This window comes from Lepus europaeus, chromosome 4, assembly GCF_033115175.1.
Source record: "Lepus europaeus isolate LE1 chromosome 4, mLepTim1.pri, whole genome shotgun sequence".
Taxonomy (NCBI): domain Eukaryota; kingdom Metazoa; phylum Chordata; class Mammalia; order Lagomorpha; family Leporidae; genus Lepus; species Lepus europaeus.
Window position 1 is genome coordinate 42,623,429 of NC_084830.1, and position 271,839 is coordinate 42,895,267.

Consider the following 271,839-nt stretch of genomic DNA (forward strand, 5'->3'; position numbering starts at 1 on the left):
AAGGAATTTAAGGAGAATGGAATGAACTGTCCACACATCATAAGGACATTGAATGAGGTAAGAACGGAGAAGCCTCCATTGAATTGAGTCGAAGTGGTCAACTTGGAGTTCCAAGAGAAATTTCATTAAAATGGAAGAGAAAACTGCACTGCAACGAGATAAAGGACAAAAGAGAGGATAAAAAATGAGCATTAAGTCTAGGTGACTCTTCTATAAGTTTTCTAGAAAAGAAAAGGCATGAGATCAAGTTTTAATTAACCCTCAGACTGTTGAGGGCTCAGTTTGAATCTGCAGGAGCTAATGCATACTAACACATGGTAAATGGTGCATAAATATTAGCTGAGAGAAAATTAGAGAAAGTTTCCTCCCTCGGAGAGCTCACACTCAAGTATGTCAGTCAATAAGTAGAGCAAGATGCTTAGTTGAGAAATGTTTCTTTTAGGATAGAAGATACCGTTTTTCAAGCTCTTTATATTGGGCATACACTTCCATTATTTTGACGAACAAAAACAGTCACTTAGAAACCACAACAGATTGTAGTTATTTTATATTTTAATCACCCCCAAAAAGTTCTCTAATGGCTTCTTTCCCTACCTCCATTCCCTGGTGCCCACTGATCTGGTTTCTGTCCCCATAACTTTGACTTTTTGAGGATGTACTACGAACTGACATTCCAGGAGGAATTTGTTCATTTGACAATCAAACCAGTATCTTGTCTGTCTGCTTTATTTTGTCTAGTATAATGCTTCCAAGGTTTACCCATGTCATTGAATGTCGCAGTTTATTTCCTTGGTTGGTGAGTAAGTAGTCCATTGTCTGGCTATCTTACAATTTTTCTGTTTCTTAGTTGATGGATATTTGGGTTGCTTCTGGTATAAGCAATTATAAATAATAATGTTATAGGGGCCGGCACTGTGGTGTTGTGGCTAAAGCTGCCTTCTGCAGTGCCGGCTTCCCATGTGGGTGCCAGTTCGAGTCCTGGCTGCTCCACTTTCGAACTAGCTCTTTGCTATAGCCTGGGAAAGCAGTGGAGGATGGCCCAAGTCCTTGGGCCCCTACACCTTCATGGGAGACCTGGAAGAAGCCCCAAGCTTGTGGCTTCAGATCGGTCCCACTCTGCTGCTGCAGCCATTTGGGAAGACCTCTCTCTCTCTCTCCCTTTCAAATAAATAAATAAATCTTTTTAAAAATTTATAATGTTATAAACCTTTGCATGCAGACCTTTGTGTAGGCATACACTTTGATTTCTGTTGGTAAATCCTTTGGAGAAGGATTGTTGGGTATAAGATTAACTTCACAAGAAAACGGCCAAACTTCTCAAGTAGTTAAGCCATTTTGCATACCAAGAGTACATGAGAATTTCTGTAGCTTCTCATATTCCCCAACACTTGATATTGTCAGTTTTAAAAAACTTAGTTCTAATATGTATACAAATAATCCCCAAATTATGATGGTTTGATTTAGGATTTTTCAACTTTAAAGTGATGCAAAAAATATGCATTCAGTAGAAACAATACTTCAAATTTTGAATTTGTGTCTTTTCCCAGATTACCAGTACATGACACAATTCTCTCCCTGCCTCCTACTCCTCTCTCTCTCTCTCTCTCTCTCTCTCTCTCTGTTGGGTAATGGCAGTGAACCATAGCTCCAAGTCAGCCATGTGATCAGATGGGAAACAATTGATATTCTGCCTTGTTGCTAAGCAATGACATTGGGTAGATAAGGTGTATTAAATGCATTTTCAAATTACTTTGTCTTTAACATATGATGGGCTTATCAGGACATAACCCCACTGTAAGTTAAGAGCATCTATGGTAATATCTATAGATGTGGTCTTAACTCCTATCTCCCACTGTATCTGTGTTCTACTAATTATGTTCAGCATCTTTTCAAGCATTTGTGTGCCATTTGTACCTCTTCTTTGGTGAAATGTCTGTTCAGGTCTTCTGTTCATTTAAAAAATTGGATTTGTTTATTTTCTTGTTGTTGAGTTGTAAGGTCTTTATACATTCTGAATTCAAATCCTTTATCAGATATGTTTAAAACATTTTCTTCAAGTGTGTGTCTTCTCTTTTCATTTTCTTAAGTGCCTTTTAAAGAGTTGTTCTAAATTTTTGAGGGAATCCAATTTATCCTTTTTTTTTAATATAGTTCATACTTTGTTATCCTACCTCAGAAATCTTTGCCTAACTCAAGATCCTTTGTTTTCTTCTTAGAAAGTTTACAGTTTAAGATTTTATTTTTAAGTCTGTGATCCGTTTTCAGCCAGGTTTATATATGGAGAGATATGAATTAAAATATATTTATAGTTAGAGAAAGACAGTAAGTGAAGATTGCCAATGCAAAGAGGCAGAAGATTGAAACAGGAATTCACGATGGTAGAAATTAACCTCTTTTCTCACTAAAACAAAAAGCAAAGAAATTAAGGCAAAATTTGTAAGTGGAAGAGTGGGGAGTTAATTGGGATCCCCCACCTTGGCTTTCATTTTTTTGGAAGAAAATCTGATAAAAGACAGAGTTGTAGCATAGTAGGTAAAACTTTCCACCTGCAGTGCCAGCATCCCATCTGGGCACCCAACCATTCCATTTCTGATCCAGCTTCCTGCTAACAAGCCTGGGAAAGCAGCGGAAGGTGGCCCAAGTGGCTGGGCTTCTGCCACCCATGTGGGAGAACCAGATGAAGCTCCTGGCTCCTGGCTTCAGCCTGTCCCAGCCCTGGCTATTGTGGCCATTTGGGGAGTGAACCAGCAGATGAAAGATCTCAGTCTCCTTTCTCTGTCTCTCTCTGTAACTCTGTCTTTCAAATAAATAAATAAATCTTAAAAAAAACAAAAAAGACAGAGGAGAGAGGCAAGGCTAGGAAATAGGTTGGAGAAGAACAACAAGATCTGGAACAGATGCTATGGAGAATGGGAAAGAGAGGTTATTGGTAACAAACACAAGGGACACTAAATGTTAAAGGCCCTGGGTGAGTCTGGGAACGGAGTAATTGTGTATTCTCCAGTTTCACAATTAGGTAATTTTCCTTCGTTGAATTGCTCAACATCATCACCAGAGCAGTGATGAAAGCCAACACAAGGAGGAACTTGGGAGAGGAGGAGAGTGAATTCACCGAGAGATTGATGAGGCATAGTCCTGATTAGACAGAAGAGGAAGTAAGCCCAGGGAGGACTGGTAGAATGAGACAAGAGAGGGCTGTGGGGACTACAGGTCTGGAGCAGGTTGAACGGCAAACCACAAATCCAGAGATTATTCTGTAAATTTTGTTTGTGGAGTCAAATTACACATTCTGTGTATCAGTTACAATGCATTTGGTTGCCAGGAAAAAAAGCATGGTCTACACAAATAAAAGTAACAACAGAAATCTCTTTTGGTTTTAGTTTTTCTCTGTTTTATTCTTTCATAACAAGAATCATAGAAGTAGGAAGTCTTGGGAATAGTTAAAAATTTGCACAATGTCAGGATTCTGTGGCAATGTCTCTGCTACTATCTTGATTTAACCTCACAATTACAAAATGGCCACCAAGACTCCAAGGATCACATGTTTTCATGGTCATTTTCAAAGGTAAGAAGGAAGAAAAAGGTTTAGCTTCATGTGTTTCCCCCTTAACATGAAGGCAAATCTTCCCAGAAATCCTCTCTTCAGTAGATTTCCCTCAGTTCTCATGTGCTAGGACTGAGCTGTATGACCATCCAATACTTCATGAAGGCTATAAAGTATTGGGGGCCTTTTCTATACTAGGTGATGGCTTTATCAGTGAGGACACAGGACCGTTGCCTAGGCAATGAGTAGTGTCAGTCATATCCTACTTCTAGAAAAGTGTCCTTAACAAAAAAAAACAAAAAAAAAAAAAAAAAAAAAACAAACCACACACGCAAAAAGGGGATGGCTAGATTTCTACCACCTCTCCCCTTCTCTTCCTTCAGGGTGAGCATCTGGTACAGCAGCTAAGACTCCATGTGGGACACCTACATGGGAGTGTGCCTGGTTTGAGCCCTGGCTCCACTTCCCACTCCAGCTTCTTGCTGATTGAGATCTGGGAGGCAGCAGGTGATGGCTTACCTAGTTGGGTCCCTGCCACCCACAAGGGAGACTCGGACTGAGTTCTGAGCTCCTGGCTTCAGCCTGGCCCAGCCTCAGCTATTGAGGGCATTAGGCAAGAGGACCAAAAGATGGAAGATCTCTGTGTATCTGTCTCTCAGTCTTTCAAGTACAATGAAAGTGATTCTTAAAAAAATTTTAAAGTAAATATATTCATTTTATCTAGTCTCTTGTTTTTTTCTTATTACTATTACATACAAATAGGTTGGAAATATTCCTGAGCAAAAATAATTTCAACCTGAGGCCTCCCATGTACTTGACTTCCGTGACTTTAGTCCGTAGTCACATGTTAAATAATGTCTCTAAATTGCCTCCCTGTGTTGAACTTGGACCATTTGTGTTTTATCTAACAAAGGGATATTTGAGTTCAGCGAGGGGAACTACCTGTTAGGCCATAGGTTGGTTTCAGATGCTTTTCCATCGTCCTCTGCCTCACAATGTTTAGACAATTATTTGAACAGTTTATTGCATTTTGCCCTTATGTCATTAAAGGCGCATAAAGGAGTAGGCATTTAGCCTAGTGGTGAAAGTGTCCATGTCCCATACTGGAGTACGTGGGCTTGGTTCCTTGACCTGGATTCTGACTCCAGGTTCCTGTTCATGGGATGCAATGGTAAGGGCTCAAGTGACTGGGTTCCTGACAGCAAAGCGGGAGTCTTGGATTGAGTTTCCAACATTTGGCTTTGGCCCCAGCCCAGACCCAGCCATTGTTGGCATTTAGGGAGTGAACCAGCAGATGGGAGAGCTCTCTGTCTCTGTCTCCCTCTCTCAGATAAATACATTTTAAAGAAATGTCTGCAGTGCCGGCACACCGGGTTCTAGTCCCGGTCGGGGCACCGGATTCTGTCCCGGTTGCCCCTCTTCCAGGCCAACTCTCTGCTGTGACCAGGGAGTGCAGTGGAGGATGGCCCAAGTGCTTGGGCCCTGCACCCCATGGGAGACCAGGAGAAGCACCTGGCTCCTGCCATCGGATCAGCACGGTGCGCCGGCCGCAGCGCGCCTACCGCGGCGGCCATTGGAGGGTGAACCAACGGCAAAAGAAAGACCTTCCTCTCTGTCTCTCTCTCACTGTCCACTCTGCCTGTCAAAAAATAAAACAAATAAATAAATAAAAAATAAAAAAATTAAAAAAGAAATGTCTTACAAAGGCTAAAATACAAAATAACAGTGTTAATAATGGGACTTAGAAGCACTGGTCTCATAAACTAACTGTGGCAGTCAGAAAGACGCAAACCATCAGCTACCTGGCCACGTTTTAAATGTAAACTGGTTAATCCTTGCTCAGTTGTGATGGGAAAAGGCAAACTTGAGAAGGAGTAAAATGCTAGAACTGTATTGTCAAAGATTATATCTACACAGTATCTAAAACATGCCACTATTATATATATAAATATCTATATTAAATGATCAAATCTTCCCTGTGACACATAATTCTATTGTTCAATGTTCACACATTTGATTTAAATGCACATTTTCACAAACTTGTACATGAAAAGGGGACTCACTACCTCTCTTTAGCTTCCAAGTGTGATCTTATGCAAACAGCTCAATATCTCCCTAACCCCACCTGATCCTTTTTTTTTTAAATAGGAGACATTTGCTTTATTTTATTTTTATTTTTATTTTTTATTTTTGACAGGCAGAGTGGAAAGTGAGAGAGAGAGACAGAGAGAAAGGTCTTCCTTTTTGCGGTTCGTTCACCCTCCAATGGCCACCGCGGCCGGTGCGCTGCAGCCGGCGCACGGCGCTGATCTGAGGGCAGGAGCCAGGTGCTTCTCCTGGTCTCCCATGCGGGTGCAGGGCCCAAGGACTTGGGCCATCCTCCACTGCACTCCCGGGCCATAGCAGAGAGCTGGCCTGGAAGAGGGGCAACCGGGATAGAATCCGGCACCCCGACTGGGACTAGAACCGCTAGGCGGAGGATTAGCCTGTTGAGCCACGGCGCCGGCCCTGACCTGATCCTTGTACTCAGAAACCTCCAATGCTGCGGTGCCTCTCACGTTTCCTTCTAGCTTTTCTTCTCGCTGCTGACTGCAGCTCTCCCCCTCCAGCCCTTCTCACTAGTTGTACTCCCTTTGCTTCCTGCTAAAATATTAGCCACATGTCTAGATTATTTTTCTTCTCTAGTGCTCCTAAGTGCCTTTAAGCAAAGGGATTAGAAATGTCATCCACAGAAAAAGAAGTCAGAATTGGAAACAAAAATAATTCGTGTTGGTAAATGCCCTCCATCACTTTGTATTTGATTACAAGTGGGTTATTTCTTGCTCAGACTCCTTAGATCCTAGGAACTGTTAGAATTCTTCCACGTGGATGGTCCTGAGTATCCTATTGTATGCATCAAATGTTACATTAACAAAATTTAGTGAATAGTACACACGGAAGACCCAAGTGCCAACCTAACAGTTGCCCTTAGTCTATTAGTAAACATAACAAAATCTTGCTCATTTTAGGCAGAGTAAGAGAAAATCTAGTGTCCATTCGTGAAAGGTCTGAATTGGAGACGATATGTCAAAAGCCACATCGCTGTGCCACTTTGAGATACCTGTAGGATCTTGGACACTAAGGGGAGCTTCCTAAGTAGAAGCCTCAGTTACTAATTGTAATGGTCAAATAACACTGTGGGTAGTTAGCAGGTTGTATTTCTGTATAAAGAGCAAATGCACTTATCTCCTTAAAACCGATTTCTTCTTTTAAGAAGGCTAACATCGTAACCACCACAACCACACCATCAGAGCTCCCACTTAAGGGACTAATTTGCTCTTTTGATGCAGCAGAGTTATTCCTTCCAAGAATGGTTTTCTTAGAGATTTACATTTTAAGTTATTTTAATCTCTATCATTAGAGTTACAAGCCTGACAAATTTAGAAAGGGTTGGAAAGGGATACACTGAATTAAAATAAGATGTGATTTCAGCTGTGACGGTTAGGGTCCGACATCGTCCCAGGCTGCGGTAACCCTCAATCTATCACTGTGAATTTATCATGAATAATTAGGCAGCTGTGTGTCATATCATAATGCGTATGTATGGGCCGTGGGGTTAGAAGAACAAATCAGGGTTATACTGAAAGTTTATACTGAGAATTTGTGGATTTTGAAACATTTACATTCAGCACTTAATTAATGCCCTCTCCCCACTTCCCAAATCTCAGGGCTAAAATACAGGGAGAGTAAGTGCCAGGCAAAACCCACAAGATTTAGAGTAAGACGACTCGTTTTTATCTGGGACACACAGTACTATGGGGTCTGGACAAGACATGCAGCCTCTTTGAAGCTGGAACCAGGGTACAAAATGATATCACCAACTCCAGGACATTATTTTGAGTATTAAGAAAATGTTTTGTAAACTGCTTAGCACCTTTCAAACACTAGGCTAAAAGTGCAGAAGACATTTAATTTGCAATTTATTGCTTTAAAATAGAATGGCTCTTGTCTTATCCTAGCAGAAAAAAATTTGCCTGACACTTGCAATCTTTTATTTATTTATTTATTTATTTATTTATTTATTTTGACAGGCAGAGTTAGACAGTGAGAGAGAGAGAGAGAGAGAGAAAGGTCTTCCTTCCGTTGGTTCACCCCCTAAATGGCCACCGCGGCCGGCACGCAGCGCCGATCCGAATCAGGAGCCAGGTGCTTCCTTCTGGTCTCCCATGCGGGTGCAGGGTCCAAGCACCTGGGCCATCCTCCACTGCCTTCCCAGGCCACAGCAGAGAGCTGGACTGGAAGAGGAGCAACTGGGACAGAATCCAGCGCCCCCACCGGGACCAGAACCTGGGGTGCCAGCACCGCAGGCGGAGGATTAGCCTAGTGAGCCGCGGCTCCTGCCTACACTTGCAATCTTTTGAAAAGTGAATAGTAAAATCTTGTACCCTGTGGTTGACTTATCAATACGTCATCGTTCTGTTCTGTCAAGAGAAAGCCTGAGAGAAAGTAGTGACTTCAGACAAATTGTCCAATCAACGTTGCATTCATGAAGATCTTTTGGTCAGGAAAGTGTCATTGTGTAGATACAATATAGAGTGTGAAACAGTTTTGCACTGAAACATCAAGAACGAATCTTAACCATGTTCTTTTTTTTTTTTCTTTTTCTTTTCTTTTTTTTTTTTTTTTTTTTTTTGACAGGCAGAGTGGATAGTAAAAGAGAAAGGTCTTCCTTTTTGCTGTTAGTTCATCCTCCAATGGCCGCTGCGGCCGGCGCATCTCGCTGATCCAAAGCCAGGAGCCAGGTGCTTCTCCTGGTCTCCCATGCAGGTGCAGGGCCCAAGCACTTGGGCCATCCTCCACTGCCTTCCCTGGCCATAGCAGAGAGCTGGCCTGGAAGAGGGGCAACCGGGATAGAATCCGGCGCCCCAACTGGGACTAGAACCCGGTGTGCCGGCGCCGCAAGGCGGAGGATTAGCCTGTTAAGCCACAGCGCCGGCCTTAACCATGTTCTTAAAAATGAAGTTTGCATTATGTTTTGTATTAACAAGAACTAAAGTTTTACAAAGATAATTAACAGAATTTTGAGAAAAGACTGAAGGGAATGCTTGCCTTTAGCAGTTTTTGTATTTTTTCATGAATGGACACAGTGATAGCAATCATTGGCTGGAGTAGATAATTTAACTCCAGATGGTGATAGATGGTATCAGCACAATTTGTTTATTGGTGGCAAGACTTGAAGTGCTGAATGAAGAATGACAAAAAAAAACAGGAAAAATAAATATGTCATAAGACATCTATCACTGCTCAGAAGTGTAGGGCTTTCACGCTGGCTGAAATACCAATCATTTCTTCCACGCCAAACCCTCCGGGGAGAACCTCCCAGCCTGCAAATTGGATGAGCATTTCCTCCGTCAGGGGCGTCCCTTCCCTGCGCTCTGGCCAGTTCACTTGGCCAGGATTCTTGCCTCAAAACTGAGTAATGACCCTCTCAGAGACTTGGGGGCTTCATTGAATGGTGTTGGCATTGCACGGTCATGAATAGTTGTTACCGGAATCGACAGCATGGCAGGCCAACACAGCAAGCAAGCCAGTGTGAAAAGGGAAAAGAAACTAAAAACCTTGCAGCGATGCAGAATAAGGAGTCTGCGGACAGGGAAATGGAACAGCTGTGAAACAAGGACAGCGAGAGATTAGGAAAGCAAACAGAAAGGGAGCGAAAGAGAGAGACGCGGAGACAAGCTGCCTGATTCAATGTGCTTCCTTTCACTGAGATCTCTATATCTTAAAATAAATCCCTTTCTCTATACTTGTGCTGGCTTCAGTGTATTCTCAGTCCTCAGAACGACAGGGTACTTGAACGAGACATCCATCGGTTGCGCCAGAACCCAATGTAAAAACGTGAACAAGCAGGTATCTGAAATCAGACTGCGTTTCCAAAATACCTCATCCTAGGGCTCATGTGACACCAAAATCCTTTATCACTCATTGAATTTTTATAACAACTATCTTGAAATACAATTTACATACTATAAAATGCACCTCTCTTACAATTTACATACTATAAAATGCACCTCTCTTTCATGGCCTGTTTACTTTTGATCATTCTTTTAATTCCATCGAACTTCCACGTCCAGTGTTCAAGTCTAGGAGTAGCTTTGGTAGCAGACAGAATAACTAGTAGAAGCAAGTATATTACAGCCACAGCCAGCCTAGCAGCAAAGGAGGAAACAGAAAAAACTATAAATAGGAGCACAATAACTCCAAAGGGGAGGGGGAAGCAATCTGGGGCCATTGAGGATGTTTTCGGAACACTCTCTGGCTTCTGAGGAACAGCTCAAGTTACTTCTAATATTAGGGGAAAAAGTTACAAGGAAAGAAGAAAACAGGGCTCTCTGCCCCGCAGGGCCTCCTGGGAACCCAGGAACCCGCCCGATCGCCATGGCTCCGGAGGAAGAGGCGCTGCGTGAGCAGACCGCGAGAAGCCCGCACCGGGAGCCCGGGGTTACCCCAGGACTCCAGCATCCAGCGGCCTCCTCAGGGCTGAGTTATTTGTGTGACTCAGCTCGCCCGCCCTCCGTGCTCGTCAGTGTCTTTCGGTTTCTCTGCCTGCCCCTAAGTGGCTTCCTCATCCTTTCTTTGGAATCCTATTTCAGTCCTGCAGATGCATGTTGTTGGGCCTGGGTGGGGCCAAATCATTGTTCAGAATGCCAACGACTTTGGCGCAGCATGGACTTGGCAGTCCTCAATCTTGGCCATGCCCGTGACCTTCCTCACGGGTCCTTCTCTCATTTGCATGCATGCCTGACCGCTGAAGGCATTTGCATGTGGGAACCCCTGCTCCCTCTGTCTTCTCTACCTCCTAGCTTCTGCTTATAAATCTGGCTTCTGGTAACTTTTGCTTGTTCCACCCCATTAGCTCCCTGGGTATATCCTTATAGCTCAACTCCCACTAACCAATACTTCCCAATTCAAACTCCCCAAAGAGAGAATCCAGACCCTACTGTCTGTGTGGGGCTAAACTCTTCCCACTCGTTCACGATGAACAAAGTGAGCCAGCCTAGGGTAGAGCAGCTTGATGCCGCGTGTCCATTCTTTGTCAATCAGCAGGGGCTGTGGGCAGTGAGTGCAGTCACCTTCAGAAGGGGCTGAGAAGATGGATATTGTAATTGTCCAGTGCGATGCGTGAGGATGACCCAGCTCTACAAACCTGAAAAACCCTGAGGGCATCAGGTGCCATCTAGACTCCTCCAATAATTTAATCTTTAAGAAAAGGTTAAATCGTACTTAGTTTCCTGTATTTAAGGAAGCCGTGATATGTATAATACACTTTGGAATAATTTCTGTTGAAAATTATAAAAGTAAATATGAGGAGAGATTTTTTAATTTGTACTCAGATATTTGGGAAAAATTTTTTTTTAATTTTCCTTTGAAATAGGAATTAGTCCTGGAAAATTGTTAAGAACATAAATTCTGAATGATTCCTAATCTTGGCTCTGCCACTTAACAGCTAGAAAATTCTCTAGTAATTCTGTGCCATGATTTCCTCATCTGTATAATGAGGATAATAACAATACTTTCTCATAGGGTTGGCAGCTTAAATGAGAAAACCCAAGTAAAACATTCAGGATGCGCTCAGTACCTGCTTTGTCTGGATGCTGAAAGTTGCTGACTGTTAGCATTAATGCTTCTGCTGTTGTTTCGTATTATTATTATAATGGTTGATAATGGTTGAGATTTTCCTATTTCTGCATTAGAAAGTTTAAAAAATGGAACAGATATATCCAGTAGCTGGGGATCAAACTGCAGATTCTCCTTCCTTTGACATTGTGTTCTGTGTATTGCCTTTCCAAAGGTAACAAACTGCTCCAATCAGGTGGCTTTACTGGATAAGCACAGTGCTTTGTGTAGGGGGTCTGAGCTGTCTCTCCTCAGCGCTGGTCTATCTCTCCGTTAGCTTATCTTCATGCCTAGACAGAAAGGCAACCCCCAGAGCAGGCTCCAGCGCAGACAGTTGTGAGTTTGAAAATAAACACCTTTGAAAAACAACAAAGGCAATAGCTGTTGCCAAAGCGTTTATCTAAAGACAGTCTCTCTGGAGTCTCTGGCCAGTTCTAGAATGTCTTCCTGCCTGGAAACAAGACAGGAAAGTGCTGAATGCCAAAAGAGGTAGGGCCTGAAAGCAATAGAACTCAGTGAACCTCTTAGAACCACCTAGGGAGCTTCAGAAAACATACCAAGCCTGGTTCTCCTTAGACCAATTACATTCCAAACCCAGGGTGGAGCTGGAGAAGCGAGAAGGCAGGCTGCCATATTTTTAAAAGCTTCTCAGATCTTCTAACACACAGCCAGGGTTGAGAACCCCACTATTCTAGGGCTTCAGCTAATTTACTTCTGCTAACGGGCTCTACTCAGGAGAGAGGCTACCAGGCAAGAACAGAGGAAAAGAGAAAAGAGGACTTTGCCCAGGAACCTGCCCATCATAGCAGCCAGAGGTTTGCCAGGTCTTGCCCTCTGCTCGGCGCTGGGCAAAAACGGAGCAGGAGGTGAGGACAAGACCGTGATGAACGCTACGTACATTCACAGAGCTTTCAGAACAATTGGGAAGTCAGAATTAGCACACAAGAAACGGTGGTGGAACCAGGAAGCGTTCTTCTGTGGCTGTGATTAAAAGGACATGCTCCGAGGGTACAGCCAAGGGCAAGGTGAAAGTCAAGCTGGGGTAGGTGGGATCTCCTGAAGAAGAGTAGGACTTGGGCACGAAGGGAGCATGAGGAAGGGCATTATCAGCACACTGCAAACAGTGAGCGGTTGAGCAAAGGGTACCGTGTAGGGACAGTGACAAGAATACCAACTACAGTGAAGGCTGTTTGTTGGGCAACAGTAGGAAATATACTTGGATAATTTCAGTAGCTAGGGATCCAATGATCCCTGAGGCTGAGAAATTCACTTTTGTTTATTTTAATTTTGTTTGAAAGGTAGAGAGACAGAGAGACATATGGAAATATCTTCCATTCACTGGTTCACTCCCCAAATGCCCACAACATCCAGGGCTGGGCTCGGCTGAAGCCAGGAGCCTAGAACTCAATTCAAGTCTCCCATGTGGATGGCAGGGACCCATGTATTTGAGTCATCACCTGCTCCTCCCAGAGTGTACCTTAGCAGGAAGTTGGATCAAAGGGGAGGAGCTGGGACTCAAATCAGGCACTCCAATATGGGACGTGGGCTTCCCAAGCTGCAATTTAACTGCCATGCCACATGACCACAGGTTCCCCCCACCCCGAGTAATTTAAGTACCATGTAAAATGGAATAGAAAGCCAAAGTGAGGTCTTGAGTAGACACATAGGCAGTGCTTTTGAGTAATCTAACGCAGGAAAACAGATTGGGTAGATTACATAGCAATCTATTATTGTAATGATAACAATACTAGATTGTGATTACAATGTATGATTATAATAGATTTTCATAACAATCTATGATTGTAATAGATTGTTACAAGAATCCCAATGTGGAAAAAAAAATGAAGGCCTATTTGGTCACTGCAAAAGCAGATAGAAAAAATATGAATTATTGAAATAGGTTTGCATTCCTGGTTTGTGTGTTATTTTGATTTTTAGGCTTTTTCCAAACTATATAAAACATGCATATTATAAAATTTGAGAAATGACAAAAAAGTCAAAGGAAATAGAAAAATACAGTCTTTCTAAACACAATTAACCAGTGCTTTGACATTTTATTTCCCATTTTTGATATAGTTTTCTATAGTTGTGATCTTACTATATAAGCAATTTTGTATTCTGTCTTTAACAGTGTGAATGTTTTCCCATGTCGTTAAGCACTTTAAATTTTGTTTTTGTAGCTGTGTAGCCTTCCTTGGTATGGATGCACTGTGGTTTACTTATGGGAAAACGCTGTTCAAGTGGATTTCAACTTTTTCTCCACTAAAAACAAGACTGTGTAGAGGAAATCTCTGTGCATTAATCTGTCCATCTTGAGATGGTTCTATCCATAGGACAGATTCCTAGACATGCTATTACTGAATAAAGACAAAAGAGTTTAAAGCTCTTGCTACTTACTGAGAAATAGCTTTCCAAAAGTACTGAGCCAATTTGCACTCCTGCCAACACAGTATAACAATGCTGATTTCATTCTATTTATCTTTGCTAATTTACTGAAGGGAGAGATTAAATCTAATTTATTTTTTATTATTTGTGAGGTTGAAGTTTTTGTGTGTTTATTAGCCCCTTGTAAGTCTTCATTTATGAATGATCTGTTCATTTTCTTTTCTCCTTATAGAAATCGCAAGAAAGAATAAATTGTAGGACTTCATAATACACTGAGGATGAAAAAGACTGAAAGTTGTCATGTCTTTGGAAAATATAAGCAAGAGAAAGCAAAAAAAAAAAAAAGAATCCATACACAAAATGAAAAATTAAATAGCAATCTAGAAAAAATTGCAACACATATAGAAAAAAAGAGACTAATTTCCATAAAGTGTGTACAACTTATACCAATCAATAATGGTCAATAACCTAATAGAAAGATGGGCAAAGGACATGAACAAATAGTTCTAGAAAAGCAAATGCAAGTGGGTTTTAAAGACAAATACTCAACTTCACAGTAAAAGGCACAAGTTAAAATGAAAATTAGATAGCATTTTTATCTCACAGATTTGCAAAGACCAAAATGTTTAATAATATACTTTGCTGAAGATGTTGAAAAACAGGCACTCACATGTTGTTGAAAACAGTGTATTATTAAAGTGATCACTTTGGAAGATAAAATAGATATCATTGTGGATAATGGATATATCCTTGGACCCAACAATTTCACTTTTAGGAGTTTATCCTACAAATAATTCAGTATGTGTTGCTGTGTGCACTGCTGGCATCCCATATGGGCACCATTTCGAGTCCCAGCTGTTCTGCCTCTGATCCAGCTCCCTGCTACTGTGCCTGGGAAAGCAGCAGAGGACAGCCCAAGTGCTTAGGCCCCTGCACTCATGCAGGAGACTGAGAAGAAGCTCCTGGCTCCTGGATTCAGATCAGCCCAGCTCTGGCTGTTGTGGCGATTTGGGGAGTGAACTAACAGATGGAAAATCTCTCTCTCTCTCTCTCTCTCTCTCTCTCACTCTCTCTCTCTTTCTCCCTCCTCTCTCTAACTCTGACTTTTAAATAAATAAATCTTAAAAAAAAAAAAAAACAAGAATAGGGCAACTTTATGGGTATATTATAGTATTTCTCCAAGGTGTATTCTTAGGAGAAAAAGCAAAGCCCAAAGGTTAGCACCATGTTAGAGGCGTAGATAGGTCTGGGCAGAGTACATATACACCTGCTTGTAGACACACCTGCTTAGATCCATGCATAAGAAACTGATCATAATAAATTTATGATTTATTTAAATTTATTATTCAAACAGGAACGGGGAGGGGAAGGATACCTTTCACTCTATCCTTCTGTTTCTTTCAAATTTTGTACCGTGTATGTTCTTTCTATTGTGAGTGAGATGTGTTGAAAGGAGTTCAATAGGAAAATGTAACTATTCGGTGATGATGGCTTCTCTACACAATGTGAAGCCAAGGTTCAACTCTGAGTTGTGATTTGGAATGAATGCAGCAGTCATTGTTCTATTGTGCACCACAAGCCCAGTATGGTGGGGGCATTCACGCTATGTTCCCCACTGAATAGCCAACACCCAAGATGTATGGGAGGTACTTAAAACCACAACTTAGGATTCCCCTACTGGACATTCCAATTCTATTGGTAATGGATAGTTCATGACTTTTTTAATGGGTCTAATGTTATTGTCATACAAATCCGATTCTTTAAAACATGTTTCTTTTTCAATGAGTTCTCTGTTTTCCCTGTAGGCAAAACAAAACAAAACAAAAAAACTTAAGTTTCCTTCTTTCATCAGACAATCTTTTGTGTGTTGGAAGACACTTCATTTCTGCCCCAGTCTTTTCTCTCTCAGCCAAGCACAACCAGTTCTTTCGACCGCAGATCAGGCGACAATGTGGTTTCCAGATCTTTCTGCAGCCTATTTATCTTTCTTCTCTGGATTCCTGCTGGTATATATCTCTTTAAAATGTGCTTACATGTAAGCCTCTAGATAAGACCTGATCGTGGACAGAGTTCAGCTTATCTGGACACTATACTTTGCTAATGCAATTTCAGATTTCACTGGCTTTGTTCTCCCCCAATACTGTATTAGGACTCATTCGTTTTAGAGCTTACAACCAACAAAATCCCTAAGTCTTTTTGTTCTCACGAACGGCTGCCAGGTCAGGATTTTGTAATTATGCAAGCGGGATTTTTTGAGCCAAAAGAATGGAACTTCCTTCAAAATCTTTTCTTGTTGTTTCTTTCAGACTCCTTCCTGTGACTTGTCCTGCCAAGATGTGGCTTTTTAAAATCCACTATTATAAGGCCCATAGACCTTTCTGCACAAGGAGGGGACCCTCTAGCATTCCATTAGCACAACTTTGGTCTTATAAGCACGACCACTCTCTGCCTGATTCTGGAATAATCTGGTTCCTGCTCCTTGCCCGTGCCTTGGCCTTTGCAGTCAGCAGTGAGCGTGATGATGAGCTTTGACCTGTGGCCTCAGGTCAGTCACTGCCAACCTTTACCCCCACTCTTGCTTTGTGCCAGCTGGTCTGGGTGAACAGACACGTTGGTGCCTGGAAGCTGTTTTACCCTCTCCCGTAGTCAATGAAAGGGTGGCGGCCAGGACTGTTCTGGAGGGGTTTGGAATTTGTCACATCTGCCCTGTGCTTTAGGCAAGGATTCTCAGAGTCCTAATGAATTATCACCATGTAGCCAAACTGTCTGGTGAGTCTGCCACCCAAGCCTTTCATTCCTAGCCTCCTCCTCCCACTTGCATGTCTTTCCTGGGACCCAAGCCCTCTGTCTGTGTCGTCTGGGGGTCCTAAGCCCCGTATCATTCCCTCACTCGGTTCATAGAAGTCCATTTTTGTGGGGCTATAACCTTCTTCCAAAATGTGGAAGAGCCTCCCCAATCTCACATTTGTACAATCTTTTGCTGTCTTAAGATGCTAACACCTTGCAGCCCTTTCCTTCTCACTGTTCCAGGCCTCTTACACTGGAGTCTTTTGCACCTAACGCATCCCAAAGTGAATTAGCATCCACCCCGTACCTTGGGCTTGGTGATTTCCACTGCTAACCTCGCCCCGACACAGGCTAGCTCCTTTGCTTCAGTTAGTCTCCACTGTTCGTGCTGTCCATCACTGCCCATCTGTACTCCCGAGCCTGCTTCTCCACCAGGAGGCCCTAGGTAACCACCTCGAGGCTCTAATGATCACATTTTGATTAATAAAGTGAATGTGTAATTGGGACATGGGGAATATGGCAGAAGGTAGGTTTGAAAGTGGAGTTGCTTCCCTGACCCAAAGAAAGGGAAGTGCATTGTACTTGGGGTAATACCCTGCCTCCCATGATACATGCATTCAACAGCAAAGACAGCCACCTTTGAAAAAAAAGGACAAAGTTCTCAGACTCTCACTCTGGTGTGCGACTCACTCCTCAAACATCATGCTTGCTCACTTGCTAGGATTCATTTCTCAGTTTTCTCGCAAAGCTCTACAATGACTTGTTGTCAGATTGTTTCAACACTCACATATTCTAAGTCCCCGAACAAGAGATGCCACCCTGGGGAGTGATGGTGCGGCAGAACCACCAGGGATGCTCTCGTCACCTTTCAGGACTTGTTTTGTGTGACGTCCTTTATGTATTATTTTTCGAAAGAGGAACCAGATGTTTTCCAAAGGGGAAATTTCTAACACCCTCTTCCTGAAAAATAAGACCCTGGAACTGAGGGATCATCCACTTGGGATTTCCCAGGTTATGACACATAGTAAGGCATGGATGACACCAGAGAGCTTTTCAGGGATCAATACAGTAAGTAGGTTAGAAGAAGTCATTGTTGGGCCAGCACTGTGACATAGCGGGTAAAGCCCCCTCCTGTAGTGCCAGCATCCCATATGGCCTCTGGTTTGAGTTCCAGCTGTTCCACTTCCGATCCAGCTCTCTGCTGTGGCCTAAGAAAGCAGTGGAAGACGGCCCAAGCGCTTGGGTCATGTGGGTGACCCAGAAGAAGCTCCTGGCTCCTGGCTTTGAATTGGTGCAGCTCTGGCCATTGTGGCCAATTGGGGAGTGAACCAGTAGATGGAAGACCTCTCTCTCTCTCTCTCTGCCTCTCCTTCTCTCTCTAACTCTGACTTTCAAATAAATAAATAAATCTTTTTAAAAAAAGAAGAAGAACTAATTGTTAAATCTAACAGGACATTTTATAAGAATACCAAGATAAACCCTTACTAACTCAAAATGGGTAAGCCAGAAAATGAAAACATTTTTTCCTTGACATTCATAAGCTCAGATTCACAACTGAAAAACCAAACCTAGATATGTGGACCTTTTCATAACAAAACAGAAAGTACCTGGAAGGCTATCCAAACAAAATCATTTCAAAGAAGGCATGCTGACACCGTTCATTGGAATGTGTGCACCAGATCCAAGATACCAATCTAGCAGCTCCTGTGCTGGTTATTTGGGCGCAAAACACACGTTTCAAAAGGAAAAGGATGTGAGATGACACTCGAAGAAACTCCACTAAAGCTTAATTTGAAGATATTAGCAAATGTACTCAGCATTTTTCTCATCAAAGAGAGTCCAAATACAGCTTTGTGGCTAATACACACTGTTTAAAGAGTATAAGACGAATATCATTTATTTCAGAAGAGAAAATGTTGAGAGGAAGAGGGGGGGTCGGCGCTGTGGCTCACTAGGTTAATCCTCCACCTGTGGCGCCTGCATCCCATATGGGCGCCAGGTTCTGGTCTCGGTTGCTCCTCTTCCAGTCCAGTTCTCTGCTGTAGCCCAGGAGGGCAGTGGAGGATGGCCCAAGTGCTTGGGCCCTGCACCCGCATGGGAGACCAGGAGAAGCACCTGGCTCCTGGCTTCAGTTCGGTATAGCTCCAGCCATAGCAGCCATTTAGGGGGTGAACCAACGGAAGGAAGACCTTTCTCTCTGTCCATGACTCTGTCAAATAAATGAAAAAAGAGAGAGAGAGAGAGAGAGGAAGAGGGAAGAAGAGAATGACTTCAAGGGCCCAAGGGAAGGAAATAAGACCAGCTCTTCCACTGAAATAGGGACCGTGAACAGTCTTGAAGAGGAAGCAGAGAGACCTGGCATGGAAAAAGGAAGTTGGAGGGGTGGATGTGTCTTCTCCTCCCTGCATGTTCTCAGTCAAGCAGGAAGGAGAGAGGGTCTCCCTCCATTTCCCTCACTAGACTGTGAGATCTGTTTTGTTCTCTGCCCTGATACCCAGCACAGTACATGGCATCTTGTATTATCTCAATTAATATTTGCTGAATAACATGTATGAGAGAGTATAGGCATCAGGTACTTAGAAAGGTGGAAAATGCTGGGAATAGCTATGCTACCAACTGTGCTCAGGAATCAATGAGAAATGAATAATGGGGTTGCTAAGCTGAGGTTTGGTGGTATGCACTTAGAGAGAACTGAATCAGCATTTTTCTGTAGTTCAGAAGCAAGAAGAGAAAAAGTAGACAGATGGGAATTGACATGACCAGCTGAGTGGAATGGAAAAGAGTCAGAGGGTCTAGGATGCATGCGAGGCTGATGGAGGCCAGCTGGAGGTGAGGTCAAGGGTGGAGACAGACAAAGAGCAGCCGCAGACTGGCAGCCTTGTGAGATTACAGGTGCTCCTGAGGTTGTTAGGCAAAGAGCTTATAATAGCTTTGCAGCATATAGATGTGTCCGGCTAAGCATCCAAATCTAATGTTCACTCTAAATTCTATGGGTGTTCGGACATGGATCAGGTCTTGTTTGTTTTCTTTTGTAGCCCAGTTAGTTGGAATGATAAAACGGGGAGGAAAGAAGGAAGGAAATGAGTTACAGATATGCCTGACATGTGTTATGTCTATTAAAATTATGAGTTATTCACATTTTATATGTGTATAAATATATGAAGGGGTTCAAAAATTCATGAAAAGTTAGTGTTATGAAAAAACTACTCATGGATTTCAGTTTTTTGCATCCCATCTTTTCACAAACTTCTTGAAGTGTCTCTATATCAATATGTGGATGTGTTTATAATACATACATATGTACATAAGACACATGCCATCCATAAACATCCGTATATATTTTCTGCAATACTGTGGTTGATAACAATGATTAAACAATCCATTGGTTGAGCTGTGTTTTGTCTTCTGTGTTGTGGGATGGGGTCAAGATCTGTTAAAACAGGCAGGGCTTGAGGACCCAGCAGCGGGCTGGCTGACTGGAGCTGCTGAGGGCAGAGAACTGGAACCAAATACCTGGGGATGGAAACATCTTGCCCAGCAGTCAACTACTGAAAAGAAAGGGCCTTGGGATGACTCTCTGTCCATGAGACTGGCCAGGTCAAAAGGAAGGACAAATTAGCAGGCACCATACAGGCAGGTCCAGAATTACTGTGTGTTTGCCTCTTCGGAAGACCCCAAAAATCACACCGTCTCCTAAGACCCTTCAGCTTTTTATGTTTTCTGCCTTCAGGATCAAACACGTTTCCCTTCCAGGATTTTTTTTATTAAAAAATGAAATCTTTGAATTATTTTCCCTACTAACTCTGTTGAAAGGTCTTATTATGAGGTTCTTTTTATTTGTTTTAAATTGTTTTCATGCAAATACTTAGAGTTATATATCTTTATTTTTCAGGTGAGAAATTCTTGGTTTTTGAAAACTCCATAGAAAGGTACATTAGACTCCTCATTAACAAAAAGGTAACTCATTGTTAGGTGGGAGTGAAGCAGAGTAGGAACTGGAAGGAAAGAGATTGAAAGGAACATGAGCTCTCCTCCGGACTTCCTGGGTGTCCAAATGTAGTATAGCAAGGGAATCCATTGTTCATTGTGAAGGAAAGCAAACATTCCGTATTTGCTTTCCTGTTGGGTCTACAAATCAGTAAAATAGTAAGGTATGGACAAGAGAAATATGTCCTTGTGAGTAATCATGTACTTTAGCCACCCAAATCCTTGCATTTGATTGTGTTGCAGCTATACTTCTGAAAAATAGATTATCTTAAGTATTGTTTCCAAATCCCAAAATGCTTGCTACCAAATTATTCCTCTTCCATCCTACAGTGAAACACAGAAAAGATCATTTGAAAGCATGCTTGTGGTATATGGAACTAACATTTTACAAAATCTAGATTGAGCATCCTCCTCTTCTTGGTAAAAAATAAATTCTAGGAGCAACTTCAGTGTAAAGAAATTTTTATTTGAACCAAGTCGTCTCCAAAGCACAGCTCTGTCGTTAGGTTTTCCCTAAATATCCTTGAAGTATATTGTACAAAGCTTTGCTTTCATCCCAGGATATTAAACCACTTAGAAACAATTTGAAATTGAATACAGAACTCTGGACTTGAGACTCCCCTGTTTGGTTATCCAACTATTTTAAAATCTTATTCTCTTTGATCACTGATAGGAATGTTGGCTTGGCACAGCCAGTTGAGCTCCAAACTTGTGATGTTTTTTGAAAACTCGCAAGTATAAATTTCAACAAGTTAACAAAGGGTCTTACATCCTTCCCTGCACCCCTAACTATCTCTCAGTTGATGCAGTCAAGGCATTACATGTCATCTCTTGCCTATCTTTTTATATTATGCAGACTTTCAACAAGCCATTCTGGATCCTGACCACATTTGTAGGAAATAGCTTTTTAAACATGTCTTCCTTTAACACATTTTTAATGGGATTCCCCTGGCAAAGGTAAATGGGATTTTTTAAATTGGAACCATACTAGAAACAGAATTGTTTTTGGTAATTGCTGATGAGTTTCCTGGCTAGCATACATGAAGCTAAAAAATCACAATTCCAATGAACAGAAAGGACGGCAGAAAAGATGGGTGTAAGATGGTCACCCTGTAGGACAGGCTGTCTGGAACCAGCAGGGGCAACTTCCTACCTAGTTACCTTTCCCCACTTAAATGCCTTGTATCTTCTTAGTATTTCAATGCTGAGATTCTGCCAAAAACTATTAAACACAGTTTGAAAGGAAAAGATAAAATTTCCAAAAATGACATCACCGGGAGAAACAGTTTTCTTTCTTCCTTAGAAACTTTACATGATACACTGTCTTCAAATAAAAGCCATTGTATCCAGAATCTACTCATCCTAAAATGATCCTACTGAGTAATAGCAAATTTATTGAGCTATTACTAAATGCCAGAGATGGTACTAAATGCTTTATACTGATTACATTATCAAATCCTTACAGAAGCTCTGTGAAGGAGGTATTTTTATTACCCTCATTCTAATATGAGGAAACAGAACTAAAGGACTTGGATATATATATATATATACATATATATATATATATATATATATATAAACAATTTCAGAGTTCTTACTGGAAGGGTATTTTATTCTAAAATTTTTTTTAAAAATAGCCTGCTATAGATTTACTGAATTTTATTTTTTATTTTAAATATTTATTTATTTATTTGGAAGTCAGAGTTACAGAGAGAGAGAGTGGGAAGAGACAGAGAGGTCTTCCATCTACTCTTCAGATGGCCACAATGACCAGGGCTGGGCGAGGGCAAAGGCAGGATCCAGGAGCTTCTTCCAGGTTTCCCACATGGGTACAGGTGCCCAAGTACTTGGGCCACCTCTGCTGCTTTCCCAGGCCATTAGTAGGGAGCTGGATCAGAAGTGGGGCAGCAGGAACTCTAACCAGTGCCCAGATGGGATGTTGGCACTGCAGGTGGCAGCTTTACCGGCTGGCTACACCACACCTCTGGCCCCCATTCTAAATCTTTATTTTATTTATTTTCTATTTCTTTGAAGGGGAGGGAAGAGAGAGAGAGAGAGAGAGAGAGAGAGAGAGAGAGAGAATGAGAATCAATCTTCTATCCACTGTTTTACTCCCCAAATGCCTGCAATAGCTAGGGCTGGGCTAAAGCCAGTGGTCCGGAACTCAGTCTGGGTCTCCTATGTGGATTGAGGGACTTGAATACTTGAATCATCTGCTGCCCCCTGGGGTATACATTAGCAGAAAGTTGTAATCAGAAGCCAAGCTGGGACTCAAAGCAACCCAAAATGGGATGTGGGTGTCCCAAGCAATGATTTAACCACTCCATCTGAACGCCTGCCCCGTAAGGACTTTGAGAATCCTAATGTACTTGTTATTTTTTTTCCACCCAATTGAATATTAGCACCTCCAAGTATGGGGAGAAGGATGGTGGTTATAGCACTTTTCACCTTTTAGAAGGGTCTCTTTAGTAATTCTGTGTAAATCTATACCCCTTAGGGAAAATCTGAATGTGCAAAAAGAACCATTGTAGAGGGCAGGCATTTGGTCCAGCAATGAAGACATCAGTTTGGGTGCCCATGTGCCACCTTGGAGTACCCAGGTTCCATATCTGATTCTAGCTCCTGACTCGAGGTTCCTGCCAGCATAGACCTTAGGAGGCAATGGTGATGGCTCAAGTAGGTAGATTTGGGAAATCTAAACTGAGTTCCTGGCTCCCAGCTTTGCAGGTACTTGGGGAATGAACCAGTAAATGGAAGCTCTATTTCTGCTCTCTCTCTCTCTCTCTCTCTCTGTCTCTCTCTCTTAATTTTTAAAAAGAATGCTCATTTATAAAGTGGTTCAAATGAATAAATTAAATTTCCATGAGACAACATGAGTAGATCTTGAAAACTATGTTGAGTTTTTTTTAACACTGAAGAGGAAAGCATTCATTACAAAATCATTTATGCGAAAATCTTGTTTAGTAAAGATTATGCTTACTTATTTTTGTAAATTGATTTATTTATTTGAAAGGCAAAGTTACAGAGAAGCAGAGGCAGAGAGAGAGAGAGAGGTCTTCTGTCCGCTGGCTCACATCTCATGTAGTCTCAATGTCTGGAACTGCGCCGATCCAAAGCCAGGAGTCAGGAGCTTCTTCCGGGTCTCCCACATGGGTGCAGGGACCCAAGGACTTGGGCCATCTTCCACTGCTTTCCCAGTCCATAGAAGAGAGCTGGATTGGAAAAGGAGCAGCCAGGGCTTGAACCGGCGCCCATATGGGATGCCGGCACTGCAGGCAGTGGCTTTACCCGCTGAGCCACAGTGCCGGCCCCAAGATTATGTTTAAAACAAAACAATAGTTCGTTCTTTGTGAATATATACTTATATAATAAGTATAAAAAAGTGAGCTAGGGATAACAGTTACTTCAGGAAGGAAGGAATTAGGGCAAGGTGAAGATACAAGCAGGCTTTATGTCTTTAATGTCTCATTGCTTTTTCTTCAAAAAATAATTCAAATATAATAAAAATTCTTACAGAGTCTACATTGGTTTGTTGCCTTATTTTCTGAAGGTTTCTGTGTTTAAAAAACTATTTCTGAGGCTGGCGCTGTGGCGCAGTGGCTTAACACCCTGGTCTGAAGTGCTGGCATCCCATATGGGCGCTGGTTTGAGTCCTGGCTATTCTTCCCATCCAGCTCTCTGCTATGGCCTGGGGAAACAGAGGAAGATGGCCCAAGCCCTTGGGCGCCTGCACCCACGTGGTAGACTCGGAAGAAGTTCCTGGCTCCTGGCTTTGGATTGGTGCAGCTCCAGCCACTGTGGCCATCTGGGGAGTGAACCATCCAATGGAAGATATCTCTCTCTCTGCCTCTCCTCTCTCTGTGTAACTCTGACTTTCAAATTAAAAAAAACAAAACAAAACAAAACAAAACAAAAAAAACTATTTCCACCCTGAAAAAGATAACAATTATATTCCTGCTAGAGAAGAATGGGAATCAGTGGGTAGAGATGACCTCACTATTTTTAGGTTAAATATTTTTGAAGCTAAGCAAGCATTAGGTGCTGCAATTAAGATGCTATTTGGTGTCCCTGTATCCTATATCAGAGTACCTGACTTTAAATCTCAGGTCTGCTTCTGAATCCAGTTTCCTGCTAATATTTCCTGAGAGGCTCAGGTACTTGCATCCCTGCTCCCTATATGAAAAATCTGGATTGAGTTTCTGGCTCCTGGCTTTGGTCTGGCTGAACCCTGGCAGTTGTAGTCATTTGAGGAGTGAATCAGCAGATGGAAGATCTCTCTCTCTTTCTCTCTCTCTGTCTCTCTGTCTCTTTCTCTCTCTCTCTCTCTCTAGTTCTCTCCTTTTCAAATAAATACACATAAATTTTAAAAACATTAAAAATTTATCTAGGTGCCTAGTTTATCCCATAACTCAGTACTCCAACCATAGAATATCTATGAGTCTTCTAAGTTCACTGTGTCTTCAAAATAAATGTATTGTAAAGTTTATTCCTCATTTGATGATAAATTTCTTTATTTGGCTTTGTGTTAGCAGACTATACATTAGCTGCAAACCACAGGGTGCCTGTCCTCCAGGCCCCACCCTCCCGACCCACCCACACCACCTTAGCAAGGACGTGGGGAGGAACAGTTGGCTCAGAGGCAGTTGGAGACCACAGGCTTCTGGCAAAGACTCCTCCTGGTGGGTCAAATGTTATCATCTGGACTGTGCTTTCTCAAATCTGATGACTGTAACCCTCCCTCCTCTTCTCCCCTTCTTCATCTCTAACAGCACCAGACTCCACAGTGAAGGCAACACCCCTAAAAGCTATCTAATTAGGCTGTGCAATTCCGGGGTGAGTGTTCTTCATGACGTTATTTGCTATCAAGGTTCTGGGTCGTATCTAAAAATGTACCAGCTTGAAAACTTGTCTAATCTCCTGTTTGTTTGCTTTTGTTTGGAGTCTTCTCACTGTTTAGGTAATAATGTAGTTGAGGAACGATAAAGGCATTGGTTTGGTACCCATTTGTTAAGAGTATGTTTTAGACATGAGGGAATTCTTCTTTGTAGGTATTTAAGCATAATCCCTTTCTGCTTATAACATGGAATCAGTACCGGTTTGTGGGCAGGTGTTCACCCATTTTTAAAAATACCTGCCTCTTGGCCGGCGCTGTGGCTTAACAGGCTAATCCTCCGCCTTGCGGCGCCGGCACACCGGGTTCTAGTCCCAGTTGGGGCACTGGATTCTATCCCGGTTGCTCCTCTTCCAGGCCAGCTCTCTGCTATGGCCCGGGAAGGCAGTGGAGGATGGTCCAAGTCCTTGGGCCCTGCACCCGCATGGGAGACGGGGAGAAGCGCCTGCCTCCTGGCTTCGGATCAGCGGGGTACACCGGCCGCAGCGGCCATTGGAGGGTGAACCAACGGCAAAAAGGAAGACCTTTCTCTCTGTCTCTCTCTCTCTCTCTCACTATCCACTCTGCCTGTCAAAAAAAAAAAAAAAAATACCTGCCCTCTTTCAAAAATGATCAAGGATGAGTTACAAATAGATTTGATATAGCACCAGAAAAATTCAGTGTGAAGTTGGTGAAGAAATAGGAACCGAGGATTTAAGCCAGGAGTGAGCTCGGTACTCGTGTGTTAAATCTTATGCACAGGCTCAAGGATATGACATATATGGCTCTGCATTTTCTTAAAGTCAAGGAAAATACTGACAGTTCCACAATTAGGTATCTAGAAGACAAGAGAAAAAAAAAAAACACCAAAAAATGGGGATGATAAACAAGGGAAACACAATTACGCCAGGTGCTAAAACCAAAGAAAAACATTTCCTAGATACTGTCAAGGAGAATAACTATAGCAGCAAGTTTCACGACTCCTTATAAATTTCTTAATGTGGATCCTAAGAATTATACCAAACTGAAGTCATTTAAGAAATATGTGAAGGAAGAGAGGAAGGCACTATGGCAGGGAATTTGGGGCTGGATAAGGCAGGAAGAGGGTGGTCTACCTACGACCCAGGAATTAAAACATTTAAACAGTTGGCCTGGCTTTACCAGGATGGCCATGAAATTGACTGTCTAACTCAGGACTCTTTCGTAATGAAAGGTGACATTGCTAATAATTATGTCCCCAGAACAAGCATAAGCCATGGCTGTCCTGAGTGACTCAGGGCATGTGGCCATTCTGTCATTGCTTCTGACCTGTTGAGATCCTGCTCCCAGTACAATTTACCACAGTGGATTTAGTAAGCAAAACTCGTCCTACAAAACATGAACATGAAGTGAACCCAACCTGCTGTAGTTATAGGGGTCAGAGTCACCAGCACAGGGTGGGCTTGCTTGTAGTTCAGCCAAATAGGGATGGTAGTGCAGGAAGGCTGGAGCAAGCAATTGGGAATGGTGGCTTGAGGAACAGGTGTAGGGGAGATGTCCAGAGAATGGACAGAGAATGGAATAGGGAATAAGTGAGGTTGTAGGTAATTGCACAGGTCCCATGATGAACAAAAAAACACCCTCCTTACCCTTAGCCCTGCCTTCTGTGAAGGGTCCAAGGAGAGATATGGTGGAAGAAAACTTCTTGAAGCTGGGATATTATCATCATGGCTGAAGTGCCTCATGATATGAATTACCTGCTGGGCCTATTAGAAATGAGATCCCAGGAGTCCAAACCCAATGCATAGTGAGTCCATCGATCTGAGATGGAACCCAGTGATCTGATGCAACAAAGCATTCCAGGTGATTCCGGTGATGCCGGTTCTGAGCCTACCCTTGAGAAATACACCACTGTAAACATTGTTCATATAGCCCTTTGGGGAACCTAACCTTCCCGCAACAAAGGGCCCTTTGGGCCAGACTTGGTGGGTAGTATAGTTTCTGGTTTTCCCGTGGAAGATGGGAAACGGGGGACAGGATGGGGTGGGGTAGAAGGGACAGGTGGATGATCAGAGAAGTTCAACCTTGGCCATCTGAAGGAGTTTTCTCTCAAGGGGCCTAGGTCCTCAACATGGAAAAGAAAAGATCTCTCCTCTTCAAGTTCCTTATGGTCCTGACTACCAAGGGAACCACCCAAGCCAGGACACAGATGACCTTAGTTTTCAAATCCTAGTTGGAATTATCTCTCTGCCCCCAGCCACAAAAAGCTCCCCTTTATCTAGAAACATGTAGGGTTGATTTCCTCTGTGCCATGTTGGAATGCTCTACCTACAGTTCACTTGTTTAGTCCTGAGGACAACCCCGTAGGGCAGGTATTATTTTTACCCCCATTTTATGGTTGGGCACACTGAGGAGGGCCACCGTGATGCACATCCATGGGGCACTCAACAGAGTGTGGTCAAAGTCCATGGCACACTCTCCAGCAATGCACACACTCATCCTGGCAATGTGGCTCATAGAGGTTTGGGAACTTAGAGTCTCATAGCCAAAACAGAAGTCCTTGAAGTTCACAGATGAGAAAAAGGAAGAAACTATAAGAGAAGAAATTTCTATGACCCCACCAGAGAAAGAGACCAACTTGAAAAAAATCAGTATAGTTAGTCACGTAAGACAGGTAACCCCCAAGTCCTTCTGGACAAGGCCCAAGATTGCCTCCCCAAATCATATTAAAGATGGTAGAGAAAAAGTCATCAAGCTCTCTATTTCTGTTTGCATTTTTCCCCCACTGAAACAAAGCAAAGGCAAAGCATCTTGCCTCCTGGGTCCTTGGGCAGAATTAATGGCACCTTGTCGAGTACTTCTGTAACTTGCTGTTTATAGCACACTCTTGGACCTTACATTAGAGTGATTTTCTATGTGTCTGTTTCCCTGCCAAGTTTATAAGCTTCTTGAGGGCAAGGAAACAATTTTATAGCATATTTGGGTGTCCCAGTGCCTAAGGAAGGCATGTTTGCTTGCTTCCTCTTCTGTGTCAGATAATAGGCTCCCTGCCTTCAAAGTTCAGTGGGAAAGACCTACAAATAGTGGTCATGCAGTGCTTTATATATAAACCTATAGAGGGAAGCACAGGGCTGCAGCAGAGCCAAAGATGGGTGAAGCTTCACCCATAAGGACCACTGAAGGTTGATAAAATGAAGCAGGCGGAGGAGAGGGGAAGGGACTATTCTAGGCAGAATTGCACTTACAAAGTTAGTAGTAACTGCAAAAAAACCTAGATGTGTGTGTGTGTGTGTGTGTGAAGGGGGAGAGAAGAGAATCTGCGGTACCAAAAGTAGTTTAGTGCAGCTAAAGAAATTTTCACTTGACTGTTAAATCAATGGAGGGGGACTTTGGTAGGGGTGGGAGAAGAGTCTGGAGCCAATGAAGGTCCAGATCCCACCTCTGCCAATCATCAGCTATTCCACTGAGGAAACCACTTAACTTCTGGAGCTTTGGATCCTAATTTGTTAATGGGTTAAAAATAACACTTACCTTTGGGGACTCTTCTGCTAATTAAATGGCTTAATACTTAAAAAGTACTTAGAACAGTGCCTGTAGTGTAGTGTTTACTCAATAAAAGTAGCTTTTATTGTAACCCCATTGCTTTCTCTCACTTCCTGCTTTTATTCTATTCCATCCAAGTCTTACCAACCATACCTCTGAAACAAATACCAAAATCGTCGCTTCTCCACAGACTCCACCTTGGTTCATAGAACTATTATTTCTTTATTGGATTCTTGGGACAGCTTCCTAAAGGTTCTAGTTTGATTTTGTTGTGTAACAATCTAATCCACAGAGCAGCCAGAGTGATCATTTTCAGGCTAAATCAGATGCCACTCTGCTTAACATACGTCTATCATCTCAATGGATACCATATCAATCATTTAGAATGATTCTTATCAAGAATCAAAGATTTAGAATAATCTTCCTCCTTCCTTCTTCTCTCTACCCCAGCTCACACTCCTCTCCCCATAGGACCTTTGCACCTGTCATTCTCAATGTTCTCCATCATTTATTTTGTTTGCCTCTTTCCTGCTTTGTCGAACCCAGTGGAAATGTAAGAGGAGTTGACTTTGAGAGAACAGCCTCCCTGGTTTCTATTATGTTACTCTGATAAACTTACTAGACACGTGGTCTTTTTCATTGCCGTGTTCCCAGTGCCTATCATAGCAAACACTGTCTCTCAACATAGCAGGCACCCAAATATTTAACTGATGCTGAATGACTTAGACGACAGTAGGCAAATATGGGAGAATGCTGCCAAAACTTAAGCCACCTTGGGCCCATTCATTTTTACAGTAACCCAGTTAGAAACAATTAGGCCCTTGCAGGGACTTTCAACCTTTGCTATTCATTGGAATCACCTGGGGAATTTTTAAACTCCTGATGCCTGAGCATCAGCATCCTCTGAGAGTCCGATTTAATTAGCAGGTGCTTCCATGGGACACGAATAGGCGGTCACGATGAAAATGCCGCCCTAAAGGCAGAGGGGGATACATGAGGGTACTTCAACAAGTTGGTAGACACCAGCAGCGCTGGTAGTGAGCTAAGCAAGCACTGACTTCATAGAAAACCACAACATCAGCCATCTTGGAAAAGAAACGATGGATTTACTTGCTTGTAACAACAGAAAGCAAGCTGTCTCTTCCCAGGGAGAGGCTAGAAGTAGCTTTTCTGTCTTGTGGCCAGTAACGAGTGGAATGGCTGGTTTGGGAGAGAAGATGGGGACTGGGTTCAGCTGTGGTGCTTGTTGTAAAAGGCAGCCTGGCCTTTGCCACTGAGGAGAAAGATGGAGCCTGGCTCTCGAGCCCAGCTCCGCTGTACCTTTGCCACGCAGCCCAGTGTGTGCGCCAGCCAGGAGGAGGGGGGCGAGGGAGGGGTTTGTCCAGTCTAAGAATGAGTGTGTGTGAGTGAGGCCGTATCCACATTCTCAACTTCAAGTCATTGCAGTTTCTTTTTCCCAGAAAACAAGGGGTTAGATGTTGCATTTCATAAAACTAACCCAAGTTCTGTCTACTGATGCAGCACAAGAGATGTTTAAAAAAAAATGGAAAGATGCTCTTTAGGTTTTGTTTTGTTTTTAATTATTTTAGGGAACACATTGACGAATGGTCAGTGTCCTATCATGGTCTTTTCATCAAGGCGCCTTTCCTAATAATATGGTTCAACTGTGAATGTAGAAGCAGGGGGAGGGGAGAAAGGAGAAAACTCTGGAGTTAGAGGATATAGAAAAATAAAAGTACAGTTGTTACAAATAAAGAATGCAGACTTCAAAAACAAAGAGCCACAACCCAAACAAACCAAAATTTAAATGCTCAGTATTGGCAGCATGAAAGGAAAGCTCTCTCCTGACTTGTATTGTGGCAGTCTGAATGCCCCCAGAAAATTGTGCCAAAGAGTTTAGAAAGTAACATACCATAACAGTAAATACGCACACACAACAGCAAACTTCAGGGAATGATTTTGGATTGGAAACAAGGATAAATTTAATGTTCAAACTATCTGATAAAATGACTATCTGGAAACTGAAAAGCAAAAGTTGATAATGTACATTTTCTACAAACTTTATTTTTTAATTCATTTTTATGAACTTTTTGAAGATCCCTCATAGACAAGAACACAGGGATATTTAGGGGTCATAATGAATAGGATTTGGTGATTCCTATAGTTTGAACTGGATATGGCTCTCAAATTCATGTAGATGTTAAAACCTCAAAGTCATAAATTGAGACACTAAGAGGGTGGAAACCGAATCCAGCTTTATGTAGGAGCTGGGTGTTCTGGTGAGCAAAACAAAGGCCCAGCTGGGCCTCGCTGTCCTCTGTGCTTCCTGGACCACCATGTTGTCGCTTCTTGCACAGGACTGGCCACTGCTATCCTCCTATCTCACCAGGCAGCCAAAACAGTGGAGCCTGTGCTATTTCTCAGGCTGTGAACCTCCGAAATCGTGAGCCAAAACGAACTTCTTTCCTTCACAGGCAGCCTGTGTCAGATATTTGTTATAGAAGCGAAAAGCTAAGGAATGCAGGGTTTAATGGTGGTTTGGGAGTGACAGAGAGTGCCTGGCAAAAGTCCTAGATTTCCAGCTCTGGACTCAGTGAATGGAAGAGGCAAACAGTGTTAAGGAAACTCGATGATAAACTCCATGTTAGGCTCAGTTTGAAGCGCCTGTGGGGATGTGGGTGGAGATGTTCAATATGTACTTGTTTCCTTGGAGATTTACGTTGGCCTAGCGAAGAGGAGGAAGTCTCTTTAACTTTCAGGAAGCTGGAAAAGGCATCTCTGGAAAACACAACTGTACAGAGTACACAACCATCCTCATTCTGCAGAACTGTCGTCAAAACCCCCTTTCAAGCCAGTCTCCATCTGTGCTGAAATGTTGTTTAACATGTTGATATCTTTTCAAGGATTATATTATGTATGGGTACTGTTCCATCAATGTACTATTCTTATACTATCTGTAGACTTCAAGTATCCCATAAACTGCTGGCTGCCTTCAAATAGCATTTAAAGGTGCATCTATAACAGTTTGAAAATTTCTGACAAATGAAAATAAACAGACCCATAATTACTTCCTTTAAAATTAACGTTCAAAGATACTTGGACCTCAACTGCCTTGCTTGTTCGGTTTTCTAATTGGTAAATATGACTGGGTTACCAACGATACCAACCACAGTCGGAAAGACCATGGCTCCCTGGTTTGTATCTAATTTCAATTAGACATACTAAAACAAGGATTGAAAGGGTGATATATTTAGTTAAAAAACAGATGGCGAATGCAGTCTGTCCAGCATCTATCATCTTCATTTCTCAGTATTCCAAAGAAGACTGATCTATGTCTTGATGAGAAATAAACCAGGAGGAAATGGACCAGGCCCTGACTTTGTTCATTCAATTAAGAAGAATTTATACCAAGTCTTGTGTAAGGTAAAAAAAATTAAAGGGGGGGGGGTGTCTGGCTGGCTTAAAAGGTAGGTGATGAAACAGTTAAAGCTAGATCAAAGTAATTCAGAAAGTAGCAGAGATCAATGAGGACTGAAATGTGAATTCTCAATGAGCACACGACTTTGTGAAGTACCAAAATACGGAGTGACAGGGGTGAGTCCGAGGGAGTCTCCACACCCTCGCGCAAGGTGCTACTGTGGCCAAGGGCCATTAAAACTGACCGAGGGCACCTGCGGACGTACCGCGCCCAGAGCAGAACTCTGGGCCCCGCAGCGGCCCGGCTCTCCCGGGTGCTGCCAATCCAGCAGGTGAACCGAGAGAGCACAGAAGGAATCAATAACGCCGTGCGGAAAGCCCGGAGCCGGCGTCCCTCGCTCTGACGGCTCCAGCCATCCCCACCTGTCCTCGCAGGAGGGCGGGGAGACGCTGCCCCACAGCCCAGCCCACTCAGGACCACTCTCCTCACGCGGGAAGGGCGGGTGACCGCCCCGCCGCCCAGGTGCAGCCAGGGAAACGGTGCGCGGGCGTTCGGCGAACCAAGTCCCAGAGCCGCCCGCGGCGGGCCGGGTGGGCGTGACGCCATGACGCAAGGCACGTGGGTGGCGCGCCAGGCGGGGCGGGGCGAGGCGGGGCGGGGCGGCCGGGGGGCGGGGGCGAGAGGAAGCAGTGGGAGGAGGAGGCGGGGAAAGCGGGGGCTGAGGGAGGGGGAATGGCAGTTGTGGTGCTGGTTCGCCCCGGCAGCCTTCTAGCCAGAACTGCGGAGGAGGTCTGGGGAGCGGCCGCCGGGCCCCGTTCCCTCCGCTCTCCCCGCCCGGGCTGAGGGACGCCCCGCACCCCCAGCGTTTCCTCAGGTTCCTGCCGCCGCCCCGGGGAGATGGGCCTGCTCGCCCGCAGCTCTGCGTCGCCGGCGCTCTGAGGAGAGAAGGTACGGCGGGCACCGCAGGAGGTTGCACCCGGGAGCGGGCAGGGGGGCTCCGGTGTCCGACCCGGCGAGCTCCGGCCTCGGCGCCCTTCCCCGGGACGAAAATGGATTCGGAAGCCCCGGGACTTGGGGGTGGGGGGCGAGAAGGCGCGCCCTTCGGCGCCCTGCACAGGGCTCAGCCGGCCCGGGGCGTGAGGCGGGGGCTCAGGGCCTCGAGGGTCAGGCCCAGCGCTGGCCCCTGGGTTGGCTGCGCGGGCCGGGGCGGAGCCCGGGTGTCTGTGGAGCGGGCGGCCGGCCCCGCAGTGTTGTGACTGCCCAGGCGGTGCTCCCTGGGAGCACTCGCCCAGCCCCTGGAGCTGGCGAGACCGGCGGGGCGGCGGGGGCGGAGCGCATTCCTGACGGGTGAAATCGGCTCTAACGGGACCGGCTTCCGGGCCTGGCGTGCACATTCGGGGGGCCGGGGAGGTCGGCCCCCCAACGCCTGGGGCTGTTGGGCAGGAAAGCCGGGAGCCGGGGCGGGTTGGTCCGAGCAAGCTACACCCCCCCGGTGAACCGTGGTGTGTGGCTTCGGGATCTTCCGGGATCGTCTTCCCCTGGACCTTCGTCTGGGTGTTCCCGGCCCGCACCCAGCAAGCAATGCCCCGACATTGCATTTCCAGCTTTTATCAGCTGGGTTCCACCCTGCCCTCGCCCCCCACCCCCAGCCCCACCCTTTCCACCGACGGACCGAAGAAAAAGAAGTTTTAGGGTTCGTTAACCTCGCGTCAAGGGCAGTACACAGAAGGAAGAGAGGCTAGGTCTGTGGGAGAGAGGAAGGTGGACTTTTTCCCCCGTTGGCCCTCGGAGGTAGAAATACATGAAGGATGCTTGCTTTCTCTGCTTAATATTGGCTGTTCAAAATGTGGCAGAATGTTCTGTTACGTTGACGTTGGAAAGGGCATCCCCAGGTGTTGGCTGGAAATGTTGGCCTCAAATGTTAGTAAACAGTGGAGGCGAAAAGCAGATTTGCCCAGATCTGCTGCTGTGAAATGTTTGTGATCCTTGCGATCTTTTCTTTCCGTTCTCTCTCTCTCTCTCTCTCTCTCTCTCTCTCTCCCTCTCCCTCTCCCTCTCTCTTTCTCTCTCTCTTTTTGTAAGAACATGGCTGTCTTTCTATTGTTTTCTTGGCTGCTTTTCTTATTTTAACCTAGATTCATTGACTGTTTTGGCTCGATGAAACCTGATGGTATGCCCAAGTTTTCAGCTTTGCCTTTAACCATGTCAGGGCACATGTTAATCACTTCCCTTTATAATTCAAGCCGCTACCGTATTTGCCTGTTAATGCGTCTTTAATGCTGAACTGTCTGAATCAAATAAAAATATAAATATTTTTCTTTATATAGAAAATGGTGACCTTATCTTTAAATGTTTTTTCCTAGCTGTGTGCAATTCCATGGTAAGGATTTAGAATTAACTCTTGGTACTTAAAAAAGCAAGTTACGCAAAAAAGAATAAAACCACTTCTTTTATCAGTTAATTTTTTTGTTCTGCTTGGTAATGTTCTTTCTTTATTACTGTATACGAAATAACTAAAGTTTTAAATTTCATGTGTCCATGGAAAATATTTAAACGTCATTGAAAGGTGTCTTTCTAAGGGAAAAAAATTACACTTGGCAACTGACGTTTAATGTGTTTTTTTTCCAGTATCTCAGTCTTCCAGGAGGACTCTGTTAAGATTAATTTTTTAAAACTGCAGCATCATTTTAGATGTTGAAACACAACCCAGTTTTTACTGTACAGATAGTAGCTTCTTGAAATTATTGTTTTATATCTCAGTTGATCATTAGCATTAATGCAAAAACCTATCCATTTTATTCAACCCATGTTGGAGTTTGCTTTTTAAATATTAATGATGATTTGTTGAATTTTTGGTACCTTTTTGCTTACTGTTGCTTTATTTTCTTCCTGACATGAGGGACACTAAGATTATTTGTTTTGTAAAATACCTCAGCATTTTAGTGGAAAGTAAATATTCTCCTCAAGTGTGAACATAGGTGAAGTCATAAAGCAATTATTTTTGCAGTTGTGACGTTAAGATCCTTGAGGTCACCTCTCTATTAGGTTCAGATGGAAGAATACTACTTATTATTAAGTTGTTAAATGGGATTAAATATAGGTAAGTTGAAGCATTTTTAGAACATTTTAAACAGTCTGAGTAAATTATGGCATGTTCTGATTTTATTTTAAACACTTAGGTTTATTCCAGAAATTCTTTGGTTTCTAATCATTTCTTACACATTTTCTTTCTTTTTTAGTCTGGAGGGCACTGATGATTGAGAAATGTAGTTTTCTGGAATTTCCAAGGGGAGGAAAAAAGGCAAGCTATCTGTGATAACATAAAAGTCCCTAGACGAGTGCTGGGCACTGAGTCAGCTGGAGATGAATTTGCTGCATTTACATCTGAATCGCTCACTTACGTCTTCTCTACTCAGGTTCTACAGGAAATCTTGGGAAATTGTTTTTTCTGATGGCACTAACATGTGACAATTGTCAGTTACAGGCTGCTTCTTTCTAAACTTACGCTCTTTTTGTTATTGCCTTTTTCTTAAATGAGGTCCAAAAACTTTAGCATATTTTGGGCTGAAGGCCAAAGTAAAGTTGAATTTCTAAATTCAACTGCATGTTGTATTGTATTTGGCAAATGAGCACACTATAGCAAAGTAGCAGTTTGGTGATTGTCTGAAAGGACCTAGGATGATACATGGAGTACTCTAGGTTAAGTAATGGCTTTGGTTTAACTCCTGTTTAGCAAAATGTTAATGGGATTACTAATGGAGAATAGCTAGGTTGTCCTTACCTGGGCAGTTTTTTTTTGTTTTTTTTTTTTTTTTTAATCCCAAAAGTAGTTAACTGTTTTTCTGTGGTCTTTTAAAATATATTTAAGTTGAAGATGTCCGTTAACTGACAGAAGATGCATAACATTGAAATAATATATGCACAACCACACCTGCACAGCTAAGGACTGAGGAAAAATATTCCTTTGCTAAACACATCTGTATTTCAGATGGTGGTAGGGGACATGGTAGTGAAATCATCTGGGTGTCTAAAACCTGGATACTTCATTTATTTTTCAAGAGCTATCATATGTCAGTGATACTTTCCAAATTAAAGTTGGAAAAATTAGCACATTTTGATAGTCATTTTTGTTTGTGTTGCTCTCTGTTGTAGTAATACCTGATGACTTTGTACTGGCAACATTGTTTTCTTAAGCCATGCCATTAGCCTTAGACCATTAGGTAGCCTTGGTCTGTTGATGCTAGCTAGTATTTTACATTAGAAGTCCCGTTCAGGAAGATTTTGTTATGTGAAATTTTCAATAAGACATAACTGATGAGGAATTGCTTTAATCCTGTTTGTACATTAAATTATGAAGCAAAATTCTATTCAAAAATAACCCTATTTTTGTTTTACTCCAAAAGAAACTTGAAAATTGGATCTTTGCTCCAAAAAACTGGAGTTGGTCCCTTAAAATTATGGCACACCTATCATTTTCAATCTCTGTCCTGCTCTGGGGACCCCTAGGAGTAAAAATAGCCCTGTCACAAAGTTAGCTGCAGACAGGTTGCCACTAAACAGACACTCTGGTAGAGGCAAGCTAGAAGGAAGGAGTAAACTAATTAGAAGGAGCAAGAAAACAGTAGAAGCCTTCCGGAATGTAATAGTGTTAGGCTTCAAGATAAATATATGTCAAAATATTAGAAATTGTCACAAAATAGATGGTCATTAATATGAATGTACTTGTAACTTCATAATATTGTCGTTTGTCCCCCCCAACTGGTATTCTAAATTAAATTATTCTTATGCCTGATTCATTCATTCATTCATTTATTTATTTATTTTGACAGGCAGAGTAGACAGTGAGAGAGAGAGAGAGAGAAAGGTCTTCCTTTGCCATTGGTTCACCCTCCAATGGCCACCGCGGCCAGCGTACTGCACTGATCCGAAGGCAAGAGCCAGGTGCTTCTCCTGGTCTCCCATGGGGTGCAGGGCCCAAGCACTTGGGCCATCCTCCACTGCACTCCCAGGCCACAGCAGAGAGCTGGCCTGGAAGAGGGGCAACCAGGACAGAATCCGGCACCCCAACCGGGACTAGAACCCGGTGTGCCGGCGCCGCAGGCAGAGGATTAGCCTATTGAGCCGCGGTGCCGGCCTTATGCCTGATTCAAAATGAGATATGTGAAAGTGCAAAAGTGTAAGAAACAATGCAGGCTTTATGATGGCAGGACCCATTCTTTTTGTTCAGTCTTAAGGGCTCAGCAATTGCTCTAAAGCCTGACAATAATAGGTGTTGACTAAGTACTTGCTGAGTAAAGTATCTATGGTGTATGATGCTTATTTCATAACTTTCTCTACAGCAGTGCTGTCCAATGGAAATATAACACAAGCCGCAAATACAAGATTTTCTGTACCACAGAAAAAATAAAGTGAAACCAATGAAATTAATTTTCATAATATTATTTAACTCAACATCAAAAAAATTTTAACATGTATTAATTCATGACTTTACATTGTTTTATTTATATACTGAATAGTGTAACTCTAGCCACATTTTATATGACATATTCATTTCCATGGAAAAATCTGTTTTTGATAGTCATTTTTTGTAGTCTTTTTTTCTAACTGCATTTTGAGACCAAATACCGAATTGTATATGTCATTGAACTAGAATTACTAAGTTGAATTGAAAGTCAGGGTACCTGTCTTCTCATAGTTTTATAACTCCCAAATGACTGCCTCACTCTCTTTTTTTATAAAAGGAGGGACTATCTGCTATTGTCTGTTTTATTAGGTTAGTATGAATTAATTATGCCTTTGAAACATTCTGAACTGCTTAGATAAGACTGTTATGAAAGAGATCTCTTTATTATTAGTAACTTGTCTTAGCAAAGCTCAATATAAAAAAAAAGGAAGTCCCATTGAGACTATTGCATATGGAGTGTCCTGTTACCTTTCATATTGGAATCAGTTACAATGAATAAATCAATACAAGGTGCTCTTGTAACTTATAGAATTAAAGAGAGTTTGTTGGTTTGAGCACCAAATTTGAAGTTTCTCATCTATTTTTTCTTTCCAAGCAGTCTTTTTTTTTTTTTTTTTTTATGTCTACCTTGTTCAGTGTTCAATTCAGGGTAAACATGACAGTCTCCTCAAACATAACTCTTTGATGAAAGCATTCATAATCATCTCTTGGCTTTTAAAAATAGTTATAGTACATTATTATAGATAATAATGTCACCTTGCTATGCAATAGAACACCAAAACTTCTTTCTGCTCACTATAATTTAGTACCTGTTCAGCAATGTTTGCCTCTCCTTCCCCCCTCCGTAGTCTCCCTAACCTCTGGTATGCACAATTCTGCTTAACTTCTGGAGATCTGTTTTTTTTTTTTTTCTTTTATTCCATATATGAATGAGAACATACAGTACTTGTCTTTCATCTATTTAAATATTGTCAGAACTGGTTTTATTTTTACAATAACTGGGTTGTCTTATGGGCATCCTTATATCAACATCATGAAATAAGACCCTTTGGAAAGAGGGAAGTAATGTGAGTTGGTTGGAGAGGAAAGTAAACTAACCGTTTAGGAAAGGCTGTCACCTCAGGGTTTGTGTTGTATAGCAGAGTGACAGTAATTCTTTTATACAGGCCAAGGGTGGTGGTGGTTACCTGGTAAGCAGTTGAGAGACTTCTGGTTATACACTTAGCCAGATCAAATAGCTATCTTCTTACAGCCATACCTTTAAATTTTAGAAAATGATTTTTTTAGTGGAAAATCAGTGTGACAGAGATCTTCCATCTGTTGGTTCACTCCCTATATGGCTACAATGACCTGGCCAGGCAGTAGCCAGGAGCCAGGAACTCCGTTCTTGTCTTTCATATTGGTGGCAGGGGCCCAGGTACTTGGACCATCCTTTGCTGCTTTCATAGTTCCATTGGCAGGGAACTGGATTGGAAGTGCAGCAGCTATGATTTGAACCCAGCTTTTCATGCTGTGACTTAACCTGTGTTTTGTAGCACTAGCCCCCCATCTATATCTTTTAATTTTGGAAGTAATTTTTTTTATTATGGCAAGCATGTAATACCCTTTTTTGGGTATTTGGCCTTGCAGTTAATATACTCACATTCCACACTGGAGTGTCTAGGTTCAACTCCCAACTCTGACAGTAGTTTCCTACTAATGTGGTTTCTGGAAGGAAGCAGATGATGGCTCAAGTGCTTGGGTCCCTGCTACTCATGTCGGAGATCTGGATTGAGTTCCTGGCTCCGAGCTCTGCCTAGTCCTTGTGGACATTTATGGAGTGAAATAGGTAGGTGAAGGGGAATCTCCCCTCTCTCGCTCTGCCTCTTCTTCTGAAATAAATTGATTAAAAAATCTTTTGGCTTTTTGCATAAATGTAGGATTCTTTCCTGAAGTTCTTAGCAAGTATTCCTGGAATGTTGTAGTGGGTTGAATGATAGCTCCACCTCAAAAGATATGTGCCCATCCCAATCCCCAGAATCTGAGTGTTACCTTACTTGGGAAGAAAGATCTTTGCATATGTAAGAATCTTGAGATGGGATCATCCTCTATTGCCCAGGTCTCCTCAAATGCAGTAACAAATTACCCTGTAAGCAAAAAGCACAGGGATATTAGAAGAGGAGGCAGACTGGCCATAGAAGCAGAGATTACAATAATGTAGCCACAAGCCAAGGAATGCTGACAGTGGGCTTATGGATGCTGGAAGAGGCAAAAACCAGATTCTTCCCCAGAGCTCTGGGAGGAAGCATGCCTGGCTGAGTTTTGGAATTCTAGCTTCCAAAACTGAGAATGAAGCTATGTTGTCTAAATTACCCAGTTTGTGGTTATTTGTTACAGTGGCCATGGGACACTAATAGTAGTCAAAAGACTACAGTAAGCCAAAGGTCTGTACTTTATCTTTGATGTCATCCATTGTGATTATCAAGCGACAGATGGGGCCCACGTAGTAGCCTAGCACTATGCTAGCTTGTATGCCTAGCTTGCAGCACAGGCATCCCATATGTGCGCAAGTTTGGGTCTTAGCTGCTCTACTTCCCATCCAGCTCTCTGCTAGTGTGCCCAGGAAAACAGTGGAAGACAGTCCAAGTGGTTGGACCCCTGCCCTCACATGGGAGACCCAGGAAAGGCTCCTGGCTTCTGGCTGGCCCAGCCCGGGCTGTTATGGCCATCTGAGGAGTGAACCAGCGGATGGAGGATCTCTCTCCGTTTCTCCTCCTCTTTAACTGTGGCTTTCAAATAAATAAAAAATAAATCTTAAAGAGACAGACATCCTTCCTTTAGAATTCTAAATGTTTCTCAGAAGTAACAGAGAAGGTGACTTAATACCCTCCGGTCTAAGTGAACTTAAGAAAAAGATTATACCCTTGGCCGGCACTGCCTGTGGTGCCAGCACCCCGGATTCTAGTCCCAGTTGGGGCGCCGGATTCTGTCCCGGTTGCTCCTCTCCCAGTCCAGCTCTCTGCTGTGGCCCAGCAGGGCAGTGGAGGATGGCCCAGGTGCTTGGGCCCTGCACCCGCATGGGAGACCAGGAGGAAGCATGTGGCTCCTGGCTTCGGATTGGCGCAGTGCGCCAGCCGTAGCAGCCATTTGGGGGGTGAACCAATGGAAGGAAGACCTTTCTTTCTGTCTCTCTCTCTCTCATTGTCTAACTCTGCCTGTCAAAAGAAAAAAAAAAAAAAGATTATACCCTTTAAAATACATTCTGTTGTTTTTGTTCATGCCATTCCTTTATTCTCACAGTTTACCCTTTTACTCTTTACTTTGTAAGATGTGGTTTATGTTTTAAACAGGTTTTAAGATACAATTCCTTAACAGTCTCTCAGCTATATTTTGTCTCCTTACTAGGTCCTCCTCTCCTCCACATCATAGTGTTGGAATGCCACAGGGCTCACTCCCTACATTTCTCTTTTTATTCCCTTCATGATTTCATCCACACTCATGATTAAAGATGCCATCCATATAACAACAAATTGCAGATTTACATCTCTAGGCCAGACTTTTGTCCTAAATTCCAGGCTGGTCAAATAGGAGTTCGGGTACATATTTCCACCTAGATAAAGACATCAAATTTAAGTCTGAAAATGAACTCCTGGTCATGGTTTCTCCCCACAACTTGTTTTTGATAACCTTCCCCTTTCAGTTGGTAGCACTTTCAGTCTGCTGGTTTATCAGGCCAAAATCCTGTTGGCAATCCATCAAGAAATGCTAACAGTTCACTTTTCAAAATGTACATCAAAATATATCCTCATTGCTTCCCCTGGTGAGCCATCACCTTCTCTTTCCTGGATTATTGCAGTAATATTTTGTTTACTTATTTTTTTTTAAATTTTATTTATTTTTATTTTTTTGACAGACGGAGTGGATAGTGAGAGAGACAGAGAGAAAGGTCTTCCTTTGCCATTGGTTCACCCTCCAGTGGCCGGTGCGGCCAGCGCATCTCGCTGATCCGAAGCCAGGAGCCAGGTGCTTCTCCTGGTCTCCCATGCGGGTACAGGGCCCAAGGACCTGGGCCATCCTCCACTGCCTTCCCGGGCCATAGCAGAGAGCTGGCCTGGAAGAGGGGCAACCGGGATAGAATCCGGCGCCCCAACCAGGACTAGAACCTGGTGTGCCAGCGCCGCAAGGTGTTTACTTATTTTTTTAAAAAAGATTTTGAGAGGTAGAGTTACAGTGAGAGGGAGAGAGAGAGAGAGGTCTTCCATCTGCTGGTTCACTCCCCAACAGCAGCAGTGGCCAAAGCTGAGCCGATCCGAAGCCAGGAGCTTCTTACGGGTCTCCCACACAGGTTCAGGGGCCCAAGCACTTGGGCCATCTTGTACTGCTTTCCCAGGCCATAGCAGAGAGCTGGATCTTAAGTGGCACAGCCAGGACTAGAACCGGCCCCATATGGGATGCCGGCGCCGCAGGCAGAGGATTTACCTTCTGCGCCATTGCTCCAGCCCCTGTTTACTTATTTGAAATACAGATCAGCAAAGAAGAGAGCACACTCTGTCTTCTGCTGCTTCACTCCCCAAATGCCTGCAACAGCCGAGGCTGGATCTGGCCAAAGCCAAGAGCCAGGAACTTAATCCTGGTCTCCTATGTGTGTGGCAGAGACTCAAGGACTTATTACCTGCTGCCTACCAGAAGGTGCATTAGCAGGAAGCTGAATCCAAAGTGAAGGTGGGACTTGATCCCGGGCAATCCAATATGGATATGAGCACACCAAGTCATGACTTAACCCACTGTACTACAATGCCTGCCCAAATTGCAGTGGTTATTACACTGTTCATGCCGTCTCCCTTGCCCTGCCACTGCACTCTCCCCACCCCCTGTTATTGAGAGAGCGCTTTCATCCATTGGTTCACTCCCTGTCTGCCCACCATGGCTGGAGCTGAGACAGCCCAAAGCTGGGTGCCAGGAACTCTACCCAGACCTGCCATGTGGGTGGCAGGTACCCAACTACTTGAACCATCACCTGCTGGTCACAGGATGCACATTAGCAGGAAGCTGTAATCAGGAGTAGAGCTGGGACTCAAACTAGACAGTGATATTGGGATGCTGGGCCAAATGCCTGCCCTGCATCTATTTGTTACAGTAAAATAATCCATTTAAACCATCGCCATCTGTTTGGAGGTTGTAAACTGTCTTAATCTGTTTAGAGGCACCCAGAGTTTCCCCTTCTTTCTTAGAATAAAAACCAAAGTACTTACAGTGACTGATAACCCATACAACCTGGCCCCATTGCATTCTGCCCTATCTCATATTCTTTGCCTTGCTCATTTCCCTTTGGCCAGATTCTAGCTTCCTATTTGGTCCTATCAGGCATGTTCCTCCTATGGGGCCTTTGCAAAGGCTGTTGCCTCTGTCTTGAATGTTCTTTCTCCAGATTTCCACAGGGCTAACTCCTTTACCTCTTTCACATCTTTGCTTAAGTGTCACCTTTTCAGTGAGACTCTGATCAGCCTATTGAAAATTATAATCAACACTAACTTACACTCCTGACCTTTTTTACTCTGCTTGAGTATTTTTCTACCTTTTAGCACAAAGAAAAAAATCACGTTAAAATATTTAGATGAGGCCGGCTCCGCAGTTCACTAGTCTAATCCTCCGCCTGGGGCGCCAGCACCCTGGGTTCTAGTTTTGGTTGGGGCGCTGGATTCTGTCCTGGTTGCTCCTCTTCCAGTCCAGCCCTCTGCTGTGGCCCAGGAAGGCAGTGGAGGATGGCCCAAGTGCTTGGGCCCTCGCACTGGCATGGGAGCTGGGAGGAAGCACCTGGCTCCTGGCTTCGGATCAGCATAGTTTTGGCCGTAGTGGCCATTTGGGGGGTGAACCAACAAAAGGAAGACCTTTCTCTCTGTCTCTCTCTCTCATTGTCTGACTCTGCCTGTCCAAAAAAATTTAGATGAAAAATTTTAAAAATTGTAAACTTCTATATAAGACAAAGCAATTTTTATTAGTGTATATTTATAATTATTGAGCTAGAATGGTTTATGGATATAAGATAGGACTTGGTCTGTGAAAGATGATAAGGAGTTTTGATTAGAAAAGATGAAGAAGATATTCCAGGCAGAGATGAGCATAGTAAAAGTCATGGAGGTAAAATTACAAAGGTTTTGTTTTGATATTTAGGAAATGGGTCAATTGGCTAGTGTGTGGGGTTTTTCGTAAGAGAAAGACAAGAAACTAAGTTTAGTCTGTGGAGGGCTTTGAATTTCATGTAAAGTTTGAGATTTATTCTTGGAAAACCAGTGGAAATTCCTAAGCAAGGAGGGCGATGTGATTAAATCAGACACCAGCAGGTTAGGTCTATGAAGTAAGGTAGCAGAGTACTGAGAATTTGCCTTTGCTTCATTAGCTGTGTAGATAAATCACTTAATTTGTAGACCAGTGTTCTCCAGTAGAGCTTTGTTTGCTGTCCAGTGTGGCAGCCAGTAGCCACATAAAACTATAAAGCAGTTGAAATGTGACTAGTGCAATTGAGGGGCTGAATTAAAATCTAGGTAAATTTAAATAGCCTCATGTGTGGGTAGGTGTTTGGTGCAGTGCTTTAAGTTGCTTTTTGGGACACGTGTATCTCAGAGTATGTGGTTCAAGTCCCATCTATTAGACTTCCAATCTAGCTTCCTGCAAATGCATTCCCGGGGAGGCAGCAGGTGATGGCTCTAGTACTAGGATCCCTGCCACCTATGTGGGAGACCCAGATGGAGTTCTTGGCTCCTGGCTCAGCCCTGGCTATTGCAAGCATTTGGAAAGTGAACCAGGGTATGTTTCCATGCTTTTCTCCCCTCCCCTATGCCTCTCCCCTTTCCCACCCTCCTTCCTCCTCCTCCTCCCCACTAATAAAATGAAAAATAAAAATTTGAATAGCCTCATGTAAATAATGATGACATATTGGACCAAAGTAGCTCTAGGCTTCATTTTTCTCTTATAAAATGTAAAGGTTAGTTTAGAATACTAGGATAGGTTCCATAGCCAACATTTCAACAGTTTGCACCCACACAGACATACAAAGTATAAAGTACTGTTTGAAGACTAGTTTTACCATTAATTCTCATAATATAACACATTAAGGACAGAGGTCTTACATGGGGAGCAAGTGCACAGTGAATCCTGTTATTGATTTAACAATTGACACTCTTATTTATGACATCAGTAATCACCCGAGGCTCTTGTCCATTATCTACTTATAACTCTAGAGTAGTTTTTGTATTAAAACTGTGTGTATGTTTTACATTAGAATTATAGCTCTCTAGAACTAAGGGACCTGAGATGTTAACTGAGCTTACTGCTTAAGTTTTCAAATAATTAAACTGAAATTCAGAAAACCTGGACAGACTTGACTGAGATCTCATACTAATTAACATTCTCTTCTGTTGATGTACAACAATGTGTATTTTAACTGGCTGAGGAAATTTGATAGCTAGATATCTTTTATGAACTTATTTAAACTCGCATGTCTCTGAGTATTTGATTATGTCTGGCATTTTACACACTACTTTTTCTACTATTTCCCTGTTGGTGTATTGTTTGCCCTTCTTATGAAAGAGGACCTTGAATAAGCAAGCCAAAATATTTTTAATTTTTTAAAAGAGGAAAATGGAATGAGTAATAGTTCCTCCTCTCTATAACAGCTACTTTTTGTAATAAATTGGGTAATGAATATTAGGTAAACAAAAAGCACCATTTTGTTATACCCACAATCAAGAATAGGCTTAACTACATAAATGTGGCAGGTGCGTGTTTGTGAAACTGTTAAAGAAGAGCCATCTCTTTTGGGAGGCTTTGTAGCATATTGAAACAGTGTTTGTTTATTGTATTTTATTTATTTATTCTTAAGGTAGAGAAAGAGCTCCCATCTGTTGGTTCATTCTCCAAATGTCCACAAGAACCAGGGTTGGACTAAAGCAAGCCAGAACTTCTCCCATGTGAGTGGTTGGAACCCAACCACTTGGGCCATGGCCTGCCGCCTCTAAATGCTAATTAGTAGGAAGTTGTAGTAGGGACTGAAATCTAGGCACTCTGATGGAATGAAGATATTTCAAACAGTATCTTAACCATGAGATCAATAATTTATTCTGAACTTTTGGTTTCTACTTCAAAAATCACAGAAACCATCTTTTTTAATACAAAAAAAATGTTTATAATAGATTCAGTATAGTTCATAGATACAATTCAAAGAATATAATGATATTCCCTCCCTCCCTCTCTCTGTCGCCTTCCTTGTCTCTTTCAGTTTTTGAGATAATATTTTTTTTGCATTAAAAAACTTTTTATTAAGAAGAACCAATTTCAAATGTTTCATAGATATAATTCTAAAATAACCTTACTTCCCTGTCTTCCTGTTCTTCCCTCCCTCTCTCAATCCCCTATCTTCCCTTTGTTCTTTTTTCCTTTTAATTTTTGCAATAACATAATTTCAATTTACTTTGTAATCACAGGCTTAGTGCACCACTTAACCATAATGCTCAACAAGTAAATAATTGAAAGACGACTGTACCACAGGAGTATAGACAAGAGCTAAAGACAATAATCAAATCATAAGATGTCAATTTCATTCTTACACTTTTTTGTGTATTCTGTACCAAAGAAAACATGGTATTTGTCTTTTTGGGACTGTCATATTTCACTAAGCATAATGCTCTTCAGCTGCATCCATTTAGTTGCAAAAGACAGCATTTCATTCTTTATTATGACTGAGTAGTAGTCCATTGTATATTAATAACACGTTTTCTTTTTCCAGTCATCGGTGGACATCCAGGCTGATTCTGTATCTTAGCTATTGTGAATCAAGCTGCAGTAAACACAAGGGTACAAATAGCTCTTTCATATACTGACTTCATTTCCTTTGGGTAAATTCCCAGGAGTTGGATGGCTGTGTCATATGGTAAATCTATATTCAGATTTCTGAGGAATCTCCATACTATCTTCCATAATGGTTGTACTAGTTTATATTCCAACCAACAGTGCATTAAGGGTACCTTTTTCTCCACATTGTCACAAGCATTTATTATTTTTCAATTTTTGAATAATAGCCATTCTAATTGGAGTGAGGTGAAACCTCATTGTGGTTTTTATTTGCGTCTCCCTGATGGCCAAAAAAATCCAGAGCATTTTTTCATGTCTGTTGGCCATTTTTGTTTCATCCTTTGAAAAATGCCTATTCATGTCCTTTGCCCATGTCTTAACTGGGTTGTTTTTTTTTTGTTTGTTTGTTTTTGACAGGTAGAGTGGATAGTGAGAGTGAGAGACAGAGAGAAAGGTCTTCCTTTTTGCCGTTGGTTCACCCTCCAATGGCCGCTGCAGCCGGCGCATCTCGCTGATCCGAAGCCAGGAGCCAGGTGCTTCTCCCAGTCTCCCATGCGGGTGCAGGGCCCAAGCACTTGGGTCATCCTCCACTGCCTTCCTGGGCCATAGCAGAGAGCTGGCCTGGAAGAGGGGCAACCGGGATAGAATCCGGCGCCCCAACCGGGACTAGAACCTGGTGTGCCGGCGCCACAAGGCAGAGGATTAGCCTGTTGAACCACGGCGCCGGCCAAACTGGGTTGTTTTGTTGTTGAGCTTCTTCAGATCTTTATATATCCTGGATATTAATCCTTCATCAGTTGCATAGTTTGCAAATATTTTCTCCTATTGGTTGATTGACTCTTTCCTTTGTTGAGTGTTTCTTTTGCTGTGCAGAAGCTTTTTAGCTTGATGCGATCCCATGTGTCTGTTTTTGCTTTTACTGCCTGTGCTTCTAGAGTGTTTTCCAAGAAGTCTTTGCCTCTGCCAGTATCTTGTAGAGTTTCCCCAATGTTTTCCTCTAGTAATTTGATGGTATCAGGATATAGATTAAATGCTTGATCCACTGTGAGTTGATTTTTATGTAAGGAGTAAGGTAGGGGTCTTGTTTCATACTGCAAGCATAGATCCCATTTTCTCAACACCATTTGTTGAAGAGATTATCCCTTCTCCAGGGATTGATTTTAGCTCCTTTGTCGAAGATTAGTTGATTGTAGATATGTGGATTAATTTCTGGGGTTTCCATTCTGCTCCATTGGTCTACATGTCTATTTTTGTACCAGTATGAGGCTGTTTTGATTATAATTGCACTGTAGAATGTCTTGAAATCTGGTATTGTGATGCCTCTGGCTTTGACTTTGTTGTTTAAGATTGCTTTAGCTATTTGGGGTCTCTTGTGTTTCCATATGAATTTTAGCGCCATTTTTTCTGGATCTAAGAAGAATGTCCTTGGCATTTGGATTGGGATTGCATTAAATCTAAATTGTTCTAGATACTATCAACATTTGGATGATTGTAATTTTTCCAATCGACAAACATGGAAGATTTTTCCATTTTTTTGTATCTTCTATTTCTTTCTTCAATGTTTTGTAATTTTTATTGTAAGAGATTTTTCACATTTTTAGTTAAATTTATTCCAAGGTATTTAATTTTTTTGTAGTTATTGAGAATAGTACTGATCCTACAAGTTCTTAGCCATGGCACTTTTCGTGTATACAAATACTATTGATTTTTGTGTTTTGGTTTTTTTTTAAAAAAAGATTTATTTATTTGAAAGGCAGAGAGAGAGACCACTCTTCCATCTGCTGGTTCACTCTCCAAATAGACTCAATAGCTGGGGCTGGGCCAGGCTAAAGCTAGGATCCAGAGCTTCTTCCAGGTCTCCCACCTGGGTGCAAGGGCCCAAGTACTTGGACTATCTTCTGCTTTCCCGGGTGCATTAGCAGAGAATTGGATCCGAAGTGGAGCAGCTGGGACTTGAACCGGCATGCATATGGGATGCTGTCACTGCAGGCCAAGGCTTAACCTTGTATACCACAGCACTAGCCCTGTGTGTTGATTTTATAACCTGCAGCTTTGCCAAACTCTTATGAATAATTCTGATAGTCTCTAAGTAAAATCTTTTGGTTCCCCTATACATAGGATCAGTATCTGCTAATTTAACTTTTTTTTCCAATTTGTATCCCTTTGATTTCTTTGATCCTGGCTATAAGTTTGTCATATATTGTCTTAATTATGTTGAGATGTGTTTCTTCTGTACCCATTTTGCATAAGGTTTCTTTTCATCATGAGAGGATGTTATATTTCATTAAATGCTTACTCTGCATCTATTGAGATAATCATGAAATTTATTATTCAGTTAATGTGATATATCAGAATTATTAATTTGCATATGCTGAATCATCTCTACATACCAGGGATAAATCCCACTTGTCCAGGTGGATGAGCTTTTTGATGTATTCGATTTGATTGGCTAGTATTTTGTTCTGGAGTTTTGTGTCTGTGTTCATCAAGGATATTGGTCTGTACTCTTTTTTTGGCTGTATGATTTTCTGATTTGGAATTAAAGTAATATTTGCCTCATACAATTTAGAAGGATACTCTCCCTTTCAGTTTTGAATAGTTTAAGAAGAATTGGAAATAGTTCTTCTTTAAAAGTGTGATGTAAATCAGCAGTGAGTCCTCTATCCAGTTCTGGGCGTTTCTTTATTATTACTGATTCAGTCTCAGCTTGCTTATTGGTCTTTTAGTTTAGCTCACTTTTAGTTTTTCAGATAATGTGTTTTTTAAAAAAGGTTTATTTACTTATTTGAAAGACACAGAGAAGCGGGATAGGGAGAGCGAGCGAGAATGAGAGAGCACGTCCATCCACTGGTGCACTCCCCACAACTGCCAGGGCTTGGCCAGGCCAAAACCAGGAGCTTCATCTGGGTCTCCCACATGGGTGCAAGGACCCAAGTACTTAGGACATCCTCCACTGCTTTCCCAGGCGTATTAGCAGAGATTGGAAGTGGCGCAGCCAGGACTCAAACCTGCACCCATTGAGGATGTTGGCATAGCAGGTGAAAACAACCCACTGTGCTGCAACCCAGGCCCCGAGATAACATGTTTTTAAATTACATTAATAGGAGCCATAGCTGTGGTGTAGAGGATAAAGCCACCACCTGTAGTGCTGGCATCCCAAATGGGCGCCAGTTTGAGTCGTTTGAGTCCTGGCTATTCTACTTCAGATCCAGCTCTCTGCTATGGCCTGGGAAAGCAGTAGAAGACAGCCCAAGTCCTGGGGCCCCTGTACCTGCGTGGGAGACCTGGAAGAAGCTCCTGGGTCCTGGCTTCGTATAGGGTCAGCTCCAGCCACTGCGGCCAATTGTAGAGTGAACCAGTGGTGGAAGACCTCTCTCTCTCTCTCTACCTCTCTACCTCTACCTCTTTACCTGTCCTCTCTCCGTGTAACTCTGACTTTCAAATAAATAAATCTTTAAAAAATAAAAAAAATACATTAATAGTCAAGGGCTTAATGCTCCACCAAATGAAGAGTTCCACAAGTAAAAAGACTATAGTTTAGCAGGAATATAGTAACAGTGATCAAATGGAAACATGACCATTTCACCCATATATTTTAAAGTAAACACAGATCATTAAAACTATATTCATATAACATTCTTAACCATTGGTTTAACAAAGGTATAAAGCAAAGTTTGACAAAACACAGAAACTGTCTTAAGGGTAGAACTCAAAATAGTGTTTTTGGCTCTTAAGAAGCATTTGTCTTCCAAAAATAGAAACTGATAGGCAGAAACTTGTACTTGCCTGTGCTAATGATTTATTGAGTTTCATCTTTCATTCATAAGTAGTTGATTGAGGTTTTAATATTAGATCACTTGAGTTAGGTTTGTAGCTATATAAATATAACTGAAAAACATTTATATTGCCTTTAATAAATTCACATACTACAATAATATATGTTAAACATCCAGGTGGCTGACTATTGTGATTATAGTAGGAAGCCATTTCAGAGCCAGCAGTGACTCAGACCAGTGCCCATATGGGATTCTGGCACTGCAGGCAGCCGCCTCATCCACCATGCACTGTGCCGGCCCCTCATTTTATTTCTAACCTCACGTGTGATAATCCTTCTAACAGTTTCATCTAGAAAATGTTTTAGATGCATGCATTAGTCAGTTTTTCAATACTATAACAAAATAACAGAGCAGGCTACTTTATAAAGGAAAGGGGTTTATTTTGGTTTATGGGTCTGTACCTACAGGTAATGGCCTTCTTGCTGGCAGAATTCACATGGTAAGAGATAGGAATCACATGTTTTTTGTGTGGTCTCTGCCTTTTCTTATTAAATTGTTGGGATTCAGTCATAGGGGCTCCTTCTGAATGGCTTTATCTAATCCTGATCACTTCCTGAAGGCACATGCTAAACACCATGATTGGATTAAATTTCCACCCTTTTAATGCTTCAAGATGGGAGTTAAATTCCACCACAGTGTTTTGGGGGGGTGTCCTCTCCAACCATAACAATATGCTTGTGCCACCTTCTCAGATATTTATAATAGTCGTAGCTAATATTTATTAATTAATCAGTATTGCCATATCCCATCCTGAGTTCTTTGTATGCTTTATTTCATCTTCATAGTCTGTGGACTCTAGGTACTATTGTTGCTCCCATTTTTATAGTTGAAGAAACTAAATCTTAGTAATTTAACCCAGTGTTAACATAGCTATTTAAGTCTCAGAGGCTGAACTTGAACCAAGATATTCTGATGCATGCATTGCTCTCTTAATAAAATAACTCCATTACTCATTTTAAAAACTTTGCTCCCAACTATTCTAAATTTTATTACCTCACTTTATCTCTCTGCTTTCAGGTGGATAAGACATAATTATGTTTGAAACAAACAACCCCAAAATCTCATGAGAGAATGCAGTAAAAATTCATTTCTCACACAGAGAACTATGTGTCTGACTCGTATACCTAGATTCCTTAAATCTTCTGACTGCTGTTCTCTCAGGTCTGCTTGGAGTCACCCACTGGCATTACTATAGTTAGCCAAGCACTGAGTGAAGACAGATTGTGAAGTATGTTTGAAGAAGTGATTTTAGGACCAGTCCTTGAGATGTCATTTATCATTATACTTCAGTGGCATTGGCTACGACTAGTTGTATGGCTACACCTCACTGTTAGTAGTGGGATGAAAAATGTCGTCCTCCATTGTGCACAGGAGGAAAATCAGACACACACACACACAAAAGACACACATACAGTATCTCTTTCACAATTTGTTTTCCCTATTTCACAGATGATCTAAAGAAGGTTGCAACTAAACTAAAGCAACCACTTGGTAGGGGCTGGTGCTGTGGCGCAGTGGGTTAATGCCCTGGCCTGAAGCACCGGCATCCCATATGGGTGCTGGTTCGAGACCTGGATGCTCCACTTCCCATCCAGCTCTCTGCTATGGCCTGGGAAAGCAGTAAGAAGATGGCTCAAGTCCTCAGGCCCCTGCACCAGCATGGGAGACCCAGGAGAAGCTCCTGGCTCCTGGCTTTGCGGCCAATTGGGGAGTGATCCATTGGGTGGAAGCCCACCCACCCCCCCTTCTCTTCTCTCTGTGTAACTCTGACTTTCAAATAAATAAATCTTTAAAAAAAAAAGAACACTTGGTAGAGAGCCACAGAACCAACATTTCCTTTCGTCAGCATATAATATGCTCGTGTTTCTCAGGAAACATTGAAATAATTGAAAAGCATTTAGATTGTATTTCTAGTACTATTGCTGCATTTCAGATTTAGACATTAAATGTGTTTCTTCATTATATTTTACATAGAGACATTGTTAATTGACTTACAAGGAATAATGAACTCAAAAACACTTTTCAGTTTTAACTGCCATTGGGAAGATGAAATATTAGGACTGAAATTTCTTTATGCATATTTAAAATTAATCACCCTTTGAACATACACTATTGATTAACCTTTTTTTAAAATGTTATATGGCTATTTTCAGTACAAGTGAAGAAGCATCTGCTACCTAACATTTATTCTCACATGGTGAGTGTAGACATTTGCTTGGGGTTGTTTTTGACCTTCCTAAAAGCTTGTTTAGAAATAGCTGCAGTTTCAGGTTTTAAGTGGAAGTATGTTCTAATTGAGCTTATAATTGGTAGAGGTATGAATATTGTACTAATATAAGAAAATTTATAGAAATATATGTTAACTTTTATTGGCAGGTTAAATTCTGACATAGTAATAGTCCTACCTTTAGACTTTAGACTTCTTGGAAAATTTGTTAAGCCCAGGATGTATCCCATCACTAGAATGTTACATTCACAATTTAGTATGCAGTATGAGATTTCATTAATTTCTCTGAAGGTAATCCATGTGTTAGCTATTCATTTTAAACATTCCTATCCTTTTCCAAAAATGAATTGTCCCTATTGTTTCTACTTTAATATGCTGTATAAAGATAATTTTAATGTCAGTTTTCATTTTTAAAATTTATTTCTTTGAAAGGCAGAGTTACAGAAAAGGCGAGAGAGGAGGGATGGAGAGAGATCTTCCATCTGCTGGTTCACTCCTCAAATAGCCACTGTGGTGGGACTTGGCCGAGCCAGATAGAAGCCAGGAGCTTTATCTGGTTCTTTCAAGCACTTGGGCCATCTTTTACTGCCTTCCCAGACACATTAGCAAGGAGCTGGATCAGAAGTGGAGCAGCCTGGACTCAAAACAGCAACCACGTAGGATGTTGGCATTGCAGGCCACCCTGAAGATGACACGAGTGCTTGGGCCCCTGTACCCTCACGAGAGATCCAGAATCTCCTGGTTTTAGGCTGGCCTAGCCCCAGCCATTGCAACCATTTAGGGAGTGAACCAGCAGATTGAAGAAATCTTTGCCTCTCCTTCTCTCTAACTCTGCCTTTCAACTAAATAAACAGATATTTTTTAAAAAAGGACAAAAAACAAAACAAAACCCTCTATGCCACATCTTTGGCCCCTTAATAAATCAGTTTTTGTAGAAAATCTGTCTCCTCACTATTAATTGTATAGCAAGAGTTAGGCTCAGAGAAATGCATTGCTGCTTAGTATCTAAATTTGTTGGGGAATTGATTTATTAGAAGAAAATATAGCATTTCCTAATTTGAGATTGGTAGATTAAAGTCTTATAAAGAGATATTTAGATTTTGGATGACATAGACTTGATAACTTTAAACATTTAAATAACCCTTAAACTAACTTGATTACAGTAAACTTTAGTGATCTAAGAAAGATACGTGACAACCTAAACAATTTAAAGACTAAATGTTGTGATTCACATTTACTGAAGCTGTTTACTTTGAGCCAAAATTGGCATCTGTAAAATAAATACATCATTTCTTTTAAATATATAATTTCTAATACATTACTTGTAGTTGTGGTCTGATAAATGAATGAATTCTGATCATTCTGGTTTTAGTCAAATACTACAGTAAATTATATATGACTACATTCAAATTTGATAAGTTGATGTTTGCAACAATACATAGGAGATGTCACAAAAAGATAATTCCTTTTCTCATTGTCTTAAGAGCCTCTTAACACTAGAGGCAGACCAGAGCAAAAATAGTGAGATTTTTGAAGCATGCCCCACTGTTCTACTAAAATTGGTTCTTGTTCTGCTAAAATTGGTTCACATATAGTGAACTAAATGAGTATTCTCTATACTAAATCATTTGGTTAAACAACTATAATTTTTTTTTTTTTTGCAATTTAAATTGTCTGCAAAAGTGTTAGGGTGTAGAAAACCATTGTCTCTATGAAAAATAGAATGCTGTCAGACATACGTAGAATCAATTACAAAGAAAATTAAGACAGATTTTTGATAAATACTTGTTTAAATTATGAAGTTACCATATATGCCTAAATATAAACCAAGTTATTTCCTTTAAAAAGTATGCTGGAGAAAAGAATAAATCACTTTATTAAGATTTAGAACCTTGGTGAGTCTTTGATATTACTGTTCGGAGAAGATTGTGTGTATTCATCCAATTTTTAATTAAAATCTTTCATCCTGTTTTCATTTTATTTAAGGTAAACAAATTTCATATATTTCATACTATACAGGTTTAGGAACATAGTGATACTTCTCACCCTACTTTCCCTCCCACCCACAATCCAACTCTTCCTCCTCCTTCCTCTTATTTCCTCTCTTAATTTATACAATGATCTACTTTCAGTTTCATTTAGATGTATTTTGCCATTCCTCTTCTAAAGTGCACACTGTAAAGATGAATGTTTCTTCTTTCACTTCCAATTATTATTGCTTGGCAAAAATCACATTTGTGTCATACATTATCTTTGTATCTACTTCATAAATTTTATGCAGTCATTAGTCTTTCTATGTATGTGTCTGAAGAAAATCATTTGAAAGTAGAATTAACTATAAGAAGATTAATTTTTTAATTTATGTAACCACATTTTTGTTTATATCTTCTTGTTCTTAATTTGTATTGCTAATGGTCAAATAATTATCTTGTAAATTTTGCTGTTTGATTTTCTTTTTGGCTTATTATATGTCCAATTTCTATAAATGTGCAATAAATACTAGTAGAAAATTATATTTTCTGCTTGAAGTATAATTCACATTATGTATCTGAAATATCAGCAAGTTAATAAAGTTAATTAATTCCATTTTAATCTTAAAAAAATATGTAGTCTGAAATGTCTCTTCAGTGCTTAGGTTAGATGTACTGGAATGAAAGTCCCACAGAATAGGGGCCTTGTGTGTTTTGTTCACTTTTGTATATCTAACACTTAAAGTATCTGGCACATGGTAGGCACTGGATACATTTCTTTGAAAGAATAAATGTTAATAGTTATACAGGTTACTTGGAGCAAAAATTTTAACAAATTTAGTTAATCCTAGAAGACCTTAAACTTGTGCAGATTCATTTCTGGGGTGGTGAGGCGAGAGCATTCTTCAACAAGAAGCACTGGAGACAAGTTTCAGTGAACATGCCCCGTTTATTAACTATCAAGCATAAGCTTTTTTTGTTTTGTTTTAAAGCTTTTAATTAATGAATGCAAATTTCATAGGTACAACTTTAGGATATAGTGGTTCTTTCCCCCATTCCCGCCCTCCCACCCCCACTCCCTCTCCCATCCCATTCTTCATTAAGATTCATTTTTAATTTATATACAGAAGACCAACTCTATACTAAATAAAGATTTCAACAGATTGCACGTGCGCTTGTGTGTACACACACACACACACAAAACATATAAAGTACTGTTTGAGAACAAGTTTTGCAGTTAATTTTCATAGTACAACTGATTAAGGACAGAGGTCCTACATGGAGAGTAAGTGCACAGTGACTTCTGTTGTTAACAGTTAACATTCTTATTTATGACATCAGTAACCACCTGAGACTCTTGCCATGCACTGCCAAGGCTATGGAAGCCTTTACAAACTCCATTAGTATTTGGACAAGGCCTTATGCAAAATGGAAATTCTCTCCTCCCTTCAGAGAAAAGTACCTCCTTCTTTGATGGCCTGTTATTTCCACTGGGGTCTCACTCACAGAGATCTTTCATGTAGGATATTTTTTGCCACAGTGTCTTGGCTTTCCAAGCCTGACAAAGCATAAGCTTTTAAAGGGCAGGCAGAGGGGGCCTAGCTAATTCAGGGCAACACTAATTCTATGGGATAAAGCCGATATTGGCACGGCTATGCTTCTCCAAACAGCTTGAAGGTCATGTGGCCTAGTAGCTTCCCAGGTGGTCCTGATGGGCCTGGGCCACACCTGGGAGCTGTTTACCTGATTGATAATTACAAGACCCTTCAACAGAGCAGAGGGCGGTGGGGGAAATGTGCTTGGAGCTCCTGCCCCCACCAGCAGTCAAGCCTTCCCTGGAGGCACAGTGTTCCATGCCCTCCTAACCTCCTGCATGGGCTAGGAGGCAATCCTCTAGCCAGGCACAGGATCACCCCACACACCTGCAAGTGTTTAACAATGCAAAACAAAAAAAAAAAAAAAAAAAAAACCAAAACAACAAAAAAAAACCACTTTTAACTATAATTTTATTATTTATTTGTTTTTAAGGCCAAAAATATTTTATTGCTGAGTCAGCTTATGGTTCCACAGCTTTGCCAGGGGAACAAGGAGTCCGTAGCCTTGCATGACTCCTGTGTGAGGATAGATTAAGGCCCAGGGTCCTTTGGGCTCTCCTTGAGAAACTTAATTTTTAAAAAGCAGTTTAGTAAATGTTTTTATTGTGAAAATCACAAATGCATTCTTTAAAATTAGGCCCAGGTTTCCTGTTACAGCAGTGTGTGTAGTCAAGAACATTGTTGCCTAGTGGGTAATGCCACTGCCTGAGATGCCAGCATCCCATTTGGGCACTGGTTTGTGTGCAGGCTGCTCTACTTCACTTCCAGCTCCCTGCCAGTGTACCAAGGAATGTAGGGAAAAATGGATCAAGTGCTTGGGTCCTTGCCACCCACATGGGAAATCCAATGCAGTACCTGGCTTCAGCCTGGCCAAGCTCTGGCCATTGTTGCCATTTGGGGAATAAACCAGTGGATGGAAGATCTCTCTGTCTCTTCCTCTCTATTATCCTAACTTTCAAACAAATAACATCTTCTTTAAAAAATATTGTTTCTCGGAGCCTAGAGGAAGATGTTCTTTGGAAAACTGCCAAATATTTTATACACATACCTGAGCACACACACACATCTTTGCACTCGAGAAGTTCATGTGAAACAGGAAAACTGAAACTTAGCCAGAAAGCCAAAGTATGTGTGAGGGTGGAGTTTGAGACTCCTTCATTGGCTGGGAATTGGATAACTCTCAGAAAGGAGGAGCTTATAATAGGATAGCAAAAAAAAATTTCCTGAAATACCTAGTCAGCCCTTCACTGTGTATGGGCAGGTGTTTAAAGGAGCATAATGGAAAATAACGGCTGAAAGGCAGAAGCAGCTGAATATAGAGATTTCAGCTGCTACCTTCTGCAATGGAAATAATTTGGTGTTTAATTATCTACTATCAAGGTTCAGGGGCTTCATAAACATTCTTTTTTCTACAGATCCACTAAAAACATAAAACCAAGCCTCCAGTGACTTATGTGCTAAAATTCCTCAATTTTCAGAAGTTAAGAGACACTGTTCAGTTTTAGTGTGAGAAGGCAGGAACTTATGATTCCATGTCAACATCCTGCCTCCCCACCAAATAGAAACAGACCTAAAAATTAGCAGAATTAATAGGCAGACTTTAAAACAGCTATAAGAAAGTTAAGAGCTTATAAGAGGAACTGTGAGCAGATGGGTAATTTTTCTGGAGAGACAGAAACTGTCAAAAAGAACAATCAGGTATTCTAGAACTGAAAACTACAATATCTAAAATGAAATTTTTACTGAGTAGATTTTTTTTAATTTTATAATTTTTTAAATTTATTTTTTTGACAGGCAGAGTTAGTGAGAGAGAGAAAGAGAGAGACAGAGAGACAGAGAGAAAGGTCTTCCTTCCGTTAATTCACCCTCCAAATGGTTGCTATGGCCGGCGCACCGCGCCGATCCGAAGCCAGGAGCCAGGTGCTTCCTCCTGGTCTCCCATGTGGGGGCAGGGCCCAAAGACCTGGGCCATCCTCCACTGCCTTTCCAGGCCACAGCAGAGAGCTGGACTGGAAGAGGAGCAACTGGGACAGAATCTGGCATCCCAACCGGGACTAGAACCTGAAGTGCTGGCGCTACAGGCGGAGGATTAGCCTGGTGAGCTGCGGTGCCGGCCTGCTGAGTAGATTTTAACAGCAGATTGGAGATAGCAGAGGGAAGAGTTGGTAAATTTGAAAATTATTTAATAATAGCTTCCCAATCTACAGAATGAAGAAAAAGGATTACAAAAAATGAACAGAGCCTTGGTGGCCACTGAGGCCAATTAAACTAGGATGCAAATAATTCCAGAAGGAGAAGAGAGGGGAGTGAATTCTGTATTAATCCACAGTTTATCATACTATCCTGAAGATACCCTCTAAATTTGGTGAAAACTGGGTGGGAGACAGAATATTTTATATATACAGCTTTGTAATTACTGGTTTTAGGTTAGTATGTTTTTTCTCTAGATAGTCACACTGAGGATAAGGGATCATATCTGTCTTGTTAATGAGGAGGACCTCAGTGTTCACCTAATTTCAACTCCACAGTTAGGCCACAGAACATGATGGAGGCATTCCCAATCCTCTTCAGTCATACACATTATATATAATACGTAATATTCTTTCAGTATTAATATAGAGAATAGTCATTAATTTATGTGATTTTTATTTTTAAAGTGTCTTTTCTCCATACTATAGTTTGTTTAGGGGTTCTTCACTGGTACTGAAAGTAATCAAAAATAAGGAGTCTTGCTTTGGGTACCAGGCCTATAGGATTTTGGTTTTAAGTGAAAGGGGTTAACAAAGTCTCTTTAGTATTAGTGGTTCTTAACCAGAGGGTCTAACTAAATTCTTGAGGAATATTTTTAAAATGTGCAAGCTCAGGACCCCATCCCCAGAAATTTTGGCTGAATAGTGCTTTTTGTTGTTTGTAGGATTCTGTTTTTAACTATTAGTGATAGATGTACAATATGCAATTTTAAACTATGTGGAAGGCAGATAGTAAATACTAAAGATTGCAGCGTATACTCTAAGGTAGTCATTGTTAATGGTTTCTTTTTTGTTTGTTTTTGAGAAATACAGACAGACAGCTGCCATCCCCTGATTCACTCTCTAAATGCCTGCAATAGCCTGAGCTGGGCTGATGACAAAGCCAAGAGCTGGGATTGCAGTCCCTGTCTCCTGTGTGGGTGTCAGGAATCCATTTACTTGAACCATCACTGTTGTCTTCTAGGGTCTGTATTAGCAGGAAGGTAGTCAGGAACCAGAGCCACAAAGGTGAGACACAGATGTCTTAACAACTGGGCTAAATGCCCACATCTATTACTGGTTTCTTTAACATATTTTTCCAGAAATTGTATATGCATATGTAAGCCTGTGTGGTTTTTTTTTTTTTCTACACATGGGCTCATAGTATACATACTGTTTTGCCATTTTCATTGTTCAGTCAGCATTCTATGTAAGAATGTTGATTTATTTTTTTTTAACTAATAAAGCATTTATTAGATACCAACTTTTTTTTTTTTAAATATCTATTTGAAAGGCAGAGTTACAGAGAGAAAGGGAGAGACAGATGCCTAAATGGCATCAAGGTCTGTGGCTGGGCAAGAATGAAGCCAGGAGCCTGGAACTGCAGGTAAGTCTCCCACTTGGGTGGCAGGGGCCTAAGCACTTGTGTCATCTGCTGCCTCCCAGACCTATTAGCAGGCCAGTGGGATCGGAAGTGGAGCAGCTCAGAGGGGCTCAAACCAGCACCCATATATGATGTAGGGGTTGTCAGCCATGGTTTAACCCAGTGCCCCATAGCTCCAGCCCTAAATCCTCATTTCATTACACTTAAATTGTGGTTGGTTCATTTAAGAGCCCCATTTTCTAGGTTTTATATGGTTTTATTTCTTTTGTGTTTTTGTTTTTTGTTTGTTTGTTTGCTTCTGTCAACTAGACTGATGGATTTCCTTGCACAGTATGTAAACTTGTATCCTTGTATCTTGAAGGGTAAATTTTACATGTTAGATTGCTGGGTCGAAAAACATTTATTTCCACTTTAAAGTTCAATATATTGGGGCCAGCACCATGGCACACTAGGTTAATCCTCCGCCTGCGGCGCCAGCATCCCATATGGGCACCAGTTCTAGTCCCGGTTGCTCCTCCTCCAGTCCAGCATCCAGAGCATGCTGTGGCCTGGGATAGCACTAGAAGATGGCCCAAGTGCTTGGGCCCCTGCACCCGCATGGGAGACCGGGAAGAAGCACCTGGCTCCTGGCTTCAGATTGGTGCAGCTCTGGCCATTGCAGCCATTTGGGGAGTGAACCAATGGAAGGAAGACCTCTCTCTCTCTCTCTCTCTCTCTCTCTCACTCACAGTCTGTAACTCTACCTGTCAAATAATTAAATTTTTAATTTTTTTTTAAAGATTTATATAATGCCATATTGATTCCCTAAAATTGTGGGGATTTGTATACTTTGCAGCAGCATACAGATACTTGTTTGAGTACACATTCATCAACCCTTTATAACCTTTGTCAACCTCATATGCACAAAGTTGGTATCTAATGTTTGAAATTTTCATTTCTTTAGTTTTAATTGTTGAATACTGTTTGCTGTCTTCCTAATTTTTGTAGTTCTTCTCCTCCAGTCTTTTGCATCTTAGCTCATTTTATTCTTAGTTTGTAAGTCTTTTTCTTACTGTTTGAAAGCTATTTTACAGGGGCCAACATTGTGTAGGTGCCACCTGTGATGTTGGCATCCCTTGTGGGCACCAGTTCATGTCTTGGCTTCTCCACTTCAGTTCCAGCTACCTGTTAATGGCCTGGGAAAAGCAACCAAAGTTGGCCCGAGTGTTTGAGCCCCTGCCACTCACGTGGGAGACCTGGATGATGTTCCTTGCTCCTGCCTTCAGCCTGGCCTAGCCCTGGTTGTTACAGCCATGTGGTGAGAGAACCAGCAGATGGAATATCTGTTTCTCTCCTTCTCTCTTTCTTTATCTGTGCAACTTGACTTTCAAGTAGATTTTTTTTTAAAAAAAAGCTATTAGTACAATAAGGAAGATTAGTCTTTCATATGCTTGTTTTCTCTTACTTTATGTGTAGTATTTTTTTATCTTGTAAGAACATTACATTTGGGACTGGTGCTGTGGTGTAGTAGGCTAAGCTTCCACCTGCAGCGCTGGCAATCCATATGGGCACCAGTTCATATCCTGGCTGCACCTCTTCTGATCCAGCTCTCTGCTATGGCCTTGGAAAGCAGTAGAAGATGGCCCAGGCTGTTGGGCCCCTGCACCCACATGGGAGACCTGGAAGAAGCTCCTGGCTCTGGATCTGCCCAGCTCTAGCTGTTGCAGCCATTTGGGGAGTGAACCAGCAGATGGAAGACTTTTCTGTCTTTCCCTCTTCCTGTCTGTGATTCTGCCTCTCAATAAATAAAATCTTTTTTTAAAAAAAAAAACCACATTTTTAATATTCAGATTTATTTATTTTCTTTTGAATCTTGTTCATGTGTTTGCAATGGTTAAGTCCTCCTAGATAGGATATTCCACTTTCCTTACATGATTTTCTCTTGGATAGTAATTTATGTGTTTGTTGAATTTCTGAAAGTATTTTGAAAGATTCTTCAAGTGATACTGAGTACTATTTGGTTTGAGTACCATTGGTTTAACATTTTAGATGATAAAGTCTTAGGACAAGGAGGCTGACATTGTGGCATAGCAGGTAAAGCCGCTGCCTACAGTGCTGGCATCCGCTATGGACGCTGGTTGTCTCAGCTGCTCCACTTGTGATCCAGCTCCCCGCTAATGGCTTGTGAAAAGCAGAAGATGGCCCACGTGTTTAGCTCCCACCACCTATATGGGATACCTGGATGAAACTCCTGGCTTCGGCCTGGCCGGGTCCTGGCTATTGTGGCCATCTCAGGAGTGAACTGGCAGATGGAAGCTCTCTCCCTCCCTCCTTCTCACTGTCTTTCCCTCTCCTCTCTGTAACTGTTTCAAAATAGTAAATAAATCTTAAAGTATGAAATGTAAAGAATTCTTTTTTTACAAAAAGTCTTATGACCCAAGGTGGGCTTGCTGTACCTTTACCATAATACATTTACTGGGGACGGGGACTGGTGCTGTGGCGTAGTAGGTTAAGCCTCCATCTGTGGACCAGCATCGGTATGAGTGCCAGTTCGCATCCTGGCTGCTTCTCTTCCTGTCCAGCTTCCTGCTGATTCCCTGGGAAAGCAGTGGAAGATGGAACAAGTGCTTGAGACCTGCACCAGCATGGGAGATCCAAAAGAAGCTTCTGGCTCCTGGCTTTGGATCAGCCCAGCTCCAGCTGCTGTGGCCATTTAGGGAGTGAACCAGCAGATAGAAGACTGCTCTCTCTGTCTGAAACTCTGCCTCTCAAATAAGTCTTTAAAAACAAAATACATATATTGAACTCAGTACAGAGAAAGTTTTGAAATGTAAGATAAAGTAAAAACATGCAAAGGAAAAAATGGCAGATGATTTTAGAGAAATCTACCATTATACTGTATGTTTTTCCTCAAATTTGAGGCAGAATATTGCAAATAACAGGAAAATAAGCTAGAGGACACTCATGAATTTTGGCTGAGTGAAATATTTTTCCAGATTTTGTCTTGGAAAACCATTATGACTTTCTCAAGGATATGTGTTATCATCAGCTCCAGAAGCTTTCTTTTTTTTTTTTTTAACTTTTTAATTGTATTGTGACAGTCATCCAAAAAAAGAGCATTAACCATGAGTTTGTCAGTTGTTTATCACAAAGTGAACATTGTTGAATCTACTACACAAGAAAATTTCCTTTACTCCCCTGTCCCTCAAAGATAGCCACAGTCTTAACATTGCATATTTGTTCTACCTGTTCTGAAGTTTATATAGATGGGATCATATAGCACATTCTGTGTGAGATTTTTTTTCTTATTTTGTGTGTATAACAGTATTGTTCATGTTCACTGCCTTATTCTGGAGTATGAATCTACTACAACTTATCCATTCTGCTGTTCATGGAAATGTGAATTGTAAGTCTGATACAAAAGATATTTTGAAACCCACATAGTTTTCTTACAAAATATATTTTCCACGGCCTTTTTGAAGACCCTTCATATTTTTAAACAGTTTCCCAATGTTGTGCCATTTTACACTCCCACTACCACTGTGAGGGAACTAGTCTTCTACAACCTTGTCAACACTTGGAAATGTTAGTCTTTTATTTTTTTATTTTATTTTTTTAAAGATTTATTTTATTTATTTGAAAGAGTTACAGAGAGAGGTGGAGACAGAGAGAGAGGTCTTCCATCCGCTGGTTCACTCACCAGATGGCCACAACGGCTGGAACTGCGCTGATCTGAAGTCAGGAGCCAGGAGCTTCCTCCGGGTCTCCCATGTGGGCGCAGGGGCCCAAGCACTTGGGCCATCTTCTTCTGCTCTCCCAGGCCATAGCAGAGAGCTGAATCAGAAGAGGAGCAGCCGGGACTCGAACTGGCTCCCATATGGGATGCCGGTGCTTCAGGCCAGGGCTTTAACCTGCTATGCCACAGCGCCGGCCCCGAAATGTTAGTCTTAATTTTAGCTATTCTAGTGGATGTGTAGTAATCTCTCAATGTGACTTCAATATACTTTTCCTTGATGACCAATAAAGTTGGCAATATTTATATATCCTTTTGTAAAGTGCCTATTAACTCCTCTGCCATTTTTCTGTTGGATTGTATTTATTACTGACTTGGTTTTTCTTTTAACATATTGTGGATACTATCCCTTTATTGGTTATAAATGGTAGATGTCTTCTCTACACTTAATTACTCTTGATTTTTATTGTCCAACTTATTAGTCTTTTATGGTTAGTATTTTTCATGTGTCTAAGAAAGCTTTTTATTGAAATATTCTCTTCTGTTGTCTCCTAGAAAGTTTATGGTTTTACTCTTCACATTTAGAAACACATGAAATTGATTTTTGTGTATGGGGTGAACCATAGATCAAGTTCCTTTTCTCAGATGGGTTACCAGTAGACATAGCACTGTCTTTTTCTAGGCCAATGTTAGTGCTCACCAATGTCACTTTTGTCATAAATCAACAATTGGGTATACACACACAGTTTTGTGAAAAAAAAAAAATGGAATTGAAAGGTACATTATTTTGGTGCCAAAGAATTTTTGAAATCCATAAATAGTTTTTCATAGTACATATTTTACATGAAATGCTTTAAAGCCCTTGTATTAATGGATTTATGGGCGTTTTTTGTGGGGGGCAAAATAAACTTTTAATTCAATTTTCCATGAACTTTTTGAGGTATTTTCATATATGGGACCTTGTTCTCCCTGTGTTCTATTCTATTGGTCTTTGGTATTCATCTTTGTGAATGAATACTGTAATGAATACTTAATACTATAACTTATAAGATGTAATTATATCAGGCAGTGTAAGAACTCTTCTGTTCACTTTGTTCTTCAGAATTGTTTATGGTATTCTTATACCTTTTGTATGTACATTTTGTTGTCAGTTAAAAACAAAATATAAAGATAGTGAGCAATCATTGAGGCCAGAGTGAAAATGAGCGGAAGTTTTATCTGAGATTTTGGTTATGATTAAGTCAGCTCAATTCTAGAAAGTTTTATTAAGGTTAAGCAATGTCCTCATTGCTATTTCAGCGTTCATCTAATATTCCCTTGTAGACTACTTAAATTGGTCTTGTTTTTCTTAAAAAAAAAAATAGTGGCTGAAGAATACACTTAATTGAATTTTCATAGTTTGTACATTTATATAAACATAGAGCAAATCCAATTAAATGATCTTGGTGTTTTGTCTTTTTTCCCCTCCTAGGACATCTATGATAACAGTCTTCTGTAAATTCAACTTTTCCAAGAATTCTCTGAAGGAGTAAAGTAGGATTTTCTTACATCATGACTTAATTTGAATGCAAGAACAAGAAATAAGTTGTGTATCTAAATATAATGAAGGGCTGTGTGTGAACACTGACCCTGACTCAATTCTAATGAACATTTTAGACATGAGTTTACATCGGCAAATGGGTTCAGATCGAGACCTTCAGTCTTCTGCTTCATCTGTGAGCTTGCCTTCAGTCAAAAAGGCACCCAAAAAAAGAAGAATTTCAATAGGCGCTCTATTTCGGAGGAAAAAGGATAACAAACGTAAATCAAGGGAGCTAAATGGCGGAGTGGACGGAATTGCGAGTATTGAAAGTATACATTCTGAAATGTGTACTGATAAGAACTCCATTTTCTCTACAAATACCTCTTCTGAGAATGGATTAACTTCCATCAGCAAACAAATTGGAGACTTTATAGAGTGCCCTTTGTGCCTCTTGCGGCATTCTAAAGACAGATTTCCTGATATAATGACATGTCACCATAGATCTTGTGTGGATTGCTTACGACAATATCTAAGGATAGAAATCTCTGAAAGCAGAGTTAATATCAGTTGCCCAGAATGTACTGAACGGTTTAATCCCCATGATATTCGCTTGATATTAAGTGATGATGTCCTGATGGAAAAATATGAAGAATTTATGCTTAGACGATGGCTTGTTGCAGATCCTGATTGTAGATGGTGTCCGGCTCCAGACTGTGGGTAAGAAGATACTGTTTGGTTTTTCTTCTTTTTGGATAAAATAAGAATTTGCTGATTCTTACTCAAAATAAAAATCTTATGCCAGAGAATTTATTCATTTAAGAAACATGTTTTGAGTGTGTACCATGTTAGGCACAGTGTTAGCCGTTAAAAGCAGGAATCCTGTCATATTTATATTATCTCAGCAGTTACATATTCACTTAACAGCATTTTTGGAAGAAAAGGATATGCAAGCTTGATTTTCTCCACCCATTTGGAGGTTTTCTTATATTGGATTAAGGAGGTTATTTCTGGTGATTAACTTTAAATGACCCCTTTGAAAGGTATCTTAACGTATGCCACAGTATGATGGGTTCATGTTGATACACATAAGCATTTGCAAATCTCATGAGCTGGGGCGTTATGTAATACTTTATTTGCTTCAAGTTTAATTAAAATACCATTTTCCCAGCACTTAAAATAGAGGCTTTTGGTACATCAACTTTAAGTTGCTGCTTGGGATTCCTGCTGCTTGGGAGTGCCTGGCTCAAGTCTAGCTACTGTACTTCAAATCCAGCTTCCTGCTATTGTGCGTCCTGGCTTGCAGCAGATGATGGCTCAAGCACTTGACCCCTTGCCACCCATGTGAGACACACTCAGATGGCATTCTAGGCTTCTAATTTCAGCCTTGCCAAGCCCTGAATTTTGCAGGCATTTGGGGAGTGAACCAGTGTATGGAAAATCAATTTCTCTATTTCTTTCTCTCTGCCTTTAAATAAGTTTTTAAAAAAATTTAATAATCATTTTGCTTATATATATATTCATGTTAACAGCCATCTTATTTACTTATTAGCAAACCATCTTATTTTTAGAAAATTTTATCTGGAAATAGGTTCTTGATTTATTTATTTATTTATTTTATTTGAAAGGCAGAGTTACAGAGAAGCAGAGGCAGAGAGAGAGAGAGAGGTCTTCTATCTGCTGGTACACTCCCCAGTTGGCCGCAATGGCCAGAGCTGTGCCGATCCAAAGCCAGGAGCCAGAGTTTCCTCCAGGTCTTCCACGTGGTTACAGGGGCCCAAGGACTTGGGCCAACACCCACAGCTTTCCCAGGCCATAGCAGAGAGCCAAATTGGAAGTGGAGCAGCCAAGACTTGAACTGGCGCCCATATGGGATGCTGGCACTGCAGGTGGCAGCCTTACCTGCTACACCCCCAGCCATCATATTTAAATAGCATATCTTATATGTAGTTGTCAGAACTAGGGAAAAAAACTCATGCTCTTCAAGAATGAGTAAAACCCACAATGAGATTTAGAATACCTTAGTAAGAGTTTGGGAAAACCTAGAATTTAAGATTAACTGGGTACAATCTCAGAGGCAAGACTGGAAGGTAAGTTTAATTTATCATTATGATTTCAGAATCCATATGAATCAAATCCATTATAGAAAATGCTGGGTAGTAAATTTTCAGATTACATCAACCCTGTATTCCACAATTTTAAATGAGAAAAATAGTGGTTTTTGCCCATGCAAATCTTAACTTTCTCAGATATCAACACTTTATCAAGGATTTCGTATAATGCACAGCACTGAGAAATTATTTAATTATTTAACATTTTGTGAATTCATTAATTGTATGTAAGACTCAAAAATACTGTTTGATATGAAATTAGAATTATACTGTCCGACATTATAGAGAACTTGTACTACAAGTAACAATATGTTAAAGATATTATCTAAACTGAGCCAACGTTAATTGTGCTTCCAGGTGTAGTGACAGAAGCGAACTCGGGGACCCATAAAGTGTTAAATTCTCAAGAAAAAGATAATAGGGACCATGAACAGTACCTTTAAATAACTTGAGCAAGAGACAGTGACAGAAAAATACGATTATATCACACTTGATCCCAAGGACCCCTGCTCATTTTTACTGATAGAAATATCCAAGTCCTGGGCTGGCACCGTGGCTCACTTGGTTAATTCTCCGCCTGTGGTGCCTGCATCCCATATCGACGCTGGGTTCTAGTCTCGGTTGCTCCTCTTCCAGTCCAGCTCTCTGCTGTGGCCCGGGAAGGCAGTGGAGGAGAGCCCAAGTGCTTGGGCCCTGCACCTGCATGGTAGACCAGGAGGAAGCACCTGGCTCCTGGCTTCGGATCAGCGTAGTTCTGGCTATAGCGGCCATTTGGGGGGTGAACCAACAGAAGGAAGACCGTTCTCTTTCTGTCTGTCTGTCTCTCTCTAACTCTATCTGTCGAAAAAAAAAAGAAAGAAAAAAATTTGTTAAAAAAAAGAAATATGATGCAAATCCTATCCTTCAAGTGTTAGTTTAGGTTGTGAATGATATGATCTTCTACTGATAATGTTCTTAATTTATGTGGTAGATACAGAAGTATTCATTTTTTTATTCTTTACATGCCTTTTGTAAATATAATATTAGTAAAATTCAAACATTTTTCAGAAGCTCATATTTGGGAATAATTTTCTTGTTGACACCCTTGTTGTTGAAAAGTAAAATGCTTTAGCATTCTAAATAATTTAGAGTAGATAAATGTTAAGTATAGAACATTGTAAAATAATAGAAACACTTACTTTAGAAGATTTTATGAAAATAACCATTATAAATTTAATAAGGAATTTTTAAAATTAATTTTTGGTGTTGATGATTGTTAGTCATCTTACCCACAAGACAGAAAAAAACATGTTACAGAGATTAATTGCTTTTACTAATGTATTTCATTTATATTAGACTTATGCTTGCTCTTTAGTTAAGAGTATGTATGATATCTTTAATGATGGTACAGATTTATGGTTGTGTCATGTCAAAAGCATCACACTGTAGCCTCAAATTCATATGTGTACTTTCAATAAATAGAATTCTGTATGGGCTTTCATTAAGTACGTTTGACTTTCTAGGAGCATGTGCAGACCTGTCCTGCCATACTGGTGTCAGGAGTAAGTGGGGTAGTTGTTGCATGTTATTACTAGCTAAATGCCTAATGCAGAAGAAATTTCTCATAGCTCTTACTATTCGTTATTTCCATTCTGAATTTTATTTTTATTTTTTAATCATATAGTCATTTATGTATTTAATGTACTTGTGTATTAGGTACTGGAGATTTAGTAATGCATAAAAGATAAACTCCCTGCCTTCTTGGAGTTTAAAAGGGACCCCCCCACACACCAAAACTCCATTTATTATTTAAATGTGCCATAAGGAATACCGGTAAATATGTGAATATTTGGTATTTATTTATAGAAATATTTAACCGTATATATACCTGGTACTGTGGTTAAGCATTTCTATAAATAATTGCCAAATATTCACATATTTACCGGTATTCCTTATGCCAGATTTAAATAATTGCCAAATATTCACATATTTATGAATTCACAAATATAAATTAATATATATATACACACACACTTGGTACTATGGGTAAGCATTTTTATAAATGTCAAACATTTACATATCTATGTCTAACATTTATATATATAGCTATATATGCTGTATATATGTGTGGGTGTATAGCATTTAACCCATTTCATTGTACAACATACTTGAAAAGATTTTTTTTCCAGAAATGCTAAATATTAAAAATTTTTCCACTTATTTTTGGTATTCATCTGTATGGCCATGTTCTGTAACTGACATGTTTTACCTTAAATATGTAGTTTAGGGGCCGTTGCCGTGGCTCACTTGGTTAATCCTCTGCCTGTGGCACCAGCATCCCATATGGGCATGGGTTCTAGTACCGGTTGCCCCTCTTCCAGTCCAGCTCTCTGCTGTGGCCCAGGAAGGCAGTGGAGGATGGCCCAAGTGCTAGGGCCCTGCACCCGCATGGGAGACCAGGAGAAAGCACCTGACTCCTGGCTTCGGATCAGCGCAGCGGGCCGGCCGTAGTAACCATTTGGAGGATGAACCAACAGCAGGAAGACCTTTCTCTCTGTCTCTCTCTCTAACTCTGCCTGTCAAAAATAAATTTAAAAAATATGTAGTTTAACACACCCCGAGAAATACTCTTCATACTTCAGAGTAGAGAAGAGTGCTACCTGACCTGGTTTCATTTGAGATCTCTGAGGTAATATTCTTTCCACTCATTTGAGGGTCAGGTTAAGCTTGTTTACAGAATGATATTTCTAAAACCATTGTTGAGAAGGTGCCTGGAGAACCAAATCTGAGTGCTTTGATTTAGACAGAGTGAGGTTAGCTAGCTTCCTTCTAGAATATACCAGTCCTCAGGGTCAAAGAAAAGTTGGGCCATGACTGGGGAGAAAGAGTGAGGAACATGTAAGAAGAGGAAAAGCACAGAACGTGTCCTGGATAAAAACATCTGATAACCTTCCATCCAGGAGGCCTACTTTATCCATTATTCAGGCAGATGCTTAAAAGTTGGCATTTTCATTTCTATCACCACCGTTTCATTGTTGGCCAAGGTCACCCAGCACACACTATCCTTGTCATCTCATGCTGAGTGCTTCAGACTTCACTGGGGAACTTTGAATATTCAGGAACATTTACATGCTAAAATTTAATTAATGACTTAATGTCTGTGAGCCCCTAAAAGGCTAAAAAGCTATTTGTCCTTTTTATTGATAACCACAGGTAAACTCATGCTTAATTTAAAAAAATTACTGAATGAACCAGCCTGACTATATGCCACTAAGTCATATATCTTAGGGTAATCTGATCAACCATGATCAGGTTTGTATAGCTTCAACCTGGTTTGCTATTACATTTAAATGGTTCTCAGTGGAAAGTTACTCTGGCAGAGAATATTGTTGATGGAAAAAAAAAAATGGGGTCATAGGCTTTTGAACTAAGAACATGTATTTTTAGAATTCTAACTGATGGCCATATGGGCTCTCGCCTCCCTCCTACAAAGAAGATTTTAGCCATACCTTGATTATTCTTTGACATGTTGGAAATGCTTTTGTCAGTGACCCTTTTCAAATTTTACATAGATCACGGATCCAACTTTGATTTTCTCCAGAGGAAGTAAATACAGGTGACTTAAAAACAGAATTTGTGTATAAAAAGCTGTAAAGAATAAAATAGGTTTCAGTGGACTTAACTTTAAGAATTAATAGCTGGAACTGAGAGTTTACTCTTTTTAATTTATTCTTCCTAAAAAAATTTACCCAGGGGTGTGTGTGTGTGTGTGTGTATTTAAAGATTTTATTTATTTCTTTGAGAGGCAGTTAGAGACAGAGAGAAAGGTCTTCCATCTGCTGCTTCGCTCCCCAATGGCCTCAGTGGCTAGATCTGGGCCAATCCGAAGCCAGCAGCCAGGAGCTTCTTCCGGGTCTCCCACATGGGTGCAGGGGCCCAAGTACTTAGGCCATCTTCCAGTGCTTTCCCAGGCCATAAGCAGAGAGCTGGATTGGAAGAGGAGCAGCCAGGACTTGAACTGGCACCCACATGGGATGCTAGTGCTCACAGGCAGAGGCTTAGCCTACTATGCAACAATGCTGCCCCCTACCCAGGTATATTTAATACCAAGAAATTCAATGTATATTACTTCTATGTCAAATATTCTTAATTGATGGTAAGATTTTGGTGAAATTTTAGGGAGTTAGTAAAAACAAAAACAAAAAACATTTTTCCCCACATCACTGTTCAAAACTTGGTTAACATATGACACAGGATACATATCAGCTTTCTCTAATTCATTGACTAAAGAATGTTGCTTTAGACAATGCCACCAAATGGCTTGCTGATGCTCCATCACTAAATTAGACTTCCCCCACATAATCTTACTACGGTTGTAAACAACTGTAGGTGTCCCCTGAGGCATGTAATAGAAAACGGAACAGAAAGCAGCTTCGCAGCTTCCCCGCTGGATGCTCATCCTGAAAGAGGGAACCAGGAGATGAGGCTCGCTTTGTCTGAACCTTCCAAATACATTAGTCAGTAAGCTGGTGCTTTTTCATTGGAATGATCATTAGCTTCTTGAAAGTGGGAACATGAGCCTATTCATTCTGATATAAAACTTGACTTTCCCCTTATTTCTGATTATATTCTTTTTGTGTTCTAAAGGTATATTGGAAGCTCTGTACTTTGAAAAAAAATCTTGGGCTCTTGGATAATCATTCATTCTCAGTTTTAATCAAAATCTTTGTTGGGACAGCCACATCTTTCTTAGGATTATATTTCATGTTAGGTGTTGTTTTTTTTTTCTTGCTTGTTTGTTACTTCATAAGGAATTCGTTCCAGGCAGACTGTACACCCCCACTGGTATCCCTACTTTCTCAGTGTTTTCAGTAATAATGATTGTGGAGTAGTAGTGCTGTGAAATTCTCCCAGGTAATAAATGTCATGGTCAAATTCAGGAAATAGTGCATACTAAATTCTGAAAATTGGTATGTTAAAAATTCTTTTAGCAAATCCTGTCTTTAAAAACAAACAAAACTGTTTCAGTTTGCTTAACATTTCTCTAACTTTACCACAGGGTCCTTTCTTAGTATGGATCATTTGTTTACACTCCAGTGAAAGGAAGCTACCTCTTGCAAGACTGCCCTACTTCAGTCCCATCCTTTCTCTCCACTCTTGCTAAGTAGGGAGGTTTTAAGGAAAGTAAGATCTGAGTTAAGTAAAGGGTCATCGAAGAAAATTTACTAAAGCAAGATTTGAGTGCTGTTTAAGCCAGAGATGTTTAGTTAACCAGTATTATTCACTTGTATGTCCTGCTGAGCCTGTTCTTTTTCCAAATGTTGCCTACTGTACAGACTCTTGAAGTTTTCTGTAAAGCAGATGTGTTACATTAATTTAGTTTTTGCCATTTTCTCCCATTACAATTTGAGAGTTATTTTCCAATGGAAAATGAATTTGGCTCCCACACACTGAACATCATCTTCAAGAGACTCAAGCATTTTGTTTTCACAGTGTGAATGCTTATGTACATCTAGTTCTTCGACATATTACAGAGTGTACCTATTACAGTAACTGTTAGGATTGACTCCCTGTGAACATGAAACACATAGTGAGCATACAATAATTATCAGCATAAGAAAAATCTAGATAAACTACCTGTTTTAGTCATCAAAATACAAATTTATGAAAACATTTGCTCAGTATTTTAAAGTATTTATTTGAGAAGCAGAAAGATAGAGCTTCTATTCACTGGTTCACTCACCAAATGCACACAAATGCCAGGACCCAGCCAGCCTCAAACCAGGAACCTGGAACTCCATCTGGGTCTCCCACTTGGGTCGCAGGAAACCAAGAACTTGAGCCATCATCTGCTTCCTACCAGGCAGGGTACACATTAGCAGGAAGCTGGAATCGGGGAGCTGACCAGGGACTCAAACCCAAGCATGCTGATACGGGATGTGGGTGTCTTGACTGGCATTTTAACCTTAAGCTAGGCCACATACCCACCTGTGGTCAATACTGATCAAAATAACATTGATTATCAAGATAATAATATTGATCATTCTATTTGGATTTCACATAGATTTGCTAGACTTAAATGATTAATTTTGAGAAAGGACATTTTAGCTCTTCCATTAAAAAAAATACTTCATTGTAGTGTATCGTCTGTGGGCTAGCATCCAATATGGGCGCCAGTTCAAAAAATGGCTGCTTCACTTTTGATCCACCTTCCTGCCAACGCACCTAGGTAAACTGCACAAGATGGCCCAAGTGCTTGAATCCCTTTCACCCTTGTGGGAAACGCAGAAGAAGCTCCTGGTTCCTAGCTTTGACCTGGCTCAGCCCTGGCCATTGAGGCCATTTGGGGAGCAAAGCAACAGGTAGACTATCTTGCCCTCCTCCCCTTTCTCTAGCTCTGCCTGTCAAATAAAAAACAAATATTATAAAGTAGCATAAAACAAGTTTGATGTACTTGATCTCAAACATCTGATCTGTCATGAACTTCAATTCTGTCTGCCTTTCATCTCTCTCCCAGCCCTCTTTGTCTCCTTCCCACCCTCAAATGGGTGTATATGTATTGTCATATTTAAATCTCACAACTCTTGTCATTGTTATATCCTCAGTTTTAAGATAAACCAAACTCACATTTTGATCTAGTGCTAAGTGGCCAGATGTTAAGTCAGTATTCTTCCAAGGCCATGTCAAATATCACCATCATGATATGATGAAATTTTGGGATACAAGCATTAAGTTTATCCAGAAAATTTTTGCTTTAAGATTTATTTATCTGAAAGGCAGAGTTACAGAGAGGCAGAGTCAGAAAGTGAGAGAGGTCTTCCATCTGCTGGTTCACTTCCCAGATGGCCACAACGGCTGGAGCTGCACTGATCCGAAGCCAGGAGCCAGGAGCTTCTTCCAGGTCTCCCATGTGGGTGAAGGGGCTCAAGCACTTGGGCCACCCTCTACTGCTTCCCCAGGCCATAGCAGAGAGCTGGACTGGAAGTGGAACAGCTGGGACTCAAACCAGTGCCCGTGTGGGAAGCCAGCACTGCAGGCAGTGGCTTTACCTGCTATGCCACAGTGCTGGCCCCACAAAAATTGTTTTTAATTTAGCAATTAAATATTTGACATCAGTGTAGGATTGGTAATTTCCCTATGCTGTCTGCTGTTACTTTGCACCTGATAATTATACTGAGTATTGAAAAAATTCTTCACATATATTCACTTTAATTTTATTACTTTTATGCCTAGCAGGCCCATGATTCAGAATAAAATTTTATAGTAGTTTTTAGGAGGAAAACTATATTCAGGATGCAAAATTTAGGTAAATCTTAAAAGTCTTACTATTTGTAAGCAGTATTTTTCAACAAACTTAAGTCTCTAGACTCAAAATCATAAGAAGGGGTGGGCATTTGGCCTAGTGATTGAGAGACTACTTTGGACTCCCACATTCTGTTTCGAAGTACCTGTGTTCAACTGCCACCTTCACTTCCAGGTGCAGCCTCCTGCTAATGTACACTCTGGGGTAGCATGTGGTGTAGCTCGTTAGTTGGATTTCTGCCACCCATGTGGGAGACCTGTATTGAGTTCCTGGTTCCTAGCTCTGGTCTGGACCTACCCCAGCTATTGTAAGCATTTGGGAGTGAACCAGCTCAGAAAGGATATTTTCTTTCTAAACTTGTCTAGTTAAAGCACTGTGTGTTCATGTTAACTTTGTGTAAATCTGTTTCCATATTTAATTTTTTAAAAGTTGGAATTGCACCTAAGTTTGGCTTTCACAACCCTCACCAAAGATTACAGCATTTTCTTCTTCTTTTTTTTTGACAGGCAGAGTGGATAGTGAGAGAGAGACAAGAGAGAAAGGTCTTACTTTTTGCCGCTAGTTCACCCTCCAATGGCCGCTGCAGCCAGCGCATCGTGCTGATCCCAAGCCAGGAGCCAGGCGCTTCTCCTGGTCTCCCACGCGGGTACAGGGCCCAAGCACTTGGGCCATCCTCCACTGCCTTCCCTGGCCATAGCAGAGAGCTGGCCTGGAAGAGGGGCAACCGGGATAGAATCCAGCGCCCCAACCGGGACTAGAACCCAGTGTGCCGGCGCCGCAAGGCGGAGGATTAGCCTGTTAAGCCACAGCGCCTTTTTTTTTTTTTTTTTTTTTAAAGACAGTTACAGAGAGATGTAGAGACACAGAGAGAGGTCTTCCATCCGCCAGTTCACTCCCCAGATGGTCGCAAAGGCCAGAACTGTGCCAATCCAAAGCCTGGAGCCTGGAGCCTCCTCCCGGTCTCCCACATGGGTGCAGGGGCCCAATGACCCAGGCCACAGAAGAGAGCTGGATCAGAAGAGGAGCAGCTGGGACCAGAACCAGCATCCACATGGGATGCCGGCACTTCAGGCCAGGGCTTTAACCCGCTGCGCCACAGCACCGGCCCCAAGCATTTTATTCTTGCAGCATGTTTACTTACTCTAGTTATTCAGTAAAATATCACCATATGAAAGATTTCTACCCACATTATACCTAGAAAGCCTACAAATATTTATTAAAATAAATATTCAGATATTCATATTCAATCCAACTAACATTTATGTTACTGGTATATAAATCAGAGTAACTTTGGGATCACATGGGCATTCGTCAAGCACAAATACTAGAATGTCATTGAAGCAGTCATTTGCTTCTGTGGCCTTCCGAAGGCCAGGACCAAAGGTGAAGATAATTTTAGCTGAATATTGAGGCTAAGTGAACTTGAATGATTCCCTGTTTTGTTTTGTTTTGTTTTTAATAAGGAAAACTTAGTTTTAGCAAGATGAGGCAATTTACATTCAATTTTCACAGGTAGTAAGTGGTAAAAGAATTCGGACCAGCTAGCTGAAACCTCTCTTTTGCCTTTGTAAGTTGTGATGAATTTAAAAATAGTTGTTCTTGACATTGTTCCCTGAATAAACATAGATTTCCCCATTCTTCCCCTCTTCCCTTCATTGTTCCTTCAGTAAAAGCTAGGTGAGAGAAGAGATTTAGAAAAGCCTTTTTCTTTTCACTGATGGTACTACTATAGTATAGTGCTATAGAGACTTGACTTTGGAGCATAAATCCTTTGGATCCTGACAGAAAATGGGACTGCAATAAATAAACTGTAGAAAATCTTAAAGCTCAGTGAAACGAGTCTGCGCTAAATTACCCCCATATTGATTTAAATAGCCTTTAATTCAGTCCTGTGTAAACATACCTATGATAGACAATGGTGATTAGAGCATTGGTCTGTCAAAGTGAAATTTAAGATAGAAAGTTTAGCCGGTGCCATGGCTTAACAGGCTAATCTTCTGCCTTGTGGCGCCGGCACACCGGGTTCTAGTCCCGGTTGGGGCGCCGGATTCTATCCCGGTTGCCCCTCTTCCAGGCCAGCTCTCTGCTATGGCCCGGGAAGGCAGTGGAGGATGGCCCAAGTGCTTGGGCCCTGCACCCCATGGGAGACCAGGAGAAGCTCCTGGCTCCTGCCTTCGGATCAGCACAATGCACCGGCCGCAGCGGCCATTGGAGGGTGAACCAACGGCAAAAAGGAAGACCTTTCTCTCTGTCTCTCTCTCTCACTATCCACTCTGTCTGTCAAAAAAAAAAAAAAGAAAGAAAGTTTAAAAGGTGAGATGCTGAAGGAGCAAAAGGTCCAAAATGGAGGAGCACCTTGATCCTTAAAATCTTGCATTGTGGGTCATCTTGCATATATCTAATTATCTCAACTTGATTAAATCTCAGTTATAATTACTGCCAGTAACACAAAGAGACCCAAAAACTCCCGTAAATTTCCAGGCAACAGGAAGTATTTAATATTTACAAAAGCCTTTTATACCTGGATAAAACTTGTTTGTTGCTGTTTTCAAACAGAACCAAAAACCTCTAGAAATTTTTAATTTTAAGTGTAGATGCACATTCTGTTGTAAGAATATCAGTACAGAAAGATCTTGTGTAATCTTCAGTCTTTGGCTCTGTGGTAGCACTTTGCAAAACTGTAGAACACTATCACAAACAGGATATTGGCATAGATAGGATTTACTAATCTTGCCCACATTTCCCCAAGTTTACTTGTATTTATTTCATTGTACATGTGTGTGTTTGGCATTTTATCCCACACTGGTTTATAGATTCACCACCACCGCAGTTACGATACAGAACGGTTCCATCACTGCCCTGTCTACTACATCTGCCTCCCACCCCAAGCCCTGACTGCTGCTAATCTGTTCAGCTTTTCTAAAGTTCTGTCATGTCAAAAATGTTATATACATGGAAATATATAGCATGTAGCTTTTTTAAGATTCTTTGGGGCCAGCACTGTGGCATAGTGGGTAAGGCTGCCGCCTGCAGTGCTGGCATCCCATATGGGCGCCGGTTTGAGTCCTGCTGCTCCACTTCCAACCCAGCTCTCTGCTATGGCCTGGGAAAGCAGTAGAAGATGATCCAAGTCCTTGGGCCCCTATACCCGCATGGGACACCCAGAAGAACCTCCTGGCTTCAGAAGATCAGCACAGCTCCAGCCATTGCAGCCAGTTGGGGAGTGAACCAGTGGTTGGAAGACCTCTCCCTCTCTCTCTCTCTCTCTCTCTCTCTCTTTCTCTCTCTGCCTCTCATTCTATCTCTGTGTAACTCTGACTTTCAAGTAAATAAATAAATCTTAAAAAAAATTTTTTTTTCACCAAAGATTCATTCAAGTTGTTGTCTGTATCATTTTTTTAAATCTTTTTTTAAAAATTTTTTAAGGAATACAAACTTCATATATTTCATAATTACAACTTTAAGAACATAGTGATTCTTCCCATCGTACCTGCTGTATCAGTTTCTTTTTGTTGTTATAAGTAGTATTCCATGGTGTGTGTGTGCGTGTGTGTGTGTATATATACATATATATATATACATATACATATGCCTTAATTTATTTTACATTTTACCTATTGAAGGACATCTTAGGTCTGTCCAGTTTTTGACTGTTACAAAAAAAGTTGCTGTGAACATTCCTCTACAGGTTTTTATATAAACATAATTTTGCATTTCTCTGGGATAAATGCCCAACAGTTCCCAGATTTTTAAGTCAGAAATTCTTTTTTTTTTTTTTTTTTTTTTTACTTTTTGACAGGCAGAGTGGCTAGTGAGAGAGAGAGGCAGAGAGAAAGGTCTTCCTTTTGCCATTGGTTCACCCTCCAATGGCCGCCGCGGCTGGTGCACTGCGGCCGGTGCACCGCGCTGTTCCGAAGGCAGGAGCCAGGTGCTTCTCCTGGTCTCCCATGGGGTGCAGGACCCAACCATTTGGGCCATCCTCCATTGCACTCCTGGGCCACAGCAGAGAGCTGGCCTGGAAGAGTGGCAACCGGGACAGAATCCGGCGCCCCAACCGGGACTAGAACCCGGTGTGCCGGCGCCACTAGGCGGAGGATTAGCCTGTTGAGCCACGGCGCCGGCCAAGTCAGAAATTCTTAAAGTGCCAAAAATACTAACTTAGGGAATAGATATTAAGATCAATCATAAATCTGTTCTCAGTCATTCTTTTATATGAAGCTAAAACCCCAGAATTCTTGATTGAGAAATTTAGTTTTGTGTACTGTTTGGGAGGAGAATGGCATCAAAGACCATTTTTATCACAAAATAGTAAATTGACACAGTGTGCCCTTAACATAGATGTAGTTTATTCAGCCGTTACATTTATTAAACAGGTGCTCTTTTTCTTTAATTTTTCTTACTTCAAAAGTAATAAGTAATTGTACAGATGTACAAGGCCAGCCTTGTGGCACAGCAGGTAAAGCTGCTGCCTACAACACCAGCAATCCCATATGAGTGACAGTTCATGTCACAGGTGCTCTACTTCTGGTCTAGCTCCCTTCTAGTGTCCTGGGAAATGCAGAAGATGGCCCAAATGCTTAGGCCTTGCCACCCACATGGGAGACCAGAATAAAGCTCCTGGCTCCTAGCTTTGGCCTGGCCCAGACTTGGCTGTTGTGGCCATCAGAGGAGTAAACTCGCAGATGGAAGAACTCTCTTTCCCTTTCTCTCACTGTAACTTTGACTTTCTAATAAGTAAATAAACCTTAACCAAAATGAATTTTAAAAATTGTGACTGTATAAATACATAAAGGAGAAAATGAAAACCCATTACCAAGAAAATCATTTACGATTTGGTGAATTTACTTCTAGTCTTTTCCTCCATGTGCATAATTCTGATTTAATACAGTTTTATAAAGTGGCGATTAGGCTCAATACACTTTGTTATTCTGCTTAAAATTTAGGTTAAAATTAACTTTTAAAAGATGTATTTAACTATTTGTCTTCATTTGTGAACTGTTTATTTTCCCCTCATTTTTATATTGGTGAGATAGTGTTAGGGTTTATGACTATTTGCTAATGCATAAATAGAAGGAATGATGTTTTAATTGGATAATTTTTTAAATTGATGACTATCTCTTGTTTTATGTAACATTTTAAAATCATTTTTCTTGTTCTTTCAAGATATGCTGTGATAGCATTTGGATGTGCCAGCTGTCCAAAATTAACTTGTGGGCGAGAAGGCTGTGGAACAGAGTTTTGCTACCACTGTAAACAGATTTGGCACCCCAACCAGACCTGTGATGCTGCTCGACAAGAGAGAGCCCAGAGTTTACGTTTGAGAACTATACGTTCTTCATCTATTAGTTATAGTCAAGAGTCTGGAGCAGCAGGTATTTAAGTCTGATTTACTCTAATACACTATTTGACTCCAACATTGGATAATAGATACTTTAACTTTAAAAAGTAGAGTATTATTCAGTTCCTGTTATTGTCTAGTTCTCACTACACTTTTCAAAAGTGTTTTATGTTGAGTTATTTGTGTCCCAGAAGAATTCTCATTCTTTCATGTGGACAACAGTGATTTTGAGATTGGAAAGATTTTATTGTCCATAGAAAGGAAGTGTCATGATGATTACATAACTGATGGCAAAAGATGATCTGAAATTGTTGTTTATAAATGTATTTTATGTAAAACATAGGAAATATTTTCTAATAAAATGAAAATTTTGAGTAAATGTCACCTTATTCTTTACTATGTAAGTATCACAAAATTTAAAAATTAGATTTCAGTGGTGTTTATTCTTGGAATCTTTTTCACTTAAATATTTTGTGACATACATTTTTTTGCTTATAGATGTCTCATTCAATCCTAGGATCAAGCATATAAAAGTAATACCTTTATAAGAAGGACTCTAAGCGTTAAGGTGTCTTTGGCCAGGAATTTTTAAATTTTTCTGCACTGTCTATAAATAAGCCATGTATACATCTCATAAACTCAGAAATTAAAAGATCTGGATATTCTAATGTTCTTTGAATAAAATTTTAAAAATTAGTATTTTGTGTTGACAATTTTTATTTATTAGAATTTCAGTACTTTTTAGAAAAGTTTTTTCTCATTGACTATAATGTAAAAATTTGGGAAAAACAAGTTATTGAGAACATAATTTACATTCTTAGCAGTGTATTAAGATATTTATGTATTTTATGTTATTAAAAATAATCTTACTATAACGGAAAATTCAATATTTAATACTTTATATTATGTACGTGGATTTTCATTCATATTCTCTGATTGACTTGTTTCTGTTTCCTCTCCTGAAGATTTAGGTGGAGCTCAGAGATTGTATTAGTAATTCGTAGTATGGTTACAGAAGCAAATAAAAAAATAAAAAAATAAAAATAAAATAAAATAAAAAAATTAAAATTTTGAACTTGACTTCGCACAGACATATAGAAAGAGAAAAGGGAAAATGAGCTATCTAAAATTATTTTGTTAAATTACTGTTATTCCAGATATTCTCATTTTTTTGTTTGTTGTTATGATACATTGAAAAATTGGGTGCATTTTAAATTCATTGATATAGGAATAATTAGTTAAATCTAACTAGACACTTCTTTTTTTTTTTTTTTCTAAATCTTCAGGTATATCCCTTTTTGGTTTTAGACAAAGGTTATTTTTGTTTCTTCTGTATAAACCAGTTACTGGTTTTTTTTCATAAAACAATAAATTTTCAGTGTTTGACACACTTACGTATGAAAAAGTATATGCTTATGATTATAAGGTGCATTAACTAATTTTTAATATTTGTCTTTAAACAGTTACTATTGCATTCATGAGACCACTAGGGAATTTACGCATTTGTAGTGACATTTTAAGTGAACCACTTACTTTTCATTTGTTGTTAGTTTCTTTTATAAAAATGTGGTATTTAAATGGTTCCCTACCTCACTTCTATCCCTTGCTACAGCCATCCTAAGAGAACGTAGTGTTTTGTAACCTGTTTTTTTCTTAATGTGACAGTGGCCTCTATTTTAACAGCAAACAGAAATACAGTAATCAAGAAAGATAAAGTTTAAGCACTTTAAATGAGAATGGGAAGCTTTTTGTTAATATTAAGGAACTGTTTTAATTGATGCTTGGGAAATGGGAGTGAGGTCAGTTGACCATCTAATCAGTAAAGCAATTTTCTTCAAGATTTTTTCATTATGAGAATATTTTGTGAAAAATACACAATATACACAGTAAGTTTTGTGGGTTTTTTTCTGATTCGCTGATTTGAGGAAAGACACAAAGCAAATAAAACAGCCTTTCATAGATAAATATCTATACAGAGAATGAAAACATGGGTGCAGATACATAAAGAGACCTATCAAAAATACCTCACTTGTGTTAATTTTATAACATACTACCTTGGCATATTGAGAAGCAGCTTTGTGATTTTAGAACTGTAAGAATAAATGAGAATGATGCCGTTAAATTCCAAACATTCCACTAATCAGAATCAAAGCTTGTAATCTCTTCATCCCAACTAGAGATCATCTGATACTTGAATATATTCTTGAGTGAGGAAGTTTATCAATTAATATGCAGCTTAGGTGGATAGGATTATGTGTGTAGTTTGATGAACTAAACGGTAGATCAGATGTTAAAGCCAGCAGTTTTTTTTTCTTTTCACGTCTGAGTGTTTAAAAAAATTTTAATGCACACTTGATGTTCTTCGAATCATTTAAAACATGACTTATGGATATTTTCAATTTTTATATTCTAGTAACATTTGTCTTGGCCTGGCTGCATAGAGTTATCAGTTTGCTCAGAATTGCTCGAATCTTTAAAACACTTATTGTGAGCATTGACCAGTTCTTAAGTTTAAAACAAAAAAAAAAGCTTTGGCCCTAGAAGAACAACTAAGGAAACCTGAATTCACTAATAAAGCACAGGTAAAATTTGACCATGAAACTTACAGAAAGGAGAATAAAATATAGCTTAATGCTTATAGTGTAAGAAAATGAAACACATACTTAAATTCATTGGTTTGCACTAAAAATATCTTTTATAAACTATAGTTGTCAGAAAATACTGCTATCTAATATTAACAGGAAAATAATTGCAGATTGTTATTTGAATAGATGCCAAAATTCAAATACTTGAATGATCTGAAGTAACTGTTATTTTGTCAGATTCCTAACATGATGTACCATTTGGTTCTAATGTGGCACCATTGTGCATTGTAACCATATTATATAGAAGGAGCATACACCAACAACATTTGAATGAATGAGTTAATAAGAGGACAAAGAGCTAATTACAGCAGTCATAAGTATAACTGACAGTTGGTTGCATTTACTCTGAATTGTGTTCTATGATTTGTAGAGTTAGAACCATGTACCCCTTCCTTAATCTTAGTATCTTCTCCCTTTTATTCTGGATTCTGATTCTTTGCACGGTCCATCTACCATAAAAGAAAAAATACGGGAAGGGGGCTGCTTTTCTCAAGACACCTGTACTGCTATTTTACAGTGCATGTGCCTGATGTTAGAAGAGAGAAGTGAACTCAGTGCTTCATGTATCTGTCGCTTCCTGCTAGTGCTCATTCACTGAAAAAATAATTTACAGAATATTTACCCACATTTGAGTTAAGTGAAGCTAGTTAGAAAAGTTCTAGAACAGGAAGTACCACTCAGAGAAGATAGCTGTGGGGTCAGGACAAAGGCAAACTTTGTATAGTTCACAGTTTACCTCCTACTATCCTTAATTCTTTCTTTTTCTTATTTTTTGTCATTTCTTTGTTCTCATTGTTTTGCTAATGTGTTTGAAAAATGTTTACAACTCGAAACTTTAAAATTATGTTCCCTCTCTCAGAAGGGAAAAAATTGCTATAATATTAAAGCAGCAGGATAAAGTTGTCAATTAATATAGTACATACAAGTATGTTAAGGTTTTTTGTTAGTGCTGCAGTTGATAATCTAGAAATTATTTTTAGACCAATTTTATATACTTAACATGTTCTTCTCTGTTCTTAATAGCTGATGATATAAAGCCATGTCCACGATGCGCTGCTTATATAATAAAAATGAATGATGGGAGCTGCAATCACATGACTTGTGCTGTCTGTGGTTGTGAGTTTTGTTGGTTATGTATGAAAGAAATCTCAGATTTACATTATCTAAGGTAAGCTTATAGAAGGAGCTGTTTATAAGTAAATTTTACAATTTGGGATTTATAAGAAACTGAAATGGGTTGGTTTTACTCTAGTGAGGTAAACTTAAATCAAATTATTACACTAGTCATTTGGAATCAATAACTAGTCAGAAATAGGAAATGGAGCTTTCCAGTTTCCTATTTTTTGTTAAACTTGAATGATAGTATTTAATTTTCTTTAAAATTCTCGAATTTAGGCCACAAAGTATCTTTCTGATATAATCAGATAATTGTATGCCTACAACAGGGGTAAAATAAACATATTTTCATAAGTTTACTTTTTAAAAAGTGACTTAAAGTTTTGAAGGTAAAGATGAGAAGGCGTAAATTTTTAACCTGAGTCCCACTTACCAATATTCTGTTAATATAATTTATAGTGGGTCTTAATTTAATTTTTAGCTTTTATTGAACTCAGAACTCAAAGGGAATAAAACATTTTTCTAGTTACTGTTTTAATGTGGTAATTTGTTGTGAAAGTTTGCAGCAATTCCTTTATGTAACTTTTTCCTTTAGTCCTTCAGGATGTACTTTTTGGGGAAAGAAACCCTGGAGCCGAAAGAAGAAGATACTGTGGCAGCTGGGAACACTTGTTGGTGCTCCTGTGGGAATTGCGTTAATAGCTGGTATTGCTATCCCCGCCATGATCATCGGCATTCCTGTGTATGTAGGCCGTAAGGTAAAGGCATACTTCCTTGTTAGTTAATTTTTTTCTCTAAATCTCCAGGTGTGTCCTTGCTTTTTTATTTGTTTGTTTTTGGACAAAGGTTATTTTAGTTTCTTCCATATGAACTAGTTACTGTTTTTTCATAAGGCAATAAATTTTCAGTGTTTGATAAGCTTATGTATGAAAAAAGCAGACTTGCTTCAGAATTATCTGAATCTGAAAACTTTAGTACATTTCCATTAGAATAACATCTAACTTTGGGTATAAAATAGTGAAAGATGCATAACATTTTTCTCAAGGGTATATCCTTGTAAAGACAAATCTGTTATATCTTTTAAAAGATTAATTTATTTGAGAGGCAGAGACACAGAGCTCCTATTTGCTTATTTACTTACCAGATGGCCACAATGACTCAGGTTGGAGCCAGGAGCCAAGATTCAGTCTAAGTTTCCTTGATGAGTGGCAGGGACACAACTGCTTGAGCTGTAACCTGCTGCTTCCCGGGATGTACCTTAACAGGAATCTGGAATTCAGAAGCCAGGACTCCAGGTGTTCCAAAGTGGGATGCAGGTGTCCCAGCTATCTTAAACTGGTAGGCCACACTCCTACCTCTGTGAGATCTTTTTAATAGAAATTAACAGATAAATTAAGATAAGTAACCACTTCTTGAATTATTTCCACTTCAGTTCAAAGCTTTTTTTTTTTTAAATTTTGGATTACTGCTGTTGGTAAGTTTGCGATTTTGCAGGTTATTAATGGGTCAATGAAATTACAAACAGTATTGACTACCACTGACATATGGTAGATGAATTATACTTCATTAGCTAAGCAAATAATTATTTTTGAAGTGTTATTGTGATAATGTATGCAGTACTAACAAGTCGCTGCTACCTAAATTTAATAGAATTACCTAATCCCAAATTTGTACATTAGCAGAACAAAGATAGCAGTTTTCAGAAAGGGAACTAAATTTTTTGAACTCTAAACTTCGTTGCAGATGTTTTATGTATTTTGACTTTATTTTAACCATGCAGCAAACTAGGTACTTTAGTTTTTAATTTGTTAGGATATTGAGGTCTGGAAAAACTTTTATGTGGCGGTGGGCATTGGGCAAAGCAATTAAGATGCTGGTTGGGATACCCATATCCCATATGAGAGTGCCTGGGCTCAAGTCCCAGCTCTGCTCTTGATGCCGGCTTCCTTGCTGATACATACCCTGAAAGGCAGCAAGTGCTGGCTTAACTGGCTGGACCCCTGCCACCTATGTGGGATACCCAGATTGAGTTCCTGCACCTGACAGTCATTGCAGTCAGGTAGGGAGTGGATCCAATGAATGGGAGCTGACTTTTGTGCTTGTTTGCTTGGGGTGGAGGGGTTGTTGTGTATGTGTGTGTCTTTGCCTTTCAAATAAATAATTGTTTTGGTCGAAAAGCTCATATAATTTATGTTCTGTGATACAAAAAGAACTGGGATTTGAATCCAAACTTGGATTTGAATTTTTATATCAGATCTTGATAAGTTTCAGTATAGGCATTTGAACACTTGAATCATTGGGAAATCACCAATTCATGAAGAATTGACAACCACTCTGTTGTCAAATGGCAGTTAATTGTTAGAAAATTCTTACATTGACTCAGAATCTATTTCCTTCTAGCTTGCTTTCTTTAATTCTGTTTCTTACTTCTGGAATCAAACTCAGAATAAAGTTGATCCTTTTCCATGTAACAGCCAAATGTTAAAATCAGGAAAACAAAATTTTTTAAAAATGAATTTGAAACTGACAACAAACATTTAGATATTTATAAGCCAAATTTTTATTTCAGAAGGTTTTAAGTAAGTAAACCTTAGCTTTTAAAAATCTCATACAATAGCTGATGGTAATTTTTCTTGTAATTATTGAAAGCAAGGTTTTTGGAACTGTCAATTCAGATACTTAGAAGTAGAAGGGAAAAACACTACTCTGCACAGACCTACAAATAATTTATAGAGGAGATATTACTTCATTGTTCAAGTTTAATTATAGTCACAAGTCTTTTTTTTTCAAACATATTCAAAGGGTTGCAAATTGATGAATTAGTTTTCTATTGAAACAATGTTTTGTGGTGTTTAGGGATCCAAACCACCACAGGAAGACCTGTTACTCAATAAAGTATGCAAAAGCTGAGCCTTCATTTACAATAAAAGAATAGAAAATGTGGCAAAACAGAAAGTTGGGCCAGAAATGGAAGGATGACTTGACCTCTGTAATTGAGCATTGGTGTTTGAGCATGCAGAATTTCTGGAATATTCCTTTTTCTTGGCAACCTGCCTCTGCAGATTTACTCTGTTAGTTTGTAGCTTTGGCTCTTGGCTTTTCTCTACTTCAGTGCTAAGTTTCCAAGGAATAGAAGTGGGAGGAGCAGAAATTAGCTGTGATACTAAGGATATCCTGGGCAGCCCTGGCAGGAATGTTTCTTGTCCCATATGTCCTCACCCACCTTCTCGCACCCAGCCTTTTCACTGTTTATCCCACAAGACTCCCTGTACTTTACAGCCTGCAAAATGACCACAGAATAATAGTTTTATTATGCCTAACCTGTAGTATTGTTTATAAGTCAAATATTTTGTTTCAGAGACTACCTGTATATTCTTGAAAAAGAAGGGGAAGGGGGTGAGCAATCGGCCTAGCAGTTAAGCTGCTGGTTGGGGTGCCCACAACCCATATAATAGAAGTGCCTGGGTTGAGTTCCCAACTGTTGGCTTCAACTTGTCGCAGCTCTGGCTGTTGCAGGCATTTGGAGGGGTAAACCAACAAGTGAGCATTTTTGCTCACTCTTGTAAGCGCTCGCTCTCCCTCTCTCCCTGTCCCTCTCCCTCTCCCTCTCTCTCTCCCTCCTTCCCTCCCTTCCTCCCTCCCCCTCCCCTCTACACACCTCCCTCCTTCCCTCTCAAATACATACATACTGCAGGAGGGATATGCTTTTTTAGCTTTAGTCCCTACAAACTGAGAACTAAGGTACCAGTGTGTTTCCCAGAGTTCAATAATGACCCCACAGCTACTTTCATGGTGATATAAATCCAGTTTATTAACATCTATAACTGTACAGAGATACTAAGTACATACAGCTTCTGTCTTCTGCTAGCTATTACATATTTTCTTCTTTTTTTTCCTTCTCTACTCCTTAACTTGGAGGTTTTGAAACGCTTGTTAATATTTTCTTATAAAGAAATCTGAGAAAAGAAGTAATTTTATTAGTGATACTTAGAACTACTATTTAAGGTCAGTTTTTTAAGAAGTTATGGAAACCCTCCCCCCCCCCCCCCCCGCCCCCGCCCTGAGCCAATTTTCACCATTTGGGGCATCTTACTGAGATACAAACTTGTGGAATGAGAACATTCTTAGAAATAGCCTATTATTGGGGCCAGCATTATGGTTAAGTCAACCACCTGCAACACCAGCATCCCATATGAGTGCTGGTTTGAGTCCCAGCTATTCCATTTTTGATCTAGCTCCCTGCTAACACACCTGGGAAAGCAGCAAAGGACAGCTTAAGTACTTGGGCCCCCACACCAACATGGCAGTCCCAGAAGAGAGGCTCGTGACTTCAGCCTGGCCCAGCTCTGGCCAATGTGGCCATTTGGGGAGTGAACGAGCAGATGGAAGACCTCTCTCTGTCTCTCAAGTAAATAAAATCATTAAAAACAAAACAAAACAAAGAGGGGCCAGCACTGTGGCTAAGCCTCCGCCTGTGGCACCGACATCCCATATGGGCGCCAGTTCATGTCCCAGCTGCTCTTCTTCCAATCCATCTCTCTGCTTATGGCTTGGGAAAGCAGTGGAAGATGGTCCAAGTGCTTGGGGCCCTGCACCCATGTCGGAGACCTGGAAGCTCCTGGCTTTGGATCAGCCCAGCTCCAGCTATTGTAGCCATTTGGGGAGTGAAACAGTGGACGGAAGACCTCTCTCTATATCTCTTCCTCTCTCTGTACCTCTGCCTCTCGAATAAATAAATAAATCTTTTTTTAAAGCATCCTATAGCAAAACACCCAACTCATGACTATCTTGAGAATAATCTTAATTTCTTCATTGTTGAATAAATGATTATGATTATACTACTATTGAATAAAATTATAAAAACTATTTCACTTGACTGTTTTAAAAGTAAAATCTATTAAATCATTGTCTTATGTATGCAAGTTATTATTAAGGAACAATTATTTGAGAGAATATAATAAGAACAAATAATAAATTTACCTTGAATTTAGGACACTCAGTTATGAAATTGTGCAAGGAATCACTTTAAACTTCTAGCAAATGCTTATTAGCTAAATGAAATATGTGAAGTATTTTCTTTTTAATAATCCTTTTCTTCCATTTTGATGCTTAATTCAAGATTCACAATCGATATGAAGGCAAGGATATTTCAAAGCACAAACGGAATTTGGCCATAGCAGGTGGAGTAACATTGTCTGTGATTGTGTCTCCAGTAGTAGCTGCAGTAACTGTAGGTGAGGACATGCTTAATAATACTGAAGTTTTGTGGGATGATTTTTTTTAAAAATGTTTCACTGTTCACATAGGAGTGGTTTTTTTTTGTTTGTTTGTTTGTTTGTTTTTTTAATTATTTAAGGTAACCCTACAGAAAATCTATCATTCAGCAACTGCTTTGATTTTATGTCTCAGGAGCGTAGTTTTAAGGTTAGTTGGTAAATTGTCTGTGGTTGATAATCCTTCTCTCCCCTTTCCCACCCAGAAAATATAGTTCAGAGGCCTGGCACTTGAAAAAAATTTTGGCTCTTCTCCTTTCCTCTGCCCCTCCCATGCATGTCACCTGAAGGGTTGGGGGCCTTTAATTTATTTGTGTCACTTATCAGCTGTGAGTAAATCCAGTTTTGGCAAATGTGCCAGCCAAATATTCAGAACTCTCCCACTTTTAATATGTCATGTTTTGGGGGCTGCTGTTGTGGCGTAGCAGGTAAAGCTGCACCTGCAGTACCGGCATCCCATATGGATGCCAATTCAAGTCTTGGATATTCCACTTCCCATCCAGCTTCCTGCCAGTGTGCTTGGGAAAGCAGCAGAGGATGGCCCAAGTCCATGGGCCCTTGCATCCATGTGGGTGATCCCGAGGAAGTTCCAAGCTCCTGGCTTTGGATTGGCCCAGCTCTTGCATTGAGGCCATTAGGGGAGTAAACCAATAGATGGAAGACCTCTCTTTCTCTCTCTCTCTCTCTCTCTCTCTCTGCCTCTGCCTCTGCCTCTGCTTCTCTGTAACTCTGCCTTTCAAATAAATAAATAAAATTTTAAAAACTAAATTAAAAAAATACATTAAAAAAACTCGTTTCTATGATTTAATTTTTGGTTTAAAATAAGTAATTTAATTTTTCTTTTAGGTATTGGTGTTCCTATTATGTTAGCTTATGTCTATGGTGTTGTTCCAATTTCTCTCTGTCGAAGTGGAGGTTGTGGAGTCTCAGCAGGAAATGGAAAAGGTGTCAGGATTGAATTTGATGACGAAAATGATATAAATGTTGGTGGAACGAACACAGCTGTAGGTAAGTCCTTTAAGCAAAGGAAGAAAATGTATGTATTGATAGCTCAAGTGGGAGGAAGCCATAGAATAACATACAAGTCAGAATTTGCATTGCCCTCCTCTTATTAGTGTAATCATGTCCACCCAGAAGCATATCAGTGAAATGAATTGGCATGGAAGGGTATTTGGATGAAAGAGATTGGGAAAATTCTGAGTACCTAACCTCTAAAGGGAAAATAATATCTTAGAAATCCTAAACTTTTCATCTGCAAGTTTGCTTAAAACACTACAAATCAGTAAGAAAAGGATATGAAGAGAAATGTAGTTCATAACAGAAGATACCTAGTTGGCTAATAAGTTAAAAAGTTCTTCAGCTCAACTTAGTGCAGAGAAATGTGAGTTAGAATGATAATTAGCAAAATAGTCCCTAAAAGACTTCCAATGGGAGTATAAGCCAATAGACCTTTTATAAAAATGTGTACATTCTATACTCTAGCAATTCTTATTAAAAGAAACCTGTTTTTATAAGGAAATAATCTGGCAGTTGTATAAAATAATGCTCACTTTCTTACCTCCTATTCTTTCTTGAACTCACTTCAATCAGATTTTTGTCTTACCACTCCAGAATTTCATCTCTGTCATTCCACTAAAGCAGTCACCAGTGGCCTCCATGTTCTTAAATGCAGTGGTCAGTTCTTAGTTCTCAACTGTATTTTCTTTCCCCACTTTGTGTGTGCGTTTGCTTTTTTTCTTCTCCCAATGAAACCTTTTATTTAACAAGTATAAATATCGTAAGTACAACTTTAGGAATGTAGTGATTCTTCCCACCATACCTGCCATCCCACCCCTACTCCCACCCTGCCTCATCCTCCTCCTCCTCATTTCCAGTCCCATTCTCCATTAAGATTCATTTTTAGTTAACTTTATACACAGAAGACCAACTGTATACTAAGTTAAGATTTCAACAATTTGCACATACACACACAGAGAAACTGTTTAGGAACAAATTTTACAATTCTCATAATACAGCTCATTGAGGACAGAGGTCCTACATGGGAAGTTAGTGCACAGTGACTCCTGTTGTTGATTTAACAATTAACACTGTTATGTATGACATCAATGTTCACCCAAGGCTCTTGACATAAGCTGCCAAGGCTGTGAAAACGTTTTGAGTCCACAATCTCTTTCAGAATTTAGACAAGGCCATAAGCAAAGTGGAAGTTCTCTCCTCCCTCCAGAGAAAAGTACATCCTTCTTTCATGGCCACTTCTTCCCACTGAGCTCTCAGAGGTCCTTCATGTAGGACAATTTTTTGCCACAGTGTCTTGGCTTTCTGTGTCTGAAATGATCTTATGGGCTTTTCAGCCAGACCAGAATGCCTTAAGGGCTGATTCTGAGGTCAGAGTGCTATTTAAAGCAATTCTCATTCTATGAGTCTTCTGTGTGGACTGCTTCTCATTCAACTATATTATAATAGTATACCTGACGTAATAGATGATGCTCTCTCTCTCTCTCTCTCTTGAAATACTTCTTCACTTGTTTTCTGGGAAAGCATATCTTATATCTATTGGCCACTCCTGAGTTATCTTTGCTGGTTCATTTTCTTCTCTCAAGTTCTAAATGTTTAAGATTCCCAGGGCTCTGTTGTGTCTCAGGACTCTTATCTACTTTCACGGTCTAGGTAATCTCACCTGTCAGATATGAGAAGCCTTCAAAAAGTTCTTAGAAGTATGTATTATAAAAACCTGTGGGCAAGGCGTTAACACTGTGGTACAGCTGGTTAAGGCACTGTCTGCAGCACTGGCATCCCATATGAGCACTGATTCGAGTCCCAGCTGCTCCATTTCTGATCTAGCTGCCTACTAATGTGCCTGGGAAAGCAGCAGAAGATTGCCCAAGTTCTTGGGTCCCTGAATCTATGTAGGAAACCCAGATGAGCTCCTCACTTTGGCCTTTCCCTGCTGTGGCCATTGCAGCCATTTGGGGAGTGAACCAGCGGATGGAAGATTTCTGTATCTCCTTCTCTGTCTGTAATTGTGACTTTCAAATAAGTAAATAAGTCTTTAATTTAAAAAAAAAACTATCTATGGATTTCAGACTTTTTTTGTACCAAACATCTTTCATCTGCATGTTCCACAAACTTTTTAAGATACCCTCGTAGGCCAGCGCCGCGGCTCAATAGGCTAATCCTCCGCCTTGCGGCGCCAGCACACTGGGTTCTAGTCCCGGTCGGGGCGCCAGATTCTGTCCCGGTTCATCCTCTTCCAGTCCAGCTCTCTGCTGTGGCCCGGGAAGGCAGTGGAGGATGGCCCAAGTCCTTGGGCCCTGCACCCGCATGGGAGACCAGGAGAAGCTCCTGGCTTCGGATCAGCACAGTGTGGCCGCAGCGGCCACTGCAGGATGAACCAACGGTAAAGGAAGACCTTTCTCTCTGTCTCTCTCTCTCACTGTCCACTCTGCCTGTCAAAAATTTAAAAAAAAGGCCGGCGCCGCGGCTCACTAGGCTAATCCTCTGCCTTGCGGCGCCGGCACACCAGGTTCTAGTCCCGGTCGGGGCACCGATCCTGTCCCGGTTGCCCCTCTTCCAGGCCAGCTCTCTGCTGTGGCCAGGGAAGGCAGTGGAGGATGGCCCAAGTGCTTGGGCCCTGCACCCCATGGGAGACCAGGAGAAGCACCTGGCTCCTGCCATCGGATCAGCGCGGTGCGCCGGCCGCAGCGTGCTACCATGGCGGCCATTGGAGGGTGAACCAACGGCAAAAGGAAGACCTTTCTCTCTGTCTCTCTCTCACTGTCCACTCTGCCTGTCAAAAATAAAAAAAAAATTAAAAAAAAAAAATCTTAAAAAAAAATTTAAAAAAAAAAGATACCCTCGTAATAATTGACATTTCTCTGTAAAGTTAAACTAACTGGAACTCTTCCCCTAACCTTTCAGCTTCTATAATTCTCTTTAGCCTGCATTTTGGTGTCTAAACAGAATGTCAGACTTAGCTTGTCTATATTAATCTCTTGTCTCTAGAACTGTCCTTTTAAGTCATTGTTACTCCCTAAATGACTTCTCTACTGTTGTTTGAGCAAAAAATATGCACTTAAAATGACTCCTCTCTTTGCTTTTCATACCCTACATTTGATCTGTCAGCAAATTCTGCTGGTTCCTTCATTATTTAGCCATAATATAAGCACTTCTTACCCTCTCCACTGCTTTTCCATTGGTCCAAACCACTGTCTTTTTCCATGGGAATAACTTCTTTGTATCCATTCACTGTGCCACAGTGCACCATAGTCACACCTCTAAAACATAAGTCAAATGATGTTTCTCTGGTGCTCACAAACTTGCAGGGCTTTTAACTGTTGGGGGAGAAAATCTAAAGCCCTTATGTCCCAAAAGGCCCTGCACTGTCTGGCCTACCTCTGAGCTTACTCTCTCGTCACCCTCCTATTTTACACTGCTCCTTGGTTTTTGAGGATGCCAAGCATGCTACTACTTCTAGGTTTTTAAATGTGCCCGAAAAACTCTTGACTCAGATAATTTCCTGGCTTACTCCTTTGCTTCCTTTGCTCTCTAGAAGTGTTACCTCATCAGAGTCCGCCCCCGATCACATTACATAAGTGGCACACAGGCATGTCCATATGTGTGTGTGTTCTTACCCGTTCTCCCTTATACTCTGCTTTAGTTTTTCCTCATAGCATTTAGCAACATGAGATATATAATAGGAACTCAAATATTAGCATGAATAAAAGAACACTTAAGTACAAAGCATGTAAAAAATACTGATCAGAATATAATGTTATACAATTTTATAATAACTGTAGATAATTAGAAATGGAATACATAGAGAAATCAACCTTTGGCCTGTTCTGACTAGCCCAGAGAGTAAAAAGCTCTTTAAATGGCATCTTTCAGCCGGCACCGCGGCTCACTAGGCTAATCCTCCGCCTTGCGGCGCCGGCACACCGGGTTCTAGTCCCGGTTGGGGCACCGATCCTGTCCCGGTTGCCCCTCTTCCAGGCCAGCTCTCTGCTGTGGCCAGGGAGTGCAGTGGAGGATGGCCCAAGTGCTTGGGCCCTGCACCCCATGGGAGACCAGGATAAGCACCTGGCTCCTGCCATCGGATCAGCACGCTGCGCCGGCCGCAGCGCGCCTACCGCGGCAGCCATTGGAGGGTGAACCAACGGCAAAAGGAAGACCTTTCTCTCTGTCTCTCTCTCTCACTGTCCACTCTGCCTGTCAAAAAAAAAAAAAAAAAAAAAAAGGCATCTTTCTTGAAAACAGTCACATAGTTGTCCTTTTAAGTCAGCTAAATTTTTCAACAGTATTCCAGAATCTTAGTGATGTGTTTCAAATGACCTTTAAAATTGAAGGTCAGTCCCTGCTCCAGCCATACTCTCTGAGGCACTTCGCTTCACTCTCGGGTATGCCCTCCAAACGTCTGTTTCTGTTCCTGTGGATGTTTTATACTTTAGTAAATGTTCCACCTGCAGTCATGGAGGGATTTAAAAAGGAAGATATTAATGACCATACCTGTTTAATTTCTTTGAAATATTTGCATTTAGATACAACTTCAGTAGCAGAGGCAAGACACAACCCCAGCATAGGGGAGGGAAGTGTCGGTGGCCTGACTGGCAGTTTGAGCGCAAGTGGAAGCCACATGGATCGAATAGGAGCCATTCGAGACAACCTGAGTGAAACAGCCAGCACCATGGCGCTAGCAGGAGCAAGCATAACGGGGAGTCTGTCAGGAAGTGCCATGGTAAACTGTTTTAACAGGTAAGAAATAGGGTGTTTCAGTTGGGTTTCTTTCTGCCTTCTGTCACCTATAAATCACTAATTGGTGAGGAGAATTTTGAACACAAAGCATGATTTTATATGTTGAACCTTAATATGTCAGTGTTGAAAATAATATGGGGTTTTGTTTGTTTTTTGAAGGTTTATTTATTTATTTGAAAGGCCGGGTTACAAAGAGGCAGAAGTAGAGAGAAAGAGAGGTCTTCCAACCATTGGTTCACTCCCCAAATGGCCACAATAGCCAGAGCTGGGACAGTCTGGAGCCAGGAGCTTCTTCTGAGTCTCCCACGCGGGCACAGGGGCCCAAGCATTTGCACCATCTTCCAGTGCTTTCCCAGGACATGGCAGAGAGCTGGATTGGAAGAGAAGCAGCCATGACTTAAACTGGCACCCATACGGGATGCCAGCACTGCAGGTGGCGGCTTTACCTTCTCAGCCACAGCACCGGCCCCGAAAATAATGTTTAAAAACTGAACATTAGTGGTATACAGTGAGAAGTTTACTGTGTAAAGACTAATTCTAAGGAATAACATTCTAGCAATATTTTCAGCGCACTTGTCAGATTTTATATTATAAACAATGCTGGAGCCACTTGAGGGGACCCTGAAGTAAAGGCAGTGCTTCAGCCTAGCCCTTACCTATGGGATAACAACAGTTGGAGTTAGGAGATGAGACTTTGGCCATGGCCTGGGGAACACAGAGTTAGGACATCCAGGAATACGTGAACCAAGGCTAAGGTTCTCTGCCTGCATCCTTTTATGTATTAACAAGCACTTCATTCTCACCAAGTCTTTACCAGCAGCCACATGGATAAGCAGGAGAAATTAACGTGCTTTTTTTCATCTTTTTTTATTTCTTCTTTGACTCAACTGTTCTATTTATCAGCCTTAATTATTTTTTTAAAAAAGGGAGAATGATGAATTAAAAGATAAAGCCATCATGTTTATCTTATTTTTGAGTAATCTGCACTGAAACTGAAACTCTTTAAGTTACAGTGATGCATGTTATCTCTTACTTTAAAAGTCATTTTATTTATCGAATCATTTTTAATATGGATGTCCAGGATTTTTTTTTTTACTCACTGATCTGTTATGCTTAATGATTGATGACATATTCTGATTTTCATGCTTTATCCTAAAACGTGACAAAGTTGCCACATCCTGAATGAGAATAATACAGAGTATTTAACTTGAAATCTTGTGTCTTTTTTGTTATTCCCTTCATACCTTACTTGGCAGACAGGTAATTTTTCCCATTCCGTTTGGATGATTGGCACTGTTTAGTGTGTTGCAATAAAAAAAAAAATGTATTAAATAAGAGGAAACAAACAGTAAATGGTTTCTAATATAATTTCTCATTACTGGGTTTTTTAGCTGAATTACTTAAAGGTAACTGTTACAGCAGTGCTGCTGTTATATAAACTGGTTTTTATCTGCTATCCCCCTCTTGAAGGTTGGAAGTACAAGCGGATGTACAGAAAGAACGATACAGTCTAAGTGGAGAATCTGGCACAGTCAGCTTGGGAACAGTCAGTGATAATGCCAGTACCAAAGCAATGGCAGGATCCATTCTGAATTCCTACATCCCATTGGACAAGTAAGGAAAAATATGTTATAAAATCAGAAATATTTTAAAATTAATTTTAAAGGAATTATTCCTATCATTCGACTAAATTAATCAGTGAATAATGGTTACCAATTATTAAGTCCCCTGGGAAAAGAAAATGGTGATATCTAAAATAAGCAAACAGAAAGTAGATTCATGGTTGCCAGGAGCTGAAGGGAGGGAAGAATGGGAACTGACTGCTAATGGGTACAGGGTTTCTCTTTTGGATTGATGAAAATGTTCTGAAGTTAGGTAGTGGTGATGGTTACACAAACTGAATATACTAAAAACCAGAGTTATACACTTTAAACAGGATGATTTCATGGTATATAAATTATATCACAATAAAATTGTTCTTAGGGGGAAGAAAAGCACATAGTTCCAAGAAGAGCATAAGCAGTAAATGCATGTTACCAAAAAACTCTGAAGCATTACGAAAACAATCTCAAGTTGTTTTTTTACTAGAACATGTCCTTCATTATATGTTCTGACTGATTTTATATGAGCTTAACATTTTTCACACAGAAACCCCTCCTTCTTTTCTGTCATCTGAATAAAAATGAAAAGAAAGTCAGAAGTGAGGCTTATACTTGTTGCTCTTATGTTCCAGAGAAGGCAACAGTATGGAAGTGCAAGTCGATATCGAATCAAAGCCGTCTAAATTCAGGCACAACAGTGGAAGCAGCAGTGTGGATGATGGCAGCGCCGCCCGGAGTCATGCTGCTGGCTCAGCTGGTGGCTTGCCTGAAGGTAAATCCAGTGCCACCAAGTGGCCCAAAGAAGCAACAGCAGGAAAAAAATCAAAAAGTGGTAAAGCGAGGAAAAAGGGTAACATGAAGATAAATGAAACCCGAGAGGACATGGATGCACAGTTGTTAGAACAACAAAGCACGAACTCCAGCGAATTTGAGGCTCCGTCCCTCAGTGACAGTATGCCATCTGTAGCCGATTCCCACTCTAGTCATTTTTCTGAATTTAGTTGTTCTGACCTTGAAAGCATGAAAACTTCATGTAGTCATGGTTCCAGTGATTACCATGCCCGCTTTGCTACTGTTAACATTCTTCCTGAGGTGGAAAATGACCGTCTGGAGATTTGCCCGCATCAGTGTAGCATTTCTGTGCTTACCAACACCGCTTCATGTTCAGAAGTTCCACAGTTGAATCATATTGCTGAAGAACATGGTAACAGTGCAATAAGACCCAATGTTGATTTATATTTTGGCGATGCACTAAAAGAGACAAACAACAACCACTCACTTCCGACAATGGAATTAAAAGTTGCAATTCAGACTGAAATTTAGGCCCATAAATGCTGCAAAATAAGTACCACTGAACAACCTTGTTTGGAGCTGGTTGAACTACACGTGACTACAGAAGTCAGGTTTCACAATCCTAATGCAGATACATTTTCTGTGTTCAATAAGTATTGTGTTTTGTGTGGATCATAATTACCAAACTATGAAATGAAGGCTTTAAAAGTGCATTATTGTAAAGATAATAAATCTGTAAGAACAAAGCATGTTCTGTGTGTATAACACAAAACATTGCTTAAAACACATTTTTGTGTCTTTAGATAGAAGAAGTTTGGCTTTATTTATAATCAATATAAAATACTAATGGAGTTCTACAGCATTCTTATGAAGAAAAGTTGAGCATTGGGGTAAGTGGTTAGTGATATTCTATTGAAACCACTAAGGATACTGTGTGAAAGAACTTGACAGGTTCTTCTCATATATGATACTCTTTGTAATATTTCTGTTCCTAACTGGGCATAAACTTTGTTTTTTCCCTTCATATGCTATGTGGATGTGTAAAGCTTAATGCAGCCCATTGGCTACCATTTGGATACTTAGATACTTTGAGCAAGATTGTGGCAGTCTTTGCACAACTTCAAAATAGAAATAGCTGGTACTCTATATATCTTGTATCTTGTTGATGCCATCTTAGAAGAAAAATGTAAAGTTAGGTAATTAAGTATACTGACAGCAACAAATAAGATATATAAAACTGCAAAATAAAGTCCCATAGGCTATATAAGTGTTACAAAGAAGTCACTTTTTATCAATTCTTGATGTCTTTGGGATACACACTGGGTTTTAAGAGCCTAGTTGTTTGAGGATTTTGCCATATTGTTTTCCATAATGTCCTATCACTTGGATTATATAGAAAAACACAGGAAATAGATGAACACAAATGTGATTAATAAAAATAATGAAAAAGTATTAGCCTACCAAAGACACGCTCAGGCTTTAGTGAATAATGCCACATAACCTCAGTTTTGAATACATGCATATGTTCTCCAGCCATGAAAGCAAAGCATGGTGCAGAGCTTGTACCAAGGACAAAAGGTCCATATGGTTGCCTTTATTTCCTTTTGCTTCTGTTGATGGAAGATGTTCAATTGACATAAGCAGAAGTTGGCCAAAATACTGCCTGTACTGTTACCTGATATAATTCTCTTAAATAAAGCAGGTTAACCTCAATTATAGCAGTTTAAAATGTTCCATCTTACATGTTTCTCTTAAGTATTACCATTATGGTGCTATGGAGCATTTTCTTTTGATAAAAAGAAAAATGTCATGGGCTGCAGGCTTTCTTCACTTCTCACCAGGTCCAATAATCTGCTTATAACACTAGTGCCAGTTATTTTATTTGATAAAGTTTATTATGGTATTTGTATATTTGTTTGCATTCCAATTTTGTTCAATAATGAGTGTGTAAAATGCTTCTGAGAAATAAATGTAAATACTAATGTACTGCTGTTGTTTAGTGTGCGCACCTGTGTGTTCATTTGTTTAATGGTATTACTCAAATATAACAAGACATTGAAATGATTTTACCTTCTGGTCTCGGCTCAAAGGGATGCATTTGCCAAACTTTTCAATAGTGTTAGAAACTATCATGTCTTGTAATTCATGCCATTTGCCTTGCAAGATGCTGTATTCATAAAAAAAAATTCATTTTTTAAGTAAATTGATGAAATTTATCTTCAGTAAGTAAATCATTACGTTGTGAAATGGGATCCATATTATAAATTCTCATCTTAGAAAAAGATCATAAAGACTATTTTTAAGAGATTCTGCCCTGACAACATTTGATGAGGAAAATGGAAGCCACGTAAGTTCAAGTTAGAAATAATCAAATGCTTTCTATTGTAGCCCTATAAAATGCATAGCAGATTTTTTTTCTGTTTTCCTGGAACATTGTTAAAAGAAGGGTACTTCAAAAAATATGTGGGAAAACTGATACATTTATTTTGGTGCAAAAAATTTTTTCATGAACTTTTTTTTTTTTTTTTTTTTTTGTGGACAGGCAGAGTGGACAGTGAGAGAGAGAGAGACAGAGAGAAAGGTCTTCCTTTTTGCCGTTGGTTCATCCTGCAGTGGCCGCCACGGCCAGCGCGCTGCGGCCAGCACATCGTGCTGATCCGAAGGCAGGAGCCAGGTGCTTCTCCTGGTCTCCCATGCGGGTGCAGGGCCCAAGCACTTGGGCCATCCTCCACTGCACTCCTGGCCCATAGCAGAGAGCTGGCCTGGAAGAGGGGCAACCGGGACAGAATCCGGCGCCCCGACCGGGACTAGAACCTGGTGTGCCGGCGCCGCAAGGCAAAGGATTAGCCTATTGAGCCACAGCGCCAGCCTTTCATGAACTTTTGAAAATCTGTTGTATCTCCTGAAAATAATGTTGACTGCCCTGACATTTCTGTGAAAGGCTAAAGATGAGACGGAAAGTAAGTGATAGGAATACAGTGGAAGTGGTATCACATGGGTGGCCAGTGCATTTGGTCCACCCCCTCCCTCTTCCTGTTGTTCCCCCAACAGTATGTCCTCGGTCTCACCTTAAAAAATGTCTGGACCTTACAGTTGGCTCCAAAAGTTGCTTGTCACCCCGGATCTGTTAACCTTGACTTAATACACAACCAACCCAAATTCCCCAGAACTCAATTCTGGGCTAGACTAGAGTAAGAAATACCCCAGGTATTCAAAACCAACCTAAACTCACAGAAATCTTTTTCAAACCCTTTGTATTCAGAAAAAATCATATGGTAGTGAGAGAAAATAATACAACTATAACAGTGCATCCTAGTGCTAATTATGTATACCACCAGCTTAACTGGCTTCTCTGAAATTTGCAACTTCCCAGCCTGAGAAGATCGAATTTTAGTTAACTTTTTGATAGATTTAAATTCACAGAATCCGTCACTCTTTATTTAAATTCATATAGTCCATCACTCTTTATTTTTGTTGGAAATTGAGTTAGACTGTAAAACCTTTTAGTTGAATGTAGACTTAGATCACCAAAAGATGAGAGTATGTTGAAAACCATAAGAGCTATTAATTCCTGCATGACATGATCAAATAACTCCTGATCCATAGATCATTTTGCCTTTGCAGTGAGAGACATTAAGACTCTCAAAGCTGTATTTCATATGGTTCCTCTTAATGGATTTGTTGTTTCACTTCCTTCCTTCATTAAAGTGTGAGATATCGTTGCTAAAGCCAGTGAGTCTATGTACTGGGTGATTTTGAATATCCAAAATGCTATTCTGTGCTCAAGGAGAGTTAATCTTCTATGTAACTATCATTTAATAGGTGAAGAGCAAAAGGAAGTCTGCAGTTTTAGTTGAGATTGAATCACCATGCCTCATGTGTGAATCAGTCTTCCTGACTTCCACCAGCTGTTCATTCAGCAGAGTTACAAAATAGATGCTGAAGATACCGTTTAGTACCAAATAAATAAGCACTCTGACTTCAAAAGTCTTTTGTCATTGTAGGGAGAAAGACACAAATAATAAACCTACAGCTAGGGTAAAATAATATGGTGGTTGCTATGAAAAATGGTTGGTGGCAACAGAGTGGCTGGAGTAGTGGGAAGAACTCTTAGACAGACAAGGTCTGCCTAGGGGTCCTCTGAGCAAAGGTGCAAAGGAAGTGAGGAAGGAACCACGCAGACGTGCCTGGTCGGTGTGCATTTCAGAAACCGACTTCCTGTGTGGCTTAGTGGACAGTCTAGACCACACCCTTGGAATCTGAGTTTGCTCTCTAGTAGGTCACGTCTGCCTCTTAGAGAATGTATTGATAGTTCTTGGCACTTCACATCTCCATGAACAGAACCATCTTGTTGAGTTCCACCAGTTCTGATTGAGATTACATTAAATCTATAATTAGTGCTATTGAGTCTTTCACATCTCAATACTTGATTATTTTTTATGCTGTTGGGATGGTGTCTTTTTCAAATGTCATTCTCTGCTTGGTACTAATAGTGTATGAAAATACTATTGATTTTGGTATTAATAATTTATATCTGGGGCCAGCATTGTGGTACAATCGGTTACCCACATCCCATATCAAAGTGCCATTTTGAGTCCTGGCACCTCTGCTTCTGACCCATCTTCCTGCTGATGCATTCTGGGAGGTAGCAAATGATGGCTTAACTGCTTGGACCCCTGCCACTCACATGGGAGACCCTGACAGAATTTGCCACACACATGGGAGACTTGGGAGTTTCAGGCTCCTGGCTTCAGCCTGGTCCAGTCTTGGTGGTTGCAGACATTTGGGGAGTAAGCCAGTGGATGGAAGATACCTCTTTCTTTCTCTCTCTCTCTCTCTGCCTTTTGGTAGATAGAACAAAACAGACATTTTAAAGTAATATATCTAAAAAACTTAATTTCCTATCTGTGGAATCTTCTAATAGTATATCTCTAGATTGAAAAGGATAGCTGTACTCAGTCATCATTTATGAATATTTTTGTTTAACAACCAGTGCTTTGAAATGTCACTTTCTAATCTCTGTTTCAAAATAGTAACTTTACTCTTCAGAACAACCTGTGGAGGGAGTGCACTCATGATCCACATTTTCAAGATGAGGTTACTGAGGCACAGAAATGGTAAGTACTCGGCCTAGAGTTGCATAGCTCGTAAGTGGCAGAGCTAGGATTCACATTGTGAAATGATTCCTTATTCTGGGCCATCAGCACTGGCTAGGTCTTCTAGTGTAAGGTGCTGAATAGCAGTGACTTAAGGGAGTATTGTTGATTAGTTAATCGCCAAGGGAAACGTTTTAGTGCGTCAACCATTATAATATTTGCTGCATATATACGAGGAGCCTTCCACAAGTTCATGGAAAATGCATACTATGGAAAAAATGCATGGATTTCAAAATGTTTTACACTGAAATAAACTTCTGTTTCCATTAGCTTTTTGGAATATCCTTGTATATGTAAATGCTTTTTACCAAATGAAGTAAATTCTCATAATTCTTAATTTGCCCAAGAGCTCTTCCCTTGGAAAATATGTTGCATTTTGTTGGCTACTCTTAATTTGGAGGGAAGTGAGCATCTGTCATATAATTGTGATTTATTCTTTAATCTGGTGAATTGTAGTTTCCAAGTGTTAATGTGGGATAAACTTGATTATCAGGGTATGTAAAACTGGAATTATGTCTTCCTTGAATGCTTGGTAGAAATTGCTGTCTCTCTGGGCTTGAATGACAGCCAGGTTATCAGGGTTAGTAAAAAGCTCATTTGAGTCTATAATTTGAGCAGTAAGGAATTAGGCAAGCCCTTTCATCTGTAAGAGTTTACTAATTCTAGAATGTTTGGGCTGGCTGTTAACAATATAGTCCTGCTTTTACTTTTTTTCTTTTTTCTTTTCAGCCATTTTCCTACATGCCATTGAAACATCTATTTCTACTTTTTGTTTTGCATGAAGCAGTTAAAACTTAGATATTACACCACACCATGTCACCAGGTTTCCTCCAAATCCTTACCTCTGAACTAATGATATTAGGAAGACAGAAAGCTTTTAAAAAAAAAAAAAAAAAACTGGGCTCTTGGGATCAAGACATTGTCTTAAAAATCCTAGAAGATATAACAGCCACTGGAACATAATTTTTCAGTGTTAATGTAACCAAAGCACTTCAGTTGTGCTTTTGTGGGCTTTCTGTTGTTTAAAGAAAATGTAATATTTTCAGCTACATAACGAAACGGTTGCTTCAGAGGGAACAAGTGAACCAATATTGTAAAGGTAGTTACTGTTGAAAGTCATGTACACAAAAGAATTTTTCGCATTCACCCTGCCCTGCCTCTGCTTTCACTTTTGCTTTGATTCCCTCCACATTACCTTCTCCCATAACAAATGCAAACAACCAAGGGTATGAATTTTCTCCTTGTTCATATAGTCACTGTGCATATATATATATTATTTATTTTCTTGATTGAATTTTGATTTTTTTCTCAATATCTTAAGGGAAATATTTTAAAGTCAGCTGTAGCTCTAATTATTTTAAATAGTGGCCTTATAATTCTGTGGTATAGATAGGTCATATTACTGAAACATTCTGAAATTGACAAGCATTCACTTTCTGCTTTTTGTTTCTTCTTCCCTACAAAATACTGCAGAAACATCCTTATACCTAAGTCCTTATTTTATGGATATTTTTCATTATAGGAGATAGATCATGGAAATCAAATAGCTGGGTGAACATTTAATAATTGTAGCCAGATTGCAAGAAAAGGCCATCACAGGTTACAGTCTGCAAAAGGCGCATGAGCTTGCCTGTCCCTGAATTCCTCCAGTGGGTATTAGAGGTTTATAATGTTCACAAGGCTATTTTTTTTTAAAGATTTATTTATTTATTTATTTGAAAGAGCTACACAGAGATGAGAGGCAGAGAGAGAGAGGTCTTCCATCCACTGGTTCACTCCCCAATTGGCTGCAATGGCTGGAGCTGCGCCGATCAGGAGCCAGGAGCTTCCTCTGGGACTCCCACGCGGGAGCAGGGGCCCAAGGCTTGGGCCATCTTCCACTGCTTTCCCAGGCCATAGCAGAGAGCTGCATCAGAAGTGGGCAGCCAGGTCTCGAACCAGCACCCATATGGGGTGCTGGTGCCCCAGGCCAGCCCCCACAAGGCTATTTTTAATATAAAGTAATATCTATTACCTGATTTTACATTTTCATGACTAGTAAATTTGTACATCTTTTCATGTTTTGTGTTTGTGGGGGTGGGGACTGGTTGAGGGAAGGGGTAGCATTTGAACTGGTTGCTCTCTAAATTGGCTGTTACATCCTTTGCCTAGGAAGGAGGTGGTAGTTCTCCATTTGAAAGAGATCTTTGTATAGTTATTAACAGTTTGTTTGTTTTTTTTTCCAAACCTGCTTCTTTATTATTTTTGTGTTCATTCTATGTCATTCTTAAATAATTTTTTTTTATTTTGGGATTTTAAAACATTTTTTGGCACTTTGAAACCTGTTTTGTCAGTTTGTCTAATTGTAATGTTGTAGACCTTCTAGTCGTAGTTAAGTTCTTTCCTGATCTGAAATTGTACTCTAACCTCTTAGATTTCTTGTTTAATTTTTATATTAAATTAAATTATTTATATTTACCTTAGTTTTTTTTTTAAAGATTTATTTTATTTATTTGAAAAATAGAGTTACAGAGATAGAGCCAGAGAGAGAGAAAGAAAGAGGTCTTCAATCCACTGGTTCACTCCCCAAATGGCCGCAATGGTCGGAGCTGAGCAGATCCAAAGCCAGGAGCCAGGAGCTTCTTCAGGGTCTCCCAGGTGGGTGCAAGGGCCCAAGCACTTGGGCCATTGTCCACTGCACTCCCGGGCCACAGCAGAGAGCTGGCCTGGAAGAGGGGCAACTGGGACAGAATCCGGCGCCCCGACCGGGACTAGAACCCGGTGTGCCAGCACCACAAGGTGGAGGAATAGCCTATTGAGCCGCGGCGCCAGCCAATACAGTTCTAACAACATAATGATATTCCCTTCTTCCCTCTGCCTCTTCCTCCCCGCCCCCCGTCTTTTTTGAGATAACATTTTATATTTACATTAGAGTAAAAAGGCTTAATACTTCACTGAGTAAGTTTAACAAGTAAAAAGACTCTAGTGGGAATATAGACAATGGCTATAAACAATAATTGGGGAAAATGACTGTTTTACCTATCATACGAGCTCGTCTTCTCATTGACCTGAGTCTGACATAGATTTTACTTTGTTGTCTTTTTTTAAAAAATTCATTTTTTGAGAAGCAGAGTTACAGACAGAAGTCTTCTGCTAGTTGACTCCCCAAATGGCCACAAACAGCCAGAGCTGGGCCGATCAGAAGTCAGGAGCTTCTTCCATGTGGGTGCAGGGGCCCAAGCACTTTGGCCATCCTCCAGTGCCCTCCCAGGCCACTAGCAGGGAGCTGGATAGGAATAGAGCATCCAGGACTTTAGGATGCTGGCGCCACAGGTGGAGGCTTAACAACCAGTATGCCACAGCACTGGCCCCAAATTCTACCTCTTCTTGAAAACATTCTTGATTTATTCTACATGGTTTTTAATACCTGTAAAACTTGAACATTTGATACTTTTTTTCCTACTTGTACTTGGTATTATTGCCGTTTTTTCCCCCCAAATTAAGCTCATTAAAGCAGAGTATCTTCTATATAAATAGGTACTCCCCTGCAGGATTTTATTTGGAGAGTCATTAATAGTTCATTTACATTTACACAGTTCAGATGTTTGTGCACACTCAGCTTCTAGGCCAGTGAGTCACAAACTGGAACTTCCTGAGAATCACTAGAGCTATTTTTAAATTCCTAATCCTCTGGTCCCTAACACTGTCATGTGACTATATGCAAAGCCTCCAAGAATGACTGATAAATATTTAAAGTGCCATTCTGAGTTTCTCAGTAATAACAGGAACATCTCTAGCCTGAAACAAGAGCACTTTTTAGGCCAGTGTCCTCTAGCTTCATCCATTCAACAAACACTAAGCACCCCCCAGCCTCTGCCAGACAGAATGTTCAGCTGTTTGTGTGTGGACTCAGCTTCGAAACAGTGACAGGTTGGAAAAGAGAGATGCTTGCTATTACAAACCAACTCTCTGCATAACCTGTGGAGTTGTCTCTTAACTGTTGTAACAGGACTCATTTCCAGGAGAGGCACCAGAGGCCCCTTTCTCTGGGTATCATTTCTGTCAGAAGGATCTTAATGTGTGTGTGTCCAATAAAACAATGTCCACAGAATTTGAAAAGTACAATTTTATTTAAAAAATTTTTTAAAGTATTTATTTATTTGGAAATCACAGCCACAGAAAGAGATCTTCCATCCATCGGTTCACTCCTCCAAATGGCTGCAATGGCAAGGGCTGGGCCAGGCCAAAGCCAGGGACCAAGAGCTTCTTCCAGTCTCTGGCATGGGTGCCAGGGCCCAAGGACTTGGGCCATCGTCTGTTGCTTTCCCCGGGCCATTAAGAGGGAGCTGGATCAGAACAAGAGAGCCGGTACATGAACCAGTGCTCACATGGGATGCTGGCATTGCAGGCGTCAGCTTTACCCACCATGCCACAAGACCGGCTCCCTTCTCCTTTTTTAATGGAATAAATTCAATTATTATCCTCATGGGAAGAAAGCAATTACACCCAAGGAAGGAAAGATAAGGCACTTCTTAAGCATCACCAGGCATCAACACAACCCTGAACAGGAGGATGATGTCCCCATTTGGCAGGTAAGGAACCTAAAAACTGCAAGTTCGTACAGCTAGTGAGAACTGGAATTTCAAAGACTGCTTTTAAGTAGTTTCTCAGAGAAAGGAACAGTAGCTAGGAGTGTCTCATACTCAATGTCCTCTTTTTTGTTGTTTTCTACCATCAGCTAGCCTTCCACCATCTCTTTTACTTGGGACTGTTGGCAAACTGCATCAGAACCTATAAACTTGACAGGATTTGTTGTGTTCTGGAGACAGTTCTGCTTAGATACCCCTTGGTAGTAAACTCACGCAGGATCCTGGGACTTGTACATCAGTCTGCAGGGGTCTTTTTGAGTGGTACCTAGAGACCATCAGAAAGTAAAATTCCAAGTGAACATACTTTGCTGCACGTCCTTTTCCCAGATAAGGAAACCCATAATGTGTTGGCAAAACAGTTACAAAAAAAAAAAAAATTTATGAGATCTCGAATGCTGTGTTCTGCCTTAAGTCTTGATTAATCTCTGCTTTTGTGCTACTTCCTGAGAGGCTTCTAGTGGAAAGGACACCATTTCTAACGGTGAGGCACCAGATTGGGAGGATAAAGGAGGTGACACGGAGAGTGCCAAGTGGTGGACATGAAAGGGGTAACTATAGTTCCATGTCTTTGAGGCTTTCTTGCAAAACCTCCAATTCTCAACACATCCATCACTTGGCACTGTCAACTTGTAGAGCTCCTTGCATTTTGAGATTTTGCTCAAGAAAGAGGTTGTCTGTGAATTTGCCTGGATTAGATCATGGCTCAGTCCGAGCAGTTCAGAAATACAACAGCCTATTTAATAACATAGCTGTCCCTTCACCTTCCAGATGTCACCTCCTTTACCCACCAATCTCAGCAAAAAGACAAAACCGGTGCAAGCAGTTTCAGAACACACAGCATTCTCAGCTGTGCTGGGCTTCAGACGGGACGGCCTCTAAAACCTACAGGCTGCAGTCACTCAGCTCCGTGATTAAGAAAAAGCCCCTGGCTTTGAGGTTGTGGAGAGGGATTTTCAGTAGCAGTGGGAGCCGAAGCCAAACGTCCATCAGAAAAGGACTAAATGGGAACTGGGAAATATGAAGAAAGTGGGGATGGTGGTGGTGTTTTTAATGGACAGGAAAGAAAATGGAAGCTCAAGGTTGAAAGGTCAAGACTCCTTTGTGGGAGAGAAAAAGAGGGAAATTTGATGTGTTGAAGGGAAGCTGACTGGTATGGGCAGGAGACTGAGGGGGACCGTGGTGCTAGACCACGGGATCGTGTGACAGCTGCAGAGGCTGAAAAGAGGTGGAACTCTGGACTCAGACACTGTCCATCTGCATCTTTCATATTCTCTGTGGACCAGAAATAATAGAGTCTGTGTGTAGCTCAGAAAGCGTTTTCATGTTACTTAGCAACATGATGCATCCGCTTCAATGATACTAATATTTTTAAATAAGCAGACTTAAGCCCAGGGTGACTGATTTGCTCAGCTGTCTTATACCTCGCAAATAATTGTCACATATGGTTTTAATTAAGGAGCTTTTAAAATTTTTATGCATTTATTTAAAAGGCAGAATTATAGAGGTAACGGGAGATGTCTCCCATCCACTGGTTCACTCTCTAAATGGGTGCAATGGCAGGGGCTGGGCCAGGCCAAGGCCAGGAGCTTACTGGGTCTCCCAAGTGGATGGCAGGAGTCTAAGTACTTGGGCCATCTTTCACTGCTTTCCTAGGTGCATTAGCAGGGAGCTGGCCTAGAAATGGAGCAGCCAGGGCTCCCACTGGCAGCTTAACCCACTGCATCACAATCACAATGCTAGCCCCCAGGAGACTTTAACTCCTTTTAAAGTATTTTTTTTTTGGCCTGGAGCAGGTTGATGTGGGCATCCCATAAGGATGCTGGTTCGAGTCCTATCTGCCCCACTTCCTGTCCAGCTCCCTGATAGTGAGCCTGGGAAAGCTCCTGGCTTCAACCTGGGTCAGTTCTGGCCATTGGCAGCTATTTGGGGAGTGACCTAGTGGACGGAAGCTTTTTCTGTTTTATCCTCTCTATATATATAATGTTGCCTTTCAAATAAATTTTCTAATCTATATAGATATTTTTCTTTTCTCTAGAAACTTTGTGCTGTGGTCTAGATAACAGCTTGGCTGAATGTTCCCCCCCCCCAGGCCTATGTGTTAAAGGTTTGGTCTCCACAGTTAATGGCAATAAGAGTGGAGACTCAATCCAATCACATATTTGAAGGTTGTGCCTCTGGAATTGGGTTGCATTCTTAGGATGGAGCCCCCAGGATTAAATCCTGATGACTTGATAAGAGTAGACCACGAGATGCTCTGTGCCGCCTCGGCCTCTGCCGGCAGGATGCCATTGTCAGACGCCACACCAAAGGCGCTGCCCAGTGTTGGATTTTAACCCTCAGAACTGTACGCCACAGTAGACCTCTTGTCCTTCATAAGTAGCTTGTGTCAAGTATTTTGTTGTAATGAAACACGGACTGATGTCCCTTAAGGCTTAAGTTAAACTTTGATGATAAGTAAACCCACACTATAGAATTACTATCTTTGAGGCTTTTCTCCTTACAAATGCATGATTTGTAGCAACCAATTAGATTTAACAAGCAGTAATCCACTGGAAAACCTCAATACACCGAAAAACAAAAAATACAAAATTAGCAAATGATTCATGAATACTTATTGAATCTCTGTTGCCCTAGGCATTTTGCTGAGCGATATGGGAGACAGAACTGAAGCAGTCATTTCCCAGCAAACGAGTAAACAGTGAAACAATGTGGAAAGACACCCTGTGCCAAGAGCAGTCTTGGGTGAGTACACTGTGTTCAGGCAGTGAAACTGTTTGGGTGAAATACTCGATGTGGAGTTTGTGTGAGCTAGGAAAGCCCATGTTGAAGCCCAGGTTTCTGGCTGAGGCCGTTGCGTGGAAGGGCTGGTACCTTCCACTGAGCTATGGAGTAGATGAAGCCTGAGTTTGAGAAACAGAGTTCCGTTTAGGGCATATTCTGTTTCAGGCACCTGTGAGAAGACAGCCGAGTGGAGATGAATAGTCAGGAAAGACTGTAGGGCTGAAGATGGGCACAGGAGCAGACTGTGAGAGGTGAGTCATTGCCTATAGTTAAACAATCCAAAATCTCAGTGTCTTGACATAAGAAAGCATAAGTTCATACATGGAAGTGCCCACTGCAGGCAGACAGAGCCCTGCCTCAAACCACACATGGAGGCACTGTCATCTGTGAGTGCACTCTCTGGAACAGGGCCCCTTCTCAGTTACTGTAGTGAGGGGACAGACCGTGGGGAGGGTCTGTGGCAGCTCTTGCCTACGTGAGCTTGGAAATGACCTAAACCCTATTGATAAAACCGGTCATGTGGCCCCAACCAGTGTCAAAGCTGTGAAGTATGGTCTTGCTCCTCTGCCCAGGAGTAGAAAACCAGGTATTGATTAAGAATGGCAATGCCTGACTCAAAAGGGAACTACGTGTATCATTAAAACTGATATTTTCTACCATTTTATATCCCAAATACCTACATGCATATCCCATATATACCTGGTATATACAGCTATCATCTTCAGGCTTAGCTTGCAAACCCCATGTTCCACGGTAGTAAGAAACTGCGACCTTACCTTCCACATGTCCCAGACGCCTCTGCACGGCCTGGTTCCTCTGCCTGGCACATCCTTCTCAAGCTGCAACTGCTTCCCCCTTAACACCTTGCCCTACACTCTTCTGACTCCGGGCTGTCACTGTAAATTGCTCGTGTGCCAGACTTGGCAGTTCACAAATCCATTGCCTCCCCTTATCTGTAACTGCAAGAAAGGCCAGCTACCTTCCTCCTCATCCCCCTCGGATCTTTAATATTTTCCATTGTACAGCAGTGGGTGTGACGTCAGAAGACGGACTGCCCAGGCTTGGATTTGGGATGGACCACTTGTATTATCTGTGATCTTGGGTAAGTTACGTAGCCTTCTCTGTGCCTCTACTTCCTCGTTTATAACAGTTCTTTTGAGGAGTAAGTTAGACAAAGTGAAGGTTAAAAAAAATCAGTTATTACATGACTGTGTCAGTGTGCTTGGAGCTGGGCATGTGGCTGCCACGAAGAGAGGAAGTTCTTTTTGTTTCTAAAGTCAATCTCAAATTGTTTTCCTACATTTGAGGGTTCTTCAAAAGTGGAAAATACAAGTAAAAGATAAATTTATTTTGGTATAAAATGAATTTGAAATCCACACATATGAGGGGGTCTTCAAAAAGTTTGTGAAAATGTTTATGAAACTGTGGATTTCAAAAAAAATTTTTGCACCAAAGCAAGCATCTTTTAATCCCCTTTCCCACGAATTTTGAAATACCTTCATAAAGGAAAACAGTGGTTCGTTTCTATAAGTAAACTCCACACACAAGGTACGGTTCTAACAGAATCCATTCATTTACTTTCATGAAAATTTAATAGCACTAAAAAGGAGAAGCAGTTTTTTGTTAGTAGTCTAACGTACCCATTACAGAATTTTACTTGGGAGTAGGAGAGAGAACAGCTTAAGGGAAAAACTCATTTTGGAAGGTTCTAAATAGTGATTTTAACAGTATTCTATAATTATTTCCATATTCACTATCTATTAGCACTTTAATTTTCATCTTCACTTCTAAATAAAATTGCTCAAGAAAAGGGGAATTGACTATAGATTAAAATAAATGACAGAGACCTGAGAGTTTTAGTGTAAGAAATACCTTTTACTCTGACCCAGTTAATAAAGGAGTTTCAGTAGAAGAGTACTTCACGTTCCCATTTACAGTAAAGAAATAAATATAGTCATGAGAGCAAAAACAGATTCAGGAGGGGGCATTTCAAATACAAATGCAGACTTTGTTTTTATATCCATGGCTGTTTTATTGCTTTTATAAGGGAAGGTAGCTTTAAAATCTAGTAAAAAGTGGTATAAATTTTTGGCAATTTTCTTAATTATTAGGCAATGCTTCCATATTAGAAAAATGAGGTCCTCTTACAGCTCTAAATTAAAAACATTATTTAATAATCATTTCATATTATAGACCTGAGTGGTATATTTTAACTAACTGTAATCCACAAGTATAAATTGGGACTTTATGTATACCTTAACAGGATATAAGGTGATACTTATTTAAGAAAAGAACTTTAAAGTTCAACTCTACCAAACTTCAGAGGACGCCTTAGCTCAAAGAAAATGCAATTTAGCTCAGTTTCAGCAGATGAGTTATTAAAAGAAAATGTGTACTATAAATTAAAAATGTATTTTAACAAGTTCCAAATATACTTATTAAATATAAAGATGTTGGCTCTGGTACATAAGAAAATATTTACAACTAAAAAAAGCAGATCATAGAATATACATATTCTGTCTATAAAAATAAAGCAAAATGTTTTATAGTCGAAAAAGCCAGGCTTTATCTCTGCAGCTGTTACAATACCGTGTCACCAGCATTACTGAACACACACATGCGCGGCAGGACTCGAACAGCAGTCTTGGTTTAAAGCTCATACTGGCTTTTCAGGGCCTGCACGTCTTCCAGAGTAAAGTGGCTGTGCCGTACGTCCGCCAGGGCATCAAAGAGCTGTTGGAGTTGCTCCTTCTGGTCCTTGCTAATGAGCGTTAACATCATCTGAAACAAGGAAAAGTTACATCAGCCTAAATTAGCATTTTAAAGTTACAGAAACCTCCTAAAATCTCTCTTACTAAAACAATTTGCCACTTACCTTAAACCTGTCTGCTTTACTCAGATATAAAAGGTGCTGATAGACCAGGGAGGGGTCTTTATCCATGAGATGGTTCTTCAGAGCCTGAACCAGGAGGAGGAACGTATCCCCTTCAAGTTTGTTACTCAACAACGTGGGCAGCTCTTCCGGTGCCGTGGAGGCTAACAGGTGCGCACAGGCGGCCTTATCTTTCCTCAGACTGATAGCGTTGATGGCCTGGCCGAACTCATAGGCATTGTGCGGTCTGGCGAGCTGAAGTTCTTCCGAGTGTTCCAGCGGCCCGTTGCAGTCCTCGCCCTGCTCGGAAGCCGGGGTGTCGGCGAGGACGTCCTCCCTGGTTGGCTGGGGCTCCCTGGCATGGCACTCAGTCACCTGCAGGAGGGACAGAGCAGCAGTCACCACACAGACCCCCAAGTAATTTCTTTAGGAAGAGAAGTGTTGGGGTGTAAGAATCCAGTTCATAAAAGTATTCCCCTGTAAAGTTTTTAAAAACTCTGACACTGAAAATATAAAATTTTGTCTTTGGAACTGTTGCAGGAAATAAAGGCCTATAAAATAATTGTTATGAAAATACTGCATTTACTCTTATTTCCTGATCGCTTAACACAGGTGTTTCTCCTTTAAGGGAAAAAGCTTCCTCTCGCCTCCTGGCCTCAGAGGGGAAGCACCAGACCCGGGGTGGGATATTAGCACTGAGGACTGTCCAGGAGTCCAGGGCCTGACAGTCCTCACTAATGGCCACGGGAAACACGGGTGCTATCTGTAGTCACAGAGGCAGGTTAGATCCTGAGGAGGTCAGTTTCAGAGTGCTGAGGTCTGAGTCCGTCTGGGAGACTCTGCACGGGGTGTGGCCTGCAGGGCCCCTGAAACCCAGTCAGGTGTGTCAGGAGTCCCAGGGCTGCCCTGCAGTGGAAGCCGTGCGAATCACTGACCCGATGGCGGGTGGGCGGAGACTGCCAGCACGGCCTGTGCGCCTGCGCAGGGAAATACAGTGGCTCGTTCTCCCTGCAAGAAGTGTCGTCTTTGTCACTAGCTACAACTTTCTCAGTGATGTAGAACTCTGAGGAGTATGACCTTAGAGTCTCGTATAGGAGCCCCAAAAGAGTACTTGCAGTAATAATCAGTTACAAATACCTCTTGAATCTCGATTTTCTTCCTCTCCTTGCCTTTGTTGAGTGATGCCGCATCATCCTTAGTATTAAGGAATCTGGTGACCTCTTCCAGTTCCATCTTTGCCTCAACAATATTTGGGTCTAGTAGGAGAACTTTATTGAGATCAGTTAAGCTTTTCTGATAATTCTGGAAGTGGGAAGACAGCAAAAATAACTTCCATAAATACAAGGCTGGGACTTGAGTTACCCTGAGTGGGGGTGAGCGAGGACGTGAGTCACGCAGAATGTGCACAAGGGCTTCCAACAGATGCACCCGGGTGATAGTCCATCACCCAGGGGACATCCTCTCCAAGGCAGAGCACAGAACCCGGCGAGGGAAAGCTCGATTCTGGATCAGCACAGCCTCGTGTGGCAGGCACCTGCCTGCGGAGCGAATGGAAGAATGAGCATCTTGCATTAGCGCCTGCCCCAGTTTTCTCACCTGTAAGAGGACAGACACTCTGCGATTCACAAGACTCGGCCAAGGAATCCACAAATGAGTGGCTTCAAGCCATAAGTGGCTACACCAATGGGAGTGCCACTGTGAACTCACGTTCCACTAAACCCTTCAGAATTGACCACTACTCAAGAGGAGCTAGAGCCGGCAATCAGTCCTCCACAAGTCAGAAAATAATTTGCAAAGAGGAATCTAAGGTTACCGAGACACCGCAGAGTGGCCGCTCCCTGACAGGCCCTCTCCCAGAAACACTAGCCAGACCTCCCCCTCGATTAACCCACACTGTGAGGAGGTGAAGAACTGCAATGAAGTGGGACCCCTTGTATGCACGACCAGGGGCTGAGCCACACAGCAGGTGAGCCAGTGGTCCTGCGACACTCCGGAGGGTCTCACTGTGACACCACATCACATCCAGCAGAGGTGACACTGTTAAGAGACAGCCTCAAGTGTGCTGGAACTGAGGGAGTCTCCATGACAGTGCACGGTGAACCTCCAGTAACAGATACCATGTGACATGGGCACGTGGCTGCAGCAGCCTAGGCGCTCTACTCCCACGTCGGCCCTGCAAGCCCTAACCTCTACCGGCCCCTCTTAAAAAGGGAGGAGACGGAAGTGCCCAGAAGGCGGAGCTAACACCCGTGAGCTCTGGACACATCCTGAAACGGAAGCCCAGCACCACAGGAGCGGCCACCATCACCCCCTTGGCCTAAGCAGCACCCTGCCTGCTCAGCACCCTTAGTCGGGTAGTAGCACGGGGGCAGGCGAGGGCCGAGAGAGGGCGGCGGCAGAGCAGGGGCCGCGTTCACTCCCTTCACAGATGGTCACTGAGCCTGTGCCGGGAGCAGGCCGCCATGGCTGGACCACACCGCGGCAGGAGGTTACATCCGACGAGGGGAAAAGTGAATAGAGTAATTATGGGCTGGCACAGTGATGAAAGGCAGGGGCAGAGATGGGTATTAACAAGGGAGAGTCGAGAGAAACGAGCCGTGCAGCTGGAGGGGCAGAGCCTAAGGACGAAGTGTGGACCTTCCACGGTGCTGACCGCAGCCCAGCAGCAGGCCTTTTTAGAAAGATACATTATAATCCCACGTGTCTGACAGTATTTACCATTCATAGACAGACAAAGGACCGGCGCTGTGGCGCAGCGGGTTAAAGCCCTGGCCTGAAGCACCACCATCCCATATGGGAATCCCAGCTGCTCCACTTCCCATCCAGCTCTCTGCTGTGGCCCGGGAGTGCAGTGGAGGATGGCCCAAGTGCTTGGGCCCCTGCACCCACATGGGAGACCCAGAAGAAGCTCCTGGCCCTCTGGGGGAATGAACCAGCAGATGGAAGACCTCTCTGTCTCTCTCTGCATATGCCTCTCTGTAACTCTGCTTTTCAAATAAATAAATTTTTAAAAAACAGATATGCAAAAACCATAAATGCAGTAATTATAAGAAATTATCCTGACGATTCTGGCCTCATAGTACCCTCTGTTAGCTGGAAATAATCCCTAAGGGGCTCCATGTCTTGCCTCTGTACCCTCAGTGCCCAGCACATAAATGAAGCTCAATAATTTGTAATGAAGGCAAATTGTTACCTTTCCCAAACAGCTATGCGTGAAGGAAAGCCTGTAGTGTTTACAACTAGCACACACAAGCCACCTACTAGAGCCGCTAGGAAACAAAAGATGGGAGCAGAGTGCGCAGCTGGACCCCGCAGGCAGTGCACCTGCTACGACTGGTGAACCCCGGTCACCCGACGCCGCTCCCTCAGCACAGGCTCGGGGGCAAACAGGGTCCAGTCCCCCCACATTTAGTAAGCAGTCTTTGAAGATTCTGAAATGGAATTCACCTGGCACACAGCTCAGACTACTGGACATGTAAATCAAGCTATAAGAAATCAGCCCCCAACACCAAGCCACTAGCCTCATCAGCTAACAGGATTACTCATAATTGGGATTATCTGTCTGCATCGTGATACCATTTCTAGAATTCATCCCTTGGAAGTATGACATTCCAGTCTCACTGAGTACACCTTCCGACTCTGAGTCAGCTCAGCAGATGGAGAGAGACAGGCAGCATGAGGCGGGCCTGCGCTACGTGTGGACAGAAGTCAGCGTGTGAGTCATGCAGATCTACCCTTGTGCTCAGATCACTAAGCTCAGAGAGTGGAGGAAGTGTCCCAAGTCTGTCTTCATTCGTGCTGCCGCCACCGCCATCCAGGAACTCCTCACCTGAGGTTTACACATGAGTGTGTTGGTGTACACAGACTGCCCGCGTCAGACACGCATGCGACTGCACGACCACCCCCTCCCAGGAAAACCTAGCTATTCCCCTGTCAGCCCTGGGCGTGGGCTGAGAAGAATTCTCTCAAACTCTGGACTCCGCCTCTTCCTCAAGCCTGTTCCTCCTCCTGAACGCCCCCCACCGTCACCTGTGCCGTTTAGCCTCCTGGGCCTGAGCCCTGGGATCTGCCCCCCTCATCGCCCCTGTGTGTTCTGCTGTTCACTGGATCCCATCAGCTTCTACCATTAGCCCAGCCTCCAGTCGGCCCCCTCGCTTCCAGTGTGGGCTGACCCCCACCCCCCAACAAGTCTGCACGTTGACGTTCTAAGTCTCAGGACCTCAGGACGGGACTGTATCCACTGGAGACGTGGACTTTAGAGGTGATGGAGTTCAAGGAGCTCATAGGGCTGGCCCCTGACCCAGTACAACTGGCATTCTGCAAAAGGAAATGTGGCTGGAGGTACACACGGGGAAGCCCGTGTGAAGACATGACAGTGTGGCCACCTACAGGCCACGGAGAGAGGCGTCCAAAGAAACCAGCACTGGCCTCATCTCAGACTTCTGGTTTTCTCCAGAACTGAGAAAATCAGTTTCTGTTGTCTAAGCCACACAGTTCCTGATGCTTTGTTTCAGCAGCTCTAGCCAATAAACACACCTCTCTCCTGTGCCATTACCTGCCTTCAGGCATCCCCTCTCACCTTGGGGCCCTCCCACCATCCTGCTCCAAACAGTCCCCTCTGATCCACCTTCTATGGGGTCCCCATCACTTACAGGATGAAATTCAACCTGCCCCTGGCCTCTGGCTGTATGATTTGGGAACAAGCCCATGAAATACGTGCACAGGAATGTCAGAGTCACTTTGTTCATAACACCCCCAAACTGAAAACCATCAGCTGGTGAATACGTGTGGTAGATTCATAAAACTCAGTGATGGGCCACTGCCACGGCTCACTAGGCTAATCCTCTTCCTGCGGCGCCAGCACCTCGGGTTCTAGTCCCGGCTGGGGTGCTGGATTCTGTCCCGGTTGCTCCTTTTCCAGTCCAGCTCTCTGCTGTGGCCCGGGAGCGCAGTGGAGGATGGCCCAAGTGCTTGGGCCCTGCTCCCGCATGGGAGACCAGGAGGAAGCACCTGGCTCCTGGCTTCGGATTGCTGCAGCGCTCCGGCCATAGCAGCCACTTGGGGGGTGAACCAACGGAAAAAGGAAGACCTTTCTCTCTGTCTCTCTCTCTCTCCTTGTCTAACTCTGCCTGTCCAAAAAAAAAAAAAAAAACTCAGTGATGAACAGGTTCTGAAACTCATACAATATGGGTGTTCAAATTATGCTGAGTCAAAGGAGCCAGGGAGAGAGCACGTTCTATGTGGTGATGCTGAGGTCCAAAGGAAGCAAACTGATCTGTACTGGTGGAATCAATGATTGGTTGCCACGGGGCAGGTGAGCAGGAGGGAGGGAGACACTGCAAAGGGGCAGGGAACTTTCTAGAGATGCAGATGTTCTTTACTGTGAATGGAATGATGGCTACAGGGATATACACTTATCAAGAGTCAGTGACCTACAAAGTGCAAACCAGACCTTAATAAAACTGACTTTAGGCAAATAGCATTTGGGGCAATGGCGTTTTCCAATGTGTTTTAGTTTTTCATGGAGGAGGTATTTTCTACATAGGTGCCCATTTATTAATATTCCCATGCAGAGGAATCTGCAAAAAGAAAGGTAATGGCACAACACCCTTTTTCTGCTACACTACTGACGTGGTTTTTCAGAGAGGAATGTCACTGGCCAATCACAGCTTAAGGCCTGGCCCACTGGCAGCCGCCAGCCCTGTGAAGTGCCGCCACCGACTTCCACTGGGTGGCGCTCTTCCGTTAGCATGCCTTCCCCTGTCCTCACTGCGAGAGCCAGTGCCATCATTGCAGGCTTGCACTAATTCAGTAACAAAACGTCCTTACTCCTGAAGCGAACCTACTGTCGCCAGGAATACCTCCTAGGAAACTGTAGAAAATGCATGCACATGTGACGCTGAGGTCTTCCTAGAGCCCAGGTGCGTAGCTGCCCCTTCTGTGGTGTTCACACAGTGGAATCACCTAACGACACTGCTCAGAACACCCCGTCGTCGGGAAGCAACACGTGACCCTAAACCCTAACTTGCAAGCAGGAAGTTACCTTGGAAATGACAAAGCCCCACAGCAGAGGCAGGGAGAGGCCTGAGGTCCACTCCAGGCGGCAGGGCTGGGTAGTATATAGTAGTAGGCTTAGACCCCAGGACAGCCGCAGCCCCACTCCGGGATCCTGAGATTCGTGAAAACCACTTGGTTTCTCCCGGGCTGAAGCGCACATGTGCCCTGAAGAGGCGGCGTCCTCACCTTGAGTCCCTTGTGAGCCAGCGCCCGGCGGTAGCACGCCTTCACGTTCCCGGCATCCATCTGCAGTGCCTGATCGCAGTCCCGCTTTGCCTCTTCAAACTGACACAGCTTCAGGTAGCACAGAGCTCTGTGTGATGGAACGGAACCGGTATTAGGAAGGGTCAAGCCTGCAGGTCTGAGAATCCAGACAGCTCAGAGACACCAGAAATTGCCTCGGTAAGTCTGTTGCTAGAGGTCAGTGCTGTGGCGTAGTGGGTTAAGCCACTCTCGTCAGTGATGCCAGTTTGAGTCCCGGCTGCTCCACTTCTGATCTAGCTCCCTGCTAATGCACCTGGGAAAGCAGCGGAAGATGGCCCCAGAGCTTGGGCCCTTGCACACACATGGGAGACCCAGATCAAACTCCTGTCTCTTGGCTTCAATCTGGCCCAGCCCTGGGCATTGTGGCCATTTGGGGAGTGGACCACGAAATGGAAGACTTTCTTCGCCTCTATCTTTCCCTCTCTGTAACTCTTTCAAATAAATGATTTTTTTTTTTTGACAGGCAGAGTGGACAGTAAGAGAGAGAGACAGAGAGAAAGGTCTTCCTTTTGCCGTTGGTTCACCCTCCAATGGCCGCTGCGGTTGGCGCGCTGCGGCCGGCGCACCGCGCTGATCCGATGGCAGGAGCCAGGTGCTTCTCCTGGTCTCCCATGGGGTGCAGGGCCCAAGCACTTGGGCCATCCTCCACTGCACTCCCTGGCCACAGCAGAGAGTTGGCCTGGAAGAGGGGCATCCGGGACAGGACTGGTGCCCCGACCGGGACTAGAACCCGATGTGCCAGCGCCGCAAGGCGGAGGATTAGCCTAGTGAGCTGCAGCGCCGGCCTCAAATAAATGATCTTTAAAAAAAAAAATCCGTTGCTAAACCAAAGCTATTTCAACAAAAATGTAGCATCTGACTCCAATGTATATGAAGTTAGGACCCTGGGGATAGGGCTGCACACAAAACAGTCCCAGGCCTCAAGGAAGATGCACTCCAGCAAAAGGAACCAGGAGACAATCAAAAGCAAACACTAAAACCTGCAAGGGACGCTCTGGTGCCCACAGTGGAGAGCCGCAGATCTGGCGGGGCTGAGCGAGGGCTGGGGCAGTCAGGGAAGACTTCCCTGAAGAAGTGACATTTAAGTAGAAATCCAGAGTGTGAAGCAAGACTTCTCCAAGGGCACAGCAGGGGAACAGCAGGTGCACAGCCCCACATAGGGGGAGAGCATGATGCTCTCGGCGAATTAAGAGAAGTTCCACGGAGCAGGCATTTGGCACAGCAGTTAAGATGCTGCTTGCCTATATCAGGGTGCATGGGTTCAAATCCTGGCTGCCCTGCTTCCAATCCAGCTCCCTGCTACTGCACAACCCATGTGGGAGACTCAGATGGAGTTCCAGACTCCTGGCTTGGACCTAGCTCAGCCTTGGTTGTTGTGGCAAATTGGAGAGTGAACTAGTGGTTGGAAGATCTTTCTCTCTAAATCTTTCCCCCCTCTCTGATGCTCTGCCTTTCAAATAAACACATGATCAATCTTACTAAAATGGCAGCTGAGTAGCACTCTAGAACAACCTGCCCATTCCTACCAATGACGATGAAAGATGCCAGCGTCTTCCTCCACAGAGAAGGAAAAGGGCGTCACTCCATAGAGCCCGTTTTGAAAGGCTGCCGGCTGCTGCTCCTCCCGTAGGGCACCATGTTTTTGTAGCCGGCTGCCACGAGGCCGGACAGCAGGAAACCGAAGCAGCCCGGCACTCGCCCCGGTAGCTTGCAGGAACCTGGTGACGCAGAGCCGGAGCCCCCGTCCCATGCCCGCCGCCTGCTTCCAACCCCTCCGAGCCCCCCTCCCGCCCCACTCCTCTCCCACAGCACCCTCTGAGGACCACCTACTGGATCAACTCCTGGAACCAAGATGAGGCACTCTGGCGACTGATTATCTTATTCATGTCCACCTCGGCACCATACAGAAAAGCCAGCCAGGACTTGCCTGTTCGTATATATGGCACATTCCTTGTTGTTGATCTTCAAGCATTCGCTGTATTTACGGAGGGCATCTGTGTAGTTTTTGTCCTTTACACACCGATTTCCTTCCTCCTTCATGGCTTTAAACACGCTTTCCTCTAGGGGACCAAAAATGAGAAGAAGAAAAAAAACCAGAGGAGGGGTTCAGGTGAGCACCTCTCTGGAGGCTGCAGCACAGCCTCCACAATGAACCAAGCACCACAAACAAACCAAGGTCAGTCCAAAGGCAGCGATCTGAAACTGGCTGTAAGCAAAGATGAGGACCTCCTTCTAAGACTGCTACATTCTAACGAGGCAGTAACACAACAGCAGTTCTGCTAGGCTCCCCTGGAGGCTGGAACTAGGAAGAGGCCAGAACCACCCCCAAGACAGAACCGAGCCAGGTGAGCGCCCCAGCACAGCAGGACCCGTCTCCAGCATGGCTGCTCCTGGGAACTTCTTGGGATCTCGGTTCCCACCGAGGCCTATCCCGCTTCCCCAGCAGCCCCGGGCCACTCCGGGCTCAGGCTACGCTGTAGCTATCACAGGAGCAATCTACAAAACACAGATGCCGACATCTACAGCGCCGGCTCAGGAACTACTGCACTGGTCATGAACACATCCGAGGTGGACATCTACCCGGCAGCCCCAGCTCCCTCGGGGGTCACACCTCCTCTGCTCTCTGCTCCTTGTGTTTTAGGTAAAGCAACTGCCAGCCCAGTCCAGCCCAGCCCAGCCCAGCGTGGTGATCCCTCACAGTCAGGACCTCCTGCTCCCTTGAGCATGATAAGCCAAGTGGGCAGGGACGGGCTAGGAGAGCCGGTCAAACACAGGAAGATTTCTGTGGCAGATTCGCAGCAGTAATTCTCCCTCTATGCCCTGGGCTGTTTTAAGGCAAGAGCAGGAGCTATGAGAATGAGGCCCATGGAGCCAGGGAGAGGCCGGGATGGACAGCACAGAAGAGCCTCTGGGTCCTGAAGCCAGCCGTGGGGACTTGTGCTCTGCCAGCGCCAGTGGGCAGTTCTGTGCTTAAGCCATTGACCCTGGGCTTTCTGTTACCTGCAGCCCAAGGGCCCCTACTGTTCACAACACATTCCTATGATGTCACAGTGAGCACGGCCGGCCCTGCTCCATCTACCACCTGTTCAGCCCACGTGTTTGGGAGAGGCTGATCCCACGGATCAGGGAGCCAGGCCAAAGCCAATCAGTGCGTGACATTTACTTCATCAAAGAGACTGGCTCGGGAGCAGGCACATGGCCCAATTCAGACCAACAGGACAGCGGGTGGGCTTGGGGGCAACAGACTCCCCCATTATTAACCGAATGCCACCAAGGACACCAGGGGTCTCCCTCCCCTGGCACACCAGTGTGTGTGACGTGATGCCTGTGCCGGCTACTGCTCTCGTTTCTGCCGTAGCCTGGGGCCTTGCAGTTGTGTGAACCAATAGTGCCCCTTAGGGTTGAACTTGCAAATCCAAGTTTTCAAACACACAGGAAGTATTAAAACTTAAGGTTTCAAACCTATGTAATAACATTACCCTATGGAGTAACTTGATGTATAATAAAAGTCCATAAATTAAAATTTGAAACATACCTTAAGTACTGCAATCTAAAAAAAAAAAAAAAATCTTCTGATGCAATGAATTTGTAATATAAACTGGCAATTTAAATGATCTTACTTGTCCTTGTGCACAAAGTTAATTTTTCCTCTTTTATTTCAAGTCACAGAATATTTCTGCCTATGTTTCACATTTCAAAAGGTCTCACAGCAACCACGGAGCCACATGAGACTTCCCTGGGATCCTGGCATACAAAGTCTAAAACAGAACAATATCACAGAGAATTGTGTCCCTCGACTTGCCGGAACACTGCCGTCCAGCATCTACCCTCCAGCGTCTTCGTCCGTTCTCACTCATCCTCGCGCTGCCTACTTGCTGCCGCACAGCTCTGCGTGAGGTCTGCGAGCTGAGACAGCCGCCCCTCACCAAGCAAATGCTTAGGGTCAGGCCCCACGCGTCATGGGCGCCAGGGCCCCGCCACTTCCTAGGACTGCTGGGCCGTCTGGAAGCCGTGGCAGGCATTCCCCGCTGGGCTTTGTGGGCAACCAAGGGTCAACGGTCCCACCCCAGCAAGTCGGGCATCGTGGGCCAGGAACCTCCAGGCCCCTGCCAGACAAAGCCCGGGCTAGGGACACGGCACGTTCCCAAACCTACAGGAGCCAAGGGCTTGTGGCTTTAAGGCAGAAACCAGGAGTAAATTCCCATTGATTGAAGACTCACTATAGGCACAGCCATGATGAGAATGCCAACCGTGATAAAAGGCGTGAGGCAGAACCTGCTAGATTTATAATATGGGGTTTTATTTTATTAAACACATCAATCTCTCCTTTAGCCTCATCATACACATGGTCTGCTGAAGAGGCATATACTACTCAGTTCTGTTTTCTTCTTCTTAACACTACTACTAACATCACCTTTCGTAAGAGGTTACCATAGGCTGACACAGTCAGCCGGTGTACTACTATTTTATACATCCACGCATACTTCAAAAAGTTCATGGAAAACAGAACTGAAAGTGTGGTACACAAGAAAACGTATGCACAGTTTTTTCCACAATATTCGTTACCCATGAACTTTCCTAAGATCCCTCGTAGCTCCACTTGTTCCTAACAATGCCCCACACCCCAAGATGGTTATTAATATTCCCCCTCATTCATATGCATGAGGACATGGGGAGCATGAAGCAACCCCCAAGACCATGTAGCTACAGAGGGAGAGCAGGGATCAGCTTCAACCCGGGTCTGACGCCAGAGCACGTGCTCCCATCTGCACGGCACTGTGAACGCACACGCAGCACCCAGGACGACCTCGGCGGGAACGAACCTGTGCTGCCCGGCGGGCGGGGTCTGCCGAAGTCTCCCTCTTGGTTAGGGGTCGTCTCTGCGGCAGGGCGCCAGCCTGGCACTGGGGCAGCAGTGGGCACGGCAGGGATGGGCGACAGCTTCTCCCGCCAGCTGGGTCCATCCAGCTCCATTAGGATTCTTGTGATTCTAAAGAGAACATGCATTTGCTGCGTCGACCACGTGATCTGCACATGTGTACAGCTTGCACAGGCACAAACACAGTTTCAAAAGGACTCAAAAAAGTTGCCATAAAGGATGTAACCTTAGACCATATTTTAGCCAAAATAAAAATTAAGACATTTTTAATGTATTAATAACTTTAATTTGTAATTTGTTAAAAAGTTTGTAACTTAGACACACAATAAATTTCCATTTTTGAGAAAGTGGAATATAACACTAAAATGTAAGAGGCCTAGAGAAGAAATGTCCCCGTGGTATTTAATACAGCCACTAAAACAACAGTGTGTGGCTCATGACAACAATCAGAAGTACTCTGCAATTTCTATGTCCAAAACAGACAGGAGCGTGGCTGAAGACAGGACCACGATGGATGAGGGCTGGCCATTACAGTGTTTACATGTGGCTCAAATACCCCTTCCCCTTGTAATTCTGGCATCTCCCGTCACTTGTTTTCATGAGTAAAGATGAAAAACAGGCCCCTGGCATTTTCTCCAAGGGCCGTGGAAGGAATGAATGACATTGGCTAAATAGCCTAAGATTCAGACTGGCATCCTTGACCTCCACTCTCACTATTTGGACACACGAGATGTCACACTGAGATTTAACAACCAAATTCAGTTACACCTCTGGGATGACCCTGGTTATAAAAGATGCTTCCCAAGACGGAGAGGGTTTACTGGTGAAATGCATTCAGATCGACCACCTCTGTGGTCTCACATATTCTTTGTGTGGAAAATGTTTGTTTACAAACACACAAATACAACGCACTACACTCTCTTCAAACACGTTTCAACAGCAACCTTTGGTTATAATGAAATCTCATATCTTAGTGTAAAATTTTTTTTAGTGAATGTATAACCACCCATTACCGTGGGAGAAAAAGGAGCTTTGGAAAAAAGAATTTTTAAGCAAAGCCTGTATTCCCAGCAGGGAGGGAGGAAGAAGCAGCAGAAAAGAGATGATGTGTTGTCAGGGAGTAAATAAGTTTATGCAGGGAAATTTAACAGATTAATTTTCCTGGAGAGGGAAGAGAGGAATACGGTTAATGGAAGATAGACCAAAATAAACACAGGTGTTTAAATGAAAATAATCAGCTGCTGCTGCTTAATTTCCCATAATGAACTGGAATAGATGGGGAAAGCAAAAATATGGGATTCACAAAAAAGGAACAGTGAAAATTTTGAAATAGAAACTTTAGATAAGAAACCAGATGAAGCCTCCAAACCTTGGGAAACGTATCAGCAAGAACCATTTTCAATTTTAAAATGACTGATTGACATAGAAGAGCCTTCTTGAATACACAGAAAACTATCATACAATTCTCAAACATTTAAAGACAGAATTACCAAAGGACCCAGCCATGCTGCTTCCGGGTATATCCCCAAAAGGAACTGAAGGCAAGCGAGCAAAGCTGGCCCGTGAGTGCTCACGGCAGCCCTGCTCACAGAAGCCGATGGCTGGGAACGACCCCAAAGCTGAGGAGCAAACCAGAGGCCACGCACACAGCCAATCTGGGGAGTGCCCGCCAGTGACCGAGAGGAGCGAGGGCAGACACGCACGTCACACGGCAAAGTCCCCAAGTTGACCTTGCCGTCTGCGTGGGCTCTCCACTCTAGATCCTTGCCCATGGCCAGGGAGCAGATCCGGGTGGGGATAATACGCGGACAGGGTTTCCCTCCAGGGTGATGCGAATGGGAACGGGAAAGACGGGGGCCACCGTACAGCATGCCGGAGCGGGCTGAATGCCGCCGGGGGTCCGCTCTCCGCTCCCCTCATGCTTTACCTCCAGTTCTTTTTTTTTTTTTTTTTTTTTTTTTGACAGGCAGAGTGGACAGTGAGAGAGAGACAGAGAGAAAGATCTTCCTTTGCCGTTGGTTCACCCTCCAATGGCCGCCGCGGTTGGCGTACTGCGGCCAGCGCACCGCACTGATCGTGCTTCTCCCATGGGGTGCAGGGCCCAAGCACTTGGGCCATCCTCCACTGCCTTCCCTGGCCACAGCAGAGAGCTGGCCTGGAAGAGGGGCAACCGGGATAGAATCCGGCGCCCCAACCGGGACTAGAACCCGGTGTGCCGGCACCGCAAGGCGGAGGATTAGCCTAGTGAGCCGCGGCGCCGGCTACCTCCATTTCTAAAAGGGCCTGGAGCACAAGGCCCAGCAATGGAAGTAGCCCCAGCCTCATACAATTCTCGCTTCAAATCACCCCGCCAACCACTAATGAGGTTCCCTAAAATGCCTCTGGATCAGGCCCTGCTCCCCGGCAGCTACTTCCGTCACCTTGTCACCTCCAAGACGATCCTACTTCTGCAAACCACCAGGCAGAGGATGGGGCAAATTCAGAGCAGCGCCCCAGAGGCAGAGGTTAGGCCGACATCCAAGCGCCTGGGTTCAACTCCCGCTGCAGCGCCTGGTTCCAGCTTCCTGCTGGTGCTGACCCCGGGGAGTCCCTGGGGAGGGCTCAAGTACCTGGGTCCCTGCCACACTCCCCGGAGACCTGGACTGTGTTCCCAGCTCCTAGCTTTGGCCTGGCCCAACGCCAGCAGTTACGGACATGGGGGAGCAAAACAGAGAGTAGGAGTTGCTTGTTCTCACTCGCTTGCTCGCTCGCTCTCTCCTCTCTGTTTGCATCTGCTTCCCAAATACATTACAGGTTTGTTTTGTTTTTGTTTTTACCCTCAAAGCAAAGCCCTTTGCAAAGCGCATGCGTGAACGGCACTTTCTCTGCTGAGAATGGCCACCCCGCCCATGATTTCACTGGGGCTGCGTGGGGTGGCCCGGTCACAGAGATGGTTAAGGCACATGGCCGACCTCAATGCGCTCTCAGGAGAGCCGCAGGAGAAGCGTTTAGCAAAAAGAGAACACAACAGAGACTGTAAAAGCACCGTGGGAGCTGGGTACCAAGGCCCAGCGCGATGTGAACGGGAACCTAAGGCAGAGAAATGGTGGGTCAGGGCCAGTGTTTTGAAGCCTTCCGCTAAAGGATGAGAAGAAAGTCAACAGAGAAAAGGGGACAGGGCACTCCGGCGGCGGCAGCAGGTGCACGTGGTGAGGCAGCCACACAGCTCACAACCCAGGAGTCAGTAGATGTCTGGGGTTTGGGCGGGGTTTGGGCCCGCCCCACACGGCCACCAGTAACCACTACACAGCACTGCCCTTCTCACCAGTTTGGGATCGGGTGGGCTCCGGGGAGGGGGTGGGCACCAAGGGCGGCCCTATCTTTCCAGTGGTTGTCTCCAGAGTGGGCTGGGACCCGTGAGGGGGGAATGCACGATTTAGAAAGCAAGCGATGCGAAACCTACCTTTGTCCGTCTCTTCAGGGTCCTCAGGGTCCAGTGTCAGCAGCCACCTCAGGCGCTCGCTCTCCGCAACAGCCACAGCCCGCACAGACAAGGGGGCCTGATGGGGGCCCGCACAGCTCACTAACAAATGTTCCTGTCCGGGGGCCTCTGCCTCACGCCAAGCATAACCCCCGGCCACGTTCCGATCGGCTGACAATCCGAGACCATGGTGACTTCTCCCCTCTTTGGCTTTCCTGGGGGGAGCGGGGCATGGCACCCTGGACCAGCACAGGGCACAGCGTCGGCACCTCGGGACCTGAGAAATGACTCTTGGGGCGAATGATGGGACCGCAGGCTGCACGAGACGTGACTGTCACATTTCACCTGAGAGCAATTTTACAAAGTCCAGGCGTTCTTGCCTTCCCATTCTCACTTGAGGGGTAAACAGGTCACAACAAAATCGGGGATACAAAGTCTCAGCCACTGCAGCATTATAACTCAGTACCCACTCCGAAGTTTGCTCTCCTGGGGAGAGACAGACATGTCTCCACCCACAGATCCCTGCACGCCCCGCGGGGAGGGAAGATTCAACTCGGCAGTCTACACTGCGTCTCCGGACCCGATCCTTCCGTGAGTCCCGGTGTGTGAGGCCAGTGCACACACCGGTCTAATACCACAGATCTTTAGGCAGCCAGGCTGGAGGGGTCTGACCGACACTGGCTCACCTGTTGACGCTATCGTTGGCTAGCTGGATTCCGCGGTCGATCTGCAACACTGTCTTGTAATCCACGTAAGCCTTCCCGTACTGCTCTAAGGTCTCAAAGGCCATGGCCCGCCGCAGAAGAGGCTTCACAGAGAAAGGCTGAAGCTCCAGGGCCCTAAAGGAGGCAGAAGGATCCCGCGTCACGTGTGCGGTCTCCGCTCGTCAGCTTCCACCTGACTGACCACACCCTGCGAATGCCCGCACACGTCACAGCTCATCTTGGGGACACTGGCAACACGCAAGGCAGGCAAACCCGGAGGGGCAGAGCAATCGGCTGGCTGTGTGGCCGCTCTCTTTCAAACCAGAACTGAAGCCCCGTGCGTGTCCTCCTCCCCCGGTGATGTGTGGGCTCCCCAGGGTCCCGGAGCCCAGCACGGCACCTGGCACAGAACAGGGCCTCAACGGATTCTCGTTCCCAATAGATAAAGAGTCTTACTTGCACTGTGTTTCTAAGGCAGAACCTTAATTGAGAACCACATAAGCCTGTATTACATTTTGAAGACCTGCTGGGGCCAGCGCTGTGGCATAGTGGGCAAAGCCACCGGCTGCAGTGCCAGCATCTATGGGCGCCAGTTCGAGTCCCGGCTGTTCCACTTCCGATCCAGCTCTCTGCTATGGCCTGGGAAAGCAGTAGAAGATGGCCCAAGTCCTTGGGCCCCTGCGCCTGCATGGGAGACCCGGAAGAATCTCCTGGCTTTGGATCAGTCCAGCTCTAGCCATTGCAGCCAACTGGGGAGTGAACCAATGGATGGAAGACCTCTCTCTCTGCCTCTGCCTCTCTGTAACTCTGCCTTTCAAATAAATAAATAAATCTTTAAAAGAAAAAAATAAAAGACCAGCTCTTCAGGACTGAGTACAGTTCATCCTGATTCAGCAACAGCCAAAAAGTCTTCACAAATAAACCAGAAGGGCAGGAAAAGAACCAAATTCACAATTTCTAATAAGTCACGGATTTTCATTTTGCACGTTTTAGTCTTTGAAGTGTTTCCAGTAACATTCAAGGCATACAAGGATACTTCACAGAAAGATGGAATAAAAGCTTATTCTGGTGCAAAAATTACCATCATCCAATCAAGATGGCCCCAAGCAAGTGTGCGTGATGCACTTAATTTTCAGCACCTGTGGGCCTGGTCGACGCGAGGGGTTTTCCCCCGGACCACAGCCCTCAGAATGAAGACGAGCACCAGGACAGAAGCCCCCACGGAGAAAAAGAAAGCACTCACGCCTAAAACTAAACAGGCACAGCCAACTTGGAAAGCCGCGCACAGAGAACAGGCCGCCTACTGGCACTGCGGAGACCCTGCAGCATCCAAGTTCAAGCCTGTGCTAGAGGAGCGGAGAATCCCAGGCACCCCTCCTCTGTGTTTAGCCTGTCGGAACAGACGCGGAGGTTCCTGGAGTGGCTGGGTCTCACGCCAAGGTTCCCTGGCAGATGGCAAAGTGAAGGCTTTCACTGGTAAACAATGACGCTAATAAAAATGTCTACAACAATGACTTGCAAACTTTTGCCTGCGCATCACAAGCCCTCTGTATTGCACCTGAAGGCCAGGAATGGAGACCTGGAGGCCCAGGCCCCCCAGACCCCAGGCATCTTCCAACCCACCCCGGGGCACCCCGACAACCCCCTGGGTGCAGGCATCCACATCAAATACCTCAATCACAAACCCCAAAGACATAAACATTCCTCCCACAGGTCAAAGACTCTCGCCTTCCTCTTACTTTAAATCCCACCCCAGGCTGGCGCCGCAGCTCAACTGTCTAATCCTCCACCTTGCGGCGCCAGCACACCGGGTTCTAGTTCTGGTCAGGGCGCCAGATTCTGTCCCAGTTGCCCCTCTTCCAGGACAGCTCTCTGCTGTGGCCCGGGAGTGCAGTGGAGGATGGCCCAAGTGCTTGGGCCCTGCACCCCATGGGAGACCAGGAGAAGCACCTGGCTCCTGCCTTCGGATCAGCGCGATGCGCCGGCCGCAGCGGCCATTGGAGGGTGAACCAACGGCAAAAGGAAGACCTTTCTCTCTGTCTCTCTCTCACTATCCACTCTGTCAAAAAAAAAAAAAAAAAAATCCCACCCCAGGTTCTTCTTTTTCAATGTTTGACTTGTCTGGTCAGAAGAACTCATGGAACTTTCCAAAGAGCAGAGATAATGGCCTTAAGAACCGCAACCCCCACCCTCCGAAAAAAAAAAAAAAAAAAAAGATCCCTTTAAAATGTATGCAATCTGAGGTGAAGAGAAGGCCAAACTTTCTGCCAGTAAGGTATTCCTCGTTTATCCAGGTTTAAACACAGCCGTATTTCAACAGGTGCATCGGGGCTCCTCTGGGATTGAAAACAAGTCTGAGAATCTCTGCTCTGGAGCAAACCCATCTCCTGCTAATCACCCTCTCCACGCCCCTGACTCACACAGCAGCTATCCAAGCCAGCATCTAAGTAGGTCGATCTCTACGGAGGTCAGCGCTGACCAGCAGAGCCGGATTCCTTGGCTTAGAGCGCAGCTCCTACCCAAGGACACCCTACCTGAAGCCACGCCCTCCCCCAGGACCAGTCACCCCCACCCCGGGGCCTCCCTGGAGTCCCAGCGGGCTTTCCCTGTGAGTCTACCTGACACACAGTGAGTCTCAGCCAGTACCTGCGCACCTCCTCTCAGGACCCCATTGTTTTGCAGGAGCCCTGACTTTAGGGACCCCAAAGTTGTAACCGCAGCATCTTGATCCTGCTCACTGCGGGACGACGGCCAGAGAGAACCCTGCACCCGGATCCCAGAGCTGAAGGGCTGCTGGCCGCAAAGCACCCATGCCTGCTATCAACAAGCTCCCGGGCTCTAGTCAGTTAGCTACAGCCGGTGGTGGTTTTACAACTGGCCCAGGCTTGTGATGTGTGTCAGTTTTCATGGGTACTGCCAATGCGAAAGTAACAAACCCTGCACCTTAGAGACAAGCGGCCACAGGACTCCACCTCGGGCTTCTGAGAGTGAACCGGATAGCCATAATCCCATGAGACCACAGACGACGAAGCAGGCCTCTGGATTTTTTAGGAGCACCAATGGCAACTTCTGCAACAGGTTCATTCACTCCACGGCAAAGGCAAGGGTATGTTCTACTCAAGGGTATGTACTCATCCGTCCTGGCGGGTGACTTCCGGGGCACCAACAGCGATTACGTTGCTGCAAGGTGGTGCCAGGCTGTAGGGGACCCGGCCCTGACCTGAAGGAGCCGAAATCCACCGCAGCGGAGGGTACAAGGACCTCCAGGGGTGACCTGCAGATGCCCAGGGGGCCTGGGGCACCCAGGACGCGGGAGAGAACACAGGGACTGTGGGAGCCTAACCCGGCTCGCGGCCAGGGCGGCCCTGGCAGACCACAAGGCTGCACAGAGCTTGTTAGGGGGAGGAGGGGCATCTGGTGACTGAGAGACGTTTATAATTATCCCCTGGAAGGTCTGAAACTCTCCGAGCAAAATCACGCACCAGGAAAAGCTAATCTGATGCCCCAGGGGGGGGTGGGGGTGGGGGATCAAAAGTAGTCATTAGGAAATGAGTGTGAATTAAGAGTGTCAGCCATGCGACTGTCTACACCCGGAGAGAGGTTACCGTTTGTGCACAGGAATCCATCAAAATGTCCCCTATGCGGACATTTTAGCAGGACATGGGATATTGCGTTCATCCCCCGGGTATGACAGCAGTGTCTTAACGACCCAGAAGCGCGTGCGGGTTTACCTGTTACAATCTTGAATGCAGCCACTGCAGTTCCCTTCTTTTAGGTAACATGCGGCTCTATTTGAATATAAGATGCTTAGGTCATCTGCACTGGCACTTCCTAAAATCACATTTAATTAGACACAGTTACGATCCATTAGCAAGCATCACAGCCGACCCCCGTCCGAGGGCGGCGGCCGCGGTGGCACCGCAGTCGCGCGCCGGCTCCTCCCGCAGACTCCGGGGAGCCGCCCACCTCCGCAGTGGCCCCCGAGGGCGAGCGCGCCGGGCGCCCTGAGTCACCGGGCAGGAACGCGGGAGCCCAGCGCCCGTGCGTCCGTCCGGAGGCGGAGGCGGCCGCGCCCGCGGGGACACCCCCCGCCCCCGCAGCCCCGGGGGCCGCCGCTCACCCACCTGCAGGCTCCAGCTGCGCTATCGCCGCCGAGTACTTGGCGGCCGCCTCGGTGAACTGGCCGCCCTTGAACAGCTCGTTGCCCTGGCTCTTGAGGTCGGCGGGGCCCGAGGGCGCGTCGGCCGGCGCGGGGTCCCCGGGGCCGGGGTGGGCGTTGGCGCCGGCGGCCGGGGCGGGGGCCGGGGCCGGGGTCCCGCCGCGCTGCTCCGCGCCGGTCGCCGGCGCCCGGGTCCTCCGCGGCCGCTTGGCGCCGTCGCTCCTGCCCGACAGCTTCTTCTGGATGTTGCCCATGGCGCGCGCGGGCTCGGCGGCCTCTGCGGGGAAGCAGATGCGGGAAGTGAGAGTTGGCATCGGCCGGGGCTACCAGGGCCGGGCCGCGGGGGAGCCGGCGCGAGGGGCGGGCTCCGGGGAAGCCGGGCCGGGCGCCGCCCCGCGGGCGGAGCCGAGCGCTCGAAGCGCTGCCCGGGCCGGCCCGTCCGTCCCCCGCGGCCCCGCGGCTTCCTGAGCTGCGGGGCTCCGGACTGCAGCCGCGCCGCGGTGGAACCCCCCAAGCGTCCACAGGCTTGGGGTGCGAAAACCGGCATTTCCAACCTGGCCTCCAGCCGCACCTGTCGGGGCAGATCTTAACGAAGGGGTACTTTTCCCTTCCGTGTGCAACTCTGGAATGAATGAATGGAGTTACTCAGACTTGAGGAATCCAATAACTGCACCCAGAGCTAGGATGCTCTTTTCTTATTTTAAAGGATGGGGAGAAAAAAGACCATTTGGAAGAAAAATACATGCGAAGCGATTTTCAAAAGTCATTTCTAGAGTGAATTTACCAAGAAGTCACATCAAATAGAAACCTAGTTCTTAAAGGAAGCCTGTGAACTCAGCAAGTTTTCCATTCCAATGCCTTATTCAGACTAAAACTTCCCTTGATTATGCTTGAGTTTAGATAGTAGTAGCTTTACTAATTACCGAAATTTATTTTTAAATATGAAAATAATATAAATATTTCATCGATGGGTCTTATCAATATTTAAAGCAATTAAGCATTTCAAAGCTCTGAAAATCACTTACATATCAAGACTTCTTTTTTTAAACATTCTAAAGATTTTTAATAGGTATGTTTTCCACTCTTTTATCAATGGGAAAGCACAAAGGGGAATACACAGCCACAGTTACCAAAGTTAACATCAGGATGATCACCTTAAGGCAGGTTTCAAGGATAAGGCACATCAATACCGTGCTCTATGGAGCAGTCCAATTTGAGCTTAATTATTAAAGCAGAAAAAAAAAATCTGTTGTACAGAGAAATCCCCAAATTGGACCCAATAAGATTTTTTGAAAATATTTATTTGAAAAGCAGGGTTAACAGAGACCAAGGGAGAAAGAGAAAGAGAGAGAGAGAGAGAGAGAGAGAGAGAGAGAGAGAGAGAGAGAAAGAGAGAGAGAATCTTCCATCTGCTTGCTTGCTTACTCCAGCCAGGAGCTTCATCCAGGGCCCCCCACATGGGTGTAGGGGCCCAAGCACTTGGGCCATCTTCTGCTGTCTTCGCAGGTGCATTAGCAGGGAGCTGGATTGGAAGTGCAGCATATTATGGGATGCCGACGTCACAGGCAGTGTCTTCACCCAGGTTTTGTCTAGTACCTGCTACTGCAGTCCTCACCCCAAAACCTGATGGAGCCCTGAGTCAGCGGCAGCAGAGGCAATGGACAGCTCGGGATTGTTGGCGTCCCCTTGTGTGTGATCTCCCTGTGGCTGACCAAGACTGTTACTACATCACCGCAGTTGAGTGAGAACTTGACCTTTCTGTACATTATCATCAGTGCTCATACCAAGAATTACCCTTCCCACTCTACAAATGAGGCACCAAACAAGGAAGAAGCTAAGGAATCTGCCCAGGAGCCGGGAGCTGGAAACCAGCATTCCCCAGGCTTTGAGCTGAATGCCAAGCCGTGTCTTCTTCCTTCCTGGACAGTCTGAGCAGTTCCTAGAAAGACAGCCGGAGGTCTGACTGTGAAGCCCTGGGAGCCTTGTGGAGTCTGAGCGACTGCTGGACGCCTTACCAAGACACACTGATGGGAGAGGTGTTGGAAGACGAAGGATCCTTGAGTCTGCATGTGGAGGGGATCCCTCGGAAGTGCTCTTGGATCCCTGAGGATGCTAACATCTAACAAATGAAGAGAGGAAGACTCTTCACGTAGACAGGGGAATGCCTAGAAAGGAGAGAGCACGCCAGAGGGCGCAGGAAGAAAGGGGCCAGCAAGAACAAATTTCAAAGGAAGGAACACTCAGCAATGGAGTTTGTGGGTTGGGCAGTTTGGGTAGCTGACAGGTGCAAAAGTCCTCGACAAACTACAAGCGAGCCTGACTCGGCAGCGTTTTAAAAGGATTGTACACCAGGACCGAGGGGGATTTTCCTTGGGAACGCCAAGGTAGTTCAATGTCAGGCGAGCAGCGCCAATGTGTCATGTGAAAAGAACAAAGGGAAAAATACCACATGGTTATCAGCCGAAAAAACCCAATACCCTGTCGTGATAAAAACACTTGGAAAACTGGGAACAGAAGTGAAACTCAACATGATAAGCTACATGCGTGAAAAATCCACAGCGGACACCTCCTTCCGTGGTGACAAATGAAAGCTTTCAAAAAGACAACACCTGCTATTTTCACCACCGTTGTTACTGCTAGAAGTTAACGTCTAATCAGGCCAGAAAATGAAAGAAAAGGAATCTATCCTGGAAAGGATCGTAAGTGACATCATCTTATATATATTAAAAATCCTGAAGAATCTACTTTCAAAAAAGAAAACCCTAGTAAATCTGATAATTATATTCAGTAAAGTTGCAAAGTACAAGATCAACTCACCAAAAATTAGTTTGTTTCTGGATGCTAGCAACAAAAAATCCAAAAAGGAAATTAAGGAAACAAGTACATTCACAATAGCATCCAAAAGAATAAAATATCTAGGAATAAGTTTAACCAGAGAGCTAAAAGACTTATACACTGGAAACGGCAAAATATTGCTGAAAAAAGGGGAAGATTTATCTTGGACGTGACTGGTGAGTGGGAAGACCTCATGTGGCTAAGATATCAATACTACCCAAAGCAATTTACAAACTCAAGCCCTATCCAAACTGTTTGTGAAAATGGAAAAGCCAATCCTCAAAGTCAAATGAATTATAAATGGTCCATAATAGTCAAAATGATCTTTAAAAAAAAAAATCAAAGGACTCACACATTTTTATTTCAAAATATCCTGCAAACTACATAATCAAAACAGTGTGCTGATGGCCTAAGGACACACAAACACCAATGGAACAGAACTGAGTTCAGAATAAATCCATACATCTGTGGCTGACTCCCAACAAGGGTGTCGTCAAGTCTGCTCAATACAAAAAGAATAGTTTCTTTGACAAATGGTGTAGACAACCAGTATCCCACATGCAAAAAAAAAAAAAAACAACAACAACAAAAAAACAAAACTAAGTCATACTCCACCTCACATCATATATATGAATTAATCGAAGTGAATCAATTTAAATATAAGAGCTAAAATAATAAAAATCTTAGAAAACATAGGGATAAACTTTCATGACCTTGGATTTGATAATGGATTCTTATGTATGACAACCAAAGCACAAGGAACAAAAGAAAAAAAAATGTGCTTCTAAAATAAAAATTTTCAGGGGGCTGGCATTGTGGCATAGTGGGTAATGCAGCTGCCTGTGACACTGGTATCCCATATAGGTGCTAGTTTGTGTTCCAGCTGCTCCACGTCTGATCCAGTACCCTGCTAATGGCCTGGGAAAAGCAGCAGAGGATGACCCAAGTGTTTGGGCCCCTGCCACCCACGTGGAAGACCCGGATGAAGCTCCTGGTTCCCGGCTTCGGCCTGGCCCAGTCTTGGCCATTACAGCCATCTGGGGAGTGAACCAGCAGATGGAAGATCTCTATCTCCTCCTTTCCCCTGGAACTCCGCCTTTCAAATAAATAAATAAATCTTTAAAAATTTAGAAATTTTCAAAACCACAATGAATACCTGCATCCCCTCGGTTAACACAGAAACAGAAAGTTACAAATGCTAGTGAGGATATGGAGAAAGGGGAACTCTTCTGTGCCGCTGGTCAGAATGTGAGTTAGTGCAGCCACCATGGAAAACAGTACAGCACCTTCCTAAAAAAACTAGAAATAGATCTGCCACAGAACCTAGTAACCCACCCTGGGTACATGTCCAATGACATGAGTCATTGTATCAAAGAGATAACTGCTCCACCAGGATTACTGCTGTGTTGTTCACCATAGCCAAGACACAGAACCAACAAAGGCGTCCATCATCAGACGACTGGATAAGGAAAATGCAATACATTCATACAGTGGAATATTATTTAGCCATAAAAGGAAAAAAACCTGGGACAGGCACTATGGCATAGAAGGTTAAGCCTCCACCTACAGTGCTGGCATCCCACATTGGTGCCAGTTTGAGTCCTGGTTGCTCCGCTTCCGATCCAGCTCTCTGCTATGGCCTGGGAAAGCAGTAGAAGATGGCCCAAGTCCTTGATTCTCTGCACCCATGTGGGAGACCCAGAAGCTCCTGGCTCCGGATCAGCTCAGCTTCAGCTATTGCAGCCATCTTGGGAGTGAACCAGTGGGAGGAAGACCTCTGTCTCTCTCTGCCTCTCTGTAATACTGCCTTTCAAATAGATAAATAAATCTAGAAAGAGAGAGAGAGGGAGGGAGGGAGGGAGGGAGGGAGGGAGGGAGGGAGGGAGGACGTCCTACCACTCGCGGCAAAATGGCTGGGATTAGAGGACATCATATTAAGTGAAATAAGCCAGTCACAGAAAGAGAAATACCACATGTTCTCCTTACATGTAGGAGCTAAAAAGAAACAAACAAAGCAAAAGGAAAACACCTCAATGTGAACACAGAGTGGGATTACTAGAGGCTGGGAGGAGGGGTTAGAGGAGGTGTGGGTAACGGGAAACAGAATCAGAGTTAGATCACAGGAATAATTCCTAGAGTTACACAGCGCAGTGGGGAGTCGATGGTTCACAATAACCTAGCATACACTGTATGAGCAAACAGTAGACGATTCATGCCTCCAGTAATGTCCAAGAAAGGGAAATGCTGATTACCTTGTTTTGATTGGTATATATTGTATGCAGGTATTGAGTTGCCATACTCTACCCCATAAATATGTATAATTGTTAAAATTTTTTTAAAAATTAAAAATTTGTGCATCAAAGGAAATTATCCACAAAAGTAAAAAGACAACCCACAGCATGGGCGAAAATATTTGCAAGTTATGTATCTGGTACGACTGTAGTACCCAGAATATAAAAAAGGAATACTTACAACTCAACAATAAAAAGGCAAATGACCCAATTTAAGCAAAGGTCTTAAGGAGACCATTCTCCGAGATACACATAGCTAATAAGCACATGAAGGAATGGCTAACATCGCCAGTCATTAGGAAAATACAAATCAAAACCATAACGAAAGAGCACCTTGCACATAAATCAAAAGGCAGACAATAACGTGTTAGCGAGGATGTAGAGAAACTGGATCTCTGTGCTTTGCTGGTGGGGCTGTAAAATGGAAGAATCACTTTGGGAAACAGTCTGCAGTTCACCAAGTGGTTAACATAGGGTTACCACACAATGCAGCAATGCTATTCTCAAGTCCTTAAGAACGCTTAAAGCATCAGTTCACATAGACTCTACACATAAATGCTCAGGACAGCATTATGTAAAAAAGCCAAAAAGTGGAAACAACTCAAATGCTCATCAGCTGAAGAATAAAGAAAATGTGCTATTATCCATAAGGCAGAATACTATTTTCCCATAAAAAGGAATGAAACCCTGATACATGCTGCAACATGGAAGAGAACATCCTAAGTGAAAGAAGACAAACATAAAGGCTTCTGGTAGCTTTGGGATCCACAAGGAGGGAAGGCCTATACTTCCGGGAATGGAGAGTCCCTACCTGTACTTCCGGGGAAGAAAAGTCCTTGTCAAGGTCTCCATGGGTGCCTAAAGGTCAACCAATGAGGATCAGACCCGCCTCAACCTTTAACTCCCAAGCCCTATATCTGTAAAAGGAGCCCTCCCAACCTCTGACGTGCGACTTCCCTGGCCCCCGCTCTGTTGGGACGGGGAACCTCGCCCGGGAGTGGAATCCCAATAAAAGCTTGTGAATTAACTGATTCGTCTGCCTGGGACGATTTGTTACACACCAGACACCTTTCAGCTTCCTTATAGGAGACATTTAAAGATTTATTTATTTTAAAGAGAGAGTTAAGAGAGAGAGAGAAAGATATATCTCCCATCCACTAGTTGACTCCCTAAAAGCCTGAAATGGCTGGGGCTGGACCAGGAGGAAGCCAGGAGCCCAGAACTCCATCGGAGCCTCCCACGTGGGTGCAGTGGTTCAAGCACTTGGGCCATCTGCTGCGGCCTTCCCAGGTGCATTAGCAGGGAGCTGGACCAGAAGTGGAGCAGCTGGGATTCTAACTGCTGCTCATATGGGATGCCAGCCTTATCAGGCAGATGCTTAACCTGCCGCACCAACGCCAGCCCCCACGTGAAATATTGAGAACAGGCAAATCCACAGAAACAAAAGCAGTTTTGCCAAAAGTAGCCAGGGCCTGGGGAAGGAGAAAATGGGGGGAGTAACTGCTAATGGGTATGGCGTTTCTTTCTGAGATGACAGAAATGTCCTGGAATAAGACAGTTATGACAGCAATAGAGCATTGTGAATATACTAAAGTCCAGTGCTTTTCACAAAGATGAATGTTATGGAAGCGGGCTTTTACCCATTAGAGGCCGGTGCCGTGGCTCACTTGGCTAATCCTCCGCCTGCGGCGCCAGCACCCCGGGTTCTAGTCCCGGCTGGGGTGCCAGATTCTGTCCCGGTTGCTCCTCTTCCAGTCCACCTCTCTGCTGTGGCCTGGGAAGGCAGTGGAGGATGGCCCAAGTCCTTGGGCCCTGCACCCATATGGGAGACCAGGATAAGCACCTGGCTCCTGGCTTTGGATCAGCACAGCGCCAGCCGTGGTGGCCATTAGGGGAGTGAACCAGTGGAAGGAAGACCTTTCTCTCTGTCTCTCTCTCTCTCACTGTCTAACACTACCTGTCAAAAAAGAAAAAAAAAAAAAAAAAGACCCATTAGAAAGCTGGGGTTCAATCCCCACCTCCAGCTCTGACTTGCATTTCCTGCCAATGCACCTTGGGAGACAGGAATGATGGCTCAAATAGTTGGCTGGGTTCCAGCCACCCACATGGGAGACCTAAATTGTGTTCTTGGCTCCTGGCTTTGGCTCTGGCCCAGGTGCAGCCCCAGGTATTACGGGCACTGGGAAGTGAACCAATGGGCGAGGGCTTTCTCTGTCTACCTCTCAATTTGTTTTAAAAAGACAAATTTTATGATCTATGAATTATATCTCAATGTTTAAACAAAGAGTGCTTATTTCACCTCATCATTGACAACAAAAGGAGCTCTTTTTTTTCTTCGCGCATTTGATGGGAGGAAAATGCACATTTAATTTCCATTTTTTAAATTAGCAATAAAAAGGGGGGGCTGGCATTGTGGTGCAGTGGTTTAAGCCATCACCTGTGACACAAGAATTGCATAGCACAGCATCAGTTTCGGTCCCAGCTGCTCTGCTTCGGATCCAGCTTCCTGCTAATATTCCTGAGAAAGCAGCAGGAGATTGTTCAGGTGCTTGGACCCCTGCCACGCAGGTAGGAGACCCAGAGGGGGTTCCTGGCTCCTGGCCTCAGCCTGGCTCAGCTCCAACAATCGCAGCCATTTGAGGAAGGAAGCATCAGGCAGACGATCTCTTTCTCTCTGTTACTCTGCATTTCAAATAAATGTTTTTAATATTTAGCAATAAAAATGTGTGGATCACTTATAGTTCCTAATCAGTGATTTCTCTGTTCGTAGGCTTTGCCCATTTTTGTACTGGCTCTTCATCTTTTTCTCATTGCTCTTTAAAAACTCTTCATAAAGCAATTTACAGATTCAATGTATTTCCAATCAAAATACCAAAGACATTCTTTTCAAATATAGAAACAATGATGTTGAAATTCATATAGAAACACAGGAGACCCCAAATAGATAAAACAATCTTATACAACAAAAATAAAGCTGAGGGCATCACAATACCGAATTTCAAGACATACTACAGGGCAGTTAGAATCAAAACAGCCTGGTATTGGAACAAAAACAGATAGGTAAACCAATGGAACAGAATAGAAAGACCCGAAATCAATCCAAGCATCTACAACCAACTTATCTTCAACAAAGGAGCTAAAGTCAATCCCTGGAGCAAGGACAGTCTCTTCAACAGATGGTGCTGGGAAAACTGGATCTCCACATGCGGAAGTATGAAGCAAGACCCCAACTTACACCTTACACAAAAATCCACTCAAAATGGAACAAAGACCTAAATCTATGACCCCATATCATCAAATTATTAGAGAAATTTGGGGAAACCCTGCAAGGCATTGGCACAGGCAGAGTTCTTGGAAAAAACCCCGGAGGCACAGGCAACCAAGGCCAAAATTGACAAACGAGATTATATCAAATTGAGAAGGTTCTGCACTGCAAAAGTAGCACTCAGCAAAGTGAAGAGGCAACCCACAGAATGGGGGGAATTATTTGCAAACTATGCAACTGATAAAGGATTAATAACCAGAATATATGAGATCAATAAACTCAACAACAACAAAACAAACAACCCAGTGAAGAAATGGGAAAAGACTTAACACTAAGACATTTTTCAAAAGAGGAAATCCAAATGGCAAACAGAATCATGAAAAAATGCTCAGGATCACTAGCCCTCAGGGAAATGCAAATCAAAACCACCATGAGGTCTCACCTCACCTCAGTTAGAATGGCTTTCATACAAGAATCAATAAACAACAGATGCTGGCTAGGCTGTGGGGGAAAGGTACCTTAATCCACTGTTGGTAGAAATATAAACTGGTAAAGCCACTATGGCAGACAGTGTGGAGATACCGCAGAGGTCTGAACATAGACCTACCATATGACCCAGCCATCCCACTCCTGGGAATCTACCCAAGGGAAATAAAATCAGCATATGAAACTGTGATCTGTACCTCCATGTTTATTGCAGATCAATTCACAATAGCAAAGACATGGAATCGACCCAAATGCCTGGGGCTGGCATTGTGGCGCAGCTGGTTAACACCCTGGCCTGAAGCATCGGCATCCCATATAGTGCCAGTTCTAGTCCCAGCTGCTCCTCTTCTGATCCAGCTCTCTGCTATGGCCTGGGAAAGATGGCCCAAGTCCTTGGGCCCCTGCACCCGCATGGGAGACCTGGAGGAAGCTCCTGGCTCCTGGCTTCGGATTGGTGCAGCTCTGGCCAATGTGGCCAATTGGGGAGTGAACCATTTGGATGGAAGACCTCTCTCTCTCTCTCTTTCTTTCTCTCTCTTTCTTTCTTTCTCTTTCTCTCTCTCTCTCTTTCTCTCTCTCTCTCCTCTCTATGTAACTCTGACTTTCAAATAAATAAATAAATCTTAAAAAAAAAAGAAAACCACAGAATGCCTGCGAGCTGAATTGGATTAAAAAATCATGGGACATATACACCATGGCATACTACACAGCAGTAAAAAAAAAAAAATAAAAATAAAAAGTCTATTCATTTGCAACAAAATGGATGAAACTGAAAAACATCATACTTAGGGAAATAAGCCAGTCCCAAAGGGACAAATTCTATATGATCTCCCTGACCTGTGATAACTAATAGAGCTCCTAAAAGTCAACCTGTAGAAATGAAATTAATACTTTGCAAAGCAATGATCTTGAACAGCCCTTCTCTTGACTGTTTAGAAACAGCTTTTTATTCTATATTTTTGTTTATCTTCTCTTTTATAATATTTACCTTATCTTTTTTCTTTTGTGCAAATCACTGAACTCTATGCTTAACATAGAGTTAATCATATATGTATAAAGTTCATTAAAAACAGATTTTAGTAAACAGTAAGAGTGAGAATAAGGGAAGAGGAAGGAGGGTGGGAGTGTAGGCAGGAGGGTAGGCACACATGAAGAATTACCAAGATACTAAATCTATAATGGTGAAATGTATGAAGTTCGTAACTGCAAAGCAGTATAGTCCTACATATTTTCCTACGGACTTACTTCTAAGGGTACAGCTTAACAACTTACCATAGGACCCCAAAATCCTATAAGCTGACTGATAAAAATAGCAGTTTGTTATAAAGATCAAATGGATAGGATTAAGTGGTAAAGTGACCATATAGATAGCATCAAGAAATAAAGTGATCATATAAATAGGACTAAGTGTTTGGAATAATAGAAAGAATTAAAAAGGAGTGAAGGCTCCAACATGGGAAGCAGTCCATACAGCAGACTCATAGAATGACAATAGCTTTAAGTAGCACTCTGGCTTCAGAATCAGCCCTTAAGGCACTGTGGTCTGGTTGGAAAGCCCAGAGTGAGCATTTCAGGCATGGAAAGACAAGACACTCTGGGAAAACATGTCCTACGTAAATAAAGGACCCCTGTGGGTGAGACTCCAGTGGAAAGAAGGGGCCACCAAGGAAGGAGGTACTTTTCTCTGAAGGGAGGATAGAACTTCCACTTTGCTTATGACCTTGTTGAGCAAGTGGATCCAAAAGGCTTCCACAGCCAGGGCAGCTCATGTCAAGAGCCTTGGGTGATCACTGATGTCATAGATAAGAGTGTTATTAAATAAACAACAAGAGTCACGGTGCACTGACTTCCCATGCAGGACTTCTGTCCCCAAAGAGTTGTATCATGAGACTTAATAGTAAAACTTGTTCTCAAGAATCACTTCTTGTTAGTGTATTAAATGGAGGATATTATTATGTCTTATAGTTATGTCTAAGAGCTCACAAAAGATGTATCATCCTTGGGTTCTTCTTTAAAGACAATTAAGTTTCTAGAAGGAAAGAAAGGGAAGAAAGAAAGGGAAAAGAAGAAGAGGGCAAAAGAATGAAATCACCTTCAAGAAGCAATAACACAGGACAGCTCTTGTATAGACTGTTGAGGAACAGTTCATTCTTTTTTTCTTTTTCTTTCTCAGATAAAACAGGAGGTGGGGGGCAGAATGGGTGGGAGGGTGGATATGGTGGGAAGAATTACTATGTCCCTAATGTATTTATGAGATACATACAAATTAAAAAAACTTCATATTGTAAGTTTATTATCCTTTTGCCATTCTTCTTCTTCTTTTTTTTTTTTTGACAAGTAGAATTATAGACAGTGAGAGAGAGAGAGAGAGAGAGAGAGAGAGAGAGAGAGAGAGAGAGAGAAAGGCCTTCCTCCTGTTGGTTCACTCCCCAAATGGCTGCTACAGCCAGTGCTGTGCCGATCTACAGCCAGGAGCCAGGAGCTTCTCCTGGTCTCCCATGCGGGTGCAGGGCCCAAGCACTTGGGCCATCCTCCACTGCCTTCCTGAGACACAGCAGAGAGCTGGACTGGAAGAGGAGCAACAGGGACTAGAACCCGGCACCCATCTGGGATGCCAGCACCGCAGGCGGAGGATTAACCAAGTGAGTCCTTGCCATTCTCTTAGTTTGTTACTTGTCTATTAGTGTTTTACCACCCCTGCAAGGTGTCTACCAGGTACAAAGTTTTTCATTTTTATATATTCAAAAGTATTTACCTTTCGCTTTACAATTTCTTTTTTTTTTTTTTTCTTCTTCTTAGTAAAGCATGGAGGTTGAACAGGTAAAACCACTGCAACATTCTCAGTGAACTTCAGCTACCCCTTTTTTTTTTTTTTTTTTAATTTGACAGAGTTAGACAGTGAGAGAGAGAGAGACAAAGAGAAAGGTCTTCCTTCTGTTGGTTCACCCCCCAAATGGCCGCTATGGCTGGAGCTACGCTGATCTGAAGCCAGGATCCGGATGCCTCTTCCTGGTTTCCCATGCGGGTGCAGGCGCCCAAGCACTTGGGCCATCCTCCACTGCCCTCCTGGGCCACAGCAGAGAGCTGGACTGGAAGAGGAGCAACAGGTCTAGAACCCAGAGAGAGGGATAGACAGAGAGATCCTCAATCCACTTGTTCACTCCCCAAATGGCCTCAAGGGCCAGGGCTGGGCCAGGGTAAAGCCAGGTGCTTCATCTGGGTCTAACGTGTGGGTGTCAGGAGCCCAAACACTTGGGCCATCTTCCACTGCTTCTCCCACACCATCAGCAGGGAGCTGGAACAGAAGTGGGTGCCCATTTGGGATGACAGCATCCGAGCCAATGGCTTTGCTCCGATTGTCTGTTATTATAACACTTAGAGATTCCCGCCTTCCCCCTCCTGATCCTGCCAATTCTAGGTAGGAGAAGGATTTCTCTGTATTGTCTTCTTCTGTCTGTGACAGCTTGATTGTCCTCTATTTCATCTTCAAGTCAGAAATCGGCACCAACAGCACGCGGGAGGCCTGACTGAGGACAGAGACAGAATAAACACCGGAGCCTCTGCCAGCTGCCTGCGGCCCTATGACAGCCGCCGCTTCTAACTGCTCTCTCCCAGGGAAAGACACGAGGAGACAGGCAGCCTCCCACAGCAAGCCCACAGGCACAAAGTCCTCAACCCTGTCATCTTGGCACTGGTCTGCCGAAGCAGGGATGAAGAAAGCTGCAAGCGGTCTCATCCCAGTACCTGACACCTGCTGGCGCTCAGTAATTGTCAGTTGTTAAATCCATCGGTGACGTGGCGCTTCTTCTGGACGACCTGGGCCTGGCCATCTGGAGCGCAGCCCATAAAGGAGGGGCGGTATCAGCCAAGGTCACTAAAGGCTGCAGTTTTCCATGGTCCTCAGGATCGCTGGGACACACCCCATAATGACTAGGAATTCTTTCTTGGAATGTGGTGACATGGCGAACAACTGGCAAAGATTCCAACTTGGCAACTGCCCTCTGAGTTTTAACGTTCTTTTCCTGAGAGCAACTCGGGTTGCTTCTCTCACCGTCCAAGACCCTAGGACTTCTTTCTACACGTTAGCCAACAATGTAGATTAGCAGAGGTAAGAGTAAGCATTAGCTAGTTCAGTTGTTATCATTTGCTCCTGGGATGAAAGGATGACTTACGAGTTTCCAGATATAGCTGACACTTCAGCAGTGAGGGTTTGGGGACATTGACCAGCCCGTGGAGTCAAAATTCCATGTGTAACTTTCCATCCCTCAATATTTGACCACTGGGGTGGACATTGTGGCACAGGGGTTGAGCCACTGCTCGAGGTGCCCACATTCCATACTAGAGTGTCTGAGATGGAGTCCCGCCTCCTTCCTGCTGATGGGCACCCTGGGAGGCAGCAGAAGATGGATTGAGTGCTTGGTTCCCTACACCCTACAAGGGGGATTCGGATTGAGCTCTGGACTCCTGGCTTCTGCCTCACCTAGCCTACCTGGTTGTGGGCACTTGGGAGTGAACCAGCAGATGGAAGATCTCTGTCTCTTTCTCTTTTTTTCCTCTCACTCTCTCCCCTATTGCTCCATCTTTCAAATAAATAAAAAACAAACTTTTAAAAAAATGTAACTACTCAATGCCACGGCTGAGGAAGAACTTCTAAAATCAATCCCATTCACAATAGCTACAAAAACAATCAAATACCTTGGAATAAACTTAACCAAAGACGTTAAAGATCTCTACGATGAAAACTACAAAACCTTACAGAAAGAAATAGAAGAGGATACCAAAAAATGGAGAAATCTTCCATGCTCATGGATTGGAAGAATCAATATCATCAAAATGTCTATTCTCCCAAAAGCAATTTATACATTCAATGCAATACCCATCAAGATCCCGAAGACCTTCTTCTCAGATCTGGAAAAAATGATGCTGAAATTCATATGGAGACACAGAAGACCTCGAATAGCCAAAGCAATCCTGTACAACAAAAACAAAGCCGGAGGCATCACAATACCTGATTTTAGGACATACTACAGGGCAGTTGTTATCAAAACAGCATGGTACTGGTACAGAAACAGATGGATAGACCAATGGAACAGAATAGAAACACCAGAAATCAATCCAAACATCTACAGCCAACTTATATTTGATCAAAGACCCAAAACTAATCCCTGGAATAAGGACAGTCTATTCAATAAATGGTGCTGGGAAAACTGGATTTCCATATGCAGAAGCTTGAAGCAAGACCCATACCTTTCACCTTACACAAAAATTCACTCAACGTGGATTAAAGACTTAAATCTAAGGCCCGAAACCATCAAATTATTAGAGAGCATTGGAGAAACCCTGCAAGATATAGGCACAGGCAAAGACTTCCTGGAAAATACTCCAACAGCACAGGCAGTCAAAACCAAAATTAACATTTGGGATTGCATCAAATTGAGAAGTTTCTGTACTTCAAAAGAAACAGTCAGGAGAGTGAAGAGGCAACCAACAGAATGGGAAAAAATATTCGCAAACTATACTACAGATAAAGGATTGATAACCAGAATCTACAAAGAAATCAAGAAAATCCACAACAACAAAACAAACAACCCACTTAAGAGATGGGCCAAGGACCTCAATAGACATTTTTCGAAAGAGGAAATCCAAATGGCCAACAGACACATGAAAAAATGTTCAAGATCACTAGCAATCAGAGAAATGCAAATCAAAACCACAATGAGGTTCCATCTCACCCCGGCGAGAATGGCTCACATTCAGAAATCTACCAACAACAGATGCTGGAGAGGATGTGGGGAAAAAGGGACACTAACCCACTGTTGGTGGGAATGCAAACTGGTTAAGCCACTATGGAAGTCAGTCTGGAGATTCCTCAGAAACCTGAACATAACCCTACCATACAACCCAGCCATCCCACTCCTTGGAATTTACCCAAAGGAAATTAATTTGGCTAATAAAAAAGCCATCTGCACATTAATGTTTATTGCAGCTCAATTCACAATAGCTAAGACCTGGAACCAACCCAAATGCCCATCAACAGTAGACTGGATAAAGAAATTATGGGACATGTACTCCATAGAATACTATACAGCAGTAAGAAACAACGAAACCCAGTCATTTGCAACAAGATGGAGCAATCTGGAAAACATCATGCTGAGTGAATTAAGCCAGTCCCAAAGAGAAAAATATCATTTGTTTTCCCTGATCGGTGACAACTGAGCGCCAAAGGGGAAACCTGTTAAGTGAAATGGACACTATAAGCAACAATGAACTGATCAGCTCCTGTCCTGACTTTAGATGTACAATGTAATACTTTATCCTTTTTAGTATTTGTTGTTGTTGTTGTTGTTCTAGTACTATTGGTTGAACTCAGTAATTAACACACAATTATTCTTAGGTGTTTAAATTTTAACTGAAAAGTGATCCCTGTTAAATCTAAAAGTGGAAAAAGAGAGGGAGGAGATGAACAATTTGGAACATGCTCAATCGGACTGGCCGCAAATGGTGGAGTTAGAAATGTGCCAGGGGATTCCAACACAATCCCATCAAGATGGCATGTACCAATGCCATCGCACTAGTCCAAGTGATCAATTTCAGCTCACAATTGATAGCTCTGATAGGTCTAAGAGTCAAAGAGATCACACAAACAAGACAAGTATCTGCTAATACTAACTGATAGAATCAAAAAGGGAGAGAAAGATCCAACATGGGAAGTGGGATACACAGCAGACTCATAGGATGGCAGATGTCCTAAACAACACTCTGGCCTCAGAATCAGCCCTCAAGGCATTCAGATCTGGCTGAAGAGCCCATGAGAGTATAGCAGGCATGGAAAGCCAAGATATCATGGAAAAAAAAAAAAAAGACCTAAAGGAATGATCTCTGTGAGTGAGATCCCAGTGGAAAGAACGGGGCCATCAAAGAAGGAGGTACCCTTCTCCGAAGGGAGGAGAGAACTTCCACTTTGACTATGACCCTATCGGAATAAGATCAAAGTCAGCGAACTCTAAAGGCTTCCATAGCCCTGGCAACTCATGACTAGAGCCTAGGGAGATTACTGACGCCATGAACAGGAGTGTCAAATTGTTAAGTCAGCAACAGGAGTCACTGTGTACTCACACCCCATGTGGGATCTGTCCCTAATGTGTCGTCTAAAGCCAAGTGATGCTATAACTAGTACTGAAACAGTATTTTTATACTTTGCGTTTCTGTGTGGGCACAAACTGATGAGGTCTTTACTAATTATATACTGAATTGATCTTCTGTATATAAAGAGAATTGGAAATGAAAAAAACAACCTGGTGTTCAAATGGAAATGGCATAGAAAATTAATTAATTTGAAAAAAAAATTATGTAGGATCTCTGTCTTTAATGTGCTGTACATTGCTATTTAATGCTATAATTAGTAATCCAATGGTAGTTTTTTCACTTTATGTTGCTATATGGGCAAAATGTTGAAATCTTTACCTAATATATACTAAACTGATCTTCTGTATACAGAGAATTGAAAATGAATCTTTACATGAATGGAAGGGGAAAGGGAGCGGGAAAGGGGAGGGTTGCGGGCGGGAGGGAAGTTACGGGAGGGGGGAAGCCATTGTAACCCATAAGCTATACTTTGGAAATTTATATTCATTAAATAAAAGTTTAATAAAAAAAAAAAAGAAAAAAAAAAAACAAAAACAAAAAACAAACAAAAAAAAAAGTAACTACTAATAGCCTGCTGGTGACCAGGAGCCTTAGTGACAATAAACAGTTGATCAACATATATTTTGTATGAATGTTACATGTATCATATATGATCAGAAACATACAAGAACCACAAGAGATCACTTTTTCCTGCAATGTACAATGTACACTGCACATGCGGAGGCGATTTGTGTCACGTGGTGTTTTAGGCAGACACAGCACTTGAGCAGAAGCAATAGCAACAGGAGGTGGCTATGAAGTTGTTATATGAACTACACACACTGCATCTGTCTGTCTATTCCTCTCAACCGTGAATGAAGCCACGTACACCTGCGTGTGCATGTTTTGATAAATTTTAACTTTTTAAAATAGATTCCTGTACACTTTATGACAGTAAACTATAGGCTATTTATTTATAACTGATACATAAAAAATCGTATGTATTTATGGGGTATATAGGTTCTCACACACATATACCTGGTGAAATGTTCAAATCAGGGTAAACATATTTATCTCCTCAATTATTTATCATTGGTGGTAAAATAAAACTTCTGAAATTCTTATTTCTAGTTTTAAACACAGACAGATACACACACACACACAGTATATTATCATTATAGATAGTCACCCTGCTGTACGATAGAACACAAGAACTTCTATTAATTGTAACTTAGTACCTGTTAATCAACCTTTACCTGTCCCTACCTCCCCCTAACCTCCTAAGCCTCTGATAACCACCATTCTACCCTCAACTTCTCTAAAATCAACTTTTTTTTAAGATTCCACACAAGGAGCCGGTATAGAGGTGCAGTAGGTTAAGCCACTGCCTAAAACGCTGACATCTCATATGAACACCGCTTTGAGTCCTGGCTTCACTTCCAATTCAGCTCCCTGCTAATGCACCAGGGAAAGCAGTGGAAAATGGCCCTAGTGCTTGGGCCCCTGTAACTCACATAGGACATTAGATAAAGTTCCAGAATCCTGGCTTTGGCCTGGCCTAACCCTGGCCATTGAAGCCATTTGGGGAATGAGCTAGTAGATTAAAGATCTCTCTCTCTCTCTCTCTCTCTCTCTCTCTCTCTCTCTCTCTCTCTCTTCCTCTAACTCTGCCTTTCAAGTAAATAAATAAAACTTAAAAAAAAAAAAAACAGCTTATGGAAAATGAAAGTAAAAGGTAAGCCAAGTCAATTCTTAAAAAAACATTCCACAAGAGTGAGATCATGTGATATTTGTCTTTCTGGGTCTGGCTTAGTTCACTTCACATAATGACCTCCAGTTCCACACACTTCGCACAGTGACAGACGTCATCCTTTTTACAGCTGAATCGTATTCCATTCCGTATGTGTACCACATTTGCTTCATCCACTCATCAGTGGATGGACACCAGCGTCGTTTCCATCTCTTGGCCCTTGTAAATAATGCTGCAAAAACACAGGAATGCAGACATCTCTGACACACTCATTTCATTTCCCTTGGATACATACCCATAGTGGAATTGCTGGTTTCTAAGGTAGTCCTGTTTTTAGTTTTGTGAGATAGCTCCAAACTTCTTTCCATAACGGCTGTGCTAATTTATGTTGCCTCCACATCGTCTTCAGCACTGTTTATCAGTGCACAGATAAAAGCCATTCTAACTGGAGTAAGGTGATAACTCACTTAACTCACGGTGGTTTTGATTTGTGTTTCTCTGATTTTCAGCGATGTTGAGCATTTTTTCATCTACCTATTGGCAATCTGCATATCTTCCTTTGAAAATGTCTATTTAGATCTAGTGTCCATTTTAAACTGGATTTTTTGCTACTGAGTTGTCTGAGTTCCTTATATATTCTTGTTATTAACCCCATCTCAGCTATATAAGTTGCAAATATTTCCTCCCATTCTGTAGGTTGTCTCTTCACCCTCTTGACTGCTTCTTTTGTTGTACAGGAGCTCTTCAGTTTGATATAATCCCATTTGTCTATTTCTTGCTTTTGTTTCCTGTGCTTTTAAAGGGCTTTATCCAAAAAAAACACTTGGCGCATCCCAAAATCCTGAAGCACTTCTCCTATGTCTTCCTCTAGAAGTTTGATATTTCAGGTCTTACATTTACAGTCTTTTATCCATTTTGAGTGGATTTTTGTGCACAATGAGAGGACACGGGTAAGAGTCCAACTTCATTCTTATTCATGTGGATATTCAAATTTCCCAGCATCATTTATTGAAGAGAATAGCCTTTATTTTCTTAAAGATGTATTTATTTGTAAATCATAATTAGAGAGAGAGGGGAAGAGAGAGAAAGAATGAGAAAGAGAATCTCCTATCTGCTGGTTGATTCCCCAAATGCCACAACAGCTGGGGCTGGGCTGAAACCATGAGCCAGGAGTTTCTTCCAGGTCTCCCACTTGGGTGCAGGGGCTCATGCAATTGGACCATCCTCCACTGCTTCTGCAGGCCATTAGCAGGGAGCTGAATCAGAAGTGGATTCTGTTTGGCCAGCGCTGCGGCTCAATAGGCTAATCCTCTACCTGCAGTGCCGGCACACCAGGTTCTAGTCCCGGTCGTGGCGCTGGGTTCTGTCCTGGTCGCCCCTCTTCCAGGCCAGCTATCTGCTGTGGCCAGGGAGTGCAGTGGAGGATGGCCCAAGTGCTTGGGCCCTGCACCCCATGGGAGACCAGGAGAAGCACCTGGCTCCTGGCTTCAGATCAGCATGGTGCGCTGGCCGCAGCGGCCACAGTGGCCATTGGAGGGTGAACCAACGGTAAAGGAAGACCTTTCTCTCTGTCTCTCTGTCTCTCTCTCTCACTGTTCACTCTGCCTGTCAAAAAAAATAATAAGTGGAGCAAACCAGGACTCGAACCGGCACCCATATGGGACGCCAGCGATACAGGCAGAGACTTAACTTACTATACCCTGGCCTTTCTCCAATGAGTGTTTTTAGTGCCTTTGCTAAAGATCAATTGGCTGTAAATGGGTTTACTTCTACACTCTCAATTCTGTTCCTTTCTGTTCCTTTGGTGTATACATCTGTTTTTATACCCATAGCAGGCTGTTTTAATTATTGCCGCTTTGTATATAATACAGCCTTATAATATATTTTGAAGTCAGATACCATAATGCTCCCTGCTTTGTTCCTTTTGCTATTGCTTTGGCTATTCAGGCTGTTTTATGATTCCAACCACATGAATTTTAGAACTATTTTTTATATTTCTTTGAAGAGCATTATTGGTATTTTGATAGAGATCACTAACTCTGTAGATCACCTTGGAGAAAGTACACACATTTTAATAATCTAGATTCGGGGCCGGCACTGTAGCACATTGGGTTAAGCTTCTACTTGCAGTGCCAGGATCCCACATGGGAACTGGTTCACGTCCTGGCTGATCCACTTCTGATCCAGCTCCCTGCTAATGTGCCTGGGAAAGCAGCAAAGGATGGCCCAGGTCCTTGGGCCTCTACAGCCACATGGGAGACCCAGATGAAGTTCCTGGCTCAGCCCAGCCATTGTGGCCATTTAGGGAGTGAACCAGTGGATAGAAATCTCTCTCTGTTTCTCCTCTTTCAAATTAATTTTAAAAAGTCTGTTTTAAAAATATTAATAATATTGATCCCTCCAATCCATAAACAGAATGTCTCCATTTCTTTATCTCCTTCAAATTCTTTCATCATTGTTTTATAGTCTTCACTGTAAAGATATTTGATCTCTTTGGTTAAATTTATTCCTAGTGTTTTTTCTTTTCTTTTCTTTTTTTTTTTTTTTTAAGATTTATCTATTTATTTGAGAGGCAGAGTTAGAGAGAAGGAGAGACAGAGAGAGAGGTCTTCCAGGGCCAGTGCTGTGGCATAATAGGTTAAAGCTGTTCCATCTGTGGTGCCAGCATCCCATATGGGCACCAGTTCAAGTCCTGGCTGCTCCTCTTCCGATCCAGCTCTCTGCTATGGCCTGGGAAAACAGTGGAAGATGGCCCAAGTGCTTGGGTTACGGCACCCATGTGGGAGACCTGGAAGAAGCTCCTGGCTCCTGGCTTGGCCTAGCCCAGCCCAGCCATTTCGGCCATTTGGGGAGTGAACAAGTGGATGGAAAATCAATCAATCAATCAATCAATCTCTCTCTCTCTCTCTCTTGTCCTCTCTCTCTCTCTGTATTTCTGCTTTTCAAGTAAATAAATAAATCTTTAAAAAACTTTAATAGCTTTTTGGTGGGGCCTTTGGAGTATTCCATATATAACATCCTGTCACTCGCAAATAGTGACAAGTTGACTTCCTCCTTTCTTATTTGGATAGCCTTTATTTCTTTCTCTGGCCTCATTGCTCTGGGTAAGACTTCCAGCACCAGGATTTCAGATCTTACAGAGAAAGCCTTTAGCTTTTCCCCATTCACTATGAGGTACTGTTGGTTCGTTATACATGAGGATTTTCTATGTTCATCATGCTTTTTTAAAAAAAGATTTATTCTATTTATTTGAAAGTCAGAGTTACACAGAGAAAGAAGGAGAATGGGGAGGGGGGATCCTTCCATCCACTGGTTCACTCCCTAATTGGCCACAACGGCCAGAGCTGCAGCGATCCAAAACCAGGAGAAAGGAACTTCTTCCCAGTCTCCCACACGGGTTCAGGGGCTCAAGGACTTGTATGGGATGCCAATACCACAGGCATCCAGCTATGCACCAGCCCCTATCACGCTTTTTGGTCTGGAACTTTCATTTCTTGTTTTGTTCTTGTCTGGTTTTGGTATCAATTCAGGCTTCATAGAGTTTTGAAGAATTCCCTCTCATATTTTGGAATAGCTGAAGAGTTGGTTTTAGGTCTTGCTTACATGTTTGGAATACAACAGTGACATCATCCAGTCCTGGGCTTTTTTGATATTGGGCATATCTACAAAGGTACTTTAAAAAGTTCATGGAAAATACAATTAAACAGTAATTTGCACTTTCCATGAACTTTCTGAAGATACCTCATGCTTATAATTATTTTTCTCTGGCTGAACTGATCCTTCTTCATTACAAAAAGACCTTCCTTGTCTATTTTTACTGCTTTTGATTTAAAGTCTATTGTGGGGCCAGCTCTCTGCTGTGGTCCGGGAGTGCAGTGGAGGATGGCCTAAGTGCTTGGGCCCTACACCCGCATGGGAGACCAGGAGAAGCACCTGGCTCCTGCCTTTGGATCAGCGCAGTGTGCCGGCCGCAGCGCGCCGGCTGCGACGGCCATTGGAGGGTGAACCAACGGCAAAGGAAGACCTTTCTCTGTCTCTCTCTCACTGTCCACTCTGCCTGTTAAAAAAAAAAAAAAAAGATAAAGTCTATTATGGGGACAGCGCTGTGGCGTAGCGGGTAAATCCACCACCTGCAGTGCTGGCATCCTATAACGCTGCTGGTTTGAAACCAGGCTGCTCCACTTCTGATCCAGCTCTCTGCTATGGCCTGGGAAAGTAGTAGAAGATGGCCCAACTCCTTTGGCCCCTGCACCTGCATGGAAAGACCCAGAGGAAGCTCCTGGCTCCGGATTGGCGTAGCTCTGGCCATTGTGGCCAATTGGGGAGTGAACCAGAGGATGGAAGACCTCTCTCTCCCTGCCTCTCATTCTCTCTGTGTGTGTAACTCTGACTTTCAAATAAATAAATAAAATCTTTTTTTTTTTAAGTCTATTGTGGTAGGGGGTGGGGAGCGTTTGACACAGCAGTTAAGATGCTGCTTGGGGAAAAAGAGAGGGAAATCCAGGATGGCGAAGTAGGTAGGGGGCTCACTGCTCTAGTCTAGGGGAAGATAGCTTAAAAGCACTGGAGAGAGCACAGCCTCAGGGAACAGTGAGGGAGAAAACAGCAAAGGAAACTACATAAATCGGAAAGATGCCGTGGACCTATGTGGAACGTGTGAACGAGCACAACTCAGGACCCCAGCAACCGAGAGCCTCAGCACCAGCTTTGGAGTGAGGTGAGACCAGACTGCAGCAGCCCAAGCCCCTGGTGATAAAGCTGCAGGAAGAGCCTGGTGCAAGCCCAGCTTGGAGCCCTGTGGGGGACAGTGTACCTGGCAACCTAAAGGAGAAAAAAAAAAAGGGAGCACATTTCTCTCTCTCTGACCACCTGCATCCTGTAACAAGCTGAGAGAGGGCAGGCATTACTTTGGATGTAAGTAACAGCAACCAGCCTAGCAAAGATGTCTGAGTCTGGTTGGGAGAATTGACAGGGGGCTGAGTGCTCGTGATTGTGGGAGCCTTGTGTGCCAAGACTGTGAAAACACTGTGACTGCGTGGGAAGGTGTGGGTGTGGCTGGGACACTGGGCAGTCACTGTGTGCAGCTCCACACACTTGGGGCTCCCTGATTCCCTGGTGAGGGTCACTGCTGCAGGATCTGTGCTCACACTGAGGACTGCACAGATCCTTTGTGTGATTCTTCTGATGGCATAGACTAATATTGTACCCACTGGGGCTGGTGCCCAGGCACTGGTCTCCTTTGAGGAGAGGAGGTGAGTATGACACTAGGAAAACAGAGCAGAACAAACCTTCTCTCTGGTTAAAAAAAAAAAAAAAAAAAAAAAGAGGTGACATGAGTGTCACCTTGGACACTCCCTTCACCCTCGGGCACTGAACAGAGCTCCCTGGCCACACCCAGCACACACCTCTGGGTATTCACTGGAAAAGTGGACACTCCAACAAGCCACAGAGGCATAGTCCAAAGGTAAAATCCATCATAGGGAAAGACAAAACCAAACAAAATAAAAATGAAACAAATAAGTATCTCCACAAATGCTTAATAATAAATGCAGCGATTCAAGAAACAAGAATAAGGAAGACAACATGATGCCCCTAAAAGAACACAACATGGGGTTGGCAGTGTGGCATGGCAGGTGAAGCCACCACCTGCACTTCCTGCATCCCATTTGGGTGACGGTTTGAGTCCTGTCTGCTCCACTTCCAATACAACTCTCCGCTATTGCCTGGGAAGGCAGTGGAGGATGGCTCAAGTCCATGGGCCCCTGCACCCACGTGGGTGACCTAGAGGAAGCTCCTGACTCCTGGCTTCAGATTGGCTCAGCTCCAGCAATTATAACCATTTGGAAAGTGAACCAGCAGATGGAAGACCTCTGTCTCTCTCTCTGCCTCTGCTTCTCTGTAACTCTGCCTTTCAAATAATAAATAAATAAATCTTTGAAAAAAAACCCACAACACTTCAATACTAGAATGTAAAGATGAAGAGATTGAAGAAATTCCAGAAATGGAATTCAAAATATTGATCATAGGATGACTTAGAAGCAAATCCACAAACTAATGATATCTATACATGACATGAAAGAAAATTTCTCCCATGAAATTGAGATCTTAAAGAAAAATCAAAATGAAATTTTAGAAATCAAGAATTCATTGAAACAAATAAAAATGCAGTGGAAAACCTTAACAACAGATTTGGCAAAGCAGAAGAATGCATATTGGAGTTAGAAGACAAATCTCTGGAAATTATAAAGTCAGACTAAAAAAAAAGAAGAAGAAGAAATTAGAAAACTGAAAAAACAGTATTGGAAATCTATGTGATTATATGAAATGACCCAAGATACGGGTCTTAGGAGTTCCTGAAGGCATGGAAAGAGAGAATGGGTTAGAAGGCCTTTTTAGCACAATAATTACAGAAAATTTCCCCAATTTGAAGAAAGAAAGGGATGTCCAAGTACAGGAAACACACAGAACTCCTAATATATATGACTAGAAAAGATATTCACCATGACACATTGTAGTCAAACTCTCCACAGTAAAACATAAAGAAAAGATACTAAAATATGCAAGAGAGAAACACCAGATTACTTTCAGAGGATTTCCAATTAGGCTCACAGCTGACTTCTCACCAGAAACCCTACAGGCCAGGAGAGAATGGTAAGATATTGTCCCAAGTCTTAAGAGGAAAAAAATTGTCAACCCAGAGTACTGTACCCTGCAAAGCTCTCATTTATGAATGAAGATGAAAAAAGACCTTCCATAACAAACAGAATTTGAAAGAAATTGTCACCACTCACCCAGCCTTACAAAAGATGCTTAAGGATGTGCTACACACAGAAACATGGTCATCTCTATGAAAGAAGGTGAAAGCAGAAAATCTCCCAATAAAAAAGGAGAAAAAAGACCCAAAAAAATTAGAGATGAAAAAGGAAATGTAACAACAGATACCACAATATAAACAAAAAAATCAGAAATTACTACAAAGTGCCATATGCTAACAAACCAGGAACCCTAGAAGAAATGGACACACACAACCCACCTGAATTGAGCCATGAAGACACGGAAAACCTAACCAGACCAATAACCAAGATGGAATCAAATCAGAAAAGCCCAGGACCAGATGGCTTCACGGCTGAGTTTTACCAGACATTTAAAGAAGAACTAACTCCAATCCTTTTCAAGCTATTCAAAAGAATTGAAAGGGAAGATATCCTCCCAAACACCTTCTATGAATCCAGCATCACCCTAATTTCTAAACCTGAAAAAGCTACAACAGAGAAAGAGAACTACAAACCAATTTCCCTGGTGAACAAAGATGCAAAAATCCTCAACAAACCAAATCCAGGAACACATCAGAAAGATCATTCACCTGAACCAAGTAGAATTTATCCCTAGTATGCAGGGATGGTTCAATATTTGCAAATCAATCAATGTGATGAAAAAAAAATGCTCAGGATCACTAGCTGTCAGGGAAATGCAAATCAAAACCACCATGAGGTCTCACCTCACCTGGTTAGAATGGCTTTCATACAGGAATCAACAAACAACAGATGCTGGCTAGGCTGTAGGGAAAAAGGTACCCTAATCCACTGTTGGTGGGAATGTAAACTGGTAAAGCCACTGTGGAAGACAGTATGGAGATACCTCAGAAATCTGAATATAGACCTACCACATGACCCAGCCATCCTGCTACTGGGAATTTACCCAAGGGGGATGAAATCAGCATATGAAAGTGCTATCTGTTCCCCTATGTTTATTGCAGCTCAATTCACAATAGCTAATATACTGAATGAACCTAAATGCCCATCAACTAAAGACTGGATAAAGAAATTATGATATATGTACACCAAGGAATACTACATAGTGGTTAAAAAAAAAAAAGAAGAAATCTTGGTGTTCGCAACAAAATGTCTGAGACTCAAAAATATCATACTTAGTGAAATAAGCCAGTCCCAAAAGAAAAAATACCATAGATTCTCCCTGACCAGTGATAATTATTAGAGCACCTAAAAGGTAATCTATAAAAGTGAAATTGACACTTTGAGAAGCAATGACTTTGAACAGCCCTTGTCTCGACTGTTGAAGAACATTTTTTTTCTAATATCTGTTGAACACTTTACTTAACATAAAGTTAATCATATGTATATAAAGTTAATTGAAAATAGATCTTAGTAAAAAAAATAAGAATGTTAATAGGGGAGGGAGGAGGAGGAGGGATGGAAGGGCAGGTACAGTGGGAAGAATCACTATGTTCCTAATGTAATTATGAAACGTATGAAGTTTGTTTTCCTTAAATAAAAGGTTTCTGGGAGGGAAAACATGCTGCTTTGGGACACTCACACCCCAAACTGGAGTGCCTGTGTTGGTCGTGTCCACCCTAACTCAGTCAACCATTCCCTTCAAAACATCAGAGGTTAAACAGCTGCATGAGTTTTGGGCAGACAAGTCCTGCTGTACTCACAACGCTCGGAATGTGTTTTGACTTCTTGCTTATTGTTTTTGTTGTGTCTATTATAGATTGTTTGCTTTGTGGTTACCATGAAACTTAGTTAACTAATACGTATCTTTTGGTTATGACAAGCTACTCAGAAATTATAGCAATATTGATTATAAAGACAGGAAAACAAAGGTTTACAAACTAGTAAAAAACTATATTTGTATTCCTCCCCACATTTTAATTTTTAAGATCCCCTTTTGCATCTCCCTATATTGCCAATCTTCCTGGTTCCTGGCTTCTGGCTCCTGGCTCCAGCCCTGGTTTTTGTGGGCATGTGGGGATGAACCAGCAGGTAGGAATTCTCTTTGTGTCTTTCTGTATTGTTCTCTTTTTTTCTCTCGCAAAAAAATAAAAATTTAAATACAAAAAGTCTGGAGTATTAAAGAAAAGAAAAGAAATGCTAGAAAGAAAATATTTCCGATAGAAGGAAATGACACCAGAAAAAAAAACTGGAACATCAGGAATCCAGGAAGAGAAGCAGAAATGATAAATATCTGAGTAAACACAGTAGGCTGCTTTTTGTCTCTGAAATTCTTTAAAACACGTAGAAAGGTTGAGAGCAAAATTATCATGTTGTGTGATGGGGTTTTGGATGGATGTAAGTGTAACACACATGGTAGAGAATTATAACATGAAGCAGAGCGGGTGGGGAGGGGGACAAAGGGTCTGACCCTGACGGAAGGTGTTTTACATGACACTTGAAGAGGTAAGACAGTCTGAGAGATTCAGAAGGCCAAGTACGTATTCGTGTATTTAAATCGCGTCAATCAATAAACCAAAATGTATAAACAATGTTCAAGTAATCTGAAAGAAGGTAGGAAAGTGAACACAGTGGGAAAGAGGGTACAAACAGAAAAAGAAGTGTCTAACTACATCCACATCAGTACTCACACATAAATATAAACATATCAATACTTAACTAAAAATGTGTGTGTGTGTGTGTGTTAGTAGGAATGGATAAAAGTCAAGACCCAACTACATGTTATCTAAAGAAACACACATTAATGACATAGGTAGGCTAAAAGTTAAAGGATAGGAAAATACAAATATTAATCCAAAGACAGCAGAGGTGGCTATATTAATATCAAAGTAAAGTAAAAGCAAGTAAAATTACCAGAGATAAAGAGGGATATTACATAATGCTAAAAGGATCAATGGAACAACAAGCTACAGCAATCCCTAATCTGCATGTACATCCCAATAGAGCCTCATAACACATGAAGCAAAAACTGATACAAGAAAAGAAATGGACAAAGCCACAGCTATAGACCACAGTACTGTCCTCTTAGTAAGGAACAGGTAAACAGGGAATCAGCAGGGCTGGAGAACGTAGCAACACCACCCAGCAGTGGGATCTAATTCACACCCACAGAATACTTCAACGCCAACGAAACAGCCGGCAGGGTGTATACATTCTTTCAGGTGCACACGAGATAGTCATCAAGGAAGAACAAGCCCTGTGTCATAGCTCCAGCCTTAGCATACTTAGAAGTACTGACATAACTCAAAGGATATTCTTTGACCCTAACTAAGAGCAAACTAGGGATCAATAACAGAAAGACAAATGGTATATCTCAAAAATATTTGAAACTTACATATGCCTTATGAGCCTCAAAGGAAATCAGAAAATCATTTGCAAATGACAATACACACCAAAATATGTGGCATGTGGCTAATGCCATGCTCACATGGACACTTAAAGCATCAAAGGCTTAAACTTATACAAGGCCTCAGATAAAGATATTCTAAGCTTCTGTCTCCAAAAACTATCTTTAAAAAAAAGAGAGAGGGAGAGAGCCCAGTGTTGTGGCACAGCAGTTGAAGCCACTGCTTGGGACACCAGCATCCCATATAAGAGTGCCACTTAGAGCCCTGGCTGCTCTGCTTCCCATCCAGCTCCCTGCTAATGCACCTGGGAAAGCAGTGGAAGATGGCCCAAGTCCTTGGGTCCCTGCACCTACATGGGGGATCTGGAAGAAGCTCCTGGCTTTGGATCAGTGCAGCTCCAGCCATAGCGGCCATCTGTGGAGTGAACTAGTGGTTGGAAGACTTCTCTCTCTCTGCCTCTGCCTCTCTGTAACTCTGCCTTTCAAATCAATAAGTAAATATTTCAAAAAAAAAAAAAAAAAAGTAGGTAGCAGCTGCTGCAGGTCTTGTACGCACACCCAGCAACTGGCGGAGACAGTGGCCACCTCATCAGCAGCTCCAGTGCACACACAGACTCTTACAAGCCCAGCACAACTGTGGAACGAGTAGGGCTGCGGCCAGTGGGTACTGTGCATGTGTGTAACGCAGCGATTTTACCAGAGAGAAAAATTCACACTCCCCGCTGACTTTGAGTCTGGCTGGGAGTACTGACAGGGGGCTGGGCACCCGCATTTGACTCTGAGGTGCCCCCAGCCTCTCAACATATCACAGGCTCCAGGGCTTGGGGCTAAAACCACCTAGGAGGAGCACCCACAGGCAGTTGGCTCTAGGCATGCCTCAGCCTCTCTGTGGACAAGAGAGGCTAGTGGGGCAGAGTGGATCCTGTGTACGCCCTGACCGGGGGAGCCCTGAGAGCTAAGACTCGGGAATTCTGTGACGGAATGAGAGGATGCAGGGAGCAGCTGGGTCTCTAGGTGGATCACGGTGTGCAGCTCCACACGCTCAGAGCTCCCTGACTGCCTGGGCTGGGTTACTGCAGCAGGATCCACGCTCACACTGAGGACTGCACGGGTCCGTTGTGCAGTTCATACAGAAGCACGGATGAGTGCTGCACCCGATGAGGGCTAAAACCCAGGCATGGATCACCTTGGAAAAGAGGAGGTGAGGGAGTGATTACGCCAACAGAGGTGACCATACTCTCCCCTCCTGTTAACCAGAGGAAATCAACCATGCCCAATTGGGATGTCACCCTGGGTACTCGCCCTACCCTGGAGCACTGACCAGAGCTCCCTGGCCACACCCGGCACACACCCTGGGTATTCACTGAAAGTGCAGACCTTCCACTAAGCCACAAAGGCATAGTTCAAAGATAAAAGCCATCAGAGAAAAAAACCAACAAGTACCTGCACAAATGCCTAAAATAGACACAGAAATTCAAGAAAAAAGATTAAGGAAGATAACATGACCCCCAAAGGAACATAACACTTCAATATTAGAAAGTGAAGGTGAGGGGCTGGTGCTGTGGCATAGCAGGGAAAGCCACTGCCGGCAGTGAAGGCATACCATAAGGGCGCCGGTTCAATTCTTGGCTGCTCCGTTTGCGATCCAGCAAAGCAGAAGACGGAAAGCAGTAGAAGACGGCCCAAGTCTTTGGGTCCCTGACCCGTGTGGGAGACCTGGAAGAAGCTTCCGGCTCCTGGCTCTGGATCAGCCCAGCACCAGCGGTTGTGGCCATTTGGGGAGGGAACCAGTAGATGGAAGACCTCTCCCTCTTTCTTCTCTCTCTCTCCCTCTCTCTCACTCTGACTGTGCCTCTCTGTGACTCTGCCTTTCAAATAATTAAATAAATCTTTTTTTTAAAAAAAAGAATGCGAAGGTGAAAAGATTGATGACATGCCTGAAACAGAATTCAAAAGATTAATCATAGGAATACTCAGAAGCAAAACCATGAATTAAAGAAATCCATACATGATATGAATGAAATTTTTCCCACAAAATTGACATTTTAAGGATAAATCAAAATGAAACATTAGAAATGAAGAATTCAATAAATTAAATAAAAATGTGGAAGAAAACCTTAACAACAGACTTCGTGAGGTAGAAGAAAGAATATCCAAGCTAGAAGACAAATCTCTGTGAGACCCCAGTGGAAAGAAATGGCCATCAAAGAAGGATGTATTTTTCTCTCAAGGAAAGAGAGAACTTTCACTTTGCTTATGGCCTTGTCTAAATACTGACAGAGTTTGTGGATTCCAAAGGCTTCCATAGCATAGGCAGCTCATGTCAAGAACCTCAGGTGATCACGGAAGTCATACAGAAGAGTGTTAATTGTTAAATTAATAACAGAAGTTACTGTACACTAACTTCTCATCCAGGACATCTGTCCTCAAAGAGTTGTATTATGAGAGTTAACTGTAAAACTTGTTCTCAAACAGTTTGTGTGTATACAAATTGTTGAAATCTTTTCTTAGTTGGTCTTCTGTGTATAAAGCTAACTGAGAATGAGTCATAGTGGAGAATAGGACTGGGAATGGGAGAGGGAAGAGGATGAGGACTGGGAGAGTCGATGGGAGGGCAGCTATGGTGAGAAGAATCACTATATTCCCAAAGTTGTACTTAAGAAATGCATGAAGTTTGTATTCCTTAAATAAAAAGTTTCTTTGGGGGAAAAGAAAAAAGAATGTGCTACACCCAGAAACATGGTCATTACTACAAAAGAAATTGAAGGCAGAAAATCTTCCAATAAAAGTACAACAGAAATCCTAATTACACAATAGGTATATTTATGAAAAAATGGCAGGGCAAAGTTGTTGCTTATCAGTAGTCACCTTGAATGTTATGGCCTGAACTCTCCAGATAAATGATACAGACTGACTTAATGGATTAAAAAAACATAACCCATCCATTTGCTGCCTACAAGGAACACATCTCACCAACCAAGATACATGCAGACAAAAGTAAAAGGCTGGAAAAAGATATCCCAGGCTAACAAAAACAAAAAAGAGCTGATGTAGCCATTCTAATATCAGACAAAATAGACTTTAACACAAAAATTGTTCAAAAAGACAAAGAAGGGCACTATGTAATGAGTAAGGGATCAATTCAACAGAAAGGTGTGACTATAATAAATGTATATGCACCTAATTATAGGGGACCTGGCTATTTATAAGATAGTTAATGTATCTAAAGGGAGATATACACTCCAATACAATAGTAATGGGGGATTTCAATACTCTACTTTCAGCAATGGAAAGATCAACCAGACATAAAGTCAGCAAGAAACCAGCAGAGTTAATCAACACTATAGACCAAATGAACCTAACAGATATCTACAGAACTTTCCAATGTACAGTTGCAGAATACACATTCTTCTCACTAGTGCGTAGAACTTTCTCTAAGATAGACTACATGCTAGGAAAAGCAAGTCTCAGCAAATTAAAAAAAAAAAAATCAAAAACATACCATGCATCTTCTCTGACCACAATGGAATGAAATTGGAAATCAACAACTCAAGAATCTCTAGAAAATATGCAAATACATGGAGACTGAAAAACATGCTTCTGAATGAACAGTGGGTTATAGAAGAAATCAAAAGACAAATTTTAAAAAATCTGTAAGTAAATGAAGATATATATCATATCAAAATTTATGGGATACAACAAAAACAGTGTTAAAAGGAAAGTTTATAGATATTGGTGCCTACATCAAGAAATTGGAAAGCCATCAAATAAATGAGCTATCAGCTCCTCTCAAGGACCTAAAAAATAACAGCAAATCAAACCCAAAACTAGTAAGAGAAAAGAAATCATTAAAATTAGAGAATAAACAAAATTGAAACGAAAAAACACAGAATTAGCAAAATGAAGAGCTGGTTTTTTGAAAAAATAAACAAAATTGACACAGCATTGACCCAAATAACTGGAAAATAAAGTGAGAAGACCCAAATCAAAAAAATTAGAGGTGAAAAAGTAAATGTAACAACAGAAACACAAAGAATCATCAGAGATTATTACAAAGAGCTGTATGCCAACAAACCAGGAAACCTAAAAGAAATGGATAGATTCCTGAACACATACAACCAACCTAAATTGAGCCATGAAAACACAGAAAACCTAACCAAATAACCAAGACAGAAACTGAATCAGTAATAAAGACCCTCCCAACAAATAAAAGTCAAGGACCAAATGGCTTCACTACTGAGTTTTATCAGACATTTAAATAAGAACTGCCGTTGTGGCCAATTGGAGAGTAAACCAGTGGATGAAAGACCTCTCTCTGTCTCTCTGCCTCTGCTTCTCTCTCTGTGTAACTCTTTCAAATAAATAAATAAATCTTTTAAAAAAACTAACTTGAATTCTTTTCAAGCTATTCAAAACAATTGAAAGGGACAGAATCCTCCCAAACTCCTTCTATGAAGCCAGCATCGCCTTAATTCTTAAACCTGAAAAAGGTAAAACAGAGAAAGAAAACTACAGACCAATTTCCCTGATGAACACAGATGCAAAAATCCTCAAAAAAATTCTAGCCATTCGAATCTAACAACACATCAGAAAGATCATTCACCTGGACCAAGTGCAATTTATCCCTGGTATGCAGGGATGATTCAATATTCAAAAAACAATCAATGTGATACATCACATTAACAAACTGCTGAACAAAAACCATGTGATTATCTCAATAGATGCAGAGAAAGCATTGGTAAAATACAACACCCTTTCATGATGAAAACTTTAAACAAATTGAGTATAGAAGGAACATTCGTCAAAATAATCAAGACAAGTTATGACAAACCCACAGCCAACATCATATTGAATGGGGAAAAGCTGAAACCATTCCCACTGAGATCCAGAAATAGACAAGGATGCCCACTCTCACCACTGCTATTCAATATAATCTTGGAAGTTTTAGCCAGAGCCATTAGACAAGAAAAAGAAATCCAAGGGATACAAATGGGGAAGGAGGAAGTCACTATTCCTATTTACTGATGACATGATTCTATATATAGGGGATCCAAAAGACTTCACTAAAAGAGTATTGGAACTCATAAGAGTTTGGTAAAGTAGCAGGATATAAAATCAACAGCCCCTGTATACACAGACAATGCCACGGCTGAGAAAGAACTTCTAAAATCAATTCCATTCACAGCTACAAAAAAATCAAATACATTGGAATAAATTTAACCAAGGACATCAAATATCTCTATGATTGCAACTACAAAGCATTAAAGAAATATAAGAAGGTATAAAAAATGGGAAAATCTTCCAGGTTCATGGATTGGAAGAATCAATATCATCAAAGTGTCTATTCTTCTGAAAGCAATTTAGAGATTCAATGCAATACCAATCAAAATACCAAGGAAATTCTTCTCAGATATAAATTCTTCTCAGATATAAAAAATGATGCTGAAATTCATATGGAAATAGGAGACCCTGAATAACTAAAACAATCTTATATAACAAAAGCAAAGCTAAAGGTATCACAATACCAGATTTCAAGACATACTACAGGGAGGTTATAATCAAAACAGCCTAGTACTCATACAAAAACAGATGGATAGACCAATGGAACAGAATAGAAATGCCAGAAATCAACCTATGCATCTACAACCATCTTATCTTTGACCAAAGAGCTAAAACCAAATCCCTGGAGCAAGGACAGTCTCAACAAATGGTGCTGGGAAAACTGGATCTCCATATACAGAACTGGGAAGCAAGACCCCAACTTACATCTTACACAAAAATCCACTCAAAATGGATCAAAGACCTAAAGCTATGATCTGCAAGACACTGGCACAGCAAAGAGTTCTTGGAAAAGACCCCAGAGGCACAGTCAATCAAGGTCAAAATCAACAAATGGGATTACATCAGATTGAGAAGGTTCTGCACTGCAAAAGAAGCACTCAGCAAAGTGAAGAGGCAACCCATAGATGGGGAAATTATTTGCAAACTATGTAACTGATAAAGGATCAATAACCAGAATATATAAAGATATCCAGAAACTCCACAACAACAAAATAAACAACCCAGTGAAGAAATGGACAGAGGACTTAAACAGACATTTTTCAAAAGAGGAAATCCAAATGGTGAGCAGACACATTAAAAAATGTTCAGGATCACTAGCCATCAGGGAAATGCAAATCAAAATCACATGAGGTTTCACCTCACCTCTGTTAGAATGGCTTTCATATAGAAATCAACAAACAAATGCTGGTGAGAATGTGAGGAAAAAGGTTTCCTAATCCAGTGTGAATATAAACTGGTACAGCCACTATGGAAGACAGTATGGAGATACCTCAGAGGTCTGAACATAGACCTACCATATGACCCAGCAATCCCACTCCTGGGAATTTACCCAAAGAAAATTAAATCAGCCTATGAAAGTGTTATCTGTACTCCCATGTTTATTGCAACTCAATTCACAATAGCTAAGACATGGAATCAACTCAAATGCCCATCAACTGAAGATTGCATAAAGAAATTATGGGATACATACACCATGGAATACTACACAGCAGTAAAAAAAAAAAAAAAGGAAATGAAATCCTGTCATTTGCAACAAAATGGATAAAACTGGAAAACATCCTACTTAGTGAAATAAGCCAGTCCCAAAGGGACAAATACCGTATGTTCTCCTTGCCTGTGATAACTAACAGAACACCTAAAGGCAATCTGTACAAGTAAAACCTACACTTGGAGAAGTAATGACTTTGAACAGCTCTTGTCTTGACTCTTGAGGAACAGATTTTTTTTTCTTCATACTATTTTTTGAACTTTTTACTTAACATAGACTTAATTATATATGTATAAAGTTCATTTAAAATAGACCTTAGTAAAAAAAAGTAAGAGTAGGAATAAGAGAGGGAGGAGGAAGTAGGGTAGGAGTGTGGATGGGAGGGCAGACACATTGGGAAGTATTACCATGTTCCTAAAGTTGTAATTATGAAATGTATGAAGTTTAAAACTGTAAAAAAAAGATTGCAAATTATTTCCTTTAACTCTAAGACACCTGCTAATTATCCTACACGACATATAAACCCTAAGAACATTTGCTGCTTATTTCTAGCTGAAAGGGGTGCTTCAGTCCTTGAAAGACTGTTCACTCTAATGTCTCCCTTTTTGATCTCTCTTCTCTTCCCAGCTGTCTCTTACTCTCTGTAGCTTCGTCTTTCTCCCTCCCTCCTTTTCTGTTCCTTTATTTGTATCCAACCTTAATTGATCATATTTTCATCTGACATGGACACTTTAGATTATGCTTTATTTACTGAAAAAAATAAGACTTATATACTTCTATATTTTGTTCAAATTCAGTGAATGGAACATATGTTTCTCTCTGAAAATTAAAATATTCTGTCAAATTACTTATGGATTTTTACTCATGAATGATTTTCAAAGCTGATACTGTCCCCTTGGCTGCTCACACATTCTCAAGAAGTGGGGACAATTTTTTTTATGATCCTGGTGAAGCAAGTACACAAAATTTCCCCCCAAAACTGATGTAACTTTCACTCTGTTATGTTACGAAGATGAAGCTTTACCTAATCTCAATTATTTTTCAAAAGTGAAACTATGTTTATTTCTTTGGTATTTTTTTTAAAAAAATTGTTTTGAGAAACACACATAACCATTTTCCAATAATGTATTCTTTTATGAATGTCCATAAATGGGGCTACCTCCAGGCCTATCTGATGACAGCACATCTGTGTGCAAACCAAGTGGACAAATGCACTCATCTAAGAGAGAAGGTTAAGGTTGACTTGCAAATTGTTGGTGTCACTGAGTCACAGCCACTTATGTTAAAGGGTGATAATCGGGAATTAAATTCAGACTAGAAATAGATGCCAGACTTAGAAGAAAAATGGGCTTGGGAGAGCGTATTAAGAAGTTGATGAGCCAAACTTATTTATAGATTTACAAGGCAAAGCTAGAAAAAGCCTGGTAGACTAAGAATTTCTGAACACATAGAACAGTCAAGCCAGCTCATGTGATACACAGGAAGTTTTCTGCAGAACCAAAATAGAAAAGACATGTTACCCTCAGCTGCGCTGCCGTCCACGCGGCGCCTCGCGCTCTCCTCTCGGTCTTCATCTTCCGAGGTCTCTACTTCCTGGATGACCATCCTTTTCCCTTTGCTTTGGGTCTTAAGTGCAGGTTCAGAATTTTTCAGATCTCTTTCAACCTCTGACAAGGTTTTCTGCAACATAGTTAAGGAAAATGTTTTCCTTTAATAAAAAAAAATACAACCTTTTTTTGTAGGAAAGAATATGAAAATATTTAAAAACTAATCAAGATAACTAAGATAAGGCTTCTTTTGGTGTCAAGTCTTTATTTCTTTACCAGAACAACTTGACTCCTTTCTCTGATTATAATCATATATGCCCACTGTAAAAAAATAAGAATAACAATCATAAAAATGAAATTAAAAGATCACTTAAACTCCTGCCACTCAGATATCACTATGGACGTTCTAAGGATATGTTTCTTTGCACTGAGGCACACAAAGAGGTAGTTTTATACAAATGAAATGACGCTGCCCATGCTGTTTAGAGTAATGTTGAAAGTTCTTCAATAGTTTATGCCAAGTAGAATGAAAAACGTACCTATCAAACCATTCTCTTTCACCATCTCATTTTTAACAGCTTTATTGAGATATAATTGATACAAGCCTCATGTACGTACAGTGTACAAGTTGATGGATATTTTTTCCTAAGATTTTATTTTTATTTATCTGGAAGGCCAAGTGCCACAAAGAGAAAAGGAGAGGTGAAATCTATCTACTGGTTCACTCCCCAAACGGCCACAATGGCCAGGGCTGGGCCACAGTGTCGGGTGGCCCACATTCTCTTGTGAATGTATATTCACTCTCATTTTTAAGTAAATCCTGCTCTCACTTCTGCATGATATTTATGGCCCTGTTTTGAATTCTTATCTTTGTGGGGCAAGAACCTGGAAAAAAAGTTGAGATCCTTATGCCCGTGACAGTGTCATTGTAACTCTCAAGAGCGGCAGTACCTGCACATCCTCATCACCTCGCAGGATCGGCCTGCTCACAGCAGCATCTCACTGTGGCTTTAAATCGACATTTCCCTAATGACTAATAAGCTGCTTTTCAGATGCATATTTTCCATGCACACGTCTCTTTTGGTACACTGTCAGATAAAATATTTGGCTTACTTTTTATTTAGCCATTTGTTTTCTCATGATTGAATTTTGAGAGTCCTTTGTATAGTCTTGATACAAATTCTTGGTTGGATACGTGATTTCAAAATATTTTCTTCCGCTCTGTAATTTCCTCTTTATTATGCACATCTCTGAACTAGTTTATTTTTGACAAACTGTACTGAAGTCCTAGGTACAGCTTTTTTCCTAGTTGTATGAAAAGCATGCATTGTTTCACTCTAAAGACCTTACTAAGGCCAATTACCACTCTCCTCCCCTGGCCTTTTTTTTTTCTATTGTTTTGCTTTTACTTTTTAAAAAAATTTACATAAGGGGAACAAATTTCATATGTTTCATAAATATAGTTTTTTTTTCTCTCTCTCTCTCTTTTTTTGGACAGGCAGAGTGGAGAGAGAGAGAGAGAGAGAGAGAGAGAGAGAGAGAGAGAGAGAAAGGTCTTCCTTTTTGCCGTTGGTTCACCCTCCAATGGCCGCTGCGGCCAGCGTGCTGCGGCCAGTGCATTGCACTGATCCGAAGCCAGGAACCAGGTGCTTCTCCTGGTCTCCCATGCGGGTGCAGGGCCCAAGGACTTGGGCCATCCTCCACTGCTCTCCCAGGCCATAGTAGAGAGCTGGTCTGGAGAGGGGCAACCAGGACAGAATTCGGTGCCCTGACCAGGACTAGAACCCAGGGTGCCAGCACCACAGGTGGAGGATTAGCCTATAGAGCTGTGGCGCCAGCCCTAATATATATAGTTTTAAGAGCATAATGATACTCTGTACCCTACCCTCCCTCCCTCCAATTCTTCTCCTTCTTTACTTATTTTACTTTTTTTATAATGAAATACTTTCAATTTACTTTATAATCACAAGTTCAGCACTCCACTAAATAAAGTGTTCAACAAGTAGTAAGTAGAAAAACCACTGTTCCTTAAGAGTATAGACAAAGGCTATAATTCATAATAGCTAAGATATGGAATCCAACCAGATATCCATCAACTGTTGACCTGAAGACCATTATGCTTAGTGAAATAAGGCAGTCCCCAAAAGACAGTATATGTTTTCCCTGGTTTGAGATAACAGATACAGAGTACAAAAATAAATGTGATTAGGGGCCAGAGCAGTGGTGTAGTGGGCTAAGCCAATGCCTGTGGCACCAGTATCCCATATGGGTGCCATTTCTAGCCCCAGCTGCTCCTCTTCTGATCCAACTCTGCTATGGCATGGGAAAGCAATCAAAGACAGCCCAAGTGCTTGGGTCCCTGCACCAGTATGGCAGACCCAGAAGAAGCTCCTGACTCCTGGCTTCAGATTGGCTCAGCTTAGCCATTGCAGTCATTTGGCAAGTGAACCAGCAGATGGAAGAACTTCCTCTCTGTCTCTCCTTCTCTCTGTAATTCTGCCTCTCAAATAAATACATAAAATCTTTTTTAAAAAATGATTTATCTTTCCACTCAACAGTGTCTTTCACAGAGAGACATTTTAAGCTTGTGAAGCCCAACTTGTCTACTGTTTCATTTGTTTGTTTTTATTTTTTAAGGAACACAAATTTCATAAGTACAACTTTAGAAACACAATTATTCTTCCCACCATACCCGCCATCCCCTCCTCCCTCTCCCCTTGCCAGTCCCATTCTCCATTGAGATTGTACCCAGAAGACCAACTCTATGCCAAGTAAAGATTTTAACAATTTGCACACACACTTTCACACACAAAACTGTTTGAGAACTGGTTTTACAGTTAACTCTCAATACAACTCACTGAGAACAGAGGTCCTGCATGGGGAGTTAGTGCACAGTGACTCTTGTTGTTAACAATTAACACTCTTATGTAAGATGTCAGTGATCACCGGAGGCTCTTGAAATGAGCTGCCTAGGCTATAGAAACCTTTTGAGTCCACAAACTCTGTCAGTATTTGGACAAGGCCATAAGCCAAGTGGAAGTTCTCTCCTCCCTTTAGAGACAAGTACATCCTTCTATGATGGCCACTTCATTCCACAGGGGTCTCACTCACAGAAATCATTCATGTAAAACATTTTTTTGCCAGAGTGTCTTGGCTTACCATGCCTAAAATGCTCTCACAGGCCTTTCAGCTAGACTAGGAAGCCTTAAGGGCTAATTCTGAGGTCAGAGTGTTACTTAAAGCAATTGTCATTCTATGAGTCTGCTATGTGAACTGCTTCCCATGTTGGACATTCTCTCCTTTTTAATTCTTTCTATAATTATTACTGGGCACTTGATCCTATTTATATGATCTCTTTAACACTTAATCCTATCTATATGTTCACTTTAACACTTAATATGATCACTGTACCACTTAAGATGGCATTTTTACCACCAATTTTAATGGGATTTGGAGTCCCATGACAAATTTTGAAACTGTACACGTAGAAGTAATTCCATAGTAATGTATGCAGAACTATACAGTCTAAAGTTACAAACTTCCTCCTCCCTCTCTTACTCCCACTCTTTTTAATTGAGATCTATTTTTCAATTCACTTTAGACACATATGATTAACTCTATGTTAACTAAATAGTTCAACAAATAGTAAGAAGGAAAAAAGATGAAAAAACAAACAAAAAAAGAAAAGAAACTGTTCCTCAGCAGTCAAGACAAAGGCAGCTCAAGTCATCCCTTCTCCAAGTGTCATTTCACTAATACAGATTTAGTTTTAGGTTCTCTATTAGTCCTCACAGATCAGGGAGACTATATGGTATTTGTCCCTTTGGGCTAGCTTATTTCACTAAGTATGATGTTTTCCAAATTCATCCATTTTGTTGCAAATAACAAGATTTGCATTTTTTTCTTTTTTCTTTTTTTTATTGCTGTGTATTACTCAATAGTGTACATATCCCATAATTTCTTTATGCAGTCTTCGGTTGATGGGCATTTAGGTTAATTCCATGTCTTAGCTATTGTGAATTGAGCTGCAATAAACATTGAAGTGCAGATAGCTCTTTTATTTACTGAATTCACTTCCCTTGGCTAAATTCCCAGAAGGGGGATGCCTGGGTCATAAGGTAGGTCTATATTCAGATTTTTGAAGTATCTCCATACTGTCTTCCATAGTGGCTTTACCAGTTTACATTGCCATCAACAATGGATTAGTGTACCTTTTTCTCAATATCCTCGCCAGCATTTGTTGTTTGTTGATTTTTGTATGAAAGTCAATCTAACAGAGGTGAGGTGAAACCTCATTGTGGTTTTGATTTGCATTTCCCTGACAGCTAGTGATCCTGAACATGTTTTCATGTATATGTTGGCCATTTGGATTTCCTCTTTTGAAAAATGTCTATTTAGGCCCTTGGCCCATCTTTCAACTGGATTGCTTGTTTTCTTTTTGTGGAGTTTCTTGATCTCTTTGTAGATTCTGATTATTAATGCTTTATCAGTTGCATAGTTTGCAGATAATTTCTCCCATTCTGTTGGTTGCCTCTTCACTTTCCTGACTGTTTCTTTTGCAGTACAGAAACTTCTCAATTTGATGTAATCCCATTTGATAATTTTGGCTTTGAATGCCTGTGCCTCTAGTATCTTTTCCAATAACTCTTTGCTGTGCCAATGTCTTTCAGGGATTCCCCAATGTTCTCTAATAATTTGATGGTGTTGGGTCATAGATTTAGATTGGTAATCCATGTTGAGTGGATTTTTGTGTAAGGTGTAAGGTAGGGGGTCTTGCTTCATACTTCTGCATGTGGAAATCCAGTTCTCCCAGTACCATTGAAGAGACTGTAGTTTGTCCATGGATTGGTTTTAGCTCCTTGCTCAAATATAAGTTGAATGTAGATTTTCCTCCTTTACCTTTTTCAGTGGTGACCATTTTCCACGTTTCTGTGTGCAACACATCCTTAAGCATCTCTTGTAGGGCTGGACAGGTGGTGACAAATTCTTTCAATTTCTGTTTGTCATGGAAGGTCTTTATTTCACCTCCATTCATAAATGAGAGCTTTGCAAGGTATAATATTCTAGGTTGACAGTTTTTTTCTCCTAAGACTTGGACTATATCTCGCCATTCTCTCCTAACTTGTAGGGTTTCAGCCGTGATTCAGACTCAAGAGCCTCTGAAAGTAATCTGCGTTTCTCTCATGCACATTTTAGAATCTTCTCTTTATGTTTTACTGTGCTTAGTTTGATTACAAAGTGTCGTGGTGTAGATCTTTTCTGGGCATGTCTATTAGGAGTTCTATGTGCTTCCTGTACTTGAATGTCCCTTACTTTCTCCAAATTACGGAAGTTTTCTGTTATTATTTCACTAAAAAGGCCTTCTAATCCTTTCTATCTTTCCATGCCTTTAGGAAATTCTAGAACCCATATGTTCGGTCATTTTATAGTATCCTGTAGATTCCCAACATTGTTTTTTTAGATTTCTAATTTTCTCTTCTTATCTTTGGTTTGTCTGTATAATTTCCTGTGCTTTGTCTTTCAAGTCCAATATTCTTTCTTTTGCTTCACCAATTCTGTTTTTAAGGCTCTCAAATGCACTTTTTATTTGTTCTATTGAATTATTCATTTCATTTTGATTTCTCTTTAAGAGCTCAATTTCATGGGAGAAATTTTCTTTCATGTCTTGTACGTATTTCAGTAGTTCGTGCATTGCTTCTGATTACTTCTGTGTAATCTTATGATAAATTTTTTGAATTTCATTTCTTGCATTTCTTGCTTCTCATCATCTTCACAATCTAGTATTTAAGTGTCATGTTCTTTCAGAGGTGTCATGTTGTCTTCCTTATTCTTGATTCTTGAATTGGTGCATTTGTTGTTCGGCATTTATGGAGATACTTGTTGGTTTTTTTTTTTTTTCTTTGCTGTTGTAGCTTTTATCTTTGTACTATGACTCTGCAGATATGTGGAAGCTCTGTGCAGTTCTCTAGGTTTAAGGGTGTGCCTAAGGTGACACACCCAGGTTTGGTGTGGTAAATCTCTCTTTTTTTTACATCAGAAGGGAAATTTATTCTGCTCAGCTGAGCGCCTCTCCTCAAAGGAGATCAGTGCCTGAGTGCTAGCCCCAGTGGATATAATATTCATCTGCTCTGTCCCAAGGATCAAAGAATCTGCGCAGTCCTCAGTGTGAGTTCAGACTCCCCAGCAATGTCTCTAACCAGGTATCCAGGAAGCCCTGAGTGTCTGTAGTCTCCCACTGTGACTGCTCAATATCCCAGCCACACCATGAGTCCTCACACACACCTTCAGTTTTTTTTTTTATAGTCATGGTACAGAAGCCTCACACAGTCACAAGCCCCAGGCCCCCTGTTAGTTCTCCCCACCAGAGTCAGGAGTCAGGAGTCAGGAGTTTCCACTTAGCCGGTTGCTGGACACAGACACGAGCTGGCACAGCTGTTACGTATGTCCAAAATGGTGCCTGCTCTATTGGCTTGTTACAGGATGCCATTGTAAAGTGATCAGAGAGAGAGAAGCATGTCCATCCCATCGTTTTTCTTTCTTCTCTAGTTTGGCAGGTACACAATCCCCCACAGGGCTCCAAGATGGGTTCCCTCTAGGCTCTTCCTGGCTGGGGCTGCTGTGGTCTGGTCTCACTTCAGTCTCCGACACTGGTGCATAGGCTCTCGGCTGCTGAAGTCCCGAGCCATGGGAGCCCACACCCTCCACATAGGTCTACTGTGTCCCTCTAATTTTGGTAGAGTTTCCTCTGCTGTTTTCTCCCTAACTCTTCCTTGAGACTGCACTCTCTACTTTTTTTAATCTACCTTCTCCTAGACTAGAGCAGTAAGCTCTGCCATCTTGTAACCGCCCCTCTACTGTTTCTTTTATGGACTGTAATTTCCATATCCTATGCAGGAAACCAAGGTCACAAGGATTTTATCCTGTGTTTTCCTCTGAGCCTTTTAGTTTAGGTTTTATATTAAAGTATATGATCGACTTTAAGTTAATCTTTGCACATGGTTAAGATAAAAATGTATTTGGATAAGGCCTAAAGGTTAATACATAAACATGAAATTATCTTGGTAGTAAAATCAAAGGTGATTATCTTTGAAGTTTTTTCTTTAGAGTATTGCTATAGGGGCTGGTGTTCTAGTTAAGCTGCCACTTGATATACCTGCTTCTCAAACCAGAGTGCTGGTTCAAGCCCTCCACCACCTTGCTTCCAATCCACCTTCCTACTAAAGGGTCTGGGAAGCCCTGGATAATAGCTCAAGTGCTTGAGTTCTTGCCACCCACAAGACAGACCAGAATGGAGTTTCAGGCTCCTGGATTTAGCCTGGCCCAATCTCAGATATTGTGGTCATTTGGGGAGAAAACCCATGGTTGAAAGATTTCTTTCTCTCTCTTTCCACCCTCTCTTTCTCTGAACTACATACATACATACATACAAGAATATTGTTACACTAACTTTTTAATAACAGAGTATTACAGAAAAAAAATATTCTGGAGAAAAGAGATGTTCCAAAGCCAGACTCAAAGTCTAATCCACTGAAATGCCAGCCTGACAAGTAACACAAGGGGTAGATGTGGAAGGCAGGTCTCCATGGGCTTCTCCCATCTCTGAGTACATTTCAAAGCTCCTTGCTCTCGGCTGTTTTGAAGGGTGCTCGTACTGAGAACAGCCTTGGGCAGCTGCACTTGCATTTCTCTGCGGAGGAGTGGGCACGTGTGTGAGCTCGCCAGTATAACCATGTTTTCGTCTGGAGCACAGGTTGGGCAGATTTCTTTACAGCCCATCATAAAAGATGGGAGTTGCTACACTTCTGATTCCTCAGTTGTCACTCAAACCCAGTGAACAAACTATCTCCATCTGAGCCACTCTGGGCCAGCCCTGAGGGGCATAGGACGAGGGGGCCCTACGAAGCTCACAGCTTGGTGGGCCAGGAGAAATGCAGTCTTCTGTGCCTGCCCCAGGCCACCTGATTCATTTCCCCAAGGGTAACATGGCAGGACCATTCTTGACGCTTAGCTCTCCTCTTCAGGCCTTGATTTACTGGGGCCCTTCTGCGTGTGTCCAAGCGGTCTGCTCAGTGAGGAAGAACACCTTTCATCCGTACTACACTGACTGTACTAGCAGCAGACAGAAACGCTCTGCTATGGCCCTGAAGCTCACCCAAGTCCTACCTAGGAAACTTCTAGACCACTCTGCAGAATAAACTGTGATGGGCTCAAAGGAAAGCATGACCTACAACACTGTAAGGGAAAATGAAAAATTTGCCCTTCAGAGGTAGGATTATAGTTTGGGACAATCTTTAAGAGCCTGTATTCTTCCAGGACAAATAGATATTAACATCTGGGGATATCTGGGATATACATGCTGTGACTAAATCCTCCACATAACTTACTCAGCAAGACCAAAACTATTTTGGGACTGGTGTGATGGTGCAGCAGGTTAAGCCACCATTTGCAATGCCAGCATCTCATATCAGAGTGCTGGTTCAAGTCCCGGCTGTGCCTTTTCTGATCCCGCTCCCAAGCAGAGGAAGATGGTCCAAGTCCTTGTGTCCCTGCCATCCACATGGGAGAACCAAAGGAAGTTCCTGGCTCCTGGCTTTGGCCTGATTCAAGGTCAGCCTTTGCAGCTTTAAAGGAGGAGTGAACCAGCAGACGGATGGTCTCTCTCTGTCCCTAGCTCTCTGTCACTCTGCCTTTCAAATACACAAGCAAATCCTTTTTTAAAACAATTGATACAATTGTAACATAAACACAGAAATGGCCAACTACAGAAGTAGGTGAGAAGTCACTTTGCGTACTTACCTTGGCCAAATCATTGTTGGGCTCAACAGCCAGTACTGTATTCAGATCATCTCTAGCTTCCTGGAGCTTGTTTTGGTGTTTATACGTGGTGGCACGGCGCAGAAGAGCTGAAAATTTACCAAAGTGAAAGTGACTTTTTTTTTTTAAAGATTTTATTTGTTTATTTGACAGGTAGAGCTACAGATAGTGAAAGAGAGAGAGAGAGAGGGAGAGAGAGAAAGGTCCTCCCTCCACTGGTTCACTCCCCAAATGACTGCCACGGCCGGCGCTGCGCTGATCTGAAGCCAGGAGCCAGGTGCCTCTCCCTAGTCTCCCATGCGAGTGCAGGTGCCCAAGCACTTGGACCATCCTCCACTGCCTCCCCGGGCCACAGCAGAGAGCTGGACCAGAAGAGAAGCAACCGGGACCAGAACCCAGCGCCCACATGGGATGCCGGCACCGCAGGTGGAGGACCAACCAAGTGACCTATTTTATACACGCTAGCGTAGGTATGACATATGTTGCGAGTCGAGAGTATAAGTAGCACAGAATCCTAGGCTGTAACTCTGCAGACCTGAAGAACACCACCTTCACGTTGTAGCACACACACCAAATGACAATGAGGTGGAGAGAAGAGGCTGCCTCGGGCGACTGGCCCTTCTAACCACCTGGTCCTCTTGCAGCCCGGGAGCCCGCCAGCTCCCAACCCAGGCCCCAGGATCCAGAAGACCGTCACTAAACAATAATGCTTCCCCTCTCATAATCGTCAGGGCATTACTTCACTCTGCTATTAAAACTCAGAGAAGCCCCTACTGAAGTGTAGTCTATTCCTGCCCAGATGGAGCTCAGAACATCAGTGGAATCTGGCCTGCATGCTCCACAATGCTGAGAAGAAGTTACTTAACACGGGCACGGGGGCGCCTGATGACCAAGTCAGCAAGGCTGGTTCAGAATTTGAGCACTTGGCATCAGATGTTTTTGGTAGGCTTCAAAGAATCTAATTAGTTAATACTGGCCATGAATACCTTTCTTGAACTATCATTACACAACAAGAGAACTTATATAATAAGCCCTTATTTTGTAAAGGATCAGGCTTGGTAATTCTGAAAATTGAGAAGTTTATATCTGCTATATCTTAATATGCTATTTTAGGGGCTGGCATTGTGGTGCAACAGGTTAAGCTGCAGCCTGCAACACCAGCAACACATAGGAGTCCTGGCTGCTCCACTTCCAATTCAGCTCCCTGCTAATGCACCTGGGAAAGTGATAGAAGGTGGCACAATTGCTTGGGTCCCTGCCACCCATGTGGGAGACCCAGATGAAGTTCCAGGCTCCTGGCTTCGGCCTGGCCCAGCCCTGACCATTATAGCCATTTGGGGAGTGAACCAGCAGATGGAAGATCTCTCACTCTGTCTCTCCTTCTCTCTTTGTAACTCTGCCTTTCAAGTAAGTAAAATAAATCTTAATTAAAAAAAAAAAAGATGCTGATTAGCATGTCCACATCCCACATGGGTGTGCCTGGGTTCAACCCCTGGTTCTGCTCCTAATTCCAGCACTCCTGGTTTTGTAGACACTGGGAGGCAGCATCAATGGCTCAAGTACTTGGGTTCCTGCCATCTACATGGGAAACGGCTTGAACTTATGACTCCTGAGTTTGTGCACTCTTTCTGCTACCCCCCCCCCCACAACTCCTGTTGCTGCAAGTATTTGTGGAGTGAACCAGCAGATGCTCCACCTCTCAAATAAATGAACGAATGAATAATTAAGAAATGAGAAAAGGGGAGCAGAATGTGACTTCAGGCTTAGACCATGACAAGACAGCCAGTCACTGGGGCAGGGATCGAGACAGGGTGCAGGTTTTTGGTAGAAAGACACAATCAGCTATAGACAAGTTGAACTTAAAATTGAACAATTTCTTATTAATTTGAAATAAATATGCAATTGTATCAATGGCCATCTAGATGGAAATGCCCACCAAAAAACCCTGGAAGGGTCATGGGTCCCAGTGTGGACTTATTATTTTAATATGTCAATAAAAATCAAAAACATCAGAAACGCGATAGTAAATTATACTTAAGGTTTTTGGATAACAATACAAATGAGAGTATGAGCTATTTCTCTTTGAAGACACATACATATATTTTACTTCATTTCTTGGAATTGTTAGCTACCTTGGTACAAATAATTAGGGGTTTAAACTCTGAGGCCGCCCAGTGGGGCTGGGGGTCTGTGGGGCCCTCAGATATAGGCAGTATGTTCTTCACAAGCAAGCCGTCCGCTGTGGCAGGAAAGCCTGTCTCCAGGCCAACTGGCATTTCCCCACTACTGTGCCGCACGTGTGACCTTGAGGCTTTAAATCACACGCAGAGGAGGGGGCTGAGCCCCTAAGGGGATGGACAGTCTCTAGGAGACCCCCCTCCCACCTCCATGAGCCCCAAGCCAATCAACATACATATGTAAAACCCCTGTCCAATGGGCACCCCCACCGAATGACCCAATAGAAAAAAAAAAAAAAAAACAGTAATGCCTTAAAAACCCGGGATACTTCCTCAAAGCCAGTGTCCCACGCGGGCACTCTGCCTGCCCTTCTCTCTGACCAGACGCTTTCCCTGTCGCTTGCCAATCAAATAAAAGTCTCTTTTCTAATAAACGTTTCTGTCTCTTTGCAAATTGTGTCCCGGCTTTTTATTTCTATACTAAGCTGTGGAAAAGAAGCCACGAAACTCGTTTTTGCAACTACCCTACCCTCTGCGACCGGTAACCAACTCCAAGTTAGGTGTAAAATGAAAAGCGACTTTATGAAGGTAGCAACTCACATATGGAATTTCCAGTTTATCTGAGACATTTTTAATGCAAGTGTAGTAAGTGTCTACAAATGGTTTTGGAGGGATCCTGCTGGAACTTTACAAGCATTCAGTGAGCATTTTACCCTTTATGTTTCCAGGTTCTAACTCCAGGGCCTTTTCACAATCCTGAAAAGCACTATTCCAGTTCTGCAACTTGATTCCGGCTTGCGCTCGGTTGTTATAGGCAGCTACAGTGGGAAGGGCTGAGATGCTCCTATAAAAGAAACACAGATTGGCAACCAACAGGCTTGAGGCAAACATAAGAACAGAGAGGAATTCAGTTGAAGTGGTAAATGAAACAATTATCACCCGTGGATGGGCTGAACTGGGTCCCCTCCAACTCCTCTGTTGAAGCCACAGCCCCGCTGTATCTCAGGCAGAAGTTCTACTGCGAGACAGGGATTTTCAGGAAGTTATTAGGGTGGGGCTGGCACTGTGGTGTAGCGGATAAAGCCGCCACCTTCAGTGCCGGCATCCCATATGGGCACCACTTCGAGTCCCGGCTGCTTTTCTTCCGATCCAGCTCTCTGCTATGGCCTGGGAAAGCAGTAGAAGATGGTCCAAGTCCTTGGGTCCCTGCACCCATGTGGGAGATGTGGGAGACCTGGAAGAAGCTCCTGGCTTCGGATCGGCGCAGCTCTGGCCATTGCAGCCATCTGGGGAGTGAACCAGCAGATGGAAGACCTCTCTCTCTCTCTCTCTCTCTGCCTCTCCTTCTATGTGTAACTCTGACTTTCAAGTAAATAAATAAATCTTTAAAAAAAAAAAAAGGAAGTTATTAGGGTACATGAGGTATGCGAGCAGGCTCCAAAGCAGTACAACTGGTGTTCTCGCAGGAGGAGGGTTTGGGGACACGGCGAGAACATATGAAGACACAGGAGAAAGGGCCTCACTCAGACAAGCTACGGAAGGAGCCTATGGAAGAACGCAACAGGGCTGTCCCCCGATCTCAGCCTTGCGGCCTCCACAGCTGGGAGAAAACACATCCTCCCGTGTGAGCCACTCAGCGTGTGGTGCTTGGTCAAGGCAGCCGTGCAGCCCCCGCTTCTACAGGCACGAGGTCAACATTTCTGCCGACGCCTAAATGCCCAGTTAATGGGCTTAATATGAAGTCAGGCTTCAGTAGTGACATGGGATTTAAACACTCATAGATCTCCTAAAAACCACCTTAGCTAATATCAAATATTAAACACATTTTTTGAATGATTCTTTAGAACAAAAAAAAGGGGGGGAGGGGACAAACAATGAAAACCAGTGTCCTTTATTCCGTTGGTACTGTGTTACCAGAAACAAATTAGGTTGCCAATACGAGTAGATTCTAACTATAGGGAAATGAGGTAAAGTAATCTAATCAATGGAATCTGATTGAAGTCAGACAATAGCCAATAGCGTGAGGAATACAGATGTTAAGACAGCAAATTTTGCTAGATCAAGGGCATGAAAACAACATAATTAACAAAGAGAAGAATTTAAAATCTACCTGGCTGGGGGCCGGCATTGTGGCACAGTGGGTTAAGCTGTCGCCTGCAACGCAGACATCCCATGTGAGTGCCATTTTGTGTTGGGGCTGCTCCCCCTGCCAACGCACCTGGGAAAGCTGTGGAAGCTGGCCCAAGTACTTGGGCCCCTACCACCCACGTAGGAGACCTGAATGGAGTTCCAGGCTCCTAGCTTCTGCCTGGCTTCTGCCTGGCCCAGTGGTGGCCATTCAGGCCTGTTGGGAAGTGAACCAGTGGAAGGAAGATCTCTCTTACTCTCTGTCTCTCTGTAACTCTTTCAAGTATTTATATATTTCAAGTAAATATATATATAATATTTATATATTATGTAAATATAAATATATACATGTGCACACACACTCTACTAGGCTGTTGCTTTTATGTCATGGAATGTCATGGAATAATGAGTACCTATAGTACTCATTGAATTTACCCAAACCCAGAGGAGGAATAGAAGATGAAAATGAGACAGTCATCAACAGGATCAATTTACTAAGATCACTGAAGACGAATGTAAAGAAGTCACACAGTAGGGAACACGAGACACAGAAGACACACGAGGGCAATAGGAGGACTTAATGCTGAGTACTTCCCACCGGCCAAGCACTGGGTGGTTTACAGACACAACATATCAAAACCTCATCACAGTCCACAGAGGAGACACTACTGCTCTTCCCAGTCTACTGATGAGATAACAGAGGCAATGGGAAGGCTGAGCAATCAGGAGCAGGCATCTGGCAGTGGTAAAGACAGCACTTGGGACACCCACATCCCATATCAGAGTGCTGGGGTTCGAGTCCTGGCTCCACTCCCAATGCCAGCTTCCTGCTAATACGCCCCCTGGGAGGCAGGAAGCGATGGCTCAGGTGGTTGGATCCCTGTCACTCATGTAGGAGACATAACTGGGTCCCCAAGGTCCTGGCTACAGCCTGGCCCAGCTCTGGATGTGTTGCGGGCATCTGGGGAGTAAACCAGAGGATGCAAGATGTCTGTTTCTCTGCCTTTCAAATATTGAAAGGTAAGCAAATTGAGGCAGATGTTGCAGCACAGAGGGTTAAACCTCTGCTTGTGATGCCCTCATCCCATTTTAGCATGCCGGTCCAAGTCCCAGCTCCTCTGCTTCTGTTCTAGCTTCCTGCTAACGCACGTGGGAGGCAGCATGTGATGGCCCAAGTGCTTGGGTTCTTATCACTGTTCTATTGAATCCTCACAGCGGCTCTGAGGTAGGCACTTTATAGCCTCAGCACACGCAGGAAACAAAGGCAGGAGAGAAGAGAACCTGCTGAGGTCTGAGCTCCTGCAACCATCACCAGTCTACTCAAATTCTTCAGCTATACGATTCCTCAAAAGAACATAAGAAAGCTTTTGTTCCCTGTAACAGACAAGAGAATCTCTACTGATGGAGGTTAACAGAGACAGAGAGACTAATATCAGGGCTGATATTCATCCAACTGACTTGGCGTTCAGCGGGGGGGGGGGGGGGGCGGTACTCTATGAATGATGCAGCAAATGGCTTCTTGACCTTCTACGTTCACTCAGATAGTCTGAGATACTTCTTTAGGGACAGAGACAACATTGAAAAAGCATATATATATATATATATATATATGGGCAATATATATATATAGGCTATATATATATATATGGGCAAGATATATATATATCTTCCTTGCAAAGGTAGAATGAAGATTATAAGAGTTCAGTTCTAAGACACCCTTAGTGATCCTTTAAGCACAGTTTGTTTGCAATGGTGTTTTAGGAATTTGGCCTGTTTTTCATAGATTATAAAAATTTCAAGGGTTTATACAACTATCTATTGACCGTCTTATGAACCAGGTACTTTGGGAATACAATGATATAAAAACTGCTGAGTGGGCTCTGCTCTCACAAAGCTTATAATACAGTTAGCATCAAACTCCACAAACTTGAATTTTACCTCTGACAAGTGCTATAAAGGAGAGGTAAGATGGCTATAAGATCTCATAAATTGGAGACTGGGGAGGAGTGGAGATTCAATCTATTGCAGGAGGTCAGGGAACACTTCCCCAAAGATATAATACATGGGCTAAGATCTAAAGGGTAAGTGAGAATTAAGTAGATAATGAGCAATCGCATTGCAGACATGTGCAAAGTCCCTGGGGTGAGAAGGAGCATCGTTACATTTCAGAATTCTCTCCACACCGCTGGACTGCAGAAACCAAGCTCTATCCCTCTGTGCTTTCTGTTCAATCTGTCTTACGTTATGTTTTCTCTGTAAAATAGGAAAGTTACATCCTCTGTTAAAAATAAGAGTGGGGTGAGAGCTTACAGATTTGAGAAAAGTATTAAAAAAACAAGATAAGTGAATTTATGAAACATCACAAGTATAATACCTTAAGTGATTCTGACATATTTAGCTCATTTATATTGTTTTGACCATTAAAACAATCATTTTGTAAAATGTTGGCAAGTTCAACCCACAGCAAACAGCTACTCACCTGGTGAAATACATCACAGCCTCTTCAAAATCTCCCGAGTTGAAGGCTTCGTTTCCTTTTTCCTTCTCACGAACAGCTAGAAGAGCCTTTTCCTTCTCAGTCAGACCTAGAAGTATTACAGACCTAGAAATAAACAAGTAGGCTTCTATCTTGAAGTCTTGTTAAATTTAAGTTTTATAACTGTTCTATGTGAAAACATTTAATATCATTTTTTAAAAGTTTAAACCCAAGAGTGCTTATTGTAACAGAAGCAGAAAATGGCCGGCGCTGTGGCTCAGTAGGCTAATCCTCCACCTTGCGGCGCCGGCACACCAGGTTCTAGTCCCGGTCAGGGCACCGATCCTGTCCCGGTTGCCCCTCTTCCAGGCCAGCTCTCTGCTGTGGCCAGGGAGTGCAGTGGAGGATGGCCCAAGTGCTTGGGCCCTGCACCCGCATGGGAGACCAGGAGAAGCACCTGGCTCCTGCCATCGGAACAGCGCGGTGCGCCAGCCGCAGCGCACCTACCGCGGCGGCCATTGGAAGATGAACCAACAGCAAAGGAAGACCTTTCTCTCTGTCTCTCTCTCACTGTCCACTCTGCCTGTCAAAAATAAATTAAAAAAAAAAAAACAAAAACAAAAAACCAGAAGCAGAAAATCATAAAATAAACAAAACCCCATTTTAGGGATATTTTTCTTGTGTTAATCATTCACAACTTTTGAGGATTTAGAATGTTTTTATAGTTGGTTCTGTTTTACCTGAAAGGTCCTCTATGGACTTCAAGTGAAAACAAGCTCTCATCTCTTTGTTTTGAGGCAAAAAGAAGAAAATTTGGGAACTTGGAGGAAAAAGAATATTGAAAAAAAGGAATGCAAACAAATGAAATACCATATGAAAAATTGGTCTATATTCTGAAATAGAAACCTATAGACAGGTGAATATTTGGGAGTCTTATTACATTTAAATATTTTAACTATTCATAAAACTAGGTAGCTAAAAAAGAAATGAATGGATTAGGGGTAGTCAACTCTGGGAGAAAATTCTAGAAAACTCCATAAACTTTCAATGGGAATCTGAAGCACTCAAGAGACTGTCTTCTAGGTTGACAGCTTCTATTGCAACTCAAGAAATGTAAGGACCACTAAACGACTCCTATGTTCCCCAATTACCTGATGTGTCTATTCTTGTCTCAATTTTAGACAGATGTGCCCTGTTGTCAACAACAATCTTTTCTTTGTAATCTTCGTCGATTTTTGAACATTCCTTTTCCACATCAAATCTTAAAGAAAAACAAAAAGTGGGGACAAGTAAAATACAAACAAGAAAACTTCTTATTGATTTTTTGTATTTGTATTATAGGAAAAATATCCTTTATTTGAAATGTTTGGCACCGGAGTGTTTCAGACTTTTTTTCAGATTTTGTAATATTTGCACATACATAATGTGATATCCTGGTGATGGGACCTAGGTCTCTAAACATGAAATGTTTTGTTTCATATCTAATCACATAGCCTAAGGTAATTTTATGCCAAAGTAGCATGGTGTGGAATGTTCAGTGCTTTAAAAATTTTGGGTTTCAGATTTTCACATTAGGGAAGCTCCATTTGTACCATGCCTTTGGATACATTTCCAGAAATGCATACTAGGTTTCAAGTCATCTGCATTTTCTCTTAAGCAAACATGCAATCTGGGGCCAGCATTGTGGCACAGCAGGTAAAGCCGCCACCTGCAGTGCCAGCATCTTATATGAGCACCAGTTTAAGTCCTGGGTGCTCCACTTCCCATCCAGCTCCCTGCTTATGTGCCTGGGAAAATATCAGATGACGGCCCCAGTACTTGAGCCCCTGCCATCTATGGGAGAGACCTGGATAGAGTTCTTGACTCCTGGCTTCAGCCCTAGCCAATGGGACTATATGGGGAGCAAACGAACAGATGGAAGGCCTCTCTGTCTCTACCTCTCTGTAACTCTGACTTTCAAATAAATAAATCTTTAAAAAAAAAAAAAAAAGTCATTGGCATTGGGGCCAGCATTATGGTTTACTGGGTAAAGCTACTACCTACAGTGCCGGAATCCAATATGGGCGCAAGTTCAAGTCCCCACTGCTCCACTTCCAATCCAGCTCCCTGTTAATGTATCTGTAGAAAGCAGTGGAAGATGGCCCAAGCTGTTGGGCCCCTGTACCCACATGGGAGAACTGGAAAAAGTTCCTGGCTCCTGGCTTCAGATCAGCCCAGCTCCAGCTCTTACAGGTGTCTGGGGAGTGAGTCAGCTGATGGAAGATCTCTCTCTCTCTCTCTGTAACTCTGCCTTTCAAATAAATAATTAATATTTTTTAAAAAGTCTTTGGCATTAAAAAACAAAAATATGCAATCAAGTGAGGACTTAGATATTAATCAGAACTGTTCACAACTTTGTTATTAAAATTGTGGCTAATTTTTCTCAATCTAAAATTTTTACACTATTTTAGATGAATATAAAGGTTCTATTAGTTATTTATATCAATAATAAAGAATGTAGCTTTGGGGCTGGCACTATAGCATAGTGGGTTAAGCTGCCGCCTGCAATGCCAGTATCCCATATGGGCACCAGTTCAAGTTCCAGCTGCTCCACTTTCAATCCAGCTCCCTGTTAATGATCCTGGGAAAGCAGTGGAGGATGGCCCAAGTACTTGGTCCCCTGTACCCAGGTGGGAGACCAGCAAGAAGCTCCTGGCCCCTGGCTTTGGATTGGCCCAGTTCCAGCCATTGTGGCCATTTGGGGAGCAAACCAGCGGATGGAAGATCTCTCTTCTCTCTAATTCTGCCTTTCAAAATAAATTTTTTAAAAAAGAATGTAGGTTTTTATTTAATGAAAAAAAAAAAACAAGACCAGTGTGCTTAGACAAGAGATTCTCAGCATTCTGCTAAACTAATCCAGTACTCTGAATATTTTAAGGTTTATAATATTATTTAAGAAGTTATAAAAGTGTTTTATGGGCCTGCGCTGCGGCTCACTAGGCTAATCCTCCGCCTGTGGCGCCGGCACACCGGTTCTAGCCCCGGTTGGGGCGCCGGATTCTGTCCTGGTTGCCCCTCTTCCGGGCCAGCTCTTTGCTATGGCCCGGGAGTGCAGTGGAGGATGGCCCAAGTGCTTGGGCCCTGCACCCGCATGGGAGACCAGGAGAAGCACCTGGCTCCTGACTTCGGATCAGCGCGGTACGCCGGCCGCAACGGCCATTGGAGGGTGAACCAACAGCAAAAGGAAGACCTTTCTCTCTGTCTCTCTCTCTCACTGTCCACTCTGCCTGTCCCAAAAGAAAAAAAAAAAGTGTTTTATGGTAGAGAATTTTTCAGTGGCCAATTTTATGTAGAGAAACACAAAACATACTTATCCCATTCTGCATAATCCCTTGGAATTTTCTTTTTAGTTGATCTAGTTTCAGAAGATTTTTCCTGGAAGAATAAAATGATTTACTTAAGATCACCAGGTTTTACTTTAAACGCAATGCATTGGCTTAAGATACACAAATGGAATGAATAAGAAAAACAGATACCCCTCGAGTTATAACAACTCCATTATTACAATAAGCCTAATATACAACAGGTAAGAGAAAGGATTTTAAATTTATAGTTAAATCTAGGGATCATCTTCAGCTTTTAAACTTACATATATATTAAATGCAAAAACTCATTGTGAAATGTGATTACTGATTTTCTTATAAGAAAAAAAAATATGGGGCCAGTGTTGTAGCACAGCAGGTAAAGCCACTGCCTGTGGTGCCTGCATCCCATTTGGGCAGTGGTTTGAGTCCCAGTTGCTCCACTTCTGATCCAGCTCCCTGCTAATTGCTTGGGAAAAGTAGTGGAAAATGGTGCAACGTTAGGTCCCTGACACCCACGTGGGAGAACCGGATGAAGTCGCAGGCTCCTGGCTTTAGCCTGGCCCAGCCCAGGTTGTTGTGGCCATCTGGGGAGAGAACCAGCAGATGGAAGACCTTTCTCTCTCTCTCTCTCTTTCTCTCTACCTCCCTCCCTCCCTCTCTTTCTTTCTATATATAACTCTGACCTTCGAATAAATAAATCTTATTTTTTAAAAAAGAAAAAAGTACTAAGCTCTGATGCATTCTTTTAAAACCTAGGCATATGGGAAGGCAGTGGAAGATGGCTCAAGTGCTTGGGCTCTGTCAGCCATGTGGGAGACCAGGATGGAGTTCGTCACTCCTGGCTTTCAGCCTGGCACAGATCCGGCTTCTAACCGTCATTTTATGCAGCCAAACTAGTGGAAGGACAGAGGTACTGCTAGATACAGGTTTCTCATGCCCTTTCTCCTTCTCTCCCTCTCTTCTTATCCCTAGTCTCTCTGTTCCTCTCTGCCTACTGATTTTTTTTTAATTGTTTTATTCATTTGAAAGAGTTACAGAGAGAGGTAGAGACAGAGTTCCTCCAACCTCCGGCTCACTCCCCAAATGCCCACAACCGCCAGAGCTGTGCCAATCTGGAGCCAGGAGCCAGGAGCCTTCTCTGGGTCTCCCATGCAGGCGCAGGGGCCCAAGCACTTGGGCCATCCTCTACTGCTTTCCCAGGAGCATTACCAGGGAGCTGGATGAGGAAGTGGAGCAGCCGGGACTCAAACGGGCGCCCATATGGAACGCCGGCGCTGCAGATGGCAGCCTTACCGGCCACGCCACAGCGCCAGCCCCTCTGCCTACTGACTTCATTTCCACTACAGCTACTTGCTTTCTCCTTATAGTAGGAAACATGGCTACAGGCAGCCTGGGATCACAACTACACAGGCCTTCCCAGCACTGTGACTCCTGTCTCCACCCTCAGAAAGGACACCACCTGATTCATGAGTGGCTAATAAGAGCCAATTAGATCATTTAACTAAGTTTGCTATCATTTTGTCTTTCCCTGAAAGTTCATTGATATATTTTTACTTATTTGAAAAGCAAAGGGGGGGGGGGAGATCTTGTATCTGCTGGTTCAGCCCCCATATTCCTGCAATAGCCAAGGCTGAGTCAAGCAAAAGCCAGGAGCCCAGAACTCCATCTGGGTCTCCCATGTGATCTGCAGGGATGCAAGTACTTGAGCCATCATTTCCTGCCTCCTAGGCTGCCCATTAGCTGGAAGCTGGATCAGAAACAGAGGTGTGGAACTCAAACCCAGGCACTAGGATATAGGATATGGGCACCCTAAGGGGATCTTTCATCCACTGGTTCACTCCCCCAAATGGCTGCAATGACTGGGGCTGGGCCAGGCCAAAGCCAGGAGCTAAGAGCTTCCTCCAGGTCTCCCATTCTCCTTGGGCCATCCTCTACTGCTTTCCCAGGGAATTAGCAGAGAGCTGGATTGGAAATGGAGCAGCTGGAACTAGGACCGGCACCCATATGAGATGCCAACATCACAAACAGTGGCTTTATCCCACTGAGCCACAGAGCTGGCCCCAGGCCTACTTCACTGACTTTCAAGAAAGTGCCTAACGAAAACACACATGTGAAGAATACCATGCTTGTCAGTCATCCCCACCTCACCCCCCCAGTAAAAACTGTGTTCCAGGAAAAAGTAACTACCTTCAGCTTTTAAGTCCTTTACGTTTATTTTATTTGAAAGGAAGAATGACAGAGACAGAGATAGGTATATAGCCAATCCACTGGTTCAGTCCCTAAATGCCCACAACCTGGGCTGGACCAGGTAAAGCCAGGAGCCTGGAACTCAGTCAGCATCTCCCATCTGGGTGGTAGGGACCCAGCTGCTTGGGCCATCACCACGGCCTCCCAGGGCCTGCATTAGCAGGAAGCTGCAACTGGAAGCAGAGGCAGTCACTGAAGTATGGCATGTGGGCATCCCAAGCAGCAACTTAAATTCTGTGTCAAACACCCAGCCCTAACTGCTTTCTTGAGGTAACAAATCATATCTTACTGCGCAGCCAAGAGATTTCTGCCTACTGTCACTTTTTTGATGCAGAGCAAAATAAAAAGATATGTCCTCAAGGTTCAGATTTCACAAGGCAAATATCTGTTTCAAAGTCTTTATAGGTTACACTAGAATTCCTCACTGTATGGGTACAGCTGGGTGCCACAGTCTTGGTTCACGGTAAGGCACACATCTTTCCCCTCAGTGCAAAAGCCAATGCAGTGAAAAAGACAAAACATTATTATTATTCTTTAAAACAGCATTCACTTTGTGGACTCTGAGAGGATCTCTGGGAAGCCATTAGGCAAAAAAAAAAAAAAAAAAAAAAAAAAAAAAATTAAAGGGATACAAATTGCAAGGAAGAAGTCAAACTATCCTTCTTTGCAGAAGATATAAGATATGATTCTTTATTTAGGGGATCCAAAGAACTCTATTAAGAGACTATTGGAACTCACAGAAGAGTTCGGCAAAGTAGCACAAAAATCAACAGCCTTTGTATACACAGACAATGCCATGGCTGGAAAGAACTTCTAAGATCAATGCCATATACAATAGCTTAAAAAGCAATCAATTACCTTGGAATAAACTTAACCAAGGACGTCAAAGATCTCCACAATGAGAACTACAAAACTTTAAAGAAATAGAAGAGGATACCAAAAAATGGAAAAATCTTCCATGCTCATGGATTGGAAGAATCAATATCATCAAAATTTCTATTACCCCAAAAGCAATTTATAGATTCAACGTGAATCCAATCAAAATACCAAAGACATTCTTCTCAGTTCTGGAAAAAATTATGCTGAAATTCATATGCAGGCTTAGGAGACGTCGAATAGCTAAAGCAATCTTGGACAACAAAAACAGAGCTGGAGGCATCACAATACCAGATTTAAGACATACTACAGGGCAGTTTTAATCAAAACAGCATGATACTGGTATAGAAACAGATGGATAGACAAATGGAACAGAATAGAAACATCAGAAATCAATCCAAACATCTACAACCAATTTATATTTGATGAAGGAGCTAAAACCAATTTCTGGAGTAAGGACAGTCTCTTCAACAAATAGTGCTGGGAAAACTGGATTTCCACATGCTGAAGTATGAAGCAAGAGCTCTACCTTACACCTTACACAAAAATCCACTCAACATGGATTAAAATCTATTTCTATGACCCAACATCATCAAATTATTAGCAAACATCGGAGAAAACCTGCAAGAAATAGGCACAGGTAAAGACTTCTGGGAAGAAAGCCCAGAGGCACAGACAGTCAAAACCAAAATTATCAAATGGGATTACATCAAATTGAGAAGTTTCTGTACTGCAAAAGAAACAGGAAAGTGAAGGGCAACCCACAGAATGGGAGAAATTATTTGCAAACTATGCAACTGATAAAGCATTAATAATCAGAATCTACAAAGAGATCAAGCAACTCCACAACAACAAAACAAACAACCCAGTTAAAAGATGGGCCAAGGACCTAAACAGACATTTTTCAAAAGAGGAAATCCAAATGGCCAACAGACACATGAAACCATTTTCAGGATCACTAGCTGTCAGAGAAATGCAAATCAAAACCACAATGAGGTTTCACCTCACATACAGAAATCAACTAACAACAGATGCTGGCAAGGATGTGGGGAAAAAGGCACACTAATCCACTGTTGGTTGGAATGTAAACTGGTAAAGCCACTACAGAAGACAGTATGGAGATAACACAGAAATCTGAATATAGCCCTACCACACAACTCAGCCATCCCACTTCTCTGAATTTACCCAAGGGAAATTAAATTGGCAAATAAAAGAGCTATCTGCACTTCAATGTTTATTGCAGCTCAATTCACAACAGCTAAGACATGGAATCAACCTAAATGCCCATCAACAGAAGACATGATAAAGAAATTATGGGCTATGTACTCTATGGAACACTACACAGCGGGGGAAGGGGAGGGGAGGGGAGGGGAGGGGAGGGGAAGGGAGGGAAGGGAAGGGAAGGGAAGGGAAGGGAAGGGAAGGGAAGAAATTCGGTCATTTGCAACAAAATGGAGGAATCTGGAAAACATCGTGCTGAGTGAAATAAGCCAGTCCCAAAGGGACAAATATCATATGTTCTCCCTGATCTGTGACAACTAACTGAGCACCTAAAAGGAAACCTGTAGAAGTGAAACTGACACTATGTGACATTATGATAAGCAGTGACTTGATCAGCCCTTATCCTGACTGTTGAGGAACAGCTGTTTTATTCTTTTTAGTATTTTCTTTTTCTACTTAATGACATTGGTTGAACTCCTTAATTAATACAGAATTATTCTTAGGTATTTAAACCCAACTGAAAATTGATCCCTGTTAAAAATAAGAGTGGGGGCTGGCGCCGCGGCTCAATAGGCTAATCCTCCGCCTTGCGGCGCTGGCACACCGGGTTCTAGTCAGGGCACCAGATTCTGTCCTGGTTGCCCCTCTTCCAGGCCAGCTCTCTGCTATGGCCCGGGGAGTGCAGTGGAGGATGGCCCAAGTGTTTGGGCCCTGCACCCCATGGGAGACCAGGAGAAACACCTGGCTCCTGCCTTCAGATCAGCACAGTGCGCCAGCCGCGGCGGCCATTGGAGGGTGAAACAACAGCAAAAGGAAGACCTTTCTCTCTGTCTCTCTCTCTCACTGTCCACTTTGCCTGTCAAAAATAAATAAATAAATAAGAGTTGGAATAAGAGAAGGAGAAGATACACAGTTTGGCACATGTTCCCTCAGGCTTACCCCTAAGGGTAAAGCTAAAAACTTGCCATGTGAATCCAAATCCCATTAAGCTGGCAGGTACAAATACCATCTTACTAGTTAAAGTGATCAGTTTAAGTTCATAACTGATCATAAGGATAGGATTAAGTGTTGAATCAGCGCAGTGTGCCAGCCGCAGCACGCCAGCCGCAACGGCCATTAGGAGGTGAACCAACGGAAAAGGAAGACCTTTCTCTCTGTCTCTCTCTCTCACTGTCCACTCTGCCTGTCAAAAAAAAAAATGTTTAAGTGTCAAAGGGATCACATAAATAAGACCACTGTCTGCTAATAATACTTGATAGAATTAAAAAGGAGGGAACGATCCAACATGAGAAGCGGAATATAGAGCAAACTCATAGAATGACAAATGCCCTAAACAGCACTCTGGTCTCAGAATCAGCCCTTAAGGCATTCGGATCCAGCTAAAAAGCCTGAGAGTTTCTCAGACATGAAAAGCCATGTATGAACTGTGGCAAAAAAAAAAAAAAAAAAAAAATGACCTAAATGAAAGATCTCTGTGAGATCCCAACGGAAAGAACAGGCCATCAAAGAAGGAGGTACCTTCTCTCAAGGGAGGAAAGAACTTCCACTTTGATTATGGCCTTGTCTAAATAAGGTTGGGGTTTGTGGACTCAAGAGGCTTCCATAGCCTTGGCAGCTCATGACAAGAGCCTTGGTGATTACTGACGTCATAAATAAGAGTGTCAATTGTTAAATCAACAACAGGAGTCACTGTGCACTTACTCCCCATGTAGGACCTCCGTCCTTAATGTGCTGTACTATGAGAATTAACGGTAAAACTAGTCTTCAAACAGTACTTTATACTTTGTGTGTCTGTGTGGGTGTAAACTGTTGAAATCTTTACTCAGCATAGAGTTGATCTTCTGTATATAAAGATAATTAAAAATGAATCTTAATGAAGAATGAGATTAGAGAGGGAGTAGGAGATAGGACGGTTTGCGAGTGGGAAGGTGGGTATGGGGGGAAGAACCTCTATAATCCAAAAGTTGTACTTTTGAAACTTATATTTATTAAATAAAGTTTTTTGTTTAAGAAAAAAAGAAAGGCTCTCTGGGACTTTCAGGGTCTCCAGACTGAGGCTATCCAGTGGGGCTGGGGGTCCGTGGGCCCCTCAGAGGTAGGCACAATGTCCGTCACGAGCAGGCTGCCAGCTGTGGCAGGAAAGCTGTCTCCAGACCTGCGGGCACCTCCCCCTCTCCAGCTTCTCATGCTGCATGTGACCTTGTAGTTTTAAATCTGCCTTCAAGTTAGCTGCAACCTTCCACCCAGAGCTAGCAGAGGAGGGGGCTGAGTCCCTAAGGAGAACTGGGCTGTCTCCAAGAGACTCCTGCTGTCTCCGTGAGCCCCAAGCCAACCAACAAACCAAATGTGAAACCCCCATCCAATGGGCACCCCAATAAAATGATCCAATGAACAGATAGTAATGTGGCACTCTGCCTGGTCTCCTCTCGGACCGGACACTTTTCTGTCAAATAAAAGTTCCTACTTCTTTACAAATTGTTTCCCGGCTTTTTATTTCTATACTGAGACCCCCTGAGCTCGCTTTGGCTTTCCAGTGGCCAGACTGCAACCCAAGAACCTTGCTTCTCTCTTGTAGGGACACCTGGTCATGCTGCCTACTTGCCCCGCAAGCGAGGCTCAGCATGGACCCAGGCTAATACTGGCCCTCCAGGTAAACTCGGACATCTAGACAGCGGGCGGTCATGAGCAACAGGAGATTCTGTCCCAGTCGCCAGTGGCAGTCATTTTTGGTAGAGACGGAATGTAGAGGAAATAAGGCTGCAACCAGAGGCCAAGGAGGGAAGCGGACCCCCGACGCTAACCTTGAAAAGCAGCTATCTGGTGAAGCAGCTGTGTGCGGTTACCTTGTCTAGGGAGGGAAGATGCTGTAAGCTGTACTTTCTGTAACTCCACTCGTAAATCTGTCCTATAATCTGCCCCAGGTGTCTCTTTCATAAACATACCAGACCCACTGACCACTGGAAGTGTGGTCCTAAGTCATGAAGGTGCAATTGAACCCACCGATGCTGTAATACTTAAGGTGTGATGCTGAGGAACCTATAAAGATTGTAAGAAACCTAGGCTCAGGGCTCCGTCTCAGGGAACGATTCCCACTGAGCCCACCGGCCCCAACAAACTCCACCTGTTTCTGGTGCCTGTGTGGATGAAGAGAGTTTCCCAGCCCAGGTTGCTATAACAGTAAAAGGACTCCATGTGTAAAATGCTCAGATAAGTCCTCAAAGACTTTTACCCTCTCTGTCAGTCACTGTACATACTCCCCGTGTCCCCACAAGAGGTCCTGAGGCAGATGTTTGTAAAGAGCCTGGGAGGAAAACAATAGGTTTTCTTCACTTGCCTAAGCGCTGAAAGAACAGGGAGTCCATGGGAGGCGTGGACTTTAAAGGTCTTTGAGATGTCGCCAGTCAGGACCGGCTCCAACCTTCTGATAGGCTGGTGTGAGAGTTAGACTGCTTTCAGAGTTGGAGGCAGCAGCGTTTCTGGGGGAATAGGCCGTTTTATCAAGGCCCTCGTCCTGAGAGGCAAAGGAGTGGGGACCAGAGGCGGGATAAACCGAGACAGGGGTAGGAGTGGCAATCCCCACACTCGGAAGGCCCGCCCCAGGGGACAGCATGGCCACCCTTGCAATGATCACCCACATAGGACTCCATCACCAGGGCCGGACTGGGTTCGTCTCCCAGTGCCTGCCAGGCTCAGTCCTCATGTTAGTGTTGTACAGAGAGAGGTGGTGACCTCTCTGGCCAACCCCCATTCTCTCTCCTTAATTTCTCAGTGGGATCTCAGTCCTCATGGTAGATCCCTGGTCGCCTCTCACACGCATCCTCAAAAGTTGGGACCACTTGAACCCCCAAATCCTCAAGAAGAAGGTCCTGACTTTCTTCTGCACTGAGGCCTGGCCCAAATACCCCCTTAATGATGGGGAGACCTGGCCTCCACAGGGAAGTCTCAATTACAACCCCATACTCTAACTAGATCTTTGCAGTAGGTGTGAATCCAAGTGGAAGAAATTCCTTATGTCCAGCTGTTATTCTAAGAGAGCACCCAGACTTGTTACAAATGTGTAGAGTACAAAAAGTGCAGGTGCAGGTGGTGGGAGACAAGCTGAGTCTGGAAGAACAAACCAGTCCAGGTGCCTCCAAGGTCACCCCTAGAGTCCCCTTATCCCCCCAGAGTCTCAAGGTCAACCCTGTCCCCCTTATCATGGGCCAAGTCCCAGACAGAAAAAGGCACCTCGGCCTTATCCATGCATGCAAGGAGATGGACTGTTCCCCTTGCAGGTGGTGGGGGTAGGTTAATTTGGCCCAGAGATTAGTATTGTGTCTTTTTCTCTGGCTGAATTGAAAGAGATTTAAAAAAAAAAAAAAAAAAAAACCAACCTGGGAAAGTACACAGACAACCCAGACCAGTACGTGCAGCCTTTTGAACAACCTAAATCATGATATGATCTGACATGGAAAGACATCACCTTATCCCTTGATCAGACTCTAATGCCTTTGGGGGTGGGAGGAGAAAAAGAGAGAGAGCAAGCTAGCAAAGGCACGAGAGGCAGGCAATGACTATTTTAACTCCCAAAATGTATAACAGAGAGACCGTCTGAAAATCCTAACTGGGGCCGAGGTGGTCCCCACTACAAATCCTGATTGGGGTCCCGAGGATGTAAAGGATGAGCGGAATGAAATCATCATATTTACTGCTTCTTTGAGGGACTAAGAAGAGCAAAAATAAAACATTTGCACCAGGGGGAATCTGAGCCTCCCATGACCTTCCCAGAAAAACTCAAGGGGACAATGATTTAAGTTCAGGCCCCTCAGGCCCCTGCCAAGGGTGTGGCCCCCTCAAGGCTCCCTGTGATGGGGATAGCCCCTCAGGCCCCCTCGATGGGTGTAGCCCCCTCAGGCCCCCTGCCATAGGTGTAGCCCCTCAGGCCTCTGCGATGGGTGTGCCCCCCTCAGGCCCCCTGCAATGGGTATAGCCCCTCAGGCCCCCTGCAATGAGTGCAGCTCCCTCAGGCCCCTGCAATGAGTGTAGCCCCTCAGGCCCCCTGCGATGGGTGTGGCCCCCTCAGGCCCCCTGCAATGGGTGTAGCCCCCTCAGTCTGCTTCAACTATGGAAAGTTGGGACACTTTCAGGACTATCCCAAGCCTGGAAAAAAGAGACCACCTCCTAGACCCTGTCCAATCTGTAAGGGGGAGCACAGGGAATCCAAGTGTCCCAGGCTCCGAAGGGAGCAGGGGCCACTGGACCAGGCGTCCCACTGATGGGTGCCAGGCCCTGCTCTCCAGGCTCCCACCACTTGGGTTCCTACTGAGGAGCCCTGGGTCTCTCTGACTGTGGGCTCACAAGCAGTAAGGTTTCTGCTTCACACTGGCACTAGATTTTCAGCTTTGTCCTCTTCTCCTGGACCTGGGTCCACACATAAGGAGGCCGTTCGGGGTGTACCAGGCCAGCCTCTTAAACGCACTTTTTTACTCAGTCTTTGGCTTGCTCCTGAGGTGACTTCTACTTCCCCCATTCCTTGGTTATAATCCCTGAGACCCCAGCCCCTCTCTCTTGGGGAGGGATATTCTAGCCAAGGTGCACGTGGGCCTGGTTCTTCCCCCTGAGGTCTGTGCCTGTTTTCCTTTAACTGAGGTAGACATTGATCTGCAGTGTGGACAGATGGGAAACCAGTGAGATGGGGAAGGCTCTTTGTGGGCTACAATACCCAGTCTAAAGAGGCATGGGGTGTAAGATGTCTACACCCAGGAAAAACTCGAGGATGCTGGGCGCTAGGCCTATTGGAGCCAGACTCAGAGGGAATATTCTTTCTGAATCAGTGAGTGAAGACACCTACCAGGCCCTCTCAACAGTTAACGCTAAAATCCGAGTCCAAAGAGAAGCAGGGACCCTGACCGTGCGAGGAGTGACTGCCCTGGTGGCATCCTCAGCTGGGCTGACATATGGAGTGGTTAGCACTCACCGGCAGGTCCCCGACATCACCACCACTGTGGGTGACCTAGCCCAAGAAGCTGGCTTCAACTTCGGAGATTTACGAAAGTCTCTACCCTCACTAGGCCAGATGGTCCTAGACCACAGACTTGCTTTGACTATAGGCTAGCTCAACAGGGAGGAGTATGTGTGGTAGCAAACACCTGTTGTTGCTTCTATATCAACACCTCAGGAGGTGTAGACACACGCACAGAGCACATCCTACAGAAGGCAGTGTGGTTAAAAAGCCTGTCAGTTAAAACCCACCGTCATGACAGGTCAGGTTTGGGAACAACTAAAATCCTGCTTACCATCCACGGCTTGGGTCCTTTCTCTGCGGGGCCCATTCTGTACGCTACTTCGTACTCTAATGTTTGGCCCATGTATCCTGCACTGGCCTTGTCCCATTTCTCTCTCAAAGGTTAGAATCCATCAAGATGCAAATGATACTCCAGATGGAGCCCCGCATGCAGGCTGTATTCTATCACAGCCACCTGATGGCCGCCACCAGCACCTCAACCTTCCACACCCAAAGGGCCCCTAGGGCGACGACCCCCTGTGAGCAGGAAGCAGCCAGGACAACATCAACGCCCCGGGCCCCTATAGTAGTAGGGTGTGGATTAAAAGAAGGGGGGATTTGAGGCCGCCCAGTGGGGCTGGGGGTCTGGGGGCCCCTCAGACGTAGGTAGAATGTCCTTCACAAGCAGGCTGCCAGCTATGGCAGGAAAGTTTGTTTCCAGACCAGCCGGCATCTCCCCCACTCTAGCTTCTCGTGCTGCATGTATGACCCTGTGGTTTTTAAATCATGCCTTCAAGTTAGCTGCAATCCTCCACCCACAGCAAGCAGGGGAGGGAGCTAAGTCCCTAGGGAGAACTGGGCTGTCTCCAGCAGACCCCCGCTATCTCCATGAGCCCCAAGCCTATCAACAAACCAAATGTGAAATCCCCATCCAATGGGCACCGCCCCATAGAATGATCCAATGAACAGATAGTAATGCCTTAAAAACCCCAGGCATTTCCTTCAAGCCAGTGTCCCTGTTTGGGCACTCCTCCTGGTCTCCTCTCGGACCAGAAACTTTCCGGTTGCCTGCCAATCAAATAAAAGTTTCTGCTTCTTTACAAACCATTTCCTGGCTTTTTATTTCTATACTGAGCTGAGGAAAAGAATCCACAAAACTCGCTCCAGCAACCACCCTCCCCTCTGTGACTGGGAACACAGACCATCATCTGAGAACCTGGTACCAATACTTTAGCTGCTTCCTGGACTATACACTCTTTGAGAGCAAAGACCGAGTATTATTCATTGTTATATTACAGAGCATGGACTTAGCACATGGTGGGAATTCTGCAAATACGAATCTAATGATTACAGACGGTGGCATCGTCACCATGTCACTATGCACCTCAGTTACCTATACTCAGGCACTGCTATTCCTGATGGAGAGTAAAAAGACCCAGGAAGACAAACTACCAGAGGTCAGAGGGAGGAAGGGCTATGGATGTTTTTAAATACAGTTGAGGGGATGGGCATTTGGGATAGCGGATAAGAGGCCATTGGGATGACCACATCCCAAACTGGAGTGCCTGAGTTTGAGTCCCAGTTCCACTTCCAATTTTAGCTTCCTGCTAGTGTGCACCCTGGGAGGCAGCAGGCGATGGCTCAGTTACTTGGGTTCCTGCCACACACACGAGAGACCTGGGTGGAGTTCCCAGGTCCTGACTTTGGGCTTGGCCCAGCCCTGACTGTTGCAGGTGTTTAGGGAGTGAATGGAAGATCCTTTTCTTTCTCACTCTCACTCTCACTCTCCCTCTCGCTTGCTCCTAGATAAAAAAGAAAAGGAAAGGAAGATAAGGATTCAAAGAAAAGATAAAAATAACATAAATGAGTCAACCCCCAAAGAAAGACTCGAGTTGTCACCCTGCCACAAATAACATGTCCAAGTGGATGCCCAAAACCCATTTTCAACCTGAGGTCAAACAGAACTCCAAGGGACCCCTTCTCCATGGAGCCTGAGGGTTAAAAAGGAAACTTCTATAAGACTAATAGAGACCAATCACAGAGAAATGGGGGTAAGTGGGGGGGGGGGCACTAAGCAGAGAAATGACTTTGATAAGTGCTTGAAAGTAACTATTTAACATTTACATCTACAGCTAATAAGAATATATAATAAGATATATCTTCTATACCTCTACTGGATATACAAAATTGGTCCCTGAAACTTCTGCACACTGAATGGGACCTTATAAGCTTTGCGAAAACCAGTCAGAGTAGAAGAGACAGAACAGCACAAGAAAAAAGAGAAAAGGCAGTCAACCCAAGATGCAAGTCTTCAAAGAAAAGCGCTGTTTCATTTTCACCTCCAAGTGATGGGAAGCAGCTGACCGAAGAAGGTGACACACTCTGAGGTCCATGGCAAACATACCCTGGCTCACCTGGAGGACATCACGCTCACATGCTGGCTACTCTGATTGAGGTGAGTTAGCCTCTTAGCAAACCGCCCCAGCCCCAGCCCCAGCCCCAGCCCCAGGCCCAGCCCCAGGCCCAGGCCCAGGCCCAGGCCCAGGCCCAGCCCCAGCGGCCTACCTTGCCCACGTGAAGACAGTTGTTTGAACCACGGACCGGAGGCAAATTACCTTCCATCATTGTAAACCTTTCAGTTTCATGAAAGTGCATTTTATCTTCTTCTTTTTTAATTTCTGATACCCAGCTCTGAGAAGAATGGAGGAAAAGGAGACAAATATATGGTCTGAAATAATTAACCAGGTGTAAAGGAAGCATTTTACATCACAGTTTCCCAGGAGTCTGGTTTTTTAGGCGACAGTGTGGTCACACCCTTCTCTCTGGAATGCCATTTCTACATGTTTAACAATTGTAATGAATGCCCATGATGTTAAGTTGATCATTGTGGAGCTGGCACTATGCTGTAGAAGGTTAAGCCACTGCCTGCAGGCTGGCATCCCACATGGACACCAATTTGAGTCCTGGTAGCTCCACTTCCATTACAACACCTTGCTAATGTGCCTGGGAGAGCAGCGGAAGATGGCCCAAGTCCTTGGGCCCCTGCCATCCACGTGGGAGATCCGGAAAGAAGCTCCTGACTCCTGGCTTCAAACCCGCCCAGCTCCGGCCACTGAGGCCATCTGGGGAGTGAACCAGCAGATGGAAGACACCCCCCCCCCCTGCCTCTGCCTTTCTGTAGCTCTGTTTTCAAATAAATAAATAAATCTTAAAAAAAAAAAGAAACTCCTATATATCAGACCCTGAATCACAAAGATGAAAATAAGACATATGCTTGGCCTCAAGGAGTTTCCAAATGAGGATGAACAATACATTGTTTATTTGAAATCTGTATGCTAATACATGGAGGCGGTACTAATACTTTTACCCAATCAGGAAGCTTGCTGAAAGGGATGATGAATATGATCTTGCAACATAAAAATAGGGAAACAGCAATGTGAATATACTGAATGCTGAACTGTACACTTAAAAGTGGTCACCATAGTCAGTTTTGTTTTTAAAAGATTTATTTAGTTTATTTATTTGAAAGGCAGAGATACAGAGAGAGAAAGAAGGAGCCAGGAGCTTCTTCCAGGTCTCCCTCGCGGGTGTAGGGGCCCAAGGATTTGAGCCATCTTCTACTGCTTTCCCAGGCCATAGCAGAGAGCTGGATTGCAAGTGGAGCAGCAGGGACTCGATCCAGAGCCCAGATGGGATGCTGGTGCTGCAGACCAGAGCTTTAACCCACTATGCCACAGCATCAACCCCAAGAGTTTCTTTATAATGCTTATTAAACCAAATTGTCATGGGCCAGTGTTGTGGCACAGCGGGCTAAGCTGTCACTTGCAACGCTGGCATTCCATACCAGAGCACCAGTTCCAGTGCCAGCTGCTCCGATTCTGATCCAGATCCCTGCTAATGAGCCTGGGAATGTAGCAGATGATGGCCCAAGTACTTGAGTTCCTTCCACCCATGTAGGAGATCCAGATGGAGTTCCAGGCTCCTGGCTTCAGCCCTGGATATTGTAGCCATTTGGGGAGTGAACCAGCAAGGGGAGGATATATATATCTCTCTCTCCGTGCCCTCCTCTCTGTCACTCTACCTTTCAAATCAATCAATCAATCTGTAAAAATAAGCAAACAGCCTTTTGGCCAGAACCACCATCTGCCAATAATTCCCCAAGATGATGAACACAAAGGGAGCGAGGGGAGGTGCCGGATACGCGTTCTCAGGCCTTTTAGAAAACATGGAGCTGTGCCCTTTTTTTTTTTTTTTTAATTTATTTTATTTTATTTTTTTGACAGGCAGAGTGGACAGTGAGAGAGAGAGACAGAGAGAAACGTCTTCCTTTGCCGTTGGTTCACCCTCCAATGGCCGCCGTGGCCGGCACGCTGTGGCTGGTGCACCACGCTGATCCGAAGGCAGGAGCCAGGTGCTTCTCTTCGGGTGCAGGGCCCAAGCACTTGGGTCATCCTCCACTGCCCTCCCGGGCCATAGCAGAGAGCTGGCCTGGAAGAGGGGCAACCGGGACAGAATCTGGCGCCCCGACCAGGACTAGAACCCGGAGTGCCGGCGCCACTAGGCAGAGGATTAGCCTAGTGAGCTGTGGCGCCGGCCTGGAGCTGTGCCTTTGGCCACACACATGCACATCTACAAGGAAGGTGACTCTGTAGACATCAAGGGAACGGGAACTATTCACAAAGGGATGCCCCACACATGGTACCACAGCAAAACTGGAAGAGGTGCAGTGTTACCCAGCATGCTGTCGGCACTGTGGCAAACACACAAGTTCAGGTAAGATCTCACCGAAACAACACATGTGCATAGTGAACATACTAAGTACTCTAAGAGCCGAGATAGCTCCCTGAAATGTGGGAAGGAAAATGATCAGAAAGAGAAGGCAGCCAGAGAGCAAGGCACCTGGGTTCAACTGAGGCACCAGCCTCTCCACCCAGAGAAGCCCCCTTTGTCAGAACCCACTGAAAGGAGCCTCAGCTGCTGGAACCCATTCCCTGTGAATGCAAGGCTTGGTGAGTGTAAAAAATAAAACAAAACAGGGGCCGGCCGGCGCCGCGGCTCAATAGGCTAATCCTCCGCCTAGCGGCACCGGCACACCGGGTTCTAGTCCCGGTCAGGGCGCTGGATTCTGTCCCGGTTGCCCCTCTTCCAGGCCAGCTCTCTGCTGTGGCCCGGGAGTGCAGTGGAGGATGGCCCAAGTGCTTGGGCCCCGCACCCCATAGGAGACCAGGAGAAGCACCTGGCTCCTGCCTTCAGATCAGCATGGTGCGCCAGCCACAGCGTGCCAGCCACGGCGGCCATTGGAGGGTGAACCAATGGCAAAGGAAGACTTTTCTCTCTGTCTCTCTCTCTCTCTCACTGTCCACTCTGCCTGTCAAAAATTATAATAAAAATAAAATAAAACGGGGGCCAGCACTGTGCCGTAGCAGGTTAAAGCCCCAGCCTGCAGCATTGGCATTCCATATGGGCACCAGTTAGAGACCCAGCTATTCCACTTCCAACCCAGCTCCGTGCTAATGAGCCTAGGAAAGCAGTGGAAGATGGCCCAGGTCTTTGGGCTCCTGCACCCATGTGGGAGGCCTGGAGGAAGCTCCTGCCTCTGGCTTCTGATCCACCCAGATCCAGCCGCGGCAGCCATTTGGGGAGTGAACCAGTAGATGGAAGACCTCCCTCACGCGTGCTTGCTCGCTCGAGCTCTCTCTCTCTTTCTCTCAATTTGCCTCTGCCTCTCTGTAACTCTGCCTTTCAAATAAATAAACAAATCCTTAAAAAGAATAAATAAAAGACCTTTGGACTACTAAAGAAAAATCAACTGAATTGTCATAACTAGCAGGAAAAAAAATGAGTAAGATTTATTATCTGTGAAATTCTATTATTTATCATTCAGCAAGTTATCTTGAGAGTCTAACATTTGTCAGACACTCCTATAAGCAATAATCTGTGTTATCTTTCTTATTTGTATAAAAGACAGGGAGGATGAAAAGTGAGCAAAGAAAGGTAAAAGGGAAGAGGAATCACAAAGTAGACAGTGAATAAGAGATACTGGGGAAGGGAGAAGGGGCACAGAACTCATGAGAGACCAGGAAGAGAGCGAGACAAACTCAGGAGGTGGGAAGACAGGAAGAAGGCAGGTTTTGCAACCAAAACCAGGCTTCCTGTGCTCTAAAAATAAGACCTTGAACTCCGGACATAAAAGGCCATCTTTGACTTGGGGATTAATTACTAGATTATCCAACGCAAGTCAATAAAATAGTTAAATGAAAAAAATGAAAGATTAAAAAATAGCATTCTGAGCTAGAAAATACATAGTCTTTAAAATTGTTTTTTTTTTTTAAGATTTATTTACTTATTTTAAAGGCAGGGTTACAAAGAGGCAGAGAGAGAGAGAGAGAGGTAGGTCTTCTATCTGCTGGTTCACTCCCCAAATGGCTGACACTACCAGAGCTGGGTGGATCGGAAGCCAGGAGCCAGGAGCTTCTTCCAGGTCTCCCACTCAGGTGCAGGGGCCCAAGGGCTTGGGCCATCTTCTACTGCTTTCCCAGGACATAGCAGGAAGCTGGATCGGAAGTGGAGCAGCCAGGCCTCGAACTGGCGGCCATGTGGGATGCCGGCACTGCAGGCGGTGTGGCCCTACCAGCTGGGAGCTTTTCAACTACTGCCTTTCTTACAAGGAACCCAGAGCAGCGATGCCAGCACCGCTGGAGAGACACCAATGCCAAGGGCACACTCTGCATTCCCGACCTTGACCCTCTGTGAGGAGCCCTGTTGTGCCTGAATTCTTTAACAGCACAAGTAAGAACACCCAATAAAAGACAGTGGATAAAACAATAAATACACAGGAAAAAATGAATAAAAATAATTTCTTAGGCAAAATGGAACTTCACAGGAATGGTGAGAAAACACAGGTCAATATTTGTCCGGTGGAGAGAAAGTTTCCCTAACTATAAAGCAAACAAAAAAATCATAAATGATAAAAATCTAGAGAGTGATTACACAAAAAAACTCTTTTTAAACTGTGAACGTGAAAAACTCCATACACAACATCCAGAAAGCAAACAACAAACTGAGGGGAAATTTAGAATACACAAAACTCTAATGTCTCAATAGAAAAACCAGTAAAGAAACTTCTGACTTGATAAAGACTAGATTTAACGCTCTCGCTAAACTCTAGAAAGCTGGGTGAAATGTCTGTAACAATGGTTTCCAGACAGTGGACAAAAGGCAGAACTAGTCAATGATCTTTGAAAAAAGAGAGCCAAAGCAGGGTAGGCCCCACGTCTGCCCCAAGTTACGGCCCGGATCCGCAGGGTGCAGCACGGGCGCTCACTGAAGCCGGGAGACAGAGTTTGGAAGACTGCAAGGATGTTGAGGGCCAAGTACTGCAGACGAGGGAGCTGGACAGAGAGAAAGCTCTCTAAATAGGCTCTTTTTTTTTTTTTTTTTTTTTTTTGACAGGCAGAGTGGACAGTGAGAGAGAGAGAGACAGAGAGACAGGTCTTCCTTTACTGTTGGTTCACCCTCCAATGGCCGCTGCGGCCGGCGCACCGTGCTGATCTGAAGGCAGGAGCCAGGTGCTTCTCCTGGTCTCCCATGCGGGTGCAGGACCCAAGCACTTGGGCCATCCTCCACTGCCTTCCCGGGCCACAGCAGAGAGCTGGCCTGGAAGAGGAGCAACCGGGACAGAATCCGGTGCCCCGACCAGGGCTAGAACCCGGTGTGCCGGCACCGCTGGCAGAGGATTAGCCTATTGAGCCGCAGCGCCGGCCTCTAAATAGGTTGTGAATAACCCCATATCTATTAAAGAAATTGGATTCATAGTTAAAACCTTTCCTACAAAGAAAACCCCAGGCCCAGACAGCATCAATGGCCAATTCTACCAAACATTTAAGAAATAATGCCAGTTATACACCAATTTTTCTGGAAAACCAAAAAGGAGAGAATACGTTGCAACTCCTTCTATAAGGCTAGCGTTACCCTGTGTCCGAAACTAGACAACAGTATTTAAAAAAAAAGAAAACCACAGACCAGTATCTCTCATGAACACAGACACAAAAATCCTTCACAAAAGTTTGGCAAACCAGGCCGGCACCGTGGCTCAACAGGCTAATCCTCCACCTGCGGCTCTGGCACCCCAGGTTCTAGTCCCGGTTGGGGCACCAGATTCTGTCCCGGTTGCCCCTCTTCCAGGCCAGCTCTCTGCTATGGCCAGGGAGTGCAGTGGAGGATGGCCCAAGTGCTTGGGCCCTGCACCCCATGGGAGACCAGGAGAAGCACCTGGCTCCTGCCATCGGATCAGCGCGGTGCGCCGGCTGCAGCGCACCAACTGCGGCGGCCATTGGAGGGTGAACCAACGGCAAAAGGAAGACCTTTCTCTCTCTCTCTCTCACTGTCCACTCTGCCTGTCAAAAATTAAAAAAAAAAAAAAAAGTTTGGTAAACCAAATCTGTCAAATGGGTTTATCCTAGAGTGCAAGATTAGTATAACGTTTGAAAACAGTCTACATAATTAACTATAATGAACAGACTACAAAGAAAATCATATGTTCACTGCAATAAACAGAAAAAAGCGTCTCATAAAACTTAAACCTCTTCATGAAAAAAATTCTCTTCAAACAAAAAACAAAAGGGAACATCCTCAACTTCTTAAAGGGCATTTAACACAAATCTAAGGTTCATTGGTACTTAATGGTAAAAGGTTGAATGATTTCCCTGTAAGATCAGACAGTAGACAAGGATATCTGCTCTCACTACATCTACTCAACATTGTACTGTTGAGTCTAGCCAGTTCAATAGGCCAGTTTAAAAAAAATAAGGCAGGCCAGCGCCGTGGCTTAACAGGCTAGTCCTCCACCTTGCGGCACCGGCACACCGGGTTCTAGCCCCGGTTGGGGTACTGGATTCTATCCCGATTGCCCCTCTTCCAGGCCAGCTCTCTGCTATGGCCCGGGAGGGCAGGGGAGGATGGCTCAAGTCCTTGGGCCCTGCACCGCATGGGAGACCAGGAGAAGCACCTGGCTCCTGGCTTCGGATCAGCGCGATGAGCCGGCTGCAACGGCCATTGTGGGGTGAACCAACGGCAAAGGAAGACCTTTCTCTCTGTCTCTCTCTCTTACTATCCACTCTGCCTGTCAAAAAAAAAAAAATAAGGCAGCCAGATTTGAAAAGAAGTAAATCTCTATTTTTATTTAGTTATTTATGTACTTATTTATTTATTTGAGAGGCAGAAATGAGAGATAGAGAGAGAGAACTCATCCATTCATTCATTCCTAAAATGCCTACAACAACCAGGGTTAGGCTAGGCCAAATCCAGGAGCTGAAAACTCAATCCAGGTGTCCCATATGGGTGGTAGGGGATCAACTACTTGAACCACCACCATGGCCTCCCATGTGAACACCATTAGGAAACTGGATTCGGGAGCAGAGCTAGGACTAGAACCCAGCACTCTCATACAGGATATGAGCCCCAAGCATCATTCTACTGCTAAGTCAAACGGCTGCCTTAGAAGTCAATATCTTGCAGGTAGGAAATGAAAGGAATCTGTAAAAACCATCCTAGAAGTAATCAATGAATTTAATAAGATTGCAAGATACAAGGCCAGTATTTAAGTAATCAATTAGATAACTATAAACATGTAATGTATAATTAACATTCAGATTCCACTGACACGAAGTATCTAAGGGTAATGAAACTTATAATAGAAATCAGAAGGATGGCTTCCAGGGGCTGGAGAGAGGTAAATAGAGAGGAGTTGTTTACTGGGCATAGAGTTTCAATCTTACAAGGTGAGAAAGTTCTATATATCAGCTGTATAACAATGTGGCTATACTTAACATTACAGAACTATATACTTTAAAATGGCTAGTATGATAAATTATGTTATTTTACTATAATAAAAATAAAGTTTCCTAACTGGGGTGATGTAGACTAACAAAAAAATTGAAATTACAAATATTAACATTTGTAATAGCACAGGATACGTAAAACACTTAGGAATACATTTAACAAAAATATGCAAAAACTAAGCATGAAAATCTTCAAGACATTATTGTGAAAAAATTAAATACTGGGGTCAGCGCTGTGACGTAGCAGGTAAGGACACCACCTGCAGTGCCAGTATCCCATAAGGGCATGGGTTCAAGACCTGGCCGCTCCACTTCCGATCCAGCTCTCTGATATGGACTGGGAAAGCAGAAGAAGATGGCCCAAGTCCTTGGGCTCCTACAACCATGTGGGAGACCTAGAGAAAGCTCCTGGATCGTGGCTTCAGATTAGCATAGCTCCAGCTGTTGCGGCCATCTGAGGAGTGAACCGGCGGACAGAAGACCTTAGTCTCTCTCTGCCTCTGCTTCTGCTTGTCTGTAACTCTGACTTTCAAATCAACACATCTTTTTAAAAAGTTAAATACCAAAATAAATGAAGTAGATAATGTGTCAGAAATATCAATATGAAGATGCCAGTTTTTCCAAAATTGATCCACAAATTCAACACAATTCCAGTCCAAACACAAACAAGCAGAAACTGAAAAGCAAACACCTCGGAATAGCCCAACTTGGAAAAGAAAAAAAGAAGTTGGAGGATTTGTACTATGAGGTTTCAAGGTGCTGTAAAACCACTGCAATCAAGACAATGATATATCAAAGACAGACGTTCACAATAATGGAACATGGAACAGGACACAGGGAGAAAGAAATAGACACACAGATAAACGGCCAGCCGATTTCTGAAAACAGTACCAAGAAGCACAATGGGAAAAGGAAATCTTTCTTTCAATGGTTCTTAAACATGTTACTTTTAGATATTGTGTGTGTGTGTGTGTGTGAGTATGCATGGATCTCAACATTTTCTGCATGAAACTAAACTCTTTTAATTTCATTTTCCATGAACTTTCTGAAGCACCTCCATATGTGTGTGTATGTGTGTATTTTTCTCCAAAAAATAAAATATCTTAAAACTACAAACTTTCTAGGAGAAAACCTGGAGATCTTGGTTTAGACAGAATTCTTAAATAGAACACAAAATCCCAAACTGAAAGAGAAAAACTGGTTTCACCAGAATTAAAAACTGTTTCCCTTTCAAAGACACTTTAAAAAAAAAAAAAAAAAGGCAAGTCATAGAGTATCATTATCAGAAAACATTTGCAAAGCATGTGCCAACCTTTCTCCTTTTTTATTATTTATTAGAAAAAGACACAGAGGCCGGTGCCGCGGCTCAATAGGCTAATCCTCCGCCTGCGGTGCCAGCACCCCGGGTTCTAGTCCCAGTCGGGGCGCCGGATTCTGTCCCGGTTGCTCCTCTTCCAGTCTAACTCTCTGCTGTGGCCCGGGAGTGCAGTGGAGGATGGCCCAAGTGCTTGGGCCCTGCACCCGCATGGGAGACCAGGAAGAAGCACCTGGCTCCTGGCTTCAGATCAGCGCAGTGCGCCGGCTGTAGTGGCCATTGGGGGGTGAACCAATGGAAAAAGGAAGACCTTTCTCTCTGTCTCTCTCTTTCACTGTCCACTCTGTCAAAAAAAAAAAAAAAAAAAAAAAAGAAAAAAGAAAAGAAAGAAAAAGACACAGAGAGAAACAGACAGAACTCTCACCTACTGGTTAACTCCCTAAATGTCCACAATAGCCAGGGCTGGGCTAGGTCAAAGTCAGGAGCCAGACACTCCATCTGAGTCTCCTACAGTACTTGGGTAGTAGCGACCCAAGTGCTTGAGCCATCACCTGTCGCCTCCCAGGGTACACATTAGGAGGAAGCTGGAAACGAGCTGAAGTAGAGAATCACACCCAGGCATTCCAATTTAGGCATGGGTGTCTGCACCCCATATCAGAGTGCCAGGGTTTGAGTCCCGGCTCTGCTCCTAATTGCAGTTCCCTGCTAATGCACACCCTGGGAGACAGCAGGTGATGGCTCAAGTACTTGGGTCCTTGCCATCCACATAGGAGACCTGCATTGAGTTCCAGGAGTCAGGCTTCAGCCTGGACCAGCCCTGGCTATTGCAGGCACTTGGGAAGTGAGCCAGCAGATGGAAGATCTCTGTCTTTCTGCATTTCAAGTAAATGAAAATAAATAAATAAATAATTTTTAAAATGCACTATCATGTTTTCAACTACTTCATTGATCAAAAATGATCATAGTATCCAGCGAAGATACCAGTGAAGAGTACCCAAAAACAGGCATTCTGAGACACTGTTCCTGGGAGAGTATGAAGGCCCAACTTTTCTGAGAATATAAAAGTAGGCTTCAAAAGCCTAAAAATATTCAAGTCCTTTGACCAGGCTATTTCAATTCTAATCATTTATCTTGAGGAAATAGCCAGAAAGGTGCCAAAAAATGTATAAACAAACATTTTTACAAGGTATTCTTTTATTTATAGAAGCTGATGAAATCACAGTTCTTTTACAGGACGGAATATTATTCAGCCGTGTAAAATAACGTGCTGCACACGCACACACCCACAAACTCACACCGTTCTCCTAGGTCTAAGAAGCACCTGATACAACCAATGCTAAGTAAATAATACGGATAGCCCTTTACCCACCAACAAGTAGATGCACACCCACACACAAAAATGTTACTACGATGTCTATTGATGGCCAGAGTTACTCTCTACCTTTATGTCACTGTCAATGTTTTCCCATTCTTCTGCTGTGAAACTGGATGCTGTGGCTGCGGGCTTGTCCTTCCTCAGAGCTCTGCTTCGAGGAGCCAAGCCTTGAAGACGCTTTTCACAAAGTTCTGTGAGTTCAGGATAATACCCTTCCTCGCCAGACCTTTAAAAAGAATCACAATTTCAGAGTTAGCACCTTGTCTAGAGGTCCTCTAGAAGTGGCTCACACGCTGGGCACCTGGGTGCCTAGGGTTCCCACAGCCATCTCAAGCCTGCAAGGTGGGCTGTGGGCTTCAGGCCTTGAAACCTATGCATAGTTTTCACTTAATATGCATTTTCATGAACTTTAAAAAAAAAACCCTCATATGCACAGATTTCAAAAATATTTTGCATCAAAATGAACTTATCTTTTAAATTTCATTTTCCATGAACAGTTTGAAATACCCCCAGAACCTACGGGATGAACCAGGAAGAAAATGAGGAACTCCAAAGAAACCATCACACACTTTGAAAGTTGAATAAATAATGTTTTACATCTTCCTTATCATATATATGTTCACTTTGCTTTTTTTTTTTAAGATTTATTTTATTTATTTGAAAGTCGGAATTACACAGAGAGAGGAGAGGCAGAGAGAGAGAGGTCTTCCACCCGCTGGTTCACTCCCCAATTGGCCACAATGGCCACAGCTGCACCGATCTGAAGCCAAGAGCCAGGAGCTTCCTCCAGATCTCCTACATGGGTGCAGGGGCCCCAGGACTTGGGCCGTCTTCCACTGCTATCCCAGGCCATAGCAGAGAGCTAGATCGGAAGAGGAGCAGCTGGGACTAGAACTGGCGCCTATATGGGACGCTGGCACTTCAGGCCAGGGCTTTAACCTGCTGTGCCACAGCACTGGCCCCATATATGCTCACTTTGTACATGAAGTAATTTTACACTTATAAATATAAATTCAGTATTACAAACAGGCAGAGAGAGAACTTGAAATTCCTTTTCAAGAAGTTTCTATTCATAGTTCAATTTTTGTTTAAAAGGGAAAGGAAGAAGAAAATGGCAGAGAAATAAGGTGCACAAGACATGCCCAACAGGGCTGGTGTTGTGGTGAAGTTAAGTATCCCATAGGAGAGCACCAGCTGTAGTCCCAGGCTGCTCCACTTCTGATCCAGCTCCCTGCTGATGCGCCTGGGAAAAGCAGAGGAAGATGGCCCAAGTGTCTGGCTCTAATGGGGGACTCTAATGGAGTTCTTGGCTCCTGGCTGGACCACCCTACCCTCTCCCCTCCTCCTTCTCTCCATGCTCACTTGCTGCTGGGGCCATCTGGGGAGTGAACAAGTGGATGGAAGATTTCTTTCTTTCTCTCTCTCTCTCTCTCTCGCTCGCTCTCACTCTCTCTCTCCCCACACCCTCTCTCTCTGTTACTCTGCCTTTCAAGTAAATAAAATAAATCTTTAAAAAACAAAACAAAAAAACCCAAATTCAACCATTCAAGGAAGAGAATTCCCTCCTTAGAGAGTTAAATAGAGACATCTGTTCTTTGTTTTTAAGAAAAATCAATCTTTTCTCCTTTTCTTATAGGCCTCTTCATTCTCAAATTTCTGGGAAACTAAATCCTATTTCCAAATTAAATTTTAAACATCTCAAGTCAACACAATATAATTTAATTAAGATATCTGTAGAGTTTCTTGGAACCAACATCACAATTGTGTATTTCAAACTTTTTTTTTTTTTTTCATTTAACAGGTAGAGTTATAGACAGTGTGAGAGAGAGAGAGAGAGAGAGACAAAGAGAAAGGTTTTCCTTCCGTTGGTTCACTCCCCAAATGACTGCTACAGCCGGCGCTATGCCAATCCGAAGGCAGGAGCCAGATGCGTCCTCCTGGTCTCCCATGCGGGTGCAGGGCCCAAGCACTTGGGCCATCCTCCACTGCACTCCCGGGCCATAGCAGAGAGCTGGACTGGAAGAGGAGCAATTGGGATTAGAACCCGGCACCCATATGGGATGCCGGTGCCGCAGGCGGAGGATTAACCAAGTGAACCAAAGCGCCGGCCCTCAAACTCTGCCATCTCATAACCTCGTCTTTTAAAAATCAGTCCCTCCTTGATGAAATACACATGACAATAGTTTGCTGAGAAAAACAAGAAAAAACAGTAATGTGACTTTTTTTCTTCTTCTTCCTATTTCAGAAACGATGAGGGGCCAGCACTGTGGCATAGTGGGTAAAGCCACCGCCTGCAGTGCCGGCATCCCATATGGGCGCCGGTTCAAGTCCCGGTTGCCCCTCTTCCAGTCCAGCTCTCTGCTATAGCCCGGGAAGGCAGTGGAGGATGGCCCAAGTCCTTGGGCCCTGCACCCACATGGGAGACCAGGAGAAGCACCTGGCTCCTGGCTTTCACCTGGCTCAGCCCTGGCCATTGTGCAACTGTTTGAGGAGCAAACCAGTGGGTGCAAGCTCATTCTCTCTCTAACTCTGACTTTGGCATAAATAAAATAAATATTTAAAAGAAAAGAGCCGGCACCGCAGCTCACTAGGCTGGTCCTCCTCCTGTGGCACTGGCACCCTGGGTTCTAGTCCCGGTTGGGGCGCCGGTTCCGTCCCAGTTGCGCCTCTTTCAGTCCAGTTCTCTGCTGTGGCACGGGAGGGCAGTGGGGGATGGCCCAAGTGCTTGGGCCCCTGCACCCACGTGGGAGACCAGGAGGGGGCACCTGGCTCCTGGCTTCAGATTTGCGCAGCGCACTGGCTGTAGCAGCCATTTGGGGGGTGAATCAATGGAGGGAGGACCTTTCTCTCTCTCTCTCTCTCTCTCTCTCTCTCACTGTCTACTCTGCCTGTCAACAAAAAAAAGAAAAAAAGAAAAGAAAATCTGGAGGAAGAAAACCAAAGCAAGCAAAAATGCTCTATTGGAATCAAAAGCACTATTTTGAAACCTACCATGGGAAAAACAACAATCTCAGTATATGTGAAGCTTCTCCCATATTTCTAATTCTTTGACTTCTAGAAGGCAACCACATTTAAGATTGGCATACCAAAACATGAAACAACTTAAAGGCTTACCTGAGCACACAAAGGATTTTTTCCAAGTGTTTCACGTCTGAGCATTTTTCAATATACTTGAAATCCAAATGTTCAATGGGAATTTTAAATGTTTTTGTTGTTCCAAAGCCCCACAGTGATGGATACTCTTTGGTAGTCATGACTGAAATAGAGCAGAGGAAAACAGCAATGAACCCAGCGTGTGTATAGAATACCTAGTTTGGGTAGCAGTAACCATCTTGGTACTTCTGTACAAAGGAGGTGGAGGGGGCTGACGCTGTGGCCTAGTGGGTTAAGCTTCTGCCTGCAATGCTGACATCCCATATGGGAGCTGATTCATGACCAGGTGTTCCACATCAGATCCAGCTCCCTGCTAATGGAGTGAGAAAAGCAGCAGAAGATGGCCCAAGTGCCTGGGCCCCTGCATGCAGGTGAGACACCTGGAAGAAGCACCAGGTTTCAGCCTTGGCCCAGCCCCAGCTGTTGTTGTCATCTGGGAAGTGAACCAGCAGATGGAAGCGCTCTCCCTCTCTCTCTGCAACTCTTTAAATAAATAAATCTTAGAGAAAAAGAAAGGAGGTGGTATTGCTGTGGATTCGTTCTGAGAGGAGCGTGGTGGGGGCAACAGTCGCGGAGTTAACCACACAGACCCCAGGAGTCGGGTGAAAGCGGGCCAGAGGCGAGCAGCCCGCAGACTCATTTATTTCAATTGGTACAACAGCTTATATAGCCAAGGCAGCCAATCCGATCAAGGGGCAGTCTATGCCCTAACCAATCACAGCCTGTTGCCAGGCAGTATCCAAAGCCATCCAATCACGGCCTGTTGCCAGGAAGGCTCCATTTGCCATGTGGTTTCCAAAGCCATCCAATCACAGGCTCCATTGCCAGGTGGGTTTCAAAGCCATTCCTGGGTAACTGACGCTTGCTTGCCAGCAGCCATCTTCGCATGGCCTCATTCCACCACATCTTTCAAATAAATAAAATAAATATTTTTAAAAATATTTATTTATTTATTTATTCACTTCAAAATCAGAGTTACAGAGAGCAACATAGAGCTTTTCCATCCACTGGTTCACTCCCCTTGGCCACACAACCAAGACTGTGCCAAGCTGAAGCCAGGGTCATTTGGGTCTCCCATGTGGGTGGCAGGGACTCAAGCACCTGGGCCATCTTTCGTTGTTTTTCCCAGGCCATTAGCAGGGAGCTGGATGAGAAGTGGAGCAGCCGGAATGGCGACTTTACCCACTACACGGCACCAACCCCTGGACCTGTGTTCTAACAACACTCTGTACATACCTCTGTCACAGCACACAGCATGCAATTGTGTTTCTTTGCCTTCTCCTCCAGGTTGTGAGAGAGCTTACTTTATTCATCATTTTAGCTCCAGGACTAAAACAATAATAGCACTTTATACCCCTTAAAAAACACTTGTTAAACTAAGACTGTGAATAAAGAGGCCTTGGACAGTTTTACTCAAATGATGATGGTAATAATGACAACAGACACTTACTGTGTTCTTTTTATGATTTCTTTATTTGAAAGGCAGAGTGACAGGGAGGGAAAGACTTAGAAAGAAACAGAGATCTTCTAACCACTGGGTCATTCCCCATATGGCCACAATGGTTGCAGATGGTCCTGACCAAAGCCAGAAGCTCCATCTGGAAATCACAGGAGGGTGGCAGGGGCCTAAGCACTTGGGACAGCTTCTACTGTCTTCCCAGGGGTTCTTAGCAAGAAGATGGATAGGAAGTAGAGCAGCAGAGACTGGAATTGGCACTCTGATACAGGATTCTGGTGTTGCATGTGGCATCTTAACCAACTGCACCACAAAGCCAGTACCCTTACTGTGTTCTTAATGTGTGCTGGGCACCATTCTAAATATGTTGTACTTGGGGGCTGGCGCTGCGGCGCAGTGGGTTAAAGCCCCAGCCTGCAGCACCAGCATCCCATATGGGTGCCGGTTCAAGTCCCGGCTGCTTCTCTTCAGATCCAGCTCTCTGCTGTGGCCTGGGAAAGCAGTAGAAGATGGCCCAAGTCCTTGGGCCTCTACACCCATATGGGAGACCTGGAAGAAGCTCCTGGCTTCAGATCAGCTCAGCTCTGGCCATTGCGGTCATTTGGGGAGTGAACCAGCGGGATGGAAGCTCTCTCTCTGTCTCTACCTCTCTCTGTAACTCTGTCTTTCAAATAAATAAAATGATTCTTTAATAAATAAATAAATAAATATGTTGTACTCATACATAGCACCTTATTTAACTCTTCAACTACTGTATCATGAAGGTCTTCAGTAGAGAGAGCAGTGATATTAGCATTTATGGGGTTAAAAAGGAACGTGATTTCACTTTATTTGAAAATGATTGTCAACAAAAACATTAATAATTATTACTGACTGCTTTACAGAGGTGCAAGTTGAAGAGTGAACACAGGATGTGAATTGCAGTAGGGTAACTACAGAGCCTGCTTACTTAACCATCATACCAGTGCTTTTCAACCTATAGGTAGCAATCCAAGAAATCAATTTACTGAGTTCCATTGCTTTATAGTAAGACAGAATAAAAAAACAGACTACCTAGCATAGAACATTAAGTATTTTATTTAAAAAATTTTTATTTAGGGTCTGTTGAGTGGGGATTATCTGTGTATTTATATATACATGATTGCAAATTAAAGTACCTTTCTTATTGTGAGTCACTTTCAATGTTTTTGAAAACCACTGCACTAAAACCTATTGTGTGATTATTTTATAAACAATGAGGGGCCTGTGCTGTGGCATAGCAAGTAAAGCCGCTGCCTGCAGTGCCAGCATCCCATATAAAAACTGGTTCGTGTTCGGCTGCTCCTCTTCCAATCCTACTCTCTATTATGGTCTGGGAAAGCATTAGAAGATGACCCAAGTCCTTGGGCCCCTGCACCTGTGTGGGAGACCCATAAGAAGCTCCTGGCTTTGGATTGGCGCAGCTCCGGCCATTGCGGCCAGTTGAGGAGTGAACCAGCGGATGGAAGACTCTCTCTCTCTGCCTCTCTGTAACTCTGCCTTTCAAATAAATAAATAAATCTTAAAAAAAAAAAAATACAAAGGGCGGCAATGAGTCTAATTCACAGAAATATTTCTTTCAGCATGACTGCCCCCTGGGAGCCAGGTCATATGTCAGCCTCTCCTCCATTTCCTGTGGGCTCTGACCTGGGGGTAGACTCGAGATGATGAGACACAGCCGAGAATTCAGCAGCTTCCCCCCAACCTGCAGGGCCCCGTATGATGAGCAGTTACCATCACAGGGATCACCTTAAGGGCAGAAGTTACAGGGAAGCAAGAAGAACCTTGAAGTTGATGCTGCCAGAGGAGAATGGGTTGCCTTAGAAGAACTGTTCCTGACGTGCAGGATCTTTGGCCAAAGGGATTTAAACATGTTAGAATCAAAATAGACAGCCTTCAATGGAAGGGATCTTGCAACCCTGGAAATGTATAATTTGAATAAAATCTAATGAAAAACATGATTCATCTCTGATCTGAACAGTTGTAACCTTTCTCTGAGAGTCCTTTTTGGAAACTACCATACTCATGGCTGGCGCCGTGGCTTAACAGGCTAATCCTCCGCCTTGCGGCGCTGGCACACCGGGTTCTAGTCCTGGTCGGGGCACCGGATTCTATCCCGGTTGCCCCTCTTCCAGGCCAGCTCTCTGCTGTGGCCCGGGAAGGCAGTGGAGGATGGCCCAAGTGCTCGGGCCCTGCACCCCATGGGAGACCAGGAGAAGCACCTGGCTCCTGGCTTCAGATCAGCGAGATGCGCTGGCCGCAGCAGCCATTGGAGGGTGAACCAACGGCAAAAAGGAAGACCTTTCTGTCTCTCTCTCTCACTATCCACTCTGCCTGTCAAAAAAAGAAAAGAAAACTACCATACTCTTTTTCTGTAGGGTATACATCCTCAAGACTACCAAAGGTTAATTCTCAAGTTCCAAGAAACACACACACACACACACAAAGTTGTACAATCGTTTTCTGCGCTCTGAAACTTTCACACCTGAGATTGCTCTCTGGTTAGGAACGCCTTTGGTCCCAGCTGGATTTAATCGTTTCACCATCCTGATGCACACGCATTTCCCCTTTTTCCCCCCAAGCAGCTTATCAGCAACACGTTCCCCGCAAACTGCTATGGACCCGGTAAATCAACCACGCGAAAACCCGGGCACCGCGCACGGAGACACCTTTGTGGCATCCACAGGGCAGAGGCTCGGTGCCGCCCGAGACCGCAGCAAACGGCCATAGCAACGGTTTCTGTGTACTGCGCCGCCCGAGAGGCCGCCGGGCTAGCTGCAGGCCCGGATTCTGGGGCCCTGTAGCCGACCTGCAAGGGTCCGGCCCCGGGCTCGGGTCTTCACGGCCGACGCAGCGGGCAGACACCCGCAGCTCCTGGGCTGCGGTCTCGCCCCAACACCCGCCACTGCCTGTGGCTGGCCAACCCCGGTTAGGTTCCCCGATCCCGAGGGACGTTTATCCCACAGCACGGCGCCTCCCTCCCCGCTCCTCCGCCTCGGACCCTCACCTCTGCCCCCAGAGGGAGGGAGGGAGTGCCACGGGGAGATGGACTTTATTCCCGGGCGCCAGGTACACTTGAGCACTTGCCTGATTCTCAGACTCTGCGCCTAGAGCAGCCAGCCGCGCCGCAGGTGCAGGGCAGGGGCGGGGGACCGAGGCCAGGCCCCTAGGCGGTACGACTGGCTCCTCCCAGACCTGCCACCCGCTGATTGGCCGCTCAGGCCCCCGCTTCCCCGTCTACTCCCGGGACGTAGGAGCAGCCGGCAGTACTACGCAGACATATGAGAATTCCCATTCCTCTAATGTATCTTAGGGCGAGCTAAAAGCGCTGTTACTGTTATTCTGGACTGCTGTACCGCCTGCTGGGTCAGTTGGTATCTATTTCTACTTCACTATAAAAATGTAATTAAAATTTGAAAGCCTGCGTTGCAACCTAAATTTACTTACCTCCTCCCTTTAAACAAAAGAGTAAATGAAAGATAAATTCCTCCGTCTTGCGCTTCACGCATTCCACATTTTCTGTGGGGAAACCTGTTTTATGATTTCAGGCTAGTTAAGATAGATAATGAACACAAGCACTTAGGACAGTGCCTGGCACACAGTAGGAGTTCAATAGATTCTCTTGGTCTTCTGCTCTTGAATAAGACATTAGGGGGCCTAGCGGAGGTGCAGCCAGGTAAGCTGCAGCTTCCAAAGGTTGGAGTCCCGGCTGCAATGCTTTCGAACCAGTCCCCTGCTAAAGGTACCTGCAGAGGACCCCAATGGCTTGGGCTCCCGCCACCCATGTGGGAGACCCAGATGGAGTTCCTAGCTCCTGCTGGCCTCTGCCTGGCCCAGCCTTACCTGTTGCTGCCACAGGGGAATGACCCAGCAAATGGAATATCTCTCTTTCAAAAAATAAATCTTCAAAGAAAATAAACTACAGTCTGTTAGAAGGCATTGTTGGTGGTAAAAATGCTAACACTCAAGTTCTGATTAATTACACTATTTCCCTTGCCAGTGCTGGAGAATGTTAATTTGCAAGTTTATTAACACAGATTCAAATTTTAGAATAAACCTTAGGTTCATTATTCAATTTTGTCCCGGGAGCCAGCATCACATGCCCCAGGTCCTATATTTTGTGTTTCTTTTTAACATTTATTTTATTTATTTGAAAGAGTTACAGAGAGAGGTACAGACAGAGAGAGGTCTTCCATCCGCTGGTTCACTCCCCAGATGGCCACAACGGCCGGAGCTGTGCTGATCCAAAGCCAGGAGCCAGGAGCCAGGAGCTTCCTCCGGGTCTCCGACATGGGTGTAGGGGCCCAAGGACTTGGGCCATACTCCACTGCTATCCCAGGCCATAGCAGAGAGCTAGATTGGAAGAGGAGCAGCCGGGACTAGAACCGGCGCCCATATGGGATGCCGGCACTCCAGGCCAGGGCTTTAACACGCTGTACCACAGCACTGGCTCTGGTCCTTTTTTTTTTTTTTTAAATTTATTTATTTGTTTTGAAAGGCTGAGTTCCAAAGAAACAGAGAGAGAGAGAGAGAGAAAGAGAGAGAGATCTTTCATCTGCTGGTTCACTCCCCAAATGGCCACTACAGCCGGGGCTAGGCCAAGCTGAAACCAGGAGCTTCTTCCAGGTCTCCCACAGGGGTACAGGGGCCCAAGCACTTGGGCCATCTTCTACTACTTTCCCAGGCCATAGCAGAGAGCTGGATTAGAAGTGGAGCAGTCGGGACTCAAACAGCCCCCATATGGGATGTCGGCACTGCAGGCAGCAGCCTTACCCACTGAAGGACCCTTATGGGGGAGAGGGACAAGAAACTAGGCCTGGGCAGATATCAGGGGCTTCTTAAGAGGTTAGATGTTCCCCAGAGTCCAGCGGGCAGGACGTTCTCTGGGAAGGAAAAGTCAATCCCCTTCAGAGAACCTCTAGGCATGCCCAGAGCAGAGCTGCCACTCTCCTCAGCACTCTCCTCAGCACTCTCCTCAGCACTCTCCTCAGCACTCTCCTCAGCACGTTCCCTCAGCACTCTCCTCAGCACTCCCCTCAGCACTCTCCTCAGCACTCTCCTCAGCACTCTCCTCAGCACTCTCCCTCAGCACTCTCCGATATGCTAATTGTCCCTCCGAACCAGCCAATCCCGTGTTGCCACTGCATCCCATATGCTAATTGTCCCTCCGAACCAGCCAATCCCGTGTTGCCACTGCATCCCATATGCTAATGGTCTCTCTGAACTGACCAATCCTATGCATGCGCATTAGGAATATGCTAATTCGTTGCCTATATAACCTGTGTGAAACTGCCGCTCAGGGCTCCTCACTGCCTGAGGTGGGGGCCCGTTTGCGCAAACGTACAATAAAAACCTCGTGCTTTTTGCATCAACTGGTCTGGAGTCTGGATCTTTGGGCGTCCTCCCGAGCAAGTGGGCATCTCTGCAACTGAGAGGTCCTACACCACTACACCACAGCGCCGGCCCCTAAAGTTATTTTATACCTCACTCCAACCAGCAAACTTTCTCCAAAATAACATGCAGCCTATCTCATTTTATTTCCAGCATAGGAAAAAAAATCCTCTAAGTTTCTGGGAATTGGTTATCATTCCACATACTCTAATTTTCTCTTCACTTAGAGTTTCTTCTGTTCATAATTATAGAGAGAATTATGCTGAATAAACAAGACAAAAAGCAACTTGAAGGAAACAGACTACTTGGGAAATGAAAACGATGGAGATAGAGGCCAGCATTGTGGCAGCAGCAGGTTAAGCTGCCGCCTGTGACACCAGCATCCCATACAGGCCCCCGTTCAAGTCCCAGTTGCCCCATTTCTGTTCCAGCTGCCAGACTAGTGCACCTGGGAAAGCAGAAGATGGCCCAAGTACTTGGACTTCTGCCACCCACATGGGAGATCTGGGTGGAGTTCCAGGCCCTGCTTCTGCCCGGCCCAGCCCTGGCCTTTGTAGCCATTTGGGGAGTGAACCAGGGGATGAAGGAACTCTCTCTCTTTCTGCCTTTTAAATGGGAGGAAGAGGGGAATAAAGGAAGGAAGGAAGGGAGGGAGGGAGAGAGGGAGGGGTTTAGAATCCCTAATCCAAAATGCTAGAGACCAGAGCATTTCCAATTTCTTTGGAGCATTTGTAGATTTTACCAGTTGAACACCCCCAATCTGAAAATCCAAACGCAAAAGCTGAAACTTTCTGAGGGTCATGTCAGTGCTCAAAAAGCTTTGGATTTTGGAGCACTTAGGATTTCAGATTAGGGATGCTCAATCTGTATATATGAAATGAGGCCTGGTAAAGTCACACAGCCAGCTAATAAGGCAAAGTGTGGGTATTTGGACCCAAAGCCTTATAACCAAAGGCCATGTTCTTTACTGAGCTCTTAGTTACCAACTAGCCCATCTACAAACCCTAATGGCTCAATTTCAAAACCTATCATATGGGGCTGGCACTGTGGTATACCCGGTAAAGCTGCCACCTGCAACACCCAGCATCCCATATGGATGCTGATTTGAGTCCCAGCTGCTCCACTTCTGATCCAACTCCCTGCTAACGCACTTGGGAAGGCAGCAAAGGATGGCCCATGTGCTTGGGCCCCTGTACCCATGTGAGAGACCTAGAAGAAGCTCCTGGCTCCTGTCGTTGGATTGGCCAAGAACCAGCTTTGCAGCTATTTGGGGAGTGAACTAGCAGATGAAAGATCTTGCTTTCTCTTTTTCTGTAACTCTGCCTTTCAAATAAATAAATATTTTCTTAAAAAAATCTATCATACATCCCTTTCCACAGCTATCACCCTGGTCCAGTCACCATCCTCATTAGCCTTAATTACTATGAGACCAAACCCCTATAATGTAAAAGCAGGACCCAGCCCCTCACCTGTCTCCCTTAGCACAGAGCGTCCTTGCCTGTGGAATTCAATGAAGTAAGGCAGCAACACAGCTACAAGGTTCTAATCGCCAGACTCAAGAAGTCATTTGCTTCTCCAATAGATAAAACTGTGTTGGCCAGTACTGTCCAGAGGGCTTTGTTTAGGGAATTCCAGGTGTGGGCAGGGGAATTCGGGGTCTGGGGCAGGTGGTGACTACCACCTACATGTAACAGCCGCAGACCACCTAGGGCTCACTTAGCCATCAAAAGTTCCCTAAACAGCACGGCAGCACCAATCAAAGGAAGGTCAGGAGCACCACCAACTAACCAGAGTGGCAGAAACCCCATTACCTGAGCCAGCACTGCTGCTTCCCAGGATCTACCTCAGCAGGAGGCTCAGCTAGGTCTTGAACCCGGGCCCTGCACTGTGGGACGCAGGCATCTCAATCACTAGGCTGGACACCTGTTCCCCACCATCACTAATTTCCTACACAGAATTTACTCTAGGAGAGATGGAGATATGTATGTGTGCATCTATGGGAAGAGGCACTTGTCATGACACCTTCTCAGCCAACTCTTTAGATGTTTTTTCTTTTCTTTTCTTTTCTTTTTTTTTTTTTTTTTTGACAGGCAGAGTAGACAGTGAGAGAGAGAGACAGAGAGAGACAGAGAGACAGGTCTTCCTTTTTGCCGTTGGTTCACCCTCCAATGGCCCCTGCGGCCGGCGCACCGCGCTGATCCGATGGCAGGAGCCAGGTGCTTCTCCTGGTCTCCCATGGGGTGCAGGGCCCAAGCACTTGGGCCATCCTCCACTGCACTCCCGGGCCACAGCAGAGAGCTGGCCTGGAAGAGGGGCAACCGGGACAGAATCCGGTGCCCCGACCGGGACTAGAACCCGGTGTGCCAGCGCCGCAAGACGGAGGATTAGCCTGTTGAGCCACGGCGCCGGCCCTAGATGTTTTTTCTGATTTTATTTATTTGATAGACAGTGTGTCCTCATTCACTAGTTCACTCTCCAAATGCTTGTACTGGCTAGGGCCAAGCCAAACGGAAACCAGGAGTCCTGCAGCAACCTAATCCAGCTCTCTCACATGGGTAGCAGGGATCCACCTACTTGGATCACCTGCTGCCTCCCAGTGTGCACATCAGTAGGAAGTCATGGCTTAAACCCAGACACTCTGATATGGCCTAGACTTAACTACTAGGCAAAATGTTAACCTCAACTCTTTACATTTCTACTACTTACTACTAGGCAAAATGTTAACCTCAACTCTTTACATTTCTATTAGTTTATTTCACCTATTGCTTTTGAATTTCCAAAAGCTCAATCTTTCAAGATCAGAGTCTCAGAGCAATTATAATTCTTCCACTTTGACAGTGAAGCTGGTTAAAAGAAATGAATCGGGCAGTCCCTGAGTGGTAAAGCTGGATCTGGAAGCAATCTCCATTCACTGCTGTTCAGAGGGCAGGTTATGGGTTAATTTCAATCTCAAATTTATTAATTTTTGTATTAGCAAACCATTCAAAAGGATCTTTATAAAGCATCACCTTTTTTCCTTAAAAGTGTCCAAGTTGGTAAGAGGTAAAATTACTTCCATTTCGTAGATGAAAAATCATAGAGATAGGTGGCTGACTGAAAACAGCCATTTTGAGTTCCAAGGTTGTTTTTAAGATTTATTTATTTATTTGAAAGGTGGAGTTACAGAAAGAGAGAAGGATAGAGAGAGATCTTCCACCCACTGGTTCACTCCCCAAATGGCCCTAATGGCCAGAGCTGGGCGGAGCCAAAACCAGAAGCCAAGAGCTTCTTCCAGGTCTCCCCCATGGGTGTGGGGTCCCAAGGACTCGAGCCATCTTCTATTGCTTTCCCAGGCCAGAGCAGAGAGCTGGATCAGAAGTGGAGTAGCCGGGACTCGAACTGGCACCCATATGGGATGCCAGTGCTGCAGGCAGTGGCTTGACCCGCTACACCACAACACCATCCCCTTGAGTTCCAGTTGGTGTAGTGGGTTAAGCCGCCACCTATAACGCCAGCATCCCATATGGGTGCCAGTTTGTGTCCTGGCTACTCCACTTCCTATCCAGCTTCCTGCTAATGGGCTGGGGAAAGCAGCAAAAGATGGCCCAAGTGCTTGGGCCCCTGCACCCACATGGGAGACTGGCTTCTGGCTTTGGCCTGGCCCAGCCTGGCCACTGCAGCCAGCTGGAGAGTGAACCAGCAGATAAACTCTCTCTCTGTGTCTTTCCCTCTCTCTGTAGGTCTTTCAAATAAATAAGTAAATAAAGTAAATAGGATGCAGGTGTCTTAACCACGAGGCTAAACACCTTGTTTCAGTGTGTGTAATTTTTAACAAAATATGGGTTATCACCTGATGGTAATACTTTAGTAATAAATGATAAACACATTTTGACCAAGTGTGTGACTTCAGTATTGCTTTTAAATATATAGGTTTTTGGGGGCTGGTGCTGCGGCATAGTAGTTAAAGCTGCTGCCTGCAATGCTGGCATCCCATATGGACACCAGTTCAAGTCCCGGCTGCTCCACTTCCAATCCAGCTCTTTGCTATGGCCTGGGAAAGCAGAAGATGGCCCAAGTCTGTGGGCCCCTGCACCGTATGGGAGACCCAAAGATGCTCCTGGTTCATGACTTCGGATTGGCCCAGCTCTGGCCATTGTGGTGATTTGGGGAGTGAACCAGTGAATGGAAGACCTCTCTCTCTCTGCCTCTGTAATTCTGCCTTTCAAATAAATAAAATCTTTATATATATATATATATATATATATATATATATATATATGTATGTTTTGAAAATTGGTCACAGTAATACCTACATTTGAAAAACAGCAAATGCTTAGACAATCAATGTTTGGAGTATAAGTTTGTGGACATCTTGAAATGCTAATTGAGAGCTGCTAATGTTTAGAATTACTAAAAGGACTTTTAGAGGGTTTTGAAAATATTCAGATATATAAGGAACAAAGTTTTAAAGTATTAAAATAGGTAAATAAAACTTAATTTAAAATTCTGCTTAGAGTGCAAGTAAATGTTTCTTTTAATACACTAAGGTCTACACCTTATCTTCCATTTTTAAGAAGTCTGTTTTGCCATATGGTTTAGGAAAAAAGATTTCATTCTCCTGCTCCCTTCCTCACCCCGCACCCCCGCCATCTGAAAAGCAAATGAGGTAAAATGGTAACCTTTAAGTTTGGTTTCCTTCAGCCTGATCAGGTATCAGCCTTGGCTCTCTCCGGCACTGTACCTGGGTTGACGGTGAGGAGAAAGAGCCAGAGAAAGGAGGAAACAGCGTGCCATCAGCTGTGTGTTAAGAACTTCATTGTGGGGGCTGGTGTTGGGGCACAGCAGGTTAAGTAGCCACCTGCAATGCCACATCACATCACGTATGAACGCTGGTTTGAGCCCTGGCTGCTCCAAATCCAAAGTGGCTCCCTACTAATGCACCTGGGAAAGCAGCAGCAGATGGCCCAAGTGCTTGGGCCCCTACACCCACATGGGAAACCATGATGGAGTTCCAGGCCCCTGACTTTGGCTTGGCCCAGTCCCATCCATTGTGGCCTTTTGGGGAGTGAATCAGTGGATGGAAAAATCTCTCTGCCTTTCAAGTAAATAAGTGATCTTTAAAGAAAAACATATATATATATATATATATATATGTATATATATATAAAGAATTTCATTGTGGAGAGCTTAGTGGGCATCTGAATTCTGAGTGCTTCTGAGTTTCAAGGCCATTAACCACCTTGCATCTCTTTAAGGGTTTGAATAAGAGTCGAGCCTGTACCTGCGAGCTGGAAGATGCCTAATCTTCACACCTTTGGCAGTTTCCCAAGGGCTAGAGGCAGGTTCATTCATTCAGCAGGTACATCAGTCAATCCAGATTTTTCTCTGAACCACTTGAGAGTTGCAATATCAAATTCCTTCATCCCTAAATGCTTTTGTATGCATTTCCTAAGACTTACTTTGGGCTGGCATTGTGGAGCAGTGAGTTAGGCTACAGCTTGTAAGCTGGCATCCTATATCAGAGTGCAAGTTTGAGTTCCAGCTCCTCCGATTTCTGATCCATTTCCCTGTTATTGCACCTTGGGAAGATGGCCCAAGTGCTTAGGCCCCTGCCACACACATGTGGGAGAGCCAAAGGGAGTCGCAGGCTCCTGGCTTTGACCTGGTCCAGCCCCGGCTGTGTTGCAACCATCTAGAGACTGAAACAGCAGATGGAAAATAATTATCCCTGCCTTTCAAATAAGTAAATGCATTGAAAAAGATTTACTTCTTGGGGCCGGTGCTGTGGCGTAGCATAAGCTGCCACCTGCAGCGCCTGCACCCCATAAGGGCTCTGGTTCAAGTTCCGTTGCTCCACTTCCGATCTAGCTCCCTTCTAATGGCCTGCGAAAAGCATAAGATGGCTCAAGTGCTTGGGCCCCTACCACCCCGAGGTGGGAGACCTAGAAGCTCTTGGCACCTGGCTTCATTCTGGCCAGCCCTGGCCATTTGGGGAGTGAACCTAAAGATGGGAGATATCTTTCTCTCCCCTTTCTGTCTCTGTTAACTCTGCCTTTCAAATAAGCAATCTTTTAAAAAATTTGCTTCTATAGCCATGTTATAATCATCAAAACTGAGGAATAACCATCAATGGAATGTTATCAGAAGGTTCCCCAGCTTGGGTTTTCTGTTTCCTGGTCATGTAGGCTGGCCCTATTCAGGAGGCAGTGGTGGCAGTTTTTCCATCTTGTCATTAAGATAAAAATGTCTGTAGGAGTTCTCTGTGGTAATGGTTAATATTTGTCCCTTTGTAATTAATAATTAATGTGTAGAAAGCATATTAGTCTATTCCTGCATATCACATCACCCCACACCTTAATTAAGATAATCACCCCTGTCAAAATGTACAAGCATTGTTATGTTAATCAAAAAATTTAAAAAGACAAAATACACATACAAGGAAAAGCCACTTTTGGGGCTGACACTGTGGCGCAGCAGGTTAAAGCCCTGGTCTGTGGTTCTGGCATCCCATATGGGTGCTGGTTCATGTCCTGGCTGCTCCACCTCTGATCCAGCTCTCTGCTCTGGCCTGGGAAAGCAGTGGAAGATGGCCCAAGTCCTTGGGCTCCTGCACCCATGTGGGAGACCCAAAGAAGCTCCTGGCTCCTGGGTTTGGATTGGCACAGCTCCAGCCTTTGCATTCAATTGGGGAGTGAGCCAGCAAATGGAAGACCTCTCTTTCTCTCTGCCTCTCCTAATCTCTGTGTAACTCTTTCAAATAAATTAATTAATTAAAAAATCTTTTTCCATTAAGTGGCTCTGTCCAGTTAAACAAAATGATACTCACTAAACTACTGACATGCAAATGATCTAAATGTGCTGATTAAAGTAAAGAACTATAATTACATTATCAGTAACTTAGAGTTTACCATTTAGAGGACTATAATAGCTATCATATACTATGTGTGTGTGTTTAGATAAAATACATGACTAAAGAAGACAAAGATAGGTTATAACAGAATTCTAAAATTATGAAAGCCATATATAAAGGAAAGTCTGGACCATGGAAGCATTCTTTAAAAATCGAAATTCATTTTTTTTAAACTATTTTTTTTTTTGACAGGCAGAGTGGACAGTGAGAGAGAGAGAGAGACAAAGAGAAATGTCCTTCCTTTTCCGTTGGTTCACCCCCCAATGACCGCTGCAGCCGGCACGCTACGGCCGGCGCACTGCGCTGATCCGAAGCCAGGAGCCAGGTGATTATCCTGGTCTCCTATGCGGGTGCAGGGCCCAAGCACTTGGGTCACCCTCCACTGCCCTCCCGGGCCATAGCAGAGAGCTGGACTGGAAGAGGAGCTACCAGGATAGAATCCGGCACCCCGACGGGGACTAGAACCCGGTGTGCCGGCGCCGCAGGCGGAGGATCAGCCTACTGAGCTACAGCGGCACTGGCTAAAAATCTAAATTCATACAACTTAGTAAGTATATAAGGATAGCAGTAGAAACATGTCTTTTCTTTAAAACTGACATGGAAGGACCGGTACTGTGGTGTAGTGGGTAAGGCTGCCACCTGCAGTGCTGGCATCCCATATGGGCACTGGTTCAACTCCCAGCTGCTGCGCTTCCAGTCCAGCTCTCTGCTATGGCCTGGAAAAGCAGTAGAAGATGGTCCAAATCCTTGGGCCCCTGTACCTTCGTGGGAGACCTGGAAGAAGCTCCTGGCTCTTGGCTTTGGATTAGTCCAACTCCAGCTGTTGCAGCCATTTGGGGAGTGAACCAGCAGATGGAAGACCTCTCTCTCTCTGCCTCTCTGTAACTGTGCTTTCAAATAAATAAATATATCTTTTAAAAAACTGACATGGATAATTTTTATAAAATGTCACAGACATAGGTATTAATAAAGCTGGAATACACTTAATCTTTGTACATAATGTTCAGGCCAAGATGACCTTCCACAATGATGGAATCTTGGACAATCAATTCTGTATATCAAACACTGCAGCAAAAGATTTAAACATTTATCTACTAATTCAAGGGAGGCCGATCCTTATTCTCTTTATAGTCTGAAAGCAGAACTGTTTTGCCTGAATGAATGACTACACCTGGCAAACTGTACCTGATATAACAGTGTGTGTCAGCCACCTTGCTGGGGTCAATTTTGTTTCACAGAAAGTGGCCAATGGGGCCAGTGTTGCAGCATAGCAGGTAGAGGTGCCACGTGCGATGCCAGCATCCCATATGAACACCAGTTCAAGTCCTGGCTGCTCCACTTCTGATCCAGCTCCCTGACCCTGGAAACGCAGTAGAAGATGGCCCAGCATTTGGGCCTCTGCCACCCACATGGGAGACCCAGTTAGAAGCTCCTGGTTTTGGCCTGGCCCAGCCCTGACTGTTGTGGCCATCTAGGGAGAGAACTAGAGATGGACAATCTCTTTCTCTGTCTCTCCCTACCTATCTCTGCAACTCTGCTTTTCAAATAAATCTTAAAAAAAAAAAAAAAAAAAAAAGCAGCCATTAAACCATTTCCCTTTCCTCATCCAAGATTTGAAAAATATTCATACAGTATACAGAAAGGCCTATTACTTACCACAGGACATGTAGTATATGAAAAACTGAACTTAAAATGACATACGTACGCTGACAGCAAATATACTGCTACACTCTGTACCAAAGACACTGGAAATTTCACAAACATCTCATGACACAGTGATTTCCAAGGAATTTATTTAATTAGACTTTCAGAGGGCTCTAAAAATCTGCATTTTTCACAAGGACCCCAGATGATTCTAGGTTCTGATTGCAAGTATAGTTTAAGAAAGTAATTTTAATGTTCATTTGTGTCACATTACATAAACAATAAAATTAAATTATAAGTCATGTAATTTAACTTCTTTACATTAAAAGATACCTAAATACAATATGGTTCAAAAATGAAATCATATGTAGTTCAAAAAGATGCTAAACCAAAGCCGTACAATGAGAAACATTAACAGCAAATGCAAGTACAAATGAAGATATTCCTCTGAATGCACATTTCAACGCGCATCAAAGACCACCACTATATTCATCTGAGTTAAGGAAAAAAAATGTAGCTGAAAATTATAGAAAAAGACTGAAGACTTCCAAATCACTTTCTATGTACAACAAGCTAGTTTGTTAATTTAAAATGCACAAAGACCTGGAATTCACTATTTATTACGACAACTAGATGGAAAGTAAATAAAAGCTTTCAATTTTTATGAGCACTTTTTCCAACCAATGAAAAAAACCCAATGTATCAAAAAGCACTGAATGCTAAAGGTAATAACTTGTGATTTTAAAAAACTGTTATGTTAGAAAATTACAACTCACTCTCAGTATTTGGTCTAATGTGTTGGCTCCACTTTTTCCCACCAAGCAGCATACACAATATTTGTATTACTCCTTGTATAATTTATTTGTCAAGCTTAACAATCAATTCTTATGTAAATACAGAATCTCTGGAAAATAAACTTATGAGAATCAAAATCAACTAGTATTTCAATTATTTAGTGCTTGAGTTCTGGTCTATGAAAAATGCTAATCATATCTCTTTAATTAACCCAAAGTTCTTACGCTTTCTACCAGAAGTAGTCTCTATCAACCCCTGCGTCACTCTGCAGTTGGCTCCTACCTCAGATTTTAAAAGTAGGGTTAAAGGATACATCTTTTTGTCCTTTTCTTGTACATTATTCTGTATCCACATTCTCTGCATCTGATTGGATCCCTGGATTTTATTTCATTTTCGGTGTGACATTCTAGGGAGAAGAAAAAAAAAAGGCTTACTCAAATTTAAAAGGAAAACAGTGCACACAGGCAAATTATCTTAAGCACATCAGGCAAGGGTATGCTATTACAAAATATACTCAATGGGAAAAAAGAGAGTTGTGGGCAATGCTGTTTTTCCAGAGCAAACAAGAGTTTTAAGTGGTGCTACGAGGCGCTCCTTTATAACTTTATTATTATTATTATTTGACAGGCAGAGTTAGACAGTGAGAGAGAGAGAGACAGAGAGAAAGGTCTTCTTTTGCCGGTGGTTCACCCTCCAATGGCTGCCGCGCAGCCGGCGCACCACGCTGATCCGATGGCAGGAGCCAGGTGCTTCTCCTGGTCTCCCATGCGGGTGTAGGGCCCAAGGACTTGGGCCATCCTCCATTGCACTCCCGGGCCACAGCAGAGAGCTGGCCTGGAAGAGGGGCAACCGGGACAGAATCCGGCGCCCCGACCGGGACTAGAACACGCTGTGCCGGTGCCGCTAGGCAGAGGATTAGCCTGTTGAGCCACGGCGCCGGCAGCTCCTTTATAACTTTAAACACCAATGACTCATCCAGTCAAAGGATAACTGTAATAATTTCAAAAACAAATTAAGCAAAGTACTCTTACATTATGTAGCGTCACCCTTACCTCCACAAATATATATCATTGGCTGCTGCTTCGGGGGCTGAACGTCTTTCTGGGCGTCCATTGTCGGTCCCTGCAATCACAGAATCAAATCCTCAGCATCACAAAGGGGATCTTCACAAACCCGAACAGCCCTCCCTCCCCTTGTCTTTTCAGGAAAAACTGAAAGAGATCCCAGTTCCCCCTCATCTGCGCTCTTCTCCGTGCCTGGGAGTTAGGTCTAAGGAGCAAACCACACAGAGACACACAAGTACTGAGAGTCGACCCCAAACTGGGCACGATAGAAAATGATCCGCATTTTGTTCCTTCATTATAATCTTCACAACAACCCTCGAGTGTCACTCCTATTTTATACACGAAAAAAGCGAGGCTGAGAGATACTAGTTTGCGCAGAATTAATTACTCAACGACTAAAGGCAAAAGGATTCAGATTCGGCTGCAAGGCTCGAGTTCTCATCTAAAGATGTACCATCTTTCCAAACTATAGCCTGAGATTTAAAATATATATATATATATATATATATATATATATATATATCCCTCCAAAGGGGAACAGACTAACCGCCGGGAAGAATACTAAAATAATTCCCAATGGCTAAACAGCTCAACTAAAAGAAACCAGGGAAAGGACTGACGGCACCAACTCCTCCACCAGCATCTCCTGACTCTAACCTCGTACTGGACCTTCTGAGCCCCCAAGTGTCTTTCTGGTTTGGCTCAAACACCCACACCTAAATCCCAGCCCCATAACGCCTTACCTGCGTAGCACGGAGGAACTCCGCATCTGCTCCCAATACGCAGCGTCGCTGTCAACTTCCGGCGCTGGCTTATGACGCAAGACGAGCACCGCCCCTTCCGCCCGGAAACCGAGATTGCGTAAGGTTCTAAAACCGGTTCTCTTGCACACATCGGATTCTGTGGACATCGAATACCTTTTTTAACCCTTAGCTATTCTCATTTTTCAGGAAAGAAAATCATTGTAACAGTTCTTCAAAGGAAGTTTGTATTTCTGACTCGTGAGATTGGCGGAAATGAACGCTTTTCCGGAAGAACCGGGACTGAGAAGAGGGACGGAGGTGGCAAGTGCCGGTGGAATCCTGAACGCGCCGTTCCTCTAGTGACTTAGGCTCGGTTAACCAGTGATTTTTTTTTTTTTAACCACGTAGAAAAGCACTTTCCAGGCTGTTTTCGGGTTGTTGGGTACCTGTGTGCCAGCCGCCTCCCGTCCTTGTCATGATTGATCGCGTTTTTGCTCTCCAGCCCTTTGCTTCTCCCTCGCCTCCACTCCTGTTACTCGTTTTACAGCGCAGGCGCACCTGCGGGGCCGCACCCTCGACACCTCGCACTTAAAGCTAAAGGATTTGGGTAGCTTTAGCGGTTCACTGACCCTCCCTCGGTCCCATGTATTCCTGCTAGGAGAAAAAAAAGAAGTGCTTGTGGGAGTTGCAGTCTTTCAAAGATCAGAATATTCAGTGGCATAAATGCCGATTGGATTCCGAACATTTACATTCGTTTACTTCTTTCACAAAAGATATTTTACTTATAATAGAAGCAGAGCTAAGAAAAAAATTATTACAACTTTATAGAAATAATTGTGTTTTTTTTAATAAAGATTTATTTCAAAGTCAGAGTTACACAGAGAGAAGAGAGGCAGAGACAGAGAGAGAGGTCTTCCATCTGATGGTTCACTCTCCAATTCGCCACAATGGCAGGAGCTTCTTCCTGGGCTCCCATGTGGGTGCAGGGGTCCAAGGACTTGGGCCATCTTCCACTGCTTTCCCAGGCCATAGCAGAGAGCTGGATCGGAATAGGAGCAGCCGGGACTAGAACCGGCACCCACATGGGATGCTGGCACTTGAGGCCAGGGGTTAACCTGCTGTGCCACAGCTCTGGCCCCAGAAATAATTGTTAATAGTTATTATAAAGTTAATTGTAGAAGCAGGCTTGCTTCCCCCACATGCACTGTGTCTTTGGTATCTTATTAAGTAGGACTCCATCCGTCAACTTGAGAACTTTAGCTTCACCTTTCATTTCCAGAAGTTCAAACTGTGTGGTTGCATCTCCACAGACCAACTTGAGACATCCAGCTGGGATTTTCCCATCTTTCCAGGGGGAAGGAGTTTGGCCTAGCCCAGCTCCACTGCTCAATTCCAGCTTCCTGCTGATGGCCATCCTGGGAGGCAACAGGTTCTGGCTCAAGTACTTGATTCCCTCCCACCCATATAGGAGAACTGGATTAAGTAACCGGCTCCTGATTTCAACCAGGGCTGTTGTGTGCATCTGGGGAGTGAGCCAGCTGATTCACTCTCGGCCTCTGTAATAAAATAATATTAGGGCCAGCGTTGCAGTGTGGCAGGTAGGGCCACTGCCTGTGACACCAGCATCCCATATGGGCAGTGGTTCACGTCTTAGCTACTCCTCTTCCAATCCCACTCCCTGCTAGTGTGCCTGGGAAGGCAGCAGAGGATGGCCAACTGTTTGGGCCCCTGCACACACATGTCAGATCCAGAGGAGGCTCCTGACTCCTGGCTTTGGTCTGGCCCAGTCTTGGCCATTGAGGCCATTTGGGGAGTGAACCAGTGGATGGAAGACCTCTCTCTCTCTCTCTCTCTCTCTCTCTTCCTTTCAAATAAATAAATATTTTTAAATGGAAATTTTCACATAAGAAATCAAATATTTTTGGGGAAACAGTTTCCTGCTTCTTCCTCCACAAACATGCTAACAGAGCATAAATATGGCCATCACGCCTGTTACAATCAAAGAGAAGCAGTCATTCAATACAAGAGTTGCAATAGGTTTCTGTATGAGATGTATAGACGAGGTCATTATCTGAAGATAAAGATGAGGGAGTGGTTCTAAAAGTGAAACTCATTTCAAGCTGTTCTGTTTTCTAACAGCAATCAAAATATCAAGGTGATGCTGATGACGCATGGAGATGAATGGATCAACCCGTGTAGAATTGGAATGGATCCTGCCTGGTACCCTATGAAATGGTAGGGTGGTGACAAATGATAGCACAGAGATTCACATCTACAAGTGTACATACTGGTGCTAGTGCCCAGCATGACACCTACCTTCCTAGCAGCTGGAACCAGTAGTTTGAGCATCACCGTGTAGCATGCTGTATAGAAACTACCTTCTGTCAATAAGAGCTAACTTTTCTTGAGCACTTACTACATGGCGCACATCACTGCATTGCTCTGTGCTAATGAGGGTGGTTGTCTTGCCATCTTGGCCAGGAGTGTCTTTAACTTCTTTTAATGTGGTTATGGAGATGAAAGTTGCTGTTGTTGTCTTGAATACCTTACTTTTTCTTGCTTATATTTTAAATATAACTACATCATTTGATTGTTAGAATAATTAGAAAACTCTCCCATTACATTATTTTGCATGGTCCCCAAAGGAAATGTGAGCTCTTGTGGAAAGTAGATGGGTTTCAGGCCGGCGCCGCGGCTCAATAGGCTAATCCTCCACCTTGAGGTGCCAGCACACTGGGTTCTAGTCCCGGTCGGGGCACCGATTCTGTCCCGGTTGCCCCTCTTCCAGGCCAGCTCTCTGCTATGGCCCAGGAGTGCAGTGGAGGATGGCCCAAGTGCTTGGGCCCTGCACCCGCATGGGAGACCAGGAGAAGCACCTGGCTCCTGCCTTGGGATCAGCGCGGTGCGCCAGTCGCAGCGCACCAGCCGTGGCAGCCATTGGAGGGTGAACCAACGGCAAAAGGAAGACCTTTCTCTCTGTCTCTCTCTCTCTCTCACTGTCCACTCTGCCTGTCAAAAAATAAAAAAAAAAAAGAAAGTAGATGGGTTTCAGAATTTAGAGTCAATGATGCGGTGACACCAAACCCAAGAGAGGGAAGGGGTGGTGGTGGAAAGACCGTGGTGGGTAAAAAACAAAAAGCACAGCTCATTGGCTTAAAGGTGGAGTATATATGAAGTAAGTTCAATCTAAATGTAACTAGATGTCTTTTTGCCTTTTGGGGGGCAGAGGGGTGAACTTTATCCATTGAGCAATATAAAAAAGTTATCATATGTTCTTTTGCTCTTCAATCATACTATCTTAAGAAAAAATAAGTTACTGGGAAAAAAAAAAGAGAAAAGGGCAATGTTTATTTTAAATAGTGTTTTGTGGGAAGCCGGCATTGTGACGCAGTGGGTGAGTCCCATGTATCATCGGAAAGCTGCTTCAAGTTCCATCTGCTTCTGATCCAGCTCTGTGTGAATTCACCCAGGAACGCAGTGGAAGGTGGCTCCAGTACTTGGGCCCCTGCCATCCATGTGAGAGACCCAGATTGATTTCCGGACTCCTGGCTTGGCTTTGTTCAGCCATGGCTCTTGTAGCCATGTAGGGAGTAAAGCAGTGGATGGAAGATCTGTGTGTGTGTATGTGTGTGTCCCTCTCTCTTGCTGCTCTGCCTTTCAAATAAATAAAAATAAACCTTAAAAGAATAAATGGATTTGGGGGGTGTTATGTGGATTTTATTTACCCATAGGCAAAATTCCCTGCCCTGTTTACATTGGGATGGGGGTGGGGAGCAGACATTAAACAAAATAAATCAATACTGCCATGTTTCTGAAGACGATAACACAGAGGAAATTTAACCAAGAGACCGGATGAGATGATTGTCACAGAGATTTGTATTGAAGAGCTAGCAAGGGTACCATTCACTCCGAGAGGGATTGTGTGTGGGGACAGCTTTAAAGAGGTGCTGTTTTGAAGTGAAATTCACCAATTCCTCACCTCAGGTCCTCCTGGTGCCTCAAACTTAGCAACCCCCTTAGTTTCTCCCAAGCCTGGATTCCTCACCCTCTCGCCTTGTGGCCATGCAGTTGATTCTGCCAGCTGAACTGTCAGGTTCAGGTTCCTCTCCACCCCTACTACCTTCCAGAGTAATGCAGTCTCCCAGCGAGTCTCCTGGTAGCCACCCTCACCTCTCTTAATTGTGTCCTCCCGCCTGTCTTCGGAGCAGTCTTTCTAAATCACTCTGTGTTGCCTAGTAAAACTTCAGACTTTCAACATGCATCCCAAACTCTTCATACCGTGCCCTCCGCCCCTTCTCAAGAATTTTCTCTTGCCCTTTCCAAAAGTCGTAGTCTTTAGCTCTAAAAAATTATGTGCCGTTTCACTAAGGTGCCCAACTGTTGGAATTTTCCTGCTGTTGCACATTTTCTTTTGAGCTTGGAATTCCCTGTTGTCTGCGTTTTAAATTCTCCCTGTCCCACCAAAATCCACCTTATGTCATGGTCATTATGAAGGTAGCGCTGCACCCTTTTCCCAAGTAGCATAAGTTGGTCCTGCTCTCCTGTGCCACAACACTTGTACCAATGAGACCTTGAGCAGCAGTAGCCGGGCCTTGCTCCCTTTAGCTTGCCCTGTGCTCGGCCCAGTAATTTGCACATAGCTGGAACTCTGTCATATTATTGTGATTTTTAAAAATTATTTATTTATTTATTTATTTATTTGAAAGTCAGAGTTACACACACATAGAGGTCTTCCGTCCACTGGTTCATGCCCCAGTTGGTCACAGTGGCCAGAGCTGCACGGAAGCCAGGATCCAGGAGCTTCTTCCAGGTTTCCCACGTGGGTGCAAGGGCCCAAGGACTTGGGAGATCTTCTATTGCTTTCCCAGGCCACAGCAGAGAGCTGCATCAGAAGTGGAGCAGCTGAGACTCGAACCAGCACCCACATGGGATGCCAGCACTGCAGGCGGCAGCTTTACCCACTAAGCCACAGTGCCAGCCCCAATTATTGTGATTTTTGAGCATACTTCATTTAAGATGGCCAAGGGACATTCACAAAGAGCATAAGCGCATGCAAGCGCGCACGTGTGAGTGTGTGTGTGTGTGTGTGTGTGAGAGAGAGAGAGAGAGAGAGAGAGGTAGTAGCGGCTGTTACTGGTTTTAATGTGGCACTACAAGTTCTGAGTGAGAATTATGTAGCATAGGATAATAGAAGCTAAATATTGAAGAAGGAGGTCTCATTTAGAGAGCAGGTGGGTGAAAGAAGGGGTCTTAGAAGCTGCCAAGGGCAGGACTGTGCCTAGTATATAATAGATAGCCAGTAAGGCCGGTGCCATGGCTCACTAGGCTAATCCTCTGCCTGCAGCACCGGCACCACAGGTTCTAGTCCCGGTCGGGGCGCGGGATTCTGTCCCGGTTGCCCCTCTTCCAGGCCAGCTCTCTGCTATGGCCCGGGAAGGCAGTGGAGGATGGCCCAAGTCCTTGGGCCCTGCACCCGCATGGGAGACCAGGAGAGGCACCTGGCTCCTGGCTTTGAATCAGCGCGATGCGCCGGCCGCAGTGCACCAGCCGCGGCGGCCATTGGAGGGTGAACCAATGGAAAAGGAAGACCTTTCTCTCTCTCTCTCTCTCTCACTGTCTAACTCTGCCTGTCAAAAAAAAAAAAAAAAAAAAAGATAGCCTGTAAACACTCATTGAACCTAACCTAGAACCTAGAGTTTAAAAAAATTTATTTAGCACTGAGGTATCTGGGAGTTTGGTTAGGGTTAGGATTAAGTTTAAACTGTCAAATGCCGGCGCTGTGGTGTAGGAGGTAAAGCCACTGCCTGCAGTGCCGGCATCCCATATAGGCACCCGTTGAGTCCTGGCTGCTCCACCACCCATCCAGCTCTCTGCTATGGCCTGGGAAAGCAGTAGAAGATGGCCCAAGTCCTTGGGCCCCTGCACCCGTGTGGGAGACCAAGAAGAAGCTCCTGGCTCCTGGCTTCACATAGGCGTAGCTCCAGCTGTTGTGGCCATCTGGGGAGTGAACCAGTGGCTGAAGGACCTCTCTCTATGTCTCTCCTTCTCTCTGTGCAACTCTGACTTTCAGATAAATTAATAAGTCTTAAAAAAAAAGTTTAAACTATCAATGGCATTTCACTTTTTTCTCTTAAAGATTTATTTATTTGAAAGAGTTACAGAAAAAGAGAGGGAGAGACGGAGAGAAGGGTCTCCAACTGCTGGTTCCCTCCCCAGATGGTTGTAGACGGCCAGGGCTGAGCCAGGCAGAAGCCAGGAGCTTCCTCCAGGCCTTCCACATGGGTGCAGGTGCCCAAGCACCTGGGCCATCTTCCACTGCTTTCCCGGACGCATTAGCAGAGAGCGCTCGGGCGCTCCTGCAGCCGGGTCAGGGAGATGCCTGCGGGTACTCGGGCGGCCGCTGGGGGCGCTGCGGGGCCGGGGGGGCGTGGCGCGGCGGGGCCGGGGGGCGTGGCGCGGCGGGGCCGGAGGGGCGTGGCGCGGCGCGGGCCGGGGCGGGGCTGCGCGCAGCGGTTCCTCGCGGCGGGCAGTTCAAACCGAAGGAGGGAAAGGCGGCGGCCCCAAGCGGACTTGGCGTGGGGGTTGCCATAGCCCGGCATCCCTGGGGGCCCTGCCGCGGCTCCTCCCCGACGCGCCCGGCTCCCCGGCTCCCAGCCCCGCCCGGGCGCCGCGCCCTCTGCCCCCAGGTGGGCGCCGGCTAACGGGCCCCCGGACGCCCCCACGCCCGCGCCCCACTGTGTTGTTTTCCAGGTGCCAGGGCCTGCTGTGCTCCAGGTGCCGCCAGCCCGGCCTGGAGAAGGTGGCCGGAGGGCGCGAGCGGATCCTCGGCGTCCCGGTGAGACCGTTAGGCCGCCAGCCGCCGGCAGCGCCTCAGGGGCCGGGAGCGGCGGCCCCCGCTGCCTTTCCGGAAACCCGGCTGGGGAGGCTCCTCTGGAGAAAAACCCGGCTCCGGAGAGGCCTGTTCCCTGAGGGGGCTGCAGGAAAAAAAAAAAAAAAACACCCCGAGGGACCCCGGCCCCGGGCCTGCGGACGCGCTAGGAGCGATCCCTGCGGCGCACAGCCCGGTGGAACCGCGTGGTCGCGGTGTCGCGCCGCTGCCGCGCGTTGGGATGAGTTGTCCAGCCTGAGGGTGCTTTTGTTTTTCTTCCCTCGGAGGGCCGGGGCTGTGGCCTGAATTTGAAAGGCAGAGGTGAGAGGTTTTCTGATTTGGAAGGCTGCGTAGCTTTGACGTCTAAGAGCCCGAGACTTCCCGAGGGTAAGAGCTAGCTGCCTCTTTGACAGAGGAAAACGATTCGAATACGGTTAAATAGCGAATGTGTGGTTTTCTGGTTTGACAGATGCTTTTCAAAAAAAAAAAAAAAAAAAAAAGAGCGCTTTAGAGATAAGTGTTCTTAACACTTGATCGGGAGCCGGGTATTTTTAAAAAGCCCGACTGAAACAGACTGGTTTGATCGGTCGGTGAACATTCCCTGATTGTACATGGATGCTGTTAAAGAGTTTCGAGTTTTTTGAAAAATCAAGTTTTGAGGCCATCTTCGGGGTAGTCAAAGATGAAAAGGATGACAACAGGGAAAGCTCGTTGGAGGCAGCTGCAAATGTGTAGATGAACAGAAAAATATAAGGTGTGTGTGTGTGTGTTGCCAGTAGCTTGTGGTTTTTAGGGGAGGGAGTATGACCGCCTGGTTTCTAACCATTTTGCCTCCTGGTTTCCCAAATTCGAGCATAGTGAGACACCTAGTGGTAAAATAGCAGAACGGTTACATTTTATTTATTTGAGACAGCGTCACTGGTTCACTCCCCGAATGCTGGTTAGCAGGCAGGGCCGGGTCAGGCCAAAACCAGGAGCCAGGAAATCCATCCAGGTCTCCCAGGAGCACTGGCCTCCTAGTCACACATTGTTAGGAAACGAATGAGGTACTCTGATAAGGGATACTGCTATCCCAAGAGGCATCTTAACCACTGCACCAGATCCCTGTCCTTTTAAAAGCACTCCCTGACCTAATTTTACCAAACCGAGTACAAACTGTTTTTTAATACAATGATTCTCAGAGATGGGGAAATTAAGATGTCATTTGAAAACACAGTCTGTATTATTAATACTTGGAAAACAAAAAAGATTTTAAAATATGAACACATATTTTAAAATGTTTTGATCAAAGTTTGATCATTGTTTTGGCTCTTACACGTGTGCAGAAGTTAGCACAGATCTGAGGGCATGTACGTAGCTAAGGAACATGTGTGGTGGGCATTGGGGCTCAGGGGCTTAAGCCATTGCCCGGGACATCTGTGTCACTTTTCCGGAGTGCCTGTTTGACTCCTAGCTGTTCCAATCCAGATTCCTGCTAATCCACTTGAGGAAGCAGCAGGTGATGGTCCAAGTACTTAGGCTCTGCCACCCATGTAGGAGAACCAGGTTCCTGACTTGAGCCTGGTTTAGCCCCACTGTCGTAGGCATTTGGGGAGTAAACTAGCAGATGGAAGATCTCTGTACATCTCTCCCTCTCTCTCTGTCACTCTACCTTCTAAATAGAGAAATCCTTTTTTAAAAGGAAGATGCGTGAGATGTATCTACAGGAGGTGTGGAAGGGGTAGGTGTTGTGGCCCAGCTGGTTAAGCTGCTGCCTTCAATGCCCACATGCCCTCCCAGAGTGCCAGTTCAAGTCCTAGCTGCTCTGCTTCTGATCACGCTGCCTGCTAATGCATCCTGGGAGGTAGCACATGATGGCCCAGTAATTGGGTTCCTGCATCTATGTGAGAGACTTGGGTGGGATTCCGGGTTCCTGGCTTTGCCCTGGCCCAACCCTGGCTGTTGTGGGCATTTGGAGAGTGAACAGTAGGTGGAAGATTCTCTGTGTGTGTGTGTGTTTCTGTGTTCACTCTGCCTTTTAAGTAGATGAAAAATAAATATTAAAAAATTATTTTAAGGGGGTATATGATTCTGTTTTAATTATTTTAAAGATTTCTGTTTTTTTGTTTTTTTTTTTTTTTTTACAGGCAGAGTGGGTAGTGAGAGAGAGACAGAGAGAAAGGTCTTCCTTTTTGCTGTTGGTTCACCCTCCAATGGCACATCGCGCTGATCCGAAGCCAGGAGCCAGGTGCTTCTCCTGGTCTCCCATGCGGGTGCAGGGCCCAAGCACTTGGGCCATCCTCCACTGCACTCCCGGGCCATAGCAGAGAGCTGGCCTGGAAGAGGGGCAACCGGGATAGAATCCGGCGCCCCAACTGGGACTAGAACCCGGTGTGCCGGCACTGCAAGGCGGAGGATTAGCCTGTTAAGCCACTGCGCCGGCCGATTTCTGTATTTTAAAAGAGATGTAGACAGAGAGAGGAAAAGAGTGAGAGATCTGCCATTGGCTCGTTCACTCCCTAGATGGCTGTAACAGCCAGCACTAAGCCAGGCCGAAGTCAGAAGCTTCAGATGGGTCTCCCACTTGGGTGGCAGGGTCTAAACACCTGAGTCATCTTCAGCTGCTTTCCTTGGGCCATTAGCAGGGAGCTGGATTGGAAGTGGAGCAGCTGGGACATGAGCCAGCACCCATACAGGATGCCAGCATCACAGGAAGCAGCTTTACCTGCTACACCACAGTGCCAGCCCCTGCTTTAAATTTTTTAAATTAATTTTTTTTGTTTATTTGAAAGCCCCTGGCTTGAAAGGCAGGGACAGAGAGATCTTTCATTCACTTGCTCACTCCGCAAATGCCTACAACAGCTGGGGCTGAGCCAAGCTGAAGCCAGGAGCCCAGAACTCAATCCCAGTTTCTGGCATGGATAGCAGAGACCCGAATACTTGGGACATCGGCTGCTGCCACCCTGGGTGCATATTGGCAGGAAACTGGAGTCTGAGACAGAGCCAGTGCTGTAAGACAGGCGCTCTGAAATGGGATGCAGGCATCCCAAGTGGCGTCTTAACTGACGTGCCAAATGCCCACTCTGAGAGTTTCGTTTTAAAAGGTTAAATACTTGCCCCGGTAAAAATGATCTTCCAATGATCATTATACCATAAAGAAATGTTTTGATCTGTTGGAAATTAGCATTTTTTTAAAAGATTTACTTTATTTATTTGAAAGCCAGAGTTACAGAGAGAGGGGAGAGACAGAGAGAGATCTTCCATCCACTGGTTCACTCCCCAAATGGCTGCAAAGGCCAGGGCTGGGCCAGACTGAAGTCAGGAGTCAGAAACTTCATCCAGGTCTCCTACATGGTGCAGGGGCCCAAGGACTTCAGCCGTCCTTCACCTTTACCCACTATGCCACAATGCCAGCCCCAGCTATTTGATTTTGTAGCAAGCCCATTCTCTTACATATTTAACTGTTGTATATTAGGCATAAATAAACTACTATACCATTATAGTTCACTAAAATAAATTTTCTTAATATCTTTATTTTTTTTTTAATTTTTATTTTTATTTGAAAGGCAGAGAGAAGTAGAGGAAGGAGAGAGATCTTCCATCTGCAAGTTTACTCCCCAAATGACTACAACAGCCAGGGCTGGGACAGGCTGAAGCCAGGAGCCTGGAACTCCATCGGGGTCTCCCACATGGGTGGCAGGGACCCAAGGACTTGAGCTGTCTCCTGCTCTCTCCCAGGATGCACATTAGCAGGAAGCTGGATTGAAAGTCGAGCAGTCAGGACTCGAATCAGGCATTCCAATGTGGGACACGGGTGTCCCAAGCAGCTATTTCACTGCTGCACCAAACACCCCGTCACTGTCCCCGCCCCAAATCTTTTAATAGAGGGAAAAATCATGCCTTTGGCCTGCAGAAAACTGAAGGAATGATAATTTTCTTCATATCTTTTTCATAATCTGGAGAGGTATCAAAAACTGTAATACATTTATCTTTGCTTTAAGATTTAATTGAAATTTATTTTTCTAGAAAAGATTTATTTATTTATTTATTTTTAATTTTTTGACAGGCAGAGTGGATAGTGAGAGAGAGAGAGACAGAGAGAAAGGTCTTCCTTTTTGCCGTTGGAAACCCTCCAATGGCCGCTGCGGCCAGCGCATCACGCTGATCCAAAGCCAGGAGCCAGGTGCTTTTCCTGGTCTCCCATGCGGGTGCAGGGCCCAAGCACTTGGGCCATCCTCGACTGCCTTCCCGGGCCATAGCAGAGAGCTGGCCTGGAAGAGGGGCAACCGGGATAGAATCCGGCACCCCAACCGGGACTAGAACCCGGTGTGCCGGCGCCGCAAGGTGGAGGATTAGCCTGTTAAGCCACGGCGCTGGCCGAAAAGATTTATTTTATTTATTTGAAAGACAGAGTTACAGGAGAGGTAGAGACAGATAAAGAGGTTTTCTACCTGCTTGTTCACTCCCCAGATAGCCGCAATGGCTGGAGCTGTGTCGATCTGAAGCCAGGAGCCAGGAGCTTCCTCCGGGTCTCCCACATGGGTGCAGGGTCCCAAGGACTTGGGCTATTCTCCACTGCTTTCCCAGGCACATCATTAGGGAGCTGGATCTGAAGTGGAGCAGCCTGGACTCAAACCAGCTCCCATATGGGATGCCGGCACTGCAGGCTGGGGCTTTGACCTGCTGTACCACAGTGCTGGCCCCGCAAATAAAGAAGGAATATGAATATACTGTTGAAAAAGTTAAGGAGTAAAATATTGCCTAGTGTTAATCTTTATCCATATAATTACTGAGGTTTTTTTTTTTTTTTTTTTTTTTTTTTTTTTTACTTTTTGACAGGCAGAGTGGACAATGAGAGAGAGACAGAGAGAAAGGTCTTTCTTTTTTTCCATTGGTTCACCCTCCAATGGCCGCTGTGGCCTGCGAGCTGAGGCCGGCGCACCAGGAGCCAGGTGTTTCTCCTGGTCTCCCATGCGGGTGTAGGGCCCAAGGACTTGGACCATCCTCCACTGCCTTCCCGGGCCACAGCAGTGAGCTGGCCTGGAAGAGGGGCAACCAGGACAGAATCTAGTGCCCTGACCAGGACTAGAACCCGGTGTGCCGGCGCCACAAGGCAGAGGATTAGCCTATTGAACCGCGGCGCCAGCCAAGTATTCTTTAAGTAATTGATTTGAATTCATTATTTGCAACTTGAAGTGTGTTATAAACAGTGGTTACCCTGACAAATAGTTGTCTATTTGCTAATTCAAGTCTGAAACCGGAGCTTAGGTCTCAAAAACCATGTAGAAGGCATGAGTAAGTGTGGCGTGCCAAGTTTGAAGCAGCCCCCTATCTGTGGTGCAGTGATTCATGTTGACTAGCTAAAGAAGAATGTTCATAATTTAGCAGTGAGATAAATAGTCTTTTTTTTTTTTTTTTGAGAGGCAAAAGAGGGACAGATAGAGTGCCCATCCATTGGTTCACTCCCCAAAATGCCTGCAAGAGCTAGAGGTGGGCCAGGTGAATCTCCAAGCTGAGAGCCCCATCCAGGTCTCCCACACAGGTGGCAGGAACCCAATTACCTGAGCCTTCACTGCTGCCTCCCAGGGTCCAGCAGGAAGCTGGAGTCAGGGGTCAGAGGCAGGCATCCAGCCCAGGTATTGTGACATGGATGTGGCAGTCTTTTTTTTTTTTTCTTTTTTCCCCCACAATCAGATAGAATTTATCCAGAGAAAAAAATCTTGTAGAGATTGACCAACTGCCATCATGCTCACAGAGTGAACAGGTGTCAGAGGCCTTGACCCCAGCAGGCTGGGCCCTTTAAAAGGCTATGGGGTTAGAGTTGGTGGGGGACAGTGGGCAGCTATGAGCTTCTCCATACTGGTCTTAAGTTTTGTCCCACTGACTTCTAAACCTGGGGAGGAATGCAGGGGGTGAGATTGAACTGGTCTCTTGAGAGAAGGCAGGGGTAACAAGAACCCAGAATGGCTGAGGCTTATGTCCTTGTTCCATCAATTTTGACTCTTAGTATAGATAAGGAGATGAGGCACCATTTTCTTTCTGGCTGCTTCCTGCTGATATGGGTTGTTGATGCAGGACTGGGTATCTGTACTCCAGATCAGATTGATTGAAGAGCAGTCTTGTGTTGTTCCTGTGTGATGGCTTGGGATATAGCAGTCACTCCTTCCTGCAGGAACCTCTGGACTTAGTTAATTATAGGTGGTGGAAACAGGAGCACTATGATCATGAAGACAAAAGGGGATATCAGAGATTGTCCATGGTGGAAAAGATGGATGAAATGAGGACAAAGGGGAAAATAGGAAAGCAGGAGTCCTGCCCGACAGTTAGTGGGAAGACAGGTGTATGCCTGGTTGCCACAGGGACAGAACACTCCCATTTTGTTTCCAAAACTAAAGACAGAGTCATTAGAGAATCTAAGAAAGGTGCTGTCCAAACCAGGAGGGAGTTTTCCCATTGAGAGGTAAACAGAAACTGACAGGAGGGGCTTGGTAATAATCAGGTGGGTGTTAAGGCCTGGCCAGGTATATATGAGGTCCAGACCCCTCTCTTCACTGGAAGAGACATCATAAGGGAGGTGTGAACCTCCTTAGGGAAGGCACCCTGTTGACTTCCATTACCTAGCTGGCCTGGGAGGAGAGCTGGCCTGCATAGGCAGTTAGTATTGAATAGGTGGCATCTTTAAAAGAAAGTTTACAGCTCTGCCTTGATTGTTACTGGCCCTAGGCTGTCCTCCTGATGGTGGTGGTTACTTTGGAAGCTGGCAGAATGAAGTGCTTTTTCAGCTTGGGGCCAACAGGGTCTGTGGTTCTGACCCTTCAACCCCCAGGGCAGTTCTGTTTCTTGTGACCTGGCTCTTGGCAGAACTGACAGAGTCGACAGCTTCTTGCCCAGTTCCCTGGCTCCTCATATCGAAAACAGGTGCCATTTGGGGGTGGACTGGCCTTGTGGGTCTTCTTGATGACATATCATTGTGTAAAGCAGCCATTAATTGGCCTGCCACCTATCCCTACATTGCTCCTGCTGCCTCGCTCCTCTTCCTCCTGGTCTCTGTTAAAGTAGAACACAGAGGAAGCCTTCAGGAATGTCAGCCAAGGGGCACTCAATTCTGTCCCTAATCTTGGTGGCCTGAGCTAGGAATTTGTGGTCACAGGCATGACAATATTCTTCCTGTGAAACAAGACAATGCCCATGAGGAAAGCTATGTCCTTTTATGTAAGACAAAACATTAAGACCACCTTATCCAAAGTGTCTTGTATGAGGTCTAAAGATCAAACATCCTGATGGAGAGTCCTACAGAACAGAATGAGTTTTCCATCTTGAAGAGAATAGAGAAATGAGGGGACAAGTCAGGCTTCCCAGCTTGCTTAATATCAAGTGAAAACTTAGTAGCAATTTTAACTGTCAAATAACCTACGAAACATTTACCAAAAGGTCCAATGCCTTCTATGTTTTTAAGAGTACATGTAGTTGGAAATATTTCTTGATTATCTAACACAAGTGTAAGCCAATTAAAACAGAGCTCTTACTAAATTTTCCCATGTACACAGACAGTGTGTACACATGTATAATACATTACAGGAGAGAGCAACAAAACAGTCTCAGTGATTAGCAAAGAGATTTTGGCTGCCACTACATAAGGCAGGGGGCAAGATAGAAGAAGGCGAAGCATGGAACATTCTTTGGAGTGAAGTTGCTCAGGACTTACCACTATTCTGGGGTTTTTCTTCGCTAGCCCCGCCAAATATATTACTGGAGACGGCTGGAATGGATGTTTCATCTTCATGCGAGCTGTGGCTCCATTATGTTAGGTTTTAGGAGTTTAGTGTTTGTGGAATTAGAGGAGGTGGCTGGTTAAAGAAGACTTTATTTTAGGGAAGACAGAATGGGGGTTAGGGGAGAGAGGGCGGAGCTGGGGTGGGGATGTCGAAGTCAGGCTTCATTGCGTTTGAACAGCAGGCGGAGTCTTTCTGGCTGCTTGTTGGGGAGCTGCAGAGCACCGCATGGACCCTGATAAGGTGGGCCCCAGGGAGATGTGAGAAAGGCTCCTGGGGGGAGGGCTTTCAGAGCAATAAACATTCTGTTGCTTTTACACTATATTTCGGTGCCCAAGAGGAGAGAGTGGCGGGGGGCTGGGGGGTCAGGAAGAGGAGAGAGGCAGTTTCGGCTGCCAGTGAGGAGGAGTGGGGGAGCCAGACAGGCTCTGCTCCTGAGGCGGCAGCACCCCTGAGGGAAGAGCAAGAGTGGAAGATGAGACAGTCAAGGGTTCGAGAGGAGGCTCCAAGTCTATCTCCTGCTCAAGGGCTTGGAATGAGGAAAGTCAACCTCAGAGGAGGACAAGGGCTGGGATGTGGGGGACCTCTGATAATTTGCTGCTTTTCTGTGTAGAGTTATTAAAATCGTAAGAGAAGTTTGAGATGAAAATGCCAAATTAGTATCATTGTCCAATTTATATCAAGGCCAAATTTTAGTGCGGAGATGGATTCATCACCTCCACTTTATCTCCCCCTTCAGGCCCAGCTTGCTGAGTCTTTTAAGAGGCAGGCCAGAGGGGAGTCAAAATTTGGAACTCGGGCCGGCGCCGCGGCTCACTAGGCTAATCCTCCACCTGCAGCGCCGGCACACCGGGTTCTAGTCCCAGTCGGGGCGCCGGATTCTGTCCCGGTTGCCCCTCTTCCAGGCCAGCTCTCTGCTGTGGCCAGGGAGTGCAGTGGAGGATGGATCAAGTCCTTGGGCCCTGCACCCGCATGGGAGACCAGGAGAAGCACCTGGCTCCTGGCTTCGGATCAGTGCAATGCGCCGGCCGCAGCGCGCCGGCTGCAGCGGCCATTGGAGGGTGAACCAACGGCAAAGGAAGACCTTTCTCTCTGTCTCTCTCTCTCTACTGTCCACTCTGCCTATCAAAAAAATAAAATAAAATAAAAGTAAAAAAGTTGGAACTCATAGATTAAGCAAAATAGGGTCTGAAGGAAGAGGGTCCTTTTACAGGGCGTTCCCCGAGAGAGAATCACCCCAACAGAGAACCCAAGTTCTGAGTCCTCTAAGAGGAGTGAGAAGGAATCCCCACAGTTAGACCAGCGTCCCAGTTCTAAGCTGTGATGGATGAGCATTTCCCCAGGTCAAGGGAAACCCCAGGCCCTAGGAGGGGGGATGAACCGGTCATGAGCATTGTCCCAGTGCACTTGAGGTGACGGAGACCTCTCTTACCAATCCAGTGGGTTGAGAATTGGGTCCGACGTGGGCATGGAGCGATGAGATCTGGAAAAGGCTCTGGCTGTGGATTTGTTGGGAAATGAGAAATGCAAGTGGGAGTGAGAACATGTTCTGGAGAGGTGTCTCAGCCATCTGGGTCAGAAGGGAAAACCAAGGTTGTAGGAAAGAGAAGGCGAGGGACGCGCAGAGAGGGTCAAAAGGGGAAGGAGTTCAGAAAGGGGGAAAAGTTCGGAGGAAGGGTGTGTGTGGGGGGCCACAGCTCTTACCCAGAGACCAGGTCCTCTGCTCCCCTCCTCGCACAGGGCACCACAATGTAAGGAAAAAAGGGGGCACAGATCAGGGAGGAGACAGGGTGTGAACTCGCAGCCAGACCGAATTTAGTCAGGGAAAATAAACCCACAGAGGTTGACAGCGGCCGTCAGGCTCATAGACTGAACACGGGGCAGAGGCAGCAGTCTTAACCACTAAGGCGAATGCCCACCTTCAGAGAGTCCTTTTGAAAAGTGTTCAGCCTGGGAATTCAGACCTTTTGAATGGGGACTGGATTTCTGCGGCAGACCTAATACGTGTGCATGAATACACACATGCTGATTGCCGGTAGAGCTAGTGGGAGCAACCATTATTTGACACATTTTCCAAAGCTGTGTTTAAGAACTAGCTTTTTATTTATTTATTTGAAAGACAGAGTTACAGAGAGAGAAGGCAAGACAGATCTTCCATTTGCTGGTTCACTCCCCAGATGGCCACAATGGCCAGGGCTGGCCCAGGTGCTTCATCTGGGTCTCCCACATGGGTGCAGGGTCCTTGGGCCATCTGCTACTGCTTTCCCAGACACATTAGCAGGGAGCTGGATGTGAAGTGGAGCAGCTGGGACTTGAACCTGCACCCATATGGGATGCCAGTGTCATAGGCAGAAGTTTAACATGGTATACTACAGTGCTGGCCTCAGCATACAGTGATTTTAAAGTATATTTATCTATATCGCTGAACTTTGAAAGGATATCCAACTGACTAATACAGGCCAGACCAAATAAGCTAGAGCATTAGAACTGAATTATTTGCTTTAGTACTGTTAAAATCAGGAGATAATAAAATATTTTTAAAATTAAGTTGCTAGGTTTTTTTCTTTCTAGCAGTAATTGAAGAAAATGCTTGTGCATACTACTTAGATTATGGTTCAGTAAATTTTGTTTTCATTTTTAAAATTATTTATTTATTTATTTATTTTTGACAGGCAGAGTGGACAGTGAGAGAGAGAGAGAGAGAGAGAGACAGAGAGAAAGGTCTTCCTTTTGCCGTTGGTTCACCCTCCAATGGCCGCCGCAGCTGGCGCGCTGCGGCCGGCGCACCGTGCTGATCCGATGGCAGGAGCCAGGTGCTTCTCCTGGTCTCCCATGGGGTGCAGGGCCCAAGCACTTGGGCCATCCTCCACTGCACTCCCTGGCCACAGCAGAGAGCTGGCCTGGAAGAGGGGCAACCGGGACAGAATCCGGTGCCCTGACCGGGACTAGAACCCGGTGTGCCAGCGCCACAAGGCGGAGGATTAGCCTATTGAACCACGGTGCCGGCCTTGTTTTCATTTTTAAAATTTTTTAATGTATTTATTTATTTGGAAGAGTTACAGAGAAAGGTAGAGGCAGAGAGAGAGAGAGGTCTTATATCTACTGGTTGATTCGAAGCCAGGAGCCAAGAGCTTCTTCCAGGTCTCTCACATGGGTACAGGGGCCCAAGGAGTTGGGCCATCTTCCACTGCTTTCCCAAGCACATTAGCAGGTAGCTGAATCAGAAGTGGAGCAGCTGGGACTCAAACTGGCACCCATATGGGATGCCAGTGCTGCAGGCCAGGGCTTTAACCCGCTGCATCACAGCACCAGCCCCAGTGAATATTTTGTTATGTTGAAATATTTTACATAACATATACATCAGTGTATTGTAGAGTAGATTTTTTTTTTAAAGTAAACTAAAAAGTTGTCATGCAAGTTTCCAATATTACCTGTACTCAAAATCAGTAATATATTTTGGGGCAAGCTTCCTGGCTGTTTTTCAAAGGAAGACTAGATTTGTTTTCATTTTGCAGAAACAGAGATTCTGGAGATGTCCCAAAGACACTCCGGCCAAGCCACCGCTGGAGCAGGAAATGAGGTGGACTCTCCCACAGACAGCTTCAGGCACTCCAGCTTCAGAGACTTGTCTTCTACATCTTCATTTCGAGATAGCAGCTACAAGGAGTCCTTCAAACCTTGCCACTTCGATGACACAGATGAAGAATTTGGGAGGAAGAAGGAGAAAGGCCCAACATTAATCCATGAGCACCCTGCACCTTCAGGCTGGGGCTTAGCCCATCCATCAGAGACTCCCGCTCAAAGAAAGAGATGTATCTTCCCTGCGAAGGAAGGGAGTGAGTCCCCAGAACTGTGTGAAACTCCCAAAGTCAGCAGGAAAAAATGTCTGTTGCCCAGACGGTTGCATGTATCCTTCCCTCCCCTACAGGGGGAGTTGGAGTCACAAAGTCATTCTCTAGAGAGTGGCATCAGCCAAATTCCCCACTTAGAAGACCCTGTTCCAGGCAGTGTTTCTGGTCTTCCAAGGCAGAGCAAGCATAGCCCCCTGGCGATCACTAGCACTTTAAAGACAGAGGAAGTGACGTCCAACAGTCAGAACCTGAGACTAGCTTTTTCTCACCAAAAGACTTCCACAGTCGATGATGCCAAAGATGACTACAGCCTGTTTGAAGTGGACTGCCTATCGCCCATCCAGGGAAATCATTTTAAAGACTCTATTTCCTACGACTTCAGCGACAGCAGTTTAAGTGTGGATGAAAATACTTGTCCTGAGCTGCTGGGCTCCTCCGGCAGCGGAGGCACCTGTGGGACAGATGAGGACATATTTGTGACGCCAATAAGTCATCTTGTGGCCGGCATTAAATTCCACGCACGTGGCACCCTCTCCCCTTCAACGGAGGTGAGAGGGGACATTTCAACACCCGAAGACAGCGGCTTTAACTCGCTTAGCTTGGATAAGTCAGAAGATTCCCTCTCTGACCAGGAGGGTTCTTTCCAGGAACTACTTCAGAAGCACAGAGGAACTCTCAAAGCAGGGGACACCGTTCGAAAGTCACGACGCCTTGGCAGGTTAAGGAGACTGTCCACCCTCCGGGAGCAAGGCTCGCAGTCGGAGACGGAGGAGGAAGGGCAGGGCGTGGGCTCCAGCTCTGAAAGAGCAGCGGCCGGGTCAGACCTCCCCGAGAGTCAGCCGTGCAGCGACCAGAGTGGGGAACTGTCATCAAGCTTCACGGTTTTATCCAAGACGCCAGCCTTGCAACTAGTGCACGAGCTCTTTATGAGAAGCAAAAGGAAAAGATTCCAGCAGAACGGTGCCCATGAATTCTTAGAAGAAAGGGATGGGGGTAAAATAGCTGTTCTGAAGTGCGTTCTTGCAGGACTGATTGGCAAGAAAATGGGTATAGAAAAGCTGGACATCTTAACAGAGTTAAAATATAGAAATTTAAAGCATATTCTTGCTATGGTTTTAGATTCCTTGACTGCAGAGAGCCTATGCAGGTAAGAGAAGTTATTAAAAAAAAAACACCTTTTATCTTTTTTTTTGGGGGGGGGGAGGGGTTGATGAGAGAGAGAGAGAGAGAGAGAGGTCTTCTATCTGCTGGTTCACTCCCTAAATCGCCACAATGGCTGGGGCTTGTCCAAGTCATAGCCAGGAGCCTAGAAGTCCATCCAGGTCACTCACAGGGTGGGAGGGGCCCAGGTACTTGGTTCATCGTTTGCTGCTTTCCCAGGTGCATTAGCAGGGAGCTGGACGGGACAGAGCTGCTGGGACCAGGACCGGTGCTCCAATATGGGATACCTATGTTACAGGCAGCAGCTTAGCTCACTGCACCACAATGCCAGTCCCTTTTATCATTTTTTTAAGTTGTAGAGTTTTTTTTTTCTGTGATTTGACTGATTATCTTGGTGTATTGTTTGTTTATTCTGCTATTTCTACCTTTGGTTGTCTTAACACGAGGTGAAAGGCAGTTTCACTGAACTTTCTAATGGAGCTTGCTAGTGTGATTTTTTTTTTTTTCTGTTTAAAAGCACCAATATAATTTTTCCTGGATAAAGATCTTAATCACTGCCATCTGGGAATAGATTGCCTAAAAGTTGAACTTTATTTTTTTTTAATATTTTATTTATTTATTTAAGAGGTAGAGTCACAGACAGAGGGAGAGAGAGAGAGAGAGAGAGAAAGCTCTTCCATCCGCTGGTTCACTCCCCAAATGGCCATAATGGCTAGGGCTGGGCTGATCCAAAGCCTGGAACCAGGAGTTTCTTCTGGGTCTCCCATGTGAGTGCAGGGGTCCAAGCACTTGGGCCACCTTCCACTGATTTCCCAGGCTATGCAGAGAGCTGGATCTGAAGAGGAGCAGCCAGGACAGGAACTGGTGCCCATATGGGAAGCCGGCGCTGCAGGCAGACGCTTAGTCTACTATGCCACAGCACCGGTCCTAAAAGTTGAACTTTACATTTCCAAGATGGCAAGCTTTACTCCACAGAAATTGTTTAATGATTTATTTAATAGTCCACATCTATTGTCAGCTGCAAATTGTATTAAGGTTATGAAACTTGGCCAGAAATAATGAAAAACATTGTGGTGACTGAGAAATGGCAACATACAAAGGTTAGCACTTAATTATTCAATCAACATTCTAGAGCCCAGGAACAATGGTTAGCTTTCATTTGAGGGTTTGGCCAGAGACCAAGGGAATATGCATGAGTATTATTTCGTTTTGATTGCTAACATGGCAGGGGAAGTTAATTACTTTGGGGAATTTCAAGAAACCGGACACTGAAGAATTTTTATTCACAGATAGTTCAGTAGATTGAATGCTGCTACATAATTAAAGAGAAACTGAAGACATTTAGGAGCAGAGGGTGGGCTGTTGTTAAAAAGACTCAATTGTGATTGTTCATGCTGGAAATTTGGAGGAGCTGCAAGACTACCAGGAGACAAGACCCCTGAGAATGTCATGGCCAGGAAGGAGCAAAGTCACATGGGACAAGATTTCTGCAATGTGATGGTTGGGGGGAGAACATGCGAGGAGTTAGTGAACCTCTTTCGTGCCAGGTGTACGTCAAGAGTTAGTTCACAGTCTTTGTTCTTATGGCCACTGCTTCCGCTAAAATCTTTTCTTCTTTCATCTCCCCACACCCACCCCACATTTAGTAACTGGGGGATGTTGTACAGAATTGTAGAATTTTATAACTGGAAGCTTTCTAAAATTTCTGGTCCAATCACTGTGTTTTACAGGTGAAGAAACTAAGATTCAGAGAGGTTAAGTGACCTGCCAGCAGCCTCTCAAGAGGATAGGAGTAGATCTAGGGCTACAATTGAGCTTTTTTTTTTTTTTTTTAAAGGTTTTATTTATTTATTTGAAAGAGTTGCACAGAGAGAGGAGAGGCAGAGAGAGAGAGAGAGTGAGGTCTTCCATCCGCTGGTTCTCTCCCCAATTGGCTGCAATGGCCTGAACTGCGCCAATCCGAAGCCAGGAGCCAGGAGCTTCTTCTGGGTCTCCCACGCGGGTGCAGGGGCCCAAGGACTTGGGCCATCTTCTACTGCTTTCCCAGGCCACAGCAGAGAGCTGGATTGGAAGTGGAGCAGCTGGGTCTCCTTCCGGCACCCATATGGGATGCCAGCGCTTCAGGCCATGGTGTTAACCCACTGTGCGCTGGCCCCGAGCTCTCTGATTTCTAATCCAGGATTTTCCCACAAGCTCCTATTTATGGTGTAAATTTTGGAATAGATTGTTGGGAATGTATTTGGTGTAACCCAAGTAGGATAATAGGTTAGTGCACCCATATGTTTATGCTTTTTAAAAATGATCAAATGATAAATCTTCTGAAGACTACAATTGAGATATAGGAATGCTATTTTTATAAGCTTTAGTATTTATATACAGACTGGTTAAAATTAAAAATGTGGGGGCTGGTGCTGTAGCATAGAGGGTAAAGCTGTTGCCTGCAATGCTGGCATCCCATATGGGTACCAGTTTGAGTCCCAGCTGCTCCACTTCCAATTCAGCTCCCTGCTATGGCCTAGGAAAGCAGTAGAAGATGGCTCAAGTCCTTGGGCCCTTGCATCTGTGTGGGAGACCTGGAGGAGGCTCCTGGTTCCTGGCTTCAGATTGGTGCAGCCATCTGGGGAGTGAACCAGCGGATGGACGATCTCTCTCTCCCTCTCTCCTTCTCTCCTTCTCTCCCTCTCTCCCTCTCTCCCTCTCTCTCTGCCTCCCTGCCTCCCTGCCTCCCTGCCTCTACCTCTCTGTAACACTGCCTTTCAAATAAATAAATCATAAAAATAAATTAAAAATTAAAAATGTGGGTGCTCACTTATGTGAGCAGTTGGGATTCAGTCATATTCCAACCCTCTAGACATAGAGTACCCAGAATGCTGGCAGTGCTGTTGGTCGTATGAGGGATGATGGTCAGTTGAAATAGCTAGGGAGAATATTGAGTAGAATCAATGCTATAGTGGATTTCTTTCTCATGAATTGTTGACTTTCTGCCCACTCCTTTCCTTCTCTCTCTGACATAAAGCACACAAGCATCAGCCGTAAGAGAGGCAGTGGCAACAGAAGTGGCCTTCACTGGGAGAGCTTTGGTGTTGACAACTCAATGGTCACCGCCGTAACTGGTCCCTCTGCTTTTCAGTCTTTTCCTGCCTTTATTCCTTTGGAGGAATTTGTTAGTGTGTTTAAAAAGGCTAGATAGCTGTTGAAGGATTACTTTTTTTCCTATGCAATTAATATGGTAGACATTATTGATAAATAAGCGATCACTGGATAAAAATTGTGGTTTTTCTTTAGTTGCTTCTTTCTCATACAGTTTGAATAATAGAAACTTTGTGGTGCTCTTCTTAACAGTACTTGTTCATTTATTTTAAAAATATTTATTTTTAAAAGGCAGAATGACACACAGAGAGAGAGAGTTTCCATCTGCTGGTTCGCTCTCCAAATGGCTGCAATAGCCAGGGCTGTGCCAGGCTGAAGCCAGGAGCCCAGATGCCAGCTGGGTCTCCCGTATGGGTGTCTGGAACCCAAGCACTTGTTCCATCATCTGCTGCCTCCCAGGCACATTAGCAGGAAACAGGCAAATGGGGCTCACCCAGGCACTCCAACATGGGATGTGGGCCTCCCAAGCAGTGGTGTAGGCTGCTGTTAACGCCCAGCCCTCGTAATAGTATTTATTTGGCAATTAGGTCTCCCATTGAAGAATAAATTTTGCTTATATTTATTTGATCAACATTGCAGATATTTGTTAAATACAAAAAAGGAATAGGAGCATTGTTTTTAAAAATCTCTACAAGGGCCAGAGCCATGACGTAGCGAGTAAAGCTGCTGCCTGCAGTGCCAGCATTCCATATGGGCGCTGGTTCGAGTCCCAGCTACTCCACTTTCAGTCCAGCTCCCTGCTAATGCACATGGGAAAGCAGCAGAGAATGGCCTAAGACCTTGGGCCCTTACACTCACATGAGAGGCCCGGATGAAGCTTCTGGCTCCTGGCTTTGACCTGGCCCAGCCCTGGCCACTGTGGCCATTTGGAGAGTGAATCAGCAGATGGGAGACTTTCTCTCTCCTCTCTCTCTCTCTCTGCCTCTGCCTTTCTCTGCAACTCTTTCATATAAATAAATCAATCTTGTAAAAAAAATCTTCTCCACAGATGATAATTGCTGCATTTTGCATTCTAGATTTTTCATCTTAGTGTCACATTTGAAGTTAAATCCTCTTTATCAGTCTTCCATTGGACTCATATTGGGTCTAAATGACCATTTATAAAGTAATCACCTACCAATGCCATGCTGAAATATGAATTTTTGGGGCCAGTATTGTAGTGCGGCTGGTTAAGCCACTGCCTGCAACAAGGACATTCCATATGGGCAGCTGGTTCAAGTCTTGACTTCCACTTCTGATCCAGCTCCCTGCTAATATGTCTGGGAAAGCAGTAAAGATGGCCCAAGTATTTGGGCCCCTGCACCCACATGGGAGACCCTGATGAAGTTCCTGGATCCTGCCTTCAGCCTGGCCCAGTCCAGCCATTGAGGCCATTGGGGATGAAACAGCAGGTGAAAGATCTCTTTCTCTCTGGCTCTCCCTTTTTTTCCCTGTAACTCTGCCTTTTAAATAAATTAATTAAATAGTTAATAGCAATTCTTTTCATCTGGCGAGTCAGCATGAAGCAACAATGTTGATTAAGTCATATTTTAGGCAAAATTTAAGTTTACTGTCTAGCCCCTACTGCCTAAACTTTAAAAAAATTTTCTTATTAATTACCATACACAAAAATGCTATTTATTTGAAATATATACAATATAAGGACTGATCCTTTTGTTTTAGTGTTTGGAAAGTCAGCAGAAATTGGCGTGAAATTATTGTTCAAGATAAAAAAGCATACTGGAGGAGGAAATTTTATATCACACAACTGAAAACAGGTTCTGAGGTAATGTATGTAATACTTCTTTGGAATGGATTTGTGTAAATATCTCATCATTCCACATTGCTGGGCAACCTAATTTGGTTTTTCCTGTTATCTTTTAACCTTTTATATTGAGCAAACATTCATTCACAAACTCTTGTTCTAAATTCCATTTCCACCTAGTCTAAAAAGTAGAATGGACTACCTAGTGCCTGGAAGATCTTGGCTGGGTTTTATTGCTGTTTAAGTTTATACACTCTTGGCAGCCTCTGGATACCAATGACATGTTGAGTCCTATGCATAATTGGATACTTGTATACCTGTTAAAAGTATTTATTTATTTGAGAGGTAGAGAGACAGAGAGAGAGAGACCTCTCACCCACTGGTTCACTTTGCAAAGTGTAATGGGAGCCAGGCGCTCAATTCAGGTCTCTCCCATGTGGGTGGGATGCAAGTCCATGAGCTACCACCTGCTATGTCCCAGGGAGTGCATTAATCGGAAGCTAGAATTGGAAGAGGAGCCGAAACTTGAACCCAGGCACTCCAATACGAGATGTGGGCATCCCAAGTGGCCTCTTATCTGCTAGGACAAACGCCTATGCTGGCGTTCTCATCCCGGACTTTTGAGTGGATTCCACATGTGGGTAACTGAGCCAGTTTGTCAGACTGCAATGCATACATTTCTGATGTGATCCCTGCTCCCTGCTCTCCTGGAGCTCATATCCAGGGAGTGACACACGTAGACAGGTGACGACAATACAGGCATGGTCGGGGGAAGCCCAGCATTCTATCGGACATTTCAAAGGAGTGTTGCACTGGGACTTGGGCATCAGAAGAAGTGCGGCTCAGCTGGGACCCAAGCGATGAGTTGCAGTTAGCCAGGCGAAGAAGACAGGGAAGAGTGCTTCAGCCGAGGGAACAGCACACGCGCAGGCCTGGAGGTGAGTGAGCACAGCAGGTTACTACCTGCGGAGCATTGGGAACTTGTGCCCCGAGGGAGCAGCTTTGTGTCACAGGCACCTCATGATCCTGGTGCCCCCAATTTGATGGTAGATTCCACCTTTTGTAGGCACCAGTTTGCTGATTTCACTACCTTATTCTTGTTGTAGTAAAAAGCACTTAATGACAGTGGAAGTACATGTCTAATGTGACTAAATACAACAGTGCAGGTGACACAGGGCACAAACCAAAGTGACCACCTGGAAACAGGCAGATGGGCTTCTCAGGACAATGGAATGTTAGGGGTGGCCGTTATTACAATGCCAAGTTTCCTCTTTACTTTGAAGAAAAGACTTGCCTTCTCACCGCGATGTTGCTCAGGACAACTGACTGCGAGCGCCAGTCTACGCACTGCTGCAGCAGTGGGCTCCGGGAGCTTCTGGCAATGTAGATGATATATTAACCACCTTGTTAACACAGCGTTCCAGAGCGCTGCCCTACGTGCTAGGGACAGAGTTTAAAAACATTTTTAAGCAAGCACTTGTTAATATTTAAACTCTCTTAGCTCCATACACTTCTTAATGCTCCAAGGAAGAAACATGTGGGTATATTGGCAACCCCTCAGGCAATTCTAGATAAACTGTCCCATCCTCATATCCTAGCCATGACTTAAAAAAACTCAACTTCTTAAAGGATTATACTTTTTCCCTATTTTAACTTATTATTATTATTATGGCTTGCTTTTTAAAACATTTTTCAGAGTAATACAAAAACATGGCTTAAAAAAATCAAATTGGATTGTGAGGCTTCTAACACAAGCCATTCTCTCCCCCTGTCTCTTCCTATTCTCGGTCCAACAAGGCAATTGCTTTCACCTTTTCGATGGTTGTTTCTTTCCTAATATTTATCTCCATGTTGGTAAATAACATGCTTTTACAGCTATTTTTTTTCTACAGGGGAATTATATTAGTCGTCCAACTTCTCCCTACCACTACTGCTGCTCCTGCTGCCTCCCCAGCCCCATCTCTGTCTCCAGGCTCCTATCTCCTGACTATATACTTACAGCATCTGGGAAGGCCGGCGATTAGCTGCTGACATCGTTAAGACTGTGGCAATCCTCCTGGCTTTTCCGTGACGGAAACATGCTGTCTACTCTGCTTACATTTTCCTTCCTGGCTAACCTCCCTCCTCTTCCCCCGGAGACAAGGATAACTGCCCAAGTTTTTCTCTTGTTTTGCTTAGTGTTTCCTCTGCACCGATCCCCGACTCATCTCCTATTCCCCACCGGAATGGAAAGCCTCCTCTGTGTGAGTGTAAACAGACCACGCGTCCTACCTGTTCCTCCCTAGCCTCAGAGACATTCTTCCGGGGCCCTTTGCCCTGCTATTCTGACAGACTGGCTGCTTGCCACCCGAACTGGCCCCAGGTATCACTAACCAAAGCAGAGAGCTGTGAAACCAAGTGGTCTGATGATTTTCCTCACATCTACATATGTCACTGAAAGCTTCTTGAGTGAACTCATGCCCAGCTGTATTTTAATTTCGGAGGCCCACTATTTGCCTAGTATACTTAGGCACATATTTAAAAACTGCTAATTGTGTAATTTTCATGGCTGGCTAACCTCATTTCTTATATGAGGGTACTTCAAAAATTCATGGAAAATGGAATTAGAAGATACAATTAGGAGGCAGGTGTTTGGAATGGTGGTTAAGTCACTACTTAAGACACATCTACATCCCAAATCCAGGTGCCTGGTTCAAGTCCTAGCTCCTGTACTACTGGTCTGGTTTTTTGCTGATGCACTCCATTGGAAGCAGCAGATGTTGTCTCAAGTACTTGGGTCCCTGTCATCCATATGAGAGACCTGGATTGAGGTCTGGGCTCCCGGCTTTGGCCTGGCCTACCCCTAGCTGTTGTGGCCATTTAGGGAGTAAATGAGTAAACAGAAGATCTCTCTCTGTTGCTCAAACAAACAAAAAAAAAAAAAAAAAGGAAAGATAAGTTCAGGGTTGGGCATTAGGCCTAGTAGTTAATATACATGCCCCAGTCCCCTGTTAAAAAGCTTGAGTTCAGTTCCTGACTCCAGCCTCCTGCTAATTCAGTCCCTGGGAGGTACAGTGATGGCTCAGATAATTGGGTTCCTGCACCCATGTGGGGGATCTGGATTGAGTTTCTGATTCTCAGCTCCGGCCGTAAGACAACTGGGTAGTGAACCAGCGGATGGGTGCTCTGTCTGTCTCTCAACTTGCTAACTGTACAAATAGAATCATTTAAAGATTGAAACAAAAATTTTTTTTAAAAAAAGTTTGTTTTGGAGCAAAAACATTTGAAATCCTTGCCTAATGTTTTCATAATGTGCAATATATGAAATTTTTGAAGAACCTTCATGTGCATGGATTTCAAAATTTTGTACCTAAATTTATCTTTTAATTCAATTTCCTACAAACCTTTTGCAGTACCCTCATACTTATGCTGCTGTAATTTCCTATGTCTTAGCTCTCCCCACAGTCAGGAGCACTTGTGGCAAAAGGAGACTCTCAAGGGAGAGTAAGCACAACTGTAGGTAGACATGCGAGGAAATTGACCCATAGTGCATTTTTTCCTGATAATTATTTAAGAAGGTCAATTTGTTTTGAAAAAGTCTTTCTTTTCCTCCATTACCAACCTTAAGAGAATAGAAGGCTAAAAGGTTATTCTATTGAAAAATTATATATATATATTTTTTAAAGATTTATTTATTTGAGAAGTAGAGTTACAGAGAGAGAGAAGGAGAGACAGAGAGAAAGTCTTCCATTCACTGGTTCACTCCCCAGATGTCCTCAATGGCCATAGCTAGACTGATCATGAGCCAGGAACTTCTTCCAGGTCTCCCATGTGGGTGCAGAAGCACTTGGACCTTCTTCTACTGCTTTCCCAGGCCATAGCAGAGAACTGGATTGGAAGAGGAGCAGCCGGGACAGGAATTGGTGCCCATATGGAATGCTTGTGATGCAGGCCACAGCACCAGCCCTTTATCTTTTTAATTATGTAAATATTTCCTGCTTTATTAAGGTATAATTGACAAAAATTGGATATACTTAAGGTGTTGTTATGATAAACATGTAAATTGTGAGATCATTATCCAGTCAAGATAATTAACATATTTCTTTTTTTAAAAAATGTGTGTTTATTTACTTATTTGAAAGGCAGAGAGAGGGAGGGAGGTGAGGGAGGTAGAGGGAGAGGGAGAGAGAGGGAGAGGGATTCCATCCATTAGTTTGCTCCTTAAAATGACTGCAACACCCAGGGCTGGGCCAGGCCAAAGTCAGGAGCCAGGAACTCCATCATCTGCTGCCTTCCCAAGCACATGAGCAGGAAGCTGATGGCAAGCAGAGCAGCTGGGACTGGAACAGGCACTGGGATACAGGATGCTGCTGTCACAAGCAGCGGCCTGACCTGCTGTACCACAGTGCCAGCTCCTAATAAGCACATTTCTTGACTGAATATTAGTAATGTATGAATGTAGGACAGGTGAGAGGTTTTTTTTTTTTTTTCTTTTTCCTTTTCAAATAGCAAAGCTGTTCAAGTGAATTAACACCAGGTTGTTTGCAAAAATAAGCCCAAGACATTGGGTTTCACCATCTAAGCAATGCCCTAGTTCTTCTGACATGTCCATAAGGTGAGAAACCTTCAAAGAATTCCATGATAGCCTGCAGTAAAGACTCCCCTCTTCTTAGACCCTGCTTTAAAACAGGGATTACAGACTGCTCTGTGGGCTAAATCCTGTCCATTGCCTGTGGGTTTTTAAAATAACACACTTCTGTTTTGAATTGACACGTGGCAGTTGTGCCTATTCATCAGGCACGTTGTGACAGTTCAGTACATGTGTATGCCCCTGGGATGGTTATTGTGTTTCTGTGTGTGTTAGGCGCACTCACCATCTCCTACCAGCTGTGCTGAAGTACTTTCTTCATTGTTGTCAACCATGGTTATCCTACTGTGCTTTCTAGAACACTGGACGTTACTCCTCCCCTCCAGCTGTGCCCCTGCATCTGTTAACCATCCTTTCTCCATCCCTGGTCCTCCACACACTCCCCAGACCCTGGGAACCACTGCTCTGTGCTCCGCTTCTGTAAGGTTAACTCCTTAGCTTCCACGTGTAAGTGACATCATGCAGGAATTGTCCTTCTATACCTGACTTGCTTAATGTCCTCCAGTTCTATCCAGGTTGCTACAGACGACAAAATGCCATTCTTTTTCATGACTGAATAGTATTCCACTGTGTGTATGTATATATACACCTATTTTTTTTATCCATTCATGTGTCAATGGTACCTAGGTTGGTGCCCTTTCTTGCCTAATTTGAATAGTGCAGCAGTAAACAGGCAAGCACAGAAATCTTTTTGATATCATCCATGTTTTTAAAGTAAATTTTATTGGAACACATCCTCACTCCTTATTTTATGTTTTGTCTATAGCTGTTTTCTCTCTAACTGCAAAAGTTGAATAATGTAGCTATATGGCTTGAAAAATCCAGAACTCTTACCATGTGGCCCTTTTTGGGAAAAGTTTGCTGAACCAAGCCTGGAAATAAATGGAGAAATACTGATCATGCAAACATAAAGCTAGAATTTATAGTTTTCATTTTTTAATTTTTATATTTCTTAGACTTTTTCATGCTCGGTGAGAAAATATTTTTGGCTTTGTTTTTCTAAAAAGGAATAGTCAAAAGAGAAAATTCTGGTGATATAACATCGTTTCCACTTCAGTCTATGTGCACTGCAAAGCCATTCTGGAATGTTTTTGATGTTACGGTGTTGACTCTCGGCTTCTATCACAGGGGGCTGTGTTAAATGTGGAGGATGCTGCCACGCGGGCTCATCTTTTAAATCGCTCAGCTTTAAGATCAGTGCAAGCACAGGCTAGGACTCCCGGTTCTCAGAAAGAACAAGTTCCAACATTATCTCCTTGGGGAGAAGTCTTGACACCCATAGCAAGCTCTTCCGTTGTTCACTCCAGTAGTAAGCAGGAGGAATATGTTAAGGTGAGTATTTGTCCTAAGTTATCAGAAGTAAACATTGACAGAAATAAAGTGACTCTACCTGTGAGCCCGGAGGATTTAGTGTGTGTGCTTTTACTGCAGGTTGCCAAAACACTTTTTATTGACGAAGCATTAAAACCTTGCCCACGGTGCCAGTCCCCTGCTAAGTACCAGCCGTATAAGAAAAGGGGACTGTGTAGCCGCATGGCCTGTGGTTTTGACTTTTGTGTGTTGTGTCTGTGTGCTTATCATGGGTCTGAAGAATGTAGTAGAGGAACAACAAAGGCAAGAAATAGAAAAGACGCTGTCCCAGGAAGTGCCCAGAGTAAGCGGAATTTAAAACGCCTCTAAAGAGACTAAGTGGACAAGAAGCACTCCCCACGATGCATTTCTCACTTGAAATTATGACTATTTTAAACACATGCCAATCTTCCCATTAATAACAGATGATGATTTACTTCCTGTCTTGTATATATTCTAATCCATGTCATTGTATGTTTTAAATCGTTAAATTTTACAATTTTTTTATTTGACTATATCGTTTTTATTTATTTTAACATCTTGGTATTTTAAATAAAGACTTTCCAGTGTCGTCAAATGTATGTATTTCATTGTTTCATGTAACATGTTGAACTTGTGCATTTCATCATTATGTGCTGAAATGTGTTTCAATCATGAAAATGATATTCTAAATAACATTAAAAATTTTGAGACCTTAACCTTATGGATTTGGGAGATGAATACTTGACTGAGATTAAGCATAAATAGAATGAATTCATAAGTCCTGTTAAAATCACTCCATAATTTCAATCCTTCTCTTCACATATTTGGGTAGACTCCTGGTTAAGTAAAATTTACTTAACACTGAAAACTAAGACGACACAAAAGGTAAACTATGTGGCACATGTAGTTATTCCTAATGGGGGTCTTAGTTAATAAGAATAAGTCATACTTTCAAGTAAGTACTTCAAAAAATAAGTTATTTGTAGGAGACTCAGATGAAGTTCAGCTCTCCTGAGTTTTTCCATTATCTTTGCTTAATTTATAGCACAAAGCAGTATTATACATTTATAACAAAATTTTACTAAATATATCTAAAATTTAATCTTTAACATTATAGATTCACATAAATTTACTTATTGTGGATTTTTTTTACTTTTATTTTAGCTCAAAATAAATGTTTTAAAGGAAGGAAATACACACTATTATTTCTGAATGGAGGAGTGTTAAGATTTCAAAGGTTGCACTCAACATTCCACAAGGGGGCACCAAAGACTCATTTATGGTAGTTCTGGCTTTTCTTCAAAAAAGTAAATTTAGCTTGTATGTGTTTGACCTTGATGTGCTGCAACATCGCCAAAGAGGGGAAATGTTGCTTGACTTAATTTTTTAAGTGTATATGGGATAAAGTTTTGCTAATAGCTATTACTCAGTGCTAATGAAAATACTCCATCTGGCTTGCAAGCATGTACCGTTTTCCCAGATGCCTTCTCACAGAACGCCCTGCAGGCAGGCCCTGGTTGGTACTTGGGCAATCTGTGTTTACTTGGCGGTGGCCCTGCGCTCCTGGCTGCCTCCTCGCGGGCTGCAGAGCCAGGTCAGTTGAAGGAGCCTTGGATTCGTGGCAGATGGGTTATGAATGGAGTCATCCTCCCACCAATGATTTCCCCTGGGCAATGCCATTCCTGCAGAGAGGTGACGCTCTGTTGAAGTTCTAGGCACAGCCTCCTGAGATCACTGTAACTGCCTCCTAGCTGGTTTCTTTGCTTCTCACTTCTCCCCGTTTGAATGTTTCCTAGAGATCCATTGCCAGGCTCTTGGTACTACTATGCCGTTCTGACTGCAGTTGCTTCCAAAAAATATGGCGGGATTTAGGATCTCTTAATGGCCCTAGCAGTCTCTCTCACCACTCCCCTCTGTGTGCTTTGTTACAGCCAAACTATTCTCCTTGCTGTTTTCTAAACTCCACATGGGATTTCTCCCACTTCCTTCCTCTCTTGCCATATTAAAGTCCCACAAAATCTAGCTAATCTTGTTTGTTACCATGAATTATTTTCTGAACTCTCCAACAAGGCAAAATTTCCACCTTCTCTGGATCTTGTGTTTATTTATACCTTTCTTATAGTATCTCTGGCAAGCCTTGGTTTGCATTAAATTCGTATCTTCCACCACGAAGCAAACTCCTAAAGGCAGAACGGTTTTCTTTTTTCCTTTTTTTTTTTTTTTTAAAGATTTGTTTATTTGTTTGACAGGCAGAGTTATAGAGAGGCAAAGGCAGAGAGAGAGAAGTCTTCCATCCTATTGTTCATTCCCCAAAATGGCCACAATGGCCGGAGCTGAGCCTATCCGAAGCCAGGACCCAGGAGCTTTATCCGGGTCTCCCACGTGGGTGCAGGGGTCCAAGGACTTGGGTCATCTTCCTCTGCTTTCCCAGGCCATAGCAGAGAGCTGGATTGGAAGAGGAGCAGCCGGGATTCGAACGAGCGCCCATATGGAATGCTGGCCCTGAAGATGATGGCTTTACCTACTATGCCACGGTGCCGACCCCAGAACTGTTTTCTACTAGCTCCTGTAGCAGCACAGAGTCTTGGCACATGATATAATATGCACAATGTGCACAAATGGCTGAAATCATTATTGATTGTCCCCATGAAAACACCTTCTTTGCCAATCTCAGTTTTATTTCCTTTTTCAGCTGGTGGCATAGGGACTTTCAATTACCCTTATCTATTTTTCAAAGAGCTAATGTGTGGGGGTGCGGGGACACCCCGCAACACACACCCCACCCCAGCACTGTGGTGTAGAAAATTAAGCCACCACCTGCAGTGCCAGCATGCCATATGGATGCCAGTTTGAGTCCTGGCTGCTCTACTTCCAATGTAGCTCCCTGCTAATGCACCTGGGAAAGCAGCAGAAGATGGCCCAAGTCCTTGGGCTCCTGCCACCCATGTGGGAGACTTGGAAGAAGCTCCTGGCTTCAGCCTGGCTCAGCCCTTGCCATTGCAGCCATCTGGGGAGTGAACCAACAGATGGAAGCTCACTCTCTCTCCCTTTCCTTCTCTATGTATCTCTGCCTTTCAAATAAATGTTTTGTTTTGTTTTGTTTTGTTTTGTTTTGTTTTGTTTTTAAAAGCTAAAATGGGGGCATCACCCCACTCGTCTGCTCCCCTTTCCCTCCTCCACTCCTCCCTACCTCGGCCAATGCTGCTTCTCCCCATAATCACCTCTCTCTCTCTTTCCTCCTCAGCTGCTTCCCTGCTGCTTGCCCTTTGCGACTCTGCTCCCGGTCACAGGGGACATGCCCTCCCTCCCGCCTCTGGTGCAGGGCGGCAGCTGGAGGGAGCACCATTGCACGGTGTGGTCACAGCTTCATCAGAGCTTTTATGGTTTCCTTCCTGGCCAGCTCTGATGTTAGCCTAGGGCCTCAGCACTGAGCAAGTAGAAACCTTCCCTGTCATCTCTTCTAACCTTAGTCTGGGTTAAGTGCTCGCCTGAACGCTGGTGGACAGAGGGCTCCTAGGTCAGCTTTTTATGTGTCTTTGTTGAAAATGAGGAGGTGTCACGAGTAGCCTTTTCTTCCTCTTCTCTGCTGCCACAGAAATGTACACAGCTGCCTCTCTCCTGTATTGATAGAGAGTATGCTTCACGCTCACGTTCAAGTTACTTGGTAAGGGCTCCTGAATTATTTCCAGAAGGGTATAGGCATCCCAAGGGCTGTTCTTTCTTACCCGCTCTGAGGCTTCATAGTGTACTTAATCCTGCAGAGATGCTGTCAATGTCGACTGAAGGGCTGTGGAAACCCGCGACAGTGACCGTAATTAAGATACCCACTGTCACTCCTGGCCAGGCAGGGAACTATGTACCTGGTAAATCTCATCTCTTTATATCAAGAGCAACCCTACAAGGGTGGTGTCATTACTATCTGCATTTTTAAAAATTTGTCAGATAAGGAAACTAAGAGCATAGCCGGGCTTAAAAATATGTTTATTCCACATTAGTGAACTTAGAGCCAGGGTTAAATGTTGGCTGTTGGACCCCAACTATTCTGTCTTGGCTCTCTACTCAATACAGCCCTCATCTATATCAGCCCGACATTGCCACTGCAGCTTCCCACCTTGTTCGAGAATAAACCAAATTGCTGATTGTTTTGACCTCAGATAAGGAAAAAGGAAATTCATTGTATTGGGCTTTTTTCTTTTCTTTTTTTCTCTAATCACTGATAACTGATTAAAGAATTAAACATTGAGATCTTTTATTTTGACCCATCTAATGTTTCATAATTTTAATAATATATTCTTCATTTCTTCCTTAAATATGACTCATTTTTAAATTCTTTTAAAGACTTATTTATTTGAAAGGCAGAGTTAGAGAGAGAGGCAGAGAGAGATCTTCTGTCTTCTGGCTCATTCCCCAAATTGCCACAGTGGCCCATGCTGGTACAGACCAAAGCGAGGGTCTAGAACTCCTCTGGGTCTCCAAGTGGGTACAGGGACCCAAGTACTTGAGTCATCTTCCGCTGCTTTCCCAGGAGCATTGGTAGGAAGCTGGATCAGAAGCAGCAGCCAGGACTTGAATCTGCACTCATATGGGATGCCTGTTTGCAGGCAGTGGGTTAACCCACTGTGCCACAACACTGACCCCTGGTTCATTCATTTAACACATAGTGAATATTTACTGCAGGGTGTCAGGCTTTTTGTAGGTGCTGGGGTTGAGGGATGGACCTCACAGATCAAAAACATCCTCTGAGGCTCAAATTTCTTTCTCTTTCTTCCTTTTCCTTTCTTTTCTTACTTTCTCTCACCTAGAAGCCTTTTATATAAGATATACAAGCTTCACGTATTTCATATTACAGACTTAGGAACACAGTGATTCTTCCTACCCTACCCTCCCTCCCAACTGCACTTCCACCATTTTTTCTCCTCCCTCTCCTATTCTCATTCTTATTTTTTTATAAAGATCTGTTTTCAGTTAAGTTTATACTCATAAGATTAGTTGTGCAGTAAGTAAAGTGTTCAACAAATAGTATGAAGGAAAAAAGAAAAACACTGTTCCGCAACAGTTGAGACAAGGGCTTTTCAAAATCATTGCATCAAAAAGTATCAATTTCACTTCTATTGATTGCCTTTTAGGTACTCTATTAGTTACCACAGATTGGGGAGAACATAGTATTTGGTTTATTTCACTAAGTATAATGGTTTACAGTTGCATCCATTTTGTTGCAAATGACAGGATTTCATTTTTTAACCACTGTGTGATATTCCATAGTGTATATATATCTTAATTTCTGTGACCAGTGGGTTAACACCCTGGCCTGAAGTGCCAGCATTCCATATGGATGCCAGTTCAAGACCCAGCTGCTCCAATTCCAATCCAGCTCTCTGCTGTGGCCTGGGAAAGCAGAAGAAGGTGGCCCAAGTCCTTGGGCCCCTGCACCCACATGGGAGACCCAGAGGAAGCTCCTGGGTCCTGGTTTTGGATTGGCACAGCTCCAACCATTGCGGCCAATTGGGGAGTAAACCATCGGATAGAAGACCTCTCTCTCTCTCTCTCTCTCTCTCTCTGCCTCTCCTCTCTCTGTGTAACTGTGACTTTCAAATAAATAAATAAATCTTTTTTAAAAATGGCCTAATGAATATATTGAACAAATTACCTTCTTTTTAAAATATTGAAAGGCAGAGTTATACATGCATACATACACACACACACACACACAGAGGAAGGGGTGGGGGAGAGAGTTATGAACTGTTAGGAGATAGAAAAAATGCTTGTTCCCAGTTAAATGTAATAAGGATGTGGGTAGCTGTTATCTAAAATGGATAAGATACATAATTTAACAAAAAGGAGTGATAATGAATATCAAGAAGGGAATGGAAATAAACATATAAATTTGATGATGTGTGTTTCTAAATCTCCTTGCAACACATGCAGTTATAATCAGGATTGGAATGTGAAGGCTGGTATCAACCAACATTAGATGTTGAGTTACCATCCAGCTTCTAGGAAAAACACCATAATGCACCGTCTTGTCAGACAGAATTCTATGTGTAAAATTTCAAAAAAGTTTCAGTATTTGCAGATCAAGAAAACTCAAAGGAGAAAAAACAGGCTATTTATTCAGAGGTTGCCATAGCAAAGGAGTCAACCCCATTGCTTAGGTTTCACAGAGATTCGAAGACAGGCAAGTTGAGTGAAAGCTTTAAAGTGGTAGTGGGAGGGGCTAGGAGGGCTTCAGGTGCATTCTGAGTAGAGGGTGTTAGCATGGGAAGCCGGAGGTGGGTTAAAGTACCTACTGGGCTTCCTGTATGATTGGTTCAGGAACGGATTTGGCTTTCTCCAATCGCCCCTGGCTACATTTGGGAAGCAAGCAGCTACTGACCACACTGAACCTATTGTTGCCTAGCCTGTGGCTTGGCATCCATGGCTGGTTGCCTCAGAGGTTATGGGTCAGAGTCTTATTATTGTATGTGGCCTGGCCATTTTCTTATTGTATATTTAGACTTTCAGACATATATATCATTACTATAAAAATTGAACTCACACAATATGAGTTTCATCCTTTGGTACTATTCACGTTCATACTCAGAAAAGTATAAAATATGACTTCAGTTTGGACCCTACCACACAAAATCCATGGAAGAACTGGTATTTTTAAATCATGAAATGACAGATAAGATCCCTGAAAACATACTCTTGGTTGCCAGGAGATATGTATACAGACACATCCTAGCCAGTCTCTCTGGCAGTCCCTGGAAGATTCACTAAATCCCTACAACAGGCTACATAGCCCTAATGCCAATTAATCCTTGCAATTCATGAGGTCAGTCCTTTCTTGATGTTTTGGTGTGGGGCTCACATTTGGAACCATGTGGTTTTTGTCTATGTGTAGCAGCTTAACATGATGTCAATTCTGTATTATCCCACAATTACACTGGCTTCTCATTATATCAAATCTTCAGCTTTTTTTTTTTTTTTTTTTTCTGGGGAGACTGTTTCAGATGCTCTGCAGGCCTCCCTAAGCTGAATTCTAAGTGTTTAAAAAAGTCATTTGGTAAAGTCATCCCAAACAAACCCTTCAAATTTGCTATGTGTCCTTAATGAGAAGAGAATAAACAGACACTTAATTCTATTTATGTGGGTGTTTCCCATTAAATCCTTTGGTTGTAAACTATGAGGATACTCTGAAAAGTTTGTGGAAAATGTATTAAAAGATATTATACGAATTAAGCAGTAAAGTTCTTTTGGTGACAAAAATTTTGAAATCCATGAAAGAGTTTTTCATAGTATTCATTCTTCATTAATTTTTTGAAGATTATTTGTACAGATGGATTTCAAAAATGTTTTGCACCAAAATGAACTTATTCCATAAGTTGACTTTTCCATGAGATTTTAAAATTATCTTTGTATTTTAATTTCAACAATGATAGAGATGGGTTGTGGAAAAAGTTCTTTTTGGGAAAACTGCCTAGGTTTTATTATGGGAGCAGACAGAAACCAAATATAATTGATAAAAGTAAACAGAATCTAATCATCAGAGAGTTCAAATCCAAACCACAAAGAGACACTACTTCTTACCCCAAGGGATAGCTATAATGAAAAAGTCAGATGATAAAAAGTCAGATGGTAAGTGTTGGCCAGCATGCGGGGAAGTCAGAGCCCTGGCTCACTGCTGCTGGGAAGGTAAAGCAGTGGAGCTGATTTGGAAAACAATCTGTTTCTCAAAAAGGGTAAACATGGAGTTCCCATTTGACCCAGCAATTCTAATCCTACGTGGATACCTGCATTAGTTGTGTTTTCATTACTTTAGCTAAAATACCTGAGAGGAACTACATAGGAAGAAATAATGGTTTACTTCAGCTCATAGTTCTGGAGGTTCACAGTCCAAGATTGGGCGGCCTCATTGTGTTAGGCATCTGGTGAGGGTGGAGATGGTAGAGGAATAATCGCATGGTGAGTTAGGAAACACTGGGAGACAGGAAGCATGATTGTCCTCCATGTCCATGCATCTCGCTTGATAAAGCCATCATGATCTGGTCATGGGGCACCATCATAGCAACTTTTTTTTTTTTTTTAAGATTTTATTTATTTATTTGAGAGGTAGAATTACAGACAATAAGAGGGAGAGACAGAGAGAAAGGTCTTCCATCTGCTGGTTCACTGCCCAAATGGCTGTAATGGACAGAGGTGGGCCTATCTGAAGCAGAGAGCTGGATTGGAAGAGGAGCAGCCGGGACTAGAACTAGCACCCATATGGGATGCCAGCACCACAGGTGGAGAATTAACCTACAGTGCCACAACACCGGCCCCCACCATAGCAACTTAATCTAACCCAATTACTACCCAAAAGCTCCACTTCCAGATAACATGTTTGGATCAAGACTCCACCCCTAATCCATCAACCACTAACATCAACCTATTAACCATTAAAGCTCTACAAGAATTCAGGAAAACAAACCCTGTTCAAAGCATAACAATATCTAAGAGAAATGAAAACATACATGAACACAAAAACTTGTACACGAATGCTCATAAAAGTATTATAACATCCAAAAAATGGAAACCCAAATGTTCATTGATAAATAGACAAAATATGACAAAATATGGTGTAACCATGACAGTGAAATACTGAACAGTGGAATACTGAAATGTGTCATAATACAGATAAACCATAAAAACATGATGCTAAGTGAAAGAAGCCAAACACACGTGGTGTGATTCCATTCAGAAGAAATGACCAAACTAGGCAATAGGTAGATGAGTGGTTGCTTAGGAATAGATAGATAAGTGGTTGCTTAAGAAATGGGAGTGGTGACCTAAAGGGTTTGGGGCTCTCTGAGGAATGAAAATGCTCTAAACATGATGATAGTGACAGCTGCACAATTCTGAACATGTTAAGAAACATTGAGTTGTGCACTTTAAGTGGGTGAAATTGTATGATGTTTGAATTCTACCTCAATAAACTTATGACCGAAAAACATGACCAGAACGTTAGAACAGTTTATAGCCCAGGCCTTCGAGCTCGAGTTACTTCTTGATAACTTTCTGTTTTTAAATCTCGTGAGGTTGCTTTTTGGAGAAAACTACCACATGATATCCTGGTCCAAGAGCAAAGGTTTTGGAATCAGATGAACCCAGATCAACTCGTGGCTTCCAGACTTTCAAGTTGTGTGTACTGAGCAAATTTTCTCACCTCTTTAAGTCTCAGTTTCCTAAGTTACAAATTGAATAATATCAATCTCTTTGGGCTTTTATTAGAAGCCTACAGTGAACAGGTAACAAGTGTTAACTACGATTAATGTTCAAACAAATTACTGATTTCTTATTGGCAAGGCTGTCTAAAAGATTAAAAAATCCTATGAGCATAATGCAGAATGATTGCAGTGGACCGGAATGCCAGTTCACTAAAACAGCTACCTACTGAGTGGTGGGTACTCCATCAGCAGTGGGTGTGCTGGAGAGGAGGGTGCTAAAAGGAAGACACAGCTCCCTCGACTCCCAGCTGTTTACTGGCTGGTGGGCAGTACTGGGTGAACAGGGTACATCTCTTGGAACCAGTGATTTTAACATGAATATTGTTATCAGATATGGATCCATACCAAGTATACAGGGGCAAGAGGAGAGGCCAGTGAAAGGAATTATGGGAAAGGATATTGGAGAAGACACCAAAACTGAGTCTTTAAGAATGGGAACATTTAACCTGATACAGGCCAGAAGGGCTTCTCTGAGGTGGAGGAAACACCCAAGCAAATGACTGACAAGCCCAGTTATGTGATGGCGCTCAAGTGTGTATCTGCCAAATTTCAGGTTCCTATGTCAACTACATGGTCAAAATCCCCCTTGGGATGGCTAGATAACAGGTCCCTTAACCGCTTTCCCTCCAAATCCATGGATAGCAGCCCCAAAACCCAGGAGTCAGTCTCAGCTACTTTGCTTCATTTCTGTAGTCACAGTTGGTCAGGAAACCCCCTTGGCTCCACCTGAAGAATCCAGGCTGACTCAGAGCCCTTGTCAAACCTGTGCTGGCTAGTGCAAGCCACCATCAGCTCCTGTCTGCTTCCATGCCTGCTCGTCCTCCTCACGAAGTCACCTCTCTGTTCACACTCTCCTCCAGCGCTCATTTCACTCCCAGTGAAAGCCAGCGCCCTTAGCAAGCCCTCCAAACGCCTCCACCTTTCTTTACCTCTTGGTTGTCTTCTACTCCCCTTCCACAACTGCACTCAGCCTTCTGGCTTGGGCCTACGGAGTGGTTTATTTTGTTTTTGGTCTTGCCTATGCAATATTGAAACAGCCATAAACATACTTAGGCAGGTGTTGGGTTTCTCGCAATGCAAACACCTGTTGCCATATTCCTTGCTCCTTTAATCTCTCACGTACCTGTGGGCCTTTGGCCAGCCTTGGAGTGTTCCCCATACAGTAGGGAGCGGATTTGGACTCACTGGAATTTTGTAAATAGCTCAGATTCCCATTTAGCTAGATCCTGCTTTCAGCATGGAGAACTGATTTGAGAACGCCAGTTAAGAAGGTTTTACAATAGTCCAGGTGGGAGCCTGTTACTAAGGCTATCTCTTCTGGTGGAGAGGACATTCCGGATTCTAGAAATAGTTGAACACAGAATTGGCAGGACCCAGTGCTTGACTGAATATGGAGTTTGGGGGAGAAGCTTCAGAG

The 271,839-nt window shown here is 43.6% G+C and overlaps 4 protein-coding genes and 1 long non-coding RNA gene across 8 annotated transcripts; 3 read left to right on the forward strand and 2 right to left on the reverse strand.

Annotated features, from left to right (window-relative positions):
• Positions 1-32,892: 32,892 nt before the first annotated feature.
• RNF19A (ring finger protein 19A, RBR E3 ubiquitin protein ligase) lies at positions 32,893-98,985 on the forward strand. 2 transcript variants are annotated; one of them, XM_062188178.1, is made up of 11 exons: positions 32,893-33,117; positions 60,854-60,996; positions 64,883-65,650; positions 79,487-79,695; positions 83,330-83,474; positions 84,018-84,180; positions 88,542-88,656; positions 89,542-89,703; positions 94,233-94,446; positions 95,917-96,060; positions 96,680-98,985. In XM_062188178.1, exons 3-11 carry the CDS (start codon positions 64,977-64,979, stop codon positions 97,368-97,370), a joined length of 2,517 nt encoding a protein of 838 aa, XP_062044162.1. In that variant the 5' UTR covers positions 32,893-33,117; positions 60,854-60,996; positions 64,883-64,976; the 3' UTR covers positions 97,371-98,985. The 2 variants fall into 2 exon arrangements, with proteins under 2 accessions (XP_062044162.1, XP_062044161.1); XM_062188177.1 differs by lacking the exon at positions 60,854-60,996.
• Positions 98,986-106,180: 7,195 nt separating this feature from the next.
• On the forward strand, positions 106,181-110,507 carry LOC133757605 (uncharacterized). Of its 2 annotated transcripts, XR_009865703.1 has the most exons (4): positions 106,181-106,566; positions 109,258-109,365; positions 109,570-109,655; positions 110,430-110,507. It is a non-coding gene; the product is annotated as an uncharacterized LOC133757605 (long non-coding RNA). The 2 variants fall into 2 exon arrangements; XR_009865702.1 differs by having other exon boundaries at positions 109,258-109,655.
• Positions 110,508-110,783: 276 nt separating this feature from the next.
• On the reverse strand, positions 110,784-212,794 carry SPAG1 (sperm associated antigen 1). The gene is made up of 20 exons (XM_062189863.1): positions 212,655-212,794; positions 209,607-209,766; positions 199,577-199,702; positions 186,690-186,754; positions 184,492-184,601; positions 183,344-183,449; positions 179,451-179,581; positions 176,543-176,649; positions 167,720-167,879; positions 160,747-160,835; positions 133,815-133,964; positions 131,765-132,122; positions 131,372-131,471; positions 127,623-127,775; positions 123,421-123,587; positions 120,525-120,657; positions 118,520-118,646; positions 113,414-113,578; positions 112,280-112,651; positions 110,784-112,185 (listed from the first exon to the last, which is right to left on the reverse strand). The coding sequence occupies exons 1-20, from the start codon at positions 212,792-212,794 to the stop codon at positions 112,054-112,056; spliced, it is 3,051 nt and encodes a 1,016-aa protein (XP_062045847.1). The 3' UTR covers positions 110,784-112,053.
• Positions 212,795-228,223: 15,429 nt separating this feature from the next.
• Positions 228,224-230,827, reverse strand: POLR2K (RNA polymerase II, I and III subunit K). Of its 2 annotated transcripts, none has more exons than XM_062189488.1 (4): positions 230,694-230,827; positions 229,939-230,008; positions 229,200-229,292; positions 228,224-228,574 (listed from the first exon to the last, which is right to left on the reverse strand). In XM_062189488.1, exons 2-4 carry the CDS (start codon positions 229,997-229,999, stop codon positions 228,552-228,554), a joined length of 177 nt encoding a protein of 58 aa, XP_062045472.1. In that variant the 5' UTR covers positions 230,000-230,008; positions 230,694-230,827; the 3' UTR covers positions 228,224-228,551. The 2 variants fall into 2 exon arrangements, with proteins under 2 accessions (XP_062045472.1, XP_062045473.1); XM_062189489.1 differs by lacking the exon at positions 230,694-230,827 and adding an exon at positions 230,608-230,682.
• A 139-nt stretch (positions 230,828-230,966) lies between these two features.
• Positions 230,967-261,655, forward strand: FBXO43 (F-box protein 43). The gene is made up of 8 exons (XM_062189864.1): positions 230,967-231,018; positions 231,196-231,300; positions 237,056-237,649; positions 237,808-237,948; positions 248,828-250,310; positions 255,137-255,239; positions 260,974-261,177; positions 261,277-261,655. The coding sequence occupies exons 1-8, from the start codon at positions 230,967-230,969 to the stop codon at positions 261,523-261,525; spliced, it is 2,931 nt and encodes a 976-aa protein (XP_062045848.1). The 3' UTR covers positions 261,526-261,655.
• Positions 261,656-271,839: the final 10,184 nt, after the last annotated feature.

Excerpts from the sequence above, each read along its gene's own strand:
- SPAG1 (XM_062189863.1), bottom strand. The coding sequence starts at position 212,794 with ATGACTACCAAAGAGTATCCATCACTGTGGGGCTTTGGAACAACAAAA. Across the intron at positions 176,650-179,450 it reads AGAACCTGGAAACATAAAGG|CTCTTCTGCGCCGTGCCACC; the intron begins GTAAAATGCTCA and ends GTAAATTTTCAG. Across the intron at positions 167,880-176,542 it reads CCAACAATGATTTGGCCAAG|AAAACCTTGTCAGAGGTTGA; the intron begins GTAAGTACGCAA and ends ACTATGTTGCAG.
- FBXO43 (XM_062189864.1), top strand. The coding sequence starts at position 230,967 with ATGAACGCTTTTCCGGAAGAACCGGGACTGAGAAGAGGGACGGAGGTG. Across the intron at positions 231,019-231,195 it reads AAGAGGGACGGAGGTGGCAA|CCCTTTGCTTCTCCCTCGCC; the intron begins GTGCCGGTGGAA and ends TTTGCTCTCCAG. Across the intron at positions 261,178-261,276 it reads AGCAGGAGGAATATGTTAAG|GTTGCCAAAACACTTTTTAT; the intron begins GTGAGTATTTGT and ends CTTTTACTGCAG.
- POLR2K (XM_062189488.1), bottom strand. The coding sequence starts at position 229,999 with ATGGACGCCCAGAAAGACGTTCAGCCCCCGAAGCAGCAGCCAATGATA. Across the intron at positions 229,293-229,938 it reads AATGATATATATTTGTGGAG|AATGTCACACCGAAAATGAA; the intron begins GTAAGGGTGACG and ends TCTTCTCCCTAG. Across the intron at positions 228,575-229,199 it reads CAAGAAAAGGACAAAAAGAT|TGGTGGTCTTTGATGCGCGT; the intron begins GTATCCTTTAAC and ends AGATGAATATAG.
- RNF19A (XM_062188178.1), top strand. The coding sequence starts at position 64,977 with ATGCAAGAACAAGAAATAAGTTGTGTATCTAAATATAATGAAGGGCTG. Across the intron at positions 84,181-88,541 it reads CTGTGTATGTAGGCCGTAAG|ATTCACAATCGATATGAAGG; the intron begins GTAAAGGCATAC and ends GCTTAATTCAAG. Across the intron at positions 94,447-95,916 it reads ATGGTAAACTGTTTTAACAG|GTTGGAAGTACAAGCGGATG; the intron begins GTAAGAAATAGG and ends CCCCTCTTGAAG.